This window comes from Pan troglodytes, chromosome 2, assembly GCF_028858775.2.
Source record: "Pan troglodytes isolate AG18354 chromosome 2, NHGRI_mPanTro3-v2.0_pri, whole genome shotgun sequence".
NCBI classification, from domain to species: Eukaryota; Metazoa; Chordata; class Mammalia; order Primates; family Hominidae; genus Pan; species Pan troglodytes.
Window position 1 is genome coordinate 132,551,860 of NC_086015.1, and position 244,655 is coordinate 132,796,514.

The following is a 244,655-nucleotide window of genomic DNA, read 5'->3' on the forward strand; positions in this document are numbered from 1 at the left end:
TAGGTTCTTAACATTGTATGTATGTGTGTTTGCTTTGGGAGGAGGTGGCACTGTGTTAGTTGACAGTTGTGGGCTCATGTAGTCTTTTTTGCCATGAGTAGGAGCCCCTAGTGGGGCTGGTGGACAGCTTTGGAAGAGGTGTCCTGCTGCTGTCACCAGCCATGTGGGCCCCATAGGGGCACTGTGCCTGCTGCCCTTTCCTGGCAGGGCTGGTGGAGTCTTCCCTCAAAGCATGCCTTACCCAGCTGGGAAGTCTCTGCCCTGATCTGGTACTCCTTGTAGTAAGCTGTTTTCTGCTCAGCCACTGGGCTCTTTCAGTTTTTTAGTTCTTAAAAATTTATTTTTAAGTTCTAAAATAAAATAAAAATAAGTTCTTAAAATTTATTTTTTTCCTGAATAAATTATATTTGGTAAACTTCTGCCTACATTTTGGAAAGTGATGCTGGTGGGGAAAGTTCTAGATCTTACTTGGTTTCTTCTAGAATCAGTCTTCAGGAATGGATTTTGTCACAAATGGGGCATGGGGGCTTTCTGAGGAAATAACTACAAGTCTTGGTGGTGGGCTCCTTATTATGTTTCTTTTTCTTTCATTCTTGATACTTGGAAGTTGTCTGAATTCTTTAGCTTCAAACCAGCCTGAGTTTGAGTGCTTGCCGTAGCAGAACCTATCCTTACCACAGGTGGGAAGGAAAGGACCAGTTTCTAGCAGTGTCGGGCCACTCCTCTTTCGAACATCCCTAAGGGAGGCATTCACAAAAGCTGTCCCAAGCAGCTGGAAGAAAACAGCTTCCGAGATGACCAGGAGGACTGGGCGGCGCCGAGCCCAGAACGCTCCTGGCGCAGCACCGTTGGCCGATTGCTGCTGGTGGGGGGGCGGGGGTGCAGGCCCCAGTCTCTATGCAAATCAGGGATCAGAAGATCGGAATTTCCACCAATCAGCGGGAAGCCTCGGCCCTGTAACTGCTAATGGGAGACAGCAGCGCCACGCCACAGGCTTTTCCCCTGGTTTCGGGAGGGGTGGGGAGCCAGGTGGGGCTCCCGCCCAGACCCTTTCCCGAGGTCCGCCCTCTCCGCCTTTTCTCTAAATTCCTCTTTTGAGTGCCCTCCCTTCCGGTTGAGAGGCGGGGGTTGGCCCGTAGTTATACACTCAGTCACCCTGCACTGTGGAGGCGGGGGCCTCCCTTGTGGACTGATTTGCGTGGGATTTGGTTGTTTTATTAAGAGATTTAAAAAATTCAGATGACTTACTAGTATGACTGTTTTGTCATATTTGCTTCCAGGTTAATAAATGACAAAAATGAAATTCCCTTTGTTTTTCATTATCATCTCCCCACTGTTTCTCATGGTTGCAAATTAGTTTGGTGAGGTCTTTTCATTTTAACATGAAAGAATATAATGCCTGCAGGGGCTTGTTTCCTTTTCATTCAGGTTTTTATACTTTCATATAAACGTGATGTTAGAAGCAAATCCTGGCCGGGCGAGGTGGCTCACTCCTGTAATCCTAGCACTTTGGGAGGCCAAGGCAGGTGGATCACCTGAGGCCAGGAGTTCAGGACCAGCCTGGCCAACATGGTGAAACCCTGTCTCTACTAAAATACAAAAATTAGCCGGGCATGATGTTGGGTGCCTGTAATTCCAGCTACTTGGGAGACTGAGATAAGAGAATCGCTTGAACCCGGGAGACGGTGGTTGTAGTGAGCCAAGATCACGCCACTGCACTCCAGCCTGGGCAGCTGAGTGAGACTCTGTCTCAGAAAAAAAAAAAAAAGCAAATCCTTATGTCTGAGAGCATACAGTATCATTTTATGAGTTTCAGGTTTACATAAATGGTATCATCTTGGGCATTCTGCAACTTCTTTTTCTCTAAGTCATCAGCTTTACTAGGTATTGCCAAATTGCTCTCCAAATTTTCACATATTTCAGGGGCATAAGAATCTTCATTTTCCCACCTTGCCAACATTTAATCCTGCTTATTAGAGCAATGGAACATCTTCCCGTCTTTTGTTCTTAGTCAAATCTGGACCAAACAGGGTAGCTCCCACCTGCCTGTCTGGGTGTGGCCAGGTGGAGCCAGGCCCTCTACTAATCTCTGGCGCAGGTGGGGGCAGGCCTAGGATGTGGCCATCTGGCCCCTCTGCTTGGCTCCCAGATAGCAGTCCTTCCCACCTCCCTCCCTTTCACCCTCTAGCAGTGACCAGGCTTGGCTCTAAGTCTTAAGGGTATGCTTCCCTGCACTGTAGCCTTAGAGGAGGCAGAGGGTCCCTGGGATTTCTGGTCCTGATGGATACAGGTGCCTGCCCCTCAGTCCTGTCTGCAAGTCCATCTTGATCCATTGTCTCATGCAAGGCTTGTATGCCTAAAGCCAAACCTGCTTTGTATAGAGGTGGAAGCAGACCCAGGCAAGCGCATATGGCTTGACATAGGTAAGTTAAGGACAAGTCCACGGGACTCCTGGCTTGGGAGTAGTGTATCAGCTTGGGGAAGTTGGATGAGATCTTGCTTGTAGCCAAGAAGAGTCTGGAGGGTGGGTGTCGTGGGGGGAACCAGAGGCAGTAAGGGAGGTCTCAGACTCCTAGATTCCTACCTGGGCCTGTAGGAGCTCCCCATTCTTACCTGGGCCTCTTTCTTCTCAACCAGAGTGAGGAACAAGTGATGGGAAGGGTTGAACCTCATTCCCTGGGGATAGGAGCTTTGGCTCAGGCTCCTCTGAGGACTGTCTGCCTGAGAGGGTCCTCAGTACATACAGAAATTTTTTTTTTTTTTTTCCAAGACAAGGTCTTGCTCTGTCACCCAGGTTGGAGTGCAGTGGCACGATCTTGGCTCACTGCAACCTCTGCCTCCTGGGCTCAAGTGATTCTCCCATCTCAGCCTCCTAAGTAGCTGGGACTACAGACGCATGCCACCACACCCGGCTAATTTTCATATTTTTTGTAGAGATGGGAGTCTCACTATGTTGTCCAGGCTGATCTCAGACTCCTGGGCTCAAGCGATCCTCCCACCTTGGCTTCCCAAAGTGCTGGGATTAAAGGTGTGAACCACCGCACCATCCAACCCCCTGTCCTACCACAGAAAGTTGTAAAAGGCAGAGTCTTTCACAGTCCCTAACCAAGGCAGCCAGAAGAAGGATAGGGGTTGGGAGAGCCAAGAAGAGGCGAGCAAGAAAAGGAGCCTCTGGGAGGGCATATTTATAAGGTGCACTGGGCAAGGCTCTGGGGTCCTAATGACAACCCTCTATGGAGAGGTTGTTACCCAGGTCTAGACACTCAGCACTGGCAGATAGGTCTCTGGCTTTCACCAGTGTATGGCTACCTTTGGTTGAGTCCCCTTCAGGACATCATCATTTGGGGCTTCTCTTGTGAAGTGGCCAGAAGTGTCCTCATAGAAGATCCAGTTGAGAAATCTCAAAGCTGGGGGACTTCAGGCCACATTTAGCTCACACGGTGATTTTGTTTGGCCCATACAATATATATTTATTTTTTAATTCTGGTAAAATGCATGTGACATAAAATCTGCCATCTTAGCCTTTTTTTTTTTTTTTTTTTTTTTTTTTTTTTTTTTTTTTTTTTTTTGAGACAGAGGTCTTGCTCTGCCCCCAAGGCTGGAGTGCAGTGGCAAGATCTCGGCTCACTGCAACCTCCACCTCCCGAGTTCAAGTGATTCTTCTGCCTCAGCCTCCCGAGTAGCTGGGGCTACAGGCGCCCACCACTATGCTCAGATAATTTTTGTATTTTTAGTAGAGATGGGGTTTGTTGGCCCCATGTTGGCCAGGCTGGTCTCAAACTCCTGAGCTCAGGTGATCTGCCCGCCTCAGCCTCCCAAAGTACTGGGATTACAGGCATGAGCCACTGTACCTGGCCAAACATTTTGAAATATACATTCAATACTGTTAATTGTATTCACATTGTTGTGCAACCAATCTCTGAACCTTTTTCATCTTGCAAAACTGAAAGTTAAACAACTCCCCATATTTCCCTCCCCTCAGCCCTTGATAACCACCATTCTACTTTCTATCTCTGAATTTGACTACTCTAGATACCTCATTTAAGTGGAATCATGCAGTGTTTGTCTTTTTGTCACTGGCTATTTTCACTCAGCATAATGTTCTCAAGATTCATCCATGTTGTAGCATGGGTTAGAATTTCCTTCCTTTTTAAGGCCAAATAATATTCCATTGTATGGGTAGATCACATATTTAAAAATCTACTTATCTGTCAATGGACCCTTGGGCTGCTTCCACCTCTTGGCTATTGTGAATAGTGCTACTATGAACATGGATGTGCTCTTCTCATCACTGCTTTCCAGTCTTTGGGGCATTTACCCATGAGTGGAATTGCTGGATTGCATAGTAATTATATTTAATTTTTTGAGAAACTGCCATGCTGTTTTCCATAGCGGTTGGACCATTTTACATTCCTTCCAACAGTGCAAAAGTATTCCAGTTTCCCCACATCCTTGCCAACACTTTCTATGTTCTGTGTTTTTTTGTTTGTTTGTTTGTTTGCTTGTTTTTTGTTTTTTGAGACAGGGTCTGGCTCTGTTGCCCAGGCTGGAGTGCAGTGGCTCGATCTTGGCTCACTGCAGTCTCCATCTCCTGGGCTCAAGCGATTCTCCCACCTCAGCCTCCTGAGTAGCTGGGATTAAAGGCACACACCACCATGCCCAGCTAATTTTTGTATTTTTTGTAGAGATGGGAGTCTCGTTATATTACCTAGGCTGGTCTTGAACTCCTGGGCTCTAGTGATCCTCCCACCTTGGCCTCCCAAAGTGCTGGGATTATAGGTGTAAGTCACAATGCCCAGCCCTGTTTTTTGATAGTAGCCATTCTAATGGGTATGGGGTGTTTTTTAAGTCCATATTTTAAAATAATGGGAAATTTCAGAAAATAGTTTAGTTTCCACTTTCAAAAATTTTGAGGAGGTGCCTCCGACAACCAGGCCCCATGTAGGACCACTGCTGCACTGAGGTACCCTACCCCATTCCTCCCTGCATGGCCAGAACACTCCCAGCCTCCAGAGAGGGACTTGGAAACTTTCAGGAGGTGCTTCTTCTAACATTATTTGGAAAACTGGGAAGCTCTGAAAACAATCAGTAAGAGCTGGGTAGTCACTGCCCCTCTTCAGGTGGAGTCTGTGTCTTCCAGTTGGCCAGAATGCTCTACCTGGTCTGGAAGCCCTCCTCACCAACCCCCACGCCCATTTTTAACTGTGGAATTGGGAGGGCTTTGTAACATGCCAACTTGGCCTGGCTGAACCATATTTTCCAGAACTCCCTGACTAGTATATTTTCCATCAGGGTGGGCCAGGAGGCAGATTCTCATCAGATTTGGAAGGAAGCAACCATTTGGACTGCTGATCTGCTGACTCACCTGATTGGCATGAAGCAGCACCTGGACCTGCAATTGCTGTGCTTTTCCCGGACTCTCCTTCAGTTTTTTCTGACTCCTGGGGCAGGTGTGTGCACGTCTAGCTCTGTGGCTAAGGGTTCCACCTTCTACCTTCATCAGTGAGGTCAGAGACAAAAAGAATAGACACAGGTTTCAGTCTGTTGTCACGGGTCCTCCCTGTGCTAGTGGGGTTTCAGTATGCTCATGTGCTCATGGTGTTCCCCTCCTGACCACCTGCCTGTGGACTTCAAGCTCCGTCAGTCTTGGAGATACAGCCTTACAGAAACTGCTTAATCAGCCCCTACAATTGTGCAAGCCAGTTCCCTGGTTTTCCTTCTCCATTGAGTTGACATGGGAACCTGAAGCCCTGCTGACTTCTCCAGCCTCATGCCCTGTCACATTGCCCCCACTGCTTTTACCACTACACCTTTCACCATTCCCCAAACCCAGCAGCCTGTGCTACTGTGGGGCTTCCAGTCTGGAATGTCCCTACCAGGAACTTTCTGGTTTATCTGTCCTTCTCCTGCAAGTGACTGAGTCCCATCGCTGCCTCTGCTCCCATTCACCCCTAGCTTGGCACAGTCCAAGAGAAGGGGCCCAATCCAGTAGGTGTTGAATGAATGACTGTGGACTAACCCCTTGGCATATGAGATGTTTTGTTCTCCCATACCTCTGCAAGTACCACCGCCCCCAGCTTGCAAGTGTGAGTAGCCCTAACAGCAGTTTCTGTGGGGAGAGCCAGGACTTCTTTGCCTCCTCATAACTGGTGGAGCTGCTGGAAGAGCTAATATGCCCTGGGCCACATCACCCAAGATCTGATGACTGGGACAGTGAGATAGCAGTACCCCTTGTGCTAAGAGCTCAGACCCTTCCCAACAGGCCCTGTGCTCAGCTCCAAGCCCTGCCCTGGCAGACAGACAGCTTTAGACCAGGTTGGTCTAGGGACATTGACTGAGTGGAGATCCCTTTCTACCAGTCACTAAGGCTACACACCCTGGGATGGGGCCTTTGCAGTGTCTGCAGAGCTGTCCTGGGGCCAGGGAGAAGGCAGATTGGGGGACCCAGAAGGCAGAGGTGAGATGTTGAGGCTCACAGGGAGGAGGCAACATCGCAAGCAGAGTAGCCCTGGCGACAGATAGGGTGCTAACCCCAGGGGGATTCAAGGGATTGGGGGTACAGAGGCTGGAGGTCTTGGCCAGAGACAGTGTGATCAGACTCTGCCTAGTTAGCAGATGAATGATTTTTAAGTCTTTCTTAGCACCATTTACGTATGAGGAAACTGAGACTTGGGGAGAACAATCTTGCTTGCCCCAGACCCAAAGATCATAGTGGAGATAGGCCCACTATGGTAGCTTCTAGCAGGGGCCTGCTCCCACCTGCCCCCTCCTAATATTTAATACTAATCCACACTGGGCTGCAGAGGAGAGCTCAAGCCTGGGCTGTCTTGCACACAAGTCCTTTGCCTCCTTGCTGTACCAGGGTCACCTCCTCTAGAAAGCCCTTCTCCTTAGCCTCACAGTGTTAAGTGCCTTCAATGTTCAACTGGAATTGAGGCTTCTTGAAGCCAAGTCCAGGAGACACAGTAAATAAATGGTGGATCCTGGACTCCCCAGCCCACTGTAGGAGCTGAGCATCAGGGCAGAAAAATACAGGCTTTGGAGCTACATAGAGCAGGTTTGAATCTTGACCTGGCTGTTGGCCTCCCAGAGTCTCAGCAACTGCATCAGTAAATCTGGCTCTTGAACACCCTTTTTCAAGATTGGGGTTGTTTTGAGGTTGAGATCAGGCCTGTGAGTCCTCAGAGCACCAGGCACAGTGAGTACTCAGGTGTGGTTGGTTGTGGTCATATGGCATCAACTTAGGGTACCTCTCAGGGATGTGGGACCTACTCTGTGAACCCCACAGTAGCACAGGTCGCATAAAGTCAGAAAGCCACCCAGCTGAAGGGGCCAAGTGAGCAAGCTGGGAAAAAGGGAGGGGAAGGGCCTATGGGCAGAGAATGGGACACTAGAAGGGTGGTTCAGAGGAAGAGCAATTTGAAAGGACGACAAGGTCCAGGATGGGCATGTGGGGAGGGTTAGGTGAGTCACTCCTTTGAGTGAGAGACCAGGATGCAAGCAACAGAAACCCCAAACTAATGTATGCAAAAAGCAATGTATAGGCTCATAGGATAGTCAGGGCTATCCAAGCTGCAGGCATGGCTTGATCCAGAAGCTCCATTAATGTCATTAAGCATCTGTCCATTTCCTGGCTCCAATTTTCTCTATCTTGGCTCCTTATTCAGGGGGGCTTTCCCTATATGTTGACAAAGATAGTCACTGGCAACTCTGGACCCATGTCCCTAAAATTTAGTGATCCCAGCAAAAGAGCACCTCTTTCTCAGCAGTTCCAGGGAATTCTGTCCCAGGATTGACTTTCATTGAACTCACTGGATCAACAACCCATTTCTGACCTAATCACTGTGGCCAAGTGAATAACAGACTGAACACTTATTGGCCAGGTCCTGAGTCATGTGACCACCCTAGGGCTGGGTTCCCAAGGGAAGCTCACAATATTATCAGCAAAGTGGATGGCCTGTCTCACTGAGGGCTGGTCTACTGGGTGCCTTTTAAGTGCTCTTGGAGGGTGCAAGCCTCAGGGTGGGGAAGACAGCAAGCTGGGGCCCATGCCAAGGAATGAAGAGTGGGTGACAAGAGGCAGGGGTGGGAGGTAGCACCAGATGAGGCAGCCACTAGTGGAGGCAGGTGGTGTGAACAGCAAAGGATAGATTTTGGTGAGAAATATGGAAAGGCAATGAGGAATAAGGACAGCCCAAAGCACACTTTGGGGCACTGGATTTAGCTGGCCAGCAGCACCATCTCTTTAGAATCCTGGGTATGCCAAGGCCTCTCCTGGACCCTAGCTGCTGGTGGCCTATTGGCTGGCCCTGCAAGGAGTATGGGACAGGCCTGGGCTGGCACTTGGACATGATGAGATGGCCTCAAAGGACAGATGGTCAGCAAGGTGGAGGAGGCCTTGGTTAGGGAGGAAGGTTCAGGGAGGGATGAAACTCAGTGTTCATGGAGCACTTGAACAGGCAGGCAGGAAGGAGCAGTGTCCACAGAGGACAAATGTCTGAGGACTTGGTGCCCATGGCCCCTGCTGCAGCCCTTCTCAGCCCTCTCTGAACCCCAGAACCACCTGGGGATCTGGTCAGAAGGCTGATTCCCAGGCCTAGCCCCAGAGATTCAGATTTGGACAACTGGGACATGATCTGGCAGCAGGTGTGGAGCTGCCAGCCTAGGCCTACCTGCCTCCTAGGTGCCCACAGGCCCCCAGACCCCAAACAGCCACAGCCATGTGTGTCCTGATGATAGCACCTCTGCCCTCATCATTCACCATTCTCCACACTAGCCAGGGAGCTTGGGCAGGGCAGGCACCTGGACTGGTTTTGTCTACTGCTGTGTCCTCAGAGCTTGGCCCAGGACAGGGCAGGTAGGACTCCCACTGGCACCTGGCTCTGCAGTTCAGTGAGGCAGGAAGCAGCAGGGAGGAAGCCACAATGGGTTATGAAGATTTGCAGAGGGAATGGAGTGGCAACTCACCCAGGCAGCAGAGAGGTCTGCCAGGCCCAGATCAGGGGTAGCAGCAGGCCTGGGCTCCTCTCCAGCAATGCTCCCTCCTCTCCAGTCTATGGCCAGGAGGTCCTGCCTCCACCTGTAGTTTCTGCAATCTCTTACACAGGGGGTAAAACGAGCTCTCCTGCATTCTCACCTAACTCCAGTCACTCACGCTGGTATGAGTATATATCCACTGTTTCAGAAGCTTCCCTGTTTCCACTGCCCTTGGGGGCCTGTTTTGCAGTTGTCCATTTTTAGGGACATCTGTTAGAATAGACCTTGACCTATTGTCCAACTGGACAGACAACTATCCCACATGCTGGATACCAGAATGTCCCAGGGCCGGAGATCCTTCTGCTCCTACTAATTTTCCCAGCAATCCTTTGGGTCCCGTTTGCACTCCAGCTTAACCAATAGGCTCAGAGACAGCAAATACCCTTCTGAGACCACACGTTGGATTGTGGTCAGGAACTCCACTCTCTGGCCACCACACTTCGTCCTGGTCACATCTCACTCTAACCCTCGCTGGAGTCAGAATGACTAAGTTTACAGGCCAGTCTGGTGTGACTTTGTAAGAACTACCTCTCTGGAGGCCAAGTTTAGGTCCCTGACCATTAACCCTGAAAACCCATTAATCCCCCCTCCTCTCCCCTCCCCCATCCCGCTCCCCGCAATGGCCGATGGACCCCTTGTGGGGGCAGATAGATACATCCCTCCTAAGGGACCGATCCTGTCTATCTCCCTGTCCCAGGTACTTTAAGTTCGTCCCAAGCCAGCAATTCCCACCCCTTGCTGAAGGCCCCTGGCTCCAGGCCTACCCTGGCCAACAGATCTGGGGTATAAGGACCCGAGGGGCCCGCCATCCAACCCCGCGTACCGAAGGCGCCCATCCCTATTCCACTCAGATTAAACGAGAGAGCCTGAAAGGTTTAAACGCTTTATTGTGCCCAAAAAAAGGCCCATGGAATGAAGGGAAGAGCCGCGCAGCCCTGAGCCCGGAGCGATTGTTTGTCGCGCACCCAAAGGCAAGGAGGGTGGGGAGCCGGGAAAGGATGCGCGGCCTCCGCGTCCCCGCGCGCCTGGGCCCGGCCAACCAGCGACCCCGCCCGGTGGGCAGGCGCGGCCTCGGCCATCGGCGCCTAGGGGCCAGTAACCATGACGACGGCCGTTGCCAAGGCCGAGAGCCAATAGAGGCGTCGCCGGGGCTGTTTCAAAAACCTAAAGCAAACAACGAAAAACGCTACATCGTTGGGGGAGGGGAAAGACTGAGAGGACCCGGGGCCCCTCCCTGAGGCTCAGACCAGGCCTCGCGGCCCCGGCCGGGGTGAGCCGTACAAAATCTACGTCACTTGGGGTAGAAAAACAAAAACACCGAAAAGCCCACGCCGGCCGCTCTGACCGGCCGACACGCTCACTTGCGGCCCTTGGGCACTTTGGGGACGCTGGGCTTGGCCGCCTTCTTCACCTTCTTGCCCCCGGCGGCCGCCGTCTTCTTGGCCTTGCCGCCTTTGTCCTTCTTGGCGGCAGCGCCCTTCTTGTGCGAGCGCTGCTCCGGCTTCTGGCCCCTGGCGGGCTTCTTGTCCGCGCGCCGGGAGCCGGCCGCGCCCGGGGCTGCCTTCTTCGCTTTCTGCGCGGTGGGGGCCGGGGCGGTGGCGGCCGCCGGGGCTCCGCGCCGCTCCCCGCCGCCCTCCAGCTTCTTGCGGTTGAGCTTGAAGGAACCGTTGGCGCCGGTGCCCTTCACCTGCAGAAGCGTGTCGTTCTGCACCAGCGCCTTGATCGAGTACTTGAGGTAGGTGCGCCCATTCTGCTGGTCGAACCACGGAACCTTCTTGGCCTCGGTATAGATCTTGGCCAGCGACGAGCCGTTGCGCTCGCCCAGCCTACGGATGGTCTCCACCACCAGCTGGCTGTACTTGCCCGGCTGGTTCTTCTTCTTGCTATTCTTTCTCTTCTTAGATGGGGACAACGCCGCCGAGCCGCCAGCCTTGGTCACCTTCTTGGCCATCCCCTCGGCGGTCGTCACTGGCAGGGCCTCCTCGAGCTCCACGGACATGGTAGCAAGAGGGTTGGTGGCGGGCGGCGCGCGGAAGCCGGGGGGCCGCGCCGGGAAGAGGAAGGCGAGGGGCCGAGGGGGTGCAGGGGGGCTGGGGGCGCGCGGCGGCTCCAGGCGGGAGCGGCCGCGGCCGGGCCTGGGGCCGGGCGGCAGGGCTGGGGTGGGGGCCGGGCCGGGCCGGAGCGAGGGTTGGGGGGCCCGGAGCCGGGGCCGGACTAGGGGACCGAGTTGGGGGTCAGAGACCGAGTCCGAGCCGGCGGCTGGAGCTGGGGACGCAGACCTAGGCCGAGCCGGAGCGAAGAGAAATCCCGCCGAACGCGAGACACCGCCGCCGCAGCTTCCACTGGCGCCTCTGGAACTCGCTGGGCGTGCGCGCTGCGCTCTGGCGGGAGGGCGCTTCTCTCGGCTTTTTATAGCTTCATGGCGGACCACGTTGAGAACAACAACAGCCTGGTTCGGGGCCAGCGCCAACTTGTGCTTCTTGGAGCCCCTTCTCCGGCCGCTGGCTTCTCGGACCGCGCCTCTCCAGCGCCGCCGCGCCCGCAGCGGGGCGCCCCGGACAGGGCCTGAGCTCCCGGCGCAGTGGAGAGGCGACTTGCGTCCTGGAAGGGCTCAGCAAAGGCGAACGGAGAGGTGCACCCTAGGCTGCGGGAGCGCGAGAGGAGGGGGGCACCTCGTTTGGAGGCCAATAGCGCGGGCCCCAGAGGAGGCCCCACGGCCGGGAGCTTGGCGGCCGGCAGCCCAGAGAACGCCACGGGCACCCGAGCCCTGTCCCGGCCCGGGGGGCTCCAGGCCTGCCCGCAAGAGGAGCTTTAATTTGTCCAAACTAACACAGGGCGCGCCCTCACGTGGTCGGCTGGGGCAACGTGAACTGCGCTAGGACATCCTCGGGGGTTTTCCGCCCCATCCAAAGGGGATGGCGGATGGGAGGCACTCTCCAGCTGCACCCCGGGGTCTCGTTGTGCCTCTGGGAGCCTAGGCACAACCCGGGGAATGGAGGACTACGGCAGGACCTCTCTAGGGACACTGCCTCGCCGCTCCCCCCACCCTGTTGCCGCTGATGTTCCCAGGGCCTCATTTTGTAATCCACAAGTAGCTGCCGCCGGTCCCCCCAAAGCCAAATGGGGGCTCCAGGGTGGGACAGGATGGGCGGGGGTGAGGCTGTGACACCCAGAGGAATTCCTGTGAGAGGATGGGGAAGGGATTCGCTCTTAGTTCCTGGGCGCACCCCTCCCCCTCTCCCGTGCACAGGGAAATGATGGCGGGAACACAGCAAAGGAGACCATGTCCTGGAGAGGGTCCCGGGCCCCACCCTCCCCGGGGGGGGGCTTGTGCAAGGCTGGCGGCCCGATCTCTGCTGATTCCAGTATTGGGGGTGCAGAGAAGGCACAGGACAGTTTTTGTTGAAGCCGTTGCAGCCTCCACTTGGGGAAGCTGAGGCCAGGGTAAGATGCTCGGGTAGGAGAGGGGATCCCTTTGGGGGTAGGTGATGTAGGGCACAGGAGTGGGGCTGGGGCTGGGGGGTGGCAGGGTTGCAGGCAGGAGACAGTCTCCAGAGGCCCAGCATAGAAAAGCGATGGAGGGGTGCTGGCGAATTGGGGTTCCCAGAGTGAGAGACAGGAACATTTACAGGTGGACAGAGTAAAAGGCCCTGAAAAGGGGGTGGGTGGGTGCATTTGTGGCCTTGGGCCCAAGCAGGCTTCTCTGGGTGAGGGCTAGCAGCGCCTCCCTCTTCTCCAGCTCACCCCTTTCACACACACACACGCCCCCCATTTTGTCACCCTGTCAAGGGAATAAACCCCAGAGAGGAAGAAATTATGTCTAGGAGGAAACGGTGAGCCTGGATGGGTTTTTTAGGGGGGAGGCTGGCAGGGGCATGGAGCCAGGAAACAGCCTTCGTCCCCCAGAGCACCGGGTACCCTGAGAAAAGTGAGAAGAGAGATTGCAGCCCAGGTCCCTGCAGAGGAGGTTGGGCTCCTTTCCCAGGAAGGACTGGCTGAGTGGACTGTCTCCAGGGCACAGGACAACGTTGAGGGCCTGAGGCCTCCACCTTCTTGAAGAAGGACCATGTGAATTTCCTGACAGAGAACGGGGATGGGTTTCTGAAAGCACCACCCAGCTGAGCCTGCGGAAACTGCACAGCTGTTTCGAGGCCAGGCTGGCTGCATGGAGGACGTGAGAGGAACAGCCAGCTGTGTGTGCTGGGCCCACTGATCAGGGTGCTCAGGACCAGGAGCCCTCTGAGGATGTGCAGAGGGGACTCTGGGGAGAGGAACATGGTGGCCACAGCTGGAGTGACCGCAGTGTACAGAGATGGGATGGGAGTAGGAAACCCAAAAGAGCCGGCCCTGGAACCAGGTGGAGGGGAGGCAGCCCGGCCATGACCCAGAGCAGGTGATATGATTTGGATCTGTGTTCCCACCCAAATTTCAGTTTCAGTTTTAATCCTCAGTGTTGGAGGTGGGTCCTGGTGGGAGGTGATCAGATCATGGGAGTGGATTCTAATGGTTTAGCACCATTCCCTTGGTGATGTCCTCATGATGGTGAGCTATCATGAGATCTGGTTGTTTGAAAGCGTGTTGCACCTCCCCTGACTCCCTCTCTTGGTCCCGCCCCTGCCATGTAGGACATCTGCTCCACTTCACCTTTTGCCATGAGTAAAAGCTCCCTGAGGCCTCCCAAGAAGTTGATGCCCTGTGCTTCCTGTACAGCTGCGGAACCGTGAGCCAATTAAACCTCTTATCTTTGTAAATTACCCAGTCTCAGGTAGTTCTTTATAGCTTTGTGAGAATGGACTAATACAAGGGGCTTGAGCTTGGGTCTTTTGAAAAGTTAAAGGGTGAGCAGAAGTGATACCCCTGAAGGAGTCCCAGCCATGGGCAACAGGGCCATCGCTTGGCCTTTTGTGCAGCCACCGCAGGGGGGAGGAGTGGCATGCTGGACGTGCCACTCTGGAGCTGGCTGCAGCCACAGGGTGGGCCAGGGACACTCCTGGGTCATCTGTGCTGGAGGAAGGGGATGCTCTAGTGGAGACAAAGGGACAGGGTCACGGAGGAAGGCGGGACCCAGGTGTGGCCTCCTTCATGACATCTGAGGAGAGGAGATGCGAGAGAGGAGGGCTGGGCACCGCAGCCAGTACAGCCACTCACAAAGTAGAGCCGCAGTCCGGGCACTGAGGAGAGCGGCCAGGCTCACAGCCACCGTGCCCCGGGGGACCTGGCTGGGACTGCAGGGGAGAAGCAGTCAACACAGGGCTGGAGCCCTGTGGGCAGGGCAGTGCTGTCCAGTCCCGGGGGGAGGACAGGGAGGGTGCAGCTCAGACCCCACGCCAGCCTTGGTGGGCACACGGGCTTGGGGCCGGCTCCTCAGCCTGTGAGGGGAGCGGGGCTTTTGTCAAGAGGGAGGCTGCCTGTGGCCCAGGGCTCAGAAGACTAATTCTAGAGTTTGGGAGCTGGCATAGACTAAGTGGGATCTTCCACTTGCCCTCATGATATGGTAGAGGCAACTGAGGCTTGAGGAGGGGGTTAGCCAGGAGACCAGGACTCAGGCTGGGGTCTTGCAGCCTTCAGGGTGCCTCTTACCCCCACACTCCTGGTCATCCCTTCTGCATTACCCCACCAAGGAAACTGTAGGTGGGGAAGGTCCCAGGTCCTCAACCAAAAAAAATGGCCAAATATGAGAAAAGGAGCTTCTGGAAGTGGCCAGGGCCTAGCAGAGACCAGGGCAAGACCATGTGCCCAGCACCTGAGTTGCGCCCTTCCCTGGGCCTGGCCAGTCTGGAGGAGGCTCAGGCTTGTGAGCAGTGGGGTTTCTGGGGTCGGAATCTGGAAGGGGCTCTGTGGCTGCTGGGCTCTCTCCCTCCTCCTTATCTAGGGGATTGTTCAGTCCTGGGGCTGCAAACACCACCAGTACCCTGATGATGCAGTTCATTTCCCTAGCCCGAGGTCAGCCTCTCTCCCGTGCAGATCCCAGCATCCCGCTCCTCTTGCCACCCTCACCTGGAGTCTGGGTGTGGCCAACACAGACCCTGCTCCTCCCAAACTTTTGCCAGTGATTCTGCCCAGAGACAGGGACTGCTCCCTGATTTCCCTACTCTCTTCCAACCCATGGCTTCCTCCCCATCTACCCCAGAACTGGTCCCACAGCTGCCGAGCCCCCACCCTCTCTACCCTTTCCACCCAGCCTCCTGTTCTGTCCACACAGCCCCAACACAGAAGTCTGAGTGGTGGGTCCTGGCTCTGCCAAAAGGTCTCTAATGGCTTCTCACCAGACGTAGGGTAAAGTCTCCCAATGCCTTTGCCACTGGCCCCTACCAAGGCTCTGACCACAGCTCCCCAGCTCAGCACTCAGCCTCATAGCCTTTTTTGCTGCCCACACATACCCAGAGGGTTCTCATGACCTGGGACTTGCTGGGGTGGCCCCATGGCTGGCTCCTGCCCTGGCCGGCCTCCCTAGACCCCTCCCTAGGGCTCCCACCAGAGCACCCTCCCTGCCTGGCTCACAGTCCCTGCCATCTAGTATGTCCGTTGAGTTGTGGGCTGTGAGCTAAGTGCAGGGTCGGGGAGGTCATGCTCCTAGCTGCACCAAGGCGGGGTGGACACAGCACGCTCCCGACACAGACACACCTGCAGCAGCAGCGGATGGGAGGGAGGATAGGGGTCCGGAGCTCCTGGCTGGGCTCTGACCCGGGCTGTCCTTCAAACGCTGGGTGTGATCCCTTCCCCACCACCACTGCCCAGCCTCAGTCTCCCAGTTTGTATAAAGGGGCTGGATGTGTGGAGTCTGAATGATCCAGCTCGACAGTCTGATTCTGGGCTTCCAGACACACACCATTCACACCTACAGTTCACACACACGGACACCTACTCACTCACACTCAGATTTACCTTCACACATGCTCACCATTCACAGCCACAGTTCACACCCACAGATACCTACTCACACATATTTACCCTCACACATGCTCACCATTCACACCCACACTTCACACTCACACTGATACCTACTCAGTCATGCTCACACACACTCACACCATTTACACTTACAGTTGACACACGTACACCTCACCTACTCACACACAATTTACCCTCCTACTCACATGCTCACACACCATTCACATAGTTCACATTCATACACACACCTACCCATCCATTCACACATATATGCACACACTCACACTCATACCCACACATTTATCCTCACACATACCATTCACACCCACAGGTTCACACACATTCACCTACTCACACCTGTCATCCTCTCATTCACATGCTCACAAAATGGTCACACAGTTTACCCCTCACACCCACACACTAACCCATTCACACTCACAGATTCGTACACATACACCTACTCAGACACATCCACCCATTCACGTGCTCACACACACATGTTCACACAGGCATGTGCCCTTCACACTCATAAGCTCACCATCACATACCCTTCACACCCACAGGTTCACACACGCATTCACATGCTCCCACTCACTTCCTTCACACACATATGCTCACTGATTTACACAGCCACTCGCACTTATACATACTCGCTCACATTCACACAGGCTCACCCATTCACACACACTCGACACATTTACCCTCACATTCACCCACTCACCATTCCCACTCACCAGTTCACATTCACTCACCCAAGCTCACACTTGACCACGGACACACCCTCAAACATAGGTGCTTACACACAAGCCAACACACACTCACCTAGCCATTCATACTCACGTGCACCTATATCTTCACACACATCCTCACATACCCACACAGCTCTACACATACCCACTTTCTTACACATTCACACACATACCTATAGACACATTCAAACACACCCATTCTCACATCCTCAAAAACACATGTGGCCACTTACTCACTCACACACAAGGTCGATGCCAACTGCAGGGAAAAACGTGGTGTCAGCCAGGGTCTGGCTGGAGGCTCCCCCTGCCCTCGCCCTCTCTGTCCTGTCTTGTTTCTGCCCTCATGTTCTGGGGACCTCGAGACTGACGCACACAAACACACATGCCCATGACAGAGGCCCCAGAATCTAGTGGCACCTCGCAAAGCTCAGGCTGCAGTGGGAAGAACCCCTGGCCACCGAGCCAGCTGCAGGGCGCTGCCTCCCTGACCAGACACAAGCTCCCAGCACACACCCCTGCCCACTCCTCATCATCTGCTGGGAGGTCAGTGACCGCACCTCTGCTCCCAGACCAGAGGAAACAACCCTAGAACCCAAGGGGCCAGGACGGTGACACATCTGAGCAGAGAGCCAGTGCCAGTGCATAGAAAGGACACCTGTCACCACTCCATGGGACAGCAGGACTGACGTGCCCTGCACTGACCACGAGAACTCGAGCCCTGTCTAACGCAAGTCCTGCTGGCTAATGCCACGTGCAGGCAGGAAGATCAAAGCAGTGACACGTCCCATGTGATGGGGTTGGAGATACTTATGCCTTGAATTTGAATGTTTTCTCTAAGAGCATATATCTATATATCTATATCTATATACAGATATATATAGCTTTCAAAACATAACTTTTAGAAAAATGTTAATGAAATTCAAATCTGTATTCCAGAATATTCCAGAATTTATTGTATTTTCTTTTCTCTATTTTTTCACTATTGGTTTTTGTTGGGCTTTTTCCTGATTACAAAAAATGCATTGCTATGATGGAAACCTCAGGAAATAACAGAAATCATAAAGACTGTGATTTAAAGTAGGCCACTAGAGAGTAACGTTAAAAGTAACAGAATGAGGCCGGGCGTGGTGGCTCATGCCAGCACTTCGAGAGGCCATGGTGGGAGGATCACTTGAGGTCAAGAGTTCGAGACCAGCCTGGCCAACATGTGAAACCCTGTCTCTACTAAAAACGCAAAAATTAGCTGGACATGGTGGTGTACACCTGTAGTCCCAGCTACTTGAGAGGCTGAGGCAGGAGAATCACCTGAACCCAGTAGGCAGAGGTTGCAGTGAGCCGAGATTGTGCCACTGCACTCCAGCCTGGGTGACAGAACAAGACTGTCTCAAAAAAAGAAAAAAAGTAATAGAATGGACGAAAAGCCACAATCCTATGGAAACACCAGAGGAATGCACCCAGAAGTAGGGGTCTCACGTAGCTTTATTGTGTACTGATAAGTACTTGTCTTTGGTTGCCATGGAAACGTCAAGATGTTGGGATACAGGGTGATGGGGATGTGAATTTCCACCTGCTGCTGGTTCCACACAGGCACCCATAGTGTGTGGACCCCTCCATCCTACAAGGGGTGAGGGTGCCACACATCACTATGACAACCATGTCATCAGCAGTCTTTCCCAGTCACTGAACCCCCACCCCTCCCTGGGGATCAGGCCACAAAGGTGGATTTTGTGGGAGAGTGGAGAGGAAGTTTCCAGACACCCTGCCACCCTCTCGTTCTCCACAGGGATGGCTTTCCGTGGCTTTGCTACAGCCACTCCTGGAAATGCTGCCTGACTGAATCCTCAGGGCACCCCGGCAGGATGGACGTGGTGTACCCCCTACTTTACAGATGGGGAAACTGAGGCTTGAGAGCTAAAGCAGCCCACCCAGCTCCCAGAGATGAGGAGGCCGACTCTGGCAGGAGTCACTGTCGGTGCATGGGCATTTCTTCCTGTTACAGCCTGCGGCCCCTTCCAGGCCAGGAGGCCTTCTGTGCAGGGTAGGAAAATGGGAACACCCAGGCCGATTTTCCGATCAGCAAAGCTCTGCTCCCTAAGGCTGATGGGCTTCTTAAAGACAAAGGAAAAAAGAACCCAGGATGTAAGTAGCCCAAACAGGCAAAGGGACACTGGTGGCCCAACTCGACCCATGGCCCTCCTGGGCTGACATTTCTGCCTACAGAGGGGGGCTTCATAGGCCAAGGCACGACGCAGGGGAGACACCAACTTGCCTGGTCCACCACAGAGGTGAGGGCCGCGTCAATGGCCATCTGTCCCCTCTTTAGTGCCCTGACGTGATGGTATGACCCATTCTGGGAGGCCGAGAGCACCTCAAAGAACTCAGCAGGAAGCACAGTTTCAATTCAGAAGTTCTGGAAGGCGAGGCAGGACAGGTGAGAGGTGCTTCTGGGGTGACTCCAGAAAGTCAGAGTTTGGGCAAGAAGCTACAGGACTGAAACCAGCAGCCGGGCCAGGCCAAGGGGCCCCCTGGTGTTCAGCAGCCTCCACTAGCAGCAGACGGGCAGGCCAGGCCCTGGAACAGAGCTCTAACCACTATGGCCTTTGTCCCCACCCAGGCCACCCTCCCTGCATGGCCCGATGACCTGCGCTCCTGTTTCATCTCCCCGTGTGGCACCTGGGGCAGCTTGGAGCCTACCAAGGTCTCAACAAGGAACCAGTAAATACCAAAAAAAGGACATCACGTCCCCTACAGCTAACTGCAAATGGTGACCATCCCAGCCCTTGTTTGATAACACAAGCAAAGCAATGGCTTCTTCAAGGACACCGAGAGGAACCTCATCTCTTTCTAAAACCTCCAATGCAGGGCCAGGCGCGGTGGCTCATGCGTGTAATCCCAGCACTTTGGGAGGCCGAGGCAGGTGGATCACGAGGTCAGGAGATCGAGACCATCCTGGCTAACATGGTGAAACCCCGTCCCTACTAAAAATACAAAAAATTAGCCGGGCGTGGTGGTGTGCGCCTGTAGTCCCAGCTACTCGGGGAGGCTGAGGTAGGAGAATAGCGTGAACCCAGAAGGTGGAGGTAGCAGTGAGCCGAGATCACGCCACTGCACTCCAGCCTGGGGGACAGAGCAAGACTCCATCTCAAAAAACAAACAAACAAACCTCCAACACCACCCGGAAGGGCCTGGAGGCACTCACTGATGAGCCTGGAATTTCTCACAGGGGACAGAGAGGTGACCAAGGCTCCTGCACATTTCCCCATCTGTCTGACACCCCTTTCCAGAACCAGAAAGCATGCTGAGCTCGGCCTCTGTCACGCAGGGTTCCAGGTATTTCTGGGGCTCAGCAGGGAGAAGGCCAGGACGTGCTCCCTGACTCTCGGCAGGGCGGGAGAAGAATGAATCCTCTGAGGTCCCCAGCTTGGGGAAAAGGGGGCGGGAGAGTGGCGGGCAGAGACCTCCGTATCCCCCTCTCCTGAAGCCCTGCCACTGTGGCAGCCCTACAGGGACTACAGGGCTCCAGCCCTACAGGGACTCTGCAGTGGGGCGGGTGTGCAGGCTCACAGGCTCTGGAAATGCCCCAGGATGCCTTGGCAGTGTCTCCCACAGACCCAAGAGTGCCACTAGAAACAGGACCCCTCCTCAGTCATCCTGCATGGGGGCTCCTGTTGCTTTGGGGGCTGCTTTCCAGCAGCTGCGTCAGACAACGACCCACCTCATCCCCCCAGCCAGGACCTGAACAGGCACTGACGTCAGATACATAGACCTTGTTGCTGAACTTGTCAAAAACTTCAATGGTGATTTCATACAGGCGGCCGGTCTCCAGCACCCACCTATCACCAGGGTGAATGGTGAACCCTAAAACAGGCAGGGGGAGCCTGAGCACTCAGGCCTCAGGGGCAGCAGGGTGGAGGAGGATGGGACCACCACCCTCAGCACAGGGGCCCTCAGCATCCACATGGGAAGCCCCACTCCACCCACCTGCAGGCCCCACACCACCCACCTAGGGGCCCCACAATTATGGCGCTGGCCTCCTCCACAGAGAGGGACCTGTTGCTGAGGAACAGATGCCTGATGCCGCCTTCAGCCCTGAGTCCTGAGCTGACCTCCCGAGGACCAAACCTGGACTCATCCCATTCTATCTGAACAAGGCTCCTTCAAACTTGTTCCTGTCCTCAGTGGGTCTACACTCAGAATCCTAGCAGCTCTGTCCTTAACACACAGCAGGTCTATGCTCTGAAGTGATAATAGGTCTATAGTGTTCACAGTAGAACTAGTCTGAACCTTCAGGGGGTCTGTGCTCTGAGGAGGGATGGACATAGACTCCAAGAAAGTGATGATTCTGGAAAAGGAACGCGTTGTTAAAGTTTGTTGATCAAACCCAGACACAAGGTCTGTCAGAATCTACCACAGCATTCCCTATCAGCACCTCCCACTGGGGCCAATGCTGAAGAAATAAGGGGTGTCCCGTTAGTCAGGGCTGGGGCTACCTAGAGACATGTCCCTGCAGCTTCCTACATCAGATCTGCCCATGTCCTTGTGAAAAATGCAGATGCTTGGCCCCTGGCCCAGGCTGTGTCTGCAAGAAGCCTGGGAAACTCCATTTTATCCACCTGCATACGTGATGGAAACACTGACATGCAAGACCAGCCGTGAGTCCACAACAGGAACAATGAGGCCTGAGAGATGAGGCAACAGGCCCAAGAGCACAGCCCAGCCGAGGCCGGACCAGCAGCGCCCTCACCTCCCTGAGGCTGCCTGCTCCTGTCCCACCTCCCTGGCCTACCACCCAGCTCTGGGGAACGATTCTCCATGACTGGTCCCCTAGCCCTGGGGACCAGACGGCGCCACGTCTCACTCTCCCCGGATCCCAGCTTGGGGAGATGTCGGGGACGTGGTGTAGCCTGGAGTGTGGGCTGCTGGGCAGGCTGACTTCAGGGATCCTTCCCACGCAGCCTCCCACTTCAGCCTGCATTTACAAACGAGCCCACTGTTCCCCTGCACAAGAGCAATCTGCTGCCATGCTTCCATCTCCCCAGCATCTGCCGGTGCTGGGCCACGCCGTAATTTATTTCCTCGCCTGGTTACTCTAGGTGTCACATGTCGAATTGACCACAAATCCAGGACAATCCAGCTCCAACCTGCCTTGGTGTCTGGGATTTCTGTTATCATTCGGCTCAGGTGCAGAGCTGCCTGGAAGCTTGGGGGGCCTGACATGGCAGGGGACAGGGGGCTGTCAGAAGGGGACAGGGAACCAGCATCCCCACAACATCCAACATGCGCCAGGCCCAGAGAGGGGCCCTGAGCGGATCAATCTGCCGAGCTGGGCATGGGATCCCCTCCAGCTCTGTTTCCCAGGGCAGGAGGCTGAGGCTCAGGTGGGTAACGTTCCCTGGCTAAGGCCACAGGCAGGAAGTGACAAGGCCAGGACTGGAATCCAGGTCTCTGACTCTCCGGCTCGTGGTCATAGTTTTACAAAACACCAGAAACTGCAGAGCTGGTCCAGAAAGCTCTGCCTCCAGGAGGGCGACTCAGCTCTCAAAGGCGTCAGGACGTGAGGACGTCTGCCTGGAGTCACCGTGAGCTGAGTTCTGGAGAAGGTTGTGATGGAGGAACCACCACGTCCCCATCATCCCCTACGGCCCAGAGCTGGACTTTAATGGCATAATTGTGGGCAGATCACGAGGTTAGGAGATCGAGACCATCCTGGCCAACATGGTAAAACCCCATCTCTACTAAAAATACAAAAATTAGCTGAACATGGTGGGTGCCTGTAATCTCAGTACTCAGGAGACTGAGGCAGGAGAATTGCTTGCACCCGGGAGGCAGAGGTCGCAGTGAGCCGAGATTGCGCCACTGCACTCCAGCCTGGTGACAGAGTGAGACTCCATCTCAAAAAAAAAAAAACAAAAAACAACAAAAAAAAACCCAGAAGATGGTAAACTCCCCAACAAAGGACTTATAATTACAAAGGGGTGAGAAGGTGACTTCCCCAGATCAGAAGCAAGTGGAAGAATGGAGTCTCACTTCGGTGATATTCCTGCCAAAGACGCAGTGCTCAGAGCCTGGCCATGAGGGAACAGCAGATAAACCCAAAATGAGGGCTGCTCTACAGATAACCAGACTGTCCTCTTCACAAGTGTCACGGTGTCCAAAGTCAAAGCCCAGGAGGCTGTCCCGGGCTGACAGAGACTAAGAGAAACAGGACACATGCGGCAGGTGACTCAGGGCTGGGATTTTTCTTTTTGCTGAAAGGGATAAAACTGGGACAAATGGCTGGGCACGGTGGCTCATGCCTGTAATCCCAGCACTTTGGGAGGCTGAGGTGGGCAGATCATGAGGTCAAGAGATCGAGACCATCCTGGCCAACATGGTGAAACCCCATGTGTACTAAAAATACAAAAAGTAGTTGGGCGTGGTGGTGCGCACCTGTAGTCCCAGCTACTCGGGAGGCTGAGGCAGGAAATTTACTTGAACCCTGGAGGCAGAGGTTGAAGTGAGCCGAGACTGCACCACTGCACTCCAGCCTAGTGACAGAGGGAGACTGTCTAAAAAAAAAAAAAAAAAGGGCTGGGCCAGATGTGGTGACTCATGCCTTTAATCCCAGCACTTTGGGAGGCCCAGGCGGGCAGATCACAAGGTCAGGAGATTGAGTCCATCCTGACTAACACAGTGAAACCCCATCTTTACTAAAAATACAAAAAAAAATTAGCTGTGTATGGTGGCGCGCGCCTGTAGTCCCAGCTACTTGGGAGGCTGAGGGCAGGAGAATCACTTGAACCCGGGAGGTGGAGGTTGCAGTGAGCCAAGATTGTGCCACTGCACTCCAGCCTGGGCGACAGAGTAAGACTCTGTCTCAATTAAAAAAAAAAAAAAAAACCGGGACAAATGAGCAAACTCGAATGAGGTCTGAAGATGGTCGGCAACAGTGTTCGTTTCCTAGCACCATAACTGCACGGTGGCCATGCAGGACAACGTCACTAATGGTCGTAAAGCACTTGAAAATCATCAGGGTGATAGGACATGAGGCTGGCAACCGGCTTTCAGGTGAGTGAGGGAAACCTCTTTTTGGACTGCGCTGGCAGATTTTCTACAGGCCTGAAGTTTCTGCAAAAGGAGACTCAAACATGAAAATGAAACTTTAAAAAAAGGCATCGTGCTCTTTAAAAATCACATAGCAAAACTAGAGGCAAGCAGCACAGTCAGACCTGGGGCCTGCACCAGCGCCGGCCAAGGACCGGTGTAGCTCTGCTCCTGCCCTGTCCCACAGGTGGCAGCACTCGCCGTGCAGCCAGTGAACCCTGGACTGGAGGCTTATGCATCTCAGGAACTGAACTGCTCATTTTCTTTTCTTTTCTTTTTCTTTTTTTTTTTTGAGACAACGGAGTCTTGTTCTGTCCCCCAGGCTGGAGTGCAGTGCTACGATCTCGGCTCACTGCAAGCTCCGCCTTCAGGGTTCACGCCATTCTCCTGCCTCAGCCTCCTGAGTAGCTGGGACTACAGGTGCCTGTCACCATGCCTGGCAATTTTTTTTTTGTATTTTTAGTAGAGACGGGGTTACACTGTGTCAGCCAGGATGGTCTTGATCTGACCTCGTGATCCGCCTGCCTCAGCCTCCCAAAGAGTTGGGATTACAGGCATGAGCCACTGCACCCGGCCAAACTGCTCATTTTCTAACTACACGTAAATAGCCCTGGGGCCCGTGGCTCCCACATGAGAGTGCAGATCCACATGGATCTGAGTTCAGACTCCAGCTCTGCCCTCCCCGAGCTCAGACAAGCAGCTCGGCCTCTTCAGGTCTCAGCCTCTACGACTACTCAATGGAGAGCACAGTGGTGTGCAAGCTCACGTGGCTGCTGGGAGAATAACACAGGTCAAGAAGTTTAAGGCATCCATCTCACAATGGGTCTGTCTACACCACTGTGGGCGACTTAGCCTGTTACACCTGAGACCGGCGGGCACAGCTGGCCAATGCCCCAGCAGAAACCTGGCTGCCCTTTAACTGGTCCCCCAGTTATGAGGACAGAACATGAAGGTTCTGCTCCAAGTCCTGAAAGTACAGAGGGAGGGGCCGGGTGCGGTGGCTCACGCCTATTATCCCAGCATTTTTGGAGGCCGAGGCAGGCGGATCACGAGGTCAGATCCAGACCATCCTGGCTAACACAATGAAACCCTGTCTCTACTAAAAATACAAAAAATTAGTCGGGCATGGTGGCATGCGCCTGTAATCCTAGCTACTCAGGAGGCTGAGGCAGGAGTATCACTTGAACCCAGGAGGCGGAGGTTATAGTGAGCCGAGATCGTGCCATTGCACTCCAGTCTGGGCAACAGAGAGAGACTCCATCTCAAAAAAAGAAAAGAAAAGAAAAGAAAGTACAGAGGGAGAGGGCCGACTTCTCACCCAGCACCCCGCACTCACTAGATGGACTTTGCCTCCAAGATCAGGTATCTGCCTGTGAGAGAGTTGTGTCTCACCAGATTCCTTCCCCTGGAGGTCAACACCCAAAAGTCAAACCAAAATCTTTTGTGTATCATTCCCAAGAGGTGAAACATAATCAAAGGCTCTGAAGTTTGCTGTGGCAAAGGCAGGAAAGATCTGGTGCTTTGAGAAAGACCATCTTTAAATACCAAAATGAGGACTATGATGGCAAACACAGCACACTCAGAGCCCAGAGGCACCATCTCTGTATGCCGTTAAAATACAAAAAGAACAAATCAGATTTTACACATTTATTTCTGATTTCACAGCTCCCTTCCAAGGCTTCATAGCCTCAAGTGTAACCCTCGTGCTCCCCAGCAGCCTCTCCCATTGGGTCCTACCTGGAGTGGAGTCCCCTACCTCCCGTCTTCATCCTCACTGCTGCATGCACCACATGGTGTCCAGGGGCCACAAACATCAGCAAGAAGGGTATTCCAGCGAGTGACTCACCCATCCCTCCTACTCCATTGAGGTCACATTAGATGACACAAGATCATGCTTCTCTGTCCTCTGGGCTCTCTTACCCTCCCTGGGCTCTATGGAGTTCGAGACCATCAATGGGGCGTTGCTGACAATTGTAAACCATCAGGTGAGAAGGTCTCCTTTCCTCCTCTCACTTCCCCATTTTTACTGCAATGTTACAGCTCTCGCTACAGACTTACCTACCTGGAATTCTAACCGTGATGGAAAGAAACATTGTGAGGTAGATGAGCTCATTCAACAGACCTGGGCTGGGCTCAGAACAGCTACCCAAGTGTTCTGTGCAGAGGGAAATGCTCTCTGTGCTGTTGAGTGCTATGGTCAGTGGCAAATAACTCCTAGGGACACATGAAATGTGGCTGTTGAACACAGTGTTTTCTTGCACTCTAATTAATTGAATGGATTAATTAAGTTAGTAATAAGCAGCACCTCCCGGTAGTGACTGCCACACAGAAGAGCGCAGCTTCAGAGATATAAAGATGAAGAAGACATGATTCTTCTACCCTGGTGTTTCCTTGCAGAGTAGGTGTCTGCTCTGATCCAATCATCCATTTATGGGAGCTTCCTGGGCACAGGTACAGGGGCCAGGCCCTCTGTGAGGCCTGGGGATGCTGCAACGGGGAGGACAGCATCCAGGTCGAGGGTTCCCAGCGGGGGCTGCACTTGTACACAGAGGTGAAAAGCACGGACCAGCAAACCCTGTCCAGATAGGATCAGAGCAGCAGGGACAGAGGGGATGGGGGCAACTTACTGTCTTCAGGAGCCCACGCTCATCTCCTCTGACCCTGGATCAGAGCCCGAGAAAGCACCTGGATTAGTGTGGGGCCCAACAGGCTAGACAGGGTGAGGATGAAACCCTTCCATGCCTGAGCTAGATCTCAGCCCAGCGATGTGCTTATCAGAACCTCTGGGAGGACTAAGTTGGGCTGCCCAGGGCTGAGCTCTGGGATGACAAGGAATGAGGAGGCCTCAGTTCTTGCCCTGGCAGTGACCAGCCATGGCTAGGATTCACTCTTGCTTAGATGGAGCACAGAAATCACTGTGCAAATGGCGGTGGCTGGATTCAGGTGATGATGGCGTGCTGACTCTTCTGAACTTTAAAACCCTGGAATCCATCCTCCCCCTCCCATCCACACATGGCCTGGACACTCTTGTGACTTCCCTCAGCCCCTCTGTACTCCTCCCTCTTCAGGTCCAGCCCAGGGCCCTGAGCCCTGCCTTCTCCCATGGAGTCCATGGGCGGCTGTCTCGGAACTCCTAGAGCTCTTGGTCTTGGTGTCACTCATTTGAACATTTAATCCCTCACAGCAGATGTCTCTTCAGGCACCACTGGGAAACTGTTCTAGACAGTGAAGGTTCTTGGAGAATCTTAGTATGAGAAACATGTTCCTTCTGGGGAAAGTGATATTTTTCTAAATTGAGCAGTCTCACTTATTTTTGTTTTGTGGAGAAAAATTTTGACACCTACAGAGCAAGCAGATTCTATTAAAACAAACTGTGTCACACAGTATTCATCATCAAAGGGATTCTGAAGACATGATTTTGCCTCATGTGATATTTTATGCTTACTTCAACAAACACCTTGACTTGTTTCCTTGAAAAGGAGTTCAGAAGCAACAAGAACCTATTTCAATTAGTGGGTCCTACCAGGCCGAGTGGGGATCGCCCTGCACCCCCCGTGGCTGAGTTTATCTTTCTCCACCTTGCAATGCACACCCTACTGTGTCCTCCTCCTAGGAAGGAAGCCACGTCTCCACCCTGAGGCTGGGTCCCTGAAGAAGCCCCTTGTTTCTCCTTCATTCTATAGTGTGTGTTGCTCCACCACCCAGAAGCCATGATTGGTGTAAGTGATGGGAGAGATTATGCACATGGAAATGGAATTACCTATTTTCAGCCACATTATCTGAAGTGGAATAGTAGACCTCAGTTGAGAAAGCTGGAGGGAAATTGCCCCAGTTTGTCTAGAGTCTCCTCGTTTCTCGGAGTCCTCCCAGAACTAAGTGAGGGGCTTACTGTAGAAAGAGGCCCAGCCTGGCAGTCCTTGTGTTTACGATGGGGAGGGTTAATTCTGAGGCTTCCTGTAATAAAAAGGCTTGGGGAATGTGGAGACGTATAAGGATGAAGCATCAATGGGGAGACTCCTCCTCCTTGAAATCCTAAAGTGTTTGAGGAGCAAGGACTCTGGGGTTCCTGCAGTTTCTGTCTTGGCAAGTGTTCCACACAGAGGGGCTCAGGAACAGGATTAAAATCCCAATTGATGCCAAACTCATAGTAGAAGCTTAGAGTCTCTCCCAGGAAGTAGATAGAGGTGGGAAGAAAGTGCATGGGATTCGGAATCAAAGGGTTAATCTAAACCTGTCACCTAATGGTAGTATATTGTATTCTATAGATCAAATAATTATTTGAATTTTATAACAATACTCAAGACATGCAATTCTTGTTTAATGTATTAAAAACATTTAAATGTTTGGGAGATCGAGCTGGGAGGATCGCTTGAGCCCAGGAGTTTGAGACCGGCCTGGGCAACATAGCAAGATTCTTGTCTCTTTAAAAAAAAAAAAAAAAAAAGCAGGCCGGGTGTGGTGGCTCACGCCTGTAATCCCAGCACTTTGGGAGGCCGAGGTGGGCAGATCACGAGGTCAGGAGATCGAGACCATCCTGGCTAACACAGTGAAACCCTGTCTGTACTAAAAATACAAAAAATTAGCCGGGCATGGTGGTGGGCGCCTGTAGTCCCAGCTACTCAGGAGGCTGAGGCAGGAGAATGGCGCGAACCCGGGAGGCGGAGCTTGCAGTGAGTGGAGATTGTGCCACTGTACTCCAACCTGGGTGACAAAGCGAGAATCCGTCTCAAAATAAATAAATAAATAAATAAATAATAAAAATAAACAGGAGGTGTTTCACATAAAAACAGAGATTTCTATTTTCTCGAAAAAATCAGAACTCTTGCCTCACAGGCCCACACCCCCACACATCAAAAACCAGCTAGAGGTGCCAGTTCTGCAGGACAGTATGAGGAGGCCATGGACTGCCCCAGTGAAGGTGGCAGAAGTCATGAAACACACACACAGCCATTGAAAATCTCTGGGATGATGAGGTCCAGAGATCTCATTTGAGATCAGGAGTTCGAGACCAGCCTGGCCAACATGGTGAAACCCCATCTCTACTAAAAATATAAAAATTAGCTGAATGTGGTGGTGGGTGCCTGTAATCTCAGTACTCAGGAGACTGAGGCAGGAGAATTGCTTGAACCCGGGAGACAGAGGTTGCAGTGAGCCAAGGTCATGCCGTTGCATTCCAGCCTGGGTGTCAAGAGCAAAATTCCGTCTTAAATAAATAAATAAATAAATAAAAACTAAAATAAAATCTCTGGGATGATTCCAAGGGCACACAGCAAATGAAGAAGCGTTTATTCAAGAAAACCTACTAACACCTGGGAAGAACACCAAGGGCCTGCAGTGTGTGAAATAAGATGCCCGTCCTCCCTGACTCCCCACCCCAGTGAGGGGGGCTCCACTCCAGACTGCTTTCTCCAAGATCACAGGACTCCCTCACCCCCTAGCTCCTGCTTGGGGGATTTGCTTCCTAAGAGGGGCAGAATGTTATCTTTTCTTATCATGCCACCAGCTACCGCTTGCTGAGACCGCTTGCTCAGCCCAGGAAAGTGGGTTGAGAGGTGGAGGCTCTTGTCTTCCACACAGGCCCCACTCATGGGATGGAGGCTCTGCCTTGAGTGCAGCACCCATGAGAATACTGGGGCCCGGCCGCCCTTCCCTGGCTCATGGGGTGGGGTTCCCTGCTAAGAGAGGCCAGCCGATGAACACTGGGGCTACTGCCCCATTCACCAAGCACCCAGCTCCTGATGTGCAGGTGTCACCAGAGAGAGATGCACCACTGTGTCCAGCACCATAGCTCTGGCTCAGAGAGTTTGCCTGGGAAAGCAGCAGGCAGAAAACAGAAGGTGTGAGTAGCTTTTGAAGAAACTGACTTCATGTGCAATGGAGCTCGGAGAAGTCCAAGCCTAAGCGCACTCTCCAGAACAGTGGAGGTTGTGCTGAAAGGCAACTGAGAGGCGACGGAGAGTCCAGGAGGTGTGGGCTACACTGGAGGCCAGCAAGTCTGCAAGAGAGAAACGGAAAAAGAGACAGCTGGGAAGAGCTCTCCTGGGGTTAGAACAAACCTTAATATCTTTTTTGGCAAAGAACATAACATCAAAATAGCCGACTTTGGGTTTAGTTCAACATTTGCAAAGAGAGACTGAGAACGTTTAATGGGACTCGCCCTTACGCAGGCCCAGAACTCTTCCTGGGCCATGGATGGGTACCAATGACCTGCCATCAATGTTTGGAGCCTTGGCATCATCGTATGCAAAATGGTGGCTGGGGCCCTGCCATTTTATGTGCAGAACTGTAAAGATATACAGAAAAAAAAAAAAAAAACTTAAAATAGTACTGCTACTTTTTTTTTTATTTTAATGGAAAAAAATATTTAAAAATTCTTCACACTCAACCCCAGGGAGCAGCTCCCACTGGACCAGCTGTTGAGGGACTCCTGAGTCAATAGCGACCAGAAGACATGGTTCAAGCCATACAGAGAGCCACTCCTGGACCTCCCAGGCCCCCCAACAACCCAGCTCATAGTGGCCAGGGGATTCTAGGCAGAGCATATCGAGGAAGCGATATTAAAAAAAAAAAAAGAAGTCATCCCATGGCCACCTACCTAATCAGGGAGTTCAGAAAAGTGCAGAGGAGAAAGGGTTCCAACGTCGGAGCACAATCCCTCCTTCCTGGGGGCCCCACCTGTCCTTCCCCATCTGCCACATTTAAGTCAACCTTCCCTGTCCAACCTAGAGGAGGACTCAAAACCAGCCAACCTTTCCCACTTTCTAATTCACAGAAGCATGAACAGGAGCATCCCTGGGAGTCAGGGCAAACCCTACCTGGCCTGGAGATGAAGCCAGCCATTCCCAGCAAAGCCCCCCAGCATAAGCCTGTGACTTCACCCTCCCCAGAGCACCAGCAGCTATGGGGGAACCCCCAAGGAGACTTGTCTCAGGGAACCCACTGGGAAGTTGGCTCACTCCATGTGGAAGATCCAGAAGAGGTGACTTGGTCGGAGGGAACCCCCGGGAAGCCAGATGGTGTAACCTCAATCTCTGTGACCAAAAGGAGCCACGGATGCCATTGGCAAAAGATGTTTCAGTTTCATGCTGCAGTTATGTTGTTTCTGACTAGCACAAAAAAGTCAAAGGGAGAAATAAGGCAGCACCAGTGAACCCAACGGACAGCTGGGCCGAGACAAAAACCAAGTGGGTGGGGCAGTCAAGCTACACTTCCTGTATTTTATTACATTTATTATGTTCTTCTTAATATTATTTTAATTGGCAAATCATGCTTGCATTCATTTATGAGATACAGTGTGAGGATTAGATGGATGTGTGCACATTGGAATGACAAAATCACACTACTTAGCATCTCCATCACCTCAGAAAGACAAATTCCATGTGATGTCCCTGAAGTGTTCATCTAAAAAAGCTGACCTCATAGAAGTAGCGAGTAGATTGATGGTGAACAGGGGCTGAGGAGCAGATGTGTGGAGGGGTGGCAGAGGGAAGAAATGGGGGGGTTGTTGGTCAAAGGACCAAAGTCTCAGTTGGAAAGGATGAAGAGGTTTTGATATCTAGTGCACCGTAGGGTAACCAGAGTCAATGGGAATGTATTGCATATGGCAAAACACCTGAGAGAGTCCATGTCGAATCCTGGCATTCAGAATGGAGAAAACAAAGGCCCTGAGGTTCAAGAACATTAAACCTTGGGACAAATTGACCATGTGTAGACTCCAACAGCTGTGGGTGAGAACTGGGCAAGATGACAACGCTGCCATGTGCCCAACACACCTGGCCCAGAGGCATTCAGCAGAGGACGGAGGTGTCCAAGCTGCTACCAGGGTCAATGAACAGGATTCAAAAGTCAAGAGGGCGTCTGGCAGCCCTGTAGCCTTCAAAGGCCTATCCAAAGCTACAAGTGAGCTGAAGGACAGCCTGGAGCCTCCTGAAGAACAGAGGGCCCCTCCACCCCACCTGGCCCAGGGCACCATCTCTTCCTCCTGTCTGTCCCCTGCTTCCTCTGTGCTGCCGCCTCCCCCTTCCTCCCCACTCAGCTCCCTGCAGTCCTCTCTCCACCCTTCCAAGGTAAACGCAGCTTGCTGCTCTCCTGAGGCCCTGCTAAGACTGTGGTTTCTGGTCCCCGCTGACCTCTGGGACTTGATTTCCCTGGCCTTTTCCCCCACCTCCTTTCTGTTTGTCCCAGCCCCACCTCCAACTCCCTCTCCCCCAATTCCCTGCCATTCCTAATCCCCTCATCCTGATTCCTTTTTGCTACATTTTCTCTAGCTAAATCATCTTTTATTCACTTGCTAATAATCTATCCCTCGGTCTCCTGGATGTCTGTCTTGTGCAACATAGAATTATGAAAATCTAGAAATTGGAATCTAACTCCTGGCCCTAGATAGGACTCAGGTTTTGTGAAAGGGAGAAAACAGCAACAACAACAACAACAAAAACCAAAAGCAAGCCCCACCAAATCAACACCTAGTCTAGAGCCTGATATAAGTGCCACTCAAAATGTGTTTCCTTCCTTTATTCTTTTTTTTTTTTTTTTTTTTTGAGACAGTGTCTTGCTCTATCACACAGGCTGGAGTGCAGTGCCGCAACCTTGGCTCACTGCAACCTCTGCCTCCCGAGTTCAAGAAATTCTCCCTCAGCCTCCCAGTAGCTGGAATTACAGGTGCCCACGACCATGCCTGGCTAATTTTGTTTTTTTGAATTTTTGGTAGAGATGGGGTTTCACCATGTTGGCCAGGCTGGTCTCGAACTTCCAACCTCAAGAGAGCTGCCTGCATCAGCCTCCCAAAGTGCTGGGATTACAGGCGTGAGCCATTGTGCCTGGCCTCCTTCCTTTATTCTTCAATAACCAGAGAATTCTTCCTGAAAAAGGTGGCCCCTGAGACCATTTGGAAGCATCACGGGGTGGAGGGGCAAGGGTCCTGCAAGCTGGTCTTGCCATCCCTTGTCCCCCAGTTTACATGAAGCCGAGCTCCAGAGAAGAGACAGGGCCCGTGGGGCATTTGGATTACACTCCAAGTCTAATTCCCAGTCCAACAATCCTTCCCGCAGAGGCTTCCTTCATCTGTCCACTTGGCCAAGGAAGGAGCAGGTCAGCTCATGCCCCCTGCCTGGATGCAGACAACAACCATCAGAAGGCCATCCATGTAGCCGGGGCCCCAGAACAATGTCCGCTTGGAAAGGGCCCAAGGAGCTGGAGCCCTTTAGCCTCAAGAAGAGCATGAGGGACCCAGCACCCTTCTGAAACCTAAACCACATTCTGGCCTGAGCCATTTTGCACTGTCTGTGCCCTAGAAAGTTGTGAGGGCCTGTAAGTGGGTCTTCCTGTTTCCTTGTCTTCTGAGGCCCAGGCCTTTCTCAGAGCCTCCGTGGGTCCCACCCCTGCACCCATCACACGGTGTCTGGGCCCTGCCTGCCTGGCTCACACCCCCCACCCCCACTCACTGTCCTATTTCCATCCCTGTGGATGGACATAGGGGACACCGTGCTAGGCACTGCTGTTCTCTCTCTTAGAAGACTTTCATAGGCCCTGCCCGTCCCTTTTGCCAATTGATATCATTTGGCTGTGTCCCCACCCAAATCTCAACTTGGATTGTATCTCCCAGAATTCCCACATGTTGTGGGAGGGACTCAGGGGGAGGTAATTGAATCATGGGGCCAGTCTTCCCTGTGCTATTCTCATGATAGTCTCATGAGATCTGATGGGTTTATCAGGGGTTTCCGCTTTTGCTTCTTTCTCATTTTCTCCTGTTGCCGCCACGTAAGAAGTACCTTTTACCTCCTGCCATGATTCTGAGGCCTCCCCAGCCATGTGGAATTATAAGTCCAATTAAACCTTTTTCTTCCCAGTCTCAGATATATTTTTAACAGCTGCGTGAAACAGACTAATACACCAATCAAGTGAATGTTACCTCCTCAGAGAAACCCTCCCTGAGCACCCCATCTGCAGTAGGGTCACCTCCATCTTCCACCTTCACTTTTCCTGGTGTTTCCTTCTTTTTATTTTATTTTATTTTATTTTATTTTATTTTTTTATTGATCATTCTTGGGTGTTTCTCGCAGAGGGGGATTTGGCAGGGTCATAGGACAATAGTGGAGGGAAGGTCAGCACATAAACAAGTGAACAAAGGTCTCTGGTTTTCCTAGGCAGAGGACCCTGCGGCCTTCCGCAGTGTTTGTGTCCCTGGTTACTTGAGATTAGGGAGTGGTGATGACTCTTAACGAGCATGCTGCCTTCAAGCATCTGTTTAACAAAGCACATCTTGCACCGCCCTTAATCCATTTAGCCCTGAGTGGACACAGCACATGTTTCAGAGAGCACGGGGTTGGGGGTAAGGTCACAGATCAACAGGATAAGAATTTTTCTTAGTACGGAACAAAATGAAAAGTCTCCCATGTCTACCTCTTTCTACACAGACACGGCAACCATCCGATTTCTCAATCTTTTCCCCACCTTTCCCCCCTTTCTATTCCACAAAACCGCCATTGTCATCATGGCTCGTTCTCAATGAGCTGTTGGGTACACCTCCCAGACGGGGTGGTGGCCGGGCAGAGGGGCTCCTCACTTCCCAGTAGGGGCGGCCGGGCAGAGGCGCCCCTCACCTCCCAGGCGGGGCGGCTGGCCGGGCGGGGGGCTGACCCCCCCACCTCCCTCCTGGACGGGGCGGCTGGCCGGGCAGAGGGGCTCCTCACTTCCCAGTAGGGGCAGCCGGGCAGAGGCGCCCCTCACCTCCCGGACGGGGCGGCTGGCCTGGCAGGGGCTGACCCCCACCTCCCTCCCGGACGGGGTGGCTGCTGGGCGGAGACACTCCTCACTTCCCAGACGGGGTGGCTGCCGGGCGGAGGGTCTCCTCACTTCTCAGATGGGGCGGCTGCCGGGCGGAGGGTCTCCTCACTTCTCAGACGGGGCCGCCGGGCAGAGACGCTCCTCACCTCCCAGACGGGGCGGCGGGGCAGAGGTGCTCCCCACATCTCAGACGATGGGCAGCCGGGCAGAGAGGCTCCTCACTTCCTAGATGGGATGGCGGCCGGGCAGAGACGCTCCTCACTTCCCAGACAGGGTGGCGGCCGGGCAGAGGCTGCAATCTCGGCACTTTGGGAGGCCAAGGCAGGCGGCTGGGAGGTGGAGGTTGTAGCGAGCCGAGATCACGCCACTGCACTCCAGCCTGGGCACCATTGAGCACTGAGTGAACCAGACTCCGTCTGCAATCCCGGCACCTCAGGAGGCCGAGGCTGGCGGATCACTCGCGGTTAGGAGCTGGAGACCAGCCCGGCCAACACAGCGAAACCCCGTCTCCACCAAAAAAATACGAAAACCAGTCAGGCGTGGCGGCGCGCGCCTGCAATTGCAGGCACTCGGCAGGCTGAGGCAGGAGAATCAGGCAGGGAGGTTGCAGTGAGCCGAGATGGCAGCAGTACAGTCTAGCTTCTGCTCGGCATCAGAGGGAGACCGTGGAAAGAGAGGGAGAGGGAGACCGTGGGAGAGGGAGAGGGAGAGGGAGAGGGCGAGGGCGAGGGCGAAGGCGAGGGCGAGGGAGAGGGCTGGTGTTTCCTTCTTAGCCCCTATCTCCATGGGGAGTTTTCGCTCTGATAGACTAGTCTCCTTCACCCACCGGGGGCCAACGTGTCTGTCTTCTCTGTCCCTGCACACGGGAGATGGTCAATGTTCTTTTGTTGGCATCAGTAAAACAGGAAGACCCCTGAGGTGCAAGGATTGGGAGCCCTTCACCCCAGGTGAGGAAAGAGCCTTGAGGCAGGTAGACGACCTGAGCTAGTGCCCTCTCCCTACCCCGAGGGTCAGCCCTGGGCAGGACAGGCCACGGCCCCTTGGGGGCACCTGTCGCCTGTGCCCTTGATGGGTGGCCTGCAGGGGACGTGGCCGCATTTGGTCAGCGGTGGTCCTGGGGCAGCTGCGTTCAGGTGGGCAGCACTTTAGGAAGGACAAACTCCAAAACCCAGGCTCCAAAGGACCCATGAGAAGGTTGGGAGGCTCAAAGGAGTGTCCTGGTGGCGAGGCCAGCGCTTTGAGGCCCCTGGGTACCCAGCAGAGAGGGCCTGCATGAGGCATCTGGATACACTGAGCACCACTGGAAAATGAGAGGCCCGCAGAGGTCACCTGTCCCTGTGGGGGCAGCACTGCCTGAAGGGAGGTGGCCACAGCAGCCCACAGGGGCCCAGGGCTGACGAGCTCTGCCTTGGGTGCCAAGGCTGGGCAGGGCCTGTGCCCTTGGGAGTCCTGTTTCAGACCCACCTCCACCACATGGCCCTGCCCTCGTCTTATTTGCCTGGACAGCAAGGCCTGCAGAAGCTTATTTGCTCATCCAATTTAGGGATCCTGAGCTCCCTACTGGGCAAGGCTGGTGGGTTCACAGCTGCCCCTGATGGTTTCCTCGGCAACCTCAAATCAGATTCTGCTCCTTAGTTGCCAGCATCTATTACTAAAGAAGGCGGGGGCAGAAAGCATGGGGGTGTCATGGTGACAGAGGTAAGGAGAACACAGAGTTTTCCACTTCTGGTGATGGTAGCGGTGGCCGCCACCTGACCCAGGGCACCATCTCTTCCTCCTGTCTGTCCGCTGCTTCCTCTGCCCTGCCACCTCCCATTTCCTCCCCGCTGAGGTCACTGCAGTCCTCTCTCCACTTTTCCAAGATAGATGCAGCTTGCTGCTCTCCTGAGGCCCCCACTAAGGCTGTGGCTTCTGATCCCTGCTGACCTCTTGGACTTTATTTCCCTGGTCCCCTCCCCCACCTCCTTTCTGTTTGTTCCAGCCCCTTCCCTAACTTCCTCTCCCCCAGCTCTTACTCTGCCATTCCTAATCCCCCCATCCTGATTCCTCTTTTAGGTTTTCTCTGGCTAAATTATCTTTTTTTTTTTTTTTTTTTTTTTTTTTGAGATGAGTCTCATTCTGTGCCCCAGGCTGAAGTGCAGTGGTGCAATATCAGCTCACTGCAAACTCCACCTCCTGGGCTCAAACCATTCTCTTGCCTCAGCCTCCCAAGTAGCTGGGAATACAGGCATGCACCACCATGCCGGGCTAATTTTTGTATTTTTGGTAGAGACAGGATTTCACCATACGGGCCAGGCTGGACTCAAACTCCTGACCTCAGGTGATTTGCCCGCCTCTGCCTCCCAAAGTGCTGGGATTACAGGCGTGAGCCACCATGCCCAGCCAATTATCTTTTATATACTTGCTAATATCTGTCTCCTTTCCCCCCCGACCTTGTTTTGTGCTACACAGAATGATGAAAATCTAGAAACAGGAATCTCACTTCCAGCCTAGCCCGAACTCAGGTTTTGTGAAGCGGGCTGGGGCAGGAGGAAAAGCAAGCCCCACCAAACCAACACCTAGTCTAGAGCCTGAGTTAAGTGCCACTCAAAACACGTTTCCTCCCTTTACTTTCCTGTAACCCGATTCTTCCTGAAAAAGGTGGCCCCTGAGAACCATCTGAAAGTATCATGGGGTGGAGGGGCAAGGGTCCTGAGAGCTAGTCTTGCCATCTCTTGTCCCCAGTTTTCTTGAAGAAGCTGAGCTCCAGAAAAGAGGCAGGGGCCGTGGGGCATTTGGATTACGCTCCAAGTCTAATTCCCAATCCAGCGATCCTGCTCCTAGAGGCTCCCTTCATCTGTCCACTTGGACAAGTGAGGGGCAGGTCGCCCCACAACCCCTGCCTGGCCACAGAAGAAAACCATCAGAAGGCTGTCTGTGGGGCCCCAGAACCATGTGGAAATGGCCTAAGGAGCTGGAGCCCTTTAGCCTCAAGAAGAGCGTGGGGGACCCAGCACCCTTCTGAAACCTAAACCACATTCTGGCCTAAGCCATTTTGCACTGTCTGTACCCTAGAAGGTTGTGAAGGCCTCTAAGTGGGTCCTCCTGTTTCCCCGTTTTCTGAGGCCTAGGGCTTTCTCAGAGCCTCTGTGGGTCCCACCCCTGCACCCATCACATGGTGTCTGGGTCCCGCCTGCCAGGCTCACATCCCCCCCACCACCACCTTGCTGTCCTATTTCCTTCCCTAGGACAGCCCACTGGGCATTGCCGTTCCCTCTCTTAGAAGACTTTCACAGGCCCTGCCTGTCCCTTTTGTCAATCTAGTTAATGTCACCTCCTCAGAGAAACCCTCCCTGAGCACCCCATCTGCAGTAGGGTCACCCCCGTCTTCCACCCTCACTTTTCCTGGTGTTTCCTTCTTAGCCCCTGTCCCTATTGGGAATTTTCTGTGCTGATAGACTAGTCTCTCTCGCCCACCTGGGGGCCAGCGTGTCTGTCTTGTCTGTCCCAGAACATCAAATGATTATTTGTTGGTATAAATGAAACAGGAAGGTCCCTGAGGTGCTGGGATTGGGAGCCCTTCACCCCAGGTGAGAAAGGAGCCTTGAGAAAGGGGAGAGGACCCGAGTTTGTGGCCTCTCCCATTCTGAGGGTCAGCCCCGAGCAGGGCGGGCCACTGCGTCTTGGAGTTCCTGTTGCCTGTGCCCTTGATGGGTGGCCTGCAGGGGAGGCAGCCGCACTGGGTCGGCTGTGATCCTGGGACAGCCGCAGTCCTGGGGCAGCCGCGTTCGGGCAGGCGGCACTTAGGAAAGACAAACTCTAAAACCCAGGGGTCCAAAGGACCCATGGGAAGGTCAGGTGGCTCAGGGGAGTGACCTCGCTGCTTGGCCAGCGCTTTGAGGCCCCGGGGACCCAACGGAGAGGGCCCGGGTGAGGCATCTGGAGGCACTGAGCGGGACCAGGAGCTGCGGGACCTGCAGAGGGCGCCCGCCTGTGTGGGCGCAGCAGCGCCTGGAGGGAGACGGCCCCGGCCGCTCGCAGGGGTCAGGCTCTGCTGCAGGTGGGGGTGGGGAGTCCCTGTTTCGGCCTCCCAGCCCAGGCTGGGTCTCTTTGCCCAGGTTGGGCGGGGCCGATGGCCGTTGGAAGCCCCGTCTCCATGGAGACCCGAGGCCGCCGGACCGCCTGTCAGGGGCTGCCCTGGAGCCTGGCACCTTACCCTCGCACCCTGTCTGCCCCTCGGGGGCCATGCTGTCCACGCTGACCCTGACTCGAGACATCGGGATGCCTGTCCACGCCTCCACTCCTGGGCCACTTCCCCGTGGGGTGAGCAGAAGGGCAGGGCGGGGTGGGAATCTGTTGTACCCAGGGAAGGGAATTGCCCCCAGGCCCGGAGAGTTTGAAGCCTGGGGTACTGTCACCAATAGCCCAGGACCCTCGCAGCTGGGCCTGCCCTAGAGTCTTCCTGCAGCAGGGCTGTCCTCCGGAGGGGCTGTGAATGTTTCCCGGGGGTGGGGCTGAAGCCAGAGCCCAGAGGTTTGCCCCTGGGGCAGGGATCCTCCAGGTCACTCACCCCCGCCCCCTACGGGCTGCAGTGAAGGAGGCTCTGAGGGGAGGATGGCCGGCTCCTCCCCTGCAAGGACAGGGGCTCCTGGGAAGGCATTCCTGCTCTGGGGACTGCCTCCCTCCCCCACATCACAGCCAGCCACCACAGAAGCTTGGCCAAGCTGACCACTCTTATCTGTGATCTCTGCCAGGGAGGCTGAAAGAACATCCAGCCCTACCCATGGTCCCTTCCCGCCTCAGGCTATATGACTCCCCACCTATTTCTTCGCTTCCACTGGAAACACTGGTAAAACAATTCCTCACCCTCGACTCCAGGGAGCGGCCCCCACTAAACCAGCTGATGTGGGACCCCTGGGTCAATTGCCGGCCAGGAGACGCTGCTGACACCAGAGACCCTGGGCACCTGGGCCCCCTACAACCCTGGTCATGGTGGCCATGGGATGCCAGGCAGCACACATCTCGGAATCAGTATTTCCCCCACCCTACAAAAAATAAGTATATGATTATCCCATGGCCACCTACGTAATCCTGGGGTACAGGAAAAGTGCAGAGGAGGAAGGGCTCCGTCATTTAAGCACAGTTCCTTCCTTCTGGGTGTCCCTCCTGCTCTTCCCCATACGACAAAGTCCATCTTCCTTGTGGAACCAAAGACAGCTCAAAGGGAGCTGGCTGTTCACACTTTTAAGTTTTGGCTGCCCAAGGAGAGTCAGAAGTCAGGGCAGAAAGCCACAATTCCTGCCCCAGAACTCTCCCTGGGCCAGGTGTATCAGTGCCCTGCGATGGACGTATGGAACCTCCATGTCATTCTCTATTCCATGGTGGCCGGGGCCCTGACCTTCTACTCAGGGAACCTGGTGGACCTGAGGAAAAAAATTATCACAGGACAATACTATTCCCCACCATTTTTTCCCTCTTCAAATTGAAAGATTTATTAAAAAGTACTTAATGCTAAACGTCAGGGAGCGATCCCTACTGGAACAACTGATGAGGGGCCCGTGGGTGAACAGTGGCCAGAAGATCTCACTGATACCGTACAAAGAACCACTCCTGGACCACCCGAACTCCAACAACTCAGCTCACGGTGGCCACGGGATTCAAGGCTGAGAACATCTCAGTGCCAAAAAAAAAAACCATTCAACTATCCCATGGCCACCTACCTCATTTTAGAGCACACAAAACAAAAAGGAAGCACTCTACCATCAGAGAACTGTCTCTTCTTCCTGGAGTTCCCACCTCTCCTTCTCCATCTGCTGAAGTTTCCACCTTCCCTCTCCCACTGGAGCAGGCTCACAGCGAGCCAATTTGTCCCACGTTCAATATTCAGCTGTCGGAGAACGGCCAGAAGTCAGGGCAGAAGACCACCATTCCTGCCAGTGCACTTGCCATCCTGTAGAGGAAGCCAGACAGTTTCAGTGAAAACCCCAGCATGACCCTGTGGGCTCCTTCTCTACCCAGAGCACCAGCAGTAGTGGAAGAGACCCAGAAAAAACCTTGGCCCAGCGACAACCACTGCAGGAAGCCAGATTCCTCCAAACTGGGCAGCCAGAGGCTGTGAAGTCAGCCTCATCCACAAGAACCTGGGGCTGCCACAGGGCTGCCAGAATATGCCTTTCATTTCTTCTACAAATGTGTTGCTTGTGCCCAGCACAGAAAATTCTTACAAATAAGATCACCCCAACAAAGTAGTTGAATGGCTGTGGTGAAGACAAAAATCAAGTAGGTAGGGTGGTCAAGCCGCACTTCCTGCATTTTATTTATTATGTTTTTATTAGTATTGTTTTAATTGGCAAATCATGCTCGTATTCATTTATGGGGTAGAATGTGATGATTAGATAGATGTGTGCACCGTGGAATGAGGAAATCATGCTACTTAGCATCTCCACCACCTCAGAAAGACCAGTTCCACATGATGTCACAGAAATGTTGATCAGAAAAAGTTGACCTCACAGAAGTCGCGAGTAGATCGATGGTGACAGGAGCCGGGGAGCGGCACGGGGAGGAAATGGGGGGTTGTCCATCAAAGGACCAAAATCTCAGATGGACAGGAGGAAGAGGTTTTGACATCCAGTGCACAGCAGGGTGACCAGAGTCAATGGGAATGTACTGCATTGCAAAACACCTGAGAGAGTCCATGTCAAATGTCTTTTTGCATTTACATTAGAGAGGACGAAGGCCCTGAGGTCCAAGAACACTGAAACCTGACAGGTCAGTCATGCGTGTACTCCAACAGCTGCGGGTAGGGGCCAGGCAAGATGTCCACACTGCCGTGGCTTCAAAGGCATCCTATCCCAAGGGGTGAACTGAAGGACAGCCTGGAGCTTCCTGGAGACCAGAGGGCCCCTCCACCCTACCTGGAGCAATGCCAGAGCCTGGACTATTTCCTGCAGCACTTCTCCCCTGCCCTGCTCTATTTTATCTTTTTTAATAAAGATGACTCCTGATAAACGACTGTTTCTTCCAAATCTTGTAGTAGCATTGGAAAGGTGGCAGATGGGTCACAGACACTCTGCTGCTTTGCGCCCTCCCTGCACAGAACGGGGGCTGTGCACACTCTAATTTAGGCGGCATGCAGTCATGTGATCCTCTCAGTTACTCAGAAAAACTGAAAGGAAAAGAGACCTCAGAGAAGAATCTGAGTGACCCCACCCGCAGCAAATCTTTAGCAGTGGCTCTGAAGGTCTGAGGCTCTGAGCAGGTGCAGGGGCAGAGTCCTACTCATTGTGCACGGCCTCCCCACACTCACACTGCCCGGTGAGCATTTTCAGAAGGACAAGTGGCCCCTTCAGGTCCCATTTGCCTATGTTAATCATGCTGAGAGGTCCCCAGGAAGGTCCCGAAGTCCTAGGAACCAGGCTGTGCTGGGGTCAGAGTGACGGGGGTGTGGTCCTCAAAGCGCCTTAGGGGGCTACTGGTGCTGCTGGGCTCCTGGCTGTCTAGTGCGGCACTGGCCTTTCTGCTGCGATGGTTTCCCCTTTTGATAACAGCGGCACAAAGCGGTCCCCCTCAGAGGCCTGACAGAGGAGTGAGCCTTCATCCAGGCCCATGTTGAAGGGGTGCTTCTGGGCAAGGCAGGTGTCCTGGGGGTCGGGGGAGGGTTGACGGCAAAACACAGCCCTGAGGGATGGAGGGGGTGATGGGAATGGGGGCTTTCATAAGGCAGGTTCCAGTTTCCCAGGAACCTGGTGTTTCTGTGTCAGGCAGTGAATCTATGGGTGCAGATGCCCCATCAACACCCCTCAGGGAGCTTCCTTGTGGGTTCCTAAGGAGCCTGAGGAAGGTCCAGAAGACCTCACCCTCATGCATGGCCAGGGCTCCGTGTGCACAGCCTTGAACATGCGATGACCCTGCCCATTACTGACGGTGGCCAGGGATGGTCCTGGAGTTTGACCAGCCAGATAAGATTCTCCTTCTCCCCAAGAGAACAGGACCAGGAAGCAAGAGGCGGGCTGGGGGAGAGGGTGGGAGTGTTGTGTGAGGTTTCTCGTCTCCCCAGTGTGCTGCTATCTTTAAAATCCACTTTGGGGATGAGGGTCCCTCAGGTGTCAATACTGCCTGGACCCTTGTACACTCAACAAGCATTTGAAGGCTGAGCAATCTCTGAGTGCCTGGGGTGATCGTAACACTGATGACCTCATGAACAGTGACATTTACACAGTAGTCGTTATAAGCCAGGCCCTGTCATCGTAGTCTCGTGTACAGCAAAGGGCATGCGGTTGTTAGAGAACATCATGATACTAAGACCTTGACAAACCAAAACAACATCACAGCTTTCAAATTTGCGGGTAACTCATCCAAATGCTGTTTAGGGCAAAGGTGAGATTTGAACCCAGGCAGTCAGGATTTGATGTTACTCTGTTCTGTGCTGTGCCAACTGTGTGAGGGTGTGTATGAGAGTGTGTGTGTGTATGCCAGTGGTGCCAGCCCATGTCACAGTCTTATTTATTCGTTCCATAGTCTGTACTGTGTGGCAGACACCAGGCCGGGCTCTAGTGGTGAAAAGACAGACAGATGCTGTTGCGGAGTTCTCAGACCGATCAGAGATCATCCTAAGTGCCAGGAGGAGAAAACAGAGGAGATAGACTAAACTAAGGTGGAGCAGTGTGGAAGGCCTTGCCAAGGAAGTAGCATTTACATTGAGCCCTGAAGGAGGTGCGGGAGGGAGCTTGCCAGTACGGAGTGGAGGGAACAGTGTTTCTAGCAGTGGGAACAGCATGTGCAAAGGCCCTGAGGTGAGCATAAGTTTCCTTGTTTGGAGAGCTAAGAGGTCAGCAAGGCTGGAGCACAGAGGGCAGGGGTGAGAGGAAGGAGCTGAGAAAGGGGAAGTGAGTAGGGCCAGATCCTGCCACTCCTTGCAGGCCCAGCAAAGGGATTTGGTAAGGTTTTTAAAGATTTCAAAAAAATCTTAAGATGTTAAAGCCTTTGCAAGCTAAAATAAGATTTTGGTTTCTTTTCAAAGTTGCAAGAAATAGTTTAATCTAAGATTAATAAAATAGTTACTATAATGTCTCCCATTAAGCACACATTTGGTGCCTGCTGTCTTTAATTCCGACCACGCCTGCCTGTAGGTTGTGGCTGTCTCCAGCTAACCTGGGAAAGAGTGGCTCTGGGAGGGAAGTGACTTGCTGAGGTCATGCAGTTCCAGCCCACGAAGCCCCACGTGTGTGCTTCCTTCCCCTGCTCCTTTGTTTCCGGTCTGGTAAATGGGGATCTTTAGTGACCTTGAGGCTTCCGGCACGTTCTTAGCACAATGTGTTCCTATGCGCTTTGTAAAGCAAAAGCAACTCTGAACTTCTTAGCTCGCGTCATCAGCTGTTCCCAGGTGACGGCACCTGGGCACTCCCAGCAGGGCTGGAGGTGGAAAAGATGGACTTTTCAGTGCATTTATCAGCAGGAGCCGGGCTGCCTGGAGGTCAGGAGAGTAAATCACAGCTCCCAGGCTTGAGAGCAGGAGGCGCATAGACAGCAGGGACAGCCGAGGGCCTCAGGGGAACCATCGCCGGCCCTTCACCCTGTTTGGAAACTGAGGCTAAGGTGCTGGGGATGGTGAGGGGGTTCTAGGTGAGCTGGGGCGGGGGTGGCATCAAGGTTGGGGATCCAGCCTCAGGCCTCGGCATCCACGTGAGCTTAGCCTGCCTCCTGCAGCTCCAAGCCAGGGCAGTGGTCTCTGCTCCCAACGTGTGAACGTCTTCTTGTGAGATGCCGCCCGGAAAGTCCCCACTTTGCTGTCTGTCTCCACAACCCTGTCAGCCATCAGCGAAACCTGGTGGACCCCTTCGGAATCTGCCCCTCCAGCCCTCCATTGCCCCACCTGGCCCTGGCACCACCAGCTTTCCCCTGGTTGTAGCATTATGAACAGTCTCCCTGCTCTGCTTGTCAGCCCTGGCCCCTCCTCTGCTCAGCACCCTCCCACAGCACCCACCTCACCCAGGTGACAACCAGGGTCCTCAGGGTGGGCACAGCCCCTGCACAATGTGTCACTGTCACCTCTCTGACCTCATATCTTATTGCTCTTCCTCTTGCCCCTCCAGTATCCCCACTAGAACATGAGCTGAAAAGGGGCAATAATTTTTTGTTTTGTTTTGAGACAGGGTCTCTGTCACCCAGGCTGGAGTGCAGTGATATGATCATAGCTCACTGCAGCCTTGAACTCCCAGCCTTAAGTGTTCCTCTTATCTTGGCCTCCCAAAGTGCTAAGATTACAGGTGTGAGCCACCACCCCTGGCCTGGGGGGCAGGAATTGTTGTTTTGTTCTCTGATGTGTCCCTAGTGCCTAGGACAATTCCTGGCACATAGTAGATACTCAATAAATATTTGTTAAATAAATGAACAATGACCTGAGGTAGGTATGACTATCATTTTAAAGATGAATAAACTGACGCACAGAGAGATGAAATAACTAACACAAGGTAATGCAAGTACTAAATAGCAGACTTGAGATTCAAACCCATGCTGACTGGTTTCAGAGTCAGTGTTCTTAGTCCCTAATCTATATTGCTGCTTCAATTAAACTTTGATGAAGCTAGATGTGGTGGCTCACGCCTGTAATCCCAACACTTTGGGAGGCCAAGGTGGGAGGATTGCTTGAGCTCAGGAGTTCATGGCCAGCCTGGCCAACATAAGCAAACCCCATTTCTACCAAAAATACCAAAATTAGCCGGGCATGGTGGCTCATGCCTGTGGTCCCAGCTGCTCGGGAGGCTGAGGTGGGAGGATTGCTTGAGTTCAGGAGGCAGAGGTTGCAGTGAGCCTAAAACAAACCACTGCACTCCAGCCTGGGCAACACAGCAAGGCCCTGTCTCAAAAGAAAAGAAAAAAAATTAAAGTTTGATGAATTAAATTAAATAGCTTTTCTGCCTTCTTCTTGTACTCTGTACACTAGATCACCAAACCTTTTCTCCCTTTTGATTCTCTTTCCTACTTCCATTCCCTTGCTCATGCTGTTTCCTCTGATTAGAATGTCCTTTCACATAGAGGACTCTCATTCATTCTTCAAAACCCAACCTAAATTGACCCTCCGCCAAGTAGGGTTAATTTCTCTGTCTTCTTTGCTTCCATTGTCCTGTGGATATACCTTTCTCAGAGTCCTTAAAAGTGATCTATTTATGTGTGTTTATGAATCTTCACTTATCCTTGAGTTTCTTCATGGCAGGGATCTATTCTTTATTTTCTTCATCTCTCCCAGCCTGTGTCTAGCACATGTTAGGGGCCTGATACCTATTTGTTGAATGGGTGACTAGAAGGCTTTCTGGTACTTACCACCTGCCAAGTGAATGTATGCTTGTTGAGTCCTATTTATGATGAACTTTCATTTTAACACAGCCCATATGTTCCAGAGAGAGAAAAACAGGCCCAAATCATAACAGAATCACAGACAATCACATCTCTAGGTGACTTTTCATGTCATTCATTCAGTGGCTTCTGGTAAAACAGTGTTCCATCTTTGGTGCATTAAACACACATTTAGTGTTATCCAACGTACCATTGCCTTTCATCCCAGGATCAAAAGGCACCATGGGGCTATAAAACTAACTGACCACGGGGGAAGTCCACTTGGTTAGAGGACAAAAGGGACGTTCATGCCCCATTGGGTTATACAACTCCTGGTGGTCGTAAAATGCATTGGTATCCATGTAAAGGTGTTGACCAAAGGTCATGGGGCGGACTATGATAACAAAACCCTTTGCCCTGCATGAGAATTTGATCTTGGGTTAACTTTCTAGCTCTGTTTCCCTGGGAACCAGGTAAAAGCAGAATGTCCCGCTGCTGCTGGGCAGTATTGCTAATGGCACAATGGTATCTGGGCAGGGGGGCTATGAGTACCTGCTGGGCCACCAGGCTTGGGCTTCACAGAGCACACTCTGTGCTGGACACGTCCCTGTGGGGTGTCCGGGACACTTTGCTGATGGAATTGTTAGTAGAGGTGTTGGCTCCTGAGGGGCATGAGGCTTTTAAGCCAGGGCAGCTCCCATACCTGCCTGATGTGTCTCTGGTCTCTTTGCACCTGTGTGGTCACGGGGGTTGGGGGGTGATTGACAATGGAGATGGTTCCCATGTGGCTGTGTGGGGAACTGCAGAAGAGGAACACTCGAAGCTACCCTCCTGGCATCCTGGCAGGCTGTGCTCCTGTCCTGGGTCCTTCTCTGTGGACGGTGGCCTAGGTTAGGCCTGTGGTGCTGAAAGTCGAGTTGAACCCCAAGACACGCCCTGGTGGGCACTGCAGAGATCAGATGCTCTGTGTGCCCCGCGCAGCACTGGAGAGGAAGCGCACGGGGCTGCTTCAGCACTCAGGACCCTAAAGGAAAAGTGGATTGGCTGAGAGGATGTCACGAGGCTGAAGCCCCCCAGCAGTCTGCCCAACGCCCCTTCTCCCATTGCACCCTGGACAGCAGGCGGTCCCTGCCTGGGCCAGGCCCAGGGCCCAGAACTGGGAGACCAGTGATGCCCACATTGATCCCCAAGGCAGAAGTCATTCTCCTCCCAGGCCCTTCCACCCTTCCTCTCGGGGCCTTATAATTGGGTGTGGGGGCTTCTTTCTTCCTGCTGACCTCCTGGGCTCGGGCAGGACCGCTGTCTTCTCCCTCCTTCTGATTGGCCTGGGCCATAGAGGGGACTCATCCCTGGTGGGGAGGTTGATGTCAGCTCTATTGGCCCCTGTGGCAGGCTCTCGCTCTGCACCGGCCCTGGATGGCGTATTCTTCCTGCCTTTGCCACTGAAGCCTCCCGGCAGCCTCCCGAGGTTGGCCTCCTCATTGCCTCCATTTCTCAGATAAGGAACCAGAGGTTCAGAGAGATTCAGCAACTTGCTCAAGGTCACCCAGCAGCTCTGGGGCTGAGGGAGGACTCGGCCCCAACCCCTGGGCTCAGAGCCTGGCTCTGAGCCACTGCTTTGTGCGGACCAACATTCCCTTCCAAAGCTCATTAATGTCCTGTGACTCCAAACCAACAGCGCCTTAGGAGGGAGCTCTGGGCAGTGAATTTCTAGGGCACAAGATGTCCCCTTCCTTCCCTCCTCTGAGTCTGTCCATTCAGAAAATGCTGAGATGGGCCAGGTATAAAGTCTGGAATGCGGCCCAAAAATGAATCAGATTTTCCTCTTCCTGCTACCGCCTTTGCTTTGACTTCCTCTGCAGTCGCCGTGGTCCCCGTGTGTCCCCAGTATGTCTCTTGTAAGCAGGAGCTTGCGTTCTCAGATCTGGCCAATAGGTGCATGGGGAAGGTGGATGTGGGGAACTGGGAGGCCAGTTTTTCCTTCCCTTCTGCTGGGAGGGTGGGACCTGCCCACCTGTCCCCCATCCCCAGCTTCCCTCCGATAGGAGTTCTGCCTCAAGAAAAACTCTGCGGCAGGGAGGACTCTGCTGGGCACCCAGGGGTAGAGGCTGTGCCAGGAGGTGGTGTGCTCCCATCTCTGGAGGTGGGGAAGCAGAGACCTGGGGGCCTCCCTGCGATCTGGAGGAGCTCCATCCTCATGGGAGGGTTTGGGCCTTTGGGATCCCTTCTAAACCTGAGTTTGTATCTTTCCATGATTTCCTCCCAGAGCTCAGGCCTCTAACTGGGAAGAAGCCAATTATGCAGGAAGCATTGACGTTTCCATGAAGAGCTGACATTCTGGGGCATTACTGAGGGAGTGTGGAGAGTCAGGCACAGCAGCTGCCCTGGTGCCCACTGGCCGGGCAAGCTGGGGGTCTGGATGGGTCACACCTCCCCCCCAACCCTGCCCAAACCTCGATGGCAGGGCCTTCTGGAACCACAGTTCTCAACCTGTCTGACGAAAGACCCCTTTTTGTTATTTCCCGTCCATCACGATTGACACCTTGGTAAGTGAATACTCCTGCGTGAGATGCCAGGGCGCTGAGGGGCTGGAGTTGAGTATGTGCGCTGCCTCTTGCTTTCTGAGTTTACCCTGCTGTGGGCCTGTGCCATGGGGGACCAGCCAGTCCCCAGGCTGCCCCTCAGAGCACGGTTCCTCAGCAGCCGTAAAGGAAGCAGAGGGTCTGGGGCCCCACGCACGTCGCCCTTTGTGGGTCCTGAGCTCATTGGCACATCGAGCACTCTGAGGAGTCTTGTGGGAAAGAAACGTGCTCACTGTTTCCCAAGCCTGTTTGACCTTGGAGTGCTTTCGACGGCCTCTACCACCGAGCTTGGCCCCCAGCGTCTGTTGCGAGAGGCCATTCTCTGGTTGGTGAGGATGTGGAGAAATAAGAACCTCTGTGGCTCCATTGCTGGGGGGAGGAAAAGTGGTGCAGCCACCGTGGGAAATGGTGTGGTGGTTCCCGAAGGAGTTAAACATACAATACAATTCCCCTATGATCCGGCAATCCCACTTCTCAGTGTAGACCCAAAAGAATTGAAAGCAGGGCCTCAAACAGATATGTGCACACCCATGTTCACAACAGCATCACTCACAATAGCCAAAGGTGGAAGCAAAGAAAGTGTCCATGACAGAGGAACGTGGTCTGTCCCTACAATGGAATATGATTCGCATGAGCAACAAAAGAAAAAGTAGATAAATTGGACTCCATCAGAGTTAAAAGCTTTTATGCTTCAAAGAATGCTATCAAGAAAGTGAAAAGACAACACAGAAAAGAAGAAAATATTTGCAAATCATATATATGATAAGGGGCTTGGACCTAGAATGTATAAAGAACTGTTATAACTCAATAACAAAAGGACAACCCAACTAAAAAGCAGTCAAAGCAATGACAAAAATCACCTGATTTTAAAATGGGCCAAGGACTGGAATAGACATGTGTCCAGACAAGATACACCAGTGACCAGTACACACGTGAGAAGATGCTTGCCGTCATTAGCCACCAAGGAAAGGTAAATCAAAACCACAAGGAGGTGCCACTAACACCACCAGGATGGCTCTACTCAAAAAGTCAGACAATGACAACTGTTGATGAGGAGATGAGGACGTGGAGAAACGAGCCCTCATGCATTGTGGGTGAGAATGTGAAATGCTGTAACTGCTTTGGAAGGCAGTCCGGCAGCGCCTCGAGCAGTTAGACATGTATTACCCTGTGACCCAGCAATTCCACTCCAGGGCCTCTACCTAGGAGAGATGAAAACCTACAGAATTCATCCTTAAATGTTTGTAACAGCATTATTCATAATAACCAGAAAGTGGAAACAACACAAATGTCCGTCAGTTGATGAATGAACACACTGTGGTCTCTCCACACAGTGGAATATTATTCAGCCGTGTAAAGAATGAAGTCCTGATACATGCTACAACATGGGTGAGCCCTAAAAACATGCTAGATGCAAGAAGCCATTCACAAAAGTCCACATGTTATACGATTCCATTTATGCAAAATGTCCAGAATAGGGAAAACTGTAGAGACAGAAAGCAGATTAGTGGTGGCAGGGTCTGGGTGGAGGAGGCCGAGGGAGTAGAGAGCTGATAGCCAATAGGAACAGGGTTTCTTTTTTTGTTTTTTTTTTGTTTTTTTGTTTTTGAGACAGAGTCTTGCTCTGTTGCCCACGCTGGAGTGCAGTGGTGCGATCTTGGCTCACTGCAAGCTCCGCCTCCCGGGTTCACGCCCGGGAGGCTATTCTCCTGCCTCAGCCTCCCGAGTAGCTGGGACTACAGGCGCCCGCCACCACGCCCGGCTATTTTTTTGTATTTTTAGTAGAGACGGGGTTTCACCGTGTTAGCCAGGGTGGTCTCGATCTCCTGACCTCGTGATCCACCCGCCTCGGCCTCCCAAAGTGCTGGGATTACAGGTGTGAGCCACCGCGCCCGGCCCAGGGTTTCTTTTTGGTGATGAAAATGTTCTGAAATTAAGTGTGGTGATGGTTGCACCAGTCTGTGATTAAACTAAATATCACTGATTTGTGTTTTTGAGCTGAGTGGGTTGTGTGGTGTGTGAATTATACCTTGATAAAGCTGTGTTTTAAAAAAGGACAAGGTGAGCTCCCCATCCCTAGAGGTATTCCAGAAGCCGCTTAGGGCTGCCTCTTAGGAATGCTGCAGATGGGAGTCTTTGAGTGCAGAGGTCACTCTTTGGGGGCAGGATGGACGACTTTTTAAAGACAGCTTTGTGGAGATACAACTTTTCAGTCCTTTGCAGTGGGGTGGAACTTGACTCTGTGGTTTTCTTTTTTCTTTTTTTTTGAGACGGAATCTCGCTCTGTCGCCCAGGCTGGAGTGCAGTGGCGCGATCTCGGCTCACTGCAAGCTCCGCCTCCCAGGTTCACGCCATTCTCTTGCCTTAGCCTCCCGAGTAGCTGCGCCCGCCACCACACCTGGCTAATTTTTTTGTATTTTTAGTAGAGATGGGGTTTCACCGTCTTAGCCAGGATGGTCTCGATATCCTGACCTTGTGATCCGCCTGCCTGGGCCTCCCAAAGTGCTGGGATAACAGGCGCGAGCCACCGCGCCTGGCCAACTCTGAGGTTTTCTTGAAACTCCTATTTTATGAGTTGATAGAGGTGGTTATGGGGCTGGGTAAATAGGAAGGTCGTTGTGACCTTGAACTCCTTTATGGGTTGATTTGCCAATTGATCCAACAGTGGGATTGACAGTGCATTTGGGGCTTGATGGATTCTGCTGCACTGGCTCACGTGGACTTGGGGACACAGGCGTAGTGAGCCTCTGGCCTTGTGTGTCTGCCCCACAGTCTGGGTCTTTAGTGCCCTGGAGCATCAGCTTCCAAGTTTGTAAAGCAAGATTGCTGTGAGCTTGGTAGAGAGGAATGTGCAGGGTCCAACGCCCTCAGCGGGCCTGGGCCCTCCAGCCTGGCCCCCCATGCAGTCACGTTCCTGTGCAGTGGGGTGATCCACAGATGTGGAGACATCCCAGGCCTGGCCATGCGGCCGAAACTGCTGCCACAGAGGGGGCTGTGCATTCCCTGGCCCCTTGGGCTGGTCAGATGAGGCCCCTCCGCAGACAGTGGAGTGGAGGCTGGAGGCAAGGCCTGCATGGACACATGATGAGCCCTCCCTATAGTGGGCAGAGGGGGCTGGACACCAGGCCCCCCAGGAGTAGTACTAGTGATGTGCAGAGGCTGGCAGGTCCTTGGCTGAGCCAGGGCTGTCGGGAGCGCACAGCCACCTGCTTTGCTGGGGGAGAAAGGTGGGGCAGACACACAGTGGCCAGGCCTGGTGACCAACGGGGCACCTGGTGCCTGTGGGAGGGAGCCTGCCAGGGTCCCCTGTGAACCCCCTCCCCTCCAAGTGGAATTTTGCCACTCATAAGCAAAGGTGTTGGAATGACCGCCTGGCCCCTTAGTGGTATGTTAGTGTATGTGTTCATGTGTGCACACGTGTGTATGTGCTGTGTGTGCTGCAATGTGTGTTGGGGGGATCCGGCAGAGACCTTCCTCCTTTTATTTCAGGTAAGGCTAGAAACTGTAACATGTGACACCTTTGGCATTAGTTTTCCTCCTTGGTTATCTGTTGGGTGGGACTGAGGTTCCTTCTCCCCTCTTTCCTGCCTGCTACAAACATTTCCTGACTTCCCGCTCCACTCCAGGCCTGTGCGCAGAAGCCTCCAGTGTGAGCGAGGCCCCAGCCTGCACACAGGTGAGCGGGAGAGCTGCAGGTGGTCCAGCTCTGAGCTGGGATGACACCACCTTTCCCAGTGGAAGGAGGCTGAGAACAGAGAGGCAAGGGTGGGGCCTTACCTGGAGGGTGATGGCCTCACAGCTGAGGAGACTCTTCAGTGCTGACCTCGGAAGGCTCTGAGATACGGGGCTGAGGAAGGGCTCTCCAGGCAGAGGGAATAGCAGGGGCACAGGCCCAGGGCAGGGAGGGGACAGGGCAGCGTTCAGGGAGGTGGAGGTGAGGCCGGTGTAGGTGGGAGTGGTAGGACAGAGGCTGCAGAGGGTCTACGGGGTCAGTGGGAGATGAAGTAGGGCAGCCTGTCAGGTGGGCTCACTGCCTGTGCTATTTTAAGGTCTTCTTCGTATCGATTGCCCCGGGCTTTGGCCTGACCATCTTCCCAGAGCTCCGCAGTCTCCCTCCCCTCACCAGCACCGTCTACACTAGTGGGCCATGGCACCCAGAGGGCTGGCTTAGACCAGGGCTATGGGGCCCCCTCAGCTGGTGGGATCTGTTGGAAGCCCAGGGCCCTAGGAGATGGAAGCCAGCTGGGAGCCACCACCCTGGAGTCCCTACGGCCAAGAGGCTCCATGGCCACAGCTGACCCATGCCGAGCCTCAGGCCAGGGGCAGAGTTCTGGTGTGGGGCTGCTAGGACAGGGGTGTTTGAATAATTCCTGCGTCCTGAATCTGAGCTCAGGCCTGACAGACGGGGCTGCTCGTTGCCTCTGCTTCCCGCACGCATGGCCAGCTGCCAAGATCCCTCTAGAACACGGCCCTGGCTTGTCTCTCTGGCTGGCCTTTTCACCTCAGACACAGGTGTGCCCGAGTTTCTCCTAAGCTGCGTGAGCCACTGGCACTCATTAAAACCCACCAGATGCAAATGGGATGATACGATTATCATTATTGAGATGCTTGTCAATAGCTGCAGCTTATCAGAGCCGCCTTTGTGCCAGGCTCTGCTCCAGGAATGAGACCTCTTTTATCTCACCTAATCTTCACAACAACCTTGGTGGGAAGGTACGATTAGCTCCACTTTACAGGTGAGAAAACTGAGGCTCAGAGAGGTTAAGAAACCTGCCCCTCAGAGGCACAGCGCGCATGGGGCAGAGGCGGCATTCAGACTCTGGACTGCCTGACTCCAGAGCTGCTGAGCCACCACTAGGGCCTCTCACAGAGGCTGGGCACCGACACGCGCCCACAGGGGCTCAAAAACACAGGGCCGTGGGGGTCTCAGGTCCTCTGGCCATGGAGAGAAGGGTTCTGGGGACATGAAACCAGCGTGGAGGGACTGTGCCTGCGAGGGTGGGCGAGGGCTGCTTGGAGGGTGCAGCATTTGCTGTGGGCTTTTAGGGATTTCATCTGCCAGGATGGGGGCAGGGAGAGAGGGCCTTCCAGGAAGAGGGAAGTTCCAGGGCAAAGGCCCGGAGGCTGGGTGCCTGGATTTGGGCTCAGTGTGGCGGCTGAGAAGGGCTGGAGTGGTGCCAGTTCGTGGGTCCCGGCCTGGCCTTCAGGGATGGGCTGTGAGGGGATCAGACCTTTTTTTAGCGCCATGGAGAGGCAAGGATGGTGACTCGCCTGCCGGCTCTGTGGGCTTCTACTGGGGGAGGGGCGTCCAGGGAGGTGGCTGAAGACGCTGCTCCCAAAACAGGACTCGGGGGTGGATGCCTGAAGAAACCAGACCCTGAGTTGGGGTCTTTGTTTGTAGGGCTGACCTGGGGCAGGGGGCAGAGGGGGGTCGTGGGGGCCCAGAAAACAGAGGCCCCAGGCAGGGATATTTCCTCCCTCCCTTCCTAATTCAGTAAATTTCATGGGCACGCTATTAGAAGTCCTGGGTTCAGGAGCGACAGGATGAAGACCTCACTGCCAAGAAGGCCTTTCGTGTTCATTGCTGTCGAGGAAGTGGTGAGACCCCCGTCATCACAGGTGTGAAAGCAGAGGCTGGATCCTCATTTCTTCAGGCTATGCTTACACTGTTCTCCTGCCCTGTGTCTTGTCCACACAGACTGCGAGCTCCATGAGGGTGGAGATCGCTCAGTCATCCAACATACCTTTACTGCACACCTACTGTGTGTCAGGCACTGCTAGCCAGAGGATGCATCAGGGAACAGCATACAAGGTCTCTACCTTCTACCTGACTCTCGTCTCTCTTGAGTGATAGTACGTGATGATCTTGCCAGAGGGAGGCATCTGGGGTCTGTGCTGCTGTGTTTATAGAGTCACAGCCTCCTCACCTCCCACTCGGCCTCCTGGAGTCATTGACTGGCCATGGTACTTTCAGTCCTCAGCGGGCCGTGCCCTCCATGTGGATGGCGTTTATTTGCAAGGCCTCAGGGCCTGCCTCCTTCCCCTTCTCCCCTAGGAATGTCCCCATCGGGGTGGGCATAGGGAGAAACACACATGACTCCTGAGGCTGCCTGAAGCCCACTCAGCTCCGCGGAGATCGGCCCCCGAGACACTCTCCTTCTTAGGAAAACTCAGAGCGGAGGAGCCCCGGCTGTTAGTGGACTCCAGTGGCTGTGGCATGTGTCGGCCTGCAGTTTCCAGGGGCCTGGCTTTATCTGTGTAGATTGGGATAATCTAGAGTAGTTGCTGGAGCTCCTGGGGTTAAGCTGCTTGGACACGCATCAGCCCCCTCCTCCTGAGCACTGCAGGCAATTATCCTAGGGGAGGGGCGGGTGGCCTGGCAGCTGGCGCCTCTGCAGTGGAGGTGGCAGTGGGGGCTTGGAGATTGCGGTTCCCTTCCCTGGGCCCAGGGAGGTGCAACCCCTGCCAGCTGCGTGAAACATCCTCCTGCAGTGAGTGTGCGGGACTAGATGAGAGGCCGAACTGGAGCCCTGGGAGGGCACCCAAGGATAAGGGCAGGACTTACCCTGTGCCGGGCACTTGGCGTTCATTCTACCTCACTGGGTGCCCCCAGCCTGGGGGATACCACAGCCAGGTCACACAGCCCAAGCCACATAAGTGACATTTGATGAAACCGGGATTCAAAACCCGGTGCGTCTCCCTCCAAGATTGCTATTCTTTCACCAGGCTGGGCTGTGAATGGGCTGCTTCCCCCAACTCCCTTTGCTGAGGACCAGGACTCGGAGGCTCAGAAGAGTGAAGTGACCTGCTCAAGGCCTGTGATATTCCTGGGCCAAGACTCCTGAGCCTCCCCCTGCAGGAAGGTAAGTGATGTGTGGATACTGTCCCCACTGCATAGTAATGGGGAAGGTTGGAGGAGGGCAGGGCCGGAGCCTCGGAAGCTTGTGAGGGGCTTAGCTCCAGTGCTGGGCGTCAGGCTGCTGCAGTGTTCTTGGAAAGTGCAAAAGAGAATTCCTGAGTGTATTAGTCTGTTTTCACACAGCTGATAAAGACATACCCGAGACTGGGATGAAAAAGAGGTTTAATTGGACTTACAATTCCACATGGCTGGGGAGACCTCAGAATCATGGCAGGAGGCAAAAGGCACTTCTTACGTGGTGGCAGCAAGAGAAGATGAGGAAGAAGCAAAAGCGGAACCCCCTGATAAACCCATCAGATCTTGTGAGACTTGTTCACTATCACGAGAATAGCGTTGGGAATGACCAGTCCCCATGAGTCAATTACCTCCCCGCTGGGTCCCTCCCACAACACATGGGAGTTCTGGGAGATACAATCCAAGTTGAGATTTGGGTGGGGATGCAGCCAAACCATATCATTCTGCCCCTGCCTGGCCCCTCCAAATCTCATGTCTTCACATTTCAAAACTAATTATGCCTTCCCAACAGTCCCCCAAAGTCTCTGTCTATGAGCCTGTAAATTCAAAAGCAAGCTAGTTACTTCCTAGATACAATGGGAATACAGGTATTGGGTAAATACAGCCATTCCAAATGAGAGAAAGTAGCCAAAACAAAGGGGTTACAAGGCCCATGCAAGTTCAAAATCCAGCAGGACAGTCAAATTTTAAAGCTCCAAAATGATCTCCTTAGACATCAAGGTCACGCTGATGTAAAACATAGGTTCCCACGGTCTTGGGCAGCTCTGCCCTTGTGGCTTTGCAGGGTACAGCCTCCCTCCTGGCTGTTTTCATAGTCTGGCACTGAGTGTCTACAGCTTTTCCAGGTGCATGGTGCAAGTGGTAGATGGATCTACTATTCTGGGGTCTGGAGGTCAGTGGCCATCTTCTCACAGCTCCACTAGGCAGTGCCCCAGTAGGGACTCTGTGTGGGGGCTCCAACCCCACACTTTCCTTCTGCACTGCCCTAACAGAGGTTCTTCATGAAGGCCCTGCCCCTGCAACAAACTTCTGCCTGGGCATCTATGCATTTCCATACATCTTCTGAAATCTAGGCAGAGGTTCCCAAACCTCAATTCTTGACTTCTGTGCACCCACAGGATCAATACCATGTGGAAGCTGCCAAGGCTTGGGCTTGCACCCTCTGAAGCCACAGCCCAACTATACATTGGTCCCTTTCAGCCATGGCTGGAGCAGCTGGGACACAGGGCACCAAGTCCCTAGATTGCACACAGCACAGGGACCCTGGGCATGGCCCACAAAACCACAGTTTCCTCCTGGGCCTCTGGGCCTGTGATGGGAGGGGCCTCCGTGAAGGTCTCTGACATAGCCTGGAGACATTTTCCCCATGGCCTTGGGGATTAACATTAGGCTCCTTGCTACTTATGCTAATTTCTGCAGCCAGCTTGAATTTCTCCCCAGAAAATGGGGTTTTCTTTTCTGTTGCATAGTCAGGCTGCAAATTTTCCTGTCTTCTTCTGAGCCCTTCAAACTGTTCCAATCTCTGCCTGTTACCCAGTTCCAAAGTCACTTCCACATTTTCGGGTATCTTTTCAGCAATGCCCCACTCTATTTATTGGTGCCAATTTACTGTATTAGTCCATTTTCAGGCAGCTGATAGACATACCTGAGACTGGGAAGAAAAAGAGGTTTAATTGGACTTACAGTTCCACATGGCTGAGGAGGACTCAGAATCATGGCAGGAGGCGAAAGGCACTTCTTACATGGCAGCAAGAAAAAATGAGGAAGAAGCAAAAGCGGAACCCCCTGATAAACCCATCAGATCTCGTGAGATTTATTCACTATTACGAGACTAGCACAGGAAGGACTGGCCCCCATGATTAAATTACCTCCCCCTGGGTTCCTTCCACAACATGTGGGAATTCTGGGCGATACAAATCGAGTTGAGATTTGGGTGGGGGATGCAGCCAAACCATATCACTGAGGAAATACACACAGCATCATCCAGAACTGGCCCATCCTCCCTGGGATGCATTGGGTTATTCACGCTCAGGTTCTCAGGAGGAAGGAGCTGTGGACTTGGACTTGGAAAGCCCCTGGCATAGGCAGCTGGTATTAGAAATCCAAAGTGCAGGCCAACTGGAGGCCTTCGGTGTGGTCCTCTTAGAGGGCACGGAGGCAGGGTTGCGCTGCAGGGAGAGCCCAGCCCCAGGCACATGGGAGGGCAGGGAGGGCATGGGGGTGCTGGGCTGTGAGAGCCGATGCCTCCCTGGAATTGTACAGGCTGCACTAGTCTGGAAGGAGGCCCCAGCACAGCCTGCGTGAGGAAGCTGGCGTGCACGGAGGCCTTGGGGAATGATTCTGCAGCTGTGCAGCAAATATTGGCTAACGGTTTAGCTGGGCCTAGGGAAAGGAATACATTACAGGGAATTGCAGGCCAGGCACATTTAATCTACGCTAATTTACTGTATTGGAGAGAAGGAGAGGGAGGGAGAGAGATGGAGACAGAGCAAGCAAGTGCAACTGGACTAGTGGACACCATCTGCCTCCATCTCTCTTCGTGCCTGAATTGGGAACGGGAGGGTTTAGTTTCTTGGGGCCTCGTGGGCTGTGTGCCTCTCGCCTGCTGAGTGTGAGTCCAGTGTCTGCCCACATGTGTTCCCACCCCTGAATATAAGCTGGCTGCCTCACCTGGGCTCAGCCAAAGGGACAACAGCCATCCCTCTGATGACAAGTGGCACCGCAGCCCAGGCAGTCGGTGCGCTGAGTCACTTGCTTTGAGCCCGGAAGCTGCTGCTGGTTCTCGTGCTGCTTCCTTGGGGCGTTGGTTTGAGTGTGACTCTTGCCCAGTCTGCTGACTTTGAACCGGCCCCTGGTCAGGGCTGACCCTACTGGGGGGCTCGGTCCAGCTGTGCTGCCTGGCTTCAGATGTGGCCTCCCTGTCCCAGGGCACCCCCCCGGGGCACTCCACAGTGGGGCAGCGAGGGCGCAGGCGTGGATGCTGCAAGCTCATCCTCCACTCGGCCCTCCCTCATGTTCCAGCTGTGCTCCCTCCCCAGGCTGCCCGCACACACTCCACCCTGGAGGATGAGCTCACAGAGTCCCTTTTTTATTGTGGTGCAATGCACATAACATAAAATTGACCATCGTAACCATCTTTGAGTGTACAGTCAGGGGTATTAGTACATTCACATTATCAGACAACCGTCACTACCATCCATCTCCAGAACTTTTCATTTTCCCAAACATGAAACACTGACTCCCCATTCCTCCTCCCCCAGCCCCTGGCAACCCCCATTCCACTTTCTGTCTCCATGAGTTTGACTGCTCCAGGGACCTCATCTAAGGACAATCACACAGTATTTATTCTTTTGTGACTGGCTTATTTCACTTAGAGTAATGCCCTCAAGGTTCATCCATGTTGAATTTCCTTCCTTTTTAAGGCTGACTATAAGGATGGGTGCACCACATTCTGTTTATTCCTCCATCGATGGTCACTTGGGTTGCTTCCACACTGTAGCTGTTGTGAGTAATGCTGCTATTCATGTGGATGTACAAAGATCTTTTTGAGACCCAACTTTTATTTCTTTCCTGTATATACCCAGAAGTGGGGTTGCTGGACCATACGTTAATTCTGTGCTTAATTTTTGGAGGAACCACCATACTGTTTTCATAGCAGCTGCACTGTTTTTCATTTCCACCAATAGTACATAGGGTTCCAATTTCTTCACATCCTCGCCAACAATTGTTAGCGTCTGTTTTTTGATAGGAGCCATCCAAATAGGTGTGAGGTGCCAGCACAGACTTTTGCACGTGGTAGAATGAGTGGATAGAGACAACGTCTGAAGCATTGAAGCAAGACGACTCTTGGCAGCGGCTGCAGTTGGCTGGAGTGTCATTGTGGATTGGAAAATAATGTATTTCTTTCTCTTTTTAGAATTTTACTTTAAGTTCCAGGATACATATACAGAAGGTGCAGGTTTGTTACATAGGTAAACGTGTGCCATGGTGGTTTGCTGCACCTATCTGTCACCTAGGTATTAAGCCCTGCAAGCATTAGCTATTTGTCCTGTCACTCTCCCTCCCCCATCCCCCAATATGCAGATTCTTTTAAAGTACTCCATAATAATTTCCCCACATTATTTTCCCATTTGTCCTAACTAGCAGGATTTTAATGTAACAAAGCTATCCGACAAGCCACAGGGTTTATGTCTACAAGTGAACTCTCTCAGCAACACAGATGCATAGCACTCTGATTTTTGTTTTTTTTAGAACACACCCTATTGTACTGGAATCCTGGAAATGAAAATGCTATTTTCCCTGTGGACAAAGCTTTCCAAAGGGGAAACATCACTTGGGGAAAAATGTGGTGCTTCTGTCTAGGATAATGAATATCACAGCCGTGCCTGTGACCTCGTGGGTCTGCACTTTGCACATGAATTCTTAAATCAGGCTGGGCGCCATGGCCCACACCCGTAATCCCAGCACTTTGAGAGTCTGAGGAGGGAGGATCACTTGAGGCCAGGAGTTCAAGACTAATCTAGCTGGGCCTGGTGGTGTGCACCTGTGGTCCCAGCTACTTGAGAGGCTGAGGTGAGAGGATCCCTTGAGCCCAGGAGTTCAAGGCTGCAGTGAGCTCTGATCACACTACTGCACTCCAGCCTGGGTGACAGAGTGAGACCTGTCTCTAAAAAAGAAGAAAGAAATCTTAAATCAGTCTTTCCCTATGTCTCCTCCCCAGGACTCCTGCCCAGCTTGGAAATAGCACACAAAGGCACAGGGGAACCGGTGGGTACACAGGGAAGGTCGGGAGCCTGGAGTCTGAGCTCCGGTCACCATCCTTCCTGGCCATGTGGCCTTGGGGGAGCCAATTTGTGTTTCTTTGAGGACCTCCCATTCCCCCTGCTGCAGATGGAAGAGTGAGACTTGCCTCACGCGTTTGTTGTGCAGAGTAAACAGCATAACTCACAGGCAGTCCTCCCAAAGGTGAGTTGAATGCAGCTGCTTGTCATTGAAGCGGTGCAGTGAGGCAGGACTCGGGGAACCAGGAACGGGGTCCTGGCTTGATGGGGTCCCCAAGATGGGGACTGATACTTTTGTTTCCAGGCTCATGTTACGGCTTTCCACTGTTAACTCACCCTCCTACGCCTGTGATCTCATTGGATCGTCCCAAGAAATTATCATTTCTAACTTAGAAATGAGGACACACTTAGAAATAAGGCACGATGGCTCAGGCCTATAATCCCAGCATTGCTTGAGGCCAAGAGTTCCAGACTGGCCTAGGCAACATAGTGAGACCCTTTGTCTACCAAAAATTTTAAAAATTAGCCAGGCGTGGTGGCATGCACTTCCTATCTATTTTGGAGGCTGAGGTGGAATACATAAGGTGTCCACACTGGGCCGGCTTGCTCGCCCTCCCTGCTGTGCCATCTTCCAGAAAGCAGCCCAGCCTGGAGAGCAGGGGCTAGCAGCTGTTCTTCCCCACTCTCTTGGCCTTTCAGCTGCCTGTTTGTCAGGAGTCAGGTGCACTTCCCTGCCAGGCGTTCACCCTGACCTGGGGCGCTCAGTTCACACTCTCAACCTCATTATCTGGAAAGGAATCTAGCCCCGGATTTTTATGAAAGTCACTTTTTCAGGTTGTTGTTGGTTACAGACGTGATGTTGTTTCTGATCTAGAAAGTCTAAGGAAGCAGAAAGAGAAATAAGAGTTTGGAGAGGCCCCCCCAAGGCGAAGTCAGTGAGGGGACACGGTGAATTTCCTTACAGTCTTCCCTGGTCATGGTTTGCTCACAGTTGAAACAACTCTGTAACTGCTTATAAATGATAAGGGGGGGGGGGAGTGTGCGTTGTGTTTTGATGTGTGTGGTGTAGATGTGCTGTGTGTAGTGTGTTTTTGATATAAGTGATGAGTGTGGTGTGTATGTGTGTGGTATATGTGAGTGTGCTGTGTGTATATTGTGTGGTATGGTGTGTATGTGTGTACTGTGTGGAGGGTGTGGTGGGTGAATGTGTATGATGTGCATGTGCATATGTGTAGAGTGTATGTGTGTGGTGTGGTGTATGTGTGTGATATGTTTGTGTGTGGTATAGGTGTGGTGTGTGTAGGTGTATTTGCGGTACGGTGTGTATATGTGTGGTGAGTGTGGTGTGTGTGAATGCATGTTGTATGGATGTGGTATGTGTGGTAGGTGTGTAGTGTGAGCAGTATGGGTGTTGTATGTGTGTGGTATATGTGTACGTTGTGATGTGTGATGTGGGTGTGATGTGTTTGGTAGGTGTGTGATGTGTGTAGTGTGGGTGTGGGTGTGGGGTGGAGGTGTGGTGTGTATTGTGTATGTGCATGTGTGTGGTGTGTGCATGCAGGTGTGTGTGTGACGTGTGTGGTGTGGGTGTGTGTGGATGTGGAGTGGCTGGGGTGTGTGGTGTGTGGGTGTGTGGTATGGTGTGTGATATAGGTGTATGTGTGTGGTGTTTGCTGTGTTTGTGTGTGGTATGTTGTGGGTGTGTTGTGTAGCGTGTGGTCTGAATGTGGTGTGTGGTGTGGTGTATATGTATGTGTGTGGTATGTGTTGTGTGTGTGTGTGGTGTGTGTGTGTGGATGTGGTATGGGTGGTGTGTGTGGTGTGTGGTATGTGTGTGGTGTGTGGTTGTGATGTGAGTGTGGGTGTTGGTGTGGGTGTGGTGTGTATTGTATGTGTATGCATATGGTGTGTGGTTTGGCATCTGTGTGTGGTGTGCAGTGTATGTGTGTGGTGTTTGTATATATGTATGTATGTGGTATGGGTGTGTGCTGTGGGTGTGTGATGTGTGGTGTGTTTGGGTGTGTATGTGTGTGCTGTGTGTGTGGCATATGTGCATAGTGTGTGGTGTGGGTGAGGGTATGGATAGTATGTGCATTTTATGTGTATATGTGTGGTGTGTGTGGTGGGTGTGTGGTGTGTGTGGGTGTGTCGTGTATGTGTGTAGTGTGTGGTGAATGTATATGTGATGTATGTATGCGCTGTATGTGTATGTGGTGTGTGTGTATGTGTGGCATAGGTGCATGGCGTGTAATGTATGTGTGTGTTTGGTGTGTGTGTGTGGTGTGTGTGGTATGTCTGTATGTCTGTGTGGTGTGTGTGTGTTTGGTGCATGTGTGATGTGTGTGTGGTATGTGTGGTGTGTGTATATGTTTGTATGGTGTGTGTGTGTGTGGTGTGTGTATGGTGTGTGTATGTGTGTTTGGTGTGTGTGTATCTGTGTTTGTGTGGTGTGCGTGTGGCATATGTGTGTGGTGTGTGGGTTTTCCCAGAATCACGTGGGGGCTGCTTCTCCACCCCATCCCAGCTGCTTGCAGAGGTCCTGGTGGCTTTGCCTGGAGTAGAGGGAAAGGTACCCTGGTGTCCCTGGGCAGCTTCGGTTGACTCAGATGGGGGCAGGGTGTCCTCGTGGGCGAGCAGGTTCCTAAGGGCCGCAGGGGCCACTCCAGGCCATGGGGCAGGAAACCTATATGGGGCCAGCTGCTGCACAGGACCTGAAAAGTACACTGAAGGAGGGTCGCAGGACTGGCCTTGGCCGGTGGGAAGGAATGGAGGGGTGGCCACAGCACAGCAAGTGGAGAGTGGCAGGCAGAGTCACTGGTGATGCTCAGAGCTGGGCTGCGGGGAAGATTTTTTTTTCCCTTGTGTCGCCCAGTGGCACAATCACGGCTCACTGCAACCTCTGCCTCCTGGGTTCAAGAGATCTTTTCACCTCGGCCTCCTGAGTAGCTGGGACCACAGCAGCGTGCCACCATGCCCAGCTATCTTTTGTATTTTTTGTAGAGACAGGGTTTTGCTATGTTGCCCAGGCTGGACTGGAACTCGTGGACTTAACCAGTCCTTCCACCTCAGCCTCCCAAAGTGCTGGGATTACACGCGTGAGCCACCGCGCCTGGCCTGTGGGGAAGATTTTAGGCGATGTTCATGCAGTCCTGTGCAAGCTGCCCAGGTTGGAAAGGGGCTGCTGCTCTGCAGAGATGTCCATGGACGGCCCCTGTCCCAGGAAGTTGAGGCTTTAGTGAACTGTGATCCTGCCACTGCACTCCAGCCTGGATGACAGAGCAAGACCCTGTCTCAGAATAATAAGAATAATAATAATTTCAACTTTTGCTTTAGATTCAGGCCGCACATGTGCAGGTTTGTTACATGGGTATATTGTGTGATGCTGAGCTTTGGGATATGAATGACCTCATTACCCAGGTACTGAGCACAGTACCCAAGAGTTAGTTTTTCAACTCTTGCTCCCCTCTCTCCCTCCTCCCTCTAGTAGTCCTCAGTGTCTATTGTTGCCATCTTTATATCCATGAGTACTCAATATTTAGCTCCCATTTGTAAGTGAGAACATGTGGTATTTGGTTTTGTGTTCCTGTTTTAATTCGCTTAGGAGAATGGCCTCCAGCTGCAGCCATGTTGCTGCAAAGGACATGATTTTGTTCTTTTCTATGACTGTGTGGTATTCCATGGTGTATAGGTACCGTATTTTCTTTATCCAATCCACCATTAATGGACACCTAGGTTGATTCCATGTCTTTACTATTGTGATAGTGCTGCGAGGAACATGTGAGTGCACATGTCTTTTTGGCAGAATGATTTGTTTTTTTTTTTTTTTTTTGAGACAGCATCTCGCTCTGTCAGAGATGTGATCACAGCTCACCGAAGTCTTGACTCTCTGGGCCCAATTGATCTTCCCAATTCAGCCTCCCAAGTAGCTGGGATCACAAGCAGGCACCACCATGCCTGGCTAATTTTTAAATTTTTTTTTGCAGAGACAGGGTCTCCCTGGTTGTCCAGGCTGGTCTCAAACTGAGCTGAAGCGATCCTTCCATCTTGGCCTCCCAAAGTGCTGGGATTACAGGCATGAGCCATTGTGCCTGGCCTGGTAGAATTATTTTATTTTGGATAGATACCCAGTAATGGGATTTCTGGGTCGAATGGTAGTTTTAAGTTCTTTGAGAACTCTCCAAACTGCTTTCCACAGTGTATGAATTAATTTACATTCCCACCAGCAGTGTATAAACATTCCCTTTCTCCTCAGCCTTGCCAGCATCTATTGTTTCTTGACTTTTTAATAATAGCCATTCTGACTGATGCGAGATGGTGTCTCATTGTGGTTTTGATTTGCATTTCTCTGATGATTAGTGATGTTGAGCATTTTTCATGTTCGTTGGCTGCATGTATGTCTTATTTTGAGAAATGTCTGTTCATATCTTTGCCCACTTTTTAATAGGGTTGTTTTTTGTTGCTGAAATAAATCACAGATGATACAAACAAATGGAAAAACATTCCATGTTCATGGACTGGAAGAATCAATATAATTAAAATGGCCATACTGCCTAAAGCAATCTACAGATTCAACACTATTCGTATCAAAGTACCAATGTCATTTTTCACAGAACTAGAAAAAAATTCTAAAATTCACATTGATAAAAACTTCAGCCAAGTTAAATTTAAAAGAGCTTAATTGAGCAATGAATGATTCGTGAATTGGGCAGCCTCCTGAGCCAGTATACTCTGAGATTCTGGCACAGCCAAGTGGTGGAGGATTTATGGACAGAAAAAGGAAAGTGATGTACAGAAAACAGAAGTGAGGTACAGAAACAGCTGGATTGGTTACAGGTTGGCATTTGCCTTATTGAATACAGTTTGAACAGATGGCTACATTTGATTGTCCAAAACTCAGTGATTGGCACAAGTGTAGGCTATGGTCCGTTTATACCTCCACTTGTTATAGTTCACAATGTACAGAGAAACCTTTAGGCTGAACTTAAAATATGTAAGAAGGCAGCTTTAGGCTAAACTTGATTTAACAACAAGTAACCAAAAAAGAAAAAAAGAGCCCCAATAGGCCGGGCACGGTGGCTCACGCCTGTAATCCCAGCACTTTGGGAGGCTGAGGCGGGTGGATCACGAGGTCAGGAGATCGAGACCATCCTGGCTAACACGGTGAAACCCCGTCTCTACTAACAATACGAAAAAATTAGCCAGGCGTCTTGGTGGGTGCCTGTAGTCCCAGCTACTTGGGAGGCTGAGGCAGGAGAATGGCGTGAACCCGGGAGGTGGAGCTTGCAGTGCACCACTGCACTCCAGCCTGGGCGATAAAGCGAGACTCTGTCTCAAAAAATAATAATAATAAAAATAAAAAAAATAAAAAATAAAAAGAGCCCCAATAGCCAAAGCAATTCTAGGCAAAAAGATCAAAGCCAGAGGCATCACATGACCTAACTTCAAACTATGCTCTAAGGCCACGGTAACCAAAACAGCAAAACTGAAGTCTCTGGTTACAAAATCCTTACTGTCAAGTTCCATTCCATTTCCATGGAAAATGAGCAATATACTAATTCTGGCTACTTCCGACTGAAAAGGGGAGTAGTTAGGGAGCTGTGGAATGGAACTGATCTACTTGGAGTTGAAAGTATTTGCAAGTCCCTGAACTTACAGACAAAATCTTTTGAAGCATCATGGTGCAAAGGGCCAGAAGCCCCTGGGAGAACTGGTCCTGCATTCCCATGCATGGCACACAACGGCAATAGAGTCCACAGCAGAAGAATAAGCCTGTTCGTATAATCATGGCCAAAATCATGAGCAATTTTTCCACCAGAAGGGGCCTGATACAAACCATGATAAAAGCCATTGATTTAGATATTGTGGGATCAGACATAGCACTAGTTTACTTGTGTATGTCTCGCAGGGCTGAGAATATGTTTCTGGAGTTATCCAGGAAGTACACACAACATTCAGTCTCTTTAAAATTTATTATTATCATTTTGAGACCGGGTCTCACTCTTTCATCCAGGCTGGAGTGCAGTGGCATGAAAGTGGCTCACTGCAGCATCGACCTCCTGGGCTCAAGTGATCCTCCTGCTCCAGCCTCCGTGTAGCTGGGACTACAGGTGTGTGCAACCACCCAGGGCAAATTTGATTTTTTTGTAGAGACGGGCTCTCACTTTGTTGTTCAGGCTGGTCAGTCAAAATTATAGTCCATGTTTCCCACTGTCAATTGTACCAGAGCTCCAGTGGGGATCTGAGGACAGGTTGGCTAATTATACATATTTAACAGGCTTTGGGAGGAGCTATGAATGCTCGTGAAGGTGGTCCTGACATGTGTATTGAACAAATACGCATGTGACATATGACCCATGTTCAGTTTGGAGTGGGGACCATTTAAATGTGTTACAATTAGGCCCTATATGTCAAAAGGTTTTTTCGGGACACAAAGGCATCCAAGTGTGTGATTTTTGTAGACCGGCCAGAACTAACGCAAGCTCGGTGGTCTTTTTATCAGGGGAAAGTTACTGAAATCAGTCTCTTGTCTAATTAAAGCCGTAGCTGTGGCTGGTAGAACGGGGCCGGTTGTCAGTCAGTCAACATTAGAGGAGTGTAAATGGTTTTAATGTTGCTTATCTCGAGGCCAGTGGTTGTTTGGCTGCTGGGACCTCAGTTTTAAAAATCACCTACTTTGTTTTTCTTTCACCTCTCCACTCTCACCCCTTCATTCCTTCCCTCTGTAGACACTCCTCTCCGGCAATGCATGTTTATCTAATTATGCTCTTGTTTAAGAAACCCCAGAGGCGAATCTTGAAACAAACCAGGCATGGAGCCTCTGTGGAATACTCCCGCTTAGGGGAAGTCATGAACAATTAGTCCACCACCATTGGGCCAAAGTCACAATAACACCAATCAGACCTCCAGACCAGCAATGACCTGAGACAGCCATGGGGACAAAGACACAGACTCTGCGCCCTGCACCATTCCCATATCTCCCATGCCAAGTTTCACTTTAAAACCCCTATGGTCAATTTGAAAAGGTAAGATGCTCCTTTAGAATGCTCATTTGACATCTCCATTTGCCGGCTCTCCAATTAAACCTGCTTTTCTTCCCACCAGCCCTCACCTTTCCTGTTTGGCTCATGTAGCTGAACCTGGGTCCACTTACAGAGGTTAACGATCATGCCTGCATTTTGCCCAGTGCGTCCTCAATTCTGGAGCACCTCTCTTGTTTGCCCATGGTAGCCTGAGCTGGGCAGGGCATCCAAACAGAATTTTGGATTTAGGCTGGGCACGGTGGCTCACACCTGTAATCCCAGCACATTGGGAGGCCGAGGTGGGTTGATCACTTGACGTCAGGAGTTTGAGACCAGCCTGGCCAACATGGTGAAATGCTGTCTCTACTAAAAATACAAAAATTAGCTGGCGTGGTGGCGCATGCCTGTAATCCCAGCTACTTGGGAGGCTGAGGCACAAGAATCGCTTGAACCTGTGAGGTGGATGTTGCAGTGAGCTGAGATCACGCCACTGCACTCCAGCCTGGGCAACAGAGTGAGACTCCATCTAAAAAAAAAAAAAAGTTAATAGATTTACCCTAAGTCACAAGCCTAGGATGTAGCTGAGCTAGGTCACCTGTTCCCCAGCCCATGCCTGCTGCCCGGCTAAAGGAGGGGAAGGTGAGAAGGATGGCACAGTGGAAAAGATAAGCTCTCGGGAGCAGCCACGTCTTGCTGTCAGAGGGTAAATGGCTATAAACCAAAAAGTATTTGACACAAGTCTCCATCACCTTAGGTTTCTTTTGCTAAGGTCAAGGGCCATGGCCTGACAAAGCCTAAGGAGGTCCTGAGAACATGTGCCCAAGGTGGCTGGGTCACAGCTTGGTTTTTGTTTGTTTGTTTCTTTTTGTTTTTGTTTTTTGAGACGGAGTCTTGCTCTGTCACCCAGGCTGGAGTGCAGTGGCGCAATCTCAGCTCACTGCAAGTTCCACCTGCTGGGTTCACGCCATTCTCCTGCCTCAGCCTCCCAAGTAGCTGGGACTACAGGCGGAGTCTCGCTCTGTTGCCCAGGCTGGGGTGCAGTGGTGCGATCTTAGCTCACTGCAAGCTCCGCCTCCTGGGTTCATGCCATTTTCCTGCCTCAGCCTCCTGAGTAGCTGGGACTACAGGCGCCTGCCACCACGCCTGGCTAATTTTTTGTATTTTTAGTAGAGACGGGGTTTCACCGTGTTAGCCAGGATGGTCTCAATCTCCTGAACTGATGATCCACCTGCCTCGGCCTCCCAAAGTGCAGGGATTACAGGCATGAGCCACCACTCCCAGCCTAATGTATATGTTTATCATTTAACATTTGTTGAGTAGTAAAAATATGAATCAAATAATGATAATCCTAATGATAACATTATTATTATTTTTTTTATTTTTGAGATGGAGTCTCACTGTGTCGCCCAGGCTGGACTGCAGTGGTGCGATTTCAGCTCACTGCAAGCTCCACCTCCTGGGTTCATGGCATTCTCCTGCCTCAGCCTCCTGAGTAGCTGGGACTACAGGCACCCACCACCATGCTCAGCTAATTTTTTATATTTTTAGTAGAGATGGGGTTTCACCATGTTAGCCAGGATAGTGTCAATCTCCTGACCTCATGATCCACCCACCTCGGCCTCCCAAAGTGCTGGGACTACAGGTGTGAGCCACAGTGCCCAGCCAAGCCCAGGTTCTTTTCATGTAGATGAAGCCTCCAGGTAGCAAGCTTCAGAGAGAATAGATGGCAAATGTCTCTTGTCTGACCTTAAAAAGTGTCAGCCTCTCCAGAAAAGACCTAGTAAGAGAAGGAGATTCTCTACAGAATGCAAATTTTCCCACACAAGAGAAAGCTTTGCAGGCCCATTTCAAAATATGTCAACAAAATATATTTTGGGGTAAAATACTTTGATTTCCTTAAGGGCCTACTGTTGCATGATGCTGTTATGGGATCTTTGGGGTGTCGTTTTTCTGGCCAGAAACCTCTGTGGCCAGTGGCGCCTTTGCCCGAGTTCTTGTCCTGTGTCCAGGAAGAATGAGGTATGCAGACAAGTGGAGGGTGAGCAAGATGAAGAGGAGATTTATTAAGTGTTAGAACAGCTCAGAGGAGACCCACAATGGGTAGCTCCTCTCTGTAAGCAGGTGGTCCTGTGGAGTGTTCAGCTCTCAGCAGAGAGGAGGCCCTGGGAGGGTGGCTCCTCTCTGCAGGCAGTTCATCTCATTGTCTCTGCAGCTCTCAGTAGATTGGAGCCCCTGGAGAGGGTAACTCCTCTCTCTACTGGTCGTCCTGACATCTGCCCAACTCCTAGCAGAGAGGAAGCCCTGGAGTGGGTTGCTCCTCTCTGAAGCTGGTAGTCCCAACATCTCTGCAGGCCTGTGAAGCTCTCAGCAGAAAGGGTAGCTCTTCTCTGCAGCTGGTCATCCCATAGTCTGCTTAGCTCTGGTTGAACCTGGGGTTTTTATGGGCCTCAGAGGGGAGAAAGTGTATGCTGATTGGTACTTGGGTGGGCCTGGAAAAGGCACCACAAGTTCCCAGTCCAGTCCATGAGACTGGCAGCCTTGGCTCCCAGCCTTCAGACCCTCCCTGGCCTGAAGGTGGGGCCTCACTGGGGACCGGCCCCCTTCCATCCAGGAATCTGTCTGCCTCCTGCTGCCTTCATGACACCTGAGCTTGGCCCCAACATTCCTCCAAGATTGGAGTGGGCAACAACAGCAGGGAGAAGCCAGGCAATGGGAGCAGGCACTGCTGAGCCTGCAAGGGCAAGGGGTGCTTCCTGGCCCTCAAGAGTGCAGGGGTGCCTGAGTCTGCAGCCATGGTTTAGGCAGCTACAGCTGTGCCTGGGAGGGCAGGGATCCTGCTTGCTCCTGGCCTCCCAAGAGCACAGGGAGGCTCAGACGTGCAGCCACAAGTTGGGCAGCTACAGCCCTGCCCCGGAGGGCAGGGCTCCTGCCTGCTCTGTGGAGTGGGAGGCCCAGGTCTGCAACCCAATGGTTTGGGCAGCTGCAGTGGCACCTGGGGAGCTCCCACCCCAACTTGGAAGGGCTTCATGGAGTGTGCAACCCCAGCCACGTCTCCCTGCTGCAGCTGGGAGCTACAGTTGAACAGTTGGCTACATTTCATTGTCCAAAACGCAGTGATCTGGGGCAGCCACTGCCATCAATGGTATATCAGAGTCAAGTTGAAATATGGTGTTCTATTGCTGTTACTGGAAGGAGGGCCTTGGGTGTAAGTTGTCTAGGTTCTTGGTGTTTTGAACAAAAAACTGGACAAAATGCACTAAGTAACAAAGGAATGAAACACAGGATCGAAGTACCAAAATCAGGGATTTATAAAAGAGAGAAGTTACGCCACAGGGTGGGACTGGGCCCGAGCAGCTCAAGGGCCCAGTTACAAAGTTTTCTGGGTTTCAAGTACTCCTTTTGAGGTTCCTATCAGTTACCCCTTATATAGTTGAAGGATTTGGTCTGTGGCTAAGTAAACACTGAGGTGAGTGGCACCCTATGCAGATGAAGGGATGGTCCCTGCTTGGCCTGTGGCCACTCCAAGCCACTCTCCCTTTTTGTCTAAGCCATGGTGGGAGGGGGAGGGTTGTAGAAAGAGTAACCTTTGACCCTTTGCTACTAAGGCATGGGGGGGGCTGGGTTTTTACTTTCGGTTTAGCTTCAGGAAGTTGGCATTAACTGGCCTTAGGGCCCCTGCCTCCAGACCCAGGTGTTTCCCTTTTGATCCAGCTTTGGGAAGTCAGCACAAATTGGCCTCAGATTCCCTGCTTCCCCCCAGACCTTGGTGTTTTTCCTTGATTCAGCATGAATTGGCCTTAAGTTCCTTGCCTCCAGACTGTACTATCCTGCCTCATTGCTACAGAGTCTGTTTTGTCTTTCTTGAGACCCCAGTTTTCTCGTTAATACTGGTCTATTGTGTCTAAACTCTAAAGGGAGGAGGGTAAAATGAGGCAAGTCTGACCCCTTATGCCCATGATGGTTGGAACTAGTTTTTTAGGGGTTTTTTGGAATTCCCCTTCTCCAAGGGGAGGGGTTCATTCAATGGAGGCACAGAGGGCTTAGAGTTTTACTTTTGGTTTACACAAGCTTAAAGAGAAAAAACTTGCCTTCAATACTAAAACTAAAAGATGGGACTGGAAATTTCAAAGATAAAGACCCCAAACAGAGAAAACAGCACTTCCACATCCACATTTGGGAACCATTAGCACAGAGGTCCCGGGTGACTGCTCTTTCCTGCCCAGGAAGCCAGGAGAGATGCAGGCCCCCGAAGCACACTGGCTGGCCTAAAACAAGGGCAAGGCCTTTCCTTGTTGAAGATGTCCCGGCCAAACTCAGACTCGTTCTTGTTCCCACATGACGCAGGAGAATAGGGTCTGGAGGGAGGGAACCTAAGGCCGATTCATGCTGACTTCCTAGAACTGAATCAAAAGGAAAACCTCACCTCTTCACACCCAAGTAACAAAAGGATCAGAGGCTACTCCCTTTGCACTACATAGCAGATAAAAAATAAAAAAGTACCTCCGATTGGTCCCCTCCTGCAACCAATCACAATGGTTGTGGACCATTCCTTCATTTACATAGGGTATAACAAAGTAACCAATGGGAAACCTCTGGAGGGTACTCAAACCCTAGAAGATTTTGCAACTGGTGCTCTTGAGCCACTTCCTCAAGCCTGCTGTCACTCTGTGGAGTGTACTTTGGTTTCAATAAATCTGTGCTTTTGTTGCTTCATTCCTTCACTGCTTTGTGTGTTTTGTTCAATTCTTTGTTGAAAACACCAAGAACCTGATGGCTTGTGGTCAAGACCCTCCACCAGTAACATGTACACACATATGCACATATACACACGACCACATACGTGGCAGGAAGGGGCACAGAACCTGGAGTCAAGTCACCTCTGGCTATTGCCACCTATTTGCTGGGACAGGTCATTTGTCCTGTCTGAGTCTCGATCTCCTGGGCTGTAGCCAGGGAGAAATAATATCTACTGTACAGGACTATGGGGACAGCCAAAAGCCCTTTATAAACCTAAGAAAGAGAAGTCGTTAGGAACTATTCATGGGCACTCACAGCAAGGCAACCCCATCTTGTAGGAGGGCATCTGTCCCCAGGGCAGGGATCAGGAGACCTGTTTCCAGAGGCTTCCAGGGTAACTTGGAGCAAATCACTTACCTTTCTTGGACTCAGTCCCTGGAAGAAGAGGCCATTCCAGACCGCTTCCTCCCACGAACTCATTCATTCTGTCAGCAAACATAGACTGGGGTTCTGCCAAAGGTGGCGGGTACAACCCATCACTGCCCACGGGCTATGCACCGCCTTGCTGTAGGAACAGGCCTGTAACTGCATCACAACCCGAAATCTGGACAAAGGGCAGAGGAAGCTGAGACTCCTTCCCCTGGGGTGGGGGCTTGAGGGGCTCAGGAGGACTCTCCAGAAGAGGTGACATTTCAACAGGGCCTTGAAAGCCAAATAGGTATTTTCCAGAGGCAGAGTGGGGATGGGCAAAGGCATTCCAGGTTGAGGGTGACATCCTATGGCGAGGCAGGCCTGCAGGTGGGAAGGAGGGGAGGATGGGCAGAGAGTTTGTGCTGTGGAGCACAGTGGCTCAGCCGTGAGAGAGGTGCAGGACGGAGCACAGGGTGGGCTGGGCAGGCTGGGCAGGGTGCTGACTGACGGCTGCAGGGCTGCTCCCCAGGCATGGGTAATCATCCCACGCATCTGGAGGCAGGCTCTGTATGCATCTGGTTCTTTCCATGGCCCTGAAAACAGTCTTCTTTTTTTTCCCTTGATGAAATCCTGCAGTCTGCTCCCATGTACCATTACCTGGATAGGAAACTGTTCAAGGAAGCCTACCAGATTGCTTGCTTGGGTGTCACAGACACTGATTGGCGTGCACTGGCCTTGGAAGCGCTAGAAGGTTTAGATTTTGAAACAGCAAAGAAGGTAAGCATCTAGCCAGCAGGAGCTGGAGTTTGGTCCTTGTGGGGTCCCTTAAGAAGGCAGATGGGGACGCAGGTGGCACAGAGAGGCCATAGACTGCAGCAGTCTCTGGAGTTAGGCTGACCTGGGCTTGTATCTTAGCCACTTCCTCACTGTGGGCCTGGGTAGGTGACACCCTTTCTAAGATTGCTTCTCTATAGACGTAGGGTGATGACAGGCCCCATCCTCACAAAGTTGCGAGGATCAAATGGGAGGATGCCTGTAAAGGCTGACCCAGGAGCAGCATGTCAGATTCTGGCTGTCACTCTTATTAGCTGTTCTCTATGGGAAGCACCTGGCTAGTAGCCTGGCACATCACAGGCACTCCGTAAATGGCGGCTTTTATTATCGGTGTAGTCACTGGCCATGATGCTGCACACAATGCTGCTTTTCTTAGCATCTGCCAACTAAGGTGGGAGAGATGGTCAAGGTCTCTGATTCTGACAGCAATGTGGGCACTTCCCACGTACCTTCATGGCGGGATTCATGGACTTGATTCGTTGTGTCCTTTCCTGGCCTAGTCTATGAAAGCTAGAGAGATGGCTGAAAACATCTGACCCCTTTCTGCACATAAGGAAAAGCCCAGGTATGTTCCTGAGCTGTGTTTCCATCTAGAACCTCAGATGGAGAAAGGAATGGCTTCCAACCTCCACTCCCCTACCCCTTCCCTCTTTATCTCCCCACAGTCAATTAATGAGCTGCTCATTTTGTCCATATTCCTGGGCTGACATTGAAGGAGTGGCAAAGAGGGACGTGATGCCCGCCTTGGGTTAGGTCAAGACTTGTAGGCATGAAGAGAGGGGACTGGACCAGACCAGGACTCAGAAGCCGGCTGAGAGCCAGCTGTGTCACGTAAGGGGCTCTGGGACCTCAGGCCAGCGGCTTCCCTCAGAGCCCCGGTCCTCCCAGTTCTGAAATGGGGGTAGTGAGAATGCCCACTGCAGTCACAAGGCTTAACTGAGATGTTGTAAAGGGGAATTTAAAGCAGGGATGGTTGTGCAGATGCTAGCCATTACTTGAACATTGTTACACAATGATCAAGATTATATTTTTAGATGTCCCCAGTGTAGGAAAGTGGAGATGGAGGAAGCTGTAAGATTCAGAGGAGGGAGGAGGCATCCCCATGGAGGGAGCTTCCCTCTCCTGCCCCACCCAGAAATGCCAGCAGGGAGGAAGATGACAAATCCCCAGAATAGGTGTTGTTTTGGGCACAGAATGAAATTAAGAATCTTCCCTCTAGATTGTCACCTCCTTACACCCGGGAACCAAACACGTACCTCATCTTAATAACACTGCACACTGCCTAGCACAGTGCCTTAGACAGGTTGGTGCTCAACAAATATTTGAATGGATAACAACTAAGTTTATTCATTCATTTATTTAACTCCCCAGCCTGTATCCCCAAAACACTCCCTGAGAATTGAAAGGGTGTATTAAAGCCACAAGATTTAAAAAATAACACTGTTCATTGATTTATTTAAATTAAAAAATAATTGTATATGGTAAATATCTATTAAGTACAACATGGGACAGGCACGGTGCCTCATGCCTGTAATCCCAGTTCTTTGGGAGGCCGAGACAGGCAGATCAGTTGAGGCCAGGAGTTTAAGACCAGCCTGGCCAAAGTGGTAAAACCCTGACTCTACTAAAAAAATACAAAAATTAGCTGGGTGTGGTGGCGCATGCCTGTAGTCCCAGCTACTTGGGAGGCTGGGGCAGAATTGCTTGAACCAGGGAGACAGAGGCTACAGTGAGCCGAGATCATGCCACTGCATTCCAGCCTTGGTGACACAGCAAGACTCTGTCAAAAACAAAAAAAAAAAATCAGTACAATATGATGTTTTGAAAAAGCTGGATGATTTTGACAATAGGGTAGGAGTTGCTATTTCATCTAAATCCTGTATCCCCCGCCTTTCTTTCCCTCTGTGACAGGCACTCAGGCTCACCAGTTTGCACAGGGTGGTCCCCAGTGATGGTATGCCATCCCCACTAGATGGCAGAGAAGAGTTGCTGAGCTCTGGCCAGGCCATGAGTAGAGCTGCAGGTGCCTCCCTGTTCCCAGGCTTCCCTCTACTGAGCTCATTCAGGGGCCTTCTGACCACTCTGAACAGCTGCCGTGATGCTGCAGGATGCATCAGGTTGAAGGAACTTGGAAACAGATTTCTCAGTGGGCAAATCCTAGACTCCAGCACAGCCGACCTAGAGCTGGAAAGACCCTTGAGAGGGTGTCACTAGCAGCCCCCTTTCCACAAAGATGGCTGGAGCCCAGAAGCAGAGAAGTAGGCTCAGAGCGAGGACTGAGACCTCTAATGCTCCTTTCCCTCTTGGCCACTGTGCCGCGCTTTGCAGGGTTGTCCTCTCAAGGTGTTTTAAGGAAACCCAGATCTAGAGGGTAGTGTATAACACCTGCAGCTTGGCACAACAGCTACTGCTACCCCTCTGTTCCTTAGCCCATGTGATGCCCGCATTGCCCTTTTCTATGAATTCTTCTTCACAAACACTTGTTTGCCAGGTTCTGACTCTGATGCCTCCCTTAACGCTGCCTCCCACCGCTGCTCATGCTCAGACCATTCATCCGTGTTCTCCAGGCATCTGGTTCATAGTCGGAGAGCTCTTAGCTCTAGGAGGTGTCATTATCTGTTTAATTGGTCGGCCTCCCCTGTTAGAATGTGGCCTCTGAATTGTGGAGGGGGACAGGGGCTGAGACATGTTTCTTCCTGGGTCCTCAGTCTCTTGACAGGAAGCCTGGTCCTGTGGGATGAAAAGATAAAGTTGCATTGTGGTCACCTGCAAGGCAGCCAGAGGCCGGGGACTCGCTCATCTCCCGAGGTCTTTTCAGGAGGGAGGATGCCATGCTGCTGAGCAGAGGCTGCAAGTGGTCAGGATTGCTCTGCGTGTTTGGTTCAAAGGGCTTCGGAGCTGCTGCCTCCTCTAGGCACAGGTCAGCCCATTTTGAATGGGGCAATAAATGGTGACAGCAAAGCCACCTGAAAGCAGCCTGACCTGGTGGCTTGTGCTCCTCCAAACCCTGGGCAGAATCTGAAAGCAGCAAAACTAGCTTAGCTAACACCAGTCTGCTTGTTCCTCAGAAACTTCTAGAGGTCCATGAGTTAAAGTCTCTGGCTTTACTGTGAGTTCAAGGCAAGGGCTGCAATTTTAGGATTTATATAAGAGTTTGCCTTCCACAGACTTGGCGGGATTCATTCCCTACCCCTCCACCTTCTCCAAGAATCTGTCTTTATGCCCTCTCAGCTTTCCCCTCCTCCACTCCCTCTGCAGTACCAGGGGCTCTGGGTCCCCTGTGTCTGTGGCACCACTGGGTAGGCACAGCTGTCCCCTGCATTCTACCCATGTCGCCAAGATGTATAGGCAGTCTCTCATCAGTCCATGCATCTCTCTCTCTCCTGCTGTGATGCTGCCTGCCCGCCCCCCCGCCCTCCGCCGAGGGTCAAACTGGCTTCTTCTTTGGCTCGAGAGTCTCCCAAGGAGGCACCACCACAGACTGTGGCATCGCAGTTTTGTTTTACCTGATCCCAAAATGACTGATGCAACCGGGATGTCTTTGCTGTTCTTTGCATGATCCAATTTCGGGGATAAAGCCGCGCCTCACTGGGTGGTATAACCTCCTGCACGCACGATGATTAATTTGTGCTTGCTCCCTTCCTCTCCTCTGTGGCTCACTGTCTAGGTGAGCTTGACTTACCACCCCCAGCCAATCACCCACTTTTGAAGCCAAGAAGGCAGCTGATTTTATTGTTTCTTCCCCACAGGCTTTCATCAGAGTACAAGACCCATCAGCAGCATTGAGGTAAAAGTTGAAGCATTCTTACTTGTCAAGAAAGTGGACTTGGGGTTCAGGGTTCAGGGGCAGCCCTTGTGGCAGGTGTATTAGTTCATTTTCACGCTGCTGGAAAAGATGTACTTGAGACTGGGCAATTTACAAAAGAAAGAGGTCTAATTAGACTTGCAGTTCCACATGGCTAAGGAAGCCTCATGATCATGGCAGAAGGCAAGGAAGAGCAAGTCACAGCTTATATGGATGGCAGCAGGCAAACAGAGAGCTTGTGCAGGGGAACTCCTCTTTTTAAAACCATCAGATCTCGTGAGACTTACTATCATGAGAACAGCATGGGAAAGACCTGCCCCATGATTCAATTACCCGCCACAGGGTCCCTCCCACAACATATTGGAATTCAAGATGAGATCTGGGTGGGGACACAGCCAAACCATATCAGCAGGCAAAAGCCCTGAGGACACGGGAGCAGAGCTCACTGGCGTCTGGGCATCTGGGCCACAGACTTGCTCCAGGGGCAGAGTGGCCACACAGTAGGAGACAGCAGTGGGCAGTGTGAGCTGTCACGTGGTAACTGACTGAGGCAGATGGGTTCCCGATCTCTCCAGGGTTGGGTTTCTTGTCTGTGAAAAGGGATTGGACCTATGTCACAGGCTGCTGTGAGGATTCAGTAGGTTCTCAGGAACTGGTTTGCATCCTCCTGGTGGCGGATAGCTGGTCACCATCCTCTCAGACTCCAGTAATCTGATAGTGCTGGAGGAGTTTGCCAAATGCACATGAGCTGAGCTCCATTTCCCAGAAATGGACCTGGGGAGCAAGGCCCACAGTCTGAACTGAGTGCCCCAGAGTTCTGGAGCAACTCCCAGCCCTACTGTTCCTGGCTGAGAATATTCAGTTTGTTATCCAAACCCAATAGGCCTGCAGTGGGCTAATGAAACTGGGTGCTTGGTGGTGGTAGACACCATTCTTTTTATTCTCTCTTTTTTTTTTTTTTTTTGAGACAGGGTCTCACTCTGTTCCCCAGGCCAGGGTGCAGTGGCACAATCATGGCTCACTGAAGCCTAGACCTCCTGGGATCAAGCAATCCTCACACCTCAGCCTCCCAAGTAGCTGGGACCACATGTGCACACCACCATGCCTGGTTAACTTTGTTTGTATTTTTTGTATTGTCAGGCTTTTGCCATGTAGCCCAGTTTGGTTTCAAATTCCTGGGCTCAAGCAATTAGCTCACTTTAGCCTTCCAAAGTACTAGCATTATAGACTTGAGCTACCACGCCCTGCCCTTAGACAGAAAGTTCTTTCTTTCTTTTTTTTTTTTTTGAGACGGAGTTTTGCTCTGTCGCCCAGGCTGGAGTGCAGTGGCACGATCTTGGCTCACTGCAAGCTCCGCCTTCCAGGTTCACGCCATTCTCCTGCCTCAGCCTCCTGAGTAGCTGGGACTACAGGTGCCCGCCACCACGCCCGGCTAATTTTTGTATTTTTAGTAGAGACGGAGTTTCACTGTGTTAGCCAGGATGGTCTCGATCTCCTGACCTCGTGATCCACCCGCCTCCGCCTCCCAAGGTGCTGGGATTACAGGCGTGAGCCACCACGCCCGGCCTGAAAGTTCTTACTTTCTGTATATCTCAGTGCTGTCTGTTAAAAGGCGTACACATTTTTTCTCCTGAAAAGATTTATTGTGAGAGTATGGGAATGTGAGATACATTTGAATTCCCAGTTGGAAACAGTGAAGAAATCAGCAAATGTCTTGTCCTTCTCATTTATTTCCACATAATAAACACCTGTCATGGGCCAACCCTTGTGCCGAGCTCAGTGGGCACAGAGCTGAGGAGAGAGGCCGACAGGAGCTCCCAGCCTGCCAAGCCTCATAACGTAAGCTGCTCTGTGTTGAGTCTGCTCTGTGCCCCACGCGTCATTTATGCAAATGCTGCTCTAGATCCTCACGTTAGCTGAATGAGGCAGGTACTATTGCTCTCCCTATTCCATGCAGGAGGAAACTAAGGCTCAGCGAGACATATGCCACGTCCCCACGGGTTCACAGCCAAAAGCTCAGTGGAATTCAAATCCACTCTGTCTCCTAAGCTTATGCTCTCTCTGCCATGTACCCTCCCCACCCATGTATCGTAAGGGGCATCTGTATATTCTGGGGTTTACCTACCCGCATGGTAAAGGGCTTGTTCAGAGCTATTGCCTGAAATACCCAGTGCTGCTGACTCTCACTTGTAAATCCACTGGCCTGGATCTAGGGGTCTTCACCTGAAGCCAAGGAGCATAATTTTGCTGTCTACAAAAGTAATGATTGCTGTGGGGTCCAACTATTGTCATTTGTCAGGTCTTACCAAGGTCAAAATGTCTGCCTCTCCTCGTGTGCTATGAGCTGGGAAGTGGGTTAAAGTAAACTCCTAAGAGTGTATCTTAAAAAAAAATGAAGTGCCTTCAAGTGCGCTCCACATCGACTGCTCAGGGCTTAGTTGCACACATCTGGGTGCTCAGCATAATTCCAGAGAACTGCGGATCCTCAGTGGGTGCCTTTTGGATAGGGGAGATGTTCTTGTCCTGCTGACGGGGAGAAAGAACCTGCCCATGTTGACATGCACCTGCTGAGTGCCATAGATTGTTTTTATTGGTCATGGTGATATCCTGGGGCCTAGAATGGAAATGGACTCATTTTCATGCCTAGTAAAACCTTTTTTTGGGAGGTTTTTTTTTTTTTTTTGCAGAGAGAGAGTCTTGCTATGTTGACCAGGCTGGTCTTGAATTCCTGGGCTCAGGCGATTCTCCTGCTGTGCCCTCCTAAAGTGTAGGGATCACAGGCATGAGTCATCACATCCAGCCAAAATCTATCTTTTATCTCACCGCAAGCTTTTAATTCATTTCCAACTATTAGGAATTAGTTTGTTTCATAAGCCTGAAATATGTGCAGGATTTTTGAAAGATGATTTCTGTCAGTATGGAAGCATGTTGCCTCCAGCAGTCCTTAAAACTTTCACCAGCTTGTCTAAGAGTTTGATTCAATGTCTCATCGTCCTCCGACATGCTACTCTTGCTAGAAAACAAGCAAAAGGAAACTGCTAGGGCTCAGGGTTTGGGCGCTACTGAGTGTTTACAAATACTCGAGCTGTAGACAAGAGAATGTTCCCTGACACAGAAGGAAGAAGTGTGCAGGATATTCCTCTTTATCCTCAGCTCTGCTGAGAGAGAGAGAGAGAGAGAGAGAGAGTGTGTGTGTGTGTGTGTGTTGGGGACAATCACTTGCTTCAGAAGACAGTATTGTGTGATACAAGGAATATCTGGAGTCAGACAGAACTGCGTCCAAATTCCAGCTCTGTCTGACCCTGACCTGTTCCTCTTCTTGAGTCTCAGCGTTCTTCACTCTAACACTTGGGTAGTGAGACCTACCCTGAGGGTCACTGAGAGGAATAAAGGGGCCATGTGTGTATAAAGTATATATCCAGAACCTAGTGGATGTTCAGCATGCAGGATTTCTTACCTTCTCTTTAGAAGTAGGGACATCGTAAGACTTGTCATCCTATTTTATTGGTCTCCCTCTTGGGCAGAAACCCTAAACATTCTCCTGCTCTGTCATCCCCATGAGCCACAACTCTGCCAAACGGGGCCTGCGGATTTGGGAGATCTTGGGAGCTTAGGGGTCATGGATGAGTCAGAGCACACACTATTCAAACTATTCCGTCATAGCCTTGGAATACACAGGAAAGCAACCCTGAGGAATTTCCATTAAACTAACAAAGGTTTGCATCTTTTTTTGATCTTTGCTTGTCTGGTAAAAGCCTGCTTTTGTTGTCAAGCATTCCCAGCGGGAACCTAGGGGAGAGAGACAACAGCCAGGAGCCAAGCCCAGGTTCCAGTAGGAAGGCCCTGGGGCCTCACTTGAAATAGCCACATCTAACCTTTGTAAAGGCTGCTTCCTGCCCATGGCTGCAGAGGCCATTTCCTTTGCTTCTAATTTTTCCAGGAGAGGAAGAAGCGGGGAGAGACCAACAATGACCTGTTTCTGGCAGATGTGTTTTCCTACCAGGGGAAGCTCCATGAGGCCGCCAAACTGTACAAGAGGAGTGGGCACGAGAACCTCGCACATGAAATGTGTTGGAAGAAAAGCTGAGTGTTGGGAGAGAAGCTGAGGCAGGGCTTGCATGTTTGCTAGACTTGCTGCTCCTTGCTTCTAGCATTCCCATGATCTCAAGTAGCCATATGTTTCTCATTCACTTGATACACCGTTTCCTTTCAACCCCCACATCCTCACCACCTGTTTGTTGCAGCCTCCACACTTGTGATGGCCCCCTGGTCCCATTTTCTCTCTCAAACTGTCTTTCTCATTCCTTGGACTCCACTGGACTTCGTCGCCCCCATGACCTGCTGTTGGGTCTGATCATCCCAAAAGAAATGAGGTTTGAGTATGTTAGAGTATGCCAAGGTAACCCACCCTGTCCCAGGCCCATGCTCTGGCTTGGAGCCCACTGGTGATCTCACCCACGGTGTCCAGGTTGTTTTCCCTAAGACTGGTGCAGACAAAAACTAGCAATGGCCTCAGAAAGGATGTGGGGAAACTGGTAAACAAAGGACCCATCTACAGCCACTGGTTGAAACTCACCTAAAACCGACCTTTAAGGCTGACACCAAAGGGGCAGAGTATGGCAGTTCAGACCTTCATCAGTGACAGAGCTGGATGGCTGTGGGTCTACACCAGCACAATCCCTTCATTGAGTTGAGGGCTCAGGGCTTCAGGGCTGTCCCCCACAAATCCTCTCAATCCTTGTCAGGAGCCGCCAAGAATTGGTGTCTTCAGGAAGGAGCTGGTCCTGCCGATCATACAGGACGACATGGTGAACGCCAGCCAAGGTTCCCATAGCACCTGCTGATTGTCCTGGACTTCTCACTGGGCTTCTGGGAAGTCAGGCAGAACCTCCGCCCTCCCATGTTAGCGCAGCATGCCTCACGCCTGCCGGCTGCAGAGTGGCTACCATGTGGTTGCAGTGGGTGATGGCAGAGATTCCCTTTTGCATTGGGATGGCCCCCATGAACCTTACTCCCCAGCAGAGCTGGGCCTTTTAAGGCAGGTGTAGGAGAGGAGCTTCCTGGACCAGGCTCCTGATGGCTTCTGTGGGAAGGAGTTGCACTAAGGAGCCCAGACCAGTCAAGACATTTGCAGTTCAGTCTAAGCAAGGTTCAAAGAGGCTTGGGTACATTGGGCAATGAGGGTCTTCCTTCCATCAAGGGGCTTTGTTAACCTGCCTTTTCTGGGAGTGTCAAAAGTGGCTCTCAGTGTGTTATGAAGGGACTCATCGGCCATAATCTATTAGTGGGCTACTAATGGTAATTCTCCAGCTCACAAGTTCAAGATAGAAAATCTTCCCCACTTTTTTTCTGCTTTTCCAGATGGCTGTGCTCTTCCACCATCTATTCGACCCTGGAGCTGAAGGTGTGTTTGGTGGCCTGTGATGTTGCCCAGGACTTGTTGTTCATCAGGACTTGGACGAGCTCCTGGGCCCCAGCCTGTCTTTTCACCTTAGTGATTTCTTCACTCCGTACCTGAGACCCAGGGTGTTCAGGCTCCCTCTGCCTTTTGCTCATCACCTTTCCTACCCTCCCTCAGGCCCCACCACAGACACCTAGAAGATTTCATAACACATTCATACTGAGATCACCAGAGTCAGTGCATCTCTGCTTCCGGGGATAACAAAATTTTAACTCAGGATGAACTCTTAAGGGATCAAGACCCTAGAGGTAGAATTTAGGCTTAGGAACCCCTGACGCCTCCAAGGAGACAGCTGTGCTGCAGTCTGAATTTGAGAAATGTGTACATACACATTATGTGGGGGGTGGGGGAGATCTAGTGATTAACATGGCATGTTTTTGTTTACTTGAAAATTGCTTCTCAAGATTTAATCTAGTTTTCAGAAAATTTTTAAATTTACATTCTCATGTACAAATAAATTGTATGCTTTCCGGATAAGTGACATGTTTATATGGTGATAAAGGGAATTATAATGCTCTTAACTCTTATGTAGTATGTTCTCATCAAAATCACCAAGCATGAGAACACTGTTTAGTCTCATTTATCACTCAGCACAGCCTCTTTCTGTCCACTTCAGGGCCAAGTCTTTGCCATGGCCCCACATAACGTGTAAATTAGCTTCAGGGATCAAAAATCTTTGAAAACCCAGTTTGCTGAGACTTGAAGGAAGCCTTTAGACCCAGCTTCAATGAAGTCACAGCTCCCTGAGGGTCCTGGTGGACTGGAGGCGGCCTCCCAAGCCTGGGAGCTGTGTGCCTGGATGGTCTCACTGGGGTGATGACCCAAGCTCATGGCTCCCTCTCAACCTCTAACCCTTCTTAACACAGTCACCCCTAGTCCCCTGAGCACTCACTGAAGTCCCTTTGAAGGACATTTCTAGTCTCCTAAGATGACTGTTTCCTCCAGCTGCCACCCTCATTTCACCAGCCAGGTAGGCAGGGTTTCCAGCTTCGTGCTAGCATAGAGAATCCGCACCATAGCAGCTGCCAAAAGGAAAGGTGTGTCTGTAAAGGCCCAAACTAGGCGGGGACAGCGGCTGCTTTCCAAGCCCCTTCCCTTTGTCAGCTCCAGGGAGAACCAAAGGCCAGCCAGGGGGCCTGTCTTCTATTGGGTCCCAGCATCAGGGTATACAATGCGCTTTCCTCCCCTTCTTAAAATGTATCATATATTAGGCCGACCTAATACTCTGAAAGCACATTTACCCTGAAAGCAAATGAGGGAAAAAAGCGAGCTAATTGTTCAAGTGGATTTTTAGCATAGATTGACTGTACTTTCCTGACACATGAGTGTTAATCATGGGGAAAGGAGTGCTTTTTTTGTTCTCAGGCTGACACAAAGTACTCTCCACAGGGTACATTATTCCTGAGACAAACCACTTCTTACCAGTAACATAGACCTGGGCTGTAAGTGCTCCCAGTTTCCCTTTTTGAAAAGCTCCACCTTTAAAAGCTGCCTCAACTCTGGCAAACTCCCACATGTGTATTTTGGGTAACTACCCTGAAAAGAGGTGGTGTTCTGAGGCTGTTTCTCACACATTGTAGGGCCAGCCCAGAGAAGCTGGGCATACCGCTTCAGAGGTATGCTGAGGCCGAAGGAACACAGGCCCTAGGCCTGATCCCTGAGCCTCCAGGACCACAGCCATCTCTTCCTTCTCAGGTCCTCTCCTGAGCACCTTCCCTGCCTCAGATCCCCCCATGGCCTCCTGCTGTCCCACTGTCGGATCAGGTTCTCACCCCTGCAGACCTGACCTCAGCACAGGATCCCTAACCATTCAGCTGAGAAGCAACCAACCAGAGAGAGGTTTGCTTGTTATCTGTTCCAGGAAAGTAACTGGGGCAAAGACAATGTGATGATTCTCTAGTTCAGGGCACAGAATGTTTGCTGGTGACTCACAGAGGGCATGGAGGGCCGGCAAACTCTGTAAGTCATTTTGTTTGTGTAAGTTTAGGGGAACCCATGTTCAGCCTCACTCTGAAGCATGTGGTGTCACCCATATGATCTGAATAAAGACAACAGGTCTCGATATGTGGAATTGTGCACCAGGTTGTCTCATTGCTGTTTAGGAACAGTCCTGTATTTACCAAACTATGTGAGAGATTGACAGCCTGATCATGAACCCCCGACCCTGCAGACTTCATGTGCAGTGCCCCAAATAGTCTAGAAAGTGTTGTTTAGCCGATGAACAAATGCCCATTTGTGAGATGGGAAGGAAGCATTGGGGGCCAGCGTCCCTGATGCTGTCCCAGGATCCCCCAGGAACACCTGCAGGGCAGCCTGAGATCACTCTTCCCGAGACCTGGGACTCCCCCAACTCAGCCCCTCAGGGTCGGGCCCTGCCTACCTCCTGGTTGCCTGCTTCAGCCATGTGGAGCCCGCCCTTGCTGCTAGAAAAGCCTGATGTAACGGTGGCACAGGAAGTTCTGATCCAGAGTGTTTTTGTTTGTTGTGCTTCCTCAGGATTTCTTTGGATCTGGAGACCCCAAAGAAATAAAGATGCTAATCACCAAACAGGCTGACTGGGCCAGAAATATGAAAGAGCCCAAAGTCACCGTGGGGATGTAAATCTCAGCAGGAGAGCACGTCAAGGCCATTGAGATCTGTGGTGACTATGTCAGGGTTGACATGAAAGTTTCCGTCTGTGCCCTGAGCATTTGGCAGCATGTCATCACATGCCACCTCTTGGCTTTGACTGACAAGGAAACAAATCGTGCGTCTCTAAATATTTAAAGCAAATGTGATAGCGATTGGGTTCCTTGGGAGACACAGAGACTGCCTGTGTTTAGCGCTCAGAGCAGGTCCCACACTCACCTCTTCCTTTAGAGGGCAGTCATTGAGGAATTCTCACGCCTTGGCCTCCACTTTTCTGTGTGAATTCCTGCACCCGTGGTATAAAGAGCGCTGGGCCACTTCTTGGCTGCTGAGTCTTGGGCTGGGTGCTTCACCTTCACCCCAGACATTATTCTTCTCATCTGCAAGATGGAAATAATCATGCCCACCTCTTAGGGACCCAAGTGACAGGGCTTGGGTATTTCGGCAGGCCTTTATCCTGCTTCCCCATGGCATGGAGCTCCTGGGCCCGGCGCCCCTTCCCTGCCTGCCCACCCGGGTGGCCTTTCCTCTTAGCAGCCAGGCCCCAGGGGCCCGAAGCCAGAGTCCAGGGGGAGGAGGACACGTGCCTGCCCCGGCCCCTCGGGAGTCCGTGGCTGTTTTGTAGGAGTTGGTGCCCTTGTGCTACCGCTGCTCCACCAACAACCCGCTGCTCAACAACCTGGGCAACGTCTGCATCAACTGCCGCCAGCCCTTCATCTTCTCCGCGTCTTCCTACGGTGAGTCCCTGCATCCTGAGCATGTGGGCGGGACAGCCTGTGGACGGCTAGGCTCACTCCACTGCTCTCTGGCCTCAGGACGTTGGGCAAGGGCCAAAGGCCTCTGAATGTCCCTGTTTATGAAATGAGGACACTCTGACACCCACCTGCCTGACACAAGGAGTCACCGTCGGTGTTCCCAGAGATAGGACCCACTGCTGCCCAAAGCTGAAGCACCCACTCTGGGAACCTGGCGCAGGGCTTTACATAACCAAATGCCCCAGGAAGAGAGTCCGATGGCTTTGCATTCAGACCAGGAGGCTGAGATAGGTTTTCAAGGCCCAGCTCCTTTGATGTTGACAGAGGATCAGAAGCCCCTTCCCAGGAGCTGAGCAGAGGCCACACACACACAGAGACTGCCCCTGCACACACACACACACACACACACACACACACACACACACACACAGATTGCCCCTGCACACACACACACACAGAGATTGCCCCTGCACATACACACACACACACAGAGACTGCCCCTGCACACACACACACACACACAGATTGCCCCTGCACACACACACACACACACAGAGATTGCCCCTGCACATACACACACACACAGAGACTGCCCCTGCACACACACACACACAGAGACTGCCCCTGCACACACACACACACTGCCCCTGCACACACACACACACTGCCCCTGCACACACACATACACAGACGGCCTCTACACACAGACTGCCCCTGCACACACACACACACACACACAGAGACGGCCCCTGCACACACACACACACACACACAGAGACGGCCCCTGAACACACACACACACAGACTACCCCTGCACACACACACACAGAGCTAGCCCCTGCACACACACAGACTGCCCCTGCACACACATACACACACATACACAGAGACGGCCCCTGCACTCAGACTGCTCTTGCACACACACACACACACATACATAGAGACTGCCCTTGCACACACACACACACTCACACAGAGACTACCCTTGCGCACACACAGAGACTGCCCCTGTACCCACACAGACTGCCCCTGCTGCCTCTGCTTGCCTATTTTTTTTTTTTTTTTGTATTTTTAGTAGAGACGGGGTTTCACCATGTCAGCCAGGATGCTCTCGATCTCCTGACCTTGTGATCCGCCCACCTCGCCCTCCCCAAAGTGCTGGGATTACAGGCGTGAGCTTGCCTAGTTTTTTAAACCTGCTGTTCTTGTGCAGGCATGGTGGCTCATGTCTGTAATCCCAGCACCTTGGGAGGGCGAAGCAGGAGGATCACTTGAGCCCAGTAGTTCGAGGGCGCAGCAGGCCATCATCATAGCTGTTAATGGCCACTGCATTCTAGCCTGGGCAACAGAGTAGAAACCGTCTCTAAAAACAAACCGTAAACACTACCTAGCACTAACGTCCTGTGACCCCTCCTTGCACTCTCCACCTTTGTGTAAAGTACTCTGTCCACAAAGTCTTCCTCTTATTCTCCCTCTAGTTCACATTTGGTTGTAAAGCCTCCGTACCCCTGAAAATACCCCTTACCAAAGCATAAAGGGCCTCTTAAAGTCTGAGGCCTATGTTTGATCTTCCCCAAATTCCCTCATAAATAAAGCAACATTCTGGAAACAACAGCCAAAAGATATTATATTGAAAACCGGTGATTACTGCTGTGTTCACTGTGTCAAGCAAAGTCCATTTTTCTGGTCTTGGGTCTCCACAGCTATGAGGACAAAAGTCTCTCCCCTCTCCAACAAAGGAAACACACTGAACTCCCCAAGAAGCATTCTCTTTTTCCTTTTGGGATGGAGTTTCACTGTCGCCCTAGGCTGGAGTGCAGTGGCGCGATCGTAGCTCACTGCAACCTCTCCTCCTGGTTCTTCCACCTCAGCCTCCTGAGTAGCTGAGATTACAGGCGTGTACCACCATGCCCAGCTAATTTTGTCTTTTTAGTAGAGATGGGGTTTTGTCAAGTTGGCCAGGCTGGTCTCGAACTCCTGACCTCAGGTGATCTGCCCACCTCGGCCTCCCAAAGTGCTGGGATTACAGGCATGAGCCACCACACCTGGCCCCAAACAAGCACTCTAAACTCCTGTAAGGAATGACTTCACATTCCCTCAGAGAATGTCAACTTCCCAAAATGCATCCCAAGAGTTTCCAGAGTTCCTGCCAGAAGTGCCCGCACAGATGCAAACTTCAGACCCCTGAAACCAGAGATGGACCCAATTCACTTGTTGCATATCAGCAGCACTCTCAGCTCCTTGACATTGTGGACCAGGAACTTCCGGAAACCACTGGGCAGCACGTGCTTTCTGGCTTTTTTTTTTTTTTTTTTTTGCTCCTATAACCAATGCTGGGCATCATATCAAGACCTGGCCCTTGAACCTTCTATGAACCCTGTTGTTAATGCCTCTGGGTTTCCACCAGTTACGCTGAAGGAAATAATACACAGGTGGGTTAGCGTCTGTGCAGACTGCCGACTGTTCCTTAGGGGAGGGAAAAAAGGACCAAATGAAAAGGAAGTATGCCACACAGTAGTTGCCTTTGGTAATAGGACTTCACTATTTCCTTACATGCTTTTTTGGTGGGAAAAACCAGGAGCTCGTGGCTTTTGCCACTAGGAAGGCAGGCACCCCCGCCATTCTCACTCCCAAGAAATGGAGACACCAGTGGGATGCGAGGGGACTGTGTAGATACTGAGATGGCGAGCACAGGTGCAGACACTGCTCTCAGCACCTCTGAGTTTTCTTGTCTATAAAATAGGGATCCTGCTGTCATAAGGCAACCCAAAATACATGATACAAATGCAAAGCCCTCCAAACACATCAAAACGGCCAAGTGTCCCTTTTCATTAAAGTTTCACTTCACACATCAAGAGACGTAAGTACCAGCACTAGGGCACACTGGGGGAGACCTGTATTTCCACAGAAAGCTCTTCCACAAACCAGTTCATCGGTCAAAGGTAATCCTGACTAGGTGATGTCAGAAATTGGCAGCCTGTTGGAAACTCCTTTCTTCATCCCACACCCATTTCCATCCCAGGACCACACACCTTGATTTTGACATATCGGTCTGACTGGTGCCGGATGAATTTCTTGGTTCTCTTTTTGACGATCTTGGGCTTCACAAGGGATCTGAGGGCAGCCATGATGCCTTTTGGGGAAGAAGTAGCCCCAGGTGAGGAAGAATCCTGGAAGGAGGCTTTCCCGCCCAGGGACTGAACACTGTCACAGAGTGTCTTCCAATCACCAGCTACGGAGCAAGCTGGGAATGGAATGGGTGCCTCTGCCAGGCTTGCTTTCCCTCCCTTTCCGAAGCTGGCAGAATACTAGGCAGTCTCCAGATGCGATCCCAGGAGGTCAAGGGTCACCTCACCCACTCAGAGCCCAAAGAATGCCAACAGCTGAGCAAATCAAAACTGACCCCAAGACACTCTCAATTTGCAAGGGGCAGCAAATCCCACCCTGCCAATGTCTGAACCCCCAGATGGTCCTTCCGGTAGTACTGGCCTTGACCATCTACTTGAACTGGAGTCTCAGTTTCCTCACCTGTAAAATGGAGACGACATTGTGTGCTGAATGCCTGCAGTACCTGTCACAGGGTAAATGTTCAATAAAGAAAACCTTCTAATTCCCTAGGTAGCAGCTGTGCTACCACACCCCCAACACACACAAAACCATCATATCCCTCTAAGGATGCCTCAAACCTGGAGATCTTCCATTATCAACTCACAACTTCCTCAGTGTGGTCTTCTGAGCCATTCATTTATTTCCTACAGCAGCACCCCTTCTGTTCTCTTTGCAGCCATCAATTGGCACAGATTGGGTACTCAATGAACCACGTATTCAAAACAACTTTGCCTTCTGGCCCATGATATCCTTGAAGGCAAGGGGGAAGTTTCATCTTTATATTCCCAGAGCTCCTGACGATCAAAATCTCTGTTAACAACTGAGTGAGCTGACCTGCACCCCATCTTTTTTTTTTTTTTTTTTTTTTTGCAGTCCCACCGCAGCAGCCCTAGGGTCACAGACTAGAAGGAAAGGAACGTGGGGTCATGGCAATGAATGAATGCACGTGGGCCAACATCAGTAAGCACGGTATAAACCAAAAAATAAATTCTAAGCCCCCCACCCAACCGAATGGACTCCTGCTCTTGGCCAAGGGCATTCCAAAGTTAACCTGAAAAACTAGTTCAAGCCATAATGGGAATGTGGGGTCGAACTTGCCTCATTATGCCCTTCTCCCTATGGAATTCAGGCACAGCTGACCAGCGTTAGCATTAAAAGAGATCCCAAGACTGACAAAACAGACTTTGTAGCAATAAGACACCAAATTTCAACCTGACTCTAGTATAGCATCACATGACAGACTGCAGGCCCTGAAAGAAACAGAAGTACTTTACCCAAAAATATATTTCTTTGACATATTCTGACATGACCCTGTAAAGCTGTCTCTTGTGGGGACAATCTACGTCCTGTAGTGAATCCCCCTCCCTTTCCAGGTCTTCTCCCTGAGCCAGGAGAGGCTCCACTAAGAGTATGGCACCTTTTCAGGCCTGGTAAGAAACATTTACGATCTACTCTCTTTGAAGCCCGCTACCTGGAGGCTTCCTCTGCATAAATAAGAACCTTGGTCTCCACAACCTCTTATCTGAACCCAGGCATTCCTTTTTGTTGATTCCAAGTCTTTAGACAAACTCAACCAATTGTCAAATCTACCAACAGCCCGGACCAGGCCCCCCAACACACCTCCCTAAAATGTACAAAACCAAGCTGCACCCCAACCACCTTGGGCACATGTTCTCAGGACTTCCTGAGGGCTTTGTCACGGGCCGTGGTCACTCATACTGGATTCAGAATAAGTCTTTTCAAATACTTTACACAGTTTGACTCTTTTCGTCAATAGACGCAAAGCCCAACCACCACCCCGGCTGCCTGCTTCACTCTGTTCGTGTACGCGCTCCAGCAAGCCGACAATACCCACAGACACAGAGTGGTAGGGAAGGCCTCCTTACCAGGGGACCATAGGGCCAGATGAAGCCTGCAGGAACGCAGATGGCCACGGATTAAGACTCACTCAGGCCGGGCGCGGTGGCTCACGCCTGTAATCCCAGAACTTTGGAAGGCCGAGGCGGACGGATCACTTGAGGTCAGGCGTTCGAGACCAGCCTGGCCAACATAGTGAAACCCACTCTCTACTAAAAATTCAAAAATTAGCCAGGCGTGGTGGTGGGCGCCGGTAGTCCCAGCTACTTGGCAGGCTGAGGCAGGAGAATCGCTTGAACCTCGGAAGCGGAGGCTGCAGTAAGCTGAGATCGCACCACTGCACTCCAGCCTGGGAAGCAAAGTGAGACTCTGTCTCAAAAACAAACAAACAAACAAACTCACCGAGCAGGAAAAAGAAGCACCAAGGAAGAGAGAGGGGATGAGAGAACGCCGGGGCTGATGGGAGGTAACCTCTGGGTCCTGACAGGGAAAAGGCAAGCACTTCCGGCTCCGGGTCCTTAAAAAAAAGACATGTCAAAGAAAGAGTGCTGCAGAAATGCCGAATTTAACTGTTTTAATAGAGACCAATATCTAAGAATGTAAAGGAAAATTTATCTTACCTGCCCTTGGCACTAGTTAGAAAGTTGGAATTCTTTCTGAGTTGAGACCTGGTGTAGCGAGGAATCTACTTCCGCCAGAAGTTGAAGCCAATCTAGCGTTTGGGCTATTTCCGCCCTTGTTTCCTCTACTCCGAAGTGCGCCTCCTAGCGGTCAGGAGAGATCAAGACCAACTTCCCAAAATTCCCTCACTGAATTTACATAGTAAATAGTAATGAGACCGGAACCGCTAACGTACGATGGGCCTACCACAATCCTATAATGTAACCTATTATTGTCTCTATTTTGCATATGTGGAAGGAGAATTTTGGAGATTTTACTCCAAGCTCCACGCTTCTAACCATTAGTCTAAACTACCTTGCTTTGTTTTGTTGGTTGTTTTGTAGAGTCATGGTTTTACTGTTTTGGCCAGGCTGGTCTTAAGCGAGCTCTCGCCTCAGCCTCCTGAGTAGCGGGGATTACAAATATGAGCCATTGTTCCTGGTTACTGTCTAACTTTTAAACTTGTTCTTGATTTACTTAGTTTTTTTTTTTTTTTTTTTGAGAGGGAGTCTCACTCTGTTGCACAGGCTGGAGTGCAGTGGAGTGGCAAGATCTCAGCTCACTGCAACTTCTGCCTCCCAGGTTCAAGGGACAAGGGATTCTCCTGCCTCAGGCTCCGTAGTAGCTGGGATTACAGGTGTGCGCCTCCACGCCTCCACACTCGACTAATTTTTTAAATTTTCAGTAGAGACAAGGGTCTCACAATGTTGGTCAACCTGGTCTCAAACTCCTGACCTCAGGTGATCTGCCCACCTTGGCCTCCCAAAATGCTGGGATTACAGGCGTGAGCCACCGCGCCCGGCCCTTAGCTTTTGTTTTTAAGATTATTTTGAAAATCAAATTTCAGGAGGGAAAAAACCTCCTAGATTCCACTCCTGGAACACAGTACAGATGTCACTGGCGATCTTGACAGGGATAGTTCCAGGGACCAGATGGGGTCAGAAGCTAAACTGGATTGTATTGATGACTGAATGAGAGAGAGGTGAGAAGGGTGTGTTAACAACTCCATGGTGAGAGTTTTGGGTGTGAGGGGAATGGGGAGTTTGAGGAGACCCAGAGAAGTGGAATGTCTGAGGTCACACAGCTGGCAAGCCGTAGTGCTGGGGCTAGAACCCTGCTGCATCTGTGGCTATTCCACACCTCATGAATCTTGCTTATCCTGCAGGCTGTATGTAGTGAGATGGGATGCGGAGCAGGGAAGCACATTACTAATGGCAGCCTGAATGATGCATGTCATGAAAGAAAAGGTCTTGATCGGGTCAAGTGGGTTCATCAACTGGGAGGGTTCATGAACCACAGAGCCTGCCTTCAGTTTCCAAAGACCCAAGAGATTTGGAAGCAGTAACCTGATGGCTCAGTCTTTGTGGGGTACGGGACATGCTGCCACCTCACTTCACAGAGGAGAGTACGGGGTACCCACACTGCTTCCCTGTGGGCACTGTGGTCCCAGGACAAGAGGCTGGAGGTGGCCTGCAGTCATCCCTGGAATAGCCCAGGGAACGTACCTGTATTCCCCCAGGCTCAAGGTTTCCCCACTGGGATCCCGGGACAAGAGGCTGGAGGTGGCCTGCAGTCATCCCTGGAATAGCCCAGGGAATGTACCTGTATTTCCCCAGGCTCAAGGTCTCCCCCCTGGTCACAGCTCCTGAGCAAGAAATCACATCAGCTGGGTCACAGGTGAAATGAGAAAAACTCCAACCTGCTTTATGTAGAAAGGGCAGAGGTCAGGGGAGGGAAATAGTCAAAAACTGCACGTCATTCCTTGGACACATCTACCCTCTGAGACACTGGACACTTTGAGTCCAGAGGGAACTGGCCCCCGGTCCATCCCTCTTTGAAAGGATTTCTTTAGTTTGACTCTTTGACACTCCTCTTGTGTCTGGGCTCTGGGCCGCTGGCTGCACTGGCCCCTGGCCCAGGAAGGCTGGGTCCGGCCACACCTGGCTAGCTCTAGTTGATGTAGTACACCTTGGCGGCATCATAATGGGCGCGGGTCATGTAGTTCTTGTTCCTAAGGGGCCACCAGTGGTCAGGGTGGTAGGTGGCTGGGTAGACATGGGGCTGGTGTTGAACACAACTGAAGAGCGCCAGGCTCCGGTCTGTGGCCACAGTGGGCAGGTAGAGCTGCAGCTTATCCAGAAGATGACCCGGCCAGAAGGAATTGGGGTGTGTTTGCTGCAGACCACTGGACCTCTTCACCTTCAGCTTCCTGGAAAACAAGAAGACACAGGGATGGTTGTCATGGCAGACAGGCCAGGGCTGAGGCTTCATCGCAGAGCCCACCAACTGTGACCAAAGTGGAGATTTAGCACTGTGCCAAGCACTTCAGCACCTCAGTCCTCCCCACAGTTCCATATGGTCAGCTCTGTTATCCTGTCGACCTCACCTGTGAGGACCCGGAGGCCTGGAGAGGCCGTCGCACACTGAGCAAGTGGCCAAGTGCAGGCTTCATTCCTTGTCCAATGCCTCTAAACTCAAAGTCTTAAGCGCAAACCATCTGTTATCTGGAGGCATTTTAATGTGGTGTTTGGAGTACGGCCCCTGCAGCCACCCTAGCTGGGTTCAGATCCCCACTGCATCACTTCGTAGATGTGCGACTCTGAGCATGATATTTACCCTGTCTGTGCCTCAGTTTCCTCCTGTGTAAAATGAATATGCTTAGTGTCACTTCATAGGGCTGTTGGGAGGATCTGAGTGAGTGAACACATGGAAAGCCCCAGAGCAATGCCTCCTGGCCCTCTCTGTGTTGTGTCACCGCCTCTCAGGCCAGGGCACCGAGCCCCAGCTGTTGTGCCAGGAGCGCAGAGTCCCAGTTGTCTCAGGCGAAGCTGCCCCTCCTCCCACCTTCCTTCGTTGTGGAGTTAGATGATTGCCACAGACCTGGTAAATTCCTCAAACTCCTTAAAGCGCATTTTCTTGCTTTTCTTTGGCGTTTTCCTAGTGGAGAAGAGAGAGGCATTTTGTGAGGAGAGTGGAAATCCAGGCCAATGGGGCTTTAGGGAGTAGGTCAGGGCCGCAGGGGTGGACCCGTTTCCAAGTCTCAAACGAGAGCTCTGAAAGAAAAATGTCTTCCACCTGGGGTGGACCCTGACTCTGTGCCTCCATGCTCCAGGGGAACACAGTGGGCTTGGGTCAGCTGGACCTACCCTCAGAATCTGGCCAGGTGACCTGGGCAAGTCACTTCCCCTTTCTCATCCTTGGTTTTCTCATGGTGCAGAATAGAGACCTCTCAGGGTAGTTACAAGGGAGGCTCAGTAAGTCACTGCCAAATCCTTTTGGGGTCCCTGGCTCCCACTCCCCACTCCAGAGCTTAACCCAGCCCTGAGGACGAAGGTGGTGAAATCTAACCCCCTTCCCCTCCAACCCTGAGCCTGACAGACATCACTAATCATTCACGGCACTCTTTCCCACCCAGCCTCCATCAACCATAAGTAGCAAGATACAGTCAACGTCTCTCCTTGACCTAAGAGAACTCTCTTTATCCTTTATTAGCTATGGCCTACCTAAGCATGGACCAAAATCCCCTTCCTGGGTTCCCAGCCACTTCCTGGCCCACCCCGGGGCTGGAAGGAAGTTACAGCCCGTGTCATGGCCAGGACCCACCTGCAGGCCTGGGCCTACTCCTGCACTTGAAGATGCCCCAACCAGAGCAAGGTAAAACAACGACAATCATTGATTGAGTGCTGTCCCTGCTAAGATGTTGACACTCTTTCTCATCTGATCCTCATAGTGTATGGTAGGAGCTACTAGGCCCCTTTACACATGAAGATGCTAAGACTCAGAGAAGTGCCTTGTCCATTTAACTGGAGGCCTGTCTGATCTCTACAGGGCCCTGCTGTGTCCCACTGCAGGCATTCTGGCCACACACCCAGTGGGCAGCTGGCAGGGGTCTAGAAGCAGGGGCAGGTCCAGGCCCCTCCCACCTCATGGTGTCCGGCCAGCTGGGCTCTCCTCCTCCCATGCCGCGCCCCTCCCTCTGCAGGGATGCTGCCTTGTTCCTCTGCAGTCACGCACGGATGCTGCCCACGGGTTGTCACCTGCTGCTTGACTCAAATCTGGGTAGCTCAGGCTTTAGAGTACCAAAGGAGGCCATTTTCTTAGAGAAGACTCAGGTTGGCCTCTCGAAAGGGCTGGAGGCAGGTCCCGGGGAAATGTTCTTTTATCCTCCCACGAGCTGCAAGCCCACCTCTTGCCAGAGAAGGGGTGTGGCCGCTGCAAGGTGGCAGGGCAGAGAAAGGGCTGCCCCCTGTTCTCTGCAGGGCCCTGACACCTGGCTGGGGATTTGTGAAGGCCCTCGCTCCAGCCCTGTTCTCTAAGGAGGCTCTCCTTTTCATCTTTTCCAGAAACCTTATGATTGTGCAGGACTGGGGTCAGGAGGGTAGCTGTGTGGGAGCTGAGGCCAGCAGGCCATGATCCTGAGACATGCGCCAAGGGTGACCCGGGACTGGCCAGTCTGCAGTGAGCAGTCAGGTTGGGGGATGCTGCCCTAGGATGCAGACGCAAGCACAGCATGGCGCCCCAGGTACTCCAGCCTGCAGCCCCCACACTGAAGGGATAGCAATGGAGCAGGAGGCCAAGGCAGGGAGAAAGGGGGTCCGAAACTCAGCTTGTCAGTCCTCTTAGACTTGCCAGGGCCCTGGGACCGGAGCAGAGCCAGATTCGGAGAAAAGACCTTCCAGTCAGAGTAGTAGCCTCCCGGCTGCCGGATGGGGCACACTTTGTCCATCTGGAAAATGATCTTGTCTCCTGGGTACAGCAAGGCTGTGGACAGCAAGAGAAACATCTGCAGCCATCAACCCAGACTGCCCATCCCTCCCTAAGCCTCTGGGGTCAGAGGAGGTGTTTTGTTTTTTTTTTTTTAATTCACATTTTTAAGACGTTTTCTTCTTATCTATATAGTAACTTTTTATTGTCGAATAGTTGTAGATTCACTGGAAGTTGCAAAAATACTGCAGAGGGGTCCCTTGAACCACTGTCCCAGTGGTGACATGCATATAGCTGTAGTGTGATGCCAGGAAAGGGGCCTTGGGACAATATGGCTCAGGGGACTACAGATGAGGGGGGCTTGTTCATAACAAGGACAACAAAGCCCCCAAGGCCCCGGTGCAATGAGGTCTGAGCTGTCCCAGGAGGCAGGAGGATTTGACCAAGACTTGACAAGGTTAACTTAGACCAATTTTCTGTTTTGTTTTGTTTTTCTGAGCAAGGTCTCACACTGTCGCCCAGGCTAAAGTACAGATCATGGCTCACTGCAGCCTCAACTTCCTGGGCTTAAGCGACCCTCCTACCTTAGCCTCCTAAGTAGCTAGGGCCACAGGCATGCACCACCATGCCTGGCTGATTTCTTAAATTTTTAGTAGAGATGGGGTCTTGTTATGTTACCCAGGCTGGTCTGGAACTCCTGGGCTCAAGCCATCCTACCTACCCCGGCCTCCCAAACTGCTGGGATTACAGGCATGAGCCACTGTGCCCGGCCCACTTGGATTTGTTTGGTGGCAGTTTTCTCCTTGTCTTGAATTAATCTCATGGAGATCCTTGGGAGAGTTTTCTCAGATGTGCTGAATATAAAAAAAATACTGAGCCAGGGTCTCCACCTTCTGCAACTATCAAGCAGTGCTTGTCTTAAGCTGGCAACACATGAAAGCTCATGTTCTAGAAAAAGTGATGGAAGTTACACTCCAGCTAGTTAATGTTGGTTATTTGGGGGTTGGGAAGGGGCTGTGGAGGTGAGAAGCAAGGAGAGGGAAGGGGGAGATATGTAACATTAATATTTTCAAAAGGTACACATGATTTTTTAAAGTATGATTTAAAAATGAGTTATATAAATAATTTTCTGTAAATGGAAAAGGAAAAGAGATTTGTGAAAGGATGGTCACTAAAATATTCACAACAGCCAACTCAGGCTGGGGAATTTTGATTTTTATGTTTTCAAAAAATTCAAATGAGCAAGTATTATCGCCAAAACCAGGGTGGAAAGCCAATAAAGCTATATTCACAGGGGAGGGGGAGACCTTGTTTAGAATTCTGGCTCCTGAGCTTGAAGCCTGGAGTCTGAGCCACCAAGGTCTAGTCTAGAACACAGAGCTGGAAGTCCTGATATTTGAGCCTCTCTGCTTATAGGAGATCAGGCCTCTGTCATAAAGATACCGAATAGCAAGTGGCCAAGACAGTGGTCAGAGATGGATTTGGGCCTAGTCCCACCCACAGGATGCTCCTGTGTGCCCATGAACGTGAGATCCTGCAGACAGGTGAAGCTCACTCATGTAGGAACCCAGCAGCTAGCAGAAGCCAGGGGTGGATGCAGTGGCTCACGCCTGTAATCCCAGTACTTTGGGAAGCTGAGGTGGGACGATTGCTTGAGCCCAGGAGTTCGAGATCAGCCTGGGCAACAAAGCAAGACCCCATCTCTTAAAAAAAAAAAAAGTGGCTCGATATTCTGGTGGGGACAGACAAAGAAGCACAGAGGGGAAGACCTAACCCAGAGGAGCAGTCCAGGGCACATGGCAAGCTGGCCTGCATTTGAGAAGACAGAGCTGCAGCTCCACCACTGCGTAAGACCATGGTGTAAATAATCCGGAAAGGTGAGGTTCCCCAAGGAAGGAAGAAGGAGGGATGTTTTGGTGAAAAGTCAGCATCCAGAGCTATAGGATCTCCTTCTGTCTCTGCCCTCCCAACCCAGGTAGCACATGTGGGAGACAATGACCACTGAAGTTGCTTGCCTGTGTTCCTGACAGCCTCTGACCACATTCCCCTGTATACACTTGTGATGGGCCAAATTGTGTCTCCCCGAAATTCTTATGTTGTAATTCTAATCCTTAGTACCTTAGAATGTGATGTGTGTGTGCACGTGTGTGTGTATGAGAGAGAGACAGAGAGCGAGAGAGAAAGGGTCTTGCTCTGTCACCTAGGCTGGAGTGCAGTGGTGCAATCTCGGCTAGCTGCAACTTCGACCTCCCAGGCTCAAGTGATCCTCCTACCTCAGCCTCCTGAGTAGCTGAGATTACAGGCACATGCCACTATGCCTGATGAATGTTTGTATTTTTTGTAGAGATGGGGTTTTGCCATGTTGCCCAGGCTGTTCTCGTACTCCCGGGTTCAAGCAATCCACCCACCTCGGCCTCCCAAAGTGCTGGGATTATAGGCATGAGCCACTTCACGCTGCTAGAATGTGACCGTTGAGGGAGGGATAAAAAAGGATGTGACTTCATTTGGAGATTTTGGTGGTTTTTTTTTTTTTTTTTTTTTTTTTTTGACAGGGTCTCGCTCTGTCACTCAGGCTGGAGTACAGTGGTATGATCATAGCTCACCACAGCCTTGAACTCCTAGGATCAAGCTATCCGCCTGCCTTGGCCTCCCAAAGTACTGGGATTACTGGGGTGAACCACTGTGCCCAGCCTGGAGATAAAGTCTTGAAGGAGATGATCAAGCTAAAACGAGGTTGTCCATGGGTGGGTGCTAATCCAATTTGACTGGTGTCCTTAGAAGAGAAAATGTGGACACACAAGAGAGACAACAGGTGTGCATGTGCAGAGAAAAAACTGTTTGGAGGCAGCAAGGAGGCAGCCATCTGCCAGCCAAGGAGAGAGGCCTTGGAAACCAGCCCTGCTGGCATCTCGATCTGGGACCTCCAGCCTCCAGAACGGTGAAAAATAAATTCTTGTTGTGGAAGCCGCGCAGTCCACAGACTGGTATTTTGTTATAGGAGCCCTAGCAAACTAATCTAAGAAGACCCAGGGCCCTATAAGGTTAGCGCTTGTTTCCCTCCCTCTTGGGAAAAAGATGGTAATAATCAATTGTGACTGTAAAGTCTAGTTCTCACGTAAGTCACACCACTCCCTGTGTGATGTGTTCCTTTCTCAGAAAGCTACATTTCCCAGTATGGCCAAAGTTCCTTCCTAGGCAGAGGTTCCTAGGAGAAAACCTCTGCCCCCAAGTGCAGCTTGCTCCTTCATGTTTTTAAAGCACAGAGAAGATCCTGCCCATTAAATTTATACATTCACCAGGCCGGGTGCAGTGGCTCATGCCTGTCATCCCAGCACTTTGGGAGGCCAAGGCAGGTGGATCACCTGAGGTCAGGAGTTCAAGACCGGCCTGGCCAACATGGTGAAACCCCATCTCTACTAAAAATACAAAAATTAGCTGTGCATGGTGGTGTGCACCTTTAGTCCCAGCTACTCAGGAGGCCAAGGCAGGAGAATTGCTTGAACCTGGGAGGTGGAGCTTGCAGTGAGCCACGATCGCACTACTACATTCCAGCCTGGGTGACAGAGTGAGACTCCATTTCAAAACAAAACAAATTTATACATTCACCAATTCACAAGTTTGGAATGCAGGCATTGCTAAATTGTCATCTCGGGGCTGGGCCCTTCTCCGCTCCCACATATTAAAAGTGCTCACCCCCCAGAGACACAGTGGGCTCAGACCAGCTTGGATGTATGAAAACGTGTTTTCCACCCAAGCAGAGGAAAGAAGCAGTGTGGAAATCTCAGGGCTGAGTCTGAGCGCTCTCTGCTCAAAGGGCTTTAGCAGGTCCTGTCTCCACGTGCTTTCATACCCCACTGCTTGTTGCAGAAGAACCAAGCAACAGCCTGGCCTAGAGAAAGGCTTTGTTTTGATAGCAGTTATCATTTCTATCAAATATCCCTCTTCAACATTGCAACTCTTCCTTTATGTTCAACCTCAGGGCTTTCTCACTTGGAACTCCTGTCCTTGGAGCTTTCTACTCTAGAATGAGCTTTTGGTTCACCAAGCTCAGGGTTCAAGAATCCAGACCCCCAAATCTCAGTTGTGGAACCCAGACCTCCGGGCCTTGTGTTCTAGAAATCCCATCTAGCAGCAAAACAGACTGGGCTCCTCCTCTTCTCCTCCACGCCCCCACTCTGCCTTATTCCCAATGTCCCCACCAGAGACTACAGTGGCTTGAATGGCTGCATGGGTGCCCTGGGTGGCATCACCCTCACCCCAGCTCTGGGGTTCCCTTGGCATCTTCCTAGGGCCAGCCACCGAGGCCCTTACCTTTCATGAGGATGTCCTCCGTCAGCAGGAGGCCATAGGACTCACAGAGCTTCCAGCATTGCAGGTAGACCAGAAAGTTGTGCCTGCGGGCCGAGTCAATGAGCTCCCTCATATCCCCGTGGATGGTGGACGGGAGGCAGTGCTCATCAAAGTGCCGATTCCCACAGCGCACCAGGTGACATTGCTCCGTGTACTGGATGGAGGGGATCGTGAGCTGCGAAGGAAGCAGAAAGGGGCTCGCCCTTCTCTCGCCTGTGTCCCTCCTCCTGGCCGGAAGAAGGAAGATGCAGTGCCTCATCGACCTCTCCCCTGCGAGGTCCCCATGAGGGGTGATGGCAACCAACGTCCAGTGGGGCTGCAGTTCCGGTTCTGAAGTCAGTGAAGACTTCAGGTTCAGAAGCTCAGGTTCTGAAGTCACAGCCCTGTAGACGGGTGTGCAGGTGTGCACACATGATTGTGTAACATATACGGTAAAACACAGTACACATGCCCTAGAGGCGTCCTATTGAAAAATGACATTCGCGGGGCCACAAGGTGGCTCACACCTGTCATCCCAGCACTTCGGGAGGCCGAGGCAGGAGGATAACTTGAGCCCAGGAGTCCGAGATCAGCCTGGGCAACATGGCAAAACCCTGTCTCTACAAAAAAATTAGCTGGGCATGGTGGCGTGCGCCTGTAGTCCCAGCTTCTCAGGAGGCTGAGGTGGAATGATGGCTTGAGCCCGGGAAGTTGAGGCTGCAGTGAGCCAAGATCAAGCCACTGCACTCCAGCCTGGGCAGTAGAGTGAGACTGTCTCAAAAAAAGAAAAGAAAAGAAGAGAAGAGAAAAGAGAAGAAAAGAAAAGTGACATTTAAATTAGGAGTAGCCATCTGTGACCTTGAGGTGAAAGCCATGAGCTAAGATAGGAGGAGGCTAGCGGAGCAGGTAGCTGCTTTTGTTGGCTGCCACCACCTTGTTTTTTTTAACAAGGAAAAAAAAACCCCTAACTTTTAAAGCTTCTAAAACCAGAATCAGCAAAGACCAGCCCATGAGCCAAATCTGGCCCACCAGCTGTTTTTATAAATAAAGTTTTGTTGGAGCACAGCCACACTCATTTGTTAAGGTGCTGTCTGTGGCTGCTTTCCTGCTGCAACACAGAGCTGAGTAGTTGCGACAGACAAGATATGGCTCACCAGGCCTAAAATGTTTACTATCTGGCCCTTTACAGGGGAACTTTGCTGGTCCCTGCTCAAACATTTTGGGTTTTCTTGTCATGCAACTGAATCAAATCTTAGTAGATACAGCACTTAGCAATATCTGCCATTTTATTATACGTACAAATACAAATATTATAGGTATAAATACAAATATGTATTTTTAATTATATATATATATTTGTGTTTATTAATTTTTTTTTTTTAGAGACACGGTCTCACTCTGTAGCCTGGGCTGGGGTGTACTGTGCAATAATAGCTCACTGCAGCCTTGACCTCCCAGGTTCAAGCCATCCTCTGGCCTCAGCCTCTTCAGCAGGTGGAGCCACGGGCACACGCCACTATGCTGGCTAATTTTTTAAAAATTTTGTGTAGAGACGGGGCCTTGCTGTGTTGCCCAGGCTGGTCTCAAACTCCTGGCCTCAAGTGATCCTCCTACTTTGGCCTCCCAAAGTGCTAGGATTACAGGCATGAGCCACTGCACCTGGCCTGTATATAATTTTTTTTTTTTTTTTTTTGAGACAAGATCTTGCTCTTTCCCCTCGGCTGCAGTCCAGTGGTGCGATCTTAGCTCACTTCAGTCTCAACCTCTTGGGCTCAGGCAGTCCTCTCACCTCAGCCTCCTGAGTAGCTGGGACCACAGGCACATGCCATCACCCCAGGCTAACTTTCTAAATTTTTTGTAGAGACAGGATCTCCCTATGTTGCCTAGGATGGCCTCGAACTCCTGGGCTTAAGCAGTTCTCCTACCTTGGCCTCTCAGAGTGCTGGGCTAACAGGTGCGAGACACCACTCCCAGACTATATTATATATGAATATTTATATGTAGTATTGTATTGATGTTGTCTGCCTCCCTTACCAGACTGTCAGCTTCCTAGGGGCATGGACTGTTATGCTTACTATAACACCCAGAAGAGTGCCTGGCACATGGTAGGCTCTCAATAAATGTTTACTGGACAAGCTAATTCATGCAATCAATCCTTCCTTCACTTGCCATGTATTTCTGGAGAGTCTACCCAGTGTCAGGCCCTGTGCCAGGTGCCTGGATTCCAGCTGTGATGAAAATGCAGGCCTGGTCTAAGGATGAAAAGTCATAATTAAAGAATAGGGAGAGGGGGACGTGATAGTTTCAGAAACAGGATCTTACTACCTTTTACAAAAACCTCAGGAGGCAGGTATTGTTCTTATTTTACAGATGAGGGACGTGAAGAAGGGGTGGTTGTAGAGGTGAAGACCCCCCTCCCCAGGGTTCTGCAGCCAGCGGGTGGTGCTGCTGCGGTGATCTGAACCCCAGCTGCTCCAGTCCCCAAGCCGCATGCTCTCCTTGCGCTGGCGAGGTACCTTGTGCTGTCGCTGCCGCTCGCGGTACCGCTTGCCCACTTCCTCCATCTCCTCCAGGGTCATGGGCCGCGCCTCCATCTGCGTGTCGACTGCAGGCACCGTCAGTAGGTCCACTTTGGGAAGCTGTGGGGCTGAATCCACCTCCTGCTTCTTGAGCGGACCCTTCAGGGAATCTCTGTGCTTGGCCAAGATATAACCTGGAGTCAGAGGGAAGAGATGAAGGAAGGAGGGACTAAGAGGGTGCCCAGCCACGGAACCTGCCAAGCAGTTATCCAGTGTCACCCAGCAGGCACCAGGCCACCCCTCCGCTCCCTTCCCACACGTCTGGGCAGTGCCCACCTAAGCCACCTAAGCTGTACCTTAGATGTGGCCCTCCTCTCCATCTCCACTAATGGCGTCCCTTACTGCACCAACCCCAGCCCTCTGGCTGCCATTCTCGTCCTGTCACCCTGTCTCACCAAGCAGCAAATAGGATCTTTAAAAAATATAGAGTATAGCCAGGCGCGGTGGCTCACGCCAGTAATCCCAGCACTTTGGGAGGCTGAGGAGGGCGGATCATGAAGTCAGGAGATCAAGACCATCCTGGCTAACACTGTGAAACCCCGTCTCTACTAAAAATACAAAAAATTAGCCGGGCATGGTGGCACGTGCCTGTAGTCCCAGCTATTCGGGAGGCTAAGGCAGGAGAATTGCTTTAACCTGGGACCTGGAGGTTGCAGTGAGCCGAGATCTTGCCACTGCACTCCAGCCTGGGTGACACAGTGAGACTCCCTCTTAAAAACAAACAAACAAACAAAAAATATAGAGCAGGGTACTTTGGGAGGCTGAGGCGAGTGGATCAGCTGAGGTCAGTAGTTTGAGACCAGCCTGACCAATACGGTGAAACCCCGTCTCTACTAAAAATACAAAAATTAGCCAGGTGCAGTGGTGTGCACCTGTAGTAGTTACTTGGGAGGCTGAGACGGGAGAATTGCTTGAACCCGGGAGGTGGAGGTTGCAGTGAGAAGAGATCACACCACTGCACTCTAGCCTGGATGACAGAGCAAGACTCCATTCCCCCCCCCAAAAAATATATATACATATATAAAGCAGGGTGCAGTGGCACGCTTGTGGTTTTAGCTGCTCAGGAGGCTGAAGTGGGAGGATTGCTTATGCCCAGGAATTTGAGGCTGCAGTAAGCTATGATCACACCTGTGAATAGCCACTTCACTCCAGCCTAGGCAACATAAGGAGACCCCATTGCATGGATCTCCTTATGTTGGATATGTGTGGATGGATGGATAGATTAGATAGATAGATAGATAGATAGATAGATAGATAGATAGATAGACAGACAGACAGACAGACAGACAGACCGACCGACCGACCGACCAGATCGCCTCATTCCCTTGGCTTCCCACAGCATTTAGACCAAAACCCAGAGTCCTTTCCCTGGGCTACAAGGCCCTGCTGTACCATCTGGCCTCAGCTGCCTTTCCACCTGGTCCATGGCGTACCATTCACCCTTCACCCGTTCCACCCAGCCACCCTGACCACCTTCTGTCTCTTGCAAGCTTTCCTACCCCAGGGCCTTTGCCTTCACAGTTCTATCTGCCTAGATTGTGCTTCCCCCAAGACTAGTTCCTGTCAATCACTCAGATGTCGGCTCCAATGTCTGCTTCTCAGAGAGGCCGTCCCTGACCACCAGCCCTTTAGGTGCAAGCTCATCAAAAGCTGGGGCTTTGGCTGGCCCACTGCTGTGTTCCCAGTTTCTAGAAGTGGCACATAGTAGTTGCTCAACAAAGATTCCAATGAATGAAAGAATCCCATTGTCCCTGCCCTGGTTCAGACCTTCATTGTCTCAAGCTGAAATAATATCCCTTACCACCTTCTATTGAGGCTGTGAACAAGTGGCTCAGCCTCTCTGAGCTCCAGCTTCCTCCTCGTAAAGCAGGAATAGTAATCCTGACCTCTGCGGACATAAAGGATAAACTGAGATCATTCTGCAAGAATGAAGAAGAGCTACTGCAAGAAGAACTACTGGAAGAAGGCACCCCTGCCAAGACGCTCAAACTCTTGCCTCTTTAGACAAAGTGAGAGACACCCGGACAGAGCAGGAGCACCGTCATCTGGGACAAACACCGCCACTTTAAGTTCCAGCTCCCTTTCTAGCCTCATGCATTTCAAGGAAATCACTTCTCTTCTAACATAAGCAGCCAGAAAGAGCAGACAGTAAAACACAGACAAGACAGCTCAGGCACAGAGGGAGGTCAGGGGAAAGTCTCTTGGGTGACTGCCAAACTTCACCCTCATACAATGGGCCCCAGTAAAACTGTGGGCCTTAATAAGCACATTCCTTTCCCTTCAGGTGCACTAAGATAGGGAAGCTAAAAGCAGACTTGGGGGATATGCCTGCAGCTGCAGAAAGATGTATGGAAACAGACACGCAACTCTGCCTCCCAGATAAACACAACAAAGAGACAGAGAAGCAGTCCAAGCCTCTGATAAACTCTTCCACCATGAATCCTTAAAAACTCTTAGTCTGTAAGAGAGTGTGGCTCTGACCTAACTCAGCCAGCAGCCCCTCTCAGGTTTGTTTTCTCTAAAATAAACCTGTCCTTGACTATTGAGCCACCTTTCCTGTTTCTTTCCTCTTTCTTTAATTCTTACACACCCCAGTCTACCTATCTTACCCACTATTGCTCACCAGGGAAAAAGAACTCAGTGATGACGCCAAAATAGCACCATGAGAGCAAAGGTCTGCTGCTTGGCTTTGTGTTTACTTACTGGGAAATAACAGACCCCAAAATATCTCTGCTGCGAATATGCATCACAGCACACTGTGGTCATTGAAATGACTCACAGCCAGCTACACAGATAACGATAAGCTTGGTAATTTATAACAAAAAGGCACAAAGAGTATCAGAGGGAAAGCAGCCCAACTTGAGGTGACCTTAAAAATGTGCTGGACATAAAGGAGATTACTACTGTTGGGGTGGTGACACATGCAGGAGCGACTGTTGGGGTGCTGAGTTTCCCTGAGCTCTGAGAGAGGCAGAGACCCTGCTTGGGAGGTGATAGTTTCTCTGCAGGACAGCTGGTTGAGACTGGACATTGAAAATCTCCTGGAGGACTGAGGAATGGATGCTCTGAGCTGCCTGCTGTCCCCAAATGAGCCACTCCAGTGAGGATGCTGAGTAACTCCTCTTGGTGTGACTGTAAACTCCAACGGCCTCACCCCAGATCTTTACCATTGTTAGGAAACCCCTCCACTGCCTCCTCCAGGGCTCCTGTGTGACTCAGGGAGGACAAGGAAGCCCCAAACATGCATGAGATTAAGTTCCTGCCAACCTGGTGGATGGGAACAGAGCAAGATTTGTTTCGTTTAGAAAAACAAAGCTGTGGCTATGTTTGGGAAGGGTGCTAGAATGGGTGGGTGGTTGTAATTGTTCTTTTTTGTTTCTTTGTTTGTTTGTTTACTACAAGAATGGTACTAAGATATAAAGAAATATTATACAATGCACCTTTGTGTTGTAGAGTAAATTCACAGCCAGAGCTTTAGCAAGTCCATTTCTAATTTGCCTCTGTGCCTTGTCTGGACAGATGTGGCCCCACAAATGTATTGCTTGGCAGATGGAACTTGAGCCATGCACAACCTTTACAACTGTTGACAGCAACCCTGCCATAATACCCCTGATAGCAGAATACCAAAATATACTTTCCAGTAAACTGTAAACATGTGCTAATTCTGGTTCTGAACAAGAATTTTATCAATAAGCTATGGATTAATAGTGAGGAGGCCTTGGACCCACACACACATAAATGTCTCTGGAAAGGCTTGCCATTTGGGTCAGTTCTCAGCCTCTCAGGTGGGCTCTGGTGGGCTGAGTATCCTCCTCTAAGAACAAGGGCTGGGACTCATTTATCTTTGAATGGACACAGTGGTAGCTGGGCACTCAAGGGAATATCTACTCCTTAGTTAATCTCTGGGCCTGAAAATTTCCAGAGGCTTGGCCAAACCACAGTTGGCCAAAACTGGGGAACACACTGAGGAAGTGAGTTTGGAGGAGAGGCCAAGGCTGCCTGCACCATGCTTGCTCCCAGGATGGGGAGGTGGAGGCACAGGATGGGGAGGGGTACGCACGCTCCCTTGCAGTGGCCAGGCTGCTCCTTTGCTGAGCCATAGACCACTGCTTGTAGGTATTGGCCAGGATATCCATGGTGATGGTGTTGTGCTTCCCAAGAGAGCTGAGGTAGATCACTATATCCTCCACCTCTTGGTTCTTCAGAGGGACTCCGACCTGAGGAGAGAGAAGACCTTCAGATTAGCAGGCTCCCATCCAAACATCCTGCTCTGATGGCCAAGGCCTTACCAGCCTCCTCAGACCCCCATCCTGCTTCCAGTTTCATCCTCAACCACTTCCTACTATACCCAAGGTCCCTGCTGCAGCTCAGAGCCCTTTCCCGGTCCTTGAATGAACTCTGCACTTTCTTACCTTTGCCTTTGCTCAGGCAGTTCCCCTTCTCTGCCTGAAAAACTCCTATCCCTCCTTCAAAGTCCAGTCCAGATGTCACCATCTTTATAGAGTGGGTTTCTTCTTCCTCTAGGGTCCCACCCCACTTCCCACCAGTCTCAATGGCAGCATCTACCATGCTGGATACGAAGCATGATTTCACATGTGGATCATCCCTATACACAAGTAACACATAAATCTCCCTTAATTCCTGGAAAATGGGATCAAGAATACTATACACCTCATTCTTTTAAGGACGATGAGCAACTCTGGAGGTGTATAATGCTTGCCAGAAACATTGGATATTCAAGAAGAAAAGTTTTAAAGGAAATATGATTTTGTTCTTCAGTTTCTTTAGACAATAGTCATTGTTCACTGAACTTTACTCAAACTCCTGGCCTCAAGTGATCCGCCTGGTTCGGCCTCCCAAAGTGCCGGGTAAACAGACGTGAGCCACTGCGCCTAGCCTTGATCAGAACTAACTTGATCAGAGCTAAGTAAGATCAGAACTCTCCTGGTGCTGGCTGGACGTTGTGCCTCACGTTTGTAATCCTAGCACTTTAGGAGGCCCAGGTGGGTGGAATGCCTGAGGCCAGGAGTTCGAGACCAGACTGGCCAGCATGGTGAAGCCCCATCTCTACTAAAAACACAAAATTAGCCAGGCATGGGGACACATGCCTGTAATCCCAGCACCCAGGAGGCTGAGGCAGGAGAATCCCTTGAACCAGGGAGAGGGAGGTTGCAGTGACCCAAGACTGTGCCATTGCACTGCAGCCTGGGCGACAAGAACGAAGCTCCGTCTCAAAAAACAAACAAACAAACAAATAAACAAAAAAATGAACTCTCCTGGTGCTAAAGAATGTAATATTTAAACTTTTGGTTATGGAGATTAAAGACTATTATCTTTAAATGCTTTGAAATGTTGTTGAGATAATTACATGTCATAAAACATGTGTGAGAAAATTGATAATAATTTAAAACCACGAAAGACATCACAGTCAACTCCCTAAAGTTGTTTAAGGTATTTGTTGTCGTTGTTTGGGTTTCTTTTAAGCTGAGATCTTGCTCTGTCACCCAGGCTGGAGTGTAGTGGTGTGATCATAGCTCACTGCAGCCTCTAACTCCTGGGCTCAAGTGATCCTCCCATCTGACCCTCCCATGTAGCTGGGACTACAGGTGTGTGCCACCACACTGGGCTAAGTTTTTTAATTCTTTGTAGAGATGGGGGTCTCACTATGTTACCCAGGCTGATCTCAAGCTCTTGGCCTCAAGCAGTCTTCTCACTTTGGCCTTCCAAAGTGTTGGGGGATTACAGGCATGAGCCAGCATGCTAGGGTAAAGTATCTTGCATTCGAAATGTATAAAAACGTAATTCATCTAGACTAGGGTTAGCAAGTTAGCAAGCTTTTTCTATAAAAAGTCAGATAAGGCCAGGCGCAGTGGCTCATGCCTGTAATCCCAGCACTTTGGGAGGCTGAGGCAGGTGGATCACAAGGTCAAGAGATCAAGACCATCCTGGCCAACATGGTGAAACCCCTTCTCTACTAAAAATACAAAAATTAGCCGGGCGTGGTGGTGCACGCCTATAGTCCCAACTACTCGGGAGTCTGAGGCAGGAAAATTGCTTGAACCTGGGAGGCGGAGGTTGCAGTGAGCCAAGATTGCACCACCGCACTCCAGCCTGGTGACAGAGTGAGACTCTGCCTCAAAAAAAAAAAAAACAAAAAAACAAAAAACCCAAAACCAAAAAAAAAACTAAAAACAAAAAACCTCAGATAGTAAATATTTTAGGTTTGGCTAGCCATACGGTCTGTGTCATACTGCTCAACTCTGCCATTGTAGCATGAAAGCAGCCATAGACAATTCAAGGATGAATGAGTGTGGCTGTGTTCCAATAAAACTCTATTTAAAAAACAGGAAGCAGGCTGGACTTGTCTCTTGAGCCACAGTTTGCAGACCTCTGCTAGGCCGATACAACTTTCCATGATGATGGAAATGTTCCACATCTGTGCAGTCCAGTAGAGGAGCTACTTGCCACATGTGACTACTGAGCACTCAAAATGTGTGGCTGGTGTGATTGAAAGACTGGATTTTTAAATTTATAATTGATTTAAATTAATAAATAGCCAGTGAAAGTAAAAGTGTGGTCCACAGACCAGTACTACAGGCATCACCAGGAGCTCGTTAGAAATACAGCATCTTTTGATGACCCACAGATGTGCTGGGTCAGAAGCTGCATTTCGACAGGACACCCATGTAACTTATATGCCAGTGACAGTTGGAGACACTCTACCAGCTTTCTCTGATCTCAGTTTTGGGGTCTGCTGTGCAAGACAGGGATTCCCCAAGGTAGCTGGCTGGTTATGAGGTCGACTCCACAGACTTTCCACTCAGATGGGGGTTTTCAAGGTCAGACTGGTGCGGGGCAGATATTAAGGATCTGATTTGGCCACAAGTTAATCCATATTTTCCAGCCTTAATAAGTAATAAGGCTGACAGTTTGCACTCCTTGTGTCTACTTCTCAGTTGAACCAGAACCCAGCGTGGCGGGGGAGGGGTGGGGGTGGCAAAGAGGGAGTACATGTACATCCTGCCCACTTAGGCCCATCCAGAGAAAGCAGGTGGCACTTACTGCCTTTACAGCCGCGATGAACTCCTCCCTGGTGATTCTCTGGTTCTCACCCTGGCCCACCTTGTGAAATATCTCCAGGATCTTGATCTTGCGGCTATGCAGGTAGGAGTACATGACTGACAGGGCAGGGGGCTTGGGCAGCTGGAGCTGGGGCACCATCTGGCGGGACAGCCGGGAGAGCCTGGGGGCTTTCTTCTGGAAGAGGTGAGAGGGTAGGGCAGAGGAGAGAGTTCAAAGGAGACAGGCCAGGGGGATGCAGTCCCCAGAGTTAGGGACTAAGGAGAGGACGAGCAGCTCTAAATAGCAGGATAGAGTACAAAGGGCACTGGGTTCAGGGCAACTGTGTTTGGCCACAAAATGCCTGGGAGACTTTGCTTCTCTGAGCCTTGGTTTTCTCATCTGAAAAACACAAGGCTTGGACAATATAGGAACTAAAATTTCATTCTTATCCACATCTCTCCTGTCAAACCAGTCAGTATGCGTAATCCCACTGGTCTGGTCTCTCAGTGCACCAAAACCTATACTCTTCCCTGGAGCCAGGTGGAGACTCCCCATCCCCGCCCCCAGCCTTTGCATCTGCTATAGGCCTCCTGCCTGGAAGACTTTTCTCTCTTTCTCTATCTGTCCAAATCCTCCTTCTCCAATTCCAGGTGAAAGGGCCTATTTTGTAATGGATGATAATCTTCTACCTTGGTGCAGCACTGGACAGTTTACAAAGGGCCTTCCCATTCCCTAGGGTATTGTTCCTCTGTGCTCCTCCCGGGGTGCTTATTATAATAGAGACCCACCTCTATTAATGGCCTGTAGCAAACCGTAGAGCCATTAATCCTATGTGTCTGCCTCTCCCACTAACATGTGAACACCTTGTGCTATGGCTTAATGTTTGTCCCCTCCAAAATACATGTTTAAACTGAACATGACTTTTGTTAAGCCACTTGGCACATGTGACTATTGAGCACTCAAAATGTGGCTGGTGTGACTGAAGGATTCCATTTTTAAATTTATAATTAATTTACATTATTAAATAGCTAGCAAAAGTAAAAGTGTGGTCCTGTGGACCAGTACCACAGGCATCACCAGGAGCTCGTTGGAAATGCAGCATCTTTTGATGATCCACAGATGGGCTGGGTCAGAAGCAACTTAATACTGTTATCAACATAATGGTATTAACAGGTGGGGCCTTTAAGAGGTGATTGGGTCATGAGGTGTCTGCTCTTATGAATCCATTAATTCATTTATGGATTAATGGATTAATGGGCTAAGGATTAATTGGTTATCATGGAAGAGGGCTCGTTATCATGAATGGGATCAGCTAGAAAAGCCAGTTTGGCTCCCTCTCGGGCACCCCCTCACCCTGAGATGCCTTCCACTGTGTTAGGATGCAGCACGAGGCCCTCCCTAGAGGCCAACCAGTCAAGCCTTCAGATAACTGTGGCCCAGGCCAACATCCTGACTGCAACTTCATGAGGACTTTCAGCCTCCAGGACTGTGAGCCAAAAAAAACTCTCTTTTCTTTATAAATTACCCAGCATCAGGTCTTCTGTGACAGCAAGAGAAGCCAGGCTAAGACACCCTGGAAGTAAGACCGTGTCTTATTTACAGTGTATCCCCATCTCCCACCTTTATACTGAACAAAGCCCAGGTTGTAGGAAGACAGGCAGTAATTGTTTGCTGAAGGAATAAATGATCCTATGAATTAGGTATGAGGTACTACCTAATTCACAATAAGGAATCAGGCTCAGAGATGTGAAAGGTTTTCCCAATGCCACACAGCAGGTAAGCAGTACAGCTGCATTTCTAACCCAAGTCTAGTTCTTATTCTTAGACACTATGCTGCTGGCAGAAGAGGGTGTGTTAGACCCATGAAATTAGGATTTGGGCTATAATAACAGCAAGGACTGACCCTGAAGTTTCCTGGCCAACCAACCCAATGGACACTTGTGAGATTACAATAATAATACAGATGGAAATCATGTTTGAGTGCTCACTATGTGCCCAATAGCGTCCTAGGCACCTTATATAAATGAATGCATTTAGACATCATAGCGACCCCAGGAGGTAGGAACAATGGTTGTCTCCATTTTATAGATGAGAAAACTGAGACCCAAATGGTACAGCTAGGAAGGAGCAGAGCTATGTTTAAACCCAACTTATCTGTCTTCTTATCCCAAGGAAATGTCACAGAGAGAGAAGGAGTTGGTAGTACCCTTATCACTTACTATCGCTATATGTTTGGATAAATGTTGGCCTCACTGAGCTTCTATTTCCACATTTGTAAAAGGGGGATCCTCCTTTTCCTCCCAACCTCACAATCGTCATCCTCACAATAGCTTGCTACATGGAACCCTCAGCAAACTTGTGTCAATGAACCAATGAATGAACAATGGGTATTTTAAATACCCCATAAGATGGACTGCCAGGATGATCCCTTTTGGGGTGATTTTAAGGTATGTCCACAAATTCTTCTGCTTCCCTCTTTTCTAAGATGGAGTCTTCTTTCCTTCTTGAGCATGGGCAGTACTCAGGGACTCATTTCTGACAAAGAGAATGTGGTGGAAGTGATAGTGTGGAACTTCTGAAACTGAGGCCTTCAGAAGCTAGGTCTGAAAGGGCAGCCTCTGTCTTGCTCTCTTTTTTGGACCCTTCACTCTGGGGGATGCCAGCAGACATACTGTGAGGACACTTAAGCAGCCCTATGGAGAGGTCCATGTGGGGAGGAACTGAGGCCTCCTGCCAATAGCCACATGGGTGAGCCAGCTTGGAAGCAGATCCTTTTGCCCCAGTCAAGCGTTCAGATGACTGTGGCCCAGGCCAACATCCTGACTGCAACCTCATGAGAGACTCTGAGCTAGAGCGACCCAGCAAAGCTACTCCCCGATTTCTGACTCTAGAAACTGTGTGTGATCATAAATATTTGTTGCTTTCAGTCATTTGGGGGTGTTTGTTATGCAGCAATAGATAACTAGACAACTAATACACCTCCCTCTCAAGACTTCTGTTTGCTCCTCTGTGAAATGGTGTGAACTATCCCTATCCAGCCTAACCCAAGGGAATAAAATAATGATGCATCCCTAAACCCTTGGTGTCTTCATCTGGCAAATGGGGCTGCTCACCCTGGTAGTCCTCGTAGTTGCCTGGGAGGCATTTGGCTGGGCACTCTGCTCCTCGTGGATCATGTGTAAGACCTTGGCCTCTGAAGGCGTGATGCTGGGCTTGTTCTCCAGCCACCTCTTTACATCACCAAAGGACTCTAGCTCCTGCCGCAGCTTCGACCTCTGGCTCAGCCAGGTCTTCCTGTCCTCTGGCTGCTCTTGGATATCTCTAGCTTCCAGAACTTTGAAGCTGGGGATGGGCTTTGGGGGAGCCTGAGGTTGGGATGCAGGATTAATGGGTGTCTGATCCTCCTTGCGAGGCACCATGATGATTCGCCGGCGGGTCTGAGGCAGGCGGAAGTCCTTCTGCTGGAACTGCTTGAAGCAGTGGGCAATGACCGGTTCAGGATCAAAGACGGGAGCATTTTCATTGATGGGAGTCTTAGACGGGCAGAGTCCTTGGGGTAAGAGAGTTAAAAGATGAGTTTCTCTCTGGAAGAGGACTGAAAGGAGCCAGGAAGGAAAAACGCTTTTGCTCCAGGCTGGGCATCAGGGCCCTGGATCCCAGGCCAGGCTTTATCATTGTCTTGCTGTAATCGTAAGGATAATTTCATCTAATGTTACCGGGTGCTCCCAACAGCAGGCAGCAAGCTAAGGGCTCTATATGCTTTCTCTTATTTCATCTTCTCCATACCCAGCCCCCAACACCTCCCATTGGCAATCAGGATGAACTTTTAAAGATGCCAGTCTGATCTTGTGTGATCATCTGAGGCAGCACAGTATTAAGAGCAGAGGCTTTGGGGCCAGAACGTTCTTCGGTCTGAGTCCTGGCCCTGCCACCTACTGGCTGCATGATCTTGAGCAAACCACCTAACTTCTCTGTCTCAACCTCCTCATTGGTAAAATGGGCATAATGATGGTAACCTATTTTATCGGATGGGAGTGATGTTAAAATCAGTCAATTTATTAGAGTTGCTTTGCACATAATATATCTGCTATTATTGGTATATACTCACCATTCACTCATTTTGAAGCCCTTCCATGACTTTTGATAACCTTAAAATGAAGTCCCGGGCCCCTCTTCTGTCAACCTGTCCCCCTAATCCCTTGCTTCTCTTCCCTTACTATGTCCTGGATGCCTGGGCTTCTCTCTGTTTGCTGAGTGGTCCAAGCCTCATCCTGACTAGGGGTTGGCACGTGCTCCTCCCTCTAGCAGGAGTGCTCCCTCCCCATCCACACCCTGGGCACTCTTCCTTATCCTCCAGGTCCCATCTTTGCATCACAACCTGCACTTTCCTTCAGACCACTTATCATGACTGGGTACAACAAGGGCTGAAAACTGGTGGTCCTCATGCTGAATGAGGGCGGAGGTCTTGTTTTGTTTGACAACTTGCTTGATATTTTTCAATCTGAGCTACTTTGGGCTGAGGCATTGCCCTCTCCAGCTTGCCACAGGCTCCCCCATTCCTTATTGTCTCACAGGCAGCTCATTTTCTTTATTAAGTCCTCGGTTTGGGCAGCAATTTGCCTTTGAGACCCCCAGTGCAATTATTTGGTTCATGTTTATTTTTTCTAGTAGACTATGAGCTCCATGAAGACTGTAACCCTATCTCTCTTGTTCCTGACTGGAGCCCTGACACCTCCACAGTGTCTACATATAATGGGAACTCAGTAAATATTTGGTGAGTGAAAAATGGACAGACCTATGATGCTGGTACTATGATTATGCCCATTTTGCAGATAAGGACATTGAGGCCTAGAGAGGCCCAAGGTCACTCAGTTGATTAGTAGCAGAGCTGAGACATGAACTTCAGTTTGTCTGGCCCCAGAGCTCGGCTCTTAGCTGTTACTTGATATTACCCAGGGCTGTCACCCAATCCTGCTGAGTCTCAAGTATTTTACTTCTGAAATGATATAAACTCTGCTCTATCTACCTCTTGAAGTTGTTATGAAGATCAAATGAGATAACAGTTTGAAAGTGTTCTAAAAAATCAGAAGGGGCCAGGCATGGTAGCTTATGCCTGTAATCCAAGCACTTTGGGAGGCTGAGGTGGGAGGATTGCTTGAGCCCAGGAGTTCAAGACCAGCCTGGGCAAAATAGTGAGACCTCATCTATACAAAAAAATTTAAAAACTAGCCGGGCATGGTGGTGCACGCCTGTAGTCGCAGCTCCTCAGGAGGCTGAGGTGGGAGGATCACTTGAGCCTGGGAGGTCAAGGCTACAGTGAGCTGAGATTACCCGCATTGTAATCCAGCCTGGGCAACAGAGACCCTTTTTCAAAAAAATAAAAAAAAATCAGAAGGGATATAACAATCTTATTGGAAATACTGTCACTGTCATTTTCCTCCTAAAACCCAAACTCTCTTGCTTAAAACCTGTCCATGGCTCCTAACTGCCTCTAGAGTAAAGTTTAAGCTCCTTAACCTGGCCCCACCTGGTCCTCTCACCCCTACCAGCCTCTCCGATTTCTCTGGCTCCTTCTGCCTTCCCTTACATTTGTATCCAAACAGATCTGCCCCACCAACACACACAAGCCATGCTGTTTCCTCCCCATGACATGCTCTTCTCCCTCCCTGCTTCACTTCTTGATCCCTGACTCACCCTTTGAGACTCAGCTCAGGCATCCCGGCCCCTTGAAGCCCTCCCACTCCCCCTCTCATGGGCCCTCTGGGTCCCATAGCCCCCACACTTAATCCCATCATAAGCATTTACCATATTTTTCTGAAATGAAGATACTTTCTGCATCTTTCTTTCCCAACAGCCTGTGAGTTTCCCAGTGACCAGGACTGTGTCTTAGTTCCCCTGTGTCCTCAGTGCCCAGCCTGGCCCAAAGTGGACATTCAGTACATTTGTTAAGTCTCTTTACAAGGCCCATGTGTTCCTTTCATAGTCAGCAAATAATAAAAGTAAACATCATGGTATGGTTTGCATCTGTGTCCTTGCCCAAATCTCATGTTAAATTATAATCCCCATTGTTGGAGGAGGGGTCTAGTGGGAGGTGATTGGATCATGGGAGAGGACGTCCCCCTTGCTGTTCTCATGAGAGCGAGTGCTCACAAGATCTGGTTGTTCAAAAGCATAGCACCTCCCCCTGCTCTCACTTCCTCCTTCTTGGGTTATGTAAGATGTGCCTGTCTTTGCCTTCTGCCATGATTGTAAGTTTCCTGAGGCCTCCCCAGCCATGTTTCCTGTACAGCCTGAGGAACTGTGAGTCAATTAAACCTCATCTCTTTATAAATTACCTAGTCTCAGGTAGTTCTTTATAGCAATGCTAGAACAGATATTACACATCAATAGGGATGGAAGCGAACACTTCTAAACAACACATGTATCATTACTTTGACCACAAGAAAGTTCATTCCCAGCAGGGGATGACTGAGAATGTAGTCATTCATCAAATCAGTATTTATTGAGAATCCCCCAGGGCTTGGTGCTGAACCAGGTGCAGATTAAACTAGGCTGGGCACCTACCATGGTTCACCTGTTCTCAGTCCACCCAATGGAACAAGGTGGGGCACCCAGAGGGTAACAAGATGTTCTCAGTTGGGGGAGAAATGCTGACTGTGGGACCTGGGAGGGCATCAAGGAAGAGGTGTCTTTGATGTGGACCTTCAAGAATGATCTGGCTTCATGGGGTGGAGGGGCAGGGATGGGGAAAGGTCAGGAGTGGGATTTGGGGATTTTAGGGTCACCAGACAGTTCCACATGTTGGAAGCCCACTGTGTGTAAAGGAGGAGGTTAGTGGGAAATAAGGTTGGCGTCATCTCAAATGCCAGGCTAAGAGATTGAAACTTTACCCTGCAGGCCACGGGAACACAAAACCTGCTCCCCACAGGTCTTGCTGCTCCCATTTGGGTCCTCCCTAGACCCCCAATCCACGTTCTGCCCTCAGCCAGGAGAGCCTTACAAATGTAAATTCACAGTCTGTCCCTTCCCCATTTGAAACCATTCAATGGATTCTTAGTGCTCTTTGAATAAATACCCGCCTCCTTCTGTGGCCTACAAAGCTGCCTTCACTGGCCCTGCTCCCCACTCTTCCGTTGTCACCTCCCAGCCCCCGCCCCCTCACTCATGTGGTCCCAGCTGCTGTCCTCCTTTCTGTTGTCTGAGGTGCCTTGTTCCTTCCTGGCTCTGGGTTTTCAGTTTTTGCATTTGCTGTGCCCTCTGAAGAGCACTGCATTCCCCAGGGCTTCCCCTGGCCGAGTCATTCTCCTCACAGTTCTAAACCTGCACCAGCCCCTGACCCCACTTTCCAAGGGTGCCTGCCCACCACACCTCCTCAGGGAGCTTCACTCTAGTGCTCTTTGGAGTCCTGTGTCCATTGACAGAAAGGGAAATGGGCTCTTACAATAAAAGAGGCTGTCATTGTGTAGTTATGGGTAGAGACTATGTGACAATGTTCCTAGGAAATTGGCAAGGAAAGCTCTCAGACGCCAGCTAGTTCAATCACCTGCCCAGGTCAGGGACACTCTCCTCAATGCCACTGGCAGACTTTGCCTCTGTTTATACATCTCCAGTGACGTGGAACTTTCTACTTAACATGGTGGACACTAAACTCTGACTGCTAGAAAATATTTCCTTATATTGACCCAGAATTTGTTTCCCTGGACTTTCTACCCTTTGGTTCTAGTCCTCCCCATGGATGTCCCAGAAAACACACTTGTTCTCTCTTTTCTCAGACAGCCTATAGGTGTCTGGAAACAATTCTACTCTTTCTTGAAATTCTCCCTGCTCTTGGCTTGATTCAATCTCTTGCTATGTCCAATTCTACCTGTCTGGCTATGGTTTTTGGGCCCCTCTTTTCCTGATTACTCCTTAAAGGTTGTTGCTTCCAGGCTTATACCCAGGGTCTCTTCTCTTTTCAAATAATCCCTTCCATTCTCATGTTTCTATGACCTTCTGTATGCTGGGGACATCCATACCAATATTTTTGACTTGGAATTAGCTCCAAGTTTATACCTCCAGTTGTTCCTAAAACATCTCCACTTGGATGGCTTACAGGGTTTTTTTTTTTTTTTTTTTTTTTTTTGAGACGGACTCTTGCTCTGTTTCCCAGGCTAAAGTGCAGTGGCACGATCTCGACTCTCTGCAAGCTCTGCCTCCCGGGTTCACGCCATTCTCCTGCCTCAGCCTCCCGAGTACCTGGGACTACAGGTGTCCGCCACCACGCCCGGCTAATTTTTTGTATTTTTAGTAGAGATGGGGTTTCACTGTGTTAGCCAGGATGGTCTCGATCTCCTGACCTGGTGATCCGCCCACCTCAGCCTCCCAAAGTGCTGGGATTACAGGCGTGAGCCACGGCGCCCGGCTGGGGATCTTTTTTTATTATTTATTTTTAATTGAGACAGGGTCTTGCTCTGTTCCCCAAGCTGGAGTACAGTGGCTCAATCATAGCTCACTGCAGCCTTGAACTCCTAGGCTCAAATGATCCTCCCAGCTCAGCCTCCTGAGTAGCTGGGACTACAGGTGCATGCCATTAAGCCTAGCTAACTTTTTTTTTTTTTTTTTTTTTTGAGATGGTGTCTTGCTCTGTCACCCAGGCTGGAGTGCAATGGCATGATCTCGGCTCACTGCAAGCTCCACCTCCCTGGTTCATGCCATTCTCCTGCCTCAGCCTCCTGAGTAGCTGGGACTACAGGTGCCTGCCACCATGCCCGGCTAATTTTTTGTATTTTTAGTAGAGATGGGGTTTCATTGTGTTAGCCAGGATGGTCTTGATCTCCCGACCTCGTGATCCACCCACCTCAGCCTCCTAAAGTGCTGGGATTACAGGCGTGAGCCACCCCACCAGGCCCGGCTAACTTTAAAAAACAATTTTGTAGAGATGGGATCTCACTATGTTGCCCAGCCTATTCTCAAACTCCTGGGCTCAAGCAATCCTCCTGCCTCAGCTTCCCATAGTGCTGGGATTACAGGCATGAGATACTGTGCCCAGCTACTGACAAGGATCTTAAACTCAACCAACCAAGACTGGATTTGTCTTTGTGCCCCTTCCCCCACTAACTGGGTCCTCTGAGTACGTTCTCTATCTCTGTGGAAGACATCTCCATCTACCAGGTCCCCCAGCTGCCAACTTGAGAACCATCTTTATTTGCCTCTTCTGTGTTTCCTGACCAACCAGCCCCCAAGTCCCTGTAGTTCCCTCTAGCCTGGGCCTTCTCCCTCACCTCCCAGCATCTTTAGCTTGGGCATTTGACCAGAGCCCTGACGTGTGTGCCTGGGAAAGGTGGCCAGCCTCTCCAGCTCTCCCTGTTTCTCCACTGGGCATTAATGTGTTCAGTGCTGGAGAAGCGGCATGGAGAAGACCTTCAGTCTTCAAGCTTTATAGCCCCAGCTCTCATCTCCCCACACCAACATTCTGAGTCTGCCAACTCAGTCTCAGGTCTTTTCTGACTGCTCCCAATCCAGTCCTGCCACTCCCAGTGGCCTCTCCATCTCCTGACTTGCAGGATCTTTTATGATCTTGTCCCTTCTGACCTCTCTCACCTCATTTCCAGAGACACCAGACCTCTTGGGTCATGCTGTTTCCTTGCCCGAAATGCTTTTCCTTCCCCTTTTGGCTTGGAGAACTCCTTTTTATCCTTTAAGCTCCAGTGTAAAGATCTTTTCCAAAAGCTTGGAACTGTTCCTCCCCATCCCATACCCTCAGCACACATTTTACTCCTGGGTGTCATCCCTGGGCCCGGCATTCACCCCTTCTTATTCTGTAATTATCCATTTATCTCTGTCCTTTACCCGTGAAGCTGCATTGCTTTGCCAAGAACTTGGTCCCCAGCACATTACTGCCAAAACCTTGAAGACTGACGTCTTCTCCATGCCTCTCCTCCAGTACTGAATACATTAATGTCCTGCAGAGAAACAGGGCGAGCTGGAGGGCTCCCGTCACATGGGTCGGGCCTCTGGTTCCTCCAACTAGGCTCAGATAGAAATCTCAGAAATGTACATGACCTGCCCCCGACTCCATGGCAACCCTTCACCCAGAGGGGGTCGGCACAATATCTGTGGCTGAGTTTTTGCCCTCACCCCACTTTCACGCGTCCTTAGGGCGCTGAGCGCTCCCTGCAGACGCTTCTTCCCGGGGCTTACCGAGCAGCGACAAGAACAGACTGTGGTACGCTTCATAGTCGTCGTCCATGGTCGTGGTGCTGGGAGGGGGTGCTGAAGGGCGTGTGTGAATGTGTGTCGATGTGGGCTTGCTTGCGTAGGGGTACCGGGGTATCAGATAAACCGTAACTCCAAGTCGTGCGAAAGGCGCTCAGCTCAGACTGCAGAAGCAACCTGTTGCCGTGGCTACGGACGCCCCGCGCCAATTGGCTGAGCGCTGTCACGTGTTAAGAGCGAGCCCGCCCTGCCGAGCGCCTGCTGGCCCCACCTCGTTTTCGTCCAATTCTGGGAGGGGCAGCGAGCAAATCCACGCCGCGCCCAGTTCTGGGCTTGGTGAAAGGCGGGATTTCTTTGTTCGGCCCAGTAGTCCCTGAATCCAGTGTAGAAAGTCTCCGGTTTTCCCGTGAAATGTGGGATCTTCCGCAGGTCTCCATATCTCTAGGCCTCAGTTTTCTCATCGGAAAAATAGGCCCTGCCTCCTCCAGAGGGTTAGGAAGAACCAAAGTGAGCTGTGGCCAGATAGAGGTGTTGGGTATGTTCTGCCCCCCTTATGGCAGGGTGCCATGGTTTGGAGTTACAGAACCTGAGGACCAGAGAATAACAATAAACCCTTGAAATGTGCATCAACTGATAAGCAAAATGAGGTATATCCATAGGATGGCCATAAGAAGGAATGAAGTACATGCTACAATATGGATAAACCTTCAAAACAGTATGCTAAGCAAGAAGCTAGACACAAAAGGCCACGTGCTGTATGATTCCATTTATGTGAAATGTTCAGCATAGACGAACCCACAGACACGGAAAGTAGATGAATGGTTGCTAGGGGATGGGGTGAGTAATTGGAAGTGACTGCTAACAGGTGGGGAGATTCTTTTTGGAGTGGAAAAAAGAAATGGAAACTTCTGGAATTAGTGATGATGGCTGCACACTGTAAATGTACTAAACCACTGAACTGTACACTTTAAAATGGTTAAATGGTGGCTTTTAGCTCAATTTTTAAAAAGTTAAAGAGAAACACCTGAGCCCTTATTCCTTTGCTGAGACAAGCTATCTTTGTGACGCTTGCAAACTGAGATTGTCGCCATGGGCCACATTCACACAGCACTCTTGCAAGCCAGGTACCATTTTAGCACTACATGTCTGAACTTCATAATTACCATCATTGTGTGAGGTAGACACCACTATCCCATTTTTAAAAGACAAGTTAACAGGTACAGAGGTCAGGCAACCTCACCTGCAAGAAACAGGAAAAGCCAGGCCTAGAGCCTGAGCAACCTGGCTGTGTCCTGAGCTCCCCTGGTGCAGAGCTCGCCTCCTGCATTCACACGGGCCCACACTCCCCATGGAGATGCTGGGGGAAGGTATGTGACCACCAGCCCTACCACAAAGCCACACCTGATGCCCTGAGCTTGGTGAGCTCGCCCCACCCTCCAGGCCCAGCTGGGCCCAAGGTTTCAGAGGCCCCTCTCCACCCTCTTTGGGTGTCTTGTCCCTACTCCTTACCGCTTTTGTTCCCTTCCATTATTAGGTGCCCTTCTTTCTCTCTGTGAGGGTCTGTACAGAACTTGTTTATCTTTGTGCCCCTCCCCACCACAGGGCTTTACACTTTGTGAATGCTACTTGGATGTTTGTTAAATGAAAATGTGATGGTAAACTATAAAGTGGATGTTTGCCTTGGGGAGAGGGAGGTGTGGCCAGTTTTCCTGTTCTCTGGTCAAAATCCATCCTTCTAAAAACTGACACTTACTCACTAAAGTGGAAACAACCAACTACCTCTGCATCACACTGCAGCCTGATTCGGTTCACACTGCCCTACAACAAAAGCAGTTTCCTGAACAACTGATTTATTTTTCGTTTATTCAATCAATTTAATTTTCAAATTATACCTTAAAATGGTAGTTGGTAATTAAGACATAGTAACTAGTTTTTTCCCTTGGTTTCTTTCTAATAGTAAATGCTTTGGTATTTGAACTGTAACAATACTTGTAATAAAAATGGCGTTAAGACTTATTTTTTTTAAGACAGGGTCTTGCTGTGTCATCCAGGCTGAAGTGCAGTGGTGTGATCATAGCTCACTGCAGCCTCAATCTCCTGGGCTCAAGGGATCCTCCCACCTCAGCCTTCTGAGTAGCTGGGACCACAAGTGTATGTCACCATGCCCAATTAATTTTTAAAATTTTTTGTAGAGATGGGGTCTCATTATGTTGCCCAGTCTGGTTTTGAACTCCTGGGCTCAAGCAATCCTCCTGCCTCAGCCTCCCAAAGTGCTAGGATTACAGGTGTAAGCCACTGTGCCTGGCCAAATGGTATAAACTCCAAATGGAAGATGAGAAATGAGTTTTCACAAACGGACCAAGGTAAAAGAGTGAGTGAGCTGAAATGGAGCAGCAGGCCCATATTCACATTAGGTTATCAAATGGATACTGAGGTGGAATCTACAATTCCTAAGAGCTAGTGTGGAGCTGTCAACAATACACAATGCCAGAGGAATCTTATTTGTCTTTGGGGTCAGCTTTTATTTTTATTTTTTAAATATATATTTTTTGAGACAGGGTCTCTCTCTGTCATCCAGACTGGAGTGCAGTGGCATGATCATGGCTCACTGAAGCCTTGACCTCCTGGGCCCTCATGAGCTCAAATGATCCTCCTGCCTCAGCCTTCCGAGATTACAGGCATGCACCACCACGCCTAGCCAATAAAAATATTTAGTGGGCCCCTAGCTTTAGCAAGGCTGATAGAAATTTGCTTTGTATTATTGATAGTTTAGAACGATTTTTCATCTTCTGATTATATTTCATCATTGGAAAAGCCATATTTTTTTGGATTGTTGTCAAATAATAATTTATTTTAAAAAAATCTCAAAACATGTTCAAACACATTCAGTAGCAAAGATCCACCATTGGCACACACATTAAGAAAGCACACACACTAGGCTTCTAGTTGGGCTAATTAAAATCTCTATGGCTGGAAAGGTGGTTGGTTGTACTTAATTAAGCTTTTTTGAAGTGCAAAGCTATGCATAACAGATGAGCTTGAAAGCTGCAGAGTTTAAGATAGACTTAATTTTTCATGATTTTCCCAAAGCCAGTCATGATATTTATTTAATTTGTGGTCTTCAGGGTGCACCTGGAAGAAACATAACATACAGAGGCAGAGACCTTAATGTAACTTAGTCAGAAATACATTTTTTAAAATTGGCTTTTTAAATGTTTGCTGGGGGACAGTACATTACGATACCATACCTAAAAGTTATAACCTTTAACCTCCTGGGATTCATGAATATTTTAAGTTATACCTTATATTAAGGTAATCCCACACAGTTTACAAGGTACTGTCCAAATTACTACTCAACCATGGCTTAGAGTGTGGGGTGGCGATAACATGAGTCAAGTATTAATACGTCACTTTCCAGAAGGAGGTTCTAGACCCTGAGAGGTTAAATGGATTCTCAGGTCACAATGGATTGCTCTGATGAAGCTGGGATAGGACCATGGTCCTTCAGTTCAGGCTTGGCCAGACCTACTGGCTGAATGCATGAGGGTGAGTCTCAAGCTGAGTGGGCAGCGTACCAGGCCACCCACCAGCTGCCAGGATACCACCAGCATGCCACGGGCTGGGCATATTCAACAGGGTTGAAGCAGGACCCAGTCACCACAAACGTAGTCTGAGACCACTAAGAGAAACCCAATATGCATACATTGCAGGCCCAAACCTTCCTGCTTTCCTGTAGTGGTGTACTTTTGACAGGAGGAAAACCACGTCAGGCTTAGAGATAGCACACAAATAGGGAATGACAGGAACAGGGCCAGAGGTGACAAACCACTGGAGATGAGTCAGAGGCCACGCCGCTGGACTGGTCTTTGTGGACTTGGGAGTGCCTACTGATCAAAAACCCCAAAACCCACATGCCACCCGCTTCCCCGCAGCCAGGAACACAATTGTTTGTGACTGTAATAGCATTTGTATCCAATAAATAGTCTTAACCATAATGGTGGACTTATTTTGCCTCAGAGACCAAATGTGCTGAATTATGGATGGGAGTGAGCCTCACCTGCTTCCATTCATTGACACAAAAAATTCGGTAAGAGTCGTTGCCATATTTACCAATCCCATGAAGCTCAATTGGATACTTCCACTGCTTTGTCAGGTATTCATCTGAAGAATACAACATCCCACATTATCAGGTCAGCTTCTAAAGACACCCTCCCAAAATGTGTGGTGATGGGGCAGGATGGAGAGAACAGCAGAAAGGGACAGGAAAGGCTCTTTCCCAGCAACCCCAGTTGTGATTACTCTTCCTTCTGAATTCCTGCAGCACCCATATCATTTGCCAATTCCTAACCATTCTTTTGTGCTATGCTAACGAGACAGAGGTCACGTCCTTGAGGTCAAGAACTGGGCTTTCTGCTTCACTGACTTCTTCCCCTAATTCTGCCCACATGCCTGACCCAGTGCTGGGCAAAGATTTATTGTTTAGGTCAGTGGGAGACTGTGGTTTGGGGAAAGTGGACTTTTTTAAATGCCTTGGGTGCTTGAGCTGAAAAACCTCCATTAATATAGTATCTGAGAACATTAAAGTTTAAGGTGTGGCTCTCTTAAATAAGCACAATGTATTATGTTTTTCCTTTGGGTATATAGGAAAATACCTGAGAACTTGACAATGGTTTTTGCCCGAAGATCGTAGAGACCAAGAGGTTTAAGAAGTTCTGACACATCTCTCCAGTCTGCGGTTCTTGCTACCTCAGCTGAAGGATACTTCTCCAGAAACTTCCAAAGCACAGGTATTGCCATTTTACCTGGGAAGTAAAAGTAACTGAATGATTACAAGACTCCAGGTGGGCTGATTTCACGTTCAAGTAGTTTCTCATAGAAATCTCATCCAGAGGGTTTTTTTTTTAAAGAAAACAAAAAACAAAAAAACACTGGCGAGAAGCCATTATCTGAACCAGCAACCACTTTCAGAATCAAATGCCAAAACTGCTAATATATTGGGCTAATAGTCCAAATTATGCTGAAAACTGGCCTTGCATGATTAGCTTTTAAATGATCAGATCAGCAGATAATGAGAGTAGAAGCATATAGAACACAAAGTACATTCAGTGAAAAAGATACTTTTAAACACACATGAAAGAGGGTGGAGAAACGTTAACTGATTTTCACTGATGATCAAAAAGAATTTGGAAGTATAAAATAAATAAAATCTACCCCTTTATTCTAAAAGGTCTGTTGGATGTCATCCAGTCTAATTTCCTCATAGGTGAAGAGTTTAAGGGTGAAGGGGGAATGCCTTATCCCAGGTGACACACTCAAAATGGACTTTGAACCCAGGGCTCAATTCAGTGCTTTCTCCTTACCACACTGTCTCTACTAAGACAAAGATGATAATAATCCCCAAACCTGAGGTCCGATTGAGAAATATAGTAGCGATGAGAAGCTTCCATGGATCATGAAAAAGTGTTTCTTGAACGAGATTAAAAGGTGACCGAGGAGGTGTCCATTTCTTAAAGGCTTTACGTCGTGGGGGGCTAAGAGCTAAACAAACATACTGCATCAGAATTGAAAACCCAAAATGGAATTAGAATTTGCTGTTCTGATTGGGAAAGGGATACCTTCTTTGTTATATTTGCTGGAAAAATACAGGCTTGTTTTCCTTCTTTGTATCTGTGTTCGTGGGATGGTATCTTCTGAAAAGGAAAAGTAAACACTTTATGGAGTCTATGGTTTAGCTTAAAGCAATATTCAGGGATGCAAATAATAACATCAACACTATTACAAAGCATGCCGGGCACTATTCTAAGCCCTTTGCATAAATACCCAATTAATCCAACTAATGACCCATGAACTTGGTACTATTTTTATCTCCACTTTACAGATAAGGACATTGAGGCACAGAGAAGCTAAGTAACTTGCTCAAGATCACACAGATACTAAGTGTCCCAGCTAAAATTCAAATCCAGACAGTCTGGCTCCTGAGTCCTCACCTTTAACCACTCTGTGACACTAGTTCTTTATGACTTATGTTCAGAGTTTATAGTATTGAAAAATTAAAGGCAGTATGGAATATTTTAAATTACAATGCATTTGTATAATGTGGTCATTAAAGTATTTTTTAGACTATTGTGAATATTTTCCTATTAACTTCTAAATGAAAAAGCAAGAGTCTACATATGATCCCAATTTTATAAAAAAGGGGAAACATATATAAATAACAATACAGAAGTTAAGAATGAAATAAGCCAAAATGATATAATGGTTGTTGCCAAGTGCTAATTTTTCTTTCCTTCTTTACTTTTCTGTATTTTCCAAAATTTCTGCAGTGAACACTTACTTTTACGCTTACCAAAAAAAGGGATACAGACAAAACAGAATCTGCAGAAAAACCTACAATTTGAACCCTAGAACACCTGAGACAACTACCTATTGAGAACCTCTATCTATTGGGAACCAGTGTTATCAGACTTCTCAAATTTCTAAAATCACATGTAATACTCCTTAACCATACCCTCGCAATTTGAATATCAGTTAATAATACCTTGCATTTGTATAGCATCTTTTTCACTTCTCATTTTACAATATTTTTGATGTGAAAAACAGGACTAGTCAGGATGGTTACCTCTATTTTACAGATGAAGAAAGTGAAGCTTCTAAATTAAGCAATCATCCCAAAATGATACTGGGATTGACTATAAACTGGAACAAGTATCCAGGTCTCCAGATAATTAGACTACTGTTTTTTCGCTATTTCAGTTTGAGTAGGTAAAGCCCAGTAGAGAGTAAAAAAAAAAAAAGAACAAAGGAAACTGCTCTGACTGCTCTGATTTGACAACTTTTTCTGTGGGCTCCTATGAATAATTACTAGTCTCCTTTATGCCAGGTTTACTTGGCAATTTCTAGCTAAGCCAATGGGTGTCTTCACTATTTCATGGACACCTCGTACTAAGAGTACTTCATCTCATGTTGAGAACTAGACTCTTACCACAAAAAAAAGTTTTTAATATTTGCCCATTTTGCTAGCAATAAATCTACATAAACCTCAAAGCTTTCTTCAAGAAGCTCAGTGTCTAGGACACAGACTTGAAGAATTCTTATGCAGTTCCTAGGTATATATGGCCATCTTGTGTTAAAGGCAGAGAAACTCCAGGCACAGAAAAGACATAAAATCACGGGTAGAACTGGGAACAAGAATCAAACCTAATCTCCTGCTTCACAAATTTCTCCAGGCTGTTTCCCCACAGGAGTTTAAGTAAAATTATTATTCTTTAAAGGAGTTATTCATTATACCATAATGGCATAATGAATAACTAATACAGGGCTGCTCAAAAGGTCTCCCTTTTATCTCTTATTCACTGAGGTATTATAAAGACAAAACTGCTAAGTTCTGAATTCTGTATTAAGAGCATATTACAAATAATAGATGAACTATGTGATTATACTTTTGAATTATTTAGAGCTCTAAAGCATTTTAGAGAAGCATTACATTAAAATAGAAGATAAAAATGACTATGATATATACAAAATTAAATTGGAAGTCACACTTAGTAGTAAGTATCAGGAGGGGTGTGAAGACACCAACTATTCTCCACTCATTTATGTATATAAGAAGCCTTCCCTAAATTTTTCACAAGTGAAGGCTTTTAATTTTCCTTCAAGTTTTAAGATTACTGGCTGGAAAGAGGATGGGAAGAAGGGAAAGCACTGCTGAGGAGGAGAGTCCCAGCTGCTGCACCAGGGAGAGACGATGGCAGCTGTTAATAGTAATACTCTCCTTTGCCATGGCATCACGACAGCAGTCAGCCGATTTTCTCTCTGCCATAGGAAACTGCTTGAATATCAGTTTAAGATAAAGTATTAGGATCAACTGGTATCTCATATTTGGCCCTATTTCTTGGCTCTATTTTCACATCTTAACCATGTATGGGCACGAATACAAGATGCAGCATTATAAATTTCTCATCACATAATGTTTAATAGTGCTTGAAAGCACTGGATACCTTGAAATATTTTCTCACCAGTGAAGTCTTTCCTGGTTGGTGAGCAGTTGTTGTCCATTTCAGAGCCACGTTTTAAAATGTCAGTATGCAAATGTTCTTTCCTTTCCACAACTTCTACTTTTGTTCCGATTTCTTCAGATTCTAAAAAGGTATCCTCATACTTCTCGTTGTGTTCTGAGTCTTTGGCTGAACAAAATTTGTTTATGATGCCAGAAGTTTTTTGTTCAGAACAAAAATTTGATCCTGAACTCAATGATCTTTCTTTTTTTTTTACAAGGCTGTTTTCTTCACTGGTCACACTGAGGGTCTCACCACATGCTCCAGCATCAGAAATGCAGACAGTTCTATCAAGCTGACTTTTTTGTGCAACAGGTTCACTTTCAGCATCTGCTTTATTACACACAGATTCTCTTTTGCTATCACTTCGAACAAAACCTGAACAGCTCTTCCTACATCCTTTTTTAGTTTTCTTAATTGGGATTCCTTTCAAAATAGTCACCTTTCCTTTGGGCTTTCTAACCTTTCTGAAGTTAACATCATCAACACCCTCATCTTCTTTCAAAAGCAAATGAGTGGAAGTAAAGTTAGAGAGTCCTCTGCCCTCCTGCAACTCTGAACTACTACTTGGCGGCATAAACACATCCTTTTTGCACTTGCTTCGGGTCCTGAGGTTCCAGTTTGAATTGTTACTTTGGTTTTGTAGATGGGATGTCAGGGCTGCCATGCTGCAGTCTTTATATCTTGACTTGATACCCCTTTTAGAAAGTACAGTAAAATCAAAATCTTCTGGCTTAAGAGAAGTCTCTCCATTTTTGTGAAGATAATTAGCAAGTGAACTTTTGGATCTGAACTTCAGTCCTTGTGGGCTAGAAAATGATATTAAAGGAAACTTACTGCTAGTAAATAGAAGGGACTTTTAAAAGAACTGGACCACATTTCAGATTTCTAATTAATGTCCAAATGTTGCCATAGGCATCTGTCATTTAAAAATGAAAAAGAGTGATAAATGGCACTTTTAAATGGTTTCCTCTATGACAATATAAATTTATAAATATAACTAAAATGCAACCTACCCGTTAACCATTCACAGTAGGAGGGACAAAATGTATGTAATTTTCCCCAAATCACTTGATGTAATTAATAGCAACATTGAAAGAACAGAATCTGCAATGGTTTTATGGTAAAAATATAAAGAAGCTAAGATTCCTGCTATGCTCCCACTACCTGCCCAGACAAAATCATTTGGCTGTACTATCTTTACCATCTTATATGCTTACCTGATAAAGTACACGTCAAATCTTCCTGCTGTCTTCCCAAATAACCTTTGCTTCACAACTCTTTCCCATCCGCATGGGACAGACTTACGGCATTCTGTTCCTGCAGTAGCACCAAACTGAGCAGAAGCGATGGGTTCTTGTAGCAAGGGATTACATTCACTGCTTCTTTTTATCATCATTTGTTCCTCATCTTCTCCCACTCTTTCCAATTCCATAGCAACATCTTCTTTGCTGGAAAAACAAAGTCTAAGTGATTAACTTATTTAAAATTTATCTTCCACTGCCTACTCAGTTTTAATCCATGACAATGCAGGAACCACATAGATTATCCATATTAAAATGAGGGAGATTAAAGTCAGTGTGGACCAGTCTTGTGCTATGGGAGTATTTTCCTGTCTTCCAAAAGCTTCCCATATCCTCTAGCACAGGTTAAAAAGTGTTGGAAATCTCTGCACAACAAAAAAGTCAAGCTAGAAACTTTTCGGATTAATCACTGAGTAGGGCTATTATAAAGATTTCTGGGGGCACTTACCATAAATTTGAGAATATGAACCAATAGCTAAGCTCTTAAGCACCAGAAAATGCTTAAATAAATCAGTGAGTTACACTGTCTTCTCTGCAAATAAATGAGGTAAAAGTTTTACATAATGTAAAATTTCTGGGAGAGTGTGTGTATCACTTTCATCAGATGTAATCCTCCAGAAGGTAAATAATTTGATACAGAATTTTTGAATCTTCTTCATTCTGGATCCTCATGGTAACCTTGTAGGTACAATAAGGTTTACTCTCAATTTATTGATAAAATTGAGTGACAGGTTAAATTACTTGCAGAACAGACACGAGAACCCAAGTCTACCAAATCTTGGTCTAATACTTCTCCCCCATACTATTATTGAAAAAAGCTGGCAAGGCAAGGTGGCTCATGCCTGTAATGCTAGCACTTTGGGAGGAGGAAGTGGGAAGATCACCTGATCCCAAGAGTTTGAGACCAGCCTGGAGAGCACAGTGAGATCCTCGTCTTTACAAAAAATGAAAAAAAACCCCCCCCCAAAAAAAAAAAAAAAACAAGCAACCGGGCGTGGTGGAGTATACCTGTGGTCCCAGCTACTAAGGAGGCCGGGGTAGGAGGACTGCTTAAGTCCGGCAGGTCAAGGCTTCAGGGAGCTATGATTGTGCCACTGCACTCCAGCCTGGGTGACAGAGCGAGACCTCATCTCAAAAAAAAAAAACCACTAAACTAAAACTTCATTAAAGTTCCAATGTGTCTTCTATGATGAAAACATACTTTTAAAATTAAAAAAAAAATTTCAGTAAAGTGTATCCTAATCACTAAACCACAGATTGTAAAAGGTGGATGGGTCTAGAGAGATCATTTAACCCAAGATCTTTTCTACAAATAGGGAAACTGCAAGAACTAGAATTAGAATCAAGGTTTTCTGATGTAATTTGGGGTAAAATAATTTTGAGGAGCTGGATGGATCTTATGAAATGATATTGTTTACAATTTTAGAGATAAAAATACTGAAGCCTGGTGGAATCAGCACAAACTCTTAAGAGACTGGGGCTCAAATTCCAGCTCTACCAGCTGTAAGTTTAGCAGCAAGTTACTTAACATCTCAAAGTCTCGGTAAAAGACTCTGTAAAAAGAAGGTGATGCCTCTTTCAAAGTAGTTCTTAGGATTAAATTTTGAAAAAAGTAGGTAAATCTTAACCTCCTATCACACACGTACTCTAATGACTTCCTAGGATCCTCCAACCCCAAGGGGACCTCTTTCACAAAACCTCCCGGCTCCCCCCCAGTCTCCCTAGTCATCTTAGATGAGGAAGTCGAGCGCACCCCAGGGCTGATCGCACAGGAAGAGCACCTGGGCTCCAGACCCTAGTAACTAAACCCATGGGCTTCGAGGTTTCTGCCGACCCTCTGTCAAAGGTTAGAAAGGCCCACACACTGTCCACTCTCCCGATACCATTTTACAGGTGGTGAAACTGAGGCCCAAAAGGGGACAGTAACTTACCGGAGGTCATTCGGCGGGTCTGGGACTAGGCGCTCACTAGAGGTGACGGTGGGGGCAGCTCCGCGGTCCCCCAGACTCAGACTCTCCAGCCCAGTTGTGCCCATCGAGCAGGGTCCGGCTGCAGCAACGAGCCCAGCGCCGCGACGCCCAGGGTGTGGGACGGAGTAAGATGTGAAACCTCTTCAGCTCACTGCACCGGGCTGCAACCGAGGTCTGAATGTTGCGAAAGCGCCCCAGACGCCGCCGCTGCTTTCCGGCCGCCCCCTCGGCTACAGCCGCCATTTCCACGCTCCACCAATCAAATCCATTCTTGAGGAAGACGCACCGCCCCCACACGCCCCGACCAATCGCTCGCGCTCTGGTTGCGCTGGCGCCTTAGGGGCTCCAGTTGCACCATTGCTTTTGCTGCTTTTCTGGCTTTCCCTTTCGGACATGCGCGCTCGGAGCAAGGCGCCCTCGCACTCAGCTTACCGCGCATGTACGTTGCCAGGGGTAACGCAGGTAGCCAAAGTGGCTTGTGGAGTGGCGACCGTTAGTGAGGCGGTTGCTGAGACAGACGCTGAGGCGGGTAGGAGGAGCCCGAGCCGTAAGGGAAGCCGTGATGAGGGCCGTGTTGACGTGGAGAGATAAAGCCGAGCACTGGTGAGGAGCGGGGCGGTCCGCGAAGAGCGGGAGGTCGAGTCCTCGCGGGGACTGCGCGAGCCGCTGCAGCGTGTTTGAGGGGGGCAGCGGGCTTGCTGCCTGGGCCGAGGGCACTGAACCCCGGCCTGGGAGACTGCAGGGACGCCCTCCCGCCCCTTGGCGGTTGGAGAAACTCCCGAGGGTTGGAGAGCGGCAAAGGGAGGTGCCGCGCCTGAGGTGGTGGCGGGTGGAGGCGGCTCTTCCCTCACGGTCTGGCCTTGTCGCTGCCTTGGATTCATCTCACACCCACGAGACAGCACGAAGCTGCTCAAGCTTCACAGTTCTTGCCACATCCACATAGTACCCATACTCTTGTTTTCTTGACGTTTTTCTCTAAATTGTCTCATTTATTTTAATTATGATTTCACATTTTACAAGGAAACTTTATTACTCCATTTATGAAAACCAGTGTCACTTGCTCTAAGTGTTAAGATAAAATCAGCGTCGCTTGCTCTAAGTGTAAAAGTAAAACTTAAAGTAGGGAGAAACAAAACTGAACAAGCTGTAGCTAGCTGTTGTTGCTAGGGAGCCTTTAAACCTGAGATCTCGTTTCTCTAAAACTGGAGATTGGCAGGTATGATCAGAGAGGTGCTCAAAATGAGCACCAAACACAAGCTCTCCTAATTGGGAAGTCTGAAAAAGAACTGAAGGGGAATGACTTTGTCACCTTTTGATTCAGTTATTTAATGTCCTATTCCATTGTTATCGCCTAAATCTATAACATAGCAGTCTGTTTTGTCATATTCTTACTTATGGGATAGGTCTTGGCCTGACTTTGAAAATCATTCAGCATTGTTGTGAAGCCTCTGTTCTGGCCACTGGAGCAGGTTACTTGTCTTTGGTTCTGTCCCTTCTGAGATCTTTCTCTGTGTAAAGCATGCCGTCTCTCCTCATCTCACACGGAAATCCTGAACATCCTTCAAGGCTCACGTTGGAGACGGGTCCTCTCTTTTGTGTTCGGCACTAGTGGTAGCTGACACTATGTGCCAGGTGCTGGCTAAGCACTTCATATCCTTTATCTTGTTGTCTCTTCACCACTCGCTAAGGTAGGTACTATAATTTCCTCTATTTTATGTATGAGGAAACTGAAGCCCAGAGAGGGTGGATAATTTGCCAGCGTCACACAGTGAGGGGTGGAGCCAGCTTTCAAGCTCAGGTCTTCCTCACTCCAACGTCAACGCTCTCAGCCACTACATTAATTTTTCCTTATGTTACAGACGTGGCAAACTCAAATGTCTCCAGGAGACAGGCAGGTAACATAAATGGGAGATGTTTATTTGCATCTTCAACACTAGGAATTGTATGTTTTCCCTAGGAATAGTCTTGTATTCTGTACCCCATTTTTCTTGAAACACAGCCGTATCAGTGAATCTTTCATTTGTACTTTTAATAGAGATTTGAGTTTTAAAAAATCATTTTACTTTTAACTTTATTATAAACGTACCTATAGCACAAGCTGATGAGAGCTGGCAACTGAACATTTGGCTTCAATGTCAGAGTAATAGAGTGTGGCAAACTGCAGAGCTCATGCTCGGCCTAAAAGGGGCAGCTGCTGCTCAGCTCCTGCCAATTACCACCATGCAGGAATTTGGCCTAGTGTGCTCAGCTCTTCCTGTTTTTACCAGAAGCTAGGAATCTGGGTTTTTATGTGAAATGGCCTAATTTTTAAATGTTAGCATCCACTCTGAAAAAGAACAAAACACCGTGTGGGCCAAATAAAACATTTGCTGGCCAAATGCAGCCTGATTTGCTCTGTTTTCAACCCCTGGCACAGAATTTTGTTCATTTCTCTCTTGTGGTACTTCCAGAGTCTGTTGAGCATAAGAGTTAATTTTTTAAATCTGTTTAATTCAGAAGTCTAATAAACCCGTTAAAGGCAATGGCTATGTCTTACTCGTTTCCAAATTATTCTAGAGACAGGTCAGTGGTTGTTGTTACTATGGATAGTAATAAAATACTAGATATATATAAAACGAAGTACTGTGGGTAGATGTATTCATACGTGAATGAATGATGAATAAAGATTGGTTTTCTGGTTTTTGGCCCATTACAGATTTGAGACAACCTATTAGGATAAGGGATGTAGGGGTTCTATAGACCATCAATCCTGATGGCTGCTAGATATACCAGCTGATAGCCCAGAATGAAAACAAAACAAAAAACTAAACAAACAAAAAAAAGACAGTAGAACTAAAAAAATCCTAGATGTCAAAGATTAGTCCTCCACATCCAAATCAGCCATTGTCTCCCAGTCTGCTCCTTTGCTTCTATTTTAACCTTCACATAGCAGCAGGAACTCTGTTTTTTTAAGACCTGCTGCTGTGATCCTGTTACTCTACTTCTCATAAACCTAGAGTGATTCCCAATTACTTTCCATGTCAAATCGTGCATTTTGCTAGAGGGTCCTCCTGACCCTCCTCCCCATCAGGCTTGCAACATTTAAATTTATACTTTTAGGTTGAGCTGAAAACTCTATTTTTCTACCCGAAGATCCTTCCCAAATGCTCCCTTATTCTATGAACTCCCTAGTTTTCTCCTTTAAATGCACAGCTCCAGGTTCATCTCAACCAGGATACCTTATTAGGCTAGCCCACTGTATTCCAATCAGGCTAGCATCTGCTGTAACTCTCCATTCATGCCAGCTAGTATTTACTGAGTACTTGCTATAGGCCACATGTCCACGTCTTTATAGGTGTTATCATGTTTAATCTCTGCAACATGTGAGGTTGGAATTTTCATCTCATTTAAAGATGAAGAAATTGAGATTTAATGAGGTGACATAAGTTACCTAAGATTACAAAATGAGTAAGTGGGGCTGGGTCAGATGATGCAGGAATTGGAGAGGCACTGTGGGACATCGGTTTACAGTGAGGTGGGTGCAGGGTTGTCAGAGGACAATTTGCAGGATTCCTCTGTATCTCTGCAATGGAATCTGACAGTGTGTCTTCTGACAGTGTATCTCTTTTATAAAAAGAGGCAGGTGGAGAGAGAACCATCCTACAGTAGAATAGACTGCCTGCAAATGAGTGAGCTCCCAGCCCTGGAGTGTTCAAGCAGGGGCTAGATGGCCATCTATAAGGAATTCTTGCCCTGATGGGCCAGATGGACTGCATGACAAGGTCTAGAGTCCTTTCCAATTCTGAGTTTCTGGTGATTTCATAATTATATTTATTACATGTCTAGGACAGTGCCATGCACTGTGGGTCCACAAATATGTAGAACATGGCCATTGCTTTCAAATTGTGTATGACTATAATTAAAGGGGCAAGGCAAGATAATATCTAACACAATGTAAAGAAGACTGTATAAGTCAGAGCTAAACTGAAATGTACAGATTCTAAGTACATTAAGAGTTTAGATTGGGGCAAATCAGACATATATGATATATTTTAGGAAGGCAAATTTCAAGATATTCAGAGAAAATGAATTTTTATATCTAAGAGGAAGAATGTTCAGGCTTGGCTCAAATGAGACATTCAGAAATGATTTTGTGATAATTCAACCCAAAATGACCCTTATGAAGAAGAGGTCACACAGGAATCACTTTGATGAGCTCATATGTGTACAAGGCAGAAAGGAAGCCACATACCAAGGATGACTTTAGATGAGAGGTGCAGACACTGCTCCAACATCTAATAATCCACCATAGCAATCCACAAGTGTCAGGCGCTTTGGATAGACTGGCTTGTGCACCCCGTGAGTAGGAGGCTACCTCTCTATCCTTGTTTTGTAGGTGAGAATGAAAGCTCAGATAGGAGATCAGCTTTTCTGGCCCCACGTCCCCCCTACTTTTTATTCCGCCATGCTGCTTCTCAAAATGTGAAATGTGCCAAGGCTCAGAGGAAGAAAGCGTAAGAAACAAGGAAGGCCCAGGTCTGTTACCACATAATGGTGAGGAAGCTGAAAAACTCAGGGCTTCAGTTTGCCCAGCTGGAAAGAGTGTGATAATCATCCTTGTTCCAGCTTCTTTATCAGCCAGCTCTGTGACTAGGAGCAAACAACTTGCCTCTCTGTACTTTAGTTTCCTCATTGGTAAAATCGGGGCAGTGGTGCCTGTCCTGTCTACTACATTATGTTTTCGTAAGGATCAAATAAGGTAATGTAAGTTTACACTCTTTTTTTATTTTGAGACAGAGTCTCGCTCTGTTGCCAGGCTGGAGTGCAGTGGCGCAATCTCGGCTCACTGCAAGCTCCGCCTCCCAGGTTCAAGCCATTCTCCTGCCTCAGCCTCCCGAGTAGGTGGGACTACAGGTGTGCACCACCACGCCCAGCTAATTTCTGTATTTTTAGTAGAGATACAGTTTCACCATGTTGGCCAGGATGGTCTCCATCTCTTGACCTCGTGATCTGCCTGCCTTGGCCTCCCAAAATGCTAGGATTATAGGCGTGAGCCACCATGTCTGGCCAAGTTTACACTCTTTAACAATTCTTAAATATTGAATAACTGTGAAGAGTTTTTATTAAAGGAAGCGTCAGGTCAACAGAGCCATATTAAAAGCTTTCTGAATTCTTCATGTAATGCCTTAAGTAGGTAATAATACCTTTTTTTGACATATGCCAACAATGATAATGGCAGCCACATAGCATAATGGTTAAAACATGGGCTTCAGGCCAGATTGCCTGGGTTTGAGGCTGGATGCAGTGTCTCACACTTAAAATCCCAGCACTTTGGGAGGCTGAGGCAGATGGATCACTTGAGGTCAGGAGTTCGAGACCAGCCTGGCCAACATGGTAAAACCCTGTCTTTACTAAAAATACAAAAATGACCCGGGTGTGGTGGCAGGCACCTGTCATCCCAGCTACTCAGGAGGCTAAGGCAGGAGAATCGATTGAAACTGGGAGGCAGAGGTTGCTGTGAGCCAAGATCCTGCTACTGCACTCCAGCCTGGGTGACAGAGCAAGACTCCACCTCAAAAAAAACAAAAACAAAAACAAAAAAACAGATTGCCTTGGTTTGAATCCTGGCTCCATTTCCATTCAGTAGCACTTTATTTTCAGGCAAGTTATTTAACTTCTCTGTACCATAGTTTTCTCATCTGTGAAACAGGTATACAGTTGTTTTGAGGTTAACATGAGTTAATACATGTAAAGCATTTAAGCTGTACCTGGCATACACAATAATAAATGTGTTCAATAAATGTTAGTCACTGTTAGTAAAGTATGAAGGATAACAGATTTGACATACTTGGCAGTAATTCAAGGGAGCAGAAGGCAGCATAGCGCGTTAATTACAAGCACAGACTCTAGAGTCAGACCTGAGTTGAAATCCTGGCCCTTGCACTTGCTAGTTGTGTGACATCAGGCAAACTACTTGACCTCTCTGAGCCATGGTATCCTCATCTACAAAACAGAGTAATAATTCCTACCTCACAGAATTATTGTGGAGATGAAATAAAATAATGCATTTTAAGAGCTCAGCAGGTGCTGTCTGGAATAAGAGTTCGAAGTACTGTCATTGAGAGTGTACTTCCAAGTTACTGACAAAAGCTTGATTTTTAGATTACTGGTATAAACCAAAAATAAAATTCAGAGGCCCCCCAACCATCTGAATGGATTTCCTTCTCAACCAGGGCTCTTTTAAAATTTAACCTGAGAGACTGTTTCAGGCCATGATGGGAAATGGGGGTCAAACATGCCTCAGTATACCTCTCTGGCATTAACATCAACACAGACTTTAAGTATGATAAGAAATATTTTACAAACTCTCCTCTCTAAAGCCTAGTACCTCAAGGCTTCCTCTGCAAACAGTAACTTGGGTTGCCACAATCCTTTATCTTAACCCAGGCATTCCTTTCTGTTGAACCTAGGTTTTTTTTTTTTTTTTTTTCTGAGACAGAGTCTCACTCTGTCGCCCAGGCTGGAGTGTAGTGGCGCGATCTCAGCTCACTGCAAGCTCCACCTTCCGGGTTCACGCCATTCTCCTGCCTCATCCTCCCGTGTAGCTGGGACTATAGGTGCCCGCCATCATGCTTGGCTAATTTTTTATATTTTTTGTAGAGAGGGGTTTCACTTTGTTAGCCAGGATGGTCTCAGTCTCCTGACCTCATGATCCACCCACCTCGGCCTCCCAAAGTGCTGGGATTACAGGCATGAGCCACCGCGCCCGGCCGACCCTAGGTCCTTAGATAAGCTCAACCAATTGTCAGAAAAATTTTAAATCAACCTATAAGCTGGAAGCCCCCTCCTTCAAGTTGTTCCATCTTTCTGGACCAAACCAATGCATTTCTTAAATGTATTTGATTGAAGTCTCATGTTTCACTAAAATGTGTCAAACCGAGCTGCACCCTGACCACCTTGGGCACATGTTCTCAGGACCACCTGAGGGCTGTGTCATGGGCTGTGGTCACTCATATTTGGCTCAGAATAAATCTCTTCAGATATTTTACAGAGTTTGATTTTTTGTTGACACTGGCAAGTTTATCCCATGCTAAACTTTTACTATGGGTTGGGTTTTGTTTTTTTTTTGTTGTTGTTTGTTTTTTGTGTGTTTTGTTTTGAGTAACTTCAGTAGTAACCTTAACAATAGTCTGTTTTGACAGGTTTTTGACACATTCTTACTAGAGTCACCTGAACCAATGAAATCCTCTGCCTGGGGCATTTGAAAAATCTTTGTAATATGGCTCTAGCCCATTTTTCTAGCCTCATTTCTCCATGTTCTAGCAACATCTTGCACATAGCCAGATGTTTCAGTCAAATTAAATTATTTTGATTACTTGTGTTGACAAGAAGAGTCAAACTGCAAAATATTTTAAGAGATTTATTCTGAGCCTAATATGAGTGACCACAGCCAGTGACACAGCCCTCAGGAGGTCCACAGAACATGTGCCCACGGTGGTTGGGGTGCAGTTTGGGGAGGCATGAGACATCAATCAGATACATTTAAGAAATACATTGGTTTGATCCAGAAAGGCAGGACAACTCAAAGTGAGGGCTTCCAGGCTATAGGTAAATTTAAACATTTTCTGGCTGACAATTGGCTGAGTTTGTTTAAAGACCTGGGATCAACAGAAAGGAATGTCTGGGTTAAGATAAAGGATTGTGGAGACCCATGTTCTTATTTGCAGAGGAAGCCTTCGGGTACTAGGCTTCAGAAAGAATAGGTTGTAAAATGTTTCTTCTCACCCTGCAAAACAGAGTCTTGCTGTCACCCAGGCTGGAGTGCAGTGGTGCAATCTCGGCTCACTGCAACCTCTGTCTCCCGGGTTCAAGCAGTTCTCCTGCCTCAGCCTCCCTAGTAGCTGGGATTACAGGCGCCCGCCACCACACCTGGCTAATTTTTGTATTTTTAGTTGAGACAGGGTTTCACCATGTTGGTCAGGCTGGCCTCAAACTCCTGACCTCGTGATCCGCCCGCCTCGGCCTCCCAAAACGCTGGGATTACAGGCATGAGCACCGCACCCAGCCTAAAATGTTTATCATACTTAAAGTCTGTGTTGATGTTAATGCTGGAGAGGTACAATGAGGCATGTCAGAGGCCCACTTCCCGTCATGGCCTGAAACAGTCTCTTAGGTTAAATTTTAAAAGAGCCCTGGTTGAGGAGGAAGTCCATTCAGACGGTTGGGGGGGCTTACAATTTTATTTTTGGTTTACACTTGTTATTTCTCACTTTCATATCTTTGCTTGTTTTATTTTCTTTGCCTGAAATGTCCTTTACCCAGTGTCCTCCTCCATGTTTCAAAAGCCCTACCTTTTTCAAATATCTTCTTCATTAATCTTTTTCTGATCCTCTCCTTGAATCAAAATGCTGTTGAAGCGGCGTCATTGTCTGGGGTAAATATCCGAGATTTGTTGTCTCAACAGCATTGGAAAACTAGGACACGGACACACCAGAGTGAGGTTACGAGTAGAAGTTTAACAGGCGAAAGAAAGAGAAGAGCTCTCTGCAGCTGACAGCGTTCTCGAAAATATGAGTTGCCACCTCTGTGGTGAAATGCAGGTTTTATAGATAAGCTTGAGGAGGTGGTGTCTGATTTACATAGGGCACAAAAGATTGGTTGGATTGGTGTTTCATTTGCATAACTTTCGAAAAACTGGTTAGGGCTAGGTGTGTCATTTGCATTGGGTGCGAAAAGCTGGCCACCCCCACCCTAATCTTTTATTATGCAGTTGGGTTATTTACGTGGCCAGCGCCATGTTGCCCATTTCTTTACTGTACACGTGGTGACAAATTAAAGGGAGGACAGAACCTCCATGTTGAACATACTTGGCCCCCAGGTAGCCTTTTTCTATTGGCACAGCTGCCGGCATTCACCAGTGCAAGCTTCCAGCTTGCCTTTTTATTTATTTATTTATTTTGAGACGGAGTCTTCCTCTGTCGCCCAGACTGGAGTGCGGTGGCATGATCTTGGCTCACTGCAACCTCTGCCTCCCAGGTTCTAGTGATTCTCCTGCCTCAGCCTCTCGAGTAGCTGGGATTACAGGCGCTCACCACCCACCACCATGCCCAGCTAATTTTTGTATTTTTGGTAGAGACAAGGTTTCACTATGTTGGCCAGGCTGGTCTCGAACTCCTGACCTCAAGTCTTCCTCCTGCCTTGGCCTCCCAGAGTGCTGGGATTACAGGCATGAGCCGCTGCGCCAGGCCTCAGCTTGCCTATCTATGTTTGCAGCTCGATTTTTCAGGCTGCTCTTTGTTAGAAAAAAATAATTTCTTGGGCTGCTTTTTATTAAAAGGGAAGTTCTGCCGAAGACTCTTTTACCTTCACTATCTGGCTAAATAATTTCTTTCTAGCTCCTGTATCACTGCGTCTTCCTCCTTCGAATCCTGTTTTCATGTGTCTCTTAAAGCCTTTATCAGAGTACCGTTCTGTATTTCATCCAATCTAATAGGTCATTGATTATAAAATACCATTGTTTTGTGTATCAATAAGAAAGCAAAAAATGCTGCCAGTGACACTGAAACATCATCAATTATAAGACACATCCTAACCTTAGAGGTGAGAAAATGTGAAAAAAAAAATGTAAGCTTTAGAATTGATGACATATGGTAGTTCTTTGTGAAAGTGTCTGATTCACACCTTCTCACTGGATAGTAATTTCCCTGAGGGGAGGGAGGGATTATGATCTGTTCATATCTGTTGGTGCCTGGCACCTAAGAGGGACTCAGTAAGTATCTGTGGATTTACTGGCCCTTAACACATTCTCTCATGTTGTCTAGCCTTTATGATATTATTAGAAGAGTTAATACCCTCAACAGTCGACCCTTTGAATAATTTCTTGTGTCTGGCTTCTGGACAAGAGGAAATCAGGACAAAGAGCTAACTACTGAGTGGATCATGATTGAATGGGCTGTTGTGGTGTGGAGGTTGAATGGAATTTGCAACAAATGCAATTCGTAGTTATTCTTTTTCTCCTCAGTACACACACAGTGTTTCTTAATGGAAATAAAGTTTACTTTCCTGGCCATTAGCAGACTTTATCATTTTGGTTCCTAATTGTCTTTTTCCCTTGTCTTCTGTTCAGTATAAATGACATCGCATTTAAGCCTGATGGAACTCAACTGATTTTGGCTGCCGGAAGCAGATTACTGGTAGGATTTTGTCTTAGTTTCCTCTTAAAGTGCTTCCCTAACCTCCCTCTTGTGAGTACTCTGAAATTTGACCCCCTTTTTTTTTTTGAGATTAAAAAGGCAAGGGTGGAAAAACCTTCCCTATTACTTTTTAATAGGGATGGAAATGGGCTATTTAAAACGGGCAAGTAAACTATCAGATAAGAACCTGTGAACAATACCACCTTTGGGGTCATTCATCTTTCCCTTTTTACTTTGAGACACCCATGAAAGAGTTGAAAACAATCACAATGCCTTTGAAACTGGACTGGTGTCAGTTTACATTTTGTCCCCCAGAAAAATTCAAGCAACAGGACTGACGGTGCTGTGTCCATGAAAAGTCAGATAGCCTGACCCCAACTTTTAGGCATTGGCCTATCTAAACAGTTCCATATGGATGTTGTCCTATTTTTCATATTTTCAAATAACATAAGCTCCCTCTGGAACCTATCCAGGTATATAAAAGTAATTTTCAGAGAACCCCTTATGTTTGACCAAAAAACCTTTGTATGATCTCTCTTTCTGTCTAAGTCTACTTCCTCTTCTCTGTTGTCTCTAGATACGCAGACTGATTAATCTCCATTCTTTGTATGGTTAACTACATAATCTTAAAACATGGTTAAATTGTTCTGCAGACTTCTCTCCAGTGTAAACAATCCAAACTCTATTAGTTTTTCTACATAGGTTATCTTTTCCAATACTCTAACCATTTCAGAAAGTTTCCGCTTGATTTCTCAGATGGGGTGTGTGTGTGTGTTTTTTTTTTTTTTTTGAGACAGAGTCTGGCTCTGTCGCCCAGGCTGGAGTGCAGTGACGTGATCTCGGCTTACTGCAAGCTCCACCTCCCGGGTTCACACCATTCTCCTGCCTCAGCCTCCTGAGTAGCTGGGACTACAGGCGCCTGCCGCTACGCTCAGCTAATTTTTTGTATTTTTAGTAGAGACGGGGTTTCTCCGTGTTAGCCAGGATGGTCTCGATCTCCTGACCTCGTAATCCACCCACCTCGGCCTCCCAAAGTGCTGGGATTACAGAGGTGAGCCACCGCGCCCGGCCAGATGGTGTGTTTTTAAACTCTCCACATAGTGATAGATGTCACATGGCTATCAAATACCTAAATCCATATTACAGCTGGGTTTTATTTTATTTCTTAGAGACAGGGTCGTGCTCTGTTGCCCAAGCTGGTGTGCAGTAGTGCAGTCATAGATCACTGCAGCCTCAAACTCCTGGGCTTAAGGGATCTTCCCACCTCAGCCTCCCGAGTAGCTAGGACTGTGGACACACACCACCTCGTCCACCTAATTTTTATTTTTATTTATTTTTATTTTTTGTAGAGATGGGGTTTCACTTAGTTGCCCAAGCTGGTCTTGAACTCCTGGTTTCAAGCAATCCTCCCGCTTCAGCCTCCCAGAGTGTTGGGATGACAGGAGTGAGCTACCATGCCTGGCCTACAGTTGGGTTTTATAACATTCCCTCCTACTTGAAAGCCCAGAGTTCTGTGACTTTCAAACTCTTGGTAGCAAATATGAAACATCTATTATGTTGATTTAGTGCAGAGCTGGCACTAAAATTTAATCAAGTTGTAGCTGGCTCTTTTTATGGGCTAGTTTTATTTAGGAGGGCCTGCCTTGATCAATCATATATCCAAATTCAGGTAAGGATGAGTATAAAGAATTTCCATGGAGTGAGTAATTGAACCTTTGGTTCTCAAGGATTGGTAGTATATTCCTGGTCACATAGTACATAGACCTGGGTCCTCTACTTCTTGGTTACCCAACTTTAAGTCACGTTGTTTTTGGTTTTGCAGTGCAGTTTTTATTGGCTACAGATTTAGAATATTGACACGTATTGTTATAAAAACAAAAATAGCAGTAGCAACCCTGCAGGAATTCTGACTAATAGATATCACATAGATAATCTGTATTTGTCTCTTTTGCCAGGTTTATGACACCTCTGATGGCACCTTACTTCAGCCCCTCAAGGGACACAAAGACACTGTGTACTGTGTGGCATATGCGAAGGATGGTAAAAGGCTGCTCTGGGTTTCCATTCTCTATAATAGCCTCATCATTGTTCATTTTTCTCCTTAGTCACTTTTTAATTATTTCTAGTAAGCTGGAGTACAAGTTGCAAGTTCAGAAGACAGTGAAGTTGCTAAGACTTCAGTTTGGTCATTCAATCTAGCAAGTATTTATTGAGGTCATCTATGTTCCAGGCACTGTTCAAGGTGCTTGAGCTACTTCAGAGAAAAAAACGGTGGTCCCTCCCCTTATGGGGCTTCTGTTTTATGGGGTGGTGGTGAGAAGTGAGGGAGGAAGAAAGTATGAGGGAAGACATACAGTAAACATAGTAAAAAGGTAAATTAAGCAGTATGCTGGAAGGTGATAACTGTTATGGAAGAAGAAAAAGTAGAGCAGAATGAGGGGGATTGAGAGTGCTGGGCAGGGCAGGGGGTTGGATGCAGTATTGAATTAGACTAGTGAGGGTGGGCTCATTGAGATGAGGACAGGTGAGGAAAAAGACTTTGAAGTCAGGAGGCAATGAGATTGTGCCAGTGGGCATCGGGGGGAAGAGAGCTCTTTGCAGAGGAAGAGCCATTGCAGAGGCCCTCAGGTGTGGGTGTGGCTGCTAGGAGCTGGATCAAAGAGAATCGGGAATTGTAGAGGATGAGGATAAAGTGGTAACAGACATGGGGTGGTCAGATCATAAAGATTTTGATTCTCAGTCAAAATGGAACTACTGAAAGGTCCTCAGCAGAGGAGGGATCTGATTTGATTTGTATTTTAAAAGGATCCCTCTAGTTGCTGAGTTGGAAACAACCTGCAAGAGGTGAGGGTTGGGACATCTGTGTGAGGAAGCATCATCCAGACAGGGGGTGATGGTGGCTCAGACCTCTGTGGGGGCAGAGGAGGTGATGAGAAATTATCAGACTCTGGATATAATGGGAGGGTGGAGCCAACTGGATTGTCTGACAGATTGGATATGGGCTATGAAGAAAAAGGAATCAAGTTTTTGACCTGAGGACTGAAAGGTTGGAGTTGCCCCCCCACTGAGATGGAAAAGACTGCAGGTAGAGAAAAGTTATGGTTGAAGATCAGAAATTCAGTTTTATACATGCTGAATTTGAGAAAAGTTGATGATGTCGGAGAGGGGAGAGAACTGCTGGAACAGAGTTGTTGAGTAGGCAAGAGGAGATGGGATCTAGGGCATAGACGGGGTATTTGCTTTAGATAGGGGCACGGTAGGAACTGCAGAGGCCAGCAGATGGGGACAATGTGGTAGTAGGAATCTAATGGAAATTCTCAATTCCATTTTTTTTTTCTTCAGTGAAATAGGAAGCAACAGCAACTGAGAGTGACAATGGGGAAGGGAGGTTTCAGAGAGTTGAAGAGAAAGGAAAAAGTGTAAAGTCACTGCCTCAGAGAATGGGACAGCGAGTGGACCCAGGAGGTGTAGTGAGATCCTCGGTGACATGAAGGGCCCTCTTGAAGATTGTGATCATGAATTGAAAGTGAGATTCGTTGGTGTGATTGTGTCTTTTTCTCCAGCGATTTTGAGCTGCATAGTTGTAGAGGCAGAAGAGGTGAATTTAACCAGAGGTGGTTTTGCAAGCACGTTTGAAGATGAAGTAGGAGGGCAAGGGAGCAGAAAGTGTATACAGATAAATAATTATGTACATTAACCTTGAATTGTTGGCTGAATAATGAAGGGAGAGAGGACAGCAATGGAGAAGTAGTAGGTTCTGGTGGTGTTGAAGGATTGTTACAGTTGGGGTACCAGGTGGGTTGGGAAGAAAGGGAAGTGGTGCATGAAACTGAGATTTAAATTTATTTTAAAATAAATCCATGTTGTCCCACAGCATAGGATTAGTGGGAAAAACATGGGCTTTGGAATGAGACAGTTGTGAGTTCCAACCCCAACCCAACACCAGAGTTCTGTGAGTTTGAGCTGGTTATTGAGTCTGAGTCACGATGTCTTCATGTATCAAATGGATAACATTGAGATAACATTCTGTAGCCACTGCCAAGAAGTCACAAAATTGTAATGTTATAATTCTTGAATGAACCTTGGAGATTATTCCAGTCCCAGGTTTTTAACTTCTTTTGGCTGATGGGACTCTTTGATAATCAGATGGAAGCTTTAGACCACTTTCTAGAAAGATGCAAATTCTTCATGTGTATGCAGAATTTCATGCATATAATTTTAGTCTGATTAGTCCAGTCTCTTCACTTTAGCCCTGCATAAAGACATAAACAATTGGCCAGGCACGGTGGCTCATGCCTATAATCCTACTGTAATCCTAAAGCTCTGGGAGCCTGAGTTGGGAAGATTGCTTAAGGCAGGAGTTTGAGACCAGCCTGGGCAACATAGTGAGACTCCCTAAAATCTGGCCTGGGTGACAGAGCTAGACTCCGTCTCTTAAAAAAAAAAAAAAAAAGACAAGTCATGTGACCTGCGAAGGCCATGCAGCAGATTGGCCCAAAGACAAAACTAATTTCTTGCTTCATAGTCAGGTGTGCTGTACCATGGTAGTCGTGTGTGTGTGTGTGTGTGTGTGTGTGTGTGTGTGTGTGCATGTTTGAGTTCAAGTTCAGAATAATGTTTTAGGGAGACCTGTGAGGAGGGAGCCTGGAGAGCTGAACTGTTTCTGTCTCATCCTAGTGGCTGTTGAGGAATGTGGGTCAGTCCAGGGCCCAGTATAAGGCCCAGTAGGTACAGAAGAGCTATTGGGCCTCTGGTGCCTCTGGTGTTTATAAGCATAGCAGGGCTCTTTGACCTGCAGCACCATTAGGGCACTTGAGGATGTCAGAGTGTGACCTATCAGTAGTGGCATTTGCACAGCACTTTGCAGAGTCCTGTCACACACATCTCATTTGATGCTCCCAACAACTCTCTGAAGCAGGCAGCAAGGGGACTCTTATCTCTGCTCAAAGATGAGAAAACAGACTTGGAGCAATTACAGGTGATGGTGGCAGAGGCAGGCCTAACCCAGGTCCTCTGACTGCAGAGTCTTTGTTCTTTCTAGTGTATCATGCTGCCTCTTCATGACACCTGTATAATGATTAAGAAGTCTTTTAGTCCTCAGAACTGGTTTTTTCCTCTTAGACCTGAAGATTGAGATACACTGAATTCCAGCTTTGCTCTTTAAGTCTGCTTGTTTCTGATTTCTCCTTTGAGTTTATTAAGTTTTTTTTGTTTTTTTTTTTTGAGATGAAGTCTCGCTCTGTCGCCCAGGCTGGAGTGCAGTGGCGCGATCTCGGCTCATGGCAACCTCCGACTCCCTGGTTCAAGTGATTCTCCTGCCTCAGCCTCCCGAGTAGCTGGGACTACAGGCGCGCGCCACCACGCCTAGCTAATTTTTGTATTTTCAGTAGAGACAGGGTTTCACCATGTTGGTCGGGCTGGTCTCAAACTCCTGACCTCGTGATCCACCCACCTCGGCCTCCCAAAGTGCTGGGATTACAGGCGTGAACCACCATGCCTGGCCCAAGTTTAATAAGTATTTAATGAGCAACCATGATATAAAAGTATGTAAGACATAGTTTTTTTGTTCAAGAAAAACAATATAATATGAAGAAATAATAGAAATAGCTAATTTTTTTAAAATTCTATTCCAGGCCCAGTTCTAAGCAACATAAGGGTTAGGGGTGCTACTGCCTGTGCAATAAAAAATCTGCATGTAATTTCTGAACCCCCCAAAACTTTACTATTAATAGCCTACTGTTGACCAGAAGCCTTACCTGTTACATAAACAGTTAACACATTTTTAATATTATATGTATTATATATTGTATTCTTAAAATAAGCTAGATAAAATGTTAATTGAGAAAAAAGAAAAAGATATTTACTCTTCATTAAATGGAAGTGGATCATCATAAAGGTCTTCATCTTCATTGTCTTCAGGTTGAATAGGCTTAGGAGGAGGAGGAGGAGGAGGAAGAGGGATTGGTGATGCTGTGCCAGGGAGACAGAGGCAAAAGAAAATTCACATGTAAAAGTGGACTCATGTAGTTAAAACTCATGTTGTTCAGGGGTCAACTGTATGTACACATGTACATACACTCATTTAATCTTCACACCAACCGTGAGGTAAATACTAATTGTATCCATTTTTCAAATAAGGAAATGAAAGCTCTTCAGTAGCTTGTTTGGGTCATGCAGCTGGTCAGTGAGATCTCTAGGAATTCTGATCCAGAGACTCTGAGCCCAAAGCTTATGCTTTTCATCACCATCACCTGCTACCTACCAGGATGAGGGAGGAGTGATGGAAATAGTAAGAGCAGTTTCTTTGTTTATTTAGTATTTGCAGCAATATCATATGGCTCACCCTAATATCTACTATTTCAGCTACTGTAAAAGGTACTTGGCCGGGTGTGGTGGCTCATGCTTGTGATCTCAGCACTTTGGGAAGCCAAGGCAGGTGGATCATGAGGTCAGGAGTTTGAGACAAGCCTGGCCAACACAGTGAAACGTCGTCTATACTAAATATATAAAAATTAGCTGGGCATGGTGGTGTGTGCCTGTAATCCCAACTACTTGGGAGGCTGAGGGAGGAGAATTGCTTGAACCTGGGAGGCGGAGATTGCAGTGAGCTGAGATTATGCCACTGCTCTCTGGCCTGGGTGACAGAGCTAGACTCCGTCTCAAAAAGGGCCAGTCGTGGTGACTCATGCCTGTAATCCCAGCACTTTGGGAGGCGGATCACCTGAGGTCAGGAGTTTGAGACCAGCCTGCCCAACATGGAGAAACCCCATCCCTACTAAAAATAGAAAAAATTAGCCGGGTGTGGTGGTGGGCACCTGTAGTCCCAGCTACTCGGGAGGTTGAGGCAGGATAATCGCTTGAACCCGGGAGTCGGAGGTTGCGGTGAGCCGAGATCGTGCCGCTGCACTATAGCCTGGGCAACAGAGTGAGACTTAGTCTCAAAAAAAAGGTACTTTACAGATACTATCTTAGTTGACTCCCATAAAAAGACTCTGAGGAAGATACTGTTATTCTGTGTTTCAGATGAAGGCATTGAGGCTCAGAGAACAGTGACTTGCCCAAGGTCACCTTCCACTTGCCCTGTGAATAAAGTCTAAAAGTCCTTAAGATGTACAGAATGTGGCACATACTTACCTCTTAATCCTCATCTCTCACCAGAGTAGGTGAAGACCCCGTTATTTGCTGCCATGGTACCGTGATCCTCTTCCAAATGCTTATAAATGTGGAACCGTGTAATTAATAACAAATTACTTGTTATATGTTGCCTCTCTCCAGTCTGTTCCTTCATAAAGCCCAAGTAGTATGAAAATGCGAATCTGATCTATCACTCTTTGCTTAAAACCTTTCTTTGGCTTCCCATTGCTTTAGGATAAAGAGCAAGGCCTCTGCTGTGTCCCTGAGGTCCCAAGAGATCCTTCCACAACCCATCTCACCCTTCCCTCCGTTCCATGATGACTCCGCTCGTTCCCTCAGACATGCCAGGCTTTTCCTGCTTCAGGGCCTTTGCACATCTGTTCCATCCATGTGGATGGGTCTGTCTCCTCTCTACATCTGGCTAAGCTCTGCTCATCCTTTAGGTCTCCACTGAAGGATCTCATCCTTAGAGAAATGTTCCCTCATCTAAATTAGGTCCCCCAGGAGATGTTGACCAAAGGGTAGTTTCAGTCAGACAAAAGGAGTACATTTTTGAGATCTATTGCACAGCATGGTGACCATAGTTAATAATAGCGTATATTTCAAAACTGGCACAGGAATAGTTTTTTTTTTTTTTTTGAGATGGAGTCTCACTCTGTTGCCCAGGCTGGAGTGCAGTGGCGCGATCTCGGCTCACTGCAAGCCCCACCTCCTGGGTTCACTCCATTTTCCCACCTCAGCCTCCGGAGTAGCTGGGACTACAGGCGCCCGTCACCAGGCCGGCTAATTTTGTTTTTGTATTTTTAGTAGAGACGGGGTTTCACCGTGTTAGCCAGGATGGTCTCGATCTCCTGACCTCGTGATCCACCCGCCTCAGCCCTCCAAAGTGCTGGGATTACAGGTGTGAGCCACTGTTCCCGGCCAGGAATAGATTTTAAATGTTCTCACTATAAAAAAATAAATATCTGCAGTGATGGATATGTTAATTAGCTTAATCATTCTTCAATGTGTATGTATATAAAATACCACATTGTACTTCATAAGTAGATATAATTATTATTTGTCAAAAATAAAAATTTAAGTAAAAAAGTAAATCAGGTTCCCCAGTTATTCTCTTTCATAGGATCCGTGTCTTACCATGTTGTATTTGTGTTAGATTAATTTGATGTGTACTTCTTACACTAGACTGAACTTTATGAAAGTAGGGATCATGTGTGTTTTAATCATTACTTAATCCCTAGCATAGAACATGACAGCTACATGTAGTAGGCTCCCAATACATCTTTGTTTACTCAGTGTCAGACAAAGCAGGTTTGGAACCCAAATATTCTGACTCCAAGGTCCTGCCTCCCAGTACTGATAAGAACTAGGAAAGAAGCTAACACTTATTAGGTACCTTAAAGAACTAGTTTTCTAAAGAATTCTCTCTGGGAAATGCTGGTTTAAGATAAATGTAAGACTTTCCATTTTACAAACACTTTTAGGCAAGCGCTTTGCTTCTGGATCAGCTGACAAAAGCGTTATTATCTGGACATCAAAACTGGAAGGCATTCTGAAGTACACGTAAGTAACTTAGGTGTACAGTATTATGAGTTTGATGCTTATTGAATAATTGCAGCAAAAGCCTCTTAGAAAAGATGTAGGAGAAAACTTTTTTCTCTTAAATTGAACTTGAAATTAAGTTGTGGGTGTGTGTGGTTGGTATAGGAAGGTTGAGTAGTGAATAAGTTAATGAATATTTCTTGGCCATTTACTGGTGTGGCCAGCACTGGGCTAGGTGCTTTCATGTAGCTCATCTCAGTTCATCTGACATTGTAGACTTTATCCCACCCCCAACCTGTCATCTTCCAGTGTCCCTGTCTCAGAGAATGGCCTTATATCCACCCAGTGTCAAATGTCAGAAACTTGGGGTCAGTGTGCTCCAGGCCTCCTCTTACTATTGGGGATCTGCTGTGTTCTTCCCCTGTTCCTCTACTAGTTGGTCCCTATTTACCCTGCAGATCTCAGACTCAAATGTCAGTTTCTTTGTAAGGACTTTCCTGCCTCTCTAGACTGGAACAGGTCTCTTTCGAGGCATTTCTCACAATTGCAGTTTTAGGTTTATTCTGCTGACTGATCAGTATTGCTCATCGGCCTGTAAGTTCCATAAGAACAGATACTGCATCAATTTTTTGTTTTGTTTTGTTTTGTTTTGAGACAGACTCTTGCTCTGTTGCCCAGGCTGGAGTGCATTGGCACGATCTTGGCTCACTGCAAGCTCCACCTCCCAGGTTCACGCCATTCTCCTGCCTCAGCCTCCCAAGTAGCTGGGACTATAGGCGCCCACCACCACGCCCGGCTAATTTTTTGTATTTTTAGTAGAGATGGGGTTTCACCATGTTAGCTAGGATGGTCTCGATCTCCTGACTACATCTATTTTTTTTTTCTCACTGTTGTGTCCCTGATACAATGCCTAGCCCATAATTGGTACTCACCAATTTTCCTTCCTTCCTTCTTTCCTTCCTTCCTTCCTTCCCTCCCTCCCTTCTTCCTTCCTTCCTTCCCTCCCTCCCTCCCTTCTTCCTTCCTTCCTTCCCTCCCTCCCTTCTTCCTTCCTTCCTTCCTTCCCTCCCTCCCTCCCTTCTTCCTTCCTTCCTTCCCTCCCTCCCTCCCTTCTTCCTTCCTTCCCTCCCTCCCTCCCTCCCTCCCTCCCTCCCTCCCTCCCTCCTTCCTTCCTTCCTTCCTTCCTTCCTTCCTTCCTTCCTTCCTTCCTTCCTTCCTTTTCAGTCTTGCTCTGTCTCCCAGGCTACAGTGCAGTGGTAACTAGCTCACTGCAACTACAACCTTCCAGGCTCAAATAATCCTCTTACTTCAGCTTCCCAAATAGCTGGAACTGCAGGTGCACACCACCACACCGGGCCAATTTTTAAATTTTTTTTTTTCTTGGTAGAGACAGGGTTTCACTTTGTTGCCCGTACTGGTCTTGAACTCGTGGGCTCAAGCAGTCCTCTCAAAGTACTGGGATTACAGATACGAGCCACTGCACCTGGCCTCTTTTCAATTGTGGTAAAATATACATGACATAAAATTTATCATATTAACTACTTTTTAAGTTTACAGTTTAATGTTAAATACATTTACATTGTTGTGCAACCAATCTCCCAAACTCTTTTATCCTGCTAAACTAAAATTCTATATCCTTCAAATACCTACTCACCCTTCTCTCCTACCCCCAGCCCCTGAAAACCAGCATTCTACTTTCTGTCTCTCTGAGTTTGACTGCTTTACATACCTCATATAAGTAGAGTCATACAATGTTTGTTCTTTTGTGGCTGGGTTATTTCATTTCACGTAATGTCTTCAAGGCTCATCTGTGTTGTAGCATGTGTCAGAATTTACTTTCTGTGTTGTAGCATGTGTCAGAATTTACTTCCTTTTTTTTCTTTTTTTCTTTTTTTTTTTTTTTATGAAGACGAGGTCTCACTATGACTCCTGAGCTCAAGCAATCCTTCTCCCTTGGCCACCCAAACTGCTGGGATTACAGGTGTGAGCCACTGGGCTCAGCTTCCTTCCTTTTTAAGTCTGAATATTATTCCATTGTATATATAGACCACATTTTCTTTATCCATTCATCTGTTGATGGACACTTGTGTTGCTTCTGCTTCTTAGCTATTATGAATAATGCTGCTATGAACATGGGTGTACAAATCAACAAACAATTTTTGAAGGAATGAATGAATGAGTGAAGTTGTAAGTAAAGTATTACCCACAAGTGAAGGACTAAAACTGGGGTTGAGACGCCTTGCATGGTACATGATTTGCTCAGCTTTCATTGTTGTCTAAGGATTTGTCACGTTTCCAGATCTTGGTCTGTGATGTCTTCATTGCACCTCCATCTTACATTTCTGGGCCTCCACAAAACAGTAAGAGTAACAGCCACAAATAAAGCACCTAAAGGCCAAGGTGGGAGGGTTGATTGCTTGAGGCCAAGCGTTCAAAACCAACCTGGCCAAAAGTGAGTCCCCATCTCTACAAATAAGAAAACAGTGGGTGAGGAGAAGGAGAATTAATTCTTTAGGAGTAGGAGAATTAATTTCTGTGCTTTTTGTTGGTCACTTGCAGAAGAGCATGTGGTCTAAAGTCAGAGGTTGTGGGCTCATTATTAAAATCTTCAGTTGTAGCCACTGAAATCTTTGTGGTTTGCTGCATAGTAATCTACAGTTGTTTACTTCCCAGGCACAATGATGCTATACAATGTGTCTCCTACAATCCTATTACTCATCAACTGGCATCTTGTTCCTCCAGTGACTTTGGTACGTTCTGATTCCTGATGTCCTGTCCTGGAATAACTGAAAATCTGGGCTAAAAATGCTAAAATGCATTCAGAATATGGTGATTTTATCCTGAGAGAGTTAATACTACTTCTCTACCTTCAATGGCTGAGGGGAGGCTGACAGTTATTCTTTAAATTGTGTGGAAACCAAGACAGTGAATGGTGACCTTTACTCTGGTAAGACATCAGAGACTACAGGAAGGGCCCCAGCAAAGGAAATGGTAAGAAGATTGGGAGGGCACAGGCATAACTTGGTGTCGCTGCCTTTGGGAAGGCTTCCCTTGGTGTTGCTGCCTCTGGGAAGCCTTCCCTGACTCACCCTGGCAGAGACAGTGCAGTTGTCCTCACCTTTGTATTGACCCACATCTATGTTTATGTGAAATTCTTCACTGTTGCAGTTCTACTTCTTGTGCAGTTTGTCATCATTACTGGTTTAGGTGGCTGTAGCTGTCCTCCCTGAGGGGCTGAACACCTTGAGGAGTTCATCCTGGCCACGGTCCCGTGCCAGCATTACAGCACTGGTGTAGTACTGGCACAAAAGAGGTGTCAGTAAAATGTCTGTGGAGGGAGGAAGGGAGTGAAATTGGGCAGAGGCTTGTAGGTTATTTCCATTAATGGTTGATTCTGTTTTCAGCTCTATCAGTCTGTGTTCGTTGCTAGTGGATACAATGAAGTCACTAGATGAGGAGTCAGAGGCCTAATCCCTCTCGGTGTTCCAGATCCCTTATCTAAAAGGAGCATGCTACTCACTGTGTCTCACTGATACGGTTCTGGTTCTGAGGTTCAAAAGAGAGAATGGAATTGAAAGCCAGTTGTATAAATACATGGAGAAAGGCCTGTCATTTGTTTAACATATTTTATAGCATTTTCTTCATGTGAAGCACTGGTCTGTTTGCTTACACTGGAATATTAAAAAGGCAAAATAGAATCCCTACCCTCAAGGAGCTTGTGGTCTTAGGAGAAGGTGGGATTAAAAAATATATAATATTAAGTACTAGTATTTATTGAATGCTTGCAGTGTGCTAGGCACTGTTCTAAGGATTAGAAATGAATTTCTATTTGAGCTTTATGACAGCCCCTGAGGTGTCAGGTATTATTCTCATTCCCACCCTACTGATGAAAAAGAGGTAGAGGTCCCTTAGCTAGTAAGTGGAGGAACCAGGGCTTGGACTTTAGACCAGGTGATTGCATACAGAGCCTGCTCTGCTAAGCACTGCTGAAGGAGGCCCAGGAGGAAGGAGTTTCTTCCAGCTTGGGGCTCCAGGCAGGCTTAGTGGAACACAGATAACATGTGCACACGTCAAAATGTTTGGAGGAAGCATTCTGGACCAGGGGAAAGGCAAAAAATAACTTGTTTGATGTTGCACTTGGCCATGTATTTGTGCACTGGAGTTACCTTCTTGATTGTACTTCGCAACTTGGCAAATAGAAGAATTTGCTTATGTTGTCTAGACATACACTTGCTATGAGGCACTGAGCCAGGGCATCTGGGACAAGGGGGAGCAAGCCTTAGGTGACCAGTGTGCCATGGGAGAGGCACAGCTCAGATAGAGTCATGTGTTGTGATTGAGACCTATGAAAGAAAACTAGGTTTTCAGAAAGCATCATTGTTATTTTAAATGCTAGGTTATACTCTGGTTGCAGTGTCAAAGTTATAAACAATGAAACTGTCATTTCTTTGAGAGTCAAATCCCTGAAAAGTTGGCTAGAACTTTACCAATCTATCTTATTTTTCTTCTGAAAGAATGATAGATTCATAGTAAGTTACAAAGATGGTACCAAGAAGTCTATGTACTTTTCATCCAGTTTCCCCCAGTGGATCCATCTTATGTAACTATTATACAATATCAAGACCAGGAAACTGAGACTGGCACAAAGTGTGTATATTATATAGTTCTGTTGTTTTATCACATGTGTAGATTACCACCAGCGTGACACAGAACTAAGCCATCACCATGCAGTTACCACTTAGTGTCATATCTACTCACCTTACCTCCAGTTATCTCCAAACCCTGGTAACCACAAATCTGTTCTCCATTTCTATAATTTTGTCATTCAAGAATGTTATATAAATGGAATTGTACAGTATATGACCTTTTGAGATTATGTTTTTTCATTCAGCATAAAATCCTGGAGATCCATCTAAGTTGTTGTATGTTTCAATTATTTGTTCCTTTTTATTGCTGGGTAGTATTCCAACCAATCCATCTTCTTTTATATTATTGTGCATTGAAGGGTTGTGGTCTCCTGAACAGAAGTCTGTCTCCAAACACAAATCAAGCAGCAAGATCATCTGTTGCAGGTAAGTGCAGCTCTGACGATAAGATTTATGTTCCTTCATCTTCCACACAGACTCTCAAAATCCAATTATTTCATGCAGCAGAGAAGGTCTTGTGTTAGGTAGTTGGTTTAGGCCCCTGTATTTCCTTTTTTCTTCTTTTTTCGTCTCCTCGATGGGAAAGACTTGTGCCTTTGATCATGAAGCAAAAGAGAACTACAAGTTGCCTTCATGCAGTTACCTAGCAACAAGCCTCAACATCCAGCTATACTGAGTGGAGGCTTGTTGAAAATGTGAGGCTGTCATTGTCTAGGCAGCATGTGTGGGGAAGAAAGCTTTCCCTACCACACTTTGATGCTAGACCTGAACTAGAATCCAGAATCTCTCATTGACAGGCCATGTGACCTCAGGAAAGTTACTAAATCTTTCTCAGCTGGAGCTTTACGTTCCTCATCTGACAGATAGGGATAAAAATACTGACTTGACGAGATTGTTGTGAAATGCACACAAACTCAATGAGTGTAAAGCGTGCAGGACAGTACCTGGTGTACAGTAGACACTCTAAATGGTAGCTATTCTTGCTGTTCAGCTTCTAGGAGTATATCCCTTCCATTCAGCATCTGTTGAGCACCTTCTACAAAGCAAGCACTGTTCTAGGGGTTGGAAGACACCAAGTCTGTTCTTAAGGTGCTCTTTAAGTGGGAGGGGATTGAGATGGAGAGTGGGAAGTGGTGGCTGGCCCAGAGATGTAGGCACAAGCTAAGGGCTGTCATAGAGGTATGTACAGAGGGCTGGGGGAGCTCAGAAAAAGGCACCAAATGGTGCCTTCACTTCTCACTGTTTATTACAGAACTAAATAGCATTTTAAGTTTGATCCTCTGACTTTATGTCAGGACCGGCAATAATGAAACCATATCCCAGCTGTTGCTGCCTCATCAGACTTTTATTTCAAACCAAGGCATCATCCTCACTAGTTTTACCTTCTGTGGGGTGCTTCCCCTATCCCCATGCCTTTTGTTGGTTGTGTACACAGCTGGACAAATGATGGTCAGTACCTGGCGCTGGGGATGTTCAATGGGATCATCAGCATACGGAACAAAAATGGCGAGGAGAAAGTAAAGATCGAGCGGCCGGGGGGCTCCCTCTCGCCAATATGGTCCATCTGCTGGAACCCTTCAAGGTACTCTTAAAGTTATCCTCCTTCTAGAACAAACACCATCATGAAGAAGGGCTTTTTGTCTTCCTGAGGTCTCCCTACATTCAAAGGCTTCTCGCCTCACTTGAATAGTCTGTTTTAGAACCTGTCCCATTTGTATGGATTTTTTTTTTAACAGTCCCGCTACCTGAGAATGTATGGAATTTATTAAGAGCCTCCTCAAAAGTTGAGTTTAGGAATGAATCCTGGACATTTTAGCAAAGCAGATGAGCTATTTAGGACAGGCCAAAGTGTGTGTGTGGCGTGTGTGTCTGCGCACATGTGCATGCACACATATGTGTACATGTACATGTACATGAGTATGGTGTGTGTGTGTGTGTGTGTGTGGTGTGTGAGTGATGCAGCAGGACCATTTCCTTATGAATCAATAGTGGAGCTCTTTGCTGTGGCTTTATTTTTGCCTTTCCTTTTTTAGTTCTTCCCTCCAAGTTTGGGCAGAATATGTGCCCACCTGTTAATAAATAGCTTTTTCATGAGCCTTTTTTTGCCCTTGTCAGAAAGTCAAAATTAAGTCTACAGACGTCCCTAAAGCCTAGAGATACACAAACAATTGGCACCTACCTTCTTAAATTTTATACACACTTTGCTTTCTATGTCCATGTGACTTTGAGAGTAAACTAATTATATGCTCTTTTTTTTTTTTTTTTTTTTTTTTTGAGATGGAGTCTCGCTCGGTTGCCCAGCCTGGAGTGCAGTGGCACAATCTCGGCTCACTGCAACCTCCACCTGTCGGGTTCACGCAGTTCTCCTGTCTCAGCCTCCTGAGTAGCTGGGATTACAGGTGCCTGCCACCACGCCTGGCTAATTTTTTGTTGCCACCACACCTGGCTAATTTTTTGTATTTTTAGTAGAGACGGTTTCACCATGTTGGCCAGGCTGGTCTTGAACTTCTGACCTCAGGTTATCCACCCACCTCAGCCTCCCAAAGTGCTGAGATTACAGGTGTGAGCCACTGTGCCTGACCCTATATGCTCTTTATATATCCTATAATATTATTAAACCATCAGTATCCTTTACAGAGTCCTCTGAGGGTAAATGAAAGGTCCTACTTGTTTACCAGCTCAATGTCATTTTACAGATGGTTGCCTACTTGATTTAGAAGGTTGTTTGGAAGGTTATTATGCTTCTTCCTGAATAATTTTTTTTGGCCCATGCTGTACCATGCATGTCTAATGCTGTCAAAGGCCATTAGCCTGCCCCAGAGTTCCTGCTGTTTGATTTGTGGCTGCAGAGGACTTGGTGGCTCTAGGCTACCATTTTTAATTCATGAGAAGCAGGAGGCCCTGTATACCTGGTGGCTGTCCTCCTCCAGGTAGGGTTCAGAGGCTCCTTTTATTTTTTATTTTTATTCTTTTTTTTTTTTTTTTTTGAGACGGGGTCTCACTCTGTCACCCAGGCTGCAGTGCAGTAATGCGATCTTGGCTCACTGCAACCTCCGCCTCCCAGGTTCAAGCAATCCTCTCACCTCAGCCTCCCAAGTAGCTTGGATCACAGGCACATGCCACTACACCTGTCTAATTTTTTGTATTTTTGGTAGAGACAGGGTTTCACCATGTTGGCCAGGCTGGTCTTGAACTCCTGATCTCGAGCGATTCACTTGCCTCGGCCTCCTGAAGTGCTGGGATTACAGGCGTGAGTCACTGCACCCGGCCCCCAGGGGCTCCTTGACAGGATTTTAAATTATAGTTTTAGTGTAGTTCTAGGCAATGTAATTTTGAACAACTACTTACTGTCTACAGCCGATGGGAGAGTTTCTGGATGAACAGAGAGAATGAGGATGCCGAGGATGTCATTGTCAACAGATATATTCAGGAAATCCCTTCCACTCTGAAGTCAGCAGTGTACAGTAGTCAGGGTAGTGAGGCAGAGGAGGAAGAACCAGAGGAAGAAGACGACAGTCCCAGGGACGACAACTTGTGAGTGTGTCCCAATGAGTGGGAACCCTTCTGGTAAGGGCCCAGGCCCCACACAGACTTGCCAGGACAGATGTTAAGCTCTTTGGCCAAGGGAGTGCAGGGACTAGGGGGAACTGTGGGTGAAAGCGCCTTCAAAAAAAGGAGACATACCCTTAAAACTTGTGTGTGGGTATAAAGTGATCCTGTGAGAAACTATAGGAAATACTGAAAAGACTAAAGGAGAAAGTTCAACTTTTCTGATAAAACCCCATCCCCTGAGGAAATCACTGTTAGCAATCTAGTGTGTTTCTCCTCAGTCTTTTCATGTGTTCATATAATTAACTAAGTCATATTCTGCTTTTTTTTTCACTTAACATTATAGTATGAACCCTTTCCAGTAACATTACAAATCCTTCGAAGAACATGATTTTTAATGGCTGAAAAGTGTGCCCTTTTGTGGATGCCCCATCACTCGACACTTCCTCTATTACTGGACACGTTTCTTAGCCTGTTCCCACACTATCCCTTACCTTACCTTGCATTTTCTAGGATGTATATCAGAGAGGAAGCCCTTACCTTAGCCACAGTCTTCACTCCCAAATCCTGGCTGTCTAGTCATTCTTCTCTTCAGTTGAGATTGCCTGTAGGGAAAACATGGGCAGGCCAGAGTGGGGAAAGCTGGGGTAGCCAGGATATCTCAGTTTGGCAGTGGAGATCTAGCTTGAGACTTTCCAAACTGTTTTCCATAGTACCTGAGTTTCCTTGGAAGAATCCCACCCTGAGGTCATGGGGGCTGGGAAGTGGGGACCAGTAAAGGAGGAAGGTATGGCTTTGGGTCCCCATCTCAGTGCCTTTGATTGTTTCAACATGAGTTTTTGTTTCATAAAGAATCCTACTGCCCCAGGAGGTAAAAGGGGGTTGAAAATCACTGATCCATCTCACAGGGACTGAGCCCAGCCCAGAGCCATATGTGGCCTCCCCAAGAGGGCTCACTGGTGGGCTGGGCTCCTGGATTGTGTTTGGACTTTGGACATCAGTGCCAGTCACACAAAGGTCATCTGCAGGCTCCCTCATTAACATCCCTCTCGGTCTTTGTCTCTTTTCCCTTAGTTTTGGGTTAGTGCCTATGACATTTGCCACTCTTGGCTGGGTTTTACAAACAAGGCTTTACCTTGCCTGCCTACATATCCAGTGGTGCTACCAGATTACCACAAGACACTGGGATCAGAAAAGCTGGAATTAATAAACAAAGAGGCAACATTAGATGGATTAAAACCCAGCCTCAAGGGCTAGGAATGCTTTTCTTTTTTGTGTGTGTGACAGAGTCTGGCTCTGTCACCTGGGCTGGAGTGCAGTGGCACGATCTCGGCTCACTGCAACTTCCGCCTCCCGGGTTCTAAGCGATTCTTGTGCCTCAGCCTCTGGAATAGCTGGGATTACAGGCACGCGACACCACACCGAACTAATTTTGCATTTTCAGTAAAGATAGGGTTTCCCCATGTTGGCCAGGCTGGTCTAGAACTCCTGACCTCAGGTGATCCACCTGCCTCAACCTCCCAAAGTGCTGGAATTACAAGCGTGAGCCATCACGGGCTGCCGCTTTTCTCTTGAACTAGATTCCCAGGTAGCTTGCTCTCCAGCCTCAGGCAAGGGAGTTTGTCCTGTGTGCTGGTCCTACAGTCCCAGCCCCACAGCACTGATCCCCATAGGTTCTCAGTTTCAAAGACAGTTGTTTGTTTTCAGAGAGCCCATTGCTCTTTTTTGAAAATTAGATTCAGTCAGAAACCATTTCACCTGTGCAAGGACCCCCGCCTGCAGGAGAACCTATTTTTAGGTGTTAATTTTCTTTCTTCAGGAAGAGCAAGCAAGTTTCCCTTCTATTAAAAAATGCCTTTGTGCTGCAAGAGATGTTTCTCTGCCATCTCCCCACATTTTCTAGTATGTAAGAGAAAAGCAGTCTCAATATTGCAGCCTTGCTTATCTTAGTGTTGCTCCCCAGTAAGCTCTGAAATGAAAGGTTTATCTTCTTCAGCTGTAGCAGTGTCCCCAGCACCATAAGGTCATAGCAGGGGACTCAGTGAAACAGCAGATCCCAGGAAGGCTGAACCTCAACTCTGCTTCATCCCGTAAGACTGATTGATGGGTTGGGCCAAATTATAACTTTTGGCTTCAGTAAAGCTGTACAACATTTGGCAACCTGAGGCCAGGGCTTTCTTGTTCCTGTTGTTTAAGCCCTTAGAGCTATACTCATCAGCAGGCTGTGGCCCTTCATAACCTCTTTTATCTTCTGTTGATTAGAGAGGAACGTAATGACATCCTGGCTGTGGCTGACTGGGGACAGAAAGTTTCCTTCTACCAACTGAGTGGAAAACAGGTATGTAGCCCTGTACAAATCCAATTGCAGTCATGCCTGTTATATTTTCATTTTCTGAGATTCTATTACTATTAATTATACATTATCATTGTTAGTTCCTGCTTATTGAGCATTTGCTGTGATACCAGATACTGTGCTCACTGCTTTGCATACTTTATCCTATTTTATTCTTATAAAACCCAATGAAGTGGGTACTACTTTCCTTATCAACTTTTTAGAAATGAGTAAACCAGAACTCAGAGCAGTGAAATTATATGCCCAAGATCTCACACAGCTAGTAAATGGTGGAGCCTAGGAGTTAAACCCAGGTTGGTTTGACTTTAAAATCTAGCTCTTAATTTTGACCTTACTTTCCTCTATTCGCTTTCTTTCATTCAACCAGTATTTATGAGTACCCACTCAGGAAAGCCCTTTCATAAAGGAGCTGCTGACATAGAGCTGGGGAAGTGATAGCCTCTACCTGCAAGAGCTCACAGGCTGGCGGAGATACACTTGATAGCAAAGAGCCCCTGTGTGGTGTGGTATGTGACACAATAGAAAGCTGTACAGATAGACAGCTTTTTGGGCACAAAAGAGGGTAACATCACTACTTGGTAGAGATGGGAGGTCTTGTTAGAGGTTATCTTTGAGCAGGCCATCTTTGAGTTAGGCTAAGGACATTGGGAATGGTGTTTCAGGCAGAAAAAAAAATAGCATGTATCAAGGCAGGAAGGAATGAAAATATATGACAGTTCAGAGAATGGTGAGTTGTACAGGGTGACTGCATCTCAGAGTTTGTGACCTGAAAACAGAGCTGAAGAGGAACATGGGGGTATGATTTTTTATTTTTTATTTATTTATTTATTTTTAATTTTTTTTCGAGATGGAGTCTCACTCTGTGGCCCAGGCTGGAGTGCAGTGGCTCAGTCTTGGCTCACTGCAAGCTCCGCCTCCTGGGTTCACGCCATTATCCTACCTCAGCCTCCTGAGTAGCTGGGACTACAGGCACCCACCACCACGCCTGGCTAATATTTTTTGTATTTTTAGTAGAGACGGGGTTTCACTGTGTTAGCCAGGATGGTCTCAATCTCCTGACCTCGTGATCCGCCCGCCTCAGCCTCCCAAAGTGCTGGGATTACAGGCATGAGCCACCACGCCCGGCCTATGATTTTTTGTTTGTTTGTTTTGAGACAGAGTCTCGCTCTGTCGCCTAGGCTGGAGTGTAATGGTTCAATCTCGGTTCACTGCGACCTCTGCCTCACGGGTTCAAGAGATTCTCCTGCCTCAGCCTCCTGGGTAGCTGGGATTACAGGCATGTGCCACCATGTCCAGCTAATTTTGTATTTTTAGTAGAGACGGGGTTTCTCCATGTTGGTCAGGCTGGTCTCAAGCTCCTGACCTCAGGTGATCCACCTGCCTCAGTCTCCCAAAGTGCTGGGATTACAGGCATGAGCTGCCACCACGCCTGGCCGGAGACGTGATTATACAGGACCTGAGTAGTGTGAATAAGAAGTTTGAACATCATATACTGTAAGTATTCAGGAGCCATAGGTGGCAGGAAGTGGCATCACAGATTCTTGCTTCAGAAGAATAACTTGTTTCCATGGAGGGTGGATTAAAATATAGAGAGCATGGTAGTAGGATGACTTATTAGTAGGCAGGAAATGCCAAGGATTAGAGTAAAGGTGCTGGGTACAGATTTCACACCACAGCCAAGCAAGTGAGAAATGCAACCTGTGCAGTGAAGCCTTTAATTTCGTAGCATCCTTATTCCTCAAAACATGTCATGTAAGAGGGAAGAGTTTTAGATGTGTGTAGCCCAGCTTTTGGGCCATTTCTTCTACCCCCGCCTTACCATTGGTCATTTCTTTTGTATTCGAGTAAAGAAAAGATAAAGGGAGCAGATAATGAAGTGTTTTCTCAGTTTCCCGTGGCTGATTTCCTAAAACTCTCATTTTAATTAACTATCATCTAGTTTCCCTGGCCCTCTCTATTCATCTGCTTAATGTGTGTACATCATCATTCAACAGATACTTATTGGCACACCTACTGTGTACGAGGCACTGGATGTGGGTACTGAAGACTCTTGGGAACAAATAACCACACTGCAGTGGGAGGGAATGGGGTCTTGTTGCTATGGCCACAGAAGAAAAGAGCTCAACATGGCCGAGGGCCACAGGAAATATCTTGCATGTATGCAGCCCCAGAGCTCATGTTGTGGCCCAAAGTTTCTGCACGATAAGCAACCTTAACCTGCTGAGATGGTAACCCCAACTTGTTTGGGACAGTAAAATTGTTTTCTTGCTGGGTGTCTTCCCTTCCCAATCTAGGAAGATTTAGAATTCAATATAGGATGATGAAGTAAATCAAACCCATACTTTTGTGTTAGTCTGAGGTATAATTTGTGTATTTTTGTCATTTGAAGTGTTAGTAATACTTAAGGGGATCTGGCTTAATAATAATAATAGCTAACATTTATTGAATTCCAGGCATTATATAAACTCTTTACAAGGATTAACTCTTTCAATCCTTATACCAACCCTATGAGGTAAATACTGTTATCATCACCATTTTACATGTACGAAAATTGAAGCACAGAGAGGCTCAATAATTTGCCCAAAGGCACACATTTAGTCTGTGGTCCACCCTGCTGAAACCCAGGCATACTGGTGCCAGAATCCATATTAGAATGTCTATCAGATTAGTCTTGCAATGACCATTTAAAAGTTGTATTGAGTAATTTTATATGTCTGATTTTATTTACTTTTTGAGAAAAGATCTCACCCTGTTACCCAGGCTGGAGTACAGTGGTATGATCATGGTTCACTGCAGCCTTGATCCCCTTGGGCTCAAGGAATCTTCCCACTTTGGCCTTCCAAGTAGCTGGGACTACAGGCACATGTCACCACATCCTGCTAATTAAAAAAAAAAATTTTTTTTTTTTTTGTAGAGATAGGGTCTCCTATGTTGTCCAGGCTGGTCTCAAACTCCTGGGCTCAAATGATTCTTCTGCCTTGGCTTCCCAAACTGCTGGGAATACAGGTGTGAGCCACCATATCTGGCCTACTTCTGATTTTAAGTGGAAAGATAAGAATTATATTTAAAGTGTATATTATTTAAGGTTCCTAAGCAATATTGGAATGCTTAAGCAATTTGTTACATTTTTCTTCTTGGTGTTCACTGAGCTTTTTGAATCTACACATTGATATCTTTCTGTCTTTCACCAAATGTGAAAACATTTTGGCCATGATTTCTTGAAATATTTCTTCTTCTCCATTCTTTCCTTTCCTCTGGAACTCTAATTACACTTACATTAGACCTTTTGTTACTGTTCTCCAAGTCATCGAGGCCCTGTTATTATTTTTTTAAATCCCTTATTTTCCCTCTGATCTTCAGATTAGAGGATTTCTGTTGTTCAGTATTAAATTTCATTGACTCTTCTGCAACTTCCAATATTTTTCTTAAGCTCATTCAGTGTATATTTGTTTCAGTTATTATTGCATTTTTCCTTTTCTAGAATTTCCATTTGGTTCTTTTTTCCTTTTTATTCATTACAAGCATATTTTTCTTTATAGCCTTAATCATAGTTATAATAACTGTTTTAAAATTCTCATCTGCAGCTGGGCATGGTGGCTCATGCCTGTAATCTTAGTACTTCTGGAGGCCAAGGAGGGAGGATTGCTTGAGGCCAGGAGTTCAAGACTAGCCTGGGCTACATAGAGAGACTCCATCCCTAAAAACAAACAGATTGGCCAGGGAGGTGGCAGGCACCCATTGTCCTAACAACTCTGGAGGCTGAGGTGGGAGTATTCTCAAGCTGAGGAGTTCAAGGCTGCAGTGAACTCTTACCACTGCACTCCAGCGTGGGTGACAGAGCAAGACCTGTGCCCAAAAAGCAAACAAAAATTCTTATCTGCTATTTCTAACATTTGGGTCGTCATGGTTCAGTCTCCATTGATTTTTTTTCCTTGAATATGGTTCACATTTTCCTGCTTTGGGGAATTTTGAATTGTACTCAATATTGTGAGTAATATGTCATAAAGACTCATATCCATCATGTTCCTCTGAAGATTATTGTATATGTTTGTGTGTATATATGTTTAAGCAGGCAGTTTACTTTGCTGGGCTCAAAATCAAAACTCCATGTTTTCAGTGGTGTCAGCAGCTGACATCTCTGTGCAGTTCTTTAGCTGTAGCTAGGCTGCTTGGCATCTTGTCACAGTTTATAGTTCAAGGGTTTCCAGATACTCAGTGGAGTTTATGTGCAGAATTTAAGCTCTTACTTTGCTTCTCTTTTCTGGGATTTCCCACTTCACTTTCTGGGTGCTGTGGTCCTCCCAAATTCTATATTCACCCAGCATGATGGTGAAGAGGGCTGCCCTCAGGCAAAAACCCTTAAAAAAAATGAGAAGTTCACCTAGTGTTTGTTCCCTTCTTCCAAATGTGCATGTGTCTTCAGTTTCTGCCTGCTTTTGGTCGCCCTGAAATGGTTGTTGTTTATAGTTGGTCCGGAGTTTATTGTTGTTACTTGTGGGAAGATTGGTCCGATAGGAACTAGTGAGCCATTTCCAGAAGCTGCTAGCCTTCCATGTCGTGATTCATAAGAATTTTTAGTTTTCTTGTTAGGTTTTCTAGCATCAGATAAGTGCTAGGGAAAGTTTTGGTTGCTAGGCATTTGAAATTCCTATACAGGAAAGGAAATTTGAATGTATTAAACTTATAATTGCAGTTTAAATTGGTGTAAGGGAATTAATTTAACTAAGTTTTAAATGGGACTGGATATTTAAGGGATTTTATAATCTGTTCAAAATTGAATGCCTTAAACAGTCAAAGTCAATTGGCTGTTCACTTTAACTAGGTTTATAAATAGGAAAATATTTGTAAATTGAACTTAAGAACTTAAGGAGAAACCAGTTCCCTAAAGTTATTTCTTTTATAAATTGAATATTAGTTTAATAATGTTAATCACAAATCGTCTTTTTATTCACAAAAGACACCCTTTTGTGTCTTTTTGGGGCAGCAAAAAACTCCAGTGGTAATAAGGAACTTGGGCTTTAGTGGGGCAGACCTGATTAACCCTGTGTCTACAGACAACGAGAGAAATGCAATGGGATAGGCGAGCACAAGTGCTGTGGGAGGATGAGGGGATGGGGATTGGAGATGTTCCTGGAGGAGATGACACCTGGCAGACAAAGTGAGGGAAAGAGCATTCCTGGCTGGGTCTAGGAATGGTGTGGAGTGTAGCACCTGTGAGGATGTGGAGGCCTGAAAAAGCATTGCCCGCTTAGGAAACTTACAAGTTCATTTTGGCGAGAGAATGACCTTGGGGGCTGAGCTCGGGAGTTTGACCTTCATCCTAGAAGCTGAGGAAGCACCATCAAGAAAGAGAAAAGACAACCCACAGAATGAGAGAAGTTTTACAACTCATATATCTGATAAGGGACTTGTATCTGGAATATATAAAGAGCTATAAAGACAGGGCTGGGCATGGTGGTTCACACGTGTAATCCCAGTGCTTTGGGAGGCAGAGACAGGGAGATCACTTGAGAACAGGAGTTCAGGACCAACCTGGGTAACAGTGGGACCCCACCTCTAAAAAAATATATTTTTAATTAGCTGAGTGTGGTGGTATATGCCTCTAGTCCCAGCTACTGGGGGTGGCGAGGGGCTGAGGCAGAGGAATTGAGCCCAGAAGTTCAAGGTTGCATTGAGTTATGATCATACGACTGCATTCCAGCCTAAGCCACAGAGTGTGACATTTCTCTGTGGCCAATAAGCACATGAAATGATGCTCCATATCATTAGCCATCAGGAAAATGCAAATTGAAACCAAATGAGATAATTCACACTCGCTAAAATGGAGAAATTGGAATCCTCATACACTGCTAATGCAAATATAAAGTGGTACATTCACTTTGAAAAGTGTAGCAGTTTCTAAAAAGGTTCAACGTAGAGTTTAAAAATAAAAAAATTTAGGCCAGGAGCTATGACTCACTCCTGTAATCCCAGCACTTTGGGAGGCCAAGGTGGGTGGATCATCTGAGCTCAGGAGTTTGAGACTAGCCGGGACAACAAGGAGAAACACCGTCTCTGCAAAAAATACAAAAATTAGCCAGGCGTGTTCTCACACATCTGTAGTCCCAGCTACTTGGGAGGCTGAGGTAGGAGGATCACGTGAAGCTGGGAAGTGGAGGTTGCAGTAAGCCAAGATAGCGCCACTGCACTCCAGCCTGGGCAACAGAGTCAGACCCTTTTTCAAAAAAAAATTTTTTTGCCAGGCATGGTGGCACTCACCTATGGTCCCAGCTACTTAGGAGGCTGAGGCAGGAAGATCGCTTGAGTCCAGGAGTTCAAGGCTGCAGTGAGCCGTAATTGCACCACTGCACTCCAGCCTGGGTGACAGAGTGAGACCCCATCTTGAAATAAACAAGAATTAAAAAATGAAGAGAAGTAGTATGGGTGTAGTTGCAGAATAAAGGACAGTCTTTAAACTGAATAAACTCAGCTTTATAAAATACTTTTTTAAAGAGGCGGAGAAAAGAAGCTGAGGGAACCCATTGAACTATAGGAAGAACTATATTTGCAGAGGGAGGGGGGCCTTTGGGAACAAAACCACCCACAGTCTCCATCTTGGCGGAGGAGCCCTGACACACTCCTGCACTCCTGGAGCACTTGGGTGGGACTAGGGGAGGTGCCACTGACTCCAGGAGCTGAGGTTTGGGCTGTGTAGAGGACGAGTAGGGAGATGCAGAGGCAGAGAGGCCTGTGTTCACCATGGGATGACACAGGAGAAAAGGCTGGCCAGCTCTCCCTGTCTTCCCAACTCCCTCTAAAGTTGGCGAGAAAAAGCCCTTAATTGTAATGCAATGGTTATGGATTCGGAAATGGTTTTTCCCTTGCTGTGTGTTCTTTTTCCTCAGATTGGAAAGGATCGGGCACTGAACTTTGACCCCTGCTGCATCAGCTACTTTACTAAAGGCGAGTACATTTTGCTGGGGGGTTCAGACAAGCAAGTATCTCTTTTCACCAAGGATGGAGTGCGGCTTGGGACTGTTGGGGAGCAGAACTCCTGGGTGTGGACGTGTCAAGCGAAACCGGATTCCAACTATGTGGTAAGAAGAGAAAGTTTGTTCTGTGGGGCCATGGCTTGAAGAGGCACTGAGCAGCCGCCGTGTCTCGAGTCACATCACTGGGGTTTGTGTCTGACAAATGGGGGAATGCAGACTTTCTCCAGAGAGCTGGGAATTGACAGTTCTCTCACCCCGCAGGTGGTCGGCTGCCAGGACGGCACCATTTCCTTCTACCAGCTTATTTTCAGCACAGTCCATGGGCTTTACAAGGACCGCTATGCCTACAGGGATAGCATGACTGACGTCATTGTGCAGCACCTGATCACTGAGCAGAAAGGTAAGAGGCAGGTCCAGACCTTGGGAAGAGGGACAGGTGGAAGCAGGTGGAAAGGGCTGGTGACAGGGCACTTGAAATGACAGGAAAAGGTTTCTCTTTGGCGTTTTGCAAACCTGTTAGCCACTGGGTCTGTGTCTTGTTTTTTTTTTTTTTTTTTTGGTGGGGGAAGTAGGGATGCCAGTCTCCTTGAGGATCTCATGAAAGCAATAAATCCTCTCTGAAAAATGTACCAACTCAGAATTTTGCACATAATTTCAAGGAGTACATGAATTTCCTTAGTGAGGGAGGATGATTTATGACAGGTTGGAGCCAGGTGGTTGACCTGCATGGGTCTTCGTGGACCTTTATCCTTTCTGGTCAGAGTCACTCTGGGGTGCTTCTCCCTCAGCCCTGTCTCCACTTGCCTCCTGGTGGGTCCTTCTGCCAGAGATGAGCAGTGGAATTGGATTGGCACAGGCTAGGTCAGAAGATCAGGGTTCCCGGCCTCGCGTAGTCATTCTAAGCCCTAAGACTGCAGTCTCTCCCTCTGTCCACTTAAGTTGCTGTGCTGGTTAAATAGACTCAATCCACTTACTTCAGGTGTATTCATATCTGGATGTGCTGGCCTTAGTGCACTGCTAGGTGCCTTTGCAAGGGATCCAGGTTGGGGGTTGTCTTGTAGATTCAGATGAGTGTCCTTTGGTCCCCCTGGGGGACCCTATCTTTTTGAAGATTCTGGCTGTGGTGGTTGGGGCAAAGCCCCTTGGGCAGCTTCACAGTGTCCCCCTTAGGGACATTTTCTCCACCTGGTCTGTAGTGGGAGTGTAGAGCCTGGTGTGTACCAGAAATTACGTGTCTTCCCCGTTTGTCAAGGAGGTGGGCAGGGAGCGGCCAGAGGTGAGGTCAGTTACTTAGGCAGGCTTCTGATCACCAGGGGCCACTAGTGCTGTGCAGAGGAGTTTATATTTGTATCCAGCAAGTGATGGTAACAGTGAGTAGTTTATTTCCATACTCAGTTGTCAGCCTTGGACCATGAAGATTGTGTCCTATAGGACTTTGGATCCCAGGGTTCAGCAGAGTTGATTGTATGTATTAGATACTCTAAAGATTTTTCAATGAGAGTATCTCACTTTAATTGCCAGTAGCGCTAAGTAAATGATGGCTTTTAATTTCTCTGCCTTGCACCTTACATAACAACCTCTTGCTAGAACTAGATATTTTTTTCTTTGACAGTTCGGATTAAATGCAAAGAGCTTGTCAAGAAGATTGCCATCTACAGAAATCGATTGGCTATCCAACTGCCAGAGAAAATCCTCATCTATGAGTTGTATTCAGAGGACTTATCAGACATGCATTACCGGGTAAAGGAGAAGATTATCAAGAAGTTTGAGTGCAACCTCCTGGTGGTGTGTGCCAATCACATCATCCTGTGCCAGGTGGGCAGCAGCATGTTGAAGGAGTTGGGCTGAATTCCATTTGTGCTCCCCCCCAGTGATAGGGTGCCCACCTCATGGTTTTAAAACTGGCCACTAGAAAACAAGTCTGTTCCATCAAACTAAGTGGTGCTTATTGGCTTTCATTTTCCTGGCATCTGGATGAACCAGACTCTATCAGCAAGTCATGAGCCATAAACTGGAGAATTTTTTTTTGTTTTATTTTATTTTATTATTTTTTAAAAAATATTTTTCTTGAGACAGACAGGGTCTTGCTCTCTTGCCCAGGCTGGAATGCAGTGGCACAATTATGGCTCACTGCAGTTTTGACCTCCCAAGCTCAAGCGGTCTTCCTCCTGAGTAGCTGGCACCACAGGCACATGCCACCACACCCAACTAATTTTTTATTTTTAGTAGAGACGCGAGGCTGTACTTTGGGAGGCTAAGGCGGGAGGAATGCTTGAACCCAGGAGTTTGAGACCTGTCCAGCTTCCTAAAGTATTGGGATTATAGGTGTGAGCCACTGTGTCTAGCCAAGAATACCTTGTTCTATTGCAGAACATCTTGTCATACTGGGATTAGATATACTTTAATGACTTAAAACATAAATTGGTGTACAGAATGAAGATAGTTTTTATTGATAAGCATATACACATAAAATTTGTATCAACTCAGTAATTGTCAAGGAAGTTTTAATTCCTGAAAGATTTTTTTTCATAGAAAAAAATTTCTCAAGATTCTTAGAGAGTGTCTAAGTCAATGCCAAGAGAAGTTTGGAAAGACTTTGAGAGAAGGCTAGCCCAGCATCTTGGAAGTAGAGGTGGATTTAGTTTTACATAGTTCTGTTGGAGGTGATAAAAGAGAAGAATTCTTTAGGAATCACTGTAGCGTAAAATACTATTAAAATCTCTCAAAAGCCTAGAACTGGGCTGGGTGCAGTGGCTCATGCCTGTAAATCCCAGCACTTTGGGAGGCCAAGGCAGGATGATTGCTTGAGGCTAGTAGTTCGAAAGCAGTCTAGAAAACAAACTGAGACCCCATCTCCACAAAAAAAAAAAAAAAAAAAAAAATTTATTTAATTAGCTGGGTGTGGTGGCGCTTGCCTGTAGTCCCAGCTACTTGGGAGGCTGAGGCAGGAGAATTGCTTTAGCCAGAAATTGGAGGCAGCAGTGAGCTATGATAGCGCCACTACACTCCAGCCTGGGTGACAGAGTGAGACTCTGTCTCAAAAACAAATAATAAATAAATAATCAAAGTTAGAACTTCAAGCGGTTTAGGGTTGCTACAAATTACAGGATAGATGTGGCAAGTATGTGTACTTTTGAGTGCTGCCTCTGGCCTAGGCTGCCTGGGTGGGGGTTTGCATTGAAGATCTGAGGCTGAATTGGGCTCCGTGGGGAAGCCTTGCATGGAGTCTTGGATTAACGATGCCAATCGTGGGGTCTACATTGGGTTAGATAGATGGATACTGAATGTGTAGGTATTTTCACCCCTTAGGGGCAGAAAGATCTCCTTGGGGAGGTCTGGGGGCACTTATTCTGTTGAATTTCCATGCAGAGCTGGGTTTGCTTCCTAGGAGAAACGGCTGCAGTGCCTGTCCTTCAGCGGAGTGAAGGAGCGGGAGTGGCAGATGGAGTCTCTCATTCGTTACATCAAGGTGATCGGTGGCCCTCCTGGAAGAGAAGGCCTCTTAGTGGGGCTGAAGAATGGACAGGTGAGTGCTCCCTCACGTCTCCTGTCAGGCTGATAATCTGCATGCACACGTGGGTGACCCGTCTAGCAATGACTCTGAGCTGGGTTCTCAGGGCAGGAAAAGGGCTTCTCTCCTCCATGGGTGAATTGTGGGGCAGCGTGAGTTCAGTTTTTTGAGGACAGCCTCAGGCCAAAGGTGCTGTGGCCCTCACACTCCTAGCAGGCCCACGTTTTGGCAGAGTTGAGCTATAACCTTTGGCTACATGTAGAGTGGATTAGTGGCTTAAGGTCTCCAGAAGATGGGAGATTTGTTAGAGATGCTGCTTCTGTGGATTTCTAGAGGGAGGCAGAGATCGTTACCTAGGTCAGCTCCTGATTAGGGCTGCGAGTGGATTAAGGCAGTGCATTCCAGCATGTGTCCTAAAGAATGCTGGGTCCTCAAGATACTGATAGATGTCATAAGCAAAATGGGCCCTTTGGCCAGTTAGATGTGGGATATCCAGGTTACACAAAATTCTGTGTGTGTGTATACATGTGTACACGTGTGTTCTTTGCTCAGCATAAGAAAAGTTCTAAGTAGGCTGCTACATGGAACTTTGAAAGTGACAATGTAGCTGCATTAGCCTGACAGCCAAGCTGTGCAGCAGATGGCTTATGGCTGAGGCTTGTCAGGTCTTTGCTGGGGATGGAAGTCACAGGGCATGAGAGCAGTGGGTGAAGTCAAGCAGCAATGCCAAGGGGAGGAAGGGCCGCTTATTTCTCAGGCAGCTCTCACTTCCAATGGGAGCATGGACTATGGGGTCAGGTGGGCCGGAGGTCGTGTTCTTACTTAGCTACTCACTGGCTTTGTCATCCTGGGCAGGTCACTTTACCTCTGTGAGGCTGGTTTTACATGAGGATAATACCACATATTTCATAGGGCTGTCAAAAACAGATATCATCAGGGTTGGGGGTTAAAGCCAATGTTAAAAACAAAACAAAACAAAAAAAACACCAGGGGTATTAAAACAGGCATGGTGGAGGGTACCTGTTGTCCCAGCTACTCAGGAGGCTGAGATAGGAGGATCACTTTGAGCCCAGGAGTTTGAGGCTGCAGTGTGATATGATTATACCTGTGAATAGCCACTGCGGTCAGCCTGGGCAACATAGCAAGACCTTAACTCTAAAAAAAATTTTTTTTAAACCAGGGATATCAGTAAATGATAGCTATCATCATCACTATCATCCTTATTATAATTTTCTACCACATGTCTTGTCAGTGTTCATAGTAGCTTTTTCCTGTGTTAGTTCGTGACTCAGATCTCTGCTAGGTGGCATCTCCTAACGCTGCAGTTTGGGTAATGTCATCAACAAATCCCCAGTCCGAACAGACACTGAAGTGAGCTCGGCCTGTCTCAGGGCTGTCATTACTTCTGCAGCCTCTGATGAACCTCGCTTCTGGCCTCCTAAGGATAAGCCATTGCCCCCCACCCCCCTCTTTCTTTTGATGAGTCCTTTTCCCTGCACAGAGCTTCTGGTGAAGGTGGTGGGAGTTGTTCTTGCAGAGCACATGGGATTCCAACGGCCTGGCAGTGGGCCAGGATCTTGTTGCCATGGTGACTGACACTGTTTTCACTGAAATTTTGCCAGATCCTGAAGATCTTCGTGGACAATCTCTTTGCTATCGTCCTGCTGAAGCAGGCCACAGCTGTGCGCTGCTTGGACATGAGTGCCTCCCGTAAGAAGCTGGCCGTGGTAGATGAAAATGACACTTGCCTGGTGTATGACATCGACACCAAGGAGCTGCTTTTTCAGGTGAAGTCCCTGAGGGGGCCCAGGGACATCATCCTTTGATTAGAGACCCTCCTCTAGCTTCCCAGTCCCTGCAGGAGGCTCTCCTGCTCTGGCCCAGGCAGGTCTCTGGGAGGGGCAGGGGCCAAGCACATGCGCAGAGTCCCAGAGGCCCTGGGCCACAACCTGCTCCTCCCACACAGGCACAAGCCGCAGGGCCTGGACCGGCCTCTTTAACTTTGGTTTCCTTGCCAATGGAAACCAAAGGCTCTGAGCCAGCAGAGCCTTTCTTAAGCGTTTACCATGAACAAGAAATGGGGCAATGACTCTGAGAGGGGTGTGACGTTGGCACTCAGGGAATGGGGCGATGGATGCACTTCCTTTGCAGAAGTCTGTGTCTCACCTGCTGCAGGCCTGCCTGTGTCTATGCGCACCTACAGCGTGGGAAGGAAACAGTATGTTTTGTCATCTGAAAGGGGGAAGGGGATGGGCAAGCCTGGCTTTCTACTTAATTCACAAGAATGCTAGAAGAGCCAGCAGAATGCGAAGTGCTTGGATCTTTGGGGTTGTAGGCGTTGTTTAGTGGAGTCATCCAGCCCTGTGGCCTGAGGAAGTGTGTCACCAGAGAAGACAGCCCAGCAGCTCTGTGCCCCGGGCCTGGTTGGCTTTCTGCTGGGCTCGCGCCATTCTTTCTCTCTTTAGGTCTTTGTAGGTGGTCAGGACTGGTTTTCCAGAATGAAGTTCCCCCCAAAGCTGGAGCCCCTCCTGACTGGTTTCCTCAGCCACTGCAGGGTTTCCTGATGTTATGGGCAGATTCAGTCCCCTTACCAGGCTCCTCCTTGTTCTCAGCAGCAGAATCGATGGGGGAGGGGTCTGGAGTGGGGAGCAGCCTCAGTCAATTAGAAGGAGTTACCTGGCCACCTCTAGCCCAGAGGTAACTCCATGTCAGTCTCAACTCACTCATGTCCCTGAGAGAGTAGAATGGTTTCGGGGAAAGAGAGGGCATAGCCTTCAAGCTGACCTGGGCTTGGGTCCTGCCTGCATCCCTTACTGTGTGATCTTAAGTTAGTGAGCCTCTCTGAGCCTTAATTACTTTTCTCTAAAATGAAATTAGTAATTGCCCCTTACAGAATTGCTACAGGAATACACTAGATACTACAGTGCCTAGCTCAGTGTTGGGCACAAAATGGGGCCTGAAATGTTACTTCCCTTCTCCCCAGCCTCACCTCCCACCTATAGGGGGCATAGCTGGCCCCAAATGTGAATCTTGTGTCTGAGCCTAGAATCATACAAGTGTGGAAGGGCGTCTGTGCTGCCCCGTCCCCACTGCTGGCTCTATGGCAGGCTAGGGGAGGTGATTCTCAGCCCTGCCAGGAGACATCAGCATTCCCAGCTGTAACATTGCCTGCTGGCTTTTCCTCTTCTCCACTGCCCCTCCCTCTGCACATAAAACAGCTATATTGATTTTTTCTCATTATAAAAAACAATCCATGCTGATTATAAAAGATTTAGTCATTATAAAAGATCCTAGGCAGAAAGGTATGAGCATATTTCAGGAGAATAATTTTTTTTCAAAAGTAATACTTGCTTACTCAAAAATTACAACAACATGCAGGTGCATGGAGGGGCTTGCCTCTGTTCATTTCTTTGTGGTCCCCTTTCCTCCTTTTCCCTCCATCCCACCGTAAGCAATTTAGTAGGATTCAGTCTTTAAGAGGGTATTGGGCTGAAATGTGTGAGCGCTGACCAAGCCCAGGGTGGTTCTCACAGGATCCCCACTGTCCCTGTCCCCCAGGAACCAAACGCCAACAGTGTGGCCTGGAACACCCAGTGTGAGGACATGCTCTGCTTCTCGGGAGGAGGCTACCTCAACATCAAAGCCAGCACCTTCCCTGTGCACCGGCAGAAGCTGCAGGGCTTTGTGGTCGGCTACAATGGCTCCAAGATCTTCTGCCTCCATGTCTTCTCCATTTCTGCTGTGGAGGTGCCGCAGGTAACTGGGGGTGCCTGTCCACTCTTAGCACTGGCAAGGCTGACAAGACCAGGGAAGCTGGGCCCTTTGCTGGTGCTTTGGGGAGAGAGTAGCAAGGAGAGAAGAATGGCAGCTGTGATGTCGTGGGAGGCAGTCTGGGCCTGGAACCTGCCGCCCTGTCTCCACTCCTTGCAACCTCTGTGACTGGGGGCAAACAGCTCAACCTCCCTGAGTATCAGTTTCTTCCTTGTCCCCTTTCTGTAGGGATGGGAGGGGTATGCAGTGTTGTCAGCAGCGTGTGTTTTGCGGAGAGCCCAGCGTGGGGCCGAATGGAGTGAGCAGCAAAGCCGGGAGTCCGGCAGGGTGTGTGTGTGAGTACGTGTGTGATGGTGGTGATGTGTGTGTGAGAGAGAGGGGAGAGAGAGAATGAGTGGGTGGGGGGTGTGGGCTGAGGTCTGTGAGCCAATAAGGGAGCATGGGACTCTGCACAAGCCCTCTGAACCAGGAGGTGGCCAGAACAGAAATGGGGCACTGAAGGGTGGAGCCACAGAATGGGGGAGGGCAGAACCAAAGACAGGCGGCTGAGATTGACCTCCCGAATGCAGGATGGTCTCCCCTCCACCTTCTGCACCCCAGGCAGATGGTGCTCACTGTAGAATTGCCATAAAACAGAGACGTGCATAGCGAGAAACTGTAGCCTTCAGCATCCCATCCTCAGGACAGAATCACTCTTAAACATGTTGAAATACATCTGCTTAGCGCTTTTCTACGAGTATATATAATATATGCATAATATACAATTAGGAGCATGTGGTTTTATAAGAACATTTTTAAACAAAAGTGGAATCACACTGCAAATACTTTTCATGACTTTTATGTGTATACGTATTGCTACCTATAGATGGAACCTCAGATTTACTGTATTCCCTGAGCCTGGCCTGTAAACAAGACTTCTCATCCCTTCCTTTATGGCTATCTTCTCATTTCACCTCACATTCGGTTATGGCAGCCCCATCACTGTCTATGAAGTGCTGGCTGTACACTAGTCATCTGGCCTTTTCACTCAACAATCTCCTAAAGCATCGTTCTGTGTCAGTAAATGGTAAATGTTCTTATCCTGCATGGCAAAATTTAGGGTAATTGTAGACTCACATAAATTGTAGGAAATAATACAGAGATCCCTTAAACCCTTTGCCTAGTTTCCCCCAACGGTAACAGTGTGCATAGCTCTAGAGTGATCTTCCCACCCATGTTGGCATGTGTAATCTCCCACCACAGTCATGGCACTGAACACTGCCACCACCACAAGGTCCCTGGTGTTGTGCTTTTTACAGCCAGCACCCCTCCCTCCTGCCTGGTCCCCACCTGCCTTGTATTTACAGCTGCATTTTATTGTGTCTTGTGGATGTTCCACAGCTTTCTTTACCAGTCCTACTGGACATGTTTGCTGCTTATAGCTTTTTTGTATTATTGTAAATAGCAGGCATCTTTCTAGCTAGGTCCTTGCACCTGTCCCAACTTGGCGCCTTGGCATAAATTCCTAGAAATGAAATTGCTGGGTCAAAGCACGTGTACCTTTGAAAGACTTTTAGGGAAATTTCCAGGTTTCCCTTCCGCTAGGCTCTGTCAGTCTGTTTTCCCCATACAACTCAGCTTCAGGCTAGAGCCCACTTCTTCTAAGCTGATGATACCCTCGAAACTCATGACTGCAAGACTTACTGGGGAAATGCCCATCATCCATGCCTGACACAGATCAGCTATTCAAGAAATGTTAGTGGAATTCAGATCTGAGGAAAAAGACCAGAAAGCAAGAGGAAGAAGGGAATGAGGTGGGTGGAAGTGGCAGCAGGACGAGGGGCACGAACAGCTTCTCCTGGACTGTGTCCTCGTCATCCTTGTCTGCCCCATTACAAACCCACGCACCACATCCACCAGGAACTCATCTCCCTCAATTGCCCCAAACTAGCTCTGCTTATTTTATTAAAAGGTTTTCTCCCAAGATTGCCATCCTGACCTCAAAAATAAATGCAGTTTGCTGCTCTCTGACTGTGGCCGGCCAAGAGGAGCCAGAGGGGCAGCCTGGGGCTTCCTCTGCCAGGACTTTAAGATTCAGCAGCAAAGTCTTGCTGACTGCACCAAGGCCATCCTGCTGACGCAGCGGGTCAGGACTGCCAAGGGTTAGGAAACACATTCTCAAGACAAAGGCTGTTCATCTGTCGCCTCTGCCTCCGGCCATCCTGTGGTTTTGGCCCAGAGAGGAGGGAGAAAGCATCAGACCCAGTCTTGGAATTTTTGGTTGCCTTTCGAAATTTACGTTGTCTTGTGCAAGAACTGGTTTGTCAGGGCTGCCAAGTAGGACAACGAGCCCTAGGAGGGCTTCTCAAGGCGGTGGTGACTTCATGTTTGAAATCCAACAGCAAGATAAAGTATAGCTCAGAGAGTATTTGTTCAGTGGGTCTATTTTTAAAACTCCACTCAAATTGTGCCTCCCAAGTAAGTCCAAGTGTTAGCCATCCATCATATGCTCAGCTGTGATATGCCTGCCTGAGTGCCTGTCCCACTCACGGGACAGTCAGCATGGCAAGCAGTTGGTGTGGTTCGGGGAAGGAGCACCAGCTTTCAGTCCTGACTCCGCCATCTCAAGCAGCTGTAACTAGAGCAACTCATTTCACTCTTTGGGGCCTCATTTCTTTTCTGTGAAATGGGGTTAATTATACCCATCTTTCAGGTTTCGTCAAGCCAAATTTCTATTATTATTTCTCCTTATTACTGACTCATAAAATAGCAAAAACCACAAAACACAACTAAATTGCAACAGGCTGTACTTACTGACGGACTTTAGAAAGGAAAGCTCATTGTGTGCTTTAAGAAAAGCTTTCAGGAGTTTGAGAAAGCTTCCAGGAGATGGTGAAACTTGATCTGAGCCCTGAGAGGTCTGGAAAGGAAAAGTGGAGCAGGGAAGCTTTTCAAACAAAGGGAAAGGTGGGGGTGGGAACAAGACTGGAGAGCCTGGGAGATGGTGAGGAGCTGGTGCTGAGAAAATACAGTGAAGGTAATGATCATGCCTGCGTTTTGCCCAGTGCTTCATTATTTTTGGAGCACATCTCTCCTTTGCCCATGGTAGCCTGAGCTGGGCAGGACATCTAAACAGAAGTTAATGAATTTACCCAAAAAGTCACCAGCCTAGGATGTGGCTGAGCCTGGCCTGGGTTCTAGGTCACCTGCTCCCTAGCCTATGCCTGCTGCCCCCCTAAAGGGAGCATTTAATGTGCCAATGAGGAGAGATGGCATGGTGGAAAAGATAAGCACTTGGAAGCAGCCATGTTTTGCTCTGAGAGTAGACAGACTCAAAAAAAAAAAAAAAAAAAAATTCCTTCAATTCTAAAGCTAAAAAATGGGACCGGAAATTTCAAAGACAGACAAAAGCCCCAAATGGAGAAAACAATACTTCAAGCTCCACATTTGGGAACCATTAGCACAGAGGTCCTGGCTGATTTCTCTTCCCTGCCCAGGAAGCCAGGAGAGATGCAGGCCACTGAAGCCCACTGGCTGGCCTAAAACAAGGGCAAGGCCTTTCCTTGTTAAAGATGTCATGGCCCAACTCAAGACTCATTCTCAGGCCTGCACGCACATATGCACATATACACACGTGCATACATGTGGCAGGAAGGGGCACAGAACCTGGAGTCCAGTCACCTCTAGCTATTGCCAGCTATTTGCTGGGACAGGTCATTTGTCCTCTCTGAGTCTCGGTCTCCTGGGCTGTAGCCAGGGAGAAATAATACCTACTGCACAGGACTATGGGGACAGCCAAAAGCCTTTTATAAACCTAAGAAAGAGAAGTTGTTAGGAACTATTCATGGGCACTCACAGCAAGGCAACCCCATCTTGTAGGAGGGCATCTGTCCCCAGGGCAGGGATCAGGAGACCTGTTTCCAGAGGCTTCCAGGGTAACTTGGAGCAAATCACTTACCTTTCTTGGACTCAGTCCCTGGAAGAAGAGGCCATTCCAGACCGCTTCCTCCCACGAACTCATTCATTCTGTCAGCAAACGTAGACTGGGGTTCTGCTGAGGGAGGCCGATACAACCCACCACTGCCCACGGGCTGTGCACGGCTTTGCTGTGGGAACAGGCCTGTAACTGCGGCACAACCTGCGATCTGGACAAAGGGCAGAGGAAGCTGAGACTCTTTCCCCTGGGGTGGGGGCTTGAGGGGCTTGGGAGGACTCTCCAGAAGAGGTGACATTTCAACAGGGCCTTGAAAGCCAAATAGGTATTTTCCAGAGGCAGAGTGGGGATGGGCAAAGGCATTCCAGGTGAGGGTGACATCCTATGGCGAGGCAGGCCTGCAGGTGGGAAGGAGGGGAGGATGGGCAGAGAGTTTGTGCTGTGGAGCACAGTGGCCCAGTCATGAGAGAGGTGCAGGATGGAGCACACAGGGTGGGCTGGGCAGGCTGGGCAGGGTGCTGATTGGCGGCTGCAGGGCTGCTCCCCAGGCATGGGTAATCATCCCACGCATCTGGAGGCAGGCTCTGTATGCATCTGGTTCTTTCCATGGCCCTGAAAACAGTCTTCTTTTTTTCCCTTGATGAAATCCTGCAGTCCGCTCCCATGTACCAGTACCTGGATAGGAAACTGTTCAAGGAAGCCTACCAGATTGCTTGCTTGGGTGTCACAGACACTGATTGGCGTGAACTGGCCATGGAAGCGCTAGAAGGTTTAGATTTTGAAACAGCAAAGAAGGTAAGCATCTAGCCAGCAGGAGCTGGAGTTTGGTCCTTGTGGGGTCCCTTAAGAAGGCAGATGGGGACGCAGGTGGCACGGAGAGGCCATAGACTGCAGCAGTCTCTGGAGTTAGGCTGACCTGGGCTTGTATCTTAGCCACTTCCTCACTGTGGGCCTGGGTAGGTGACACCCTTTCTAAGATTGCTTCTCTATAGACGTAGGGTGATGACAGGCCCCATCCTCACAAAGCTGTGAGGATCAAATGGGAGGATGCCTGTAAAGGCTGACCCAGGAGCAGCATGTCAGATTCTGGCTGTCACTCTTATTAGCTGTTCTCTATGGGAAGCACCTGGCTAGTAGCCTGGCACATCACAGGCACTCCGTAAATGGCGGCTTTTATTATCGGTGTAGTCACTGGCCATGATGCTGCACACAATGCTGCTTTTCTTAGCATCTGCCAACTAAGGTGGGAGAGATGGTCAAGGTCTCTGATTCTGACAGCAATGTGGGCACTTCCCACGTACCTTCATGGCGGGATTCATGGACTTGATTCGTTGTGTCCTTTCCTGGCCTAGTCTATGAAAGCTAGAGAGATGGCTGAAAACATCTGACCCCTTTCTGCACATAAGGAAAAGCCCAGGTATGTTCCTGAGCTGTATTTCCATCTAGAACCTCAGATGGAGGAAGGAATGGCTTCCAACCTCCACTCCCCTACCCCTTCCCTCTTTATCTCCCCACAGTCAATTAATGAGCTGCTCATTTTGTCCATATTCCTGGGCTGACATTGAAGGAGTGGCAAAGAGGGATGTGATGCCCGCCTTGGGTTAGATCAAGACTTGTAGGCATGAAGAGAGGAGACTGGACCAGACCAGGACTAAGAAGCCTGGCTGAGAACGAGCTGTGTCACATAAGGGGCTCTGGTACCTCAGGCCAGCCACTTTCCTTGGAGCCCCAGTCCTCCCAGTTCTGAAATGGGGGTGGTGAGAATGCCTGCTGCAGTCATGAGGCTTAACTGAGATGTTGTAAAGGGGAATTTAAATCAGGGATGGTTGTGCAGATGCTAGCCATTACTAAACAAGGGAAGTGATCGTTGTGTAACAATGATCTAGATTATATTTTTAGATGTCCTCAGTGTAGGAAAGTGGAGATGGAGGAGGCTGTAAGAATTCAGAGGAGGGGCCAGGTGCGGTGGCTCACGCCTGTAATCCTAGCACTTTGGGAGGCCGAGGTGTGCAGATCACAAGGTCAGGAGATCGAGACCATCCTGGCTAACACAGTGAAACCCCGTCTCTACTAAAAATACAAAAAATTAGCCGGGCATGGTGGCAGGCGCCTGTAGTCCCAGCTACTCCGGAGGCTGAGGCAGGAGAATGGCGTGAACCTGGGAGGCGGAGCGTGCAGTGAGCCGAGATGGTGCCACTGCACTCCAGCCTGGGCCATAGAGCAAGACTCTGACTTAAAAAAAAAAAAAAAAAAGAATTCAGAGGAGGGAGGAGGCATCTCTATGGAGGGAGCTTCCCTCTCCTGCCCCACCCAGAAATGCCAGCAGGGAGGAAGACGACAAATCCCTAGAATAGAAAGGATTGTAAAAAGCCACAAGGTTTAATATGAGTGTTTACTGATATTTTTATAAATATATATATTTTTATATATTTGTTTAAATATTGAGACAGGGACTCACTGTGTTGCCCAGGCGGGTCTTGAACTCCTGGGCTCAAGCAGTCTTCTTGCCTCAGCCTCCCAAAGTGCTGGGATTACAGGTATAAGCCACCACACCCAGCCAGATTTACTATAGTTGAAAAGTAAGTGTATGTGGTATATATCTATTGTGTACAACATGCTGTTTTGAAAAAGCCACATGATATTGAAGATAGGTTGGATGTTACTATTTCATCTAAATCCCGAGTACCCCACCTCTTTACTCTGTGCCAGGCACTCAGGCTCACCAGCTTGGATATAGTGGTTCCTAGAGATGGACAGCCATCCCCACTAGATGGCAGAGAAGAGCTGCTGAGCTCCCGCCAGACCCTGAGCAGAGCTGCAGGTTCCTCCCTATTCCCAGGCTTCCCTCTGCTGAGCTCATTCAGGGGCCTTGTGACTCTGACCAGGCACCCTGACGCTGCAAAATGTGTCAGGTTGAAGGAACTCGGAAACAGATTTATTAATGGGCAAATCCTAGACACTAGCACAGCTGAGCTACAGCTAGAAAGACCCTTGAGAGGGTGTCAGTAGCAGGCCCCTTTCCACGAAGAAGATGGTTGGAGCCCAGAAGCAGAGAAGTAGGCTCAGAGCGAGGACTTAGACCTCGAATGCTCCTTTCCCTCTTGGCCACTGTGCTGGGCTTTGCAGGGTTGCCCTCTCAAGGCGCTTTAAGGAAACCGAGATCTAGAGGGTGATGTGTAAGACCTACAGCTTGGGACACAGGTAGTCTTAGCCCTGTGTTCCTTGGCCCATGTGATGCCCGCATTGCCCTTTTCTACGAATTCCTCTTCACAAACACTTGTTTGCCAGGTTCTGACTCTGATGCCTCACTTAACGCTGCCTCCCACCCCTGCTCATGCTCAGACCATTCATCCGTGTTCTCCAGGCATCTAGTTCGTAGTTGGAGAGCTCTTAGCTCTGGGAGGTGTCATGATCTGTTTAATTGACCAGCTTTCCCTGTTAGAATGTGGACCTCTGAATTGTGGAGGGGGACAGGGGCCAAGACATGTTTCTCCCTGGGTCCTCAGTCTCTTGACAGGAAGCCTGGTCCTGTGGGATGAAAAGATAAAGTTGCATTGTGGTCACCTGCAAGGCAGCCAGAGGCCGGGGACTCGCTCATCTCCCGAGGTCTTTTCAGGAAGGAGGATGCCATGCTGCTGAGCAGAGGCTGCAAGTGGTCAGGATTGCTCTGCGTGTTCAGTTCAAAGGGCTCTGGAGCTGCTGCCTCCTCTAGGCACAGGTCAGCCCATTTTGAATGGGGCAATAAATGGTGACAGCAAAGCCACCTGAAAGCAGCCTGACCTGGTGGCTTGTGCTCCTCCAAACCCTGGGCAGAATCTGAAAGCAGCAAAACTAGCTTAGCTAACACCAGTCTGCTTGTTCCTCAGAAACTTCTAGAGGTCCATGAGTTAAAGTCTCTGGCTTTACTGTGAGTTCAAGGCAAGGGCTGCAATTTTAGGGTTTACATAAAGAGTTTGCCTTCCACAGACTTGGCGGGATTCATTCCCTACCCCTCCACCTTCTTCCAGAATCTGTCTTTATACCCTCTCAGCTTTCCCCTCCTCTGCTCCCTCTGTGGTACCAGGGGCTCTGGGTCCCCTGTGTCTGTGGCACCACTGGGTAGGCATAGCTGTCCCCTGCATTCTACCCATGTTGCCAAGATGTATAGGCAGTCTGTCATCAGTCCATGCATCTCATCCTCTCCTGCTGTGATGCTGCCTGACCCCCCAGAGGGTCAGACCGGCTTGTTCTTCTTTGGGTCTAGAGTCTCCCAAGGAGGCACCGCCACAGACTGTGGCATCACGGTTTTGTTTTACCTGATCTCAAAATGACTGATGCAACTGGGATGTCTTTGCTGTTCTTTACATGGTCCAATCCCATGGATAAAGCCATGCCTCACTGGGTGGTATAACCTCCTGCACGCACGATGATTAATCTGTGCTTGCTCCCTTCCTCTCCTCTGTGGCTCACTGTCTAGATAGAGCTTGACTTCCCACCCCTAGCCAATCACCCACTTTTGAAGCCAAGAAGACAGCTTATTTTATTCTTTATTTCTTCCCCACAGGCCTTCATCAGAGTACAAGACCTCCGATATTTAGAGCTCATCAGCAGCATTGAGGTAAAAGATGAAGCATTTTTCCTTCTCAAGAAGGCATACTTGGGGTTCCTGTTTTAGGGGCAGCCCTTCTAACAGGCAAGAGCCTTGAGGACATGGGAACAGAGCTCACTGGCGTCTGGGCATCTGGGCCACAGCCTTGCTCCGGGGGCAGAGTGGCCACACTGGGGGAGACAACAGCAGGTAGTGTGAGCTGTTGTGTGATAGCTGGGTGAGGCACATGGGTTCCGGATCTCTCCAGGGTTGGGTTTCTAGTCTGTGAAAAGGGATTGGACCTACCTCACAGGCTGCTGTGAGGATTCAGTAGGTTCTCAGGAACTGGTTTGCATCCTCCTGGTGGCGGATAGCTGGTCACCATCCTCTCAGACTCCAGTAATCTGATAGTGTTGGAGGAGTTTCCCAAATGCACATGAGCTGAGCTCCATTCCCCAGAAATGGACCTGGGGAGCAAGGCCCACGGTCTGAACTGAGCGCCCCAGAGTTCTGGAGCAACCCCTAGCCCTACTGTTTCTGGCTGAGAGTATTGACCTTGTCATCCAAACCCAATAGGCCTGCAGTGTGCTAAGGAAGCTGGTTGTAGGTATGCCATTTGCTGGGTGGTGGTCAACACTATGCTTTTTTTTTCTTTTTTTTTCTTTTTTTTTTCTGAAACAAGGTCTCACTCTGTTCCCCAGGCTCGAGCGTAGTGGCACGATCACAGCTTACTGCAGCATAGACCTCCCAGGCTCAAATGATCCTCCCACCTAGCCTCCCAAGTAGCTGGGACCACATGCATGTGCCACCCCGCCTGATTAATTTTTTGTATATTTTTTAGAGCAGGGTTTTCCCATGTTGCCCAGGCTGGTTTCAAATTCGTGGGCTCAAGCTATTAGCCCACCTTAGCCTCCCAAAGTGCTAGCATTACAGACTTCAGCTACCATGCCCGGCCCTTAGACACTATTCTTAATTTCTGTGTATCTCAGTGCTGTCTAGCTGTCTGTTAAAAGGCATATACATTTTTTCTCCTGAACATATTTATTGTGAAGGTATGGGAATGTGAGATACATTTGAATTCCCAGTTGGAAACAGTGAGGAAATAGCAAATGTCTTGTCCCTCTCATTCATTTCCCCATAATAAACACCTGTCATGGGCCAGCCCTTGTGCCGAGCTCAGTGGGCACAGAGCTGAGGAGGAGAGAGGCTGACAGGAGCTCACAGCCTGCTAAGCCTCATAACATAATCTGCTCTGTGCCACATGCGTGATTTATGTGAGTGCTGTTCTAGATCCTCACATTAACTGAATGAGGCAGGTACTGTTGCTCTCCCTATTCCATGCAGGAGGAAATTAAGGCTCAGCGAGACGATGCCACATCCCCATGGGTCCATAGCCAAAAACTTGGTGGAATTCAAGCCCAGTCTATTTCCTAAGCTCATGCTCTCTCGGCCACATACCCTCCCTACCCGCGTGTTGTAAGGGGCATCTGTATGTTGTGGGGTTTACCTACCTGGATGGTAAAGGGCTTGTTCGGAGCTATTGCTCAAAATGCCCAGTGCTGCTGACTCTCACTTGTAAATCCACTGGCCTGGATCTGGGGGTCTTCACCTGAAGCCAAGGAGCATAATTTTCCTCTCTACAAAAGTAACTGCTGTGGGGTCCAACTATTACTTGTCACATCTTACTGGGGTCAAAATGTAGTCCTCTCCTCATGTGCTATGAGCTGGGAAGTGCGTTAAAGTAAACTCCTAAGATTGTCTCTTGAAAAAAAGTAAAGTGCCTTTGAGTGTGCTCTATATCGACTGCCTGCGGACTTAGTTGCACACATCTGGGTGCTCAGCATAATTCCAGAGAACTGCAGATCCTTAGTGGGTGCCTTTTGGATAGGGGAGATGTTCTTGTCCTGCTGACGGGGGGAAAGAACCTGCCCATGTTGACATGCACCTGCTGAGTGCCATAGATCGTTTTTATTGGTCATGGTGATATCCTGGGGCCTAGAATGGATATGGCCTGAATTTCATGTCTAGTAAAACCTTTTTTTTTTTTTTTTTTTTTTTTTTTTTTTGCAGAGATAGAGTCTGGCTATATTGACCAGGCTGGCCTACAACTCCTGGGCTCAAGTGATCCTCCTCTTTTGACCTCCCAAAGTGTAGGGATCACAGGTGTAAGCCACCATGTCCAGCCAAAATCAATCTTTTATCTCACGGCAAGATTTCAATTCATTTCCAACTATTAGGAGTTAGTTTGTTTGAGGAGCCTGAGCTGTGTGCAGGTTTTTAGAATGATAATTTCTGTCAGTATGGAAGCATGTTGTCTCCAGCTGTTAAAACTTTCACCAGCTTGTCTAAGAGTTTGATTCAATGTCTTATCGTCCTCCAATATGCTGCTGTTGCTAGAAAACAAGCAAAAGGAAACTGCTAGGGCTCAGGGTTTGGGTGCTACTGAGTGTTTACAAATACTCGAGCTGTAGACAAGCAAATGTTCCCTGACACAGAAGGAAGAAGCTTTATCCTAGCTGTGCTAAGTGTGTGTGTGTGTGTGTGTGTGTGTATGTTGTTGGGGACATCACTTGCTTCAAAAGACTACATTATGTGATACAAGGAATATCTGGAGTCAGACAGAACTGCGTCCAAATTCCAGCTCTGTCTGACCCTGACCTGTTCCTCTTCTTGAGTCTCAGCGTTCTTCACTCTAACACTTGGGTAGTGAGACCTACCCTGAGGGTCACTGAGAGGAATAAAGGGGCCATGTGTGTATAAAGTATATACCCAGAACCTAGTGGATGTTCAGCATGCGGGATTTCTTACCTTCTCTTTAGAAGTAGGGACATCGTAAGACTTGTCATCCTATTTTATTGGTCTCCCTCTTGGGCAGAAACCCTAAACATTCTCCTGCTCTGTCATCCCCATGAGCCACAACTCTGCCAAACGGGGCCTGCGGATTTGGGAGATCTTGGGAGCTTAGGGGTCATGGATGAGTCAGAGCACACACTATTCAAACTATTCCGTCATAGCCTTGGAATACACAGGAAAGCAACCCTGAGGAATTTCCATTAAACAAACAAAGGTTTGCATCTTTTTTTGATCTTTGCTTGTCTGGTAAAAGCCTGCTTTTGTTGTCAAGCCTTCCCAGCGGGAACCTAGGGGAGAGAGACAACAGCCAGGAGCCAAGCCCAGGTTCCAGTAGGAAGGCCCAGGGGCCTCACTTGAAATAGCCACATCTAACCTTTGTAAAGGCTGCTTCCTGCCCATGGCTGCAGAGGCCATTTCCTTTGCTTCTAATTTTTCCAGGAGAGGAAGAAGCGGGGAGAGACCAACAATGACCTGTTTCTGGCAGATGTGTTTTCCTACCAGGGGAAGTTCCATGAGGCCGCCAAACTGTACAAGAGGAGTGGGCACGAGAACCTCGCGCTTGAAATGTACACCGACCTCTGCATGTTTGAGTATGCCAAGGTAACCTACCCTGTCCTAGGCCCAAGCTCCAGCTTGGAGCCCACTGGTATTCTCACGTGCGGTGTCCAAGTTATTTTCCCCGAGAGTGCTGCGGACAAAAACTAGCAATGGTCTCAGAAAGGATGTGGGGAAACTGGTAAACAAAGGACCCATCTACAGCCACTGGTTGAAACTCACCTAAAACTGACCTTTAAGGCTGACACCAAGGGGGCAGACTATGGCAGTTCAGACCTTCATCAGTGACAGGGCTGGATGGCTGTGGGTCTACACCAGCACAATCCCTTCATTGAGTTGAGGGCTCAGGGCTTCAGGGCTGTCTCCCACAAATCCTCTCAATCCTTGTCAGGAGCCGCCAAGAATCGGTGTCTTCAGGCAGGAGCTGGTCCTGCTGATCATACAGGACGACATGGTGCCTGCCAGCCAAGTTTCCCATAGCACCTGCTGATTGTCCTGGACTTCTCACTGGGCTTCTGGGAAGTCAGGCAGAGCCTCCGCCCTCCCATGTTAGCGCAGCATGCCTCACGCCTGCCGGCTGCAGAGTGGCTACCATGTGGTTGCAGTGGGTGATGGCAGAGATTCCCTTTTGCATTGGGATGGCCCCCATGAACCTTACTTCCCAGCAAAGCTGGGCCTTTTAAGGCAGGTGTAGGAGAGGAGCTTCCTGGACCAGGCTCCTGATGGCTTCTGTGGGAAGGAGTTGCACTAAGGAGCCCAGACCAGTCAAGACATTTGCAGTTCAGTCTAAGCAAGGTTCAAAGAGGCTTCGGTACACTGGGCAATGAGGGTCTTCCTTCCATCAAGGGGCTTTGTTAACCTGCCTTTTCTGGGAGTGTCAAAAGTGGCTCTCAGTATGTTATGAAGTGACTCATCAGCCATAACCTATTCGTGGGCTACTAATGGTAGTTCTCCAGCTCACAAGTTCAAGATGGAAAATCTTCCCCACTTTTTTCTGCTTTTCTATTCCTGAAGATGGCTGTGCTCTTCCACCACCTGTTCGACCCTGGGGCTGAAGGTGTGTTTGGTGGCCTGTGATGTTGCCCAGGACTTGTTGTTCATCAGGACTTGGACGAGCTCCTGGGCCCCAGCCTGTCTTTTCACCTTAGTGATTTCTTCACTCCGTACCTGAGACCCAGGGTGTTCAGGCTCCCTCTACTTTTTCCTCGTCACCTTTCCTACCCTCCCTCAGGCCCCACCAAAGACACCTAGAAGATTTCATAACACATTCATACTGAGATCACCAGAGTCAGTGCATCTCTGCTTCCGGGGATAACAAAATTTTAACTCAGTATGAACCCTTAAGGGATCAAGACCCTAGAGGTAGAATTTAGGGTTGGGAACCCCTGAGGCCTCCTCAAAGAGGCAGCTGTGCTGCAGTAGAAAATGCCTGACCAGGCTGGGCATGGTGGCTCAAACCTGTAATACTAGCACTTTGGGAGGCTGAAGTGGGTGGATTGCTTGAGCTCAGGAGGTCGAGACCAGCCTGGGCAATATGGTGAAACCCTGTCTCTACCAAAAATGCAAAAAATTAGCTGGCGCCTGTAGTCCCAGCTACTGGGAGGCTAAGGTGGAAAGACTGCTTGAGCCCCAGAGGTGGAAGTTGCAGTGAGCCAAGATCATGCCACTGCATTCCAGCCTGGGTGACAGAGCAAGACCCATGTCAAAAATAAATAAGAAAATGCCTGGCCTTGGTGCCCCAGAGCTGGTGTGAGTGCAGTTTCTTTCTGTGGGATGACCTGGGGAAAGGCTCTTCGGTTTGCCAAACCTCCCTTCCCTTCTCAGATGGTAATAGCGACAGCTCAGTTTAGTCATTGCACAGAATAATGTATAGGAAAGCGCATTAGAAATGCCAACCTGTAGAAAGATTAGGAAGATGAGAGGGGCCACACGTGACCACAGAGTGGATTTTCATACCTCTCTTCCTGGATGGCCCCACTCCTGCCCCTGCTCTGAGGCCCCTCCTTACACTGTGGTGGACTTCGTGTGCCCACAGCCTCCCACCAGAACTGCAGCCCATTTACACACTCCATCTGCTCCGTCTCTCTATGAAGGTAAATACTCTGGGACTTGTTTTTGGTTTTAGTTTTTGATCACTATTCCAAGGAGGTTGGTTCCTTTTCAATCCCCCCTGCCCCCACCTGGTCGTCTGAATTTGAGAAATGTGTACCTACACATTATGTGGGGGGTGGGGGAGATCTAGTCCTGATTAATGTGGCATGTTTTTGTTTACTTGAAAATTGCTTCCCAAGATTCAATCTGGTTTTCAGAAAATTTTAAAATTACATTCCCACGTACAAATAAATTGTATGCTTTCTGGATAAGTGACATGTTTATATGGTGATAAAGGGAATTATAATGCTCTTAACTCTTATGTAGTATGTTCTTATCAAAATCACCAAGCATGAGAACACTGTTTAGTCTCATTCATCACTCAGCACAGCCTCTTTCTGTCCACTTCAGGGCCAAGTCTTTGCCATGGCCCCAGATAACGTGTAACTTAGCTTCAGGAAAGCAAAAAGCCTTTGAATTTCCAGTTTGCTGAGCCTTGAAGGAAGCTTTTAGACCCAGCTTCAATGAAGTCACAGCTCCCTGAGTGATCAGCTGGCCTAGGCTTATGGCTCCCTCTCAGCCTCTCACCCTTGCCGTGGTCACCCCTGGTCCCCTGAGCACTCACTGAAGTCCCTTTGAAGGACATTTCTAGTCTCCTAAGATGCCTTTTTCCTCCAGCTGCCACCCTCATTTCACCAGCCAGGTAGGCAGGGTTTCCAGCTTCGTGCTGGCATAGAGAATCCGCACCATAGCAGCTGCCAAAAGGAAAGGTGTGTCTGTAAAGGCCCAAACTAGGCGGGGACAGCGGCTGCTTTCCAAGCCCCTTCCCTTTGTCAGCTCCAGGGAGAACCAAAGGCCAGCCAGGGGGCCTGTCTTCTATTGGGTCCCAGCATCAGGGTATACAATGCGCTTTCCTCCCCTTCTTAAAATGTATCATATATTAGGCCGACCTAATACTCTGAAAGCACATTTACCCTGAAAGCAAATGAGGGAAAAAAGCGAGCTAATTGTTCAAGTGGATTTTTAGCATAGATTGACTGTACTTTCCTGACACATGAGTGTTAATCATGGGGAAAGGAGTGCTTTTTTTGTTCTCAGTGAGGCTGACACAAAGTACTCTCCACAGGGTACATTATTCCTGAGACAAACCACTTCTTACCAGTAACATAGACCTGGGCTGTAAGTGCTCCCAGTTTCCCTTTTTGAAAAGCTCCACCTTTAAAAGCTGCCTCAACTCTGGCAAACTCCCACGTGTGTATTTTGGGTAACTACCCTGAAAAGAGGTGGTGTTCTGAGGCTGTTTCTCACACATTGTAGGGCCAGCCCAGAGAAGCTGGGCATACCGCTTCAGAGGTATGCTGAGGCCGAAGGAACACAGGCCCTAGGCCTGATCCCTGAGCCTCCAGGACCACAGCCATCTCTTCCTTCTCAGGTCCTCTCCTGAGCACCTTCCCTGCCTCAGATCCCCCCATGGCCTCCTGCTGTCCCACTGTCGGATCAGGTTCTCACCCCTGCAGACCTGACCTCAGCACAGGATCCCTAACCATTCAGCTGAGAAGCAACTAACCAGAGAGAGGTTTGCTTGTTATCTGTTCCAGGAAAGTAACTGGGGCAAAGACAATGTGATGATTCTCTAGTTCAGGGCACAGAATGTTTGCTGGTGACAGAGAGGGCATGGAGGGCACGGAGGGCCGGCAAACACTGTAAGTCATTTTGTTTGTGTAAGTTTAGGGGAACCCATGCTCAGCCTCACTCTGAAGCATGTGGTATCACCCATATGATCTGAATAAGATGACAGGTCTCGATATGTGGAATTGTGCACCAGGTTGTCTCATTGCTGTTTAGGAACAGTCCTGTATTTACCAAACTATGTGAGAGAGAGATAGCCTGATCATGAACCCCCGACCCTGCAGACTTCATGTGCAGTGCCCCAAATAGTCTAGAAAGTGTTGTTTAGCCGATGAACAAATGCCCATTTGTGAGACGGGAAGGAAGCACTGGGGGCCAGCGTCCTTGATGCTGTCCCAGGATCCCCCAGGAACACCTGCAGGGCAGCCTGAGATCACTCTTCCCGAGACCTGGGACTCCCCCAACTCAGCCCCTCAGGGCCGGGCCCCTCAGGGCCTGCCTACCTCCTGGTTGCCTGCTTCAGCCATGTGGAGCCCGCCCTTGCTGCTAGAAAAGCCTGATGTAACGCTGGCACAGGAAGTTCTGATCCAGAGTGTTTTTGTTTGTTGTGCTTCCTCAGGATTTCCTTGGATCTGGAGACCCCAAAGAAACAAAGATGCTAATCACCAAACAGGCTGACTGGGCCAGAAATATCAAGGAGCCCAAAGCCGCCGTGGAGATGTACATCTCAGCAGGAGAGCACGTCAAGGCCATCGAGATCTGTGGTGACCATGGCTGGGTTGACATGTAGGTTTTGGTCCCTGCCCCGAGAAGCATTTGGCAGCATGTCATCACATGTCACCTCTTGACTGACAAGGGAACCAATAGTGCTTTTCTAATTATCTAAAGCTAATGTGATAGTGGCTAGGTTCTTCAGGAGACACAGAGATTGCACAAGGCAGTGGCTGCCTTCCAGGAGCTTGTGGAGTCACTAGGGGAAGGGATGGTGGGGACCAGGGAAGTGGAGACACCGGGACATCACAGCTGCCATTTGCTGAGCGCTCACTACAACCCAGACGCTGTGATAACCTTCCAGGCATTAGGTTTTCCACCTATGCCATCAGGGCTGGTGTCTCCTCGCCCACCTTGCAGCTGATGAAACAGAAGCTAAAGGGACAAGTTATTCCCAAAGTCCAGATGGCTGGAAAGTTGTAGAGCTGAGCTTTAGCCTCTGATCTGCTGGATGTCGATGCCAACTACGCGTGTAATGGTAGGAACAAAAACAAAACAAGTTCCAAATCCATCAGGGAAGAATTCTTATGGGAGGAACCATGGATATCTTCTCTTAGGAGACACTCTTTCCATGAAGGGACCTTGAAGAATTCCAAGAGGTAAATAGAGATGGGGGGAAAGGATATGCAGGCAGGAAGTACAGCAGAAACACAGCGAGTTGGCTCTGGTTGGAATAAAAGACGTGTGGGAATGGGAGGGTGAAGGACATGGGCTGTGGGTTGGGGGAAGTGGGCTGGCCACACTGGAAGGGCCTCCGATGCCAAACGGAGGTGCTTAGATTTGCCAATAGTGAGTGACCACCTACAGTCAGACACCCCCTCAGGCAGGCAGGTAGAATGGAGACCAGATAACTGGCTAGTGCAGTAGAGCAGGAGGGAACTTGGTAGCTGAGGGCATGAGAGAGAAGTAGCAGTGTTAGAACCAAGTGGCCCATCCCAGGGTGTTGGGGCAGGGGTGAGTGTCAGGCTGGCTTTGCTCTGTGGCTGCTGGTGGGTTACACCATTCGTCAAGGTGGACAACAGGGAGAGGAGGGGGTTGGGGTGGGGCAGCACTGAGACAGGATGGATTCAGCCTTGGGACTCAGCACACCAGACCTTGAGGGGGAAGGCTTTGTCCTCCCAGTCAGTGAGCTTGCTGCTGCGGTAGGCAAAGGACATGATGGGACAAGCTCCTGAGGGTGGCTCAGGCTGGGTCCTAAAGGCTGTTGATTCTTCTGGAAACGACGTTGTGGTCTACAGGTAGCAGTGGCCCAGCCAGGATTTGGGGATACGGAAGAGGCTGGTTAATGATTAAATCGTTTCCTTGGGTGCTGCCATATATTAATAATTGGTGTGTGGGCCCCTCACAAAGGGACCTTGATGGATGTCCTACCACCCCATCTTTTTCTTGTCCGATAGTAATTTTTTTAAAGACAGAGGCACAGATTTTGTTCCCCACATTATTCTTTAAATGAAGGGGTTCATATAGAAGAGAGCCAGGCAGATTTAGGGTGCTCTGTTCTCTCTTCTGGTTTTTCTTGTCACTTTCATTTGTAAGTGCTATAGTATCAGGTTACCCTGAGGGTACTTGAGTAATTCAAGAAACACATTAAGCATGTTCTGCTCGCTTTCCAGATGTGGCTATAAAAGGTGTCTTTCCTCCAGGGACGTTGGGTGTGATGGGTGGGAAGGTTTCTAAGGCTGTAAGGGCTGTCTATGCCACCTTTCCCTAAAAACGTGTCCTTTTTCTGCTGAGCAGTGTTATTTTTAGATGCCATTATTATTCTAAGTGTAGACTGACAGGCCTCCGCGCCTTGCCTGTCTCTCAGACAGGGATTCGTTACAGCTGCTTCTCCTTCCTTTCTCACCAAGACTAGCCTGGGTAGAACCCTTTCTCCTGGGAGAGTTAGTTTGACTCCAAATTCCAGCCTGACCAGAGAGAACAAGCGCATTCTATCCAGGCCTCATGTCCCCATGAGCAATGGGAGGGCTGCTCACCATGGGGAAGCAGTGGTGAGCCAGTGGGTCCCTGCAGCTCCTCCCTCTTTGGTCAGCACATTGGCCAGGAGGACAGGGAAGACTTCCTGCAGGCCTTTGTCCAGAGCTCAGAGCAGGCCCCACACTCACCTCTTCCTTTAGAGGGCAGTCATTGAGGTATTCTTATGCCTTGGCATCTACTTTTCCGTGAGAATTCCTGCACCCGTGGTGGAAAGAGTGCTGGGCCCAGTCTTGGGCTGGGTGCTTCACCTTCCCCACAGACTTTATTCTTCTCATCTGAGAGATGGAAATAATCATGCCCACCTCTTAGGGTGGTGAAGATTCTGATTTCACGCATGGGAAAGCTCATGGCATCATCTGGGTACCTGGTAGGGGATTAGGAGATAATTGTTTCTATACCCTGCTGGATAGCTCAGTGACTTCCGAGAAAGACACACAAGGTGGCTGACAGGATCCTGTAAAGGCCACCTCTCCCAGATCCTGGTGATGTTTCTGGAGTGTGTATTCATGCATTTAATAACTACCCACTGAGCAACTCCCATGGGCCATGGCATAGTATCAACACTGGGGACTGCAGAATGAATGGACATACGGCTTTCCGTTGACAAGACCCAGAGCCCACCCTCCTACCTGCCCCTTCCCTCTCCAGGTTGATCGACATCGCCCGCAAGCTGGACAAGGCTGAGCGCGAGCCCCTGCTGCTGTGCGCTACCTACCTCAAGAAGCTGGACAGCCCTGGCTATGCTGCTGAGACCTACCTGAAGATGGGTGACCTCAAGTCCCTGGTGCAGCTGCACGTGGAGACCCAGCGCTGGGCTGAGGTGAGGGGAAAGCAGGCCTCATGGGCTGGGGCCCCACCTGAGCCCTGGGACACAGGCGGGTGGGTACAGGGGCCCTTTGGGGTTCACATGGAGAGAAGCTGCCCTCATGATGGAAGGAACATTGAGCTGGCAGTCAGGTAACTTAACCTTGAATTCTCTGAGCCACAGAATCGTGGAGGGCCTTTCCACTTGTCCCTTCATTCAGTCATTGAGAAAATCGTTACTGACAGCCAGCTCTGTGCCAGGGTGGTGACAGGCACCGGGGATGTTAGTGTGAACACGACAGCTCCAGTGCCTGCTGTTGGGCTGAGCTGCCTCTGACCAGCACCACAGGCTCAGACACATGGCTGATGTGGAGATGCACCTGCGTGACATTTAAAACCTGCTGGGTAGCATTTTGGCAGAAAGCACCATCTGTGCTTTCCAGATCCAGACTGTGAGAGCCATTTCAGGGGCCAGTTTTTTCCCTCCCTTCTCTGCCCCCACCCCACAACCACTACTTCTCTCTGGTGTCAGGGGCTGTAAAGAATTAGCCAGGTCAGTGAGAAAGGTGGCCAGCCTCAGGCTGGCAGAAGCAGCTGATGCTGCCCCTTCTATGGCTCAACCCCCACCCTCCAGCTCACTGGCTCCCTGTTCCCTGCAGAGAAATCCATCCCCGAGAGGATTAGGAGCTGTGCCAAGATCCTCCCCCGACTCACCCACCCACCCATCATGGTCCATTTTAGAGTGAAAGCAAAGCCTTCACTGAGAGGAGCCGTCTGACTGTTGTCTGCTCTCTGAACAGCTCCATTGGTGAGGTGATGAGGTCACTCATGAGAAAAGGTGGGGCTAGGGACAGAGGCAATGGTGGCTTCTCAAGAGAAATTTATTAGATTTCCCAAGCAGCATAGATTAGAGCATCTTAGAATGACTCAGACCTCGCTGTGCATCAGGCAGACTTTCTCCCCATGGCTCATGTCCGGTTCTCCTGGCCTGACAGGTGGTTCTGGGGCTTAGGTGAGAAGCAGTCAGTGGGTCCATACAGCACGAAGCCCACAGTCATCTTTGACAACTGATAAGAAGTGGTGATGATGATAATGTCAATTCTGTTTCCTTAGGTGTCGCCCGCAATTAAAAGAAATCTGTTTGCAGCACTACAGGAGCCCACGCAAACCCTCAAAATAAAATGTTTCCGATTCTGTGCCGCTTCTGTGGTCCAGAAACAGACTGTGTTGTTACTGAATCCAGTCGCTTGCATATTGCTGTTAATTGCCTTTTGTTTTCGAAGAGCTGATTTGTTTTTGCATTTCTGTGGGTAGTTTTTTGGGGGAGGCACTCTCCCCCTCTGAGTTGTCAGGCTGGCAAAATATGATGTCCCTAATGGATTCAGCCAAGTACAGTTTTTTCATGGGGGCTGCAGGGGCAGCTTTATTAAGACTTCATTTGCTCCTTCCCCCAGGCCTTTGCTTTGGGTGAGAAGCATCCTGAGTTTAAGGATGACATCTACGTGCCGTATGCTCAGTGGCTAGCAGAGAACGATCGCTTTGAGGAAGCCCAGAAAGGTAGGCAACACAGACTGTCACCTTCTAGAAGGAGCAGGAGAAGTTACTGCCAGGACATACATTTCAGGAAGGCTACCAAGCCCTTCCCATCTGTAGATCCCAAGATAGATGACTTCATCCTGGGGATGTGATTGTTTGGTGGTGAAAGACTGTGGAGCATGGAAAGACCATTGGCTTTGGAGTCACACCCTCCTGGGCCACACTCACTTGCCACAGGCCCTTAAGAGGTGCTGCCTCCTCTCCAACCCTCTGTGGTTACTGAGCAAAGTGCTGTGCACTGCAGTGTATCTTCCCGTTTAATCCTCGCAACAGCCCTATGGTATAGCTACCATCATTGTGATTCCCATTTTGCAGATGAGAAAACTGAAGGGTAAAGAGGTGAAGAAATTTGCCTGAAGTTTCATAGCTAGGAAGTGGCAGGGAGGTAATGTGAGCCAGGGTGCCATGAGGACAATAAGGGAGGATTGCCACACAGTGTGAGGCATGGTCTCACCTCTACTGAGAATAGAAACTCAGCTTCTATTTCTGGCTCAGATAAACGGGTGACTTCTGCTCCTCAAGATTTCTGTTGGTAAAATGGGCTGCACACAGCGTACAACAGCATCTGAAATAGGAGTCAAAGCAAGTATAGAACTTTCGCTGATGTTATTAATCATATTTTTTAAAGTTGACTTCCCTCTCTGTGTCAGGCCCTGGCTGAGCACTTAACCTATGTAACCTTGAATCTTGCCAACAGCTGTGCAAGGACGAAGAGGCTAAATGTGCCATGCCAAGTCACAAATCTAGTCAGCAGCAGAGCCAGAATTGGACCAGTACCTCTCTGACTGGGGAACCTGATTTTTCTGTTTTGCTGCCTATTTAGCCTTCTAGTTGAAGTTGGGTGTTTGATGTTCCATAGCATCTGATTTACGCTTCTATATGGTAACCGTTGCCCTCTCCGGACACATTGCAGAACAAATGTCTCCCTGTTGGAGCCCCTCAACCGAAAGCCCTCATTGAAGTTAGCGCATTCTCTGCTGCTTCAGCATTTCCAGAGCACCCAGTTGCTGAAGTATCTGCATGTTTGGGCAAAACACATCAACCTATCCATCTGTCTGTGTCTGCCCTTCCAAGAATCCATCACCATAGTAACTTGGTACTCAGACAAGAGGTTGTAGATGAGAATGGAACAAAGGCCAGACCTTCTCCTTCTCTGAAGGCGGAGGATTAGGATCATTTGAGTGCTCTTATATGGCAAGTGTCTTGGCTACAAGTGCTTCACTGGCAGCCACCAACATCTCAAGGGGCTGGCCACGTAGTAGGTACTCAGAAAATATCTGTTAAACAGTATAGGAACGATTGAGAGTTTTTTTGCTTGTTTTCACAAATGGTTGTGATAACTGAGGCAGATCCTTCAAAGTGGTCATTGAAAAGCAGTCATTTGAAGACAAACTGAGGACTTGAGTTGGGCTTGGTTCTGGGACCTTGGGTGTGACACTTTACCTCCATTTCGCAAAGCCCATTTCATTGCTCATAAAAAGGGGGATAATTTTCCTTCTTCATAAGTCTGTGGTGAGGATCCAGTGAGGTGATTAGCAACAAAAGCATTTTACCTCCAAGTGCAGTAAAGTGGCAGGTCCTGTTTCTATCACCTTAGGAGTCACAAAACTTTGCCCTGGAATGAGCAGGGGGCAGAACCTCACTGAAGATGAGCAAGTTTCACTCTTAGACTTTGCCCTGGAATTTGGCCCCTCCAGTTTTTCCTTTCTGCATGCTTTTCAAAGTCAGTCGCCTTTTCCCAGCCAAAAAGGAATTTATCTCACTGTACTTTTTCCAGGATGTAGCCTTGGTTATTTAGAGAAGCGCCATCCCAGCAACGAAGCACTGCAGATGCTCCAATGAGTGTCCTACTTCCAAAGCAGCCCTGTGCAAGCCCCACAGAGCTCCATCCTGCCTCCTGTGTGACTTCCTAAATAGCATGTGCTTTTTTCCTCCCTCCACCACTCCTACAGCGTTCCACAAGGCTGGGCGACAGAGAGAAGCGGTCCAGGTGCTGGAGCAGCTCACAAACAATGCCGTAGCAGAGAGCAGGTTTAATGATGCTGCCTATTATTACTGGATGCTGTCCATGCAATGCCTCGATATAGCTCAAGGTGTGTAAACATCAGCCAGACCACTGTTTTCCCAAGCCCCACTCTGACACCAAGATAAACATCAGAAGAGCTGGGACATTTTAATTAAAGCCCTGGGCTTGTTTATTGGGTGTATTGTCCATAAGCCTGCCTTGCAGTGGCGTAATCTGGTGTATCATCTTTTTCCAGTTTGCCCATCAGAATGGTATGAGGACCGTCCTGGGGTTATGGTTGGCAGGTCCAGCCCTGCATTGCTAATTCAGAGCATATCTCTCCCCTGCTACCTGGGAGCCCATAGCTGGACCTGGGTGAGCACTGGGTTTTAAATTTTTTTAATTAAATGAGAAGATGAACGAGAGATGGCTTTACAATAACACACTCCAGATTCTTACTCATCCCAGCCAGGAAAACAGTTTCAATATTGCTGTCTTTCACAAGACTTCCCATGATGTACTGAAGGAGCCGTGGAAGTGGAAGAGACAAGGAGATGTTCTTCTCCACTGGACAAGGCCACATGCAGGGGTGGGAAAAACACTGGCATGAAAGCTGCAGGTGACTTGTAGCAAGTCACAATCCTTCCTGAGCTCTGCATGCCCATCTGTCCTGTGGGAGTCCCTTGTCCTGGTCCCTTTGGTTGCTGGGAGCCTCACAGAGTCATGCTTACAGTTTGAAAATTGTCAAGCCTAGGTGTAAGGTCGCATTTTTCTGTTCGGGCCAGTGCCTTATGCTTCTGATAGGAGCAGCAGAGGGAAGAGGCATAAGATGAGCATGAATACAGTTGGTGTCTGCCTGCCTTTGTCCCAGCAGGCTCTTCCGACACATCTTGGGTCTTGCTGCAGCTGTCGCTCCCCCAGGGGAATAATCTGGGAGGGTGCAGTGAGAGATCTGGAAAAAATATCCTCAAACTCCCTGGCCTTATGCCCTGTCCACCTAAGAATTCACCATCCTGGAGTGGCCCTACTCCTAAGCAGAGTGCCTTTCCCCTCACTACACTTTGTCCCTCACCCTGGCACAGACACTGTGTGGTGGGAGAACTGATGCTGGGAAAAGTACTATTGCCTGGCCCCTCCTCCTGGGGCCAGTTGGCAGCCACAGACACTGTTTGACACGTTTCCCCTCCCACCCACTGCACACAGCAGATCCTGCCCAGAAGGACACAATGCTTGGCAAGTTCTACCACTTCCAGCGTTTGGCAGAGCTGTACCATGGTTACCATGCCATCCATCGCCACACGGTAAGGTGGCTGGGTCACCAGCACCTGAGGGTACCATCTCCTGAGCTAGGGGTCCCGGGCATATCTAAAGAGCAGCAGACTGGATGGAATGTAACCCACTGGTCACAGTGAACTGCTGAGGAATCTTGGTCTCCTCTGGGAAGAAAAAGTTTGAGTTTCTTTGATTGACTATTTGTCTGCCATGCATCAAGCAGTGGGCTCCTGAATTGTAATCCAGAGCTGGAATGGGCCTTGCTAGTTCCTCAGTGCAGGCTTTGATGACTCGGGGAAACTCTGCATTAACCAGCAAGAGGGGTGGGAGTTCCATGAGGCCCTCTCCTTCAGTAGGGCGAAGGCCCAGATTAACCAAAGGCTCGAGATCCCTCCCTGGCCCTGTCAGTGATTTGTGTGTTCTTCAGCAATTCACTTTCCCTCTCTGTCCCTCAGTTTCCTTCTCTGTGAAACTAGAGTGTTGACTTGGTCTCCAGAAACCCAAGTAGTTCTTTTTAGTCACTCCCTGATTCCTTTGAGAAAGCCATTTTAAATCTCTCTGGTGGCAATGGGGAACAGGTGATGGGTTGTCAACAGCCTCTTCATCCACTGTATCTCCTCAATCACCCAACAGATGTTGAGCACTTAGTACCTAGTAGGCAATGTACTGAGGGCTTCATTGTATCAAGTCATTTCCTCCTTTCAACCACACTTTGAGGGAAGGACTATCACCCCCATGTTACAGATGAGAATGAAGCCCTAGACAGAGGTCTCAGAGGTTATTAGGTTGGTGCAAAAGTAATTGTGGTTTCAGACTGAATTTTAAATCATTATAACTAGGCTCAAACACATCTTTATTAATCAAAATAGGAACCATTATGATCAACACATTTTTGCCAATGAGAAATAAGTCTGTTTATTTCTGTAGCATAAAAATCCATACTTTGGGATTTGACGAACTCTTGGAAAGCATTTTCTGCATCCTGCTGGTTGTGGAAGCATTTTCCCTGCAAAAAGTTGTTGAGATGGTTGAAGAAGTGGTAGTTGGTTAGCAAGAGGTCAGGTGAATATTGCGGATGAGGCAAAATTTTGTAGCCCAATTCATTAAACTTTTGAAGTATTGGTTGTGTGATGTGCAGTCAGGTGGGTGGAGAATTGGGCCCTTTCTGTGAACCAGTGCCAGCTGCAGGTGTTGCAGTTTTCGGTGCATCTCCTTGATTTGCTGAGCATACTTCTCAAATGTAATCATTTCACCAGGATTCAGAAAACTGTAGTGGATCAGACCAGCAGCAGACCACCAAACAGTGATCATGACCTTTTTTTGGTGCAAGTTTGGCTTTGGGAACTGCTTTGGAGCTTTTTCTCAGTCCAGCCGTGGAGCTGGTCATCACGGTTGTCATGTAAAGTCCACTTTTTGTCACACTTCACATCTGATTGAGAAATGTTTTGTTGTTGTTGCATAGAATAAGAAAAGACAACACTTCAAAACGACTATATTTTCATTTTCTATCAGCTCATGAGGCACCCACTTATCAAGCTTTTTCACCTTCCCAATTTGCTTCAAATGCCAAACAACCGTAGAATGGTTGACATTGAGTTCTTCGGCAACTTCTCCTGTAGTTGTGAGAGGATCAGCTTCGATGATTGCTCTCGGTTGTTGTCAACTTCCAGTGGCCGGCCACTATGCTCCTCATCTTCAAGGCTCTCATCTCCTTTGCAAAACTTCTTGAACCACCACTGCACTGTATGTTCGTTAGCAGTTCCTGGGCCAAATGCGTTGTCGATGTTACGAGTTGTCTCTGTTGCTTTATGACCCATTTTGAACTCAAATAAGAAAACTGCTTGAATTTGTTTTTTGTCTAACATCATTTGCATAGTCTAAAATAAACAGTAAGTAATAACTCATTAGCAAAAAAACATAAAGCGAGAAGTGCCCATTGAAATGATGTATAACATAACCACATTTAAGAGTGTATTCTACTATCAAACAGCAAATTCCAGAGCCAATATGTGAGTCTCAGTAGTCTGGCACTGGAGCCTGTGTTCCTAGCCTTTCCCTCCCTCTCTCCTTTTAGAGAAAGCAGGCTAGTATGTTGGTTTAGTGGGTAAACTCGAGAGTCCTCACACACAAATGACACTGTGTTACTTACCTTCTCTGGCCTTCAGCTTCTTTCTCTATAAAATAGGGATAACAGCACTATCTACTTGATGGGATTGTTTTGAGGATTAGACGAGTTAATATTGGAAGAGTACCTAGCACAGAGTGACCCTAGGTGGCAGCTATCCTTACTGCTGCTCCAGGCAAGGCTTCATGCCAGCTTTCCCTGACCTGCTCCCTCCAGCTGGGCATCTAGCATTTCTCTTTTTTCAGAGATGAGGTCTCTGTCGCCCAAGGTGGAGTGCAGTGTCATGATCATAGCTCATGGCAGCCTCAAACTGCTGGACTCAAGTGATCCTCCTGCCTGAGCCTCCCAGAGCACTGGGATTACAGGCATGAGCCACCACGCCCAGCCTTCCCGCCGTTCTTTGACCTCTCAAATGCCCTGCCTTCCACCTTGGGCATTTCTTTCCCTCTAATCTGTGCTGACTTCTCAGCACATTTTTTGCCTCTTGGGAAAGTCTGGCAAGAAGGACTCCTGACAGGCTCTGTGCATGCCGTCAGTCTAGTGTTAAATCTCTTCCCACAGCAGGGTCAGTGGTCTCAAGGGACCTCATCTTCCCTTACAGTCTTTGCCTTTCCTGAAACGAGACCCCCTCAGGGTCCCTCATCTTTATCAGGTGCTCACCTGGAGAGAAACCACCACAAAAGGAGCCCAGACTCAACTTAGGCTGGAAGTCAGGGCCCAGCTCAGCCTCAGTTTGCCCAAGCCACTCCAGAGCCTGGCTCTCAGCTCCTTCCCTCAGACTTTTCTCTCACTGCTCCCTGTCCTCTTCCTCACCTGGGGCATGGGGCTGAGGGCTCCTGTCTCTAACAGCTGAGCTCTGCTCCAGGACCTACATGGGACTAGGAGCTAAGGGGCCTCAGACCAGCTGGGGCCCTGGCTCTTATCCCAGCTGAATCTTATTAATTGGGCCATTCCTTCATTCAATAAATGCCTACTATGTGACAGACCCTGTGATGAGACCTGGTGACACAGTGGTGAACAAAACGTTGTCCCTGCAGTCAGTCCCAGTCTAGCAAACAGGACAATCCCTCAGGGGAAACGTTTAGAGGCCTGTGAAGAGACTTCCTGGAGGAGGTGTCCTCTCAGCCAGAAGGAGGGAGAGAATAAAAATGGGGCAAGTGAAGTGGAGGAGGATTAGGAAGGGTGTTTGTGGCAAAGGTCACAGCCTGTGCAAAGGCCTGGAGGTGAGTGGTAGTTTGTGGTTCAGCATCCAGGGCCCAGCAGAGCAGCACTGATTCAGGGCAAGACTGGAAAGGGAAGTTCAGGTCCTTCCTGGATACATGGCATCTTTCCCAGAGGAAAAGACTCCCCTCCTACCTATTCTCTCTGGGACGTTACTTAGCTTCCCTACCTAGTGCAGTAGAACCACAGGCAGAGTTCATCTTGTTCTTACCCTGGAAAGGATGTGGTCTCAGGTTTTCTTGGGTTCTTGGAGCTAACAAAAGGTATAGAAATTTACGTGTGAACTAAATAGAAAATGCTAAGCTCTGAACTGAAGAAGTGTAGAGCAAAGTGAGTCCTCAGGGGTTCAGACCAATTAGGGGTTAAGCTTTGGTGGCTCAGTGATGAGTAGGGCCTCACAAGACCCTTCTTAAGTGCTCACAAGAAAGAGGAGTTACTGGCCTGCTGTAATCCTCACCATCTAAAGCTTTATTAGAAATGGGCAATCTCAGTTTATATACAGTGTGCCAGATGCCTTCAAAATAAGGTATTCTTAACCTTTTGTAGACCCTCACATAGAAAATTCCTTATTTGTCTGCTGAGCTTCTGGCAGCCTCTAGGTACGAAGACCAATCACTAATCTGTGCTAACTGCCTCCTGTTAGTGCCTATGCCAGGAGCCAGGGAAATGGGTCAGCAGTTGAGGAACTCCGCATGTGTGCTCGTTTGGTGGCACATCAGTCAAGCTGCTGTTGGAAAGCACAGAAGAGGCATGTGGGTTCATGCTGGAGAGGGCTAAATGCCTCTGTTGAAAGACAGGCTTATATGAATCAGTGGTTATGTCCTAAGCTGCATAGAAGGTCTTCTCTTTTAGAGCTAATTGGAGACAACTTGAGTAGTTCAGAGAAATGGAATAATTACCAACTCCAGAGGCAGTACAGCTTGGAAGAAAGACATTCTTGGGCTTTGGAATCAGACCTGGGTTTGAATAGCAGCTCAGCTCTGTTCTAGTTGGTGACTTGGGCAAATCATCTATCTAGGTGTCGGTTTCCTCATCAGTACTGTGAGGATAAAAATGCATACCACAAGGTTATTATGTTAAAGACCGGATGAGACAGTGGCTATATGGCGCCCAGCACACAGTAGGTGCTCAATAATCAGAGCCGCTCTTGTTGATGTCACTCAGAATTATTGGTGTCTGCCTTTTGGCCTGGCCCAGCAGCAGTTCAGTTGAGGAACTCAATCCCTGTTTGCTTTTCTCTCACTGCAGGAAGATCCGTTCAGTGTCCATCGTCCTGAAACTCTTTTCAACATCTCCAGGTTCCTGCTGCACAGCCTGCCCAAGGACACCCCCTCGGGCATCTCTAAAGTGTATCCTTTCTCTTATCCCTCCCCCATCCCACCACCGTTCTTGTCTAATGGCCCCAAGAAATTCCTTCCAGAGCACTTTCCTGGCAGAACCTTCCTCTCTCAGCAACCCTCAGGGAAGACAGAGAACTCACCCTCCCACTGCTGTTTGGCTATAGAGGCTCAGCAGGGAGGCCCAGGGGCCCAGGCCAAGAGAAGATGAGTTTTCAGGGCTCTCTGAGCTGAACCCAGCAGTGGGTCTCTGGCCAACACACTGTCCCAATCCCTCCTAGAACCCACAGATGAGGGTGTGACTGAAATGGAAGAAGCACCAGGCCTTCAGGCTTGGAACCTTGGGCACTTCTCCAGACTGGGGAGGAGGGAGTGTTTGTTCAGCCCAGGTATACATAGCACCTTCTGTGCCCCAAGCCCTGGGCCAGGCACCAGGTGGCAAAGCTGCCATCAAAGAGGGAGGTCACAAGTTAGGGTCTGGTTTGGTGGATGTGTGCTGTGTCTGAGGGTGGAATGAAGCTGAGGTCAGGGCCATGGTCAGGGAAGTTTACCTGGAGGAGGTGATGTCCATCATGCAAGCTGAGGCAGCCAGGGAAGATGGCCAAGTGGATGTTCCGGGGGAGGACCCAGCATATGGAGAGGCAAGCAAGGCATGTGGGAGGGGGTGAGGGGACCCTGGGTGGGAGGGGCCGGAGAGGCAGCAGGACCCAAGGCCTGAGAGCCTACCTTTGGGTTTTCCTCTCTTCTGTAGCCATCGAGGGCCACAGTGGTGCCATAAGCAGAGCAGGTGCCTGAAGGGCCTGTGCAGCCGGATACTGGATCATTACCAGGCAATGATCCAGATTTTTAAGGTCTTGGATGTCAGGAGACATAATTGTCCCTGTTCTTTTCTAAATCTCACTGTACTCTCAGCTCCTTCCCAGCCGCAGCCCCACCTTCCCTCTGTAAGGAAAACCCACTCCACTGGAGAAGACCCAGAGCTCCTTGTTGTAAGAATTGGCCTCGCTAGAGGATTCCAGGCCCATTATGTACATTTCAGGGGAAATACCCTCAAATCAAGGGGTGCCTTCCTGGAGTCAGACCTCTGCTGCATGCGTCTCCGTCTTTCCCCATGGGAGCAGTCAGGGCTATGCCTGTGGGGGCTGAGCACCTGTACTCATCCTTTCCAGCAAGTTCTGTTTGAGTCAATAGCTTGATGGAACCTCTACCCCGAGCCTTACCCTGTGCCATCCCCTGGGGACCTGGAAATGGCTCCTGACAGTCCCTGACTTTGAGGAGTCATGCTGGAGACACAGAAGGAAACTCTCCACAGAACTTCTGAAGTGGACGGGGCTACACTGCAGACGGCGGGAGCAGGAACACTGGGAGAGATGCGGGAGGAAGGGCAGGAGGGCCTGGGGGCAGCCAACATCGGAGGTGACCTGAGAGGAGAGCACAAAGGCTCGTCAGCCTCTGGCTGAGGAGCTTCAAGGGGGCCCCAGAGCACAGGCGAGGCTGCCGCTCAGAAACTGCCCACCAGGCCCTCGGGGAAGGGTGTGCAGACAGAGTGGGGTACACCCAGGGGCCTCAGAGCAGGGTTGAGGGTGGCTCCCCAGGGAGTCTGGACCAGGCCCCACCTGGCAGGGTGAGAGCAGAGTGCCCTTTGTGCCAGGCATCCTAGGAGGGCCTGGCTGGCAGGTTTGGTGAGGCAGGAAGAGCCATTTTGGCCTAGTCAGGGTATAAGATGAGCCATCAGCAGGCCCAGAGATGCTAAGCAAGGTTAAAGTATTAATGGAAACTACGCTGTTTTTATCTTTGGAAAAATTCCTGGGCCTTGCCGTCCGAGAAGTACACTCACCTCTCACAAGCGCACAGAGCCTTCCTCACGGTCTTTCCTCTGCCTTCCCGGCACCAGCACAAGCTGTGTTCCAGCCTGGGGCTCACTCCAAGGACAGGCAGTGCCAGCTCCTGGGCCTGGTGTTGCCCCTGCTGTCCTTAACCCTGTTCACGGCAGGAAAATACTCTTCACCTTGGCCAAGCAGAGCAAGGCCCTCGGTGCCTACAGGCTGGCCCGGCACGCCTATGACAAGCTGCGTGGCCTGTACATCCCTGCCAGATTCCAAAAGTCCATTGAGCTGGGTACCCTGACCATCCGCGCCAAGCCCTTCCACGACAGTGAGGTGAGGATGCAGCACCCTTGGGCAGGTGGCTTCTCTTCCTCTCCCTTGAGGCCATCTCATGCCTTCTTGCCTGGCCTGGGTTCCGTTTGAAGAGAGACAGCTGCAGCTCCCTCTAGGCTCTGTGCCCCCTGCTCAAGCCTGGCCATGCCAGCTCCCCTGTGCTTCCCTGTCCACCTCCTGTTCTCCCCGCAGTCCACCTGGCGCCCGCTCACAGCCCCCGGCCCCAGCCTCAGCCCTCAGCCTGGCCTCCCTTGCTCCTTGCCCTCCCCTAGGCAAGCCCCACACCTCTGTGCCCAGGTGGCTCTGCCTTTACCCCAGGCCTGGCCCCAGAGCTGACTCTTACTCTAGAAACCTCTGCCCTTTCTGGAACCAGGCTGTAGTTCTCCAGCAAATCTACCCCACACTCCCAACCCACATTCCTTCAACCCAGCCAGCTTCCTTCTTTCACACATCCTCCCTCAAGCTCAGAGCAAGGACTTGCATCAGACAGACCTGGGTTCACATCCCGGCTCCACCCTCTCCTAGCTCTGTCTCCATCTTTCTGCACCTTGGGTTCCCCCTTTCCCACAGGTAGTTGTGAGGCTAAATGAGCCAGTATAGTCCACGTGCTCCGCACGGTGCCCGGAGCATGGTAAATGGCTGGCTAATGGTGGCAGCGGCCACTGTCATTCCTGCCAGGGGAAAAGTGCCGTTGAGCGCTGCCTGTGCAGGTGTCTTGGGCACGGGGACCCAAGTGACAGGGCTTGGGTATTTTGGCAGGCCTTTATCCTGGTTCCCCATGGCATGGAGCTCCTGGGCCCGGCGCCCCTTCCCTGCCTGCCCACCCGGGTGGCTTTTCCTCTTGGCAGCCAGGCCCCAGGGGCCCGAAGCCAGAGTCCAGGGGGAGGAGGACATGTGCCTGCCCCGGCCCCTCGGGAGTCCGTGGCTGTTTTGTAGGAGTTGGTGCCCTTGTGCTACCGCTGCTCCACCAACAACCCGCTGCTCAACAACCTGGGCAACGTCTGCATCAACTGCCGCCAGCCCTTCATCTTCTCCGCGTCTTCCTACGGTGAGTCCCTGCATCCTGAGCATGTGGGCGGGACAGCTTGTGGACGGCTAGGCTCACTCCACTGCTCTCTGGCCTCAGGACGTTGGGCAAGGGCCAAAGGCCTCTGAATGTCCCTGTTTATGAAATGAGGACACTCTGACGCCCACCTGCCTGACACAAGGAGTCACTGTCGGTGTTCCCAGAGATAGGACCCACTGCTGCCCAAAGCTGAAGCACCCACTCTGGGAACCTGGCGCAGGGCTTTACATAACCAAATGCCCCAGGAAGAGAGTCTGATGGCTTTGCATTCAGACCAGAAGGCTGAGATAGGTTATCAAGGCCCAGCTCCTTTGATGTTGACAGAGGATCAGAAGCCCCTTCCCAGGAGCTGAGCAGAGGCCACACACACACACGCACACACAGACTGCCCCTGCACACACACACATACAGAGACTGCCCCTGCACACACACACACAGACTGCCCCTGCACACACACAGACTGCCCCTGCACACACACAGAGACTGCCCCTGCACACACACACAGAGACTGCCCCTGCACACACACACACACAGAGACCGCCCCTGCACACACACGGAGACTGCCCCTGCACACACACATGGAGACTGCCTCTGCACACACACAGAGACTGCCCCTGCGTGCACACACAGAGACTGCCCCTACACACACACAGATTGCTCCTGCACACACACACACACACACAGAGACTGCCCCTGCACACACACAGAGACTGCCCCTGCACACACACAGACTGCCCCTGCACACACACACAGAGACTGCCCCTGCACACACATACAGAGACTGCCCCTGCACACACACAGAGACTGCCCCTGCACACACACACAGAGACCGCCCCTGCACACACACACACACAGAGACCGCCCCTGCACACACACGGAGACTGCCCCTGCACACACACATGGAGACTGCCTCTGCACACACACAGAGACTGCCCCTGTGTGCACACACAGAGACTGCCCCTACACACACACAGATTGCTCCTGCACACACACACACAGAGACTGCCCCTGCACACACACAGACTGCCCCTGCACACACACACAGAGACTGCCCCTGCACACGCATACAGAGACTGCCCCTGCACACACACACAGACTGCCCCTGCCCACACACACAGAGACCGCCCCTGCACACACACACACAGAGACCGCCCCTGCACACACACATGGAGACTGCCTCTGCACACACACACAGACTGCCCCTGCGTGCACACACAGAGACTGCCCCTGCGTGCACACACAGAGACTGCCCCTACACACACACAGATTGCTCCTGCACACACACACAGAGACTGCCCCTGCACACACACAGACTGCCCCTGCACACACACACAGAGACTGCCCCTGCACACACACACACACAGAGACTGCCCCTGCACACACAGAGACCGCCCCTGCACATACACAGAGACCGCTCCTGCACACACACGGAGACTGCCCCTGCACACACACACAGACTGCCCCTGCACACACACACACACACACACAGAAACTGCCCGTGCACACACACAGATTGCTCCTGCACACACACACACACACACAGACTGCCCCTGCACACACACACACAGACTGCCCCTGCACACACACACACAGACTGCCCCTGCACACACACACAGAGACCGCTCCTGCACACACACAGAGACTGTCCCTGCACACACACACAGAGACTGCCCCTGCACACACACACACACAGACTGCCCCTGCACACACAGAGACCGCCCCTGCACACAGACACACAGAGACCGCTCCTGCACACACACGGAGACTGCCCCTGCACACACACAGAGACTGCCCCTACACACAGACACAGAGACTGCCCCTGCACACACACACACACAGAAACTGCCCCTGCACACACACATATTGCTCCTGCACACACACACACACACACAGAGACTGCCCCTGCACACACACAGAGAGACTGCCCCTGCACACAGACACACAGAGACCGCTCCTGCACACACACGGAGACTGCCCCTGCACACACACACAGACTGCCTCTGCACACACACAGAGACTGCCCCTACCCACACACACAGAGACTGCCCCTGCACACACACACACACACAAACTGCCCCTGCACACACACACATTGCTCCTGCACACACACACACACACAGACTGCTCCTGCACACACATACAGAGACTGCCCCTGCTGCCTCTTCTTGCTTTTGGTGAAGCTGCCAGTGGGTTGAGAAGCAACTCTGTGGTCACCCCACCTGCCTGGCGGCAAGTCCTTTGCAAGGCCTCCAGCCCCCTCAGCCCTTTCTCCATGCCCTCCAGACGTGCTACACCTGGTTGAGTTCTACCTGGAGGAAGGGATCACTGATGAAGAAGCCATCTCCCTCATCGACCTGGAGGTGCTGAGACCCAAGCGGGATGACAGACAGCTAGAGATTGCAAACAACAGTATCCATGCCCTTGGCCAGAGCCTGTGTGTGCGGCTGTGTGAGGGGTCTGGGGACAGGCGGGAAGTAGGAGGGCCCAGTCCCAGGGGATCGCGGGCCATGCTGAGCCTGGCCCTGTGTTCCCAGAGAGATTGGAGAGGCCCACATGGGACAGGGACAGGGATCAGAGATGGGCAGACAGCTTGCCAGGGCCTAAGGACCCAGAAGTGGCAAGTGGCACCTTGGTCTTCCCGTGTGGGTCTCCCACCCTCCCCTGACCCCTAAAAGGCATTGGCTGTGCCTCTGTCTGTGCATAGCTCCTACATAGCCAACATGGGACATGATGTCGGTGTTGGCCCCCAGCTCTTCCACTCAAGTCACTTTTGCATGCAAGTGACAGAGTCCAAAACTGACAAGCTGAACAAGCAAAGGGTGTGCAAGGAAGCCCCAAGCAGGAGAGGAAGCTTCCTGGCCCAGCGCTCAGTCTGGTCGGTCACAGGCTGGCTCTGCCTCTCTTGGCCGCACTGTCCTCTGGGCAACTTCATTCTTTGGCAGCCCCGCGGTGCCCCCATAACACAGAGATGTCAGGAGCAGTGCCAGCCCCACATCTCCTCAGCCTTATAGCCCCCAGAAACAGCCAGCTTTCCTCTCAGCTGTGGCAGTGAAAGCCCCGGGGCACAGCTCAGCCTGCCCCTTGGCCAGGAGGATGCACCAGGGCAGTTGTCCAGGGCAGGCCACACTTGCAGGCTGGACATGGGAGGGGCTTCTGGCAGGGAACAGCACACACGTGGCCTGAGGCCTTGCTCCCTTGCACTGACTGAGTCTGCAGGCCTGGGGGCTGTGAGCCTGCCTTCCTTGCAGCTCCCAGGTGCTGCCACCCCCAGGGGCCACACTGGGAGGAGGGAAGCTCAGAGAGCTGCTTGCTGAAGGAAAGACAGACCCATCTCTGCCACCCAGGCTCCCTCAGGTGCCACAGATGATATGTGCTATGGTGCTGGCAGGTGGGTGCTGTGCCCACTCCAACTTGGTACCAGCAGTCCCCATGTCCTGGGCCTCCTGCAGGACCCCTGCTGGCCTCTGTTACCAGCCCCACCACTGTGGGAGAGGGGCAGTTTCCGGGGACCTCCAGGTGAGTCTGACCCGCCCTGGGGTCAGCAGGGGCTCTCGCCCCTGTCTGCTCCATCACAAGTGCCCGCAGACCCCCAGCAGCCACTGAATGTTTCTCCAGGATCCCTGGGCCCATCCCCTCCGTGCCTACCCGCAGCGGCTCACAGGGCCCGCATGTGCTTCCCACTGGCCCTGGGAGCTATGGTGTGTGTGGCCTGCGAGGGGAATGGGTGAGGGCAGCAGGGCCAGCAGAGTCCCTTCCTTCTGATTCCTTGGCCTGAGCCCCCTCTGTTCCTCCACCTGGAAAACTGTTCCACTGGTCTGGCTGCCCTTGAGTCTTCACACAGGGGTGTAGGGTGGAGGCTAGGGTCTGTCTCCATCTCTGCTTCTGATTCCATCCTTGACCAGATCCCTCCAGGCTCCCAGATTCTGCGGCTAGTGGAGACCAAGGACTCCATCGGAGATGAGGACCCGTTCACAGCTAAGCTGAGCTTTGAGGTGAGGGTGCCTCTCTGGGTGACCTGCAGGAGGGCAGCCTCCATCCCTTCTCCTGTGCACATGGGGACCCTCAGCTAGCGCAGTGGTAGAGGAGGATTGGCCAGAACTTCCAGATGTGGTGGCACGAAGGAGGGGCAGGACCCCTTCCTGTGGGGTGTGGGAGCCATGGCTGCCCCTGAGGGACCATGGCCAAGGGCGCAGGTCTGTGGACAGGGAGGCAGCTTCAGCTCTGGTGGGAGGAGCTTGCCACTGTTAGGGTCACCTGGGTTTAGGAAGCAGGTCCTCTCTCACCACTGCCAAAGATTCCAGGATCATAATCCACACAGATGTCTCACTGTGGCTGAGTGAGGACACTGTGCCTCCTTCCCGCCCACCCTGCAGCAAGGTGGCTCAGAGTTCGTGCCAGTGGTGGTGAGCCGGCTGGTGCTGCGCTCCATGAGCCGCCGGGATGTCCTCATTAAGCGATGGCCCCCACCCCTGAGGTGGCAATACTTCCGCTCGCTGCTGCCTGACGCCTCCATTACCATGTGCCCCTCCTGCTTCCAGGTAGGTGGCCACCCTGGTAGCTCACGTGTGCTTCTCTTGGCCACTTTTCCCTTGCCCAAATGTCCCTCTGGGAGGCGTGGCCCCTGGGAGGAGGGGCACATCCATGGCTCCAAGTTGGGACAGAGGCTTGTCTGTCCTCTCCCCTGCTTGCATTCCATGTGCATCTAAAGTGGACTTCACTGGCCCCTGCGCTGTCCACATCCTCCCCAAATCCGGGGGGCCCAGCAAGCATGATGTGCCTTTGACCTTCACTCAGAAAACAAGAAACCCCACAGCCCCCTCCCATCTCCCCTTCCAGCCCTCAAACAAAGGTGCTGCAGGTCTGTGTCCAGCCCTGACCACTGCCAAGCCCCCTCCCCTTGAGAGGCAGTGCGTCCTGGCCCCAGGTGTAGGGCTGATGAGCACTAGGGCTTCAGCCTGGTCTTACGGCTGTCTTCCCTTAGATGTTCCATTCTGAGGACTATGAGTTGCTGGTGCTTCAGCATGGCTGCTGCCCCTACTGCCGCAGGTGCAAGGACGACCCTGGCCCATGACCAGCATCCTGGGGACGGCCTGCACCCTCTGCCCGCCTTGGGGTCTGCTGGGCTGTGAAGGAGAATAAAGAGTTAAACTGTCAGAATGTGTTTCTTGCCCAGATGAAGTTTGTGTTTTGTGGGGGGGCCTTGTGTAACCACGGAATTCCTATTTATGGCATTTCATGCCTTGTAAATAGCACCAGGAGATGAAGAAGGGAATGTACATATATTTTCTAAGGAAAAAAATCTGTTACTTTCAGAACGGCTCCGAGTTGTTCGTGGCAGCCTGCTGGAGTCCGCCGATCTGTCAGACCGTTAGCATGTACATTTTGCCAACAGATTGCCTCAATAATGACAAAAGGGCTCCTTATTTTCATCAGCATCTACATTTTAGCAAATCTTCTTATTGTCTGCAACTTAATTTCTGTATGCAAAAGTGCACCTGTTTCTAATTTGAAATGAACATTACATTTGTGTGCTCTTAACATTTAATCAAAATGGCAATATAGAAAGGGGTGGGGGAGCAGGGGTTTTTTTTGTTTATTTATTTTGATTTAATGGGGATCCATCTTGACGAGAGAAAATACCTGGGTCCAAAGAAGATGGCAGGAGTTTAAAAAAAGGCTCCTGTTCGGTAGCCCAGTCAAGGCTCCTGTCCAGGCCCTGGAGCCGCCCTCTTCCATCCACCTTCCCCAGCCCCACAGAGCAGCCCCAGCCCAGTGGAGACTCTTCCCTTTGGAACAGCTCCTTAAGCAGGGGGTTTCCGTTTGAGATTCCAGACTGCCAAGGTCTGTTCCCTCAGGCATCACTGGTGTCCAGTCCAACAGCTTGAGGGCATGGAAGGAACAGCACACAGAAGCTAAGGAGAACTCACATGTATTGGGGACGTTTTTGGCACCAGCCACGTTCCATGCTGTCTCAAGCCTCTCAGCAGCCCTGTGAAGGAAGGGTTATGATTTCCAGTGGGGCTGGGAAGGGGGTTGCCAGGGCCCAGGGGCTGCCTCCAGCCCTGGGAGGGGCGGCCCATGATGTGTCCAGCCCCAAGGCCCTGCCCCTTTCACCCCCAGTCCACCTATCAGAGGTGGCAATGCGGCACTTCATGAAAAGCCCAAGAACAGCCGGGCACAGGCAGGAGAGAGGGTGTGGGCTGTCATGCCATGCCGAAACACACCCTCCCCTCGTGCTGCAGTATTGATTCCTTACAACCTACCTGTGCAGGGGTCAGGGCAGGACAAATATGCCCACTGGAGGGACGCAGACACTGAGACCCCAAGGAGAGTGGCTGCAGAGGCCCCCAGTGGGAAGTGTCGGAGCTAGAGCCCCATCCCAGAGCCCCTGCCCCACCCTAGACCGCCCCTCCTCCCTGCCTCCCTCCGCATCTCTCTGGAGATGATGGAGGAAAATAAAGAAAGGGAGCCAGACAGTTGTGCCAACAGAACTCCTCCGTCGAGTGTCTAATTACTTACCATCATGCATGCGCTCTCTCACTAAACATTTATTAATGTGTTAGGATTTCCATTAGCGCATGACTTGAACTGAAATCATTTGCATATGGCTGGGAAAAAGGGGAGAGGGAGAAAACAGCTCCAGCTACCCAGCAGTCAATCACAGTGACAGATCAGATGGTCCCTGGCTGGAGGCAGGGGAGGGTTCCAGCCGAGACTCCAGCATGCATCCCCTCAGCCGAAGAACACAAAAATGAGTGTGCTGTGCCGGGCTCTGCTGCCCCAGGAAGCTCAGCTCTAGAGGCCTGAGTAGGACCCCTATTCATTCAGATGCACTTTCCGTGCATCATCTAAGGCTGCCTATTACACAGGTGATGACACTGAGCCTCAGTCATGTTATTTTTCATTCAGCAAATATGCATTAAGCCAAGGCATATTTGGTTGCATCTGGGTGCAACCTTTGTGCATAAGCCCTGTGTCTGGCTGCTTTTCTCTCTCAGCCTGATCTGGGTCTGAACCAAGTCCAGTCTTTTCTCCAAGGCTGTTTCCCCATCTGCACAAAAGGGCCCCCTCCAGCTCTGACTCTGAGGTTCCAGCCTCAGTCTGCGTCTGTGAACAGCACTGGATGATGATCCTGTTGACCCCTCAAGTGCCTGTGACAAGGAAGGCACCACAGGGACCTGGTGATGCCCATTGAACTAAGAGGACACTGAGGCCAGAGAGGAGCAGCTGCTGGAGGCTGCACGGTGGGGCAGTGATTCTGGCCTTTAGCCTGTAGTCCCAACTACTCAGGAGGCTGAGGTGGAAGGATCAATTGAGCCAAGGACAGGAATTCAAGGCTGCAGTAAGCTATGATTGCACCACTGCACTCCAGCCTGGGCAACAGAGCAACATTCATCTCTAAACAACATTTAAAAATTGTTTTAAGAAGACAAATGAGATAACTGTTGATCGTAATGGCTGTGTAAAAACTGAACATGGCTGGGTGTGGTCGCTCACACCTGTAATCTCAGCACTTTGGGAGGCCAAGGCAGGAGGATCGCTTGAGCCGGGAGTTAGAGACCAGCTCAGACAATATAGGGAGACCCCATCTGACTGGGACTGGTCCTGATCTCTCATCTCCAAGTGCTCAACATTGTGCCCATGTTCTTGGAGGGAGGAAGTAAGGGAGAGGTAGACTGAGCAGCCTCAGGTGGACCTGACTGGAGACGCACCTCAGGCAGCTGGAGGTCCCCGGGCCTTGGTTTCCCGTCTGTCCCCAGCAAGGCTGTGAAGCTAGGAGCCCCTGGTGGCTGTCACACAGGTGGGCAGAGGCCCCTCCTCCAAGGTCGCTCTGTGTCTCTTCCCTGGCTTGGAGTCTGTGTGCCCACGGCAGAGGCCACCACTGGGCAGGGTGCTTACCCCGGGCCTCCCTGATTCTCCCCCTGCAGATCCAGAACACTGGCCTGGTATGGAGACCTCGTCATGGCCCTCCCTGCTTGCCACCCGCAGTAGCTGCCCATGCAATTCAGCCAACACCCAGACCCCTAGGCCTGCCCTCTATCCCCAGCACGCCACCCTGGGGGGCCCAGCACCTCCAGGCCCAGCTGGCCCTCCCTGCCTGCCCTGCTTGGGAGACTCTTTTGACCCTCCTGGTCCACCTTTTGCTCCTCTGGGCTCCCACAGCACTGGGACTGGGAGAAAATGCTCATCTCTCATGTTTAGTTTCCCATCAGTACCCCCTGAGACTGGGAGCCCCTTGAAAGCAGGAACCATGTGGGATCCACCTCAGCGTCCCCAGGGCCTGGCCCAGGGCCTGGCGCATATAAGGAATTTGGCAAATGCTAGGGTAGAAAAGAGAAAGAGGAAGGAGGGAATGAGAGCTGGTCTTTCTCCCTCCCTTATTCCCCCTTGATGCTCTCAGTGCCGCTGAAGGCCTCATGTAGCCTTGGTGACGCAGCCTGGTGGGGCTGAGCCATGTGGGGGACCAGGAGAAAGAAAGCCAAGGAAGAGGAGGAGGAGGAGGAGAAGGATGCTGACCTAGCAGCTCCTCTCACAGCAGCTCCTCTCTTGCGGAGGCTGAAGAGCGATTTGTGCCCTGCAAGCTAAGCCCCTAATCCACCGAGGCAAAGGCAAAGCCCCTAGCCGGGCTCCCGAGGGCTGGGACTCGGGTGCCCCAAGATGGCTGCATCCAGCCATCTTGGCTTAGAAAGCCCCCCACATGCCAGCTTGGCCAACACCCACACCATGGGTTGCTCTGGACTGCCCGACACAAGGTGTGGGTGCTGGCCAGGCCTGTGTTCAAATCCCAGCTCTGCAGAGGAACTTTGACCCTGCGTACCCCAGATTCCTCAGTGGTCAGTGAGGAGTTAGACCCTCTTCACAGGGGGCAGGAGGAGTTGTTCATTCATTCAACAAATGTTTATTGAACACCTCCTATGGGTTGTGAGCTCAGAGGCAGCGATGAACAGGCCAGGCTGGTCCTGCATTCTAGAAATAGATGGGAAGTCAGTCAATAAGTAGACAAATGAGGCCAGGTGTGGTGGCATGCCTGTAGACCCAGTTACTCGGGATGCTGAGGTAGGAGGATCACTTGAGCCTAGGACAGGAATTCAAGGCTGCAGTAAGCTATGATTGCGCCACTGCACTCCAGCCTGGGCAACAGAGCAAGACTCATCTCTAAAAAATATTTAAAAATTGTTTTAAGAAGACAAATGAGATAGTCGCTGATGGTAATGACTGTGTAAAAACTGAACATGGCTGGGTGTGGTTGCTCACACCTATAATCTCAGCACTTTGGGAGGCTGAGATTACAGCCTCCCAAGTGGCTCCCAAGGCAGGAGGATCACTTGAGCCTGGGAGTTAGAGAACAGCTTGGACAATATAGGGAGAGCCCAACTCTACAAAAATGAAAATAAATTAGCCAGGCATGGTGGCACACACCAATGGTCCCAGCTACTCAGGGGTTGAGGTGGTGGACCGCTTGAGCCCAGGAGGTTGAGGCTGCAGTGAGCCATGATCATGCCACTGCACTCCAACCTGAGTCACAGAGTGATACCCTGTCTCAAAAAACAATAGGCCAGGTGTGGTGGCTCACGCCTGTAACCCCAGCACTTTGGGAGGCCGAGGCGGATGGATCACTTGAGATCAGGAGTTAGAGACCAGCCTGGCTAACATGGCAAAATCCTGTCTCTACTAAAAATATAAAAATTAGCCAGGCGTGGCAGTACATGCCTGTAGTCCTGGTTACTTGGGAGGCTAAGGCAGGAGAATCGCTTGAACCCGGGAAGAGGAGGTTGCAGTGAGCCAAGATCACACCACTGCACTCCAGCTTGGGTGACAGAGTGAGACCCTGTCTCAAAACAACTAAACCTGGTGGGGGTACCTGGTGTGTAGGATGGTCAGGGGTGGTCTCTCCAAGGACATGAGTGTGAGCGGAGACCTGAAGGAGACTCAGGAAGAGATTAATACTGTCAGCAACAAATATATTGATCACTTACAAGCACTCCCAATAATCCTATTAGGTAGGCACTATTATCATTCCCATTTTACAGAGTGGAGAACCGAAGCACACTCTGGGGAGGGCGGGGGAGCTGGCTGCACCCAGGCTGTGTAGCCTCAGTCCAGATGTAAGGGTGGGTGGAAAAGAGCCTTGCCCAATGAGGGAGAACAGTGAAACCAAGGCCGTAGGGTCTAAAGATTCACGAACCAGGCTCTCATGGAGAAAGCAGGTGAGGTTTACTGTATAGATGGGTGTGCCCCTACCCCACACCGAGGCTTCCTCGTCCGAGCAAACTGAGGCCCAGAGAGGGGAAGGAAGCAGGACTACCATGGTGACTCAAAGACCAGCTAGAATCCAGCCTCCTCTCCTCGAGGCTTCCACTGCCCCACGCCAGGCCTGTGTGACTCAGTCTAGGGCCTTTCCATTACCCCAGCTAAACCTTTCTTTAGTCATTTATACCATGGTGTGAATGGCTGGCTGGTCTTTCCTGAGAGCTATCTTTGATGAGGGGAGGGAGGCATAGCCAGGTTTGGGAAGCTGATACCCCAGGAAGCCCAGTTGACTGTGTGGGTTATAGCCCAGGCTGTCACTGATTTGTAACGGGACCTGAGCAACTCTGCAGAGCTAGGCCTCAGTCTTTTCATCTGCAAAATGGATATAGCAGAGATGGTCAGAGTAGGTGACTTCGAATGACCCTTCCAGCTCACTATGAGTCTGTTTTCCTGAACAAAGAGCGTTTTTTGTTTAAAAAAAAATTTCTTGGGCCGGACACGGTGGTTCACTCCTATAATCCTGGCACTTTGGGAGGCCGAGGAGGGTGGATCGCTTGAGCCAGGAGTTCAGGACCAGCCTGGGCAACATAGCGAGACTCCACCCCTACAAAAAATACAAAAACTAGTGGTGTGCACTTGTGGTCCCAGCTACTCAGGAGGCTGAGGTGAGAGGATCGCTTGAGCCCAGGAGGCAGAGGCTACAGTGAGCTATGATTGTGACACTGCACTCCAGCCTGGGCGACAGAGACCTTGTCTCAAAAATTTTTTTTCTTCGTCAAGCTTTACAGAATAAAGAGCACTGTCACCTCAGTGATGGCTGTTAGTTCCCCATCACCAGGGCTCCATGAGGTTGCAATTGTGAAACTCAAAAAGGAGGAACCTGAGACAGAGAGGGGAAGTACTGAGATCATCTAGGTCCATTCCCCCACTCACTCGTTCATTCAACAAATATTCAGGAGCACCTTCTAGGTGCCAGGCCCTGGAGACACATCAGTGAACAAAACAGACATCATCCCACCTCTTTCCACTACAGGCCAAGCACCGTGCTGGTCTCTGGGAACCCTGTTGTGAGCAAGACAGACCCAGGCTTACCCTTGTGGACTCATGTTACAGGCAGGGAGACGGGCACAAAACACAAATAAAAAGCTTCCATGCTGTCAGAAGCACTATGCAAAAAGCAAGGTGCTGAGGTACTGCTAAGCTGTGTGGGATGGGGGCTCAGCCCGGCCAGGGAGGGGCTGGTTGTGGGTCAGTCTTGACCCAAGGCATCCAGGACACCATCCTTCTGGCCATGAGGGTCCACGTCAGAATCAAACCCTCACCTTAACCTCATTAGCGTTGGGCCTAATCACCAGGCCAAGCGCCTTAAACTACGAGAGGCCCCATCCCACCCGCCCTGCCTTAGCCCTGCCATGTGTGCCAAACGCTGTTAGACCCAACACCACCCAGGCCAGGCAGGGGGCTGGAGCCCAGGTGGGCTGCAGGGAAGGGGGCACTCTTCTGAGCAGACAGATCTGGGAATCCTGGGTGGGAAGAGAGACTGGGTGAGAGAGAGATTAAGGGATATTTCCCAGGCATCAGGGCTTTGCACTCTCAGGGGTCCTTCCGCCTGGATGTCCTTCCCCTAAAGCTTCCTCCTGTTGTTCCGTTCTCGGCTCAAGCTCCAGCTTCTCAGAGAAGCCTCCTGTGTTGGGAGTGGCTGCGACTGAACTGTCCCTACTGTTATTCGCTCTTCTATTTGTTTGTGGTCCCTGTGCCCCCTCACCCCACAAAAACACTGGCTTCTTGTGAGCAGGAGCTTGCTCTTTCGTGTACCCTGTGTGTCCCCAAGGACCAAGCACCTTGTCTGGGCCACAGTAGGTGCTCAATACACATGTTGGCTGGACAGTGGTCACTGAGCGGCCGCACGTCGGGCACTCTCAGCACTTGCACAGGCCGCCCCAGACACCCCACTTCATTCCTGGGAGGTGTCATCATGTTGCTTGGACGACGGGGAGAGGGGGACCTGCCAGTGTTGGCCTCCATTTGCCCCCAGTCATCTGCCCCCAAGGCTCTGACTACTTTCTTTCTCACGGTACATCCTGCTATTCTGGAATCGGCCCTCGTGGGGCCACCTGGTACATGGCATTCGAGGCCCTCGTGGCTGACTAGGCCTCCCCCAACAGTGCCCTGTCTGCTGCCTCCAGGGCCAGCCTCCCCTTCAGACTGGAGTCCCCTGAAGGGCTCTGCCCCTCCCCTGCTCTGGTAGCCCCCTCCATCCTCCCTCCCTCCACTCCATCTTTGGGGGCATTTGAGTCACCTTTCTACACCAGTGATCTGCCCAAGCCACTGCTCACTTTCCTCTGGATAAAGCCAGGTTCCCCGGCCTAGCATTCAAGACCCATTACAACTGCCCCCAGCCCAGATCTTCCCCACCTAGCCACCTGGCAAACTGCTCCTTCTCCTTCTCTCAAAGGCCCAAACATGGCCTCCCAGACTGCAACCCCCAGGCAGTCAGGCCCTGTCTCCACAACCTCACAGACACCCTGGGCGGAATCTGCTTCTTCCCACATTTGAGTCCTCCTCAGCCCCTGAGCTCCTCTGGGCAGGGCTGTTTCTTTCCATCTTTGTATTCCCAGGGGCCCGCAAATAAATGTTTAATGAACGAACAAGAGAGTGAATTCCAATTCCATGCAACAATGATTGGGCTCCTGGGCCCTAGGCTATGTGTCTGGCACCGGAAACGGAAGCTGCAGGATGCAGCCCCTGCCCTCATGGAGCTCCTCCTGTCAGAGGAGTGTGGGGACTGGATGACTCCAGAGGTAACTTGTGGGGGAACGAACAGGTAAGGGGCTGTGTGACGAGATGAGAGACTGGGAGAATAAACCAGAAAGTCTCTAGCTGTCCAGAGGACATAGCACAGAGGCCCATGGTCCCTATTTCAAACCAAGGCCACCAGACTGAGCTGGGACCTTGGGACAGAGAAGTCATGCAGAAGTTAGGGGACCTTCTCCTCCCTTTTCCTGGATCCTGAGTACCTCTCCTCCCTGACCTCAGGCTTCCTCCTAGTGTCACCTTGGCCCCTCTTGGAAGCCAATTAGGCCCTCAGTTTCTGCAGCGGGGATTAATATGATTATGAACACCCCCAATCTCCCAGATGCTGATTCAGCCAGGAGCTTAGGAGGGGGAGGTCACTTTATAAGGGTCTGGGGGGGTCAGAACCCAGAGTCATCCAGCTGGAGCCCTGAGTGGCTGAGCTCAGGCCTTCGCAGCATTCTTGGGTGGGAGCAGCCGCGGGTCAGCCGCAAGGGCCACAGCCATGAATGGCACAGAAGGCCCTAACTTCTACGTGCCCTTCTCCAATGCGACGGGTGTGGTACGCAGCCCCTTCGAGTACCCACAGTACTACCTGGCTGAGCCATGGCAGTTCTCCATGCTGGCCGCCTACATGTTTCTGCTGATCGTGCTGGGCTTCCCCATCAACTTCCTCACGCTCTACGTCACCGTCCAGCACAAGAAGCTGCGCACGCCTCTCAACTATATCCTGCTCAACCTAGCCGTGGCTGACCTCTTCATGGTCCTAGGTGGCTTCACCAGCACCCTCTACACCTCTCTGCATGGATACTTCGTCTTCGGGCCCACAGGATGCAATTTGGAGGGCTTCTTTGCCACCCTGGGCGGTATGAGCCGGGTGTGGGTGGGGTGTGCAGGAGCCCGGGAGCATGGAGGGGTCTGGGAGAGTCCCGGGCTTGGCGGTGGTGGCTGAGAGGCCTTCTCCCTTCTCCTGTCCTGTCAATGTTATCCAAAGCCCTCATATATTCAGTCAACAAACACCATTCATGGTGATAGCCGGGCTGCTGTTTGTGCAGGGCTGGCACTGAACACTGCCTTGATCTTATTTGGAGAAATATGCGCTTGTCTAATTTCACAGCAAGAAAACTGAGCTGAGGCTCAAAGAAGTCAAGCGCCCTGCTGGGGCGTCACACAGGGACGGGTGCAGAGTTGAGTTGGAAGCCCGCATCTATCTCGGGCCATATTTGCAACATCAAGCCTCTGTTTCCCTTGGAGCAGCTGTGCTGAGTCAGACCCAGGCTGGGCACTGAGGAGAGAGCTGGGCAAGCCAGACCCCTCCTCTCTGGCGGCCCAAGCTCAGGGTGGGAAGTGGATTTTCCATTCTCCAGTCATTGGGTCTTCCCTGTGCTGGGCAATGGGCTCGGTCCCCTCTGGCATCCTCTGCCTCCCCTCTCAGCCCCTGTCCTTAGGTGCCCCTCCAGCCTCCCTGCCACGTTCCAAGTCTCCTGGTGTTGAGAACCGCAAGCAGCCACTCTGAAGCAGTTCCTTTTTGCTTTAGAATAATGTCTTGCATTTAACAGGAAAACAGATGGGGTGCTGCAGGGATAACAGATCCCACTTAACAGAGAGGAAAACTGAGGCAGGGAGAGGGGAAGAGACTCATTTAGGGATGTGGCCAGGCAGCAAGAAGAGCCTAGGTCTCCTGGCTGTGATCCAGGAATATCTCTGCTGAGATGCAGGAGGAGACGCTAGAAGCAGCCATTGCAAAGCTGGGTGACGGGGAGAGCTTACCGCCAGCCACAAGCGTCTCTCTGCCAGCCTTGCCCTGTCTCCCCCATGTCCAGGCTGCTGCCTCGGTCCCATTCTCAGGGAATCTCTGGCCATTGTTGGGTGTTTGTTGCATTCAATAATCACAGATCACTCAGTTCTGGCCAGAAGGTGGGTGTGCCACTTACGGGTGGTTGTTCTCTGCAGGGTCAGTCCCAGTTTACAAATATTGTCCCTTTCACTGTTAGGAATGTCCCAGTTTGGTTGATTAACTATATGGCCACTCTCCCTATGGAACTTCATGGGGTGGTGAGCAGGACAGATGTCTGAATTCCATCATTTCCTTCTTCTTCCTCTGGGCAAAACATTGCACATTGCTTCATGGCTCCTAGGAGAGGCCCCCACATGTCCGGGTTATTTCATTTCCCGAGAAGGGAGAGGGAGGAAGGACTGCCAATTCTGGGTTTCCACCACCTCTGCATTCCTTCCCAACAGGAACTCTGCCCCACATTAGGATGCATTCTTCTGCTAAACACACACACACACACACACACACACCACACACACACACACACACACAAAACTCCCTACCGGGTTCCCAGTTCAATCCTGACCCCCTGATCTGATTCGTGTCCCTTATGGGCCCAGAGCGCTAAGCAAATAACTTCCCCCATTCCCTGGAATTTCTTTGCCCAGCTCTCCTCAGCGTGTGGTCCCTCTGCCCCTTCCCCCTCCTCCCAGCACCAAGCTCTCTCCTTCCCCAAGGCCTCCTCAAATCCCTCTCCCACTCCTGGTTGCCTTCCTAGCTACCCTCTCCCTGTCTAGGGGGGAGTGCACCCTCGTTAGACAGGCAGTGGGGTCTGTGCTGACCGCCTGCTGACTGCCTTGCAGGTGAAATTGCCCTGTGGTCCTTGGTGGTCCTGGCCATCGAGCGGTACGTGGTGGTGTGTAAGCCCATGAGCAACTTCCGCTTCGGGGAGAACCATGCCATCATGGGCGTTGCCTTCACCTGGGTCATGGCGCTGGCCTGCGCCGCACCCCCCCTCGCCGGCTGGTCCAGGTAATGGCACTGAGCAGAAGGGAAGAAGCTCCGGGGGCTCTTTGTAGGGTCCTCCAGTCAGGACTCAAGCCCAGTAGTGTCTGGTTCCAGGCACTGACCTTGTATGTCTCCTGGCCCAAATGCCCACTCAGGGTAGGGGTGTAGGGCAGAAGAAGAAACAGACTCTAATGTTGCTACAAGGGCTGGTCCCATCTCCTGAGCCCCATGTCAAACAGAATCCAAGACATCCCAACCCTTCACCTTGGCTGTGCCCCTAATCCTCAACTAAGCTAGGCGCAAATTCCAATCCTCTTTGGTCTAGTACCCCGGGGGGCAGCCCCCTCTAACCTTGGGCCTCAGCAGCAGGGGAGGCCACACCTTCCTAGTGCAGGTGGCCATATTGTGGCCCCTTGGAACTGGGTCCCACTCAGCCTCTAGGCGATTGTCTCCTAATGGGGCTGAGATGAGACACAGTGGGGACAGTGGTTTGGACAATAGGACTGGTGACTCTGGTCCCCAGAGGCCTCATGTCCCTCTGTCTCCAGAAAATTCCCACTCTCACTTCCCTTTCCTCCTCAGTCTTGCTAGGGTCCATTTCTTACCCCTTGCTGAATTTGAGCCCACCCCCTGGACTTTCTCCCCCATCTTCTCCAATCTGGCCTAGTTCCATCCTCTGGAAGCAGAGCCGCTGGACGCTCTGGGTTTCCTGAGGCCCGTCCACTGTCACCAATATCAGGAACCATTGCCACGTCCTAATGACGTGCCCTGGAAGCCTCTAGTTTCCAGAAGCTGCACAAAGATCCCTTAGATACTCTGTGTGTCCATCTTTGGCCTGGAAAATACTCTCACCCTGGGGCTAGGAAGACCTCGGTTTGTACAAACTTCCTCAAATACAGAGCCTGAGGGCTCTCCCCACCTCCTCACCAACCCTCTGCCTGGCATAGCCCTAGCCTCAGCGGGCAGTGGATGCTGGGGCTGGGCATGCAGGGAGAGGCTGGGTGGTGTCATCTGGTAACGCAGCCACCAAACAATGAAGCGACACTGATTCCACAAGGTGCATCTGCATCCCCATCTGATCCATTCCATCCTGTCACCCAGCCATGCAGACGTTTATGATCCCCTTTTCCAGGGAGGGAATGTGAAGCCCCAGAAAGGGCCAGCGCTCGGCAGGCACCTTGGCTGTTCCCAAGTCCCTCACAGGCAGGGTCTCCCTACCTGCCTGTCCTCAGGTACATCCCCGAGGGCCTGCAGTGCTCGTGTGGAATTGACTACTACACGCTCAAGCCGGAGGTCAACAACGAGTCTTTTGTCATCTACATGTTCGTGGTCCACTTCACCATCCCCATGATTATCATCTTTTTCTGCTATGGGCAGCTCGTCTTCACTGTCAAGGAGGTACGGGCCGGGGGGTGGGCGGCCTCACGGCTCTGAGGGTCCAGCCCCCAGCATGCATCTGCGGCTCCTGCTCCCTGGAGGAGCCATGGTCTGGACCCGGGTCCCGTGTCCTGCAGGCCGCTGCCCAGCAGCAGGAGTCGGCCACCACACAGAAGGCAGAGAAGGAGGTCACCCGCATGGTCATCATCATGGTCATCGCTTTCCTGATCTGCTGGGTGCCCTACGCCAGCGTGGCATTCTACATCTTCACCCACCAGGGCTCCAACTTCGGTCCCATCTTCATGACCATCCCAGCATTCTTTGCCAAGAGCGCCGCCATCTACAACCCTGTCATCTATATCATGATGAACAAGCAGGTGCCTACTGCGGGTGGGAGGGCCCCAGTGCCCCAGGCCACAGGCACTGCCTGCCAAGGACAAGCTACGTCCCAGGGCAGGGGAGAGGGCTCCATCAGGGCTACTGGCAGCAGTCTTGGGTCAGCAGTCCCAATGGGGAGTGTGTGAGAAATGCAGATTCCTGGCCCCACTAAGAACTGCTGAATCTCAGGGTGGGCCCAGGAACCTACATTTCCAGCAAGCCCTCCACAGGTGGCTCAGATGCTCACTCAGGTGGGAGAAGCTCCAGTCAGATAGTTCTGGAAGCCCAATGTCAAAGTCAGAAGGTCCCAAGTCGGGAATGGGATGGGCCAGTCTCCATAAAGCTGAATAAGGAGCTAAAAAGTCTTATTCTGAGGGGTAAAGGGGTAAAGGGTTCCTCGGAGAGGTACCTCCGAGGGGTAAACAGTTGGGTAAACAGTCTCTGAAGTCAGCTCTGCCATTTTCTAGCTGTATGGCCCTGGGCAAGTCAATTTCCTTCTCTGTGCTTTGGTTTCCTCATCCATAGAAAGGTAGAAAGGGCAAAACACCAAACTCTTGGATTACAGGAGATAATTTACAGAACACCCTTGGCACACAGAGGGCACCATGAAATGTCACGGGTGACACAGCCCCCTTGTGCTCGGTCCCTGGCATCTCTAGGGGTGAGGAGCGTCTGCTTAGCAAGTTCCCTCTAGGAAGCTGGATTTGAGTGGATGGGGCACTGGAATCGTGAGGGGCAGAAGCAGGGAAAGGGTCGGGGCGAACCTCACTAACGTGCCAGTTCCAAGCACACTGTGGGCAGCCCTGGCCCTGACTCAAGCCTCTTGCCTTCCAGTTCCGGAACTGCATGCTCACCACCATCTGCTGCGGCAAGAACCCACTGGGTGACGATGAGGCCTCTGCTACCGTGTCCAAGACGGAGACGAGCCAGGTGGCCCCGGCCTAAGACCTGCCTAGGACTCTGTGGCCGACTATAGGCGTCTCCCATCCCCTACACCTTCCCCCAGCCACAGCCATCCCACCAGGAGCAGCGCCTGTGCAGAATGAATGAAGTCACATAGGCTCCTTAATTTTTTTTTTTAAGAAATAATTAATGAGGCTCCTCACTCACCCGGGACAGCCTGAGAAGGGACATCCACCAAGACCTACTGATCTGGAGTCCCAGGTTCCCCAAGGCCAGCGGGATATGTGCCCCTCCTCCTCCCAACTCATCTTTCAGGAACACGAGGATTCTTGCTTTCTGGAAAAGTGTCCCAGCTTAGGGATAAGTGTCTAGCACAGAATGGGGCACACAGTAGGTGCTTAATAAATGCTGGATGGATGCAGGAAGGAATGGAGGAATGAATGGGAAGGGAGAACATATCTATCCTCTCAGACCCTCTTAGCAGCAGCAACTCATACTTGGCTAATGATATGGAGCAGTTGTTTTTCCCTCCCTGGGCCTCACTTTCTTCTCCTATAAAATGGAAATCCCAGATCCCTGGTCCTGCCGACACGCAGCTACTGAGAAGACCAAAAGAGGTGTGTGTGTGTCTATGTGTGTGTTTCAGCACTTTGTAAATAGCAAGAAGCTGTACAGATTCTAGTTAATGTTGTGAATAACATCAATTAATGTAACTAGTTAATTACTATGATTATCACCTCCTGATAGTGAACATTTTGAGACTGGGCATTCAGACGATGGGGTTTCACCCAACCTTGGGGCAGGTTTTTAAAAATTAGCTAGGCATCAAGGCCAGACCAGGGCTGGGGGTTGGGCTGTAGGCAGGGACAGTCACAGGAATGCAGAATGCAGTCATCAGACCTGAAAAAACAACACTGGGGGAGGGGGACGGTGAAGGCCAAGTTCCCAGTGAGGGTGAGATTGGGCCTGGGGTCTCACCCCTAGTGTGGGGCCCCAGGTCCCGTGCCTCCCCTTCCCAATGTGGCCTATGGAGAGACAGGCCTTTCTCTCAGCCTCTGGAAGCCACCTGCTCTTTTGCTCTAGCACCTGGGTCCCAGCATCTAGAGCATGGAGCCTCTAGAAGCCATGCTCACCCGCCCACATTTAATTAACAGCTGAGTCCCTGATGTCATCCTTATCTCGAAGAGCTTAGAAACAAAGAGTGGGAAATTCCACTGGGCCTACCTTCCTTGGGGATGTTCATGGGCCCCAGTTTCCAGTTTCCCTTGCCAGACAAGCCCATCTTCAGCAGTTGCTAGTCCATTCTCCATTCTGGAGAATCTGCTCCAAAAAGCTGGCCACATCTCTGAGGTGTCAGAATTAAGCTGCCTCAGTAACTGCTCCCCCTTCTCCATATAAGCAAAGCCAGAAGCTCTAGCTTTACCCAGCTCTGCCTGGAGACTAAGGCAAATTGGGCCATTAAAAGCTCAGCTCCTATGTTGGTATTAACGGTGGTGGGTTTTGTTGCTTTCACACTCTATCCGCAGGATAGATTGAAACTGCCAGCTTCCACCTGATCCCTGACCCTGGGATGGCTGGATTGAGCAATGAGCAGAGCCAAGCAGCACAGAGTCCCCTGGGGCTAGAGGTGGAGGAGGCAGTCCTGGGAATGGGAAAAACCCCAACTTTGGGGTCATAGAGGCACAGGTAACCCATAAAACTGCAAACAAGCTTTGTCACCTCTCAGAGCTTCCTTATCTGCAAAAAAGAATCTTAAAACTGACCTTGGCTGGGCACAGTGGCTCACACCTCTAATCCCAGCACTTTGGGAGGCCAAGGTGGGCAGATCACGAGGTCAGGAGTTTGAGACCAGCCTGACCAACACGGTGAAACCCTGTCTCTACTAAAAATACAAAAATCAGCTGGGCATGGTGGCGCGTGCCTGTAATCCCAGCTATTCAGTGGGCTGAGGCAGGAGAATCGCTTGAACCTGGGAGGTGGAGGTTGCAGTGAGCCGAGATTGCGCCACTGCACTCCAGCCTGAGCAACAGAGGGACAGTCTGTCTCCAAACAAAACAAAACAAACAAACAAACAAAACAACAACAACAACAAAAAAACCACTTGATCCTAAGGGGATTAGATGAGACTGTGGACTTTAAGTGGCCAGCCTACTGCCTGGCATGCAGCAGATGAGACTATGGCAATACTGGGCTTTAGCTCAGAGCTGGCCTTACTAGAGACCCTGTCCCAAAGGGGAAAAGGATGGAGCTAAAGCTCCCGAGAGTCACCCCCTCCTCCGAGGTGAGAAAGGAGGGCAGGAGCATGAGATAGCCGATCCTCGGTGCCTTGGTGGGGCTGGGGCAAATCATGCTGGGATCTCTATCATTGTCCCTCTTTAATGTGACTCACTAGATAATATCAGTCAGGATACTTTTGGTCACAAGTGATAGGAAATCCAACTCATTTGGGCTGAAGCAAAAGGGACACATTGTTGGCTCACATGAACAAAAAGCCCGGGGCTTCAGGCACAGGGTATCACCATGACTGAGATGGGGATTAATTCTGTGATTGGCCAAGTCTAGGTCACCTGATCATACGTAACTCATTTATGCCTGAGGTTACAATTTTTTGGATTTTTGCAATCAGACCTTGGCGATGACCTTGAGCAGTAGGATATAAATAACTCCCACATGCTTAGCGTTCCAATAATGGAACACTAGGCATACGCAGGTCTAACTGCATCACCATGGCTGGAATGGGGATTCATCCTCTGATTGGTCAGATCTAGGTCACATGCTCACCCTGCAGCCCAAGCAGGCTGAATGGGGAGAGGTAGGTTTCACAAAGGAAAGCCCAGGTGCTGTTACCTGAAGTAGGAGGGCAGGAGGCAGGGTGAGCAGAGCCAGCATCAACCCAGAGGGAATGGAATCTAAGTTGGTGTTTTCTGGGCACGTGGCTGGACCAGGCCTCCCTCCCTCATCATCTCAGGGACATGAGGGAGAAGATTCCTATGGGTGGTCCCGAAGGTCTCACCCTTTGTTTTGGATGCTGTGTTGGGCCAGGGTGGCAGTGGGTGGGACAGTGGCATCTTAGCTGCCGTGACTTGCAGGCAGCCCATTCCAGCTCCCCGCCCCAACCCCAACCCAGCCCACTTTTTCTGAGAAATGGTACATTTGCCCCAGCCTCATGTCCAGAGGAAAATTTTACTCTAACACCAGAACATTCTCTGGTTTGTCCTGATAGACAGGAAAGCCTCCACCTCCTTAATTTACAAATGACTTGACAGCTGCTTCGTGGGCACTTGCATACATAAAGAGAAGGAGCTGCTGCCTTAAGTTGCAGCAAGTTTGGCCCCACCTCATCTCCAGGCAGCCAGCAGATGTACAGAGTGCCTCTTGGGTACAATGGCAGCTCCATTCAACCAAACCTGGGCAAGCTGACCCCATGCCAGAATGCACTGGGGACTCGGAGATGAATTGGAGCCTAGAGACCAAGTCTCTAGGCTATGACCTGGGCTGCCTCACGGCCACAGAGCTCTCTCACGCCAAGGGAGACATGCACCCCTGAAAGCCTGAGGTGCCCCATAAGGAGAGAGTGGGTGCCCTTCCCAACTATGTAGCTTCAGGGCAAGTTCTCTTTCTTTCTTTCTTTCTTTCTTTCTTTCTTTCTTTCTTTCTTTCTTTCTTTCTTTCTTCTTAGCTCCTTCCTTCCTTCCTTGCTTCTTTCTTTCTGTCTTTCTTTCTTCTTTTTCTTTTCTTTTTTTTTTTTTGAGATGGGGTCTCACTTTGTCACCCAGACTGGAGTACAGTGGTGCCCTCATAGCTCACTCTAGCCTCGACTTCTCAGTTTCAAGCAATCCTTCTGTCTCAGCCTCTCAAGTAGCCAGGACCACAGGCACACCCCACCACACCCAACTTATTTTTTATTTTTTGTGGAGATGGAGTCTCCCTATGTTGCCCAGGCTGGTTTTGAACTTCCAGCCTCAAACGATCCTCCTGCCTTGGCCTCTCAAAGTGCTGCGACTACAGGCATGAGCCACAGCACTTGGTTTGGGCAAGTCCTTGAATTTCTCCAAGACTCGGGCCCCTCAGCTATAAAGGAGAGAATTATCCCACTTGGTAGAATTGTCTATAGGGACTAATAAGATTAATGGTGTAAAGGGTGCTGTGCACAGTAGACATTCAATAAATGTGAATTCCCTTCCCAGAGATATGAACTAAGTTCAGAGGAGGCAGCTGCTTGTGTGGTGGGAAATTGACTTGTAAGGAGATTAAAACAGAGAGGGGGGTCTTGCAAAAGTGGGGAAGCAAGTGCTAACTGCCCCCAGTATTCATTCCCTTTCCTTCTATTAACGATATCATCCTAGGTTCTAGCTGGGCACCTGGTTGCTCAACACAAGACAGCATCTTTTGGCTTCTTTTGCACCTGTGGTGGCAGGATATTAAGGTCCAGTCATTGTAGGGTACTCAGAAATGATGTGTGCAGTCTCTAGGTTGTGCATTTTGGAGAATGGAAGTGCCCTCCTTTTCCTCTCGTCTTTTCTTCCTGCTGGCTGGAAAGCAGTCATGATGACTGGAGCTTCCGCACCCATATTAGATCATGAGATAGAATCTGAGGACAGAGAATGGCAAAGTGTTCTCTGGTGTGTCTCACCATGGTTCCCCCATGCTGCCTTAACAGCCCTGGCCAACTTATGCTTAAAGAGTTTCAAGAGGGAAGAGTTTCATGGTTTCTTGTTTAAGTCACTTGTGATTTTGGAGTTATAGCCAATTTCTTTTCCTTCCTTCCTTTCCCTCCCTCCCTCCGTCCGTCCCTCCCTCCCTCCCTCCCTCCTTTCCTCCCTCCCTCCCTTCCTTCCTTCCTTCCTTCCTTCCTTCCTTCCTTCCTTCCCTTCTTTCTTTTCTGAGACAGAGTCTTGCTCTATTGCCCAGGCTGGAGTGCAGTGGCATAATCTTGGCTCACTACAACCTCTACCTCCTGGGTTCAAGCAATTCTCCTGCCTCAGCCTCCCGAGTAGCTGGGATTACAGGCACGCACCACCTTGCCTGGCTAATTTTTTGTATTTTTAGTAGAGACGGGGTTTTGCCATGTTGCCCAGGCTGATCTTGAACTCCTGAGCTCAAGTAATCCGCCTGCCTCAGCCTCCCAAAATGCTGAGATTACAGGCATGAGCCACCACACCTGGCCTATAGCCAATTTCTTTACTAAAACAAAGGGCTTCCAGGCTGCAGCCCAGGAACTCAGGAAGATCGAAGTGCAGGTCCTCTCTGAACTTCAGCTTCTCCATGTATAAATAAAATAGTGAATATAAAATATTTACATGGATGTCAAATGTGGCAGCTGTTACTATTTCTACCCCGCCCTTTATATATTTATTGACTAAAAGTCAGGAAAGAAAAGTCACAAATGTCCTGATGTTACAGGGGCTGGAGTTACACAAAGCAGACACCCTAAAACTGCTTCCAAAAGTTCAGAACTGTGATCTTCAGAACTGTAGGGCAGTTCACATGTAGGCCGACCCCATTCAGTGTTTCATAACTAGTTCTCAGCAGAAGTTACATTTCATACAGGCCTCAGTAAAAAATCACAGAAGCTCACCAAGCGGCCCATTGTCCCTGCAGTCTGATGCTCAGAATTACCATTTCCCTGTAAAAAGGCAATCCTCTAGAGGAATTTTTAGATCATGCAGCACATTTTAGAGCTTCTTCCCTTCAAATGCGAAACTCGATCCTGGCACAGCCGGGAGCATGGTTTCGGAAGAAGCTCGTGGGAATGTTTCTATCACTGAGTGTTGCTCTACTTCTCAGTTCTTGGAAGTGTCCCATAAATGTGATCAAAATTGCTGCCCCCACTTGTGCCAACTTCCATTTGCCTCTTTGCTTCGTCTCCTGCTCCAGCATAGTCCCGGAAGAGGGTTTTCAGGCCTCCAGCACTGGGACCTCCAGGTATCACAGTAATGGGTACTGAGCACCGACCGTGTGCCAGGTGCTGTGCTGGGCACCAGGGATACCACCAGGAACAAGACAGATACAGCCCTGCTCCTCTCCCAGAGCGCAAAGGCTGGAGACACGGAAGCAGAGCTGCGATTCAGAGCGCTTGAGGCTCTCCAGGAGCAAGGCTGGGGCCTGGCAGAGCCCAGAGGAGGGGCCCCTAACCTTCTAGAGGCCAGGGAAGGCTTTTCTGAAGATGCGGCATCTACTCTGAGGCCAAAAGATGAGTGGGAAAGAGTCCAGAGAAGGGGGGGCAGTGCGTACAGAGGGGCTTTCTAAGGCCAAGTGTATCAATTGACTTGTACGGCAAGACAGACAACCCCAACACTTCATGGCTTAAAACAACAAGCTGCATATCATTCATGACTCTGGATCAGCCAGGCAGATCTGCTGATCTGAACCAAGCTTGGTCAATTTCGGCTGGGCTCATTCAAGCATCTGTGGTCAACTGGAGGGTTGGCTGGGGACTGGCTGGTTGACCCTCAGATGGCCGGGTAACAGGGGTGATGGCCATAGGCCTCAGCATCTGGCAGGCTAGCTAGGGGCTATTTAACATGGCAATGGGACTGGCATACCATCATTTCTGCTATTGGTCAAAGCAAGTCATAAGATTTAAGGAATCCACTCAGACTTAAGAAATGTGTGAGGGGCCAGGTGCAGTGGCTCATGCCTGTAATCCCTACACTTTGGGAGGCCAGGTGGGAGGTCACTTGAGGCCAGGAGTTCAAGACCAGCCTGGGCAACATAGCAAGACTCCATTTCTAATATATATACATACATATATATACACATATATATATGTGTGTGTGTGTGTATGTGTGTATATATATATATATATATATATTTTTTTTTTTTTTTTTAATTAGCCAGGCATAGTGGCATGTGCCTGAGTCCTAGCCACTTGGAAGACTGAAGTAGGAGATCACTTGAGTCCAGAAGGTCGAGGCTGCAGTGAGCTATGATTGCACCACTGCACTCCAGCCTGGGCGACAGAGTGGAACCCTGTCTCAAAAAACAAACAAACAAACAAACAAGAAATGTGAGAGGGGTTGCAAAGTTGCATTGCAAATGGGCAGGAGTGAAAAATTGGGGGCAGTTCTGCATCAATTCAACACACACAGAGGAGACAAAAGGGGCCCGATATCAGCACATGGCCCATTCCAGGAGCCGCAGTGTGGGTGAATTGTGGGATTCAAGCGGGGAGGAGGCTCCTTAAGTCAGACTGAAGAGCATGAACTTTCACCCACGGGCAGTGGGGAGCCATGCAGGATGCTAAGCGGGGGAGTGAAATCTGACTTCACTTTAGAACACTTTGATGACCACAGCCTCCCCGAGTCCAGATCTCTGGTGATGGAGAGCCCTCTGGGAAAATTCCACAATAAAGAGACTACCTAGAGAAGAATGTATGCTGTTTAAAACCCATCCCTTCCTCAGAGGTAACCACTTCTACTATTACCTTGGTATGAATCCATTCAGAACTTTTTTCTACTGCTTGTGACTGGTAAGATAAAAAAACAAAAAAATTTTTTAAAAATTAAAAAGAACTATTGTGCCTTCACACACACACACACACACACACACACACACACGCGCGTGCAAGTTTTGTCTTCTCAGTAGTTGGGGTGTACTCTCCGATACATTCTGGTTCACTCCTTTTCACTACTGCATACTACTCCACTGTGCGAATAGGCCACAGTTTACTTGTTCACTCTCCACCTGATGGGCATTTATGTTGTTTTGAATTTCTGCTAAGATTGAAATAAACATCTTTGCACGTAAGTGTATATGTTTGTCTCAGATCTACACCTAGAGTGGAATAGGTGGGTTGTGGAGTGAGCCCCTCCTTAGTTGTATGAAACATCGCTGAATTGCTTTCTAAGGCGGCTACCAGCTCACTCCCCACCCCCCAGCAGCTATACTTTCCTTGAATCCTAGTCACTCACTATTGATAGACACTTACATCTTTGTCATTTTGCTGAGTGTGAAATACAGCCTCTTTCTTGTTTGTTTTCTTTTCTTTCCCTCCCCCTTTTTTTGGGGGGGGCAGGGTCTTACTTGTAGCCCAGGCTGGAGTGCAGGGGTGTGATCACAGCTCCCTGCAGCCTTGACCTCCCAGGCTTAAGCAATCCTCCTGCCTCAGCCTCCCAGGTAGCTGGGACTACAGGTGCACACCACCATGCCCAGCTAATTTTTGTATTTTTTGGTAGAGACAGGATTTCACTTTTTTGCCTAGGCTGGTCTTGAACTCCTGGGCTCAAGCGATCCTCCTGCCTCAGCCTCCCGAAGTTCTGGGATTACAGGTATGAGCCACCATGCCTGGCCTCTCATCCTTGTTTTAATCCATCTTGTCATTTTATATTATATTATATTATTTTATTTTATTTATTTATTTTTGAGACACAGTTTCACTCTTGTTGCCCAGGCTGGAGTGCAATGGCTCGATCCTGGTTCACTGCAGTCTCCAGCTCCCAGGTTCAAGTGATTCTCCTGCCTCAGCCTCCCAAGTAGCTGGGACTACAGGTGCACACCACCACGCCCAGCTAATTTTGTATTTTTAGTAGAGATGAAGTTTTACCATGTTGGCCAGGCTGGTCTCAAACTCCTGACCTCAGGTGATCCGCCCACCTCAGTCTCCCAAAGTGCTAGGATTGCAGGCCTGAGCCACCGCACCAGCCCACCTTGTCATTTTAGATGGCTGCAGAATATTCTGCAGAAAGGGTGTGATTTAGCCAGGCCTTGGGTGTTTGCTTGGAAAGTTTTTTTTTTTGTCTGTCAATTTGATGGGAAAAAGTAGTATTTCACCATTGTTTCAATTTGAATTTTCTCAAATGCCAAGGAAGTTGAGTGTCCATTTTCCTGTTTCTGTTCCTCACCCTTTAGGCTGGTGAATTGCCTGTTTATATTCTTTGTCCATTGTCCCAGTGGATGTTGTCCTTATCTATGAAGACTTTTGTGAAGCATCCTCCGTTATTGATTTATTTCTTTAAAAACAAAACCAAAGGAGGGCATAGGCCCAGAGAGCCTGGCTGGCCTCAGAAGGGACTACTCTGATCGAGGGGCATGTGCTCTGGGCAAAAGTAGCAGTTGGGCTGCCTCCAACTGCTACTTTTTGAGAAATTGAGGCCAGCAGTGGCGTGGGGCAGCCCATTGCCCACCTGGTAGGATTAGAGGGCCGCCTCAGCGGCCTCCCTGACAACACAGGTGACCCCAATTCCTCATCAGCATCTCCAGCCCCTGGTGGGCAGAGGGCACAGGCGAGATCAAGCATCTCAGCTCCCAACATTGCACCATGGGGACTGAGACCCAGAGAAGTCAAGCGACACCCCCAAGCTTACACAGGAGTGGGTAGTCCAGCTGGGGCTCCCTACAGAAGGCAGGATGCTGTGCCCCATTCCACACCTCCAGCCCCAGTCAGCAGCTTGGAGCACTCCCAGCCCAATCAGGGCTGATTGGAGTGGTGGGGGTGGGCTGCTGGTATATAAGCCTAGGGGGCAGGCCCAGCAGCCTCACACCCGGGTGAGGGGTCTGCTGCTGCACCTGTCGGTCTCATGGCTCCTGGGAGCATCACCAGCGACATCTTACCCTCCTCGACTTCCACAGCAGGATCATCCAGGTCTCCTGAATCTGAAAAGCCAGGTGAGCAAGAGGAGGCAGCTCCTCCCTCATCCCTGCGAGCCCACTCTCTGGGTTGCCTTTGATGCTCCACCCCTGCTTCTCGTTCTTTCCCAGCCTGGCCCCAGCACCTACCCAGCACCCACCCAGCACTCACCCAGCACCCACCCAGCACCAAGCTGCTGAGCTCAACTGCCTTTTGGCTGAAGAGCTGATCTACAGGTAGCAAGGCCAGGTAGGGCCTGGGGGCTGGGGCCGGCCTCGCTCAGGGAAGAGCCACAGGGCCTTCCAGCTGGAGCCCGTTTCCTGCTGGGACCGTAGCCCGTAGCCAGGCTGCAGCTGTGGGCAGCTAGTTGGAGGGACTAGGGCAGGAGCATTTTATGCAGGGCTAGGCATTCCAATTTTCAACCAAAAAACACCTCAGGGTTTATCTGGACATGAGGGTGCACCGAGGCAAACCAGGCCCAGTTCACTCCCTTGAGGACCTCCCGGTCTGATGGGGAAGCCTGGCCCATGGCTTGTTGCTGTTTGCTAATGTGATGTGTGCTTCAGTGGCGGTAATCCAGAGCTGGAGGAGCCCAGAGGAGTCCCCTAACCCACTCTGGGAGGTCAGGGAAAGCTTCCCAGAAGAGGTGACCCTGAAGGATGGGTGTGCCTCAGCCGGGGGAAGTGTTCTATTTGCCAAGACACCTAGGGAGATAGGGAGGGGGTCCAGGTGCCGAGAAGTAAAAGGGCAGAGTTAACTGGGAAGTCAGAGGTGTCCAAACCAAGGTGCATTTTGAGCCTTGAAGGATGAGTGAGAGCAGGCTGCATGGCCGGGAGGAGAGAGGCAGCCCAGGCAGAGGAAATGGCATGGGCTAAGGCCCAGAGGCCAGTGCGCCAGCAGCTTGTCTCGGAAGCTGCATCTTCCTTCTGGGAAGGAGGGAAGTGCTGGGGCAGTGCTAGGGGAGCAGTGGGAGGGCCTCCAAGGCGGTCTTCAGTTAGGTCAACTTTTATATTGAACAGGGAGCCATGGATGGTTTCAAGCAGGGAGGTGAGGGGTGTGAGATGCAGCGAGGAGAATGCATGCGGTGGGGAAGAGGCAGTGGGGAGGAGGCTGGGGCTGGGGATTTGGAGAGGAGAGGCCAGAATATGGAGAGAAAAGCCTATGGGGAGGCCTCGAGTGGGTGTGGTGAGGAGGAAAGGGCCCAGAATGCCCCCAGTTCTTGCTTGGATGTTGGGTAGGTATGGGCAGTGGGGGCGTGGGGCATTCCTGGAAGAGAGAGGAAGGGCAGATTTGGGGGGCTGAGCTCTGTTCTGGACATCCTGGTATATGGCAGGCATGGAATAGCTGCCGAATGAGGGGCTGGGATGAGAGGGAACAGACCTGAGGGAGGACTGCTGGGGGTGGCTCTCTGGGACAGACATGGTCTGGGGGAAGCAGAGGAGGGGTTGGAGCTGCTCGTGAAGTCAGGCCAAGCGAAGACCCTTGGGAAGCCCTGTAGCACTGCAGCTGGGAGGGCTCAGACCTCCTTAGAGGCCCCCATCCCCACTGTACGGATGAGAAGACTGAGGCCTAGAGGGAAGAATGAAACTCCCGAGAACCCGGGAGTGACCCAGGACTACACCAGCTCAACGCCTTTGGCCCCCAAATGAATATTCCCACACTGGGCTCATCATGGCCAGGACCCAACAGGGGTTGAAGTGGTTAGGTCTCTTTATAATTTTGCTCTAGATCTAGAGTTTCATGTTTTTTTTTTTCTATTGAAAAACAATTTTAATATAGCCAAATTTTTTTGTCTTTTTTTTTTTTTTTTGAGACAGGGTCTTGCTTTGTCACCCTGGCTGGAGTGCAGTGGTGTGATCTCAGCTCACTGCAGTCTCCACTTCCCAGGCTCAAGCAATCTTCCCACCTCAGCCTCCCAAGTAGCTAGGCCTATAGGCACACACCACCACACTCTGCTCATTTTTAAAGATTTTCGTAGAGTCGAGGTCTCACGATATTGCCCAGAATTTAAGTCTTTAAATTCTGCAGATTGATCAGAAATCAACATTTCCATTCACCACATTTAAATCCAGTTTCATATTTAAATCCTTTTTATGCATTTCATGGTGACTGACAACTTCTCATGCTTCCCCTACCCTTGATCCCACTTCATTTGCAACTTTTTTATAACACCTTATTGAGAAATAATTCCCATACAATACAATTCACCCTTTAAAGTGTGCAATGGCTTTTGGTATACTCAGAGTTGTGTATCCATCTCTATAATCAATTTTAGAATATTTTCATTCCTTCAAGAAAACCAGTACCCATTAGCAGTCACTCTCCACCCCCACTCCCTAGCCCTGGCAACCACCAATCTGCTTTCTGCATCTATGGACTTCTTATTCTGGACATTTCATATAAATGGAATCAGACAGTATGTGGCTTTTTCTGACTGCCTTTTTTCACTTTGCATGTTTCAGGGCTCCTCCATGTCGTAGCCAGGGCTTCACTCCTTTGTATGGCTGGATAATATTCCACGGGATGGGTAGCGACCACATTTTGTTCATCCATCTGTCAATCATTCATCATGGATGTTTGGGCTGGTTCCATCTTTGGGCCGACATGAATAGTGCTGCTATGAACATTCATGTGTACATTTTTGTGTGGACATGCGTTTTCATTTCCCTCAGGTATATACCGAAGAGTGGAATTTTTTGGTAACTTTTTATTATGAAAACTTTCAGGGCCGAGCATGGTGGCTCATGCTTGTAATCCTAGCACTTTGGGAGACTGAGGTGGGAAGTTAGCTTGAACTCAGGAGTTTGAGACTAAACTGAGCAATGTAGTGAGACCCGTGTCAAATAACAATAATAATAATAATAATACAAAAATTAGCCGGGCGTGGTGGTGTGTGCCTGTGGTCCCAGCTACTTTGGAGACTGAGGCAAGAGGATCACTTGAGCCGGAGAGGTCAAGGCTGCAGTGAGCCATGATTGTGGCACTGCACTCCAGCTTGGGTGACAGATTGAGACCCTGTCTCCATAAAACAAAATAAAAAACTTTCAAATGGATACAAAAGTAGACTACCAAATGGTCTGTAACTCCCTTCCACTGTACCCGTCACCCAGCTCCAACAGTCACCAGCTTGTGGACACTCTTGTTTCATCTGCTGGGTTATTTCAAAGCAAATGCTGGATTTATTTATCATTTCATCTGTAAATATCTTTTATAATATTTACCTTTAACAGATAAGAGCCTTTTAAAAAGCAATTGTAATACCATTAGCACACCTGAAACAATATTATCCCTAATATCCGATATTTCCTTCCAGTGCTCACATTTATCTGTTGCCTTTCTTTTTCCAGTTGGATTGTTCAAATCCTGCTCTGGGAATGAGCATTTGGTTGAGAGGTTTCCTAAGGACCTTTAGTCCATAGGGTGCCCCTCCCACTTTTTCTTTCCCCCCTTATTTGTGGAAGAAACCCGGCTGTGTGCCCTGGAGAGTCTCTCAGTCTGGGTGCCTCTGAGAATGTGCACATAGCCCCCGGAGGTCCTGTAAACCCATAGTTATGAAATTCACCCAATTTAGATTGTTTTTCTAAAGGAATACTCCATTCTTTAAAAAGAGAGATTTGGCTGGGCACAGTGGCTCAAGCCTGTAATCCCAGCACTTTGGGAGGCCGAGGCGGGTGGGTCATGAGGTCAGGAGTTCAAGACCAGCCTGGCCAACATGGTGAAACCTTGTCTCTACTAAAAATACAAAAATCAGCCAGGTATGGTGGCAGCGCCTGTAATCCCAGCTACTTGGGAGGCTGAGGCAGGAGAACTGCTTGAACCCAGGAGGTGGAGGTTGCAGTGAGCTGAGATCACGCCATTGCACTTCAGCCTGGGGACACAGAGAGACAGTGTCTCAAAGAAAAAAAGAGAGAGAGACTCAGTGAGCCTTGAGGGGAGACCATCCGGGAGCTCCCATGCCAGCGGTCAGTGTCTTGGGGAGAGGGGGGCATCTGATCCTTGCTGGACCCTCACCCACCCCCCACGGGCCAGCTGACGCCTGCCACTGAGTTGTGACTGGGCCCCGGGTGATGGCCTGCCATGTCTCCTCAGGCCCGAGCCACGGCGGTGTCCCACCGGGAGGCCCGAGCCACAGCAGCCTCCCGGTGGGACGCCGCCACCCCCCGGTGCTGCGCATGGTGCTGGAGGCGCTGCAGGCTGGGGAGCAGCGCCGGGGCACGTCGGTGGCGGCTATCAAGCTCTACATCCTGCACAAGTACCCAACAGTGGACGTCCTTCGCTTCAAGTACCTGCTGAAGCAGGCGCTGGCCACTGGCATGCGCCGTGGCCTCCTCGCCAGGCCCCTCAACTCCAAAGCCAGGGGGGCCACTGGCAGCTTCAAAGTAAGCGCCCCTGAGGGAGGACATAGCCCAGGGTTGGAGCAATGGTCCTGGCCTCTGTGAGTGCTGCGGCCTCTACTAGAAGGCCTTTCCCCTCCGGTCCCCTGTCCTTGTTCCTCCTGTGGTCTCAGCCGAGATGCCCTCTCCTCTAGGAAGGCAGGTAGTGTGCCCTCTCTGAGCTCCCACTGCAAGAGTCACCCTGTTGGTGTCCAGGACAGGTGAACTGTTGCATGTTTGGGATCCCAGGGCGTGTGTCAGCTGTGCTAACTTCTGGGTCCTGGGCACGTAGCCCCTTCCTGGAATTCCTCACCACAGCAAAGGGTTTTCCCTCTGCTGGCACCTCCCTGAGCAGCCATGTCCTCTGTTTCAAAGGGGAGAGTTTCATCTTTATAAGGAGGCTCCAAAAGGGGACCCATGCCAGGTCACTCAGAGCTGAGGCAGGTCTGGGACAAAACTGCACCCCAACATCAGGACTGTCATCAGCCACCAGGAATACCTCAGGGACCAGACCCATGGCCTGACTTGTCATTGCTGGGCCCCCTGCATCTTGCCTAACTTCCTGCATGTAGCAGCTGCCATGACAGTTGCCATGGAATGCTGGGGAACATTCTCAGCCTACCCCAAGCCGGTCCCTGTGGTTACCTGGTGACAGATCACAGAAAGTCCCACCCTGGTAGAACTCCTGGGCGTGGGTCAGAGCCTGGACTTGCGTCACAGCAGGACCAGGCGGCTAAGCAGGGAGAAGAGCCAGAGGGGCGTCAGGTGTCTGATGCGGTGTGCTGGCAGTTGAGGGGTGAAGGTAGTTTCTAGTCTTGGTGATGGGGAGCCCTGAGGATTGGGGGACAGGAAAGAAACAGCTTGCCAGGAGCCCTCCCTTCCCTGCCGCTCACACCCTTGGTGATTGTCCCGCTGTAAAGATGAGAAGACGTGGCTGTGGTACACGGCTGGAGGAGGGCGGAGGAAGCTGTGAGCCCAGAGCCATCTGACCTCAGCCCATGTTCTGCTGAGCGTCAAGGGGCGAGGTGGTGGGGGCATGGGGCATGAGGCAGGGCAGCGCTTCAGGGTAGTGGGGGAGGAGGAGTCCAGAGGCACAATCTGTGGGAAAGTGGCAGGCCTAGGGCAGGTGGTTAAGAGATCCTGAGATCCTAGAATCATAGTAGACAGTGCCTCCAAGGACAGTGGCTTCGTGACTTCTCCCTGCCTCTCACTGCCTGTGGAGCCCCACTGTTTGGAACGAGGCCTCCCATTCGGAGTCTTACAGGGGGTGGGGGGCGTGAGGCACCTGAGGCTCTGCTTTCAGCCCCACCCCGTGTCCTTCTCCAGTTAGTTCCCAAGCACAAGAAGAAAATCCAGCCCAGGAAGATGGCCCCCGCGACGGCTCCCAGGAGAGCGGGCGAGGCCAAGGGGAAGGGCCCCAAGAAACCAAGTGAGGCCAAGGAGGACCCTCCCAACGTGGGCCAGGTGAAAAAGGCAGCCAAGAGGCCAGCAAAGGTGCAGAAGGCTCCTCCCAAGCCAGGCGCAGCCACAGAGAAGGCTTGCAAGCAAGGCGGCGCGGCCAAGGACACCAGGGCACAGTCGGGAGAGGCTAGGAAGGTACCCCCCAAGCCAGACAAGGCCATGCGGGCACCTTCCAGTGCCGGTGGGCTCAGCAGGAAGGCAAAGGCCAAAGGCAGCAGGAGCAGCCAAGGTAGTTGTGTGACTTGTAGGGGGTGGTGTGGGGATGGGGGTCTTGACAGCCACTGGAGCGGGGGCGGGTAGCCAGCTCTGGAGAGGGGTTTCCTTATCTAGTGCATGTGTCCTGAGTGCTGGGCTTGACCTGGAGAGAGAGAACTCATGGTAGCTGGTTGGGGGAAGGAGGCAGACATTTCAAGGGTTATGAAGGGGGAAGCAGAGACCAGGAGACTGACTCATTCTTGAGGCAGTGGTCATGGAAGGCTTCCTGGAGGAAGGTGTCTTAAGCAGGGGAAGGGCCTGTGCAAAGGCCTGGAGGCATAAAGAAGGTGGAGTTTTTAGGCCGGGCATGGTGGCTCATGCCTGTAAGCCCAACACTTTGGGAGGCCAAGGCGGGCGGATCCCTTGACGTCAGGAGTTTGAGACCAACCTGGTCAACATGGTGAACCCCCGTCTCTGCTAAAAATACAAAAATTAGCTGGGCATGGTGGTGTACACCTATAATCCCAGGTACTTGGGTGGCTGAGGCAGGAAAATCACTTGAACCCAGGAGGCAGATGTTACAGTGAGCCGAGATCGCACCACTGTACTCCAGCGTGGGTGACAGAGTGAGACTCGGTCTCAAAACACAAAAAGAAGGTGGAGTATTTGAGGAACTGCACAGTTTTGGCAAGGAGAAGCTGTGAAGGGCAGCTGGAATCAGGGCTTTATCTGGAGGACAATGCAGAGCTGTGGAAGGATTCTGACAGGAAGCAGCTAGGGCTAGAGTTATTATTTTTTTCCCTCTCTCTCTTTTAGAGACAGGCTCTTGCTCTGTCACACAGGTGAGTGCTGAGCCCAGGAATTAGAGACCAATCTGGGCAAGACACTAGGATCCCATCTCTGCAAAAAATAAAAATATTAGCTGGCATGGTGTTGCATACCTGTTGCCCCAGCTACTTGGGAGGCTGAGGCAGGAGGATCGCTTGAGCCTGGGAGGTCAAGGCTGCAGTAAGCTGAGATCGCCCCACCACACTCCAGCACGGTGACAGAGCGAGACCCTGTCTTAAAAGTAAAAAAAAGTATCCTGGCTGCCAGGTGGAAGACAAACTAAAGGCTCGAGCTGACAGGCCCGTTAGACGTTGGCTTTGGTGGGCTTGGAGCACTAGTGCTTTGCCTAGAGCAAGTGCTTCCGTTAACCCTCCAGCCACTCTGTGAGGGGCATGCTATTATTCCCAGTCTTCAAACTAGGTCACTGAGGCTCAGAGTGGCTAAATGATTTGCCCCATGTCACATAGCTGAGTGAAGACCTAGGACCTGGGAGGAATGGGGGTTCTAGAGCCCCTGAAACTTCCTGCCCCACCAGCAGTTCCTCCTTCTTCCCCTATAAAACCTCCTCCATCAAATTCCAGGAGATGCTGAGGCCTACAGGAAAACCAAAGCTGAGAGTAAGAGTTCAAAACCCACGGCCAGCAAGGTAGGCGCCTGCATGAATTTCCTGGCCTGGCTGCCTGCCCTGAACAGGCCAGAGCTTGGGCATCCCACACTCAGCCCCCGGAAGGGTCAGCCAGGGATGGGGCTCAATTTCTTTTCCTACAAAGCACAGTCCACCACCTTCTCTCTGGTCCCCTGGCACCCTGGGGGTGTTGCCATCCCCATCTTACAGATAAGAGACTAAGGCTTAGAAGGGTGATGTTGTGTACCCAGAGCCGCCCAGAGCTGGGATTTCAGCCCTTCCCAGCTGTCTCTTTGCTCCTGGTTTGCTTTCGTATAGGTCAAGAATGGTGCTGCTTCCCCAACCAAAAAGAAGGTGGTGGCCAAGGCCAAGGCCCCTAAAGCTGGGCAGGGGCCAAACACCAAGGCTGCTGCTCCTGCTAAGGGCAGTGGGTCCAAGGTGGTACCTGCACATTTGTCCAGGAAGACAGAGGCCCCCAAGGGCCCAAGAAAGGCTGGGCTGCCCATCAAGGCCTCATCATCCAAAGTGTCCAGCCAGAAGGCTGAAGCTTAGGGCCAGAGGCAGGGGCGGAGAGAGACCGAGCCTCTGCCCTAGTTTTTATTCTTCAACTAACCACTGCTCTATTTATTTCATTGTAAGCTATTTATCAATAAAGACTTTTGTTTCTTTTTCCGCACAATTGGTGTGGGTAGAGGCTGAGGTTCAAGGATTTGGCCATTCGGTCCTTCATGAACATCCGCTGAGCACCTGCTGTTTACCTGGCCAATGATGGGGCTCAGATAGGAGGTCCTGCCTCAGGGATACAGACTGTGTGCTATATGGGGCTGCAGCACAGATATCGGGATGCAAAGGGGCTGATGGAGGGAGATTAACTTGGCCCTGCGATCAGGCTTCCAGGACGAGATGGCTTTTGATCCTAAAGGATGGGTAGCTGTTGTCAGGCAGATGAGGCAGAGGATGCCATCTGAGGGGTGGGATGAAAGGAGGGGATCTGTTTAGAAAGAACCCTCTGGCAGTGGAAAGGAAGGATTAGAGTAGCTGAGAAGAGAGACCTTTCAGCCACTGGTTCCCGAGTGCTCCTGGGCCAGGCACTGCGACAGGCTGACAGGTGTCCTACTCCGCAGCCAGCGCCTGTGCTCTGAAGAAGAGGTGGGGCTGGGCCTCCAGCGGGGTGGGTAGGGCTGGCTGCTAGTTTAGACAGGGTTGGACGGGCTGTCTGAGCAAGGATCTGTGTCTGGAGGGGGTACCATTTCAGCAGAAGGAAGAGTGAATGCAAAGGCCCTGGGGTGGGAACATGCTCCTCACGCTGGGAGCTGCAGGAAGGTCTGTGTGGCTGGAGCCCGGTAAAGAGGAGGACAGGGATGGGAGACGAGGTCCAAGGTGCTTTAAAAACATCTGCGGCACTCCTCACACGGAGAGACAGGCTCTGTGTCCCTACCTCTTGACTCTGGGCTCCATGATTACTTGACCAGTAGAATTTGGTGACAATGATGCTGTGATAATTTCTGGGCCCCACCTTAAGGCAGCTTCTACTTCTTGTGTTTGGGGACACTTTTTGTTTTGTGATACTCACTCTTCAAACTTGGCCACCACTCTATGGGAAAGCCCACGCAGCTTGTGGAGAGGAACTGAGGACTCCAATTTTCAGCTCCTGCTGAACTCTCTGACCAGCTGGTACCACGTGCCACCATCTGAATGCGTGTTGGAACTGCATCTTCCAGCCCTAATTGAGCTGGCCCAGCAGAAACCTGGTGGAACAGGGACAAGCCTTTCCTGCCAAGCCCTGCCCTGATTGCAGATTCGTGGGCAAAATAAGTGACTGCTGTTATTTTAAGCCACTAGGTACTGGGGTGGTGTGTCCCATAGCAATATATCTTTCTAAACAGATCCCCTTCCTTTCACTGGA

At 49.8% G+C, this 244,655-nt stretch overlaps 7 protein-coding genes and 1 non-coding gene across 62 annotated transcripts in view; 4 read left to right on the top strand and 4 right to left on the bottom strand.

Moving 5' to 3' along the window:
• Nucleotides 1-415, top strand: part of HMCES (5-hydroxymethylcytosine binding, ES cell specific) — a 26,877-nt gene extending 26,462 nt beyond the window's left edge. For all 4 annotated transcript variants that reach the window (XM_024355633.2, XM_054680992.2, XM_054680991.2 and 1 more), the window contains exon 7: nt 1-415. This exon is cut by the window's left edge and continues 290 nt beyond it. The gene's annotated coding sequence lies outside the window, so the exon portion shown is untranslated.
• A 9,488-nt stretch (nt 416-9,903) lies between these two features.
• Nucleotides 9,904-11,575, bottom strand: H1-10 (H1.10 linker histone). The gene has a single exon (XM_003310000.6). It carries the CDS (start codon nt 11,033-11,035, stop codon nt 10,394-10,396), a length of 642 nt encoding a protein of 213 aa, XP_003310048.1. The 5' UTR covers nt 11,036-11,575; the 3' UTR covers nt 9,904-10,393.
• Nucleotides 11,576-89,006: 77,431 nt separating this feature from the next.
• Nucleotides 89,007-89,145, bottom strand: LOC112208828 (small nucleolar RNA SNORA7). Its single transcript, XR_002943382.1, has one exon. It is a non-coding gene; the product is annotated as a small nucleolar RNA SNORA7 (small nucleolar RNA).
• A 3,962-nt stretch (nt 89,146-93,107) lies between these two features.
• EFCAB12 (EF-hand calcium binding domain 12) lies at nt 93,108-120,883 on the bottom strand. 6 transcript variants are annotated; one of them, XR_010155788.1, is made up of 10 exons: nt 120,283-120,883; nt 113,217-113,653; nt 110,104-110,298; nt 107,102-107,258; nt 104,843-104,929; nt 102,979-103,175; nt 100,445-100,658; nt 96,037-96,190; nt 94,046-94,366; nt 93,108-93,638 (listed from the first exon to the last, which is right to left on the bottom strand). XR_010155788.1 is itself a non-coding variant. In XM_054682250.2 (10 exons), exons 1-10 carry the CDS (start codon nt 120,329-120,331, stop codon nt 93,380-93,382), a joined length of 1,806 nt encoding a protein of 601 aa, XP_054538225.1. In that variant the 5' UTR covers nt 120,332-120,883; the 3' UTR covers nt 93,108-93,379. The 6 variants fall into 6 exon arrangements, 3 of the variants coding, with proteins under 3 accessions (XP_054538225.1, XP_054538226.1, XP_054538227.1); XR_010155789.1 differs by having other exon boundaries at nt 93,816-94,366; XM_054682250.2 differs by having other exon boundaries at nt 94,310-94,366.
• Nucleotides 120,884-123,117: 2,234 nt separating this feature from the next.
• MBD4 (methyl-CpG binding domain 4, DNA glycosylase) lies at nt 123,118-131,901 on the bottom strand. 3 transcript variants are annotated; one of them, XM_009446396.4, is made up of 8 exons: nt 131,587-131,901; nt 129,572-129,802; nt 128,313-129,160; nt 125,913-125,987; nt 125,701-125,835; nt 124,950-125,099; nt 124,355-124,458; nt 123,118-123,429 (listed from the first exon to the last, which is right to left on the bottom strand). In XM_009446396.4, exons 1-8 carry the CDS (start codon nt 131,688-131,690, stop codon nt 123,352-123,354), a joined length of 1,725 nt encoding a protein of 574 aa, XP_009444671.1. In that variant the 5' UTR covers nt 131,691-131,901; the 3' UTR covers nt 123,118-123,351.
• Nucleotides 131,902-131,946: 45 nt separating this feature from the next.
• On the top strand, nt 131,947-212,372 carry IFT122 (intraflagellar transport 122). 44 transcript variants are annotated; one of them, XR_010155774.1, is made up of 31 exons: nt 132,075-132,228; nt 141,731-141,797; nt 143,753-143,837; nt 150,416-150,494; nt 153,147-153,223; nt 155,479-155,545; nt 156,555-156,701; nt 158,477-158,653; nt 160,931-161,006; nt 167,906-168,097; nt 168,254-168,392; nt 169,605-169,807; nt 171,381-171,518; nt 173,126-173,290; nt 175,062-175,259; nt 179,842-179,982; nt 183,731-183,784; nt 187,046-187,207; nt 191,502-191,668; nt 194,279-194,450; nt 195,889-195,991; nt 197,983-198,123; nt 198,292-198,410; nt 199,239-199,336; nt 203,902-204,631; nt 204,742-206,149; nt 207,086-207,197; nt 209,499-209,624; nt 211,128-211,207; nt 211,589-211,753; nt 212,197-212,372. XR_010155774.1 is itself a non-coding variant. In XM_024355653.3 (31 exons), exons 1-31 carry the CDS (start codon nt 132,188-132,190, stop codon nt 212,284-212,286), a joined length of 3,879 nt encoding a protein of 1,292 aa, XP_024211421.2. In that variant the 5' UTR covers nt 132,097-132,187; the 3' UTR covers nt 212,287-212,372. The 44 variants fall into 44 exon arrangements, 23 of the variants coding, with proteins under 23 accessions (XP_024211408.2, XP_024211405.2, XP_024211404.2 ...); XR_010155780.1 differs by having other exon boundaries at nt 203,902-204,002; nt 205,984-206,149; nt 206,909-207,197; XR_010155779.1 differs by having other exon boundaries at nt 203,902-204,002; nt 205,984-206,149; nt 206,998-207,197.
• An 8,323-nt stretch (nt 212,373-220,695) lies between these two features.
• On the top strand, nt 220,696-227,362 carry RHO (rhodopsin). Its single transcript, XM_063807120.1, has 5 exons — nt 220,696-221,125; nt 222,897-223,065; nt 224,274-224,439; nt 224,556-224,795; nt 225,631-227,362. Exons 1-5 carry the CDS (start codon nt 220,765-220,767, stop codon nt 225,739-225,741), a joined length of 1,047 nt encoding a protein of 348 aa, XP_063663190.1. The 5' UTR covers nt 220,696-220,764; the 3' UTR covers nt 225,742-227,362.
• A 7,812-nt stretch (nt 227,363-235,174) lies between these two features.
• H1-8 (H1.8 linker histone) lies at nt 235,175-243,453 on the top strand. Of its 2 annotated transcripts, XM_001144407.5 has the most exons (5): nt 235,175-235,305; nt 239,357-239,646; nt 240,967-241,330; nt 242,706-242,770; nt 243,068-243,428. In XM_001144407.5, exons 1-5 carry the CDS (start codon nt 235,218-235,220, stop codon nt 243,299-243,301), a joined length of 1,041 nt encoding a protein of 346 aa, XP_001144407.2. In that variant the 5' UTR covers nt 235,175-235,217; the 3' UTR covers nt 243,302-243,428. The 2 variants fall into 2 exon arrangements, with proteins under 2 accessions (XP_001144407.2, XP_063662637.1); XM_063806567.1 differs by lacking the exons at nt 235,175-235,305; nt 239,357-239,646 and adding an exon at nt 240,280-240,442 and having other exon boundaries at nt 243,068-243,453.
• The last annotated feature ends 1,202 nt before the right edge of the window (nt 243,454-244,655 follow it).

Coding starts and splice junctions, on each gene's coding strand:
- H1-10 (XM_003310000.6), bottom strand. CDS start 11,035: ATGTCCGTGGAGCTCGAGGAGGCCCTGCCAGTGACGACCGCCGAGGGG.
- EFCAB12 (XM_054682250.2), bottom strand. CDS start 120,331: ATGGACGACGACTATGAAGCGTACCACAGTCTGTTCTTGTCGCTGCTC. Junction 113,654..120,282: donor TCTGTTCTTGTCGCTGCTCG/GTAAGCCCCGGG, acceptor TCTTACCCCAAG/GACTCTGCCCGTCTAAGACT. Junction 104,930..107,101: donor CCTGGCCACTGCAAGGGAGC/GTGCGTACCCCT, acceptor TTATGTCCGCAG/AGGTCAGGATTACTATTCCT.
- MBD4 (XM_009446395.5), bottom strand. CDS start 131,690: ATGGGCACAACTGGGCTGGAGAGTCTGAGTCTGGGGGACCGCGGAGCT. Junction 129,161..129,571: donor TTTGACGTGTACTTTATCAG/GTAAGCATATAA, acceptor ATCATTTTCTAG/CCCACAAGGACTGAAGTTCA. Junction 125,100..125,700: donor ATTTCTCAATCGGACCTCAG/GTTTGGGGATTA, acceptor TTTACTTCCCAG/GTAAAATGGCAATACCTGTG.
- IFT122 (XM_024355653.3), top strand. CDS start 132,188: ATGAGGGCCGTGTTGACGTGGAGAGATAAAGCCGAGCACTG. Junction 169,808..171,380: donor ATCACATCATCCTGTGCCAG/GTGGGCAGCAGC, acceptor TTTGCTTCCTAG/GAGAAACGGCTGCAGTGCCT. Junction 187,208..191,501: donor GCATGTTTGAGTATGCCAAG/GTAACCTACCCT, acceptor GTGCTTCCTCAG/GATTTCCTTGGATCTGGAGA.
- RHO (XM_063807120.1), top strand. CDS start 220,765: ATGAATGGCACAGAAGGCCCTAACTTCTACGTGCCCTTCTCCAATGCG. Junction 223,066..224,273: donor CCCCTCGCCGGCTGGTCCAG/GTAATGGCACTG, acceptor GCCTGTCCTCAG/GTACATCCCCGAGGGCCTGC. Junction 224,796..225,630: donor ATATCATGATGAACAAGCAG/GTGCCTACTGCG, acceptor CTTGCCTTCCAG/TTCCGGAACTGCATGCTCAC.
- H1-8 (XM_001144407.5), top strand. CDS start 235,218: ATGGCTCCTGGGAGCATCACCAGCGACATCTTACCCTCCTCGACTTCC. Junction 235,306..239,356: donor TCCTGAATCTGAAAAGCCAG/GTGAGCAAGAGG, acceptor ATGTCTCCTCAG/GCCCGAGCCACGGCGGTGTC. Junction 239,647..240,966: donor GGGCCACTGGCAGCTTCAAA/GTAAGCGCCCCT, acceptor GTCCTTCTCCAG/TTAGTTCCCAAGCACAAGAA.